This window comes from Bos grunniens, chromosome 2, assembly GCF_055505025.1.
Source record: "Bos grunniens cultivar Pamir isolate PY7600 chromosome 2, Bosgru_T2T1.0, whole genome shotgun sequence".
In the NCBI taxonomy this organism is placed as follows: Eukaryota; Metazoa; Chordata; class Mammalia; order Artiodactyla; family Bovidae; genus Bos; species Bos grunniens.
The window spans coordinates 29236312-29513261 of NC_141166.1; the positions used below are offsets into that span (position 1 = coordinate 29236312).

General features: G+C 53.8%; 12 protein-coding genes and 2 long non-coding RNA genes across 61 annotated transcripts; 4 read left to right on the plus strand and 10 right to left on the minus strand.

The window, feature by feature from the left end:
* Positions 1–18227: 18227 nt before the first annotated feature.
* Positions 18228–32107, minus strand: SLC4A3 (solute carrier family 4 member 3). Of its 5 annotated transcripts, none has more exons than XM_086338178.1 (22): positions 31968–32107; positions 31554–31628; positions 30605–30879; positions 30366–30481; positions 29768–29967; positions 28016–28164; positions 27678–27858; positions 27134–27269; positions 26668–26851; positions 26183–26282; positions 25535–25719; positions 24719–24944; positions 24316–24534; positions 23648–23796; positions 23284–23478; positions 22599–22817; positions 21935–22024; positions 21258–21424; positions 20547–20800; positions 20035–20204; positions 19707–19880; positions 18228–18563 (listed from the first exon to the last, which is right to left on the minus strand). In XM_086338178.1, exons 5-22 carry the CDS (start codon positions 29799–29801, stop codon positions 18486–18488), a joined length of 2910 nt encoding a protein of 969 aa, XP_086194304.1. In that variant the 5' UTR covers positions 29802–29967; positions 30366–30481; positions 30605–30879; positions 31554–31628; positions 31968–32107; the 3' UTR covers positions 18228–18485. The 5 variants fall into 5 exon arrangements, with proteins under 5 accessions (XP_086194304.1, XP_086194307.1, XP_086194301.1 ...); XM_086338181.1 differs by having other exon boundaries at positions 26183–26307; XM_086338175.1 differs by having other exon boundaries at positions 31466–31628.
* LOC147377793 (uncharacterized) lies at positions 31977–37775 on the plus strand. The gene is made up of 2 exons (XR_015141409.1): positions 31977–32071; positions 34218–37775. It is a non-coding gene; the product is annotated as an uncharacterized LOC147377793 (long non-coding RNA).
* Positions 37776–42598: 4823 nt separating this feature from the next.
* Positions 42599–59199, minus strand: STK11IP (serine/threonine kinase 11 interacting protein). 6 transcript variants are annotated; one of them, XM_086338205.1, is made up of 25 exons: positions 59115–59199; positions 58862–58934; positions 55957–56162; positions 55670–55744; positions 55298–55393; positions 54811–54918; positions 54614–54685; positions 53448–53574; positions 53083–53186; positions 52872–52967; positions 52581–52622; positions 52250–52396; positions 51995–52079; positions 51139–51447; positions 50791–50996; positions 50371–50487; positions 50098–50272; positions 48275–48505; positions 48083–48186; positions 47072–47169; positions 46795–46973; positions 46506–46587; positions 46225–46295; positions 45479–45726; positions 42599–44764 (listed from the first exon to the last, which is right to left on the minus strand). In XM_086338205.1, the coding sequence occupies exons 2-25, from the start codon at positions 58920–58922 to the stop codon at positions 44615–44617; spliced, it is 3189 nt and encodes a 1062-aa protein (XP_086194331.1). In that variant the 5' UTR covers positions 58923–58934; positions 59115–59199; the 3' UTR covers positions 42599–44614. The 6 variants fall into 6 exon arrangements, 5 of the variants coding, with proteins under 5 accessions (XP_086194331.1, XP_086194335.1, XP_086194323.1 ...); XM_086338209.1 differs by lacking the exon at positions 59115–59199 and having other exon boundaries at positions 58777–58870; XM_086338197.1 differs by lacking the exons at positions 58862–58934; positions 59115–59199 and adding an exon at positions 56521–56660.
* Positions 59200–75343: 16144 nt separating this feature from the next.
* INHA (inhibin subunit alpha) lies at positions 75344–78385 on the minus strand. Its single transcript, XM_086338363.1, has 2 exons — positions 78041–78385; positions 75344–76204 (listed from the first exon to the last, which is right to left on the minus strand). Exons 1-2 carry the CDS (start codon positions 78300–78302, stop codon positions 75384–75386), a joined length of 1083 nt encoding a protein of 360 aa, XP_086194489.1. The 5' UTR covers positions 78303–78385; the 3' UTR covers positions 75344–75383.
* A 665-nt stretch (positions 78386–79050) lies between these two features.
* OBSL1 (obscurin like cytoskeletal adaptor 1) lies at positions 79051–101404 on the plus strand. 12 transcript variants are annotated; one of them, XR_015141416.1, is made up of 21 exons: positions 79051–80346; positions 81923–82192; positions 82285–82536; positions 82702–83004; positions 83184–83480; positions 85394–85666; positions 86742–87014; positions 87627–87899; positions 93026–93298; positions 94075–94350; positions 94431–94718; positions 94911–95186; positions 95790–96059; positions 96203–96475; positions 97480–97875; positions 98421–98533; positions 99067–99223; positions 99395–99556; positions 99841–99945; positions 100249–100563; positions 101044–101404. XR_015141416.1 is itself a non-coding variant. In XM_086338219.1 (21 exons), exons 1-21 carry the CDS (start codon positions 79335–79337, stop codon positions 101064–101066), a joined length of 5751 nt encoding a protein of 1916 aa, XP_086194345.1. In that variant the 5' UTR covers positions 79051–79334; the 3' UTR covers positions 101067–101404. The 12 variants fall into 12 exon arrangements, 10 of the variants coding, with proteins under 10 accessions (XP_086194345.1, XP_086194408.1, XP_086194349.1 ...); XM_086338219.1 differs by having other exon boundaries at positions 97480–97746; XM_086338282.1 differs by having other exon boundaries at positions 97480–97746; positions 101258–101404.
* LOC147377797 (uncharacterized) lies at positions 95525–99856 on the minus strand. Of its 2 annotated transcripts, none has more exons than XR_015141532.1 (3): positions 99636–99856; positions 95833–96067; positions 95525–95686 (listed from the first exon to the last, which is right to left on the minus strand). It is a non-coding gene; the product is annotated as an uncharacterized LOC147377797 (long non-coding RNA). The 2 variants fall into 2 exon arrangements; XR_015141535.1 differs by lacking the exon at positions 99636–99856 and adding an exon at positions 99084–99313.
* Positions 101405–101553: 149 nt separating the features above from the next.
* Positions 101554–107739, minus strand: TMEM198 (transmembrane protein 198). Of its 3 annotated transcripts, none has more exons than XM_086338374.1 (6): positions 107602–107739; positions 107252–107483; positions 106734–106903; positions 104002–104577; positions 102805–103007; positions 101554–102430 (listed from the first exon to the last, which is right to left on the minus strand). In XM_086338374.1, the coding sequence occupies exons 3-6, from the start codon at positions 106897–106899 to the stop codon at positions 102293–102295; spliced, it is 1083 nt and encodes a 360-aa protein (XP_086194500.1). In that variant the 5' UTR covers positions 106900–106903; positions 107252–107483; positions 107602–107739; the 3' UTR covers positions 101554–102292. The 3 variants fall into 3 exon arrangements, with proteins under 3 accessions (XP_086194500.1, XP_086194492.1, XP_086194494.1); XM_086338366.1 differs by having other exon boundaries at positions 106734–106938; XM_086338368.1 differs by lacking the exon at positions 107602–107739 and having other exon boundaries at positions 107252–107600.
* Positions 107740–107824: 85 nt separating this feature from the next.
* CHPF (chondroitin polymerizing factor) lies at positions 107825–113233 on the plus strand. Its single transcript, XM_086338291.1, has 4 exons — positions 107825–108415; positions 109874–110447; positions 110945–111124; positions 111536–113233. Exons 1-4 carry the CDS (start codon positions 108102–108104, stop codon positions 112793–112795), a joined length of 2328 nt encoding a protein of 775 aa, XP_086194417.1. The 5' UTR covers positions 107825–108101; the 3' UTR covers positions 112796–113233.
* Positions 113234–113400: 167 nt separating this feature from the next.
* Positions 113401–137428, minus strand: ASIC4 (acid sensing ion channel subunit family member 4). Of its 3 annotated transcripts, XR_015141457.1 has the most exons (11): positions 135190–137428; positions 119464–119608; positions 119248–119375; positions 118896–119058; positions 118348–118404; positions 117908–117935; positions 116518–116671; positions 115015–115106; positions 114860–114939; positions 114446–114550; positions 113401–114263 (listed from the first exon to the last, which is right to left on the minus strand). XR_015141457.1 is itself a non-coding variant. In XM_086338295.1 (10 exons), the coding sequence occupies exons 1-10, from the start codon at positions 135769–135771 to the stop codon at positions 114150–114152; spliced, it is 1620 nt and encodes a 539-aa protein (XP_086194421.1). In that variant the 5' UTR covers positions 135772–135831; the 3' UTR covers positions 113401–114149. The 3 variants fall into 3 exon arrangements, 2 of the variants coding, with proteins under 2 accessions (XP_086194421.1, XP_086194426.1); XM_086338295.1 differs by lacking the exon at positions 117908–117935 and having other exon boundaries at positions 135190–135831; XM_086338300.1 differs by lacking the exons at positions 113401–114263; positions 114446–114550; positions 114860–114939; ... (1 more) ...; positions 116518–116671; positions 117908–117935 and having other exon boundaries at positions 118277–118404; positions 118805–119058; positions 135190–136510.
* A 6193-nt stretch (positions 137429–143621) lies between these two features.
* Positions 143622–150617, minus strand: GMPPA (GDP-mannose pyrophosphorylase A). 6 transcript variants are annotated; one of them, XM_086338335.1, is made up of 13 exons: positions 150566–150617; positions 149629–149689; positions 149426–149523; positions 148406–148509; positions 147957–148143; positions 147535–147594; positions 146343–146473; positions 145175–145309; positions 144971–145068; positions 144758–144804; positions 144457–144549; positions 144178–144346; positions 143622–143906 (listed from the first exon to the last, which is right to left on the minus strand). In XM_086338335.1, exons 2-13 carry the CDS (start codon positions 149666–149668, stop codon positions 143806–143808), a joined length of 1263 nt encoding a protein of 420 aa, XP_086194461.1. In that variant the 5' UTR covers positions 149669–149689; positions 150566–150617; the 3' UTR covers positions 143622–143805. The 6 variants fall into 6 exon arrangements, with proteins under 6 accessions (XP_086194461.1, XP_086194450.1, XP_086194488.1 ...); XM_086338324.1 differs by having other exon boundaries at positions 150331–150617; XM_086338362.1 differs by lacking the exon at positions 144178–144346.
* Positions 150618–151197: 580 nt separating this feature from the next.
* SPEGNB (SPEG neighbor) lies at positions 151198–153579 on the minus strand. The gene is given in 6 exon segments (XM_086323600.1): positions 151198–151432; positions 151616–151724; positions 151726–151754; positions 152354–152661; positions 153284–153413; positions 153558–153579. Coding segments are annotated over 6 exon segments (636 nt in total). The 3' UTR covers positions 151198–151394.
* Positions 153580–155826: 2247 nt separating this feature from the next.
* Positions 155827–214606, minus strand: SPEG (striated muscle enriched protein kinase). Of its 16 annotated transcripts, none has more exons than XM_086338431.1 (43): positions 213953–214606; positions 206192–206234; positions 205230–205384; positions 204574–204663; positions 204155–204491; positions 200016–201316; positions 197819–197962; positions 197256–197438; positions 187088–187263; positions 186771–186859; positions 185543–185718; positions 182820–183080; positions 181528–181686; positions 181238–181427; positions 180897–181120; positions 178072–178191; positions 177729–177833; positions 176923–177129; positions 176410–176533; positions 176122–176297; positions 173464–173576; positions 173007–173175; positions 172683–172779; positions 172382–172582; positions 171020–171077; positions 170392–170469; positions 170107–170285; positions 169553–169579; positions 168778–168930; positions 168573–168615; positions 167230–167298; positions 164991–166992; positions 164367–164498; positions 161175–161291; positions 160856–161023; positions 160635–160757; positions 160318–160485; positions 159577–160192; positions 158863–159102; positions 158559–158782; positions 157649–157724; positions 157275–157424; positions 155827–156900 (listed from the first exon to the last, which is right to left on the minus strand). In XM_086338431.1, the coding sequence occupies exons 1-43, from the start codon at positions 214338–214340 to the stop codon at positions 156708–156710; spliced, it is 10044 nt and encodes a 3347-aa protein (XP_086194557.1). In that variant the 5' UTR covers positions 214341–214606; the 3' UTR covers positions 155827–156707. The 16 variants fall into 16 exon arrangements, with proteins under 16 accessions (XP_086194557.1, XP_086194544.1, XP_086194564.1 ...); XM_086338418.1 differs by having other exon boundaries at positions 205230–205264; positions 213953–214482; XM_086338438.1 differs by having other exon boundaries at positions 205230–205259; positions 213953–214241.
* Positions 214607–221140: 6534 nt separating this feature from the next.
* On the minus strand, positions 221141–228233 carry DES (desmin). Its single transcript, XM_086338512.1, has 9 exons — positions 227573–228233; positions 226528–226588; positions 226311–226406; positions 226030–226191; positions 225734–225859; positions 225102–225322; positions 223773–223816; positions 222153–222235; positions 221141–221941 (listed from the first exon to the last, which is right to left on the minus strand). The coding sequence occupies exons 1-9, from the start codon at positions 228148–228150 to the stop codon at positions 221900–221902; spliced, it is 1413 nt and encodes a 470-aa protein (XP_086194638.1). The 5' UTR covers positions 228151–228233; the 3' UTR covers positions 221141–221899.
* Positions 228234–248361: 20128 nt separating this feature from the next.
* DNPEP (aspartyl aminopeptidase) lies at positions 248362–272561 on the plus strand. Of its 3 annotated transcripts, XM_086338540.1 has the most exons (16): positions 248362–248510; positions 259085–259132; positions 259986–260079; positions 260166–260254; positions 260350–260463; positions 260637–260762; positions 260983–261113; positions 261420–261495; positions 261604–261711; positions 262757–262834; positions 263761–263844; positions 264556–264716; positions 265141–265180; positions 265304–265405; positions 271892–272059; positions 272424–272561. In XM_086338540.1, the coding sequence occupies exons 1-16, from the start codon at positions 248451–248453 to the stop codon at positions 272472–272474; spliced, it is 1530 nt and encodes a 509-aa protein (XP_086194666.1). In that variant the 5' UTR covers positions 248362–248450; the 3' UTR covers positions 272475–272561. The 3 variants fall into 3 exon arrangements, 2 of the variants coding, with proteins under 2 accessions (XP_086194666.1, XP_086194654.1); XR_015141578.1 differs by lacking the exons at positions 248362–248510; positions 259085–259132 and adding an exon at positions 259351–259384 and having other exon boundaries at positions 271573–272059; XM_086338528.1 differs by lacking the exons at positions 248362–248510; positions 259085–259132 and adding an exon at positions 259351–259384.
* The last annotated feature ends 4389 nt before the right edge of the window (positions 272562–276950 follow it).

Sequence of the window (276950 nt, forward strand, 5' to 3'; positions counted from 1 at the left end):
ATATACCCTTGTCAAGGGTGACCTTGACCCTTCTGTGCCACAACCCCCTTATTGGTCAAATAAAAGAGTAGCTACCTCGCTGGACTACAAGGATTGAATGTGCATATGCATGTAAAATGCTTAAAACAGTGTGTGGTGTATAAAAAATGCTAGATGGTGACAGTACCTTCCTATTCTTCTAAATGCTAAATACACAGCCAAGGTATTCTGTAGGTAATGCCAAAACCACTGTGTGTTTTGGCACTCCAGTCATCTCACAAATAGCGAGACCACCTTCCTAAAACATCCACAGGCCAACTCCCCTCACCTCCTGTGTACTCGCTACACGAGCAGCAAAGACCTGTCCATCTTCCAGGGTCCTCCCCACTTCCTCTCACACAAACTGCCCTTTCTGGTGGTGGCCTCCTTTCTGCCATGATCAAGCCATGCTCCCCTCAGCCTCAAACCTCTGCTTGACCCCTTCAGGAACACCCTTCACCCTCCCCTCTAAATCCAAATCTCTGAATTACTCTGATACTCAGGTATTTCCTGCTTTTTCATTCTTGCTGTAATGATGGACCTCTGGCTCAATAAACAGAGAATCTCTTTGTATTTCATGTTAATTTATCATCTGAACCTCAGCCAAAGAAAGAGAACATAAAAAGGAACGGGCACTGTGGTGATAGTTACACATATCCCCTCATCAATGATTCAGTCATCCATCCATCTAGCCCCATAATGGTCATAGGCACCCGCCATGTGCTTACATTCGATAAAGGGGTACAGCATTAAAAAACAGTGAGCATCAGCACCACCTGAGGGGCTTGTTAAAATACAGATTCCCAAGTGCAGGGTTGGCCTTGTGAATCTGCATTTCTAACAAGATCCCAGATGATTTGAACAACGCTCGTTTGAGATCACGCTCTGAGTAGTGTTATCAAAGAAGGCAGCCTCCACCCAGTGCCTGATCGACGCTGATTCCTAACTCATGACCACCTCACACACACCCTTCACTTACCTCTGCATGACTGTCTGCCTGTATCAGGGCCTCTGCGCATGCTCTTTCCTCTGTAATATCCTTCGATCCCTCCCTGCAATGCTCCCCCTTCACCCTTCATTACTTAGCCGGCCTATCCTCATCAAAAAGTCTTTCCCACCCCAATACACACACCCAGACACACACACACACACATGATAGTCACTGTTTCTGCTCTCTATTTATCTCTTCTATAAAACTTCCCAAAATATCTCTCCCACTAGACTAGAAGCTTCATGACAGTAGGAACAATGTCTATTTCACTGTTCTATGTACCCCCAGTGCCCAGCACAGAGCCTGAGATACAGTAGATGACACAAAAATATGTTGACCTATTGACTAGTTTCTTCAACAAATACTTTATGAATGTTCACTCTGCGCTGGCACTGTTCTAGATCCCGGGGATACAGCAGGGGTCAAAAATGAAAAACCCTCTATTCTTGAAGCATACATTTTCATGGGGGGACTAACAATAATCCATGACAATAATAAATAACTAAATTGCATAATGTACTATTGGGGCTCCCCAAGTGGCACTAGTGGTAAAGAACCCACCTGCCAATGCAGGAGACATAAGAGATACAGGTTCAATCCCTGAGTCAGAAAGAGCCCCTGGAGGAAGGCATGGCAACCCACTCCAATATTCTTACCTGCAGAATCTTATGGACAGAGGAGCTTGGAGGGCTACAGTCCATGGGCCACCAAGAGTCAGACATAACTGAAGCGACTTAGCACTCACACAGTGTGCTATCAGATGTTAAGTACTACAGAAAAAATAGAGCAGATTGAGAAGAGCAGGAATGATTGATAAGAAACTAGGTTGTGGGGTGAGATCTTTAATTGGATGGTTTCAGAGGGGCATTTAGGAAAGGTGACATTTGAGCAAAGAGTCAGCATTTCAGTGACTCCGCCATGTGGATGCTTTTGGAAAGAGCTTTCCAGCCAGGGTGAAGTCCCAGGACAGCCCTGTCCAGTAGAATTGTCTGTGATGGTGGGAACCCCATCTGCGCACTGTCCACTTACTAGTCACTAGCCACCTGGGCGATTCGGTCCTTCAGTGCAGTCATGCCAGGGATGCTGAGGGCAGGCACAGTGAATGCCTCAGTGATGCTGAGGCAGTGGGGAAAAGCCAGAGTAGAGGAGCTCAGAGAGGTAAGGCAAGTCACGGAGAAGGACCCTGCCAGTCATCACAAGGACTCTGCTCTTATTCTGAGTGAGAAGGGAGCCATCAGAGGGTTCTGAGAAGGACAGTGATATGATTTATGTTTTAAAAGATTCCTCTGGCTGCTGTGTTAAGGATACAGTGACAAGGTGAGAGGCTGATGGGGGTGGGCAGGTCAAAGAGTATAGTAGATCAGAGCAGGATAGTGGCAGTTCTAGGAGGTGCTAAGTGTCAGGTTCTAAATATACTTTGAAGACTAAGCCCAAAGGACTTTCTGACAGATGCTGATTAAAGCATCTATTAAGCTCCCAATATATGCCAGACGCTAGCTATGAACTTTTTCTAAGCCAGATTTGCCCAAGAAATGTCACCCAGCTTTTGACTGGTATGAGCTTTTCCCAAGACAGATTGTACTATGGGACGTTTCTCACTTGCAGTCTCCTACAATTTGGTCTTCAAACATTGCATCTTCAGCTCAGAGCCAATATAGGCTGTTGGCACAGGGAAATTTGTTGTTATTCTTATTCAGCCAGCATCACTCCGTGGTATGCACATTAAGAAAATAGATGACCCAAATCCTGCATAAATCCTTCATTCTCCTGTTTTATTCTCCTGTCCATCACCTCCTCATTCATTCTTGAGATTCAGGTTTTGCATTCAAGGCTAGGTCAGCTCTCTGGAGGACTTACATCTTCCTCCTCTCACATCTGCCCAGTCCTTCTCCCGAGACTCGCACAGACTGAGGATGGGAAATTGAGTCATCCGTCTTCTGTAACCATACGGATAAGATGTAGTCGTTCCTGTTGTCAGCATTGTTGTGCTTGGGAAACTAATTAAAACAATTAGTATTACATACCGAAAACAATTAAGCTAATTGAAATAAAGCGTATGCAGTTTACCCCCTTGCGTAGACGAAAAAATAATAATAATAACATGTGGCTAGAAGTTGGGACTGCTGGCATTCTGGTGCCAAAATAAATCAGGGAATATGGGAGCCGAAGATGGAGGTGTATTAGCACCCAATCAGTTTACCGCGGCAAAGTGTTTCTCAGAACTATTTGGCTGGCTTATGGGAGATTTCTTCTATATTGGAAAAAAAAAGTGTATTTCTGCCCAAATGTTTCTTTCAGGCTATAAACCAGCAGGCTATAAACGTGCTGTTCCCCCTGCCTCTGACTCAACTCTGTCTGCAGCATCCAAAGACACTCAGAGGAGGGAGCAGCCTCCACAGGGCCCTCTGAAGATCTCTGTAAGTTCAACAGATCTTTAGGTGGAAAGGGGATTTGGGGTTGTGGCTGGCAATTTTAGATCACATAGATAAATTCCAAATAGAGGGGAGAAGAATCGGGGGCAGGAAAAGGGAAGACAAGCCAGGGAGACCAGCAGAGAGTCTACAAGGAATGCTGGAATTTGGTGGGTGCATGTGCCAAACAATCTCAACTAGAATTTGCTTCAGCAAAAAGTGAAATTACCTGGGAAGAATGAGCCGCAGGGAACAGAACCTCAGGGGTTCCCAAAGACTAAGCCCAAATAGTACTCCATCTGTCTGTCTGTCCATTTCTCAACTGGCACTAGCTCTGTGCTGGCCACATCCTGGCTGCAGAGAGGCCCTCTCTGTGTGGCAGGGAGCATGGAGGCTGCTGGTGCCAATCTAGCAATCCCAGTGAATGAAGAGAACTCATAACAAATGTCCCTGTATCCCTTGTCCGTGCATGCCCACCCTTTGGACCAGTCAACATGGCCAAATAAGGGATAGAATGGTTGATCAGATCCCTATCCACAGGCCTACTCCCTCCCACTTCCATCCCACCTCCAGCCAAACGGAGAAGCACAGGAAGAAAAAGTTTGCTGGAAGAGCAAAACAAATAACTACATGGGCCCTAGGCTAGGGTGCTAAAGAATCAGAATTTGATGGAGAGAGATTAGAGAGGGTATCACCTAGGGAAACAAAGATATCTGAGCCTTCATACGGGTCCAGTTTTTTGTAGTTCTACCATCTCACCATTTCTTTATTGAACTTTCAAAGAACGAGACCATCAACAGTAACAGTTTCACTCCCCCAGAGCCCACCTCACCTGCAGTCCACAGTTGCCTTGTATAAAATGAGGGTAGCAACGAACTAAAGAGAAAATAGCCTTAAGAAGCCCAGGTTTTTCTCCCTCTCATAACTGACCTGAATCATTATTCATTTTTCTGATAGACATTTGCTACTGGGGAGGATGAGGTGGTCACCCAATATCTAAATCCACTTTGATGTTTGGGAAATGTCTTACCTTATAAGCAGTGGTGTCCTGGTGAAAGTTTAACAACCTGCTGGAAATGGGGGGGAGACCTAACTTGCAGGGTTTGCCAATTTCTGTGGTGTAGATTCTCCTACTATGGCTGATTTCAGGGGAGCAAAGTGATGTCACCAAATGCAGAATTGGAAAGAGAGACGCCATGGCACACCATTCTAGAGTATTTCCACCATCCAGATACAAAAGGCATCAATAACTTCAGAAGCATCGAAAATAATAAAAGTAATAAAATAATTAGGAAGTGACAAATTTTGAGTATTTAATACCTTTGTTTCTAATATAATGTATTCCATTGAGTTTATATAATTTACTTTTTAGCTGTTTTTTATGCTGAGATCAATATCGAAACTAGGATATTGACCTTGACACAGCCAAGATACAGACCGGGATGACCCTTCATGCTGTCCTTTAATAGCCACCCACTTCCTTCCTATCCACGTCCTTTCTTTAACCCTTGCAAGTCACTAACTTGTTCCTTCTTTCTGCAATTTGCTCACCTCAAGACTTTTATATAAATGTCATCCTACAGCATGTAACCCTTGAGGACTGGCTGTTTTCACTCAACATTATGCCCTGGAGATACCCACAGGCTGTATGTGTATCCAGATTTCATTCCTTTTCATCGTTGACTATTAGTCCAGTTTGTTTAACATTTGGCCATTAAAGGATGTATGGGTTGTTCCCAGTTTGGGGTTACTATGAGTAAAACTGCTGTAAACATTTGTGTGCAAGTTTTATATGAACATATGTCTTCATTTCTCTGGGATAAATGCCCAAGAGGGCAATTTCTAAGTCATATGATACTCGGATGTCTAAGTTTTTAAGAAACTGCCAAACTGTTTTTCAGAGTGGCTGCTCCATTTTGCCTTTCCACCAGTAACGTATGACTGACCCAGTTTCTTTGTATCTTCATCAGCTTTTTGTGTTGTCATTATTTTTTTATTTTAGTCATTCTGATAGATGTGCAGTGGTATCTTACAATTTTAATTTGCATTTCCTTAAAAGTCAATAACATGGAACACCTTTGCATGTGCTTATTTGTCATCTGTATATTTAATTCAGCAAAATGTTTCTTTGTGTGTTTTGCCTGTTTTTTCAAATTGGATTGTTTGGGGTTTGCTGTTGAGTTTTGAGAATTCTTTATATATTCTAGATACTACTCCTTTGTCAGATATGTAGTTTATACATATTTTCTTCTACTCTGTAACTTATCTTTTCATCCTCTTGAGGTTTATTAGAGAGAATAATTTTAAAATTTTGATGAAGTCCAATTTATCAATTTTTTTCCCTTATTCCATTGAGGAAATCCCCCTCTATTTTTGAGAGTTTTGATCATGAACAGATATTGAATTTTGCCAAATGATTTTTTCTGTATCAATTGATACAATCATGTGTTAACATAGGAGGTTATGTTGGTTAATTTCTGAATATTGAACCAGCTTTGCATCTCTGGAATAAACTTCAGTTGCTCATAATGTATAAATCCTGTTTTGGTTTTTTTTTTTTTTTTTGACTGTCCTGGGCCTTTGTTGCTGCCGGACTTTTCTCTAGTTGAGGTAAGTGAGGGCTACTCTCTAGGTGCAGTGCAGGCTGCACAGGCTGCACAGGCTTCTAATTGGGGTGGCTTCTCTTGCTGCAGTGCACAGACTCCAGAGTATAGGTTCAATAGTTGTGGTACACGGGCTTAGTTGCTTCATGGCATGTGGGATCCCCCGAGACCAGGGATTAAACCCATGTTGCCTGCATTGGCAAGCAAATTCTTTGCCACTGAACCACCAGAATAATCCTTTAATTCTTTTTTATACTTCTGATTTATATTTGAAAATTCTAAAAAATATTTCTTGCATCATATTCATAAAGGATACTGGTCTTCAGTTTCATTTTATTTTATTTTTGGTCTTGGTATCAAGGTAGTAATTCATAAAATGAATTAGGAAGTGTTCCTTCCTCTTCTACTTTCTGGAAAAGATTATGTCAAATTGATGTTAATTTTTCTTTGACTACTTAGGAGAATTCTCCAGTGAAATGATCTGGGCCTAGAGATTTTTTATTCTGGAGTTGTTAAAGTAAGAATCCAGCTTCCTTCATTATTATAAGACAATTCAAATGATCTCTTTTATCCTGAGTTATGATAGTTCATGTTTTTCAAGAAATGGTACATTTCACCTAACATAACTTTACACCTAACATCAGAATACACATAGATGTCAAGCTTACTGGGCTTCCCTTGTGGCTCAGCTGGTAAAGAATCCACCTGTGATGTGGGAGACCTGGGGTCGATCCCTGTGTTGGGAAGATCCCCTGGAGAAGGGAAAGGCTACCCACTCCTGGATTCTGGCCTGGAGAATTCTATGGACTGTATAGTCTTTGGGAACACAAAGAGTCGGACATGACTGAGCAACTTTCACTCTGGGGCTTCCCTGATAGCTCAGTTGGTAAGGAATCCATCTGCAGTGCAGGAGACCCTGGTTCAATTCCTGGGTCGGAAAAATCCACTGGAGAAGGGATAGGCTACCCCCTCCAGTATTCCTGGCCTTCCCTTGTGGCTCAAATGGTAAAGAATCTACCTGGAATGCGGTATATACAAACTTCTTCATAATGTTCCCTTATTAGTCTTTTAAAGTCTAGAGTGTCAGTAGTGATATCACCTGTCATTCCACATAAGCCATAATTTGTGCCTTCTCTCTCTCTTTTTTTAATCAATCTTGCTAGTGATTCATTTTTTTTCAAAGAACAAGTTATTCCTGTCATTGGTTTTCTCTATTGGTTTTTTGTTTGTTTGTTTTCATTTCTATTGATTTCTGCTCTTCATTATTTCCTTCCTTCCGTTTGCTTTGGGTTTAGTTTGTCCATCTTAATTCTAGATTCTTGAAGTGGGAATTTCGGTTATTGATTTGAGGCTTTCCCTCTTTTCTAATGTATACATTTAGTGCTATAAATTTCTGAGCACTGCTTTAGCTGTGTCCCATGAATTTTGATATGTTATATTTTCATTTCATTCGATTTAGCTTTTTTTTTTTTTACTTCACTGAGAATTTTTTGGTTCATGGATTATTTTAAAGAGTGTTACTTCATTTTTAAGTTTTAATTTTTCCTTTTATTTTCCTGTTGTTCATTTTCTAGTTTAATTCCACTGTGGTCAGAAAATAAATTCTGTGTAATTTTGATTCTATTAAGTGCATTGCAATTTGCTTTATGGCCCAGGATATGGTCTATCTTGGGATAGTCTCCATGATCACTGGAAAAGAATGTATGTTCTGATGTTGTTGGGTTATTGTTCTGTAATGTTCACTTGATCCTACTGGTTCATGGTGTTGCTGAGTTCTTCTACATCCTTGCTGATTTTCTATCCGTTGTTCTATCAGTTGCTGAGAGAAAAGCGTTGAAGTCTCCAACAAGAATTATGGTTTGTCTGTTTCTCCTTTCAGTTCAGTTTTTGCCTCAAATATTCCATTGTTCTGTTGTTTGATGAATACCCATTTGGGGTTGTTAATCTTCTTGGTAGATTGACTCATCATTCTATCATCTTCCTCTCTGTCTCCTACTGATGGGCAACTAGAAAAGTTCTGACTCTCCACTAGGACCCCTCTGAAACCACCCTGATGGGAGGAAAAAAGGGTTTCATTACTGCTATGTGGGGAGGAAATCCAGGCCCCCAACCTGGCCTCTATGACACCACCCCAGCAGGGGTGCTGAAGTGACTTGTTGGCTCCTTCTGGTGGCCATCCCAGGGGCAACCATGGCAACAATACCAGGGAGGGCGTCCATCACCAGGGGCTCAGTCCAGGGCATGCCCAATGGGGACAGCAGCATACTTACCAAACCTTTTCTGTGACGTGTCTTTGTGGTTCTGGTCAATATTGCTTCCGAGCTGCATTCTCCTACTTCCCTGGTGATTCTGTGGGTGGCTTTCCACAGCTCTGTTTCTGCTTAAATTGGCTAAACCTAACTTCCATCGGATGCAAATAAGCGTTCTGACTGATTGCACATTCTACTGGCTCTCAGCTGCAAACCCCTCTGGGAAACAAAAACCTCAGCCTCTACCACAAACATCCTTATTCTTGCTTAGGGGAAATAATTTGGAGAGTAACTTATAGTTAACAAAGCAGTGGAACTTAACCTGGAAGGGGCTGCTGAGAGGGGCAGCTAGGATCTCAAAGATACAACGATGGAACCCACTGTCTTAGCTGCCAAATGCTCCCATGGGTTATTCTGATACCCCACACAGTGAGCCCGGACTTAATCACAGTCTCTCCCTTTGAGATGAGCAAGTGAGCATTGGGTGGAATACACTAACTAGCCTGACCTTGTGAATAAGACAATCCCGGTGATGTTAAAATCGTATGCTCTGTTCACTCCTCCCCCACACACCACTGAAGACTTACTCACTGGTTAGAAGGAAGACTTTTTACATCCTTGAAGATGGCTTTCGTGTATGAAAAAGATCATTCATAGTTTTACTTGGGTCCTGAAAATTAGAATTTGATTTACTAAATATGTAGATTCAGAAATAAATGGTTCTTCCTTAAGCAGCTTTAAAAAAAAATCAGCTTAGGAATCTTATTATCCTATTTATAAGTCTAGCAAATATTAACAATTACTTTGAGAGGGCTTTTGATTAATGTTTAGTCCCATTTATACACTTAGTTAATTAAACCTCTTTAACATTTTAAGCAGCATTTATAAATTTAATATATTCAATTCCTTTTTAAGTACTTCATCTGACAAATCTTCCTGAGTAATAAAGTGACTCATAGATTTAATAAATTAAGCATACAAAAAATGGTCAGGTTTAAATTCTCTTAAATTTCCAATCTATATGTAAACTTAGAAAGATTTCATCTTAATATCACAAAGCTCAATCAATCATCCCAGTGAAATACAAAAGAGGAACCAAAATCTCTTTAAAACTGCATGAATATAAAGTATGATTAAGTATCATTGCTATAGACTCAATGTCTGTGCCCCCTTCAAATTCACAGGTTGGAGCTCTAGTGCCCAAAGTGATGATATTAATAGGGGCCTTTGGGAGATGATTAGGTCATGAGGGTGGAGCCCCCATGAATGAAGTTAGTTCCCTTATGAAAGAGACCTCAAAGATCTTCCTTGTCCCTTCTGCCATATGGGAACACAACAAGGAGATGACCAATTTGCAATAACATGGGTGGACCTGGAGGGCATTAAGCTTAGTGAAATAGATCAGACAGAGAAAGACAAATATTGCATGCTCTCACTGGTAAGTGGAATCTAAAAAATAAAACAAATGAATGACCGTAACAAAACAGAAACAGACAAACAGATGCAGAGGGCAAACTAGTGATTACCAGGGGGAGATGGGTAGGGGAGAGACAAGATGTGGGAAGGAGATTAAGAGGTACAAACTACTAGATATAAAATAAATATGATACAAGTATATAATATGCAGCACAAGGAATACAGCCACGTTTATAATAATTTTAAGTGGGGTATAATCTATAAAACTTACTGAATCATTATGTTGAATACCTGAAACTAATATAATATTGTAAATCAACTACAAATCAATTTTTAAAAAAAGACAACTACTGTCTATGAACCAGGAAGTGGGCCCTCACCAGACACCAAATCTGTAGCACCTTGATCAGGGACTTCCCAGCCTCCAGAAGGGTGAAAAGTAACTTTCTGTTGTTTATGAGCTATGTAGTCTGTAATATTTTATTATAGCACCCTGAATGGGCTAAGATAATAATATATGAACAAATTCTTTGAACTTGAAAATATTAACACTACTAGTTTTGATTCCCTTAAACAATTGTGTGCTGAATTTTTAATTTTCCCTGGGCTACTAAAATGTCTATGCCTAAGGGAGGTAATTTCCTTTCTTCTGAGGTTGTTTGTTGATGAGACTGCATCTTCACTAGACAGGTGACTCTATCTGTCAAGCCCTATATGTAGACTCTAATTTTCTGATTTAAAGATGGAGGTAGCCAGGACTTCCCTGGTGATCCAGTGGTTAAGAATTTGCCTGCCAACACAGGGGACGCAGGTTCCATCCCTGGTCCAGGAAGATTCCACGTGCCCAGGGACAACTAAAGCCTGTGCACCGTAACTACTGAAGCCTGTGTGCCCTAGAGCCTGTGCTCCGCAGAACAGAAACCACCACGATGAGATGCCTGCGCACCACAGCTACAGAGTCGCCCCACTCACCATAGCTCGGGAAGACCAGCGCACGGTCACACAGACCCAGTGCAGCCAAAATGACTGAATAAAGAAACATTTTTTTTAAATAAAACATTTTTGCAACCCCGTGGACTGTAGCCTATCAGGCTCCTCCGTCCATGGGATTTTCCACTCAAGGGTACTAGAGTGGGTTGCCATTTCCTTCTCCCGGGCATCTTGTGCCAACCCAGGGATTGAACCCAGGTCTCCCACATTGCAGGCTGATCCTTTACCATCTGAGCCACCAGGGAAGCCTTTTTTTAAAAGATAGAGGTAGCCAAAGAGATCACCCCATCAGATACAAGTGATTGATCACTGGTTTTCAAACCAGAATCCAATACATAACCCCCATCCAAGATCCACATCTGATTTTATATTTGTTTGTTTGTTTGTTAGATTTTAAAGTCTCTATTGAATTTGTTACAATATGGTTTTGGTTTTCTGGTGGCCAGGCATGTGGGATCTTAGCTCCCCAACCAGGGATCGAACCTGTATATCCTGCACTGGAAGGTGAAGTCTTACCACTGGACTACTACGGAAGTCCTCTGATTCTGTATCTGCTTAACTCAAAGGGCTTCCCTGGTGGCTCAGCTGGTAAAGCATCCACCTGCAATGCAAGAGACCTGGGTTGAGAAGATCCCCTGGAAAAGGGAATGGCTACCCACTCCAATATTCTGGCCTGGAGAATTCCAGGGACTGTATAGTCCATGGGGTCACAAAGAGTCAGACAGGACTGAGCTACTTTCACTTTCACTTTCATTATGTGTGACTGTGTATTTTTTCATATAACTCTGAAGAACCCTACATTCTTCCCATATGCTTCTTATCCTCTAGGACTGCATAATTCTTATGGATATTAAACTTTTATGTAATTTAATTCTGGTTATCTCTCAGAGCTTTGTCTGATTATTGTTATAACTCGAAAGGTCATTCTCCAAGGTCATCGCTCAGCCCCATCCTCTCACCCTACCTTACCCACTTCAGTCCCTGAGTTCCTAATTCTCCAGGGAGTGGAAAAGCAGGCTCCTCTCAAGATCTATGCTCCTTTCTACCTGGAAAGGCAAAGGCAAACATTCTTAAGCCTAGTACCTTCTCTCAGAGATTGCCTGGAGTTACAATGGCACTACAGCCTCCTGCTTCCCACCTCCTTGGAACAGGCACTGCAATGGCCAAGGTCTCCTGGAAGAACAAGGTCCACATCCAGAGACGCTGGAGCAAACGCCTAACCTCCCAGAAAGGTGAGGGAACATTACCAAGTCACCAACCAGTGCCTGAACTAAGGCTACAACCCAGGACTCCCAACTCCCAGCTCTGTGCTCTGACCACTCAGCCACAATGCCCTCAAGAAAAGCAAAGTCAGCCAAGACAGGAAGGAGCTCAGAGATCAGAGCCCCAACCAGCCCAAACATTAGAGCGTGCTGGGTACAGCCCTTACAGTTGCTTGATAAACAGCATCAAAATAGGCATGGTTCCTGCCGTTTCTAAAATAAAAAAGTCACTTGGTGACTGAAAATAAATGTACCTACCAGGTATTTGCATTTTCATACTAGGGAAAAGCAATAATAAGAAATGATTGTCAGCTATGGTGAGAATAGGGGGGCAGGGCTGGGCCCCAAGGAGCAGGGGCTGAAGGAAAGAAAACAGGGCACGAGGGTGGCCTCCAGGAGTCCCAGCCTTGGGGAAAGCAAGCCCTTACAAAAGAGCCTTGTACAAAAGCCAGAGTTTCTTTCTTGGCTGCACTGGGTCTTCATTGTGGTACGTGGGCTTTCTCTAGTTGTGACAAGCGTGGGCTTCTTTGCACTTCTGTAGTTGTGGCACGAGGGCTTAGCTGTAGCATGTGGGATCTTGGTTCCCAAATCAGAGACTGAACCCACATCGCCACACTGGAAGGTGGATTCTTTACCACTGGAGCACCAGAGACGTCCCCTCCAAAAGCCAGAGTGAAGATGCTCTGGTCCCTCCATTATTAGCATTTTGAAGAACCACTGGTGGAGCAGGAACAGGACAGCTCAGATGGAACTTGAACCTTCCTGCTAGTTCAAACCCCAGCTTGTCTCCTACGACTCCTGGGGTTTCTGGTAGCACTTTCCCTTTCCCATCAGCCTGGTATGCAGACTCACCAACATCTCCCCCACCAGCTGGCTAGGACAGAAAACCTCGATGCCTCTTTGGGTTTGGAGGGTATTATTACCAACAGACACAGAGAAAGTGATGCTGTAATTGAAACTAACAAACATAAAAAAAACAAAGCATTCTCAGAATTCTTTAAAAGTTCTACTGCTGTCACCCTTGGCTATTCCTGGATCCTCGGTGGGGCGGTGTCCTTGACCTCTTGGCCCTTCCTTCTTCGCCACCTGCTCAGTCATATGCCCTGAGCACCCTGTGACCAGGCATTGTTTTGTTGTTAAGGGTACAAAAAAAGCTAAGGATGGGTCTCTGCCCATCTTATGGCGGAAAAGGGAGACAGACAAGTACAAGTCATGGGGCTAGGGCGGGAGAGGTGCCACAGTAGGCATGGCAAAGAAAGAAAGTGAAAGCGTGACTCTTTGTGTCTGACTCTTTGTGACGCCATGGACTGTAGCCCACCGGGTTCCTCTGTCCATGGAATTCTGCAGGCAAGAATACTGGAGTGGGTTGCCATTTTCTTCTCCAGGGGCTCTTCCCAGCCCAGGGATTGAACTCGGGTCTCCCACATTGCAGGCAGACTCTTTACTGACTGAACCACCAGAGAAGACCGAGGCATTTCAAGAGAGTCTCTAAAGAAAGTCTTGTCAAATACCATGTGATACCGCTTATATGTGGAATCTAAGAAAAGGCTACACATGAACTTATTTACAAAACAGAAATAGAGTTATAGATATATATATAGAAAACAAACTTGTTACTGGGAGGTAGGGGGAGAGGAGGCGTAAATTGAAAGATTGGGATTGACACATATGAAATAGATAACTAATAAGGACCTAGTATATAGCACAGGGAACTTTGCTTAATACTGTGCAATGACTTCCAGGGGAAAAGACTACACTTCAAAACATTTTTTTTAAAAAGTCATTTCACCAACTTATGGTTGCCCAGTGCAGGGGCGGGGAAGAGACAGTTAGGGACTTTGGGAAGGCCATGTACACACTGTTATATTTTAAATGGATAACCAACAAGGTCCTACTGTGCGGTACATGGAACTCTGCTCAGGGTTACATGGCAACCTGGATGGGAGGGGAGTTTGGGGGAGAAAGGATACATGTATATGTATGGCTCAGTCCCTTAGCTGTTCACCTGAAACTTTCACAACATTGTTTGTTAATCAGCTATACCCCAATACAAAATTAGAAGTTTAAAAACAAAAGTCATTTCGAATGCTCCTCAATGCTCCCCTCCCTCTGTCATTCCAGAAGCATCCAGCACCCCCACTCCATCTCCAGCTGTGTCCCACCTCCTCTCTGTCCCTCCCCTTCCATGATCCAGGCAACTTCCTCCCTGGAGCTCCCTGCTCCTTCTCCCAGCCCCACAGATCCAAGTGGTATTCACCCACCACCCACCGAACATCCCAACGGCTGTCTGCTTAGTCAGCACCTGATAAAATTTGTTCAATAAAAAGAAACATTTCCAACCAAATTAAAAATAATCCCAGCAGAGGTTTTGAATATTAAACCTTCCTTATAGAACATAAACCCTACAAATATTGGAGTTTGTTCTTGGCACAAGTGGTGAGTCACACAACCGATCAAGTTCTCTCTCAGGTAATTATAACATTTATTTATCTAGAACCCAGACTCCTCACTCTGAGTTTCCTATTTGCCAGATAGGATTCAATCCCCCGTTCGATGCTTGCCCAGAAGCTGTCTGATTGTTATTTTCAGCAACGGGCTTAAGTGCCAGCTGTTCAGGCAGTGTTTGGTGCAAGCACCCTTGGGTTCGTTTCATCTTTCCACTGCTGCTCAGAATTCCCTTTGAGAACTCTAAGTGTCAACAGGCACGATCATTATCTGAGTCACCTGATACGATACAAGAAGAGATGTCACACGAGCTGCCAAACAGGACACTTTATTGCCAGGCTGTGTGCCCTGAGGGAGGCGACCAGGGCAATCCAAGCAGATGGTCTATGAGCTCTGACAGCCAAAAGCTTTCACAGGGGCATCAAAGTCACGAGTGAGCTGAATCTTCAGCACCGATCAAGGAAACACCAGCCGCCCTCTTTGCTGAGAGGAGAAGAATGAATTAGCCCTTCTCTGGGCCTGAAGTGGACTTGAACTTGTCCAAGGATACTGAAAGCTTGGGGCAGCTGCCCAGAATGCGGCCATATCCCTGCTCAGAGAGCTGCAAGGGGAAGGGCTAAGATGGCAATGAGCCCACTCTCCTCCTTATTGGAAGGGTCCTGGGCCATCCCAGATGTGCCCACTTGCCAAGCTGTTTCCATTGTAAAGCAGGAGGTGGTGGAGCCCGTCACTCAGAAGTATGGCCTCTACCTGCCCTTATCCCAAAGAGCTGCACCACCAGGACCTCATGGGCTCCTCTCCCTTGGCTCCCCTCCACCCTTGGAAGAAGGCAGCCTCAGTCAAGCTGCAGACCTCAGGGGGATAAAGTTGAAGGGTCAGTAAAGAGAAAGTCAGAGAAAACACAGATGCCGCCAAGGCCTCAGGACACACTCCAAATGTCTCCAAACGCAAAGATCTCTGAATGATCTCTGAAAGGCCAGGCCACGAGTCTTTCTGTGTGTTTGTCACTGTCCCATCCCCCTTGTCTTACCCTGGCACCCACTCTCCCTCTGTCCTCGGCCGTCCCTCAAGGGACCCATCCCTGGCAAACCTGTGAGCTGCTCAGCCCCCTAAGTGGTCTCAGCACCTCCAAAGACCCCCATCCTGGGTGAGAAAGAATTCCCCCCAACGCAGGCCCAGTTCAGCGCTTATGTTGGCCAATTCTGGCCTTGCACTTCCTTCCCTACAGTCGTCTTCCCTCTGGGGTAGGGGTAGGGGAAGGGGAGGGTAAAGGTGATGATCTCTAAGGCTCCAAGCTCTTAGGCATTATTCGTGTCCTTTCCCATGGAGGGGATTGGGAAGGGATGTCCATATTCAGAGGTTATAATTCGCTCAATCTTTCACTGAAATTTGTTCACCTAATTTCCTTGGTGGCTCAGTTGGTAAAGATTCAGCCTAGGATTCAGGAGACACCGGGTTTGATCCCTGGGTTGGGAAGATCCCCTGGAAAAAGAAATGGTAACCCATGCCCGCGTTCTTGCCTGGGAAATCTCATGGACAGAGGACCCTAGCGAGCTACAGACCGTGGAGTCGCAAGAGGCGGACACGAATTAGCAGCTAAATCATCATCCACATTGTTCTGACTGAGGCCTCGAGGGCCTAGTTATACTGGAGGCCACCTGACCCTTGGTGATGGACAGGGAGGCCTGGCATGCTGCGATTCATGGGGTCGCAAAGAGTCGGACACGACTGAGCAACTGAACTGAACTGAAGACTCATTCAGTTTCCAAAGGCCCCGCCCCCTAGTTTCTCAGTTTTCCAGTTGAGCAACGCCCACAGTTCTCAGTTACTCGCCAGGCAGAGATGACTGACACAAACTCTGTCCAATGAAGAGCCGAGATTTCAGGTCCCAGGTCACTACTTCCTCTCAGGTGTTCTGATAGAAGTAGGTTCCTTCCCGTGGGCGTCTTAGCATCCCCAAGACCCAACAGGGAAGCTGCCCCAAGGCCCAGAAGATGGGACCAGGCGACCTGATTTAGAGCTCAGGAAAGGAACAGGGTCCTGCGTGCAAAGCATCTCTGCCAAGGCTATCTCTACGTGTGGCCTCTGCCATCTCCGCATTTTGTATCGGCTTTGCATGCCTCTGTCCCAGTTTATATTTGACCTTCACTTTGCTCCTTGGCGAAGTTCCTCAGCAATTCCACCTGCCCTTGGCCCATCTAAGGGAAAAGGAATTTTCTCTTCACGGAGGGCAGATGCAATTGGAGGCCTTCATGGCGCCAGAGACTCAAGCAGCCGACTGGACTGAAACATTAATACTTAAGTCTGAATGACAACCGAGGACAGCTGGAGGGACACCTGGCGTCTCTCTTCCTTATGAACAGAACAGTCTCACAGCTCTCTATGCCCTCTCCAAATTTCAGGGCTCTAAGCTGTCGGCCTGAACATCTGGGAGGAAAATGGGGAAAGAAGAAGGAAGAAGTTGGGCCAGCCCCAGAGGAAGTCGTTAACGTAGGGTCGAGGCATCCCAGTTCGGGTGTTCACGGGAGTCCATGACACCTCTTTGCCCCACCCTCTTGTCTCCCTATGTTATGCTTAGTTGCTTAGTCGTGTCCAACTCTGCGACCCCATGGACAACAGCTCGCCAGGCTCCTCTGTCCATGGGGATTCTCCAAGCAAGAATACTGGAGTGGGTTGCTCTGCCCTCCTCCATGGGATGTTCCCCACCCAGGAATCAAAGCCAGGTCTCCTGCATTGCAATTGGGTTCTTTACCAACTGAGCCACCAGGGAAGGCCTAGGAGTTGCTTCCCTGCTGCTGCTGCTGCTGCTAAGTTGCTTCACTCGTGTCCGACTCTGTGCGACCCCATAGATGGCAGCCCACCGGCTCCCCCGTCCCTGGGATTCTGCAGACAAGAACACTGGAGTGGGTTGCCATTTCCTTCTCCAGTGCATGAAAGTGAAAAGTGAAAGTGAAGTCGCTCAGTCGTGTCTGACTCCTAGCGACCCCATGGACTGCAGCGCACCAGGCTCCTCCGTCCATGGGATTTTCCAGGCAAGAGTACTGGAGTGGGGTGCCATTGCCTTCTCCGGTTGTTTCCCTAGGAGGAACTAAATGTACTTGAATGGGATCTTTGACCAAAGCGGGTCCACCAGGTGGCAGTGCTTCCCGGGCGCAGACCGGACAGGGCCTGCAGTGTAAGAGAGCGGCCACCAGAGAGCAACACAGGGACTAACGGCTGCTGGTTGCCTAGTAACTGTGACGCAACGGGCTCCCAGTTTGCACCCTCCTCAAGGCCTCCCAGGTTATTTCTAGCCTAACAAAGACTGTTGCACAAGGAGTGGCCTCAGGAGTCCCAGAATTGCCTCTCCTTTAAGCCTGGAGAATCTAAAATGGTCCAGGGACCCCAAATCCAGCTCCACCCTGGCGTCTAGGGGACTGGGCAGCTACTGTCCCTGCTCTTCGGAATGTCAAGGATGACGAAAAGAAAAACATTTTCCATTCCCCTCAGTAGCTCCACAGTCATTGGGACGCTCTGGTTTCCCTAGAGGCTAAAGCAGAGCAACCTGCTCTCTCTCCCCTCTCCCTCCCTCCCCTTCTAAACTGGGGCTGCATTAATGGCAAATGACCTTAAGCCAGACCTTGAGCCTCCAGCAGCTGAACTGTACTTCAGAGTAGGGGGTGGGGTTGGGGGTGGGTGATAAGGCCCATCTCTGACCTTCTGTGGTCTCCATTCTCTCCCTTTCCCCTGAGAATTCTGTCCTTGCCTCAAAACTCTCCCTGATTTTGATGACCCTGAAAACAGAATTCTTCCAATTCCAGGTGGTAAGCATGACCCGAGAAACCAGAGAGGGAACAAGAAAGTGAAGCAGACACAAGACAAGGAGTGTGGTTATAATGAGCTCAAAGCCTGTGCCGGTCTGGTCTGTGAAAGGACCTGGGTGAGACGAGGTCAGCGCCAGGGGTAGAGTCAGGGGGTCCTTCTGGTCGAGGCAACGGTAGTGGTTCCAGGCACGTCTCTGGGTCATGAGGAGCCACCTGGCCCTGGGGTTGGGCTCTGACTGGGGCCCAGGTGTTGATCACTAAGGTGTCAGGGTCTCCCAGTGGCGCCGTGGTGGAGGATCACACGGGCATATGAAGTTCGTTGTACTCGTCCTGGCCATCTTCATCAAAGTTTGGTTCAGCATCTTCAGAGTCCAGCTGTAGAAGGGAGTAGAAAGTTGGGAAGGGCAGGGGAAGTGGGCTTGCCGCCTCCCATTCATCAGCTCCTCCTCTGGATGGCAGCCCTCACTGCCCCAGACCTTTAGGGACCATGGCCCCAGGCTGAAGCACCTCCCTCTGGCCAAAAGCTTCAGGTCACCCTCTAGTGACGCCTCCTAATGATGATGATAGGAGCCACCACACAGAAAAACTTTCTTGGTGCTCCGAGCTCCTGGGGTGCCTTTGTACACCATGTGTGAATGGACAGTTTTCAAAAAGATGTCCCTTCCTCTAGCTCAGAGGATCCCAGCCTGGGCCAGTTTCACAGAAGACAGGTTTTCCACAGAAAGGATGGGGGTGGTGGGTAGAGATGGTTTTGGGGTGATTCAAGCACATTGCATGTATTGTGCACAGTATTTCTATTATTATTATTACATCAGCTCCACGTCAGATCATCAGGCATTAGATCCTGGGGAGTGAGGCCTCCTGCTCCAGCTGACCGAAGCAGGGCTCAGGATGGATTTCAACGCCACCCACCCCACCCGTCCCTTAGCTGTGTGTTTTGTTCAGGACACAACCTGCACAACTGTCTGCAACAGCCTCTGCTTCCTTCACACCAAACCACCCTTCTCATTGCTTTACCTGGACTCGTGTTTAATCATCACAATTTCATACGGGAGAATCAATTAGTAGCCCCATTGTGCTGTGCTTAGTCACTCAGTCGTGTCCAACTTTTTCCAACTCCATGGACTATAGCCTGCCAGGCTTCTCTGTCCATGGGGATTCTCAGGCAAGAATACGGGAATGGGTTGCCATGCCCTCCTCCAGGGGATCTTCCCAGCCCAGGGATCGAACCCAGGTCTCCCGCATTGCAGGTGGATTTTTAACCAACTGAGCCACCTGGGAAGCCCAAGAATACTGGAGTGGGTAGCCTATCCCTTCTCCAGGGGACCTTCCCAACCCAGGAATCCAACAGGGGTCTCCTGCATTGCAGGCAGATTCTTTACCAGCTGAGCTACCAGAAACCCAGGAGCCCCACTGAGATTTCAGAAGATCAGTCACACAACAGAAGAGACTGGGAGCCAGGCCTCCCTGAATCCAGGACCCAGGCCCCCTAAGACAGACCCAAGCACCATCCCTTACCGCCTGCAGCTCCCTGTCCTGGAAGAGCCGGGGCAGAAGGCAACGCCTCAGAGGCACTGTGAGCAGCAGCACGAAGGGAAAGGCGAGTGAGGCCGCCGTGGACTTGACCACCCAGAGCAGTGCGATGCAGCCCAGCTGAATGCACGTAAAGAGGTGCATCCGCCAGGTCTTCACCTGGGGAACAGGTGTCGGGTCTCACCACATCCTTAGGGACTCAGCTCCGCAGGTCCCAACTTATCCTCCAGTCATCAAGTCCATCTCCAGCGCTGGGGTCCCTCGGAGTCCCCCCATCACCCCGTCTCCCCATCTCCATGCTTCCCAGCCCTACCTTGGTCACATAGGGCTGTTCAGGATGGTGTTTTGCCGGCATGAGGATGAGCAATAGACGCTGGGACAGCTGGATACCAGACAGCGATGTGACCCCCATGTACAGGAAAATCCCAAAGAGCACGGCTAGTGGGATCCGACGTAGCACAGCCCCCATGACGATGGACAGGCCTGGAGGAGGAGATAGACACCTCCATGATGATGGACAAGCCTGGAGGAGGAGACAGACACCCAAAGGACCCCTCCAACAGCGCCTTCAGGGACAGATGAGCCTGTGCAGTCACTGCGATCTAGAGAAGATGGAGCCGGACAGAGAACCAAGGACAGAGAACCAAGGCAAAAAGCACGTGGAGTGTCAAGGAACAGGTATGGGGTCAGAGCCAGGGCTATTTATGAGGCGTTTGGAAACTCAGAAGAGATCTGGGTCAAGTCGGGGATGGAGAAAGGATTTCAGGTTCCAGAAGGCAAGTCTGTGGGGTGGGGGCCGGAGCTTTACAAGGCGGGAGCTCTCACCTACAAGGCTGGCGATGAGCACTCCAGTGACCCGCTGCTCCCGCACTTCCTGGATCTGGGGCTTGTCGCCGGGCGCAATGGCAGTGCGCATAACAGTCAGCGCATTCACGTGGGTCACCGAGCGGACGGTGGCGGCCGTGAGCCAGGGCAACCCAAACAAGCCACAGAGCCCACCCAGGGAGCCGATCAGAAGCAGGTCCAGGTGGAAGCCAGAGCCTTTGAGCAGCCTCCGTGCCTTCTGGCTAACGATGAGCCTGGGGGAGAGCAGGGGTGAGGGGTGGGTGGGCACACCCAGCAGGGACCAGAAGTGGGCGGAGGACATGCAGAGCAGAGGCTGTCCGCCAGGACCTGCCAGCTTTCTCTTCCAAGCTCTTAAACTGAAGTTCTCACATTTAAGCAAGTTTGAGGCAAATTCCCAATACTGTGGATACTCAAATACCACAAAAGCCAGATGCCAACTCTCACCACGTCATTGTGGTTTAACCAAAATGAGACACATGTGAGGATCACAGACTGAGAGAGCATGCTGCTGCCAGGGTGTTCTGAGGACTGTCAAGTGCCACCCTGCAAGCGGTGGTGGCGACAGATACCCTCTCAGAGCACCACGGGGACACCGTGCCCAGGTCCAGGGACCGTCCCCCGGGGGCTGCCAGTCCCCCAACCCCACTCCTCTCCCACCTCCTCCGCCCGGGGCCCGCCCAGTCCCCTCACGCGGTGATCTGTGTCTCCATGAAGATCAGGATGAGGACCAGGAGCGCGGGCACGGCGGCCGCCACCATCATCCAGGGCGGGAAAGGGCGCGCGCTGCCCAGGGGCGGGATGAACCACGTGCGCTTGCTGGGGGAGGTCACCGAGAGCCCTGTGGGCACCGTCAGCTTCTGCACGGCCAGAAGGAAGACCGGGTTCAGGGACGCCAGTGACTCCACATAGCAGCTGTTCCTGCCCGGCTCTGTGTCCCCAGCACCAGGGCTCCAGGGAATTGGGGTGTGAACAGCTTTGGGGAAAATTAGTTCTGTAATCCTCCAAAGTCATTGTCCCTCCAAGGGTCTGGCAGTGAATGAGGAAATGATCCACCTTCTCCCTGAGCCCCAGAGGAGCTGTCAGGAGACCTGCTCTGGGGGCATCTGTCTTTCTGCCCCCAGTCCCACACCGGTTCTCCCAAGAGTCTTGACTAGGGTCACACACAGCCCCAGACCCCCTGCTGGCCTCTGCAGCTGCTTCTGAAACCCCCCACCCACCCCTGTGTGGCACCAGCATGTAGCAGCTCCACTAGGGAAGCTGGGTTCCAGCCCTGACTGGCTGCTGGGGCAGTGGGGACCTGTTATAGCCACCCTCTCAAGGCCTTGGGGATGAGAACCAGCTGCCAGACGGTGTCGGGGCTCACTCACCTGTGTGTAGGTGTCTGTGATGGAGTAATCCACCAGGACCATCACCAGAATGGAGATGGGGATGCCGAAGTCCCCGATGATGCGGCGAGCCTTGAGAAGGACCAGTCAGGGGAAGGGAGTCCGAGGGGGATGAGGGGAGAGTCAGGAGACTGACATGGGGGTTTATTACCCAGACCCTTCTTGAGCCTGCAGTAGTAGCAGCATTATTCACTCCATCGTGTCTGACTCTTTGCGACCCCGTGGATTATAGCCCAGCAGGCTCCTCTGTCCATGGGATTCTCCAGGCAAGAATACTGGAGTGGGTTGCCATTCCCTTCTCCAGGGGATCCTCCCAACCCAGGGATAGAACTCGGATCTCCTGAACTGCAGGAGGATTCTTTACCAGCTGAGCTACCAGGGAAACCTGAGCAGGAGCCAGAAGTCTCCTGATCTGTCCCTTTAAACCCCACAGGTGCCCACCCAACCCAGGAGGGCATTAGTCTCCTGGTCACACTTCTCTGAGGACTTCAGACAGGGGCAGGGGGCTACACGGACTTGGCTGCGTTCTCCCATGACCAGGAGAAGGGAGGAGCCTCTCCTCTCCAGAGCGGAGCCCGATGGTGCCAGCAGGAATGGAGGGACGCCCACGGGGACTCTACAGGCCCTACTCCTGCCAACCACGCACCTTGCCGCCCAGGAAGCGGCTGTTTCTGAACTTTCGCAGGAAGAAGGCAATGAGGAAGGTCCCCAGCATGAGGATGAGGGACAGCAGAGCCGTGTTAGGCTGGTTCCTGGGGCCCGGCGGCCCCTCGGTGGGGGGCAGGGCACTCGCATTCAGGTCCAGCTCCGCCTCCAGGGCTCCCTCAGGGGGGTAGAATGGCAGCAGTGGGTGCTCCGTGAACACCTGGGTGGATTACAAGGTTGCCCCAGTGCTCACCTGGGCAGGTGAGCCTGACTTCACAGCATCAGTACACACCTGTGAGGGCGAGGGCGAGGGCGAGGGCGGGCCCCTCCCCGGGCCCCTCCCTCCCACCCCTGACCAGGCAATGTAACACAGGACATCCAGCTCCATCTCACACACATCCATGCCGCTCCCCTACACACAGTGACCCAAGGACCCCCAGCCCAGAAGCACTGACAGGGTGCTTTCTTCCCCTTTCTTCCCATACCGGTGCAGGCGAATCCCAGACTTTAAACCTCTGGCTTTGACTCCTGCATTTCAGCTCAGATCTGGCTGAGAGCATCCTCACCGCCCCCGGCCCACAGCCCCCTTCCTCCTTGTCCCCTCCCCCTCCAGTGCTCCACACCCCACCCAGGGTGCTGCCCAGCCCCCACGTAAACCCACCCCCAAGACCTCTGGGGGCTGCCACCTTGTAGAGCTTGTGGAAGGTCTCATAGATGAAAATGAGCGAGATGAGGAAGGCGAAGATCTCCTGGGTGAAAGGTGAGATGTAGCGGACCAGGAAGCTGCCTTCCGCGGCCACTAGGGCAAGGACGAAGACCACCAGCCAGAGGCCAACCCACACACGGCCCGTGAGATACTCTAAGTCCTGGGCCCGGCAGAACTAGAGATCAGCAGAGAGAGGCACTTACCCGGGCTGTCAGGGCCCCACGGGACAGGCGGGACAGGTGAACCCCGAGGGAGTGGAGGGAGCCACCCCGGAGGCCCATCACCTGGGCCAGGGGCGCAAGGTAGAGCAGGTGGCCCCTGGGGAGGGACTGGGTGACAGTCACCTTGAAGAAGGCTTCTTCGAAGACGAGCAGTGGCCCAGAGAAGCCGACCACGAGCAGCGGCTGGGCCCCCAGCAGAGAAAAGAGGACGCCAAGCACAGCCGTGGACACGATCAGCTCAGACACACCCATCAGCCCCTCCGTCTTCTCCCCTGGAGCGAGTGGAGGTCAGTGGGATGGCTGTTGCCCAGCTCCTTCCACCTGGCCCCCCTTTCTCAACTAGCTTCCCCTAACCTGTGCTGTGTTGTGCTGAGTCGCTCAGTCATGCCCGACTCTTTGCGACCCCATGGACTGTAGCCCGCAAGGCTCCTCTGTCCATAGGGATTTTTCCAGGCAAGAATACTGGAGTGGGCTGCCATGCCCTCCTCCAGGGGAGTCTTCCCAACCCAGGGATCAAACCCAGGTCTCCCCCATTGCAGGCAGATTCTCTACCATCTGAGCCACCAGGGAAGCCCTCCCCTAACCTGGGGACCCAGGAAATACAGAGCAGTGCCCCCTAGAGTGGTAGACAGGGCTACCAGCAGCACCGTCAGCACCAGCCCCCCAGGGTGGTGACTGGATGCCCCACTCCCTCTCACATTACAGGCATCCTAGAAGTGACCATGGGACCCCCTGGCCCAGGAATGCTGCAGGTGACACTGAGTCCCCTCACCTCTCCTCCTGCCCCTCACCTAGCAGCCCCCCGAAGGTGATGGCGGGGCTGAGGGCAGCGAAGTAGATGAAAAGCACGGCGGCCACGCACTGGGAGTGCAGGGCGTCCCGCAGGTCGCTGGGGTAGTGCGGGTACCGGCGCTTCACGTCCCGGACAAGCCCCCCAAACACCGAGCCAGTCCGCAGCAGGGGATCATCATCAGGGGTGGCCTCAGAGCCCCCCAGTTCCATCGACAGTTCTGGGGGAACACAGGGGCTGCTGGAACCTTGTGCTGGGAGCAGGCCCTGGGCCGCATCCTTCCCAGCCCAGGTCCCAGGGCAGAGACATGGGTCAGGGATTAGAAGCCAGAGTGCGGGACTCAGGAGTCAGATGGGGCCAGGGAGACATGGGTGCAGGGGGCCCCGGGCCCCATAGGGTCAGACCTTTCCCGGGGGCCACGTAGCCGCCCTGGGTGGTCAGCTCGGGTTTCGTCTGCTCACGCTCCCGGCGCTTTCTGAGAAGCTCGCGCTGGAAGGCAGCCACGGAGCGCAGCAGGTCTCGGCCCTCCACCTCGGACGGGGGGATCACGATGCTGCCATCCAGGAACTCACTGATGGCGCTCAGGAGGTCCTGCCGGTCGTCTGCCTGGTAGGCAGCCTCGTGGAACAGCTGGAGGCAGGAGAGGCAGGGGCTCAGCCCACGGCCCAGGGAGGGGGGCCTTCAGGGAGGAGGTGTTGGGCCATCACAGAGCCAGAGGCAAGAGGGGGATGTTCAGCCACACACACAGGTCCAGGATGCTGGTCAGAGCTCTGACTCAGGTCCTTTCTGGCAGGGAGCCACGGCCCTGAATACCACTCCTCACCCCGAGGAGCATTCTCTATCCTCCTGGGAGAGTCTCCAGACTTTTCCACAATGCAACAGTGATGCCCGGCATGGCCTTACCAATCCAACCTCCATTCTGATTGGAGAGTGCCCACAGCCTGCTGGTCAGTATTTCGAACACCATCCCTGGCTAGAGGGCCCTCCTGTCCAAGCCCTGGAGGATCCTGCCTCCCTTTCAAGTCTCCTGTCACATCCAAAGCTTCAGAGTCTGGGCTTCTCTCCTGCATCCACCTCCCTGTGCCTCAGCCCAAGGCTCCCTTTCTTCCACCACTCCAGAGTACTGCCTCCACCCAGCGGGGGCGTAGCATCCCTGCATCCGTGGGTACCACTGGGGGGCAGTGAAAGGGACAAACAGGGCTCCTGGGAACAAGACCCACCTTGTCAGACATGAGGGTGGCAATGGAGCGCCCAAGCTCATGATAGTCGGTGCTGGTGTGGCTCGGCCCCAGCATCACGAAGAGGAAGCGAACTGGCACAGGGACCTCAAGCACAGACTCCAAGAGTACAGCCTCATTCAGGCGCACAAAGGCGGCCGCTGGCTGCTCCAAGAAGGGCACACAGCCTGGAAGGAGAGCAAGGCGCAGGGTGCTGGGCAAGGGGGAACGGTCAAGGCAGGCCCTGCAGGGGATATTTGGGGCCATCATGTACTTGTTGAGCAGGTTGCACACTGCATAAAGGAACTCCAATCTAAAGAAGCCCTATCTGTTTATATGCTTGTATATTTATTATAATTTACCAACAGGTGGAAATCAAGGGTATTAAGGAAGAGGTACCTTTGTCTAATTCTCACAAAGGTGCTATATGGACTGGCAGCAGGCCAAGATAGCAGAAAACTGAACAGGAAGCAGACAGAGGATTAGGGAAGAAAAGGCTGGGGCAAGATGGGCTGAGAGGAAGAGAAGGGGCAGGCTGAGGGCCTGGCTAGAATGGAAGAGACAGCCTGCAGGCCAAAGTCAAGACAAGCAGACTGTGGTGGAGGCATCCACGCCCTATAACCCCTATCCCCAGCGCCCAGCCCTCCTTACCCACGAGCACAACAGTAGCCTCAGCATCTTCAGGGATCTTCTCCAGCAGCTTCAGGCTTTTCCCCCGGTGACCATCTCCCCCGGGCATGTGCAGGGGCTTCTGAGGACGCAGAACTGGAATAGGGCTGGGACCCAGACCGGAGGCCGTGGCAGGCCCTCCCATCCCTCGCTCCAGGCCTGGGCTCTGCCTCCAACCCCTGGATCTGGGTCTTGCTTTCTCCCTGCACCACCCCCAACCCAGCCAAGGTGGGGGCTCCTGGTGATGTGCCCCACATCAGGAGGAGACCAGCCCAGGATCTGGACCCCTCCTCCAAGTCCCACCACCACCGCAGCTTTATTTAAGTGGCTCCCCTGGCCCTGCCCCATGATCCCACTTAAACCTCCTGTTTCTCCATGCCTAGCTTGGCACCAAGCATCCAACCATCTTGATCCACTCAATGAAACCCTTGCTGTTTCCCAGCCCAGGTCAGAGCAAAGCAACTGACCTCCTTGGCCTCAGGGTCGTGAGGCCAGAGTGGGGCTGGCTCCCCCAGGTCATCGGCCATGGTGGGCACTGCACCGTCAGGGCCGTGGCTGGGGGTTGGGTGGTGATTTCCTAGGACCGAGTTCACACTGGAGCTGGACGCATTTCGGGGAAAGAAGCCACTGTCCTTGTCATCATTGGGATGGCTGGAGAGAGGGCAGAGGGGGCAGGCAGGTGAGCAGGAGAGGCCCTTGGTGGCCTGAGGTCATGGGGAAATTAGATATGGAGGGTTGGGGCCTCCATTCTCTCTGCCTCAGTGTAAGAAGAAACTTTCTAATGGTTGATACTTTCTAATGGGTTAAGGAATGAGCTCTCTGTCACTTGAGGTATTCAAGCAGACTGGAAAGAGCCATTCGAGAGAGTCTGCACTCCTGGAAGGCAACTGAACCTGAAGGCCATCCCCTCTCCCTGGCGCTCCAGCCTGGCACCTGTGTTTCAGCAGCAGAGTGCGAAGGACACTGGCTCTGTCCTCCGGCCGGATCTGGTCAGACACAATCATAGTCTCTACCACGAGGTGTGCGATGCCTGGCAGAGTGGTCTGCTCCAGGTCGAGAAGGGCAGCCCCTGGGAGAACAGACAGGGAAGGGATCTCATTCCCATTAGATATAGACACACACACACCGCCCCCTCGCAGTGGCCTTGCTCCCCCAAGGGCAGGCAAGTATGCTGGGTGAGCATAGCATCCCATGTGCCCAGGGAGATACACAGTTCCACATGGGATGGGAAAAGAGAGCACGGGGTGAGGGCACGGCCCCTCCTTGCCCAGAAAGGGGTCATCTGTTGGCTTTCTGCCTGGACAGACACCTACTGTGCTCCAGGTATAGAACCAGGTCCCCAGGCACAGCCCCGGCCCTCAGAATACGGCTGTGCGGACCCCACATTCCCGAGGGGCAGCCAGGCCTCGCCTGGCCCCAGGGCATCGTCCCAGGAGCTGGGCAGCCTGGTGCCGGCCGAGCTCTGCAGCGCCCCTACCATGGGCTATGGTCCTCCTGAGTTCCAGCAGGCTTCGGAAGGAGAGCGAGGCCACGTGGGGCTTCCCCCAGCGCTCCGTCTCTTCCTCCACATCCTCCTCAAACTTGATCCAGCGGGCCGTCTCCCGCCAGTGGGGCTCCTGGCTGCGATCCAGCATCAGCTCGTTCAGCTCCACAAACACCTGGGGTGGGGTGCCCAGGGTGAGGGCCTGGGGGGCCGCCAGGTGTGCCTGGCCGTCCTGGGGATGTGGGTGATGGGCCAGGCAGGCAGGGAGGGAGGGAGAAGGTGGGAAGAGAGGCGAGAGGAACCGAAAGGCCCATCCCTGCAGGGTCAGGTACCTCATGGGGCCGCCGGTCCAGCTGCTGCTGCTTCTTCTTTCTGCGCAAGACGGGGGCCAGGCCGCTGGCACTGCCCCTCCCACTCTGCGTCCGAGACGGCTTCTTGACCAGGTGCCGCCGCATGCCGGGGTTGTCCTCCAGCCGGTGACCTGCGGAGAAGGTGGGCTCTGCCATCCCAGGGCACCAGCTCAGGGCCCCCCGGGGTCATGGCCAGCTCCCCCTGCTCCGCCCAGCCAGTCTACTTGGGGGAGGGGGGGTGGGGGGGCGCCACAGTCACCCAGGGGCTATGCCAACAAAACCACATTTTCCGGGGTGGGGGGCCGCATTTCATACATGAGGAGACTGAGGCTCAGAAAGGGGACAGGACTAGTCCAAAGTCACAGAGGGGATGCTGGCTAAGCCACAGGAAAAAGGCAGACCCCCACCCACCCTGGTCCACAGCCCCTGCCATGACCACTGCCTCTCAATCTGTAGAGCCAGGACCCACCGTAAGTCCCCAGGCTCTGCACCCTCAGCACTTTGCCTGTGCCCCCTGGCACCCACGTCCCCCACGTGGGTACAGTCAGGCAGAGCTTCCGTCCCTCTCTCCCCACGCACCCCTTCCAGGCCCGGAGCCGGGACAAGGCCAGCAGCCCAGTTACTCACAAGCCAGTTCCCCCGCCATGGGGCTCAGCTGGCCCCTGATGGATTCCCACAGGTCATAGTCCTCAAAGTCCAGCACAAACATCTCTAAGTCCTCTGAGGTCAGCGAGTCTTGAGGGCTGGGGGCTGGAGCCCTCCCAGGGACCTGGCCCTCAGTGTCCCCGGCCCCAGGGCTCGATGCCCCCTTGGGCTCTGTGACCTCCTCCAGTGGGCTCGTCATCCCCTAGATGGCTGAGTCTGCAGCCCCTGCTCCTTCCCAGAGCCCTGGCTCTCTGGAGAGATAGGAGCTTGGACAGCGGTGGTCTTGGTCCGACCAGAGCTGCAAGTGGCCAGGCCTCCCAACCCTGACTCCCCAGCTCCCCAAGCCTGCTCCCCGATGCTCCCAGCCCCCACGCTGGGTCTGTAAACACGCCCTCCCCCTGGCCCCCCCATCCCGCTGCCACCGCTGCTCCTGCTGCTGCTTCTGCTGCCATCGGATTGTTCCTGTCCCTGTCCTCAGGCCCTGGCAACTTTCCATGACGTATTGAGCTCAAAGCCCTCCCTCCAACTCCTCCCCCTACCCCGACACACTGTGGTTCCAAGGGGGAGGAGGGAGGGGTCGGTGATGCCCCTGGCCTGGGCACAGTGCCCCATGGGTGATGACAGGTGGCACAGAAACCAGGGCACTGATAAGATGGAAGGAATGTGCCGAGATCACAGCCAGGCCCAGTTGAGGGTGGTGTGGTGGGAGCAAGGGGGCCCCGACACAAGATGAGTGGCCCAGACTCAGGGGTCTGGTTCGGGGTGAGGGGGTTAACAAGAGTTTGCCCCAAGGAGAGGAGCCTCGGGAGAGGGGGTACAAGGATGTCTCTAAACATCATGTGGGGGCTGCCTCATTCCAGGGGTGACTCAGAGGACACAACCAGGACGGAAGGCTAGGGGTGTCATCAGGGGAAATCTCAGCTCTGGCACCCGAGGCATAGTCTGGTGAGGTAGTGAGCTCCCTGTCACTGGCCACATTCCAGCAGGCAGGGATACTGCAGAGGGGGCTCAGCCCTGGGTAGGGGAGCGCACCAAGCTTCTCCAAGGTCTCTCACAGGCTGGGCACCCCTGGGAGTGTGTGTCACTCACTCTTCATATCGTCCAGGTCCGCAGAGCCCAGCATCTGGGCCTCTGCCTCGTCAGTGGGCACCTGCTGCTCCGGGCTGCCCGGGCCGCCCAGGGCACTGCCTGGGCACAGCCGCTCCCTCAGGTCATAGCTGGCCGACGGGCTCCACGGTCGGCCCTTCTCTCCGGTGATTCGGGAGACGCGGGCCCGGGGACTAGGAGAGCTGAGGAGGCAACACGGCAGCCTTGAACTTGGCAGGGAAGCTCGATGGAGATGGGCCAGGTGAGGGGGTTCCCCTGCCCTCCCCCAGCTTGGGACAGGGCTGGACTGGCCCCCCTGGGGACTAAACACAGGCTTCTCCTGGGCAGAGAAAAAGCTTATCTCCACCTTCCTAAGCCTATCACACAGGTCCCCAGGTCCTCTTTGTCCCATTCTCCTCTCCACCCAGACACCCTCTCTCTCCTGGAAGACTGTCCCTGCCAACCCTCCTGGTCCTTCGTGCAGAGAAGGGGTACGCCCTGCCTGCCTCCTCTGCCCGCTTCTCTTGTCTCCTCCCAGCTTCTTCTCTGGGGTTCAGGAAGGAGCCTGGGACCTGCGCTGGGCTGGGCCAGGGGCCGGTACCTGACAGAGTGCTGGGGGCTCTTGTCCGAGCTCGGGCCCACCGAGGGCAGGGGCTTAGTGAAGGCAGCCCTCCCGGAGAGGCTGGGACTGTCATCCTCGTCACTTCCGATGGAGAACTGTGGATAAACCGTGTGTGCCTTGGGTCCGTGCCCCGACTCAGCCCCAACCCCCCACTGCCAAGCCTCCCCTCCTCTCCGCGCCCCTCCCTGAGCAGCCAGCCCCACTTCAGGGGTCCCTACCTTTGCTTTTGTTGGGGACCCTGGGGGTGGGGGCTCTGCAGGTTCAGCCTCAGATTCCCCCTCTTCTTCCTCTTCCTCCTCCTCCTCGTCCACTCCGGCTCCCCCCTCCTCCTGGATGGGAGGAGTCCCCTCGGAGGGGGGAGCAGAGGTTTTCTCCTTCTTCCTCTTCCTCCTGGTCTGCCGAGCAGAGGTGGGGGGCAGTCGCCGCAGCTTGTGGGGTGGAGGCAGGCGCGCCGAGAGCGGGTGGTGGGTGTGGTGGGATGTGTGTCGGTGAACTGGGGGTGCAGGAGAGCCGGTTGGGGCCCCCACAGCAGAAGGGGGCCCCTCACCACCCTAGGAGCACACACCTTATTATTCTAGCTCAAGGCCACAAAGAAGGGCACCCTGGTCCTTCCTCCAGAGTCAGGCTCCCCCCAACACCTGTATCCACAGCCTGTCATGGGTAAGGCCTGGTAGAGGGGGGGATGGAGTGATGGAGAGGGGAAGATGGGGGTATGAGAGGCCAGGATACAGCAAGGAAGGTAAAGGTGGAGTCAGCCGAAACAAAGAGGGGAGGAGAGGTGGCCAAGAGGAAAGGGCAGGGCCAGAGGAAGGACAGAGCCTTGAGGAAGATGAAGGTCACCAAGAGTGGCCTCCGGCCCATCTCCCTACATCTCCCCTGTGTCTGGGCCCCAGCTCCCCTGGCAGGCAGACAGGTGATGGGTGAGTGAGGCAGGATGACTTAACACGGCGTGGTGGCCCAGCGCAGCGTCCAGCATAAGATGGCCCTGGGTGACCCAGCCAGTGGTGAGCACGGTGATGGTGGCAAATGAAGGTGATGGTGGTGAGGGCGGCCACACTAGGGGTCCCCGGGCTACCCACACTCAAAGTCCCGCTCGCTGTAGCTGCGGCTGGGCTTCTCGGGGTCCCAGGCCGGGGGCTTGCTGATGAGGTCCCCAAACCTGCTCACAGCCAAGGTCTTGCCCAAGTCATCATCCTCCTCCATGTCTGGACTCAGAGGTGGCTCCTCCAAGGGCACCCGGACCTGCAGACCCAGCAGCCTCTCCTAAGGACCCTCGATCCATGAACTTGACACACCTACCCCAACTCCAAGCCCCAGGTGGAGGTGGGGGAGACCAGCAGACCCCATCTTCTACTCCCTGAGGCCCAGACTGGGGTCAACTTCCCAGGCTCTCAGGGCTTGGGACCAGAGGAGTCAACAGATCAGAAAAATACCAAAAGACCCCCCTCCTTCTCCATATCCCTGCCCAGCTCCATCCCTGGATCGGGAGCGGGGTGGTCACAGAATCGACCAGAGGACACCCCCGCCTCTTCCTGCGGTCCCTCCCCCTCCTCTTCTCCCACCCCCGCGAGCATCAGTCACCTGGGGTAGGGGGGAGGCGCCCCCGGGTGGCGGGATCACTCCGTTGGCCATGTCCGGAGAAGCAGCTTGGGAGGCTCGGACTCACTGAGGGACCCGTGACCCGGGTGAGAAGAAGGGGGCGCTGCGCGAACCTAATGGGGAGCCCTGGGGAAGGAGGGCGGGGTCAGGAGTCTCGCGCCGCCGCCCCCTCACTCTCTCCAGAGCCGGATCCCCCCGGCCTCCCCAGCGCCCATCCAGGCCCCGCCGCACCCCGGACGCCCCCGGGCCGGGCGCGCCGCGCCCCGCCCCGCCCTGCGGTACCTCGGGGCTCCGGAGAGTGCGAGGCCTGGGCCGGCCGCCGCGCCCCATCTCCCTCCCGCGCGGGCTCCGGGGCCTGTCGCCACGCAGGGTCGGACGGCCGGGGGGCGCCCGCGGCCGCGGGGAGTCGGGCGGACGCAGGCGCCGGAGCCCGCAGCCCGCGGCTCCACCTCCTCGCGCTCGGCTCCGCAGCTCCGCCGCCGCTGCTGGGCCGCACAATGGGAGCGGGCGGGCGGTGACTCACCCCGCCCCGGCCAGCTCGGCTCCCACGCACCGGCCCCCGCAGGACCCCACCTTTCCACCAGCCCCTTCTCCCGTGCCCCACTCGTTGCCCCGGGCGGGTGCGCCGCCCTCCACTCCCACAATCCCCAGATTCACGCATCAACCTTGCTTTTAGCCTGCCCTCCCCGCAAGAGTTCTGGAGGCGACCCCTCCGCAGACGCCAGCCCCTCCGACCGTGAGAACTGAGCTCGCAGACCTGGGGGAGCTCGCACCACCTGTCCCTCCGGTCCGACATAGCCCCAGATGCCTGGCTCCTGCTGCCGGGCACCGCCCAACATTTGACCTTGGCAGTTACCTCCCCTCCCTGGGCCTTGGTTTCTCCATCGTAGCCAGAAGGGCCTGTAATCAGGACGTTCCAAAGTTCTCTCCAGCTCTAAGATTCTCTGGCTCAGTTTCCTCAACCTCCGCCCCCCCACCCCCACACTCCCTGAAGTAGTCACTTCTCCTTTCCCAAGGGCAAAGTCTCTGGAAGGCGACACTGGATCCCAATTTGACCCTTGGGGTCTGGATGAAATGGCACTTAGCACATTGCCATGTCCCTAACTTCCCCTCGCTGTACAGCTGATGAAGACACGTCCCTGAATCCTTAGGAGAACTTAGGAGAATGTGGCAGGGAGAACCCAGGATGGAGCTGATGGGCAGGGGAGAGTGGCACTGGCCAGACCCAGGAGAGGGAAACCAACATCGCGGGCGGAGTACAGGGTGCTGGGCGTGATGGGCTCCGGGTGGGAGAAGAGGTTTAACCCTGTGACCTTGGACTTGTAATTTACCCTCTCCCAGCCCTGCCTTCTGGCTCAGATGGTAAAGAATCTACCTGCAATGCAGGTGACCTGGGTTCAATCCCTGGTGGGGAAGATCCCCTGGAGAAGGGAATGACTATCCACTCCAGTATTCTTGCCTGGAGAATCCCATGGACAGAGGAGCCTGGTGGGCTACAGTCCATGGGGTCGCAAAAGAGTGGGACACAACCGAGCAACTGACACACCCACACAGCCCTGCCCTCAGCTGGGTCTCCACTCAACCTGAAGGAAGATTTTCTACATTCAGAGTCGACAGCAGGGAGAGGGGAAGGCAGCTAGAATCAGCTGAGCACTTTGTCCAGTCTGGGCCCTCTCCATCCTCCTCTTGACCTCATCACAGCTGAGAGTCAGGGAGGCTGTGACCCTGCCATGGTCACAGCTGGGAAGCAGGTTGCTGACAGGGCATCTTCAATGTATGTCCCGGCTGCCGCCCGTTACTACTCCCAACCTCTTTCAGCAAAGGAGAGGTGGTCAGCCTTCCAGGCTCATAGGGTGTGGAAAGAGTGAACCAAGATGCCCATGTGAGAGTCAGCTGGGTTTAAGTAGAGTGTGTGAACTATGCCCCAAAACTCAGGGTGTGAGACCCATCTGTTACAGGTTGAATTGTGCACCCTCCCCCGCCCACCACACACACACCACCAATTCATAGATTGAAATCTTAATCCGCAGTACCTCCAGTTCAGTTCAGTTCAGTTCAGTCACTCAGTCATGTCTGACTCTTTTCGACCCCATGGACTGCAGCATGCCAGGCCTCCCCGTCCATCACCAACTCCTGGAGTTCACTCAAACTTATGTTCATCGAGTCGGTGATGCCATTCAACGATCTCATCCTCTGTTATCCCCTTCTCCTCCTGTCCCCAATCCCTCCCAGCATCAGAGTCTTTTCCAATGAGTCAACTCTTCGCATGAGGTGGCCAAAGTATTGGAGTTTCAGCCTCAGCATCAGTCCTTCCAATGAACACCCAGGACTGATCTCCTTTAGGATGGACTAGTTGGATCTCCTTGCAGTCCAAGGGACTCTCAAGAGTCTTCTCCAACACCACAGTTCAAAAGCATCAATTCTTCAGCGCTCAGCTTTCTTCACAGTCCAACTCTCACATCCATACATGACTACTGGAAAAACCATAGCCTTGACTAGACGAACCTTTGTTGGCAAAGTAATGTCTCTGCTTTTGAATATGCTATCTAGATTGGTCATAACTTTCCTTCCAAGGAGTAAAAGATGACCTTATTTGGAAATGAAGTTATGCTGGGAGAGGGTGGGCTCCTTTTCTAATATGAAAGTTGTTCCGTTGCTGAGTTGTGTCTGACTCTGTGACCATGTGGCTGCAGCACGTCAGGCTTCCCTGTACTTCACTGTCTCCCAAAGCTTGCTCAAACTCATGTCCATCGAGTCAGTGATGCTATCCAACCGCCTCATCCTACACCACGCTCTTCTCCTCCTGCCTTCAATCTTTCTTTCCCAGCACCAGGTTTTTTTCCAATGGCTCTTGGGATCAGGTGACCAGAGTATTGAATGGTGTCCTTATAAAAAGGGGAAATGTGGACACAAACACACTCAGGAGAATGCCATGTGAAGTTTGGAGTTATGCTCCCACCAGCCCAGGAATGACCAGAAGCCGGGAATAGATCCTTCCCCTGGGCCTTCAGAGGGAACACAGCCCTGCTGGTGTCTTGATCTCAGACTTTCAGCCTCCAGAGCTGTGAGACAACAGATTTCTGTTGTTTAAGCCATTTTGTTCATGGAACTTTGTTAGGGCAGCCCCAGTATGCTAATACGTGGCCCAGTCCCTTATCCCTCTGAGCCAGGTAACTCAGTTCCAAGTCTCTACCTTCTGTGCTTTGGTGGAGCCTACCCTTGCTCAGAGGTACATAGGAACCTGGGAGTCCCCCACCTTGGGAACATTTCCCAGGACCCTCTGACACCTGGTTCTCTCGGGGTCTCAGGCTCCATTTTCTAGCCTGTAAAGTCAGATGGCAGTACTTTAATACTGAGACAGCTTAGGGAGGGTTTTGACAACCTGGTCCCTGGATATTGATGCCTTAAGGCATCCCTCTGAGGCTCCATCATCCCAAGGGATTAGCCTGAGCACAGGTCTCATCTTCCTAGGGCCCTCAGACTCCCATCCTCTTCCCAGTTGGGGAGTTCCCCACTCTGCCCCCAGTCAGAAGCTTTGGTCTCCAGCTCTGCAAGCCCCTTCCTCTATCCCCTAGCCCCTAGGGAGTGAGATGGAGTGAAATCTCCCCTTAGAGGGTCTTTGGACACCCATACTCATCGCTCCTTCTGGGGTGGAGAACAAAATGCCAATGGCCCCAGCTGTTTCAGACCAATTTTTTTTTTAATAAAAAACAATTTTTTTAAGATAATGGGAATTCCTGGTTAGCATAGTGATTAAGATTCTGGGCTTTCATTGCTGTGGCCCAGGTTCAATCCCTACTCAGGGAAATGAGATCCTATGGGCCCCACGGCGCAGCCAACAATAACAACAACAACAAAAAACGTAAAGTTAGCAACCATGATCATTTCATCACCCTAAATTTAGGTACAAACCACTTTAATATTCATATTCTCATGCACTCACAACAACCCTCTAAGGTAGAGCATCTTAATCCATTTGACAGGCAAGAAAAGTGAGGCTCAGGAAGCGCGAGTGACTTGCCTAAGGTCAAAGGCTCCTAGCCAGCATGGCCAGGAATTGAACCCGAGGGCTTGTGGCTCCATGTCTAATGTTCATCCGCATACACTACAGTGCCCCCTGCCCCCCCACCACCACACCTTGGTGCCTTCCCATAGCTGTTAAAGACCCAGTGGAGACAAATACATTTTTTATATTTATAAATAAATTTATATACAAATAAATATACAGATTTTGCATACAAATTTGTATACAATAATTTTGTATACAAAATATATTTTGTAGAAATATACAAATACACAAATTTATATAGCAAAAATATACAAATAAATAAATAAACCTTCCATGCCTGGAGAACAAACTGAAATATACCACTCACTTCCCAGACAAGTTTTTTAAGGAGACCACATCTTTGCTACCAGAAGCCATACAGGGGAGGGATCAAGCAGCGCCAGTTCGTAGACCAGTCACTGGTAATTGCATGACCTGGAGCAAGTTATTTACCCTCTATGGGCCTCAGATTTCTCATCTGCAAAATGGCAATTAGAACAGGATTGATGGGCTTCCCTGGTGGCTCAGTGGTAAAGAATCTGCCTGTCAGTGCAGGAGAGACAGGTTTGATGCCTGGTACAGGAAGATCCCACAGGCCACAGAGCAACTAAACCCATGCACCACAACTCCTGAGCCTGTGCTCTAGAGCCCAAGAGCCACAACTACGGAGCCCACGTGCTGCAACTACTGAAGCCCGAGCACCACAGAGCCCATGCTCTGCAACAAAGAAGCCACCGCTATGAGAAGCCTGCGCACCGCAGCTAGAGAATAGCCCCATTCACTGCAACTAGAGAAAAGCCTGCACAGCAACGAAGACTCAGCACAGCCAAAAACATTTTTTAAGTTACAAACAAACAAAAAAAAAAAACCAGGGTTGTTAAGAGGATGACATGAACTCCTCTGTGTGAAGCTCTTAGACCAGTACCTGACACATAGGGCTTGATAAACGTTAAACTAGCCTCAATACTACTACAAAGCAGAGACACAAAAGCCCTCAGGTAACTTGCAGTTTGAAAAATGATGAAATGTAACACACAGGAAATGAGTGAAAATGGGCTGACATCTCAACGGGCAATGTGTCTTGCAGCCAAACTGAAGCTACCAACCACATCAGCTCAGAGAAGACAAAGATGTGTTGCAAAATCTACCTCCACCAGGTAGGTCCTGACAGTCCTTGGCCAGTGGACCAATCTTCGCATTTATAACCCTAACTTGGCAGGATGAAGAGTTTCTGGAAGACAGTAAAGTGTGGGTTCAGGTAGCTCCACGCTGTCACTGAGACTGGCCTGGAATTCCCTCTTGCCAATAGCATCTCCTCCTTGCTTGCCAGAACAGACCACCCAGTGCTGAATGCTGTTGACTGGCCTCATTATGTATGTGTATGTGAGTCACTCAGTCATGTCTGACTCTTTGGAACCCCATGGACTATAGCCCGCCAGGCTCCTCTGTCCATGGAATTCTCCAGGCAAGAATATTGAAGTGGGTAACCACTCCCTTCAGGGGATCTTCCCAACCCAGTGATCGAAACCAGGTCTCCTGCATTGGAGGCAGATTCTTTACCGTCTCAGCCACCAGGGAAACCCCAAGCCTCATGGTGAACAAGACCTTTTTTTTTTCACTAGAGAAGCAACATGGCTTTGATAAAAAGCCCAGACTCTGGAGTTAAGAGATGCTATATATAAATGCCAGTTCAATGCTTGGCACAGAATAGGTGCTCAATAAATGTCATTCTTCTTATTTACTATTGTTGTTACTCTGCAGTGGTTTATCTTGTAGTAGTCCATATGTCCCTCAGAAAACCTGATCCAGCTTTGGGCTCTCACCCTACAGAGTCCACCTTTCAGCTCCAGAGGTGCGGAGTCATTTGCACTGGGGTGCCATTTTGACATGAGTCTAGGTCCTTTCGCTCTCCTTCCCCAGACAACTAGCCTGCTTTAGATTTCATTATTTGGGGGAAATGGGTGAGACAGAAAGCCAGTGAGCCTTTCTGCCTTTTGTTCATTCAGAGCCAAAGTCTTGGGAAACCTAGGAAAGTTTGAAGAGGAAGAAAAAGAAAAGGTTGGCAAGACCCGAAGTGTCTTGGCCAGGAGCTGGGGGCGAGGAGGGAGGTAGAGGAGCTACTCTTTGCCTTCCCCCATCAGCAAAGAAGGAGGTTCCCCCACACCCCAAGGTGGGGGGCCAGGAGGAGGCGGTCAGTGAGTCCTGCCAACCCCACGGGATGGGGACTTGAAATAAAAGTTTGTGTTGAAAATGTTGTAATGTTTCCTGCACCCCAAGTGTGTAAACTGAGACCCACACACTCACGCTATGCTCTACACCAGGTGTTGGGTACACATCAGTGAAGAAAACCTGACGTGGCCGCTGCCCTTAGGCACCTTACAAACAATAAGCAAGCAAATGCATAAATTTATTAATTATCAAATGGGGCAAGCGCCATGGGGGGAAAGGCGCATTTAGGGAACATTCAGGTAGCGAAGTTAAAAACGTGTTCTGTGAAGAGGAGACAGTTATGCAAAGACCTGAACGGTGAGAATCAGTCATGCAATGAGGGGTGGGGTGGGGAAGCAGGGGAAGCACTCACAGCAGAAGGAAGAGCTCTGGAAAAGCCCCATGGTGGGAAAGAACAGCATCAGTGTGGGGATTTGGGTGCTGAGGATCTGAATGGTGGTGGGATGTGGCAGCCCAGGAACCTGGTGCCACAAGGAGACAGGTTTAAAAGGACTGGAGGGTGGGTATCCTGGAAGGTATATGAGGGCATACGGCTTCATGGAAGGAGAAAGATCATGAGTTTGGGATCCAGCATCCCCTTGGTGAGAATCACCTTTCTTAACCTGAGTCTCAGCTTCCTCCCTTGGAAACTAGAGATCACACTTTTCCTTCAGGCAAGTGCAACGATGTCAATGAAATGATTTGAACAAAGTGCTGGTCTAGAGCTTAGTTACTTCAGTCTTGTCCAACTCTTTACGCCGCCATGGACTCCCCTGTCCATTTGACTTCCCAGGCAAGAATACTGGAGTAGGTTGCCATTTCCTTCTCCAAGTAGAACAAAGTAGATGGCCATTACAATGACATTCTCCTTTTATAATCTTTCCCATCCTCATGACCCAGCTCCAAGGCGCCCTTCCCCAGTCCCTTCCTGGGAGGTAAACCCCTTGAGAGCCAGAGCCTCATATCCCACCCTCTTCTCACAGAGAGCCTAGCACACTTCTAAGAGTTCAATAATGTCATGGCATTGAAGGCTAGTGCCCAAGTAACTATAGTAACTAATAAACTGAAGAATGTTTCTGTGGAGGGCATAGAAGTCACTAGTTTCAAGATGATCAAATGACCAAGTATGGGCCAAGAGAAACATGTCATGGCCTACTCATGTCTCGGGCAGTGTCTGAGGCTCCCTTTGAAGCACCCTGGAGAATAGCCACTCATAAACACCCAGGCAGAAGATGCAGTCTTTCCTCTCTGCTTACAAAGGGCTTTTCTAGGCAACAAAGCATGTTGTATTAACAGGCAGGCTTTTTTAAAACCAGCATCTATTTACTGCCTCATGGTCCACTTAGCGCTTCCATGTCTATCACCACACTCGACAATGTTGTGACCTGGGTAAGTTATTGATTAGTCTTATCCCCTCACTGTAGATGAAGGAGCCACAGAGCAGTAAGGGCAAGTTGCCTTACTATGGTTAAATAGTGTGATAAGACATAATCCTGGATCTTTCGGATCTAAATCTCCTGTGCCTTTTCATGTATGACCATCACACATGCTGACTCTTGAGTAGGTGAGTGCAAAATACTGCACGCACCCAGAGATGGGCAAAGTAACCACACAGAACAGCAGCTGAGGTTCCAGCCACAGCTAACCAATCTGGACAGGGTCTTCTTAGAAGCCACTGCAGCATCTTGGCAAAGGAGGACACCACCCTTCACTCCACGTGATGTGACCCGTCAGCAAAGACAATACCTCTCCCATTAAGAGGGAGAGGTTTTCAAGTTGACCTGCTCCCCTTCTTCCTAAGTCTTCACAATCAAAGTTTACATCACTCAGTTTGGCCACTGATCCCCATCCCAGAACCTCATAAAAATGTTTAATATAATTTTTGAATCATAATACATTGAGTTTTAAAATATTTTTCAATAAAAAAGTTTAAAAAAACACCCAATACCACCCCTCTCCTCCATCTACCTTGTCCCATCTTCACCCACCTTTTATTTAATAAAATATTTAATGTGTGTGTGTGCTAAGTCGCTTCAGTTGTACCCAACTGTGTGACTCCATGGACTGAAGCCTGCCAGGCTCCTCTGTCCATGGGATTCTCCAGGCAAGAATGCTGGAGTGAACTACTGTGCCCTCCTCCAGGGGATCTTCCTGACCCAGGGACCGAACCTGCGACTCTTACGTCTAACCTGCCTTGGCAGGCGGGTTCTTGACCACTACCACCACCTGGGAAGCCCCCAAATGCTTTTATTCCCTCCATAATCTAATACAAATAGAAGCAAATGTGAATGTCTATTTCACCCTCTCTCACCTTGTTTCTACAGAAAATGTGACATAGTGTTGTTATGTACAATTTCAGGGAGCAAATCCTTTCTCTCCACCACCTCAGGCCTGCTCTGCCGGCAAGCCCAAGGCCAAACAGGCAATCGATAAGCACTCATTGGAAGGGAAAGGCCAGGCTGAGTGGCCAAACCTATCCCTGGGGTCAGTTCAGGGTATAGAAGGCAAGTCCTGCTGACTAACACCTATGCATGTGTGCCAGGTGGCAAAGCTGTGGTCCGTCAGAGGAGGAGTAATGTCCCGGCGCCTCCTCCAGGGGGTGCAGGGCTAAAGGTCAGATACTCCCAGGAAAGCGATGGCCTCGGGGGACAACACCAGCACCTCTGTCCTCTGGCTCACCAAACAGCATCCCCAGGACAAAGAGTGCAGAGGACTTGTTAAATTGTTACAGAAAACAAAAACAAGCCCAGAGATTTTAAGCAGGAGGAAATGGATGAAGCTTTTCTTTCAGGTCCCCCAGCCTCACACCGCTTTCCAGGTCACTCTGAGATGACTGGAGATTATTCTACCCCATCCGGACCATGACCCAATGGGGCTTCTGGGAATGTGCTTGTCCACGGACCCGGCCTCCCTGAAAGGCAACTCTGGGCCGGCAGCTGGGGAAGGCCTTCGGCAGGACCAGCACGGACTCTTGTTTGCAGATGGTGCCAAATCACTAATGGGGAAGGGGGTGTGCTCACTGCCAAGAAAGTGGACTAGTATTTTTGGGAAGTTTTAATTTGCATCAATTAAAAATTCAGGCCAGCTCTGAGCAAAACAGAAGTAGGTGAACTTATTTCCTGAACCTCTGCACTGTCTTCCCTGGGCCCCCTCCAGCCTCTGCAGGCCTGTCAGTGAGGGATCCTCCACTGGCCAGCATTTCCCAACAGGCCAGTTCTCAGATTCACACGATTTTACCCCCACTCTCCTGCCAGTACACACTAGGGCCCTGCAGGGAAGGGAAGACAGAAACCATCTGGCTCCAAGAAACAGGAAAAACCCGTCTCTGGAGCCTCAGCACCAGCCTTCAGGTCTGGGTCACGTCTATACACTGAAGGCTCTTTCTTGAGCTTATCAGCTCTGTATCTTTTGACCAAAGGAATATGAGAAACGCCTGGGAAGATTACATGCTTTAAGCAATGCACGGAACGTAGTAAGCGCTCACTAAGCTATGGCATCTTGTTACAGGTGAGGATTGTTTAGGGGTATTCCTCTGTAAATTTCCAAACCTTAAGTCCTGGCCCCACCACGCCCACCCTGCCGTCCTGGCCCAGAGCGCAGCTGTTTCATGGGAGTCATTCATGAGTACTGGAGAACCTCTCTTGAGGTATGCTCTAATGGGCTCTGCGGTAGAACCTGTGTTCTTTTAACCCCTGCTGAGTGAAGGGACGAATGAACGCATCCCATCAGTGGATTTATGAATGAGTATGTAATGCACTTGCTTCAGGAGACAGACGATGCTGACCCACACAGAGGTCAGGAAAGGCAGAGCTGCCAAGAGTGACCCTAACTACCCTAAATGCCTTCTCCCCGCTGGGGCCCAGCAGTTCTTCTCCCTCCTCAAAATCCAAGGATCTGGAGACAGGACTTTCAGCCATTCATGAGGAGGGCCTGAGGCTGAGTGACCGTAGTTCCATTCTCCCAGGACCCAGAGTTTGCAGAGGGCTGGCTGGGTCAAGGATGGGTCCAGACCCCAGATGAATTTGTCTGCTCCCTGCCCCCCAAGCCTTAGGAGCACCTGGGGGTGCTTTTTCCTCTATAACTCAACTTATCTTTGTAATGAGTCCCCACTTCTAACCAATAGAAAAGTTAGCCTAACATTCCAGTGAACTCAGTCCAGTGATTTAAACACAATCGGTTCGACTTAAACTTGCTGGCTTCCCCACATGGGGGCCAGGCCTATCCCGTTCTGCAGTGGTCCCTGCACACTCTCCAGCACCCTCTCAGCTGGCCTCTGGGCCCCACTACGGGCCCACAGAATCTTCTGGGCCAGCTTCCTCCTCCAGTCAAGGAACACCTGAGCAAGTGTCATCAGCCCTATTCTTTTTTCACTTTTATTGGTGTGTAGTTGATTTACAGCATTGCGTTAGCTTCAGGTGTAAAGTGCATCAGTTATATACATATGCATCTCCATTATTTTTCAGATTCTTTTCCCACATAGGCCATTACAGTTTGAGTTCCCTCCGCTACACAGCAGATCCTTATTATCTTTTTTGTATATAGGAGTGTGTGTATCAGTCTCAATCTTCCAATTTATCCCTCCCACTGCTTTCCCCCGGTCACTGAACATTTTTTTTCTACATCTGTGACTCTATTTCTGTTTTGGAAGTAAGCTCATTTGTACCATTTTTTTAGATTCCACATAAAAGTAATATCATACAGTATTTGTCTCATACTTCACTTTGACAATCTCTAGGTCCATCCATGTCGCTGCAAATACTGTTATTTCATCCTTTATATGGCTGAGTAATATCGCATTGTATATATGTACCATGTCTTCTTTATCCATTCCTCTGTTAAAGGACATTTACACTGCTTTGCTGACACCCCAGGTTTGAAGTCATTTGAGCCTGGACGTCATCAGGTGTCCTCTACTTACTGACGGGATCATGGCCAGTCATTCACCTCCTCACAGCCTCAGTTTCCTCACCTGTAACAAGATGCCACTGTCTCCCAGGACCTCTGCATGGAGCAGACTATCAGCACGGAACTCAGTGCCTGGCACGTACATGCTCCCAAAATGAAACCCATCTGTTAGTTCTCAAAACCACACACACACTCAGCCCGAGCCGGGCTCAGGAGTTCAAAGGGAGTCCCCAACACTCCCTTCTCAAGTCCTCTCACAGGACCCCTGTACACAAATATATGGGTACCACCACTCCCCTTGGGTTATTCTTGCATGCAGGAAACAGATCCCTACTCAGACTGCCTCAAGTCAGAGCAGGGGTGTATGCAGAGAAGACCCTTTCAGTGCCTCATATCTGGCTCAAATTAGCTAAAGCCAAAAAGAAACGAACAGGTCTCCTTTGGCTCACATAACCTAAAATTCCAGGGTTATGTGCCTCTGGGCACAATCTGACCCCAGGACTCCACGGACACCACCCACACCTGGCCTCACTCACCCCACCTACCTCAGCTCTGACTCCCTCTCTCGGCCTGGTTACTCCCCTTTCACAATCAGCAGCTGCAGGTCTATTCTCTCAGCAGCCCTCCTGGGGGAAACCTGCCTCTTTCTTGGATGATCTGGCAAAAAGCCAGGCCTGAGGCCTGGTAGGCCAAACCATGGGCATTCCTGAACCACTCACCATGGCTGTGGAGACACAGGTAAAGCAGTGGGGTCAACCCACCCAGGCCCTGAGCTGAACAAAGCAGTGCAGGAGAGAAGAAGGCAGGGATGGAAACCCCCAGATACCTGCCCGCCTGCCCTCCCTCCACAGCCCGGCTCTACACACCCGCTCCCCAGTCACACTCCTTTCCAGCTTGCACCACCAGTGGCCTGAGATGCTCGTTAGTCCCCAGCTGAAACTCGAGAGAGTGGGAACCTAACTGGCCCAGCTGTTGGCTGGGCAGGGATTTCCTCGCCAGGTCACATGACAGGCGCTGCTGGCTGAGGACGAGTACCCGTGGGTAGGAGTCCAACTTGATCCCATCGGTGGAGCCAAAGCAGGGTTGGAAGATGGTTGGTGTCACAGTTCAAATGAGGTTGCCTGGCTGGTCCATTATGGAAGAGCCACGGGCAGGGCAGTTTCTCTAAGAAGTGGGAGGACACCAGGCCTCACAAGTGACACATCCAGGTGCCCCTAGGGCATCTGGAATGGAAACAGCTTTATTGATACCTGAGGAAAGCACAGGAGAAACACTCCTGACCACTTGGCCCATCCCCTGGGGCCAGGTCAACTAGTCCCTGCCAGACTAGTCCTCTCACCCTGCCCGTGCGCTGGGGGTCAGCTGGGGCCTTGCTGGCCCGTGCCCAGACGAGTCAGCGGCCAGAGTCTGGAGAGAGGACATCTGTAGCGGTGGCTTCTACGGCAGGGGCGGGGCGAGCCCAGCAGCCTCACTGGTCAAGGTCCAGAGCCTCCTGGGTCACAGTTCGGAGTCCGATAGAAAACAGCTCTTCCCAGGGCTTCCGGATCCAGGCCAGCAGGGCCGTCAGCTGATCCGGACACACAACGCGGAGTGCCCAGAAGCTCTCCAGCCGGGACACCTGGCATACAAGCAGCAGTGAGGTGAGACACACGAGGGCCGTGCCCAAGCAGCGGGGCAGGCGGGTCTCAGGAGGACCCACTGCCCCTCCCGGTTCAAGGCCTCTTCTCGTCCCCAGGCCTGTCTCTCTCCGGAAAAGATCCTGACTCTGAGCTTTTAAAACAGAACCCAATTGGCACTGATGGACGACCCCACAAAAGAGCTTTCTCGTTTACCACTTTGTGTCTTTAATCCTTCCTGCTTTCAGACTCTCAGTTCTAGAGTCAACTCCAAGGGGTCGCTGGGACTTAGTTCCTGGCTCTGTCATTTATGACCTGGGCCCGCTGGTTAACATCCCCCCAGCCCGAGTCCTCAACTGTAATTGAGCTAAAAACCATACTGCCTCCTCACGTAGAGGCTGTAAAAATCACACGGCTGGCGCACAGGCCCAAAGAGACACAAACTCCAAGTGGCGGCTGCTTCCTCAGGGCCTCCGAGCTCACACAAGGCTGGGCTTCAAGGGCACAGTGTTCCCACCGCCCGTAACTGCTTCCTCACTACTGTTCACACCCCACAATAGGCTCCCAGGTCCCAGCACCCTGTTCTCTGCGTTCCCTGCCATCACGACTGCCTGTGGTTAGGTTCTCTAGAGCCCAGATCCTAGACTTCCTAGACCCACCTGCCGCACCGCCCCTCCCCACCCCCTCCCCACCCCTCTCTCTCGTTCACTCCACACCTCGTCGTAGAAGACCAGCCGCAAAGCCTCTGGGGCCACGCGATACAGCAGCACAGAGCTCAGGCTGCTGAGGGGCTGCTGCTCCCTGACGCTCACTGAGGGGCCTGGCCCGGGGGGTGGGGCCTTCTCAGATGCTTCGCCAGACGCTGCTGGAGGAGGGGGCTCTGCCTGGGACCCTGCAGGGTCCTCATCTAACAGGTACAGGGTGGACAGAGTCAGCAACAGGGACACAGGGCAGGCAGCTGGTCCTAGGGTACAAGAGACAGGGTGAAGCCCAGAGAAGGCCATGGAAGAGCCAGATCCCCGGGCTGGTGTCCCAATGCTGCTCGGAGAGGAGGAGTGACCACAGTGAGGTGGCCACAGCAAGGCCTGTGCCTCTGGGGACCACAGTTCTCACTTTCCCAAACTCCAGGGATCTCTAGCCTCCAAAACCTCTGAGGCCCAAGTCAGAGAGAACCTGCCCCACTCCCACCCCTACATCAGAAAGATGCACCCACTCTCCCCTTCACCAAAAGGGTAGGATAGGGCACACTGAGATGATCTGCTCTACTTCCCACAAAGCCTGGGCCCCAAAGCAAAGATTCCTGAGCAACAAGACACCCCATGGCATGCCCTGGACCCTCCAGAGAGGCCGGGACACTGAGACTGCTACTGGGTGGAAGTCTACATCCTGGCACTGAATTACTACAAAGGCATGAAGAGGCGCCAGGGGGCTGGAAGGCCGGAAGGCCCGGGCCAAATCTCACCTTCAACCAGGAACACTCGAAGATAGAAGAACCGGGGAGGCTCCGAGGAAGAGTCTGTCTTCAACAGTGGCCTAGGGAGAAGGCAGCAGGCCCAGGAAGGAGCGGTCAGCCACGGGGTGGGAAGAGCCACAGTGGGGTGGAGTGAGGAGGCCAGGCCCAGGTCAGGAGGCGCGGGCGCTCAAGATTCCACCCGGGGCTTGTGAGTGGAGGGGCTGTGCTCCACGAGGCTCAGGCCTCGTGCTCCAGGCCTCAGCCTGGCCTCAGCCCCCTCCTCAACTCACCAGAGCCTGTGCTTCGGGGTCACCTCCTCCTCCGTGGCGCTGAAACTGCTCCTCCGTGTGGGGGGCAGGGACTGCAAGACATCTGGACAGAGCCAGCCGGGGACAGGGAGCCCTCAACGACTCCGGCTCTTCCATCCCAACCTCTCCACACCTTCCCATCCTCCATGCTGCAGAACTTCCAAGAGGGATGGGTCCTGTTACCCGTCTGTCTTCACTGCGGGCGCCACACGTGGCACTGCGGTCCACAGCCCCCGGCCCCAGCCTCCCTCCTCCCCCTGGCCCTTCTCACCGGTGAGCTCCTCCAGGAAGGCCCGGCAGCGCTTGGCCTCTCGGGGCAGCAGGACACAGGCCCCTGACCCAGCTGCCCACTCCAGCCGCAGGCTCTGTCCTGCCAGGCCCAGCTCTATGTGCCGCAGATCCTGCAGGGGAACGGCCAGGGCCGGCTGCAGCCAGCTAGCTGGGGGCCCGCTGTGGAGACGGGGAGGGCAGAGTGGCAGGAAAGAGTGAGAGCAGAGTCAGAGCATGGGGGCCCGGGCCCTTCCCTGGCAGCGGCCCCGCCCACTCACCAGATCTCCCCTGTCACCTTCAACACGTAGAACCTTTGGTCAGACACAACCACGAGACACAGAAACTCCCCAGGGTGGCCTGCCAACGCCAGCGGCACCTAAGGGGAAGAGGAGGTTGGCAAGAAACAGAGAGGACTAGGGAGGCGGCCGACAGATTGAGGGGACACCAAGGTGTCCTGGGGATACTGCTCAGCCATCCGGCACCTCCGTCAGCCTCGCTCTCTAGCCCACAGCCCCGCCTACACTCGGACCCACGTCAGGCTCTGAGCAGGTCTCCCTGACCGCCATCTCACCCCCTCCAGCCCACCCTCTGAGAGGACAACTGCCCCCAAATACAAAACCCACCACCACTCCCCAGATCCCCAGACTTCAGAGGCGCCAGAGGCCGTGGGATCAAGTCCGAGCTATGCGGCAGACACCAGATGATGCTTCCAGGCTCCTCTCAGGACACCTGCCCCGCCCACACCCTGGCTGCGCTGCTCACTTCTCCCCACGAGCTCCTCTCAGGCTTTAGAGCAGTTGCTGCCTCCTTTCCCTAGAACACTCTTTTTCTCCCTCCCGTCACTCATCCCGCAGGAAGGAGAGGCTTCCCAGGCCCCCACAGGCTGGATCACATGCCTATCAAGGACCTGAGCCTGATTCCGGCACAGGCACACCTCATCGTGGCTGCCTGTTCCTCACACCAGGAGGGACAATGGAGAGCAAGACTGCGGTACTCTAGGCCCTTGGTGTCCCACAAGCGCACACAGATCCAGAGGCTGCGCCAGACAGCCCGCAGACACTGGCTCCCATGTGTGCCCCACACCCTGTGAGGTGAGCAGGGTCCTCCCCATGGGAAAGGGGAGACTTTGGAGGTGCAAACACCAAGGAGCAGGTCCACAGCCACACTGAGAGTCACTGCCGGCATTCAAACTGGAAGCCGAGCCTGGTGGCTCCAGAGTGACTGCCCAGACAGTTTGCTGTGCTGGAAACAGGCAGGGGGGCACAGGGCAGGGCCGGGCTGGCACAGACCTTGAGGCAGCACTGGAACTCCTCCTGGGCATCGGTGAACACCTCGACGTCCAGGAAGAGCCGGAGTCGGTGGTCCACGGAGCGGAGGCCACAGCGCTCAGGGGCTGGGGGTGAGTGGTGGGCCGTCAGCCCGCCCGGGCCACCCCAGCACCCCTCCCCCACCACCACCTGTCTCTGTTCGCCTAGACTCACGCGGGCTGAGGCTCCAACTGTGGTGGTCATGGGAGGCCGGGGCTTGGGATGGGGCACTGCCAGCCCCGTTGCTGGGGTCACTGTGGCCAGGAGGATCGTGGACAGTGCTCGGGGACTGCGAAGGGGCCAGCGATTGCTCTTCCTGTCTCCGCTCCCCACTGGGGGTTCCCGGGGACACGGCCAGAAGAACCACGTGATCACTGCCACAGTATGGACACACAGCAGATGATTCTGGAGGGGGGATAGACACAGCTCATCAACCACACACATACACACACATAACATCCTTCCCCCCGACCCCGCCCCACTGTGCTCACAATACTCCCTCCCGGCTCTGGGACTCACCTGGGCCCCATCTCTAGCTTCACATGCTCCCCGTGCTCCCACCCGACCTGATGCCCTCAGCAGACCAAACTGCTGACCAATCACTCCCCATCCCAGTGACAGATGAGCAGGCCCACAAGCTCAATACACCCGCCTTCTCATTTCAGGAGGCCCTTTCAGAGAGGGCCACACCCACTCAGGCCCTGCTGAAGGCCCCTTCCACAGCCCTGGGCTGGGCATGTACTTGAAGTCTGAGAGCCCGAAAACAACAGATAAGGGTCCAATTCCAGGTTCTCTGTGCTTGGTTCCCCATCTGTGAGACGGGAATGATGACAATCCTAGAAGGTTGTCAGGACGAGTGAATTGAATTGGGTAAAGAAACCTGACACAGATCAGCGACGAGACAAGAGACACTCTTTGAGTAGCTATGACATGCTGGAACGTGCTAGACCCTTTGACAGCTGTATCGAAACTCTCCTGACCCTATTGTGCAAGTGAGGAAAGCAAAGATGGAGTCACTGATGCACCCTGTCAAGGCCATATAGCTGGGGTCAAGGTGGCAGCTACTGTGTGTGGAAGACCTCGGCTCTGAGCCAGGCATGGTGCCTGGTGCTGTTCCATCACACTGAAACCTCCTCATGTCACGGGCCAAGTCCATCCTCTCCTTTGCTCAGAGGAGGAGACTGAGGCTCGGATCAAAAGACAGCGGAGCACAAAGGAATGTACAAGACTAACGCACCACGGAAGGGACACCAGGGCCACACGACCCTTGGAGTACAGACGGGTCTGGGACAGGGCAGGGCTGTTTCTGTTATACACACTGTACTGCTGGGATTGCAGCTGCCCAGGCAAGTTCAGGTTGGAGAATGAATGAAGAGGGCTCAGTTTCTGAATAAAATTTAAATCCCTATTTCAGCTACTTCCAGGAAAAAAAAAACACAATTAATAAAAATCAAACATTTCAGTGCAGGTGTTACCAAGAATATTTTTTTCCTCTTCAATGTCTTCAAAGACACGGTTTTTTGACTGGTCTGCAGTGGAAAAATCTGTCATCTTAACAAACAGGGTGTGAAGAAATGCCATGAAGTGTTACTCAAGAGACTCACAGGGTCAGTCAGGGAAGGACAACCTAAGCCCCCTCACACAGCATCCCACTGCGGCTGCCAAACAGCCCAGCACTGCAGGGAGTGCTCGTATGTTTTACATGGCTTCTGAAATAGTAGCCAAAAAAAAGGAGAGAAATGCTCCAAGTTATGGAAAAATAATGGGTATATTTAAGCAGTTACAGAGATTGTACTTCCTGACTTAAGAGAAAAAGAGGATGTAGTTTTTTTTTGTAAATGTGGCAGGCAGACTATTTTAATTCTTCCTCCAGGCTGAAAAGCTGGCCCCCGCTCCTTTCTTCCCTAGGGCTCCCCCTCCACACTCCCAGCTCAAAGCCATTTTCCCTGAAGCAGCAGGAGGCGCATGGACACTGAGGTCAGGGGCAGGGCTGGTACCTGTCTTCCGGAACAGTGGTCTCCAGCCTTCCTCACCGTCCAGCCCCAACCTGGGCTCCTCTGGCTTGAACTCACGGCCACAGCGCAGACACTGGAGTCTGTCCCCTGGCGGGGCCCCCGCTTCCTCAAGCTGATGCTGAGAGGTGGCTGCTGGGGTCAGCACAGCTAGCAGCTCCTGAGACAGGGTGGGCCGGACACAGCCGTGAGCAGGACCCGAGTCCTCAGGCTTCCAGCCTCCCCCAGCTGCCTGGGCCCCGCGCTAGGTTCCATCACCTGGACAGCCGCCTGGGCATCTGGCTCCAGCACCACGTAGCGACGCAGCTGCCGGTCGGGGCAAATGTAGGAGAAGCGGAGAACAAGGATGGGGCCCTGGGGTTGTGGATCTGAACTCTGCACAGGAAGAGGTGGTCAGTGGGATTAGGGTTATGCTGAGAGTGTGATGCAAACGATCGCTCTAGATTCCACAAAAATGCTTTTGCTGACAGCCATGCTGCAGCCCAGAAGCTCTGCCCCTCGGCCAAGCCTCCAAGCCGCCTGGGGCCTGCCTCTGCCCCCTTAGTGCCCCTCCCCGGCTCCAAGCGCAGTGACAGAGTATGGGAAACCCCGGCCCGGTGCCTGACCAGGTTGTTAAGAGTCAGTTCCAGAAAAAAAAGCCTAGCACCCCTCCCAGAAGCCCTGGTCCTTACCACTCACCTCAGGCACCTGCTCGCTCTGGGTCTGGGTCTCTGCCTCTACCTCAGCTGCCTCCAGACTCCGGAGCTCAAGCCGTTGCAGAGTTCGAGCTGCTTGGAGTTCCACCTCAAACAGGTGGCCCGTAGTGACCCAGAGAAAGCACTCCCTGCCCCGCACGCCCTCGGGCCCCTCTAGGGGACACACCAATATGGGCCGGCAGAGCTCCACTGAGGAGAGACGGAGAGTGGGACACCGTGATGCAGCCCCTGTTATGGGGCGGCCGTCCGTCCCCACCCTTGGGCTCTCCCGACTCCCGGACACACGACCACCACCTGGCTCCGGGCCCCCTCACGGCCAGCGAACGCTCACCCTCCACTTCACTCTGCTCCTCTCCTCCCTCCTCTTCTCCCTGCTTCTCCAGCTCCTCTTCTCCCTGCTTCTCCAGCTCCTCTTCCTCCCGAGGCTCCGGCTCCGGCCAGACCTCCTCTGCCACTTCCTGTGGAGACTCCTTCTCAGGGGGTGGAGGGCTGGGTGCAGGCCCTGGGCTCGGGGCGTCCGGGGACAGCGTGCTGAGGGCAGAGGCCTCCAGGTGATTCCGATACTGCAGCCAGTCGCAGCCAAACCGCTCCCGAAAGCTGCTCATGAGTTCCAGCTCCCGATGCTGCTGCACAAACCACCCTGGGCAGGTGGGGGAGCACACGGCTTAGCAAGCCCGGCCCCACCATGACCCCCAGCCGCCCCATCTTATGGGCGTGCTCCTCAGGGTGAGGTAAAAAAGGGGGTGTGGCGGCAGGGGACGGCCAGTTCAGAGGGAAGCCGAAGTCTGCCCTTTCGGCAGCAGGTGCTGAAGCGAGTTCTATGCAACACTGAGGTCACGTGCAACTCAGAAGCACAAAGCGCCTGCCGCTTAGAGAGATTCAAGAGACAGGGCAGCGCATTTAAGGTCTGGAGACGTCCTCTAGTTTAACCCAGCTTTTCCCAAACTGACGGGGCCACAGGATCCTCTCATTATGCGACCCGCTGACATCGAACAAAGATAACGTTCCCTGAAAAACCCTTTGGGAAGTGCTGCCCAGGAGCAGTCTCTTCTCCTTTCCCCAGACTGAAACAGGAAGGATGACGAGATCCCCGCAATGTTCCACTCCACCAAAAAGAGAAGTCCTCCCAACTAGAAGACTGGAGCGCGTGGGACTGAGGCCGGGGGGCTGGGCATGGGCTGACTCACCAGCTGGGGAGGGGTCCAGTGTCCGGGGCTCTGGGTCGGTGTCACTGGGTTCCGAGATACTTGCCCGCCTCACGCGGACTCGGCTCTGAGGTTGGGAGACAGACCCCACATTCTATGAAAGCCAGTGGCCTCCCACCCAACCCACCCAGAACACCCACCCGCAGGCAAGGACATGCCCTGACCACTCCCAGGACCTCTGTAGCCCCCGTAAACACACCCAGGCCCAGGCATGAGGCAGCCTAGGACCCCACTTACCTTCACCTTGCGGAGCGGGGGCTGGGCCACAACGCCCCCTGACGAGGGGCTATCACTCAAGTCAGGGCCACCGGAGGTTTCGATTGTACTCCCCACCGGCCAGGGCGGAGGTGGTACCGAGGTGCTGAGCCCCGAGGACGTGGAGGTCTGGCATGGGACAACAGGAAGGAAACAGAGGTCGGAGCCAGGGCGCACCCCTCTTCCACCCATGCTCACCGAGAGACCGGGCCTACCTTCCAGCTGATTGGACAGACCCTTCCTGGACACCCCCCTGTTTCCCTTGGCTAGCGCCCTTCCTTCACCTCCGCCCCGTCACTCCCGCCACACGAACCTGTAAATCAGTCAGTGACAAGGCCTTTCCATCGAGAAGGAACTGAGCAGAGATAAAAGGGGAGGGCGGAGTCGGTGGGAGCACACACTCTGGGGAGCCCCTAGCCAGGGTTGGGAGCCCTCCTAGTCCTGTAAGGACCAGCAGCTTCAGTGAGGGGGAAAGGCATAATAAGCCAGCAGCCTGAGGCCTCGGTCCCTCACCAACGGATGTGGGGAAAGGCAAAAGCATGCAGGGGTGAAGGAGGCCTAGGCAGGAAAGGGAACGCAGAGCGGGCATGGGCAGACCACTCACCCCAGCAGCAGTGTCCCTGGCACGGGATGACAAGTACCGGGCGGTGGCCACTCGGTGCTCAGGGTGGAACCACAAAGGGTTCCCCTCCAGGTAGAGCTGGGCACAGGAAGAGGTGACTGAGGTGGGCCTGGGGCCTCCTTATATGAGTAAGGGGGCTGACCAACTCAGCACGGGGGGAAGGAGGGCACGAAGCCCGCTGCCTGGTCCTCACCTTGCGCAGCTCTGTCAGCAGCCACAGCGGCGCCAGCTCCCTGTGTCTCTCCAGCAGGTTGTAGGCCACATCCAGGTGCCGCAGGTTCCGCAGCTGTTCCAGGCCTGGGGCAGAGATGAGAGGAGAGGTGTGAGCAAGGCTGTGGGTGAGCAAGGGTGGAGGGGCTGGGGTGGGGTGGAGTGGAGTAGAGGGGGCGTGCCGGGGGAAGACATGGCAGAAAGGCCAGCCTGGGCATCCCACACCTGTCTGAAGGCTGCAGGAGGCTCTGGTAGGCACACGGATCCCAGGCCACCCTGAGTCTCATACTGCCCCCATTCCTTTCCATGCTGGACTGCTCCCCTGCCCCAGCATACTCCCCCACTCACCATGCAGGCTCTGGAGCTCATTGCCCCGCAGAATCAGGGTTCCCAGAGCAGCCCCTGAGGGTCCCATTTTTGGCACCAAACGCAGGTGGTTATAAGAGATGTCCAGGTGACAGAGCTCAGACAAATCCTGGGAGGGGATGGAGGGGGGCAGTAACAGTCTCTCCTTGATCACACTCTGGCCAGGCTTCTCTGAATCCTCTTCTTGACTAGGCCTCAAACTTGGCCTACAAAGACTACAGAGTCTCAGCACAAATGATTTCACCTGCTCCTCTATCAACCCCCACATTAAGACGAACAAATGTACCCGTTTCTCACAGCTCTGGAATGATCACCCCAGTCCCCTGACATCACTGCCCAGGAAAACTCAAGGTGGCAGAAGGATTTAGTTTGCTTCAGACAACACCTGAAAGATAGGGCCCGGCTCTCTGCCTCCGTGGGGCTTTGACAAGAGCCAGTTAGCAAACCAGACAGGTTCACATGGACGAACGCCCCTTCCTGTTTTTCATACACGTCCACTTTGCCAACTTCAGGGGAACCCGACTAGGGTTTGGTCAAAGAGAGAATCTGCCAAAGCCCCCACTGTCCCACTTCCCACTGCCTCATGCTCCCTTGAAAATGCTCACCTCTGCACAAATCAAACTGGAGTTCAGTTCACACCGAAAAGCTTATGACTGATTAAAATAGTTTTACTACTAATTAAATATCACCAATAGTTTTTTGCCATTTTAACCAGAATCCAGCTTTATCTCTGACAGAGAGACATGGGAAAAGGATTCTTCAAGTTCATCATGAAAGCTACCCTTTACTGAGCTAGACCCTGAGCTAAGTAATATCAGATACTCTTCACAATCATTTTCATACTATAAAAGTAGGTACTCCTATGATGTGTACTTTACAGATAAAAAAACTGAGAGGTTAACTAATTTGTCCCACGGAGATTAAGAGTTGAGGTTTGAACACTGGTTTGTCTTATGCCAGAGTCTGTGCCTCCAAAGAGTACTGCCTCCCAGGATGCGACTCCATGGGGAGTAGGGGTGGGGAAGCAGGGGGGTGGCAGGTGGGAGGCCAAGAGCAAGGTGGGAGCAAAAGGAGTCTAGAAGAGAAGGTCTGAGCAGAACAAGTGGAGGCCCAGGTGGCACCCGCCCAGCCAGGCTGTTCATACTCACCATCAGGAAGCCCTTGCAGTCCTGGACTTGATTGTGGCTCAGGTTCAAGAAGCGAAGAGCTGATAAGAGACGCTGAGGGGGGATAGGGATGGGAAGCAGAAAATCAGACGTCCCCAGGCAGCCAACTGGCCCTCCACCCTAAGGGCCCATGCCTGTCGTTCCCCAGTTTCCCAAAGCCCCTCCTGAGGCTCGCTCACCAGGGAGCTGTCTAAGGCGGTCAGGGCATTATAGCTGAAGTCGGCAGACAGCAGAGCCAGCCAGGGCAGGGCAGAGCAGAGGTCACCACCGCAGGCTGACAGCAGCTCCTGCGCAGACAGGCGGGTGCTATTACCTCCACTCTCCGCCCCCCACCACACCAAGGCCACGCTCTGTCACCTGGCCATGCATTCACTCTATATACTGAGCTCTGTCTGGAGATGCAGACTTAAAAAAAGCCCAATGCCCCCTTCCCAAAAATGTGAGCAGACAGAGCAGCGGGGGAGGTAGACGTGAGAATGTCGAATACAATATGCTCGGTGTGATTTTAAACTAGACAGGCACAGAGGGCTGTGGGAACACAGCAGAGGGAGGGAAGACACTGTCTAGCAGGAGGCAGGGCAGGCTGCAGAGAAGCGGGAACATCAGAGCTTGGTCCTCCACGTCCCTTAGGACAAGGCTGCCGGGCTTGCCCCTGACCTTCCTTACCTCTAATGCCTGGAGGCTCCTGCTGCAGATCAGGGTCTCCAGCTGGGAATAGATGCCACGGAGGCCACGGAGGCAGTGGACGGGGACACCTCGGAGCTGGAGCAAGCGAAGGGAAGGAGGGAGGGAGGGAGACTGAACTTCAGAGGACAGATGTCTCATCCCCACCTCCCAGTGGGGAGGAGGGGAATGATGACAAAGCCACCTATGGTTCAGGGCAGCCTTAAATGGAAGAGTAGGTGGTGCATCACTGAAGAGCAACAAGCACACTTCGGTCTGCCCCCCACACCCCACCAAGAGGCCACTTCCCTGTTCCTGCCCCAAATGTCTGCTCAAGCTGGGTTTTGTGCACCAACATCCCCCAGTGCCCCATACCTCCAGCTGCCGAAGGGACTTGAAGGGAAAAATTTTGATGGGCCCTGAGAGGCCAATACCTGGGACATGGACCAGCTACAAAAAAAAAAACAAAAAACTACTTAGGTCACTGAGGCCTGGCACATGTCCCTTTCCTTGGCCTCTCTTCCCTAGCACTGCCAAGCACATCTCTCTCCTCACCTGGGTCTGGGCCCTGTAGATTTTGTGCATGCATGCCACACCCCCAACCCCACCTCCACTCTTCTCTTGTGCTCTCAGTACCCCCGACCCCATCCCCACCCCAGAACCTTGAGTGAAAGTGTTTTCTGCAGCACGTCAAAGAGGAACTGAAGCTGGAGGATGATGGGCGAGTCAGCGGGGTGGGACGGCAGAGCCACAAAGCCTGTCTGGCCAGGGCCCCATGGCCCCAGATGCAGCTCAAATACGTGGTTCAGGTGCTGCAATGTGGCAGTCAGCAGGGTCAGAGTGCTATGGCCAGACAGCACCACATCCCCTACAGAGAGAGGGGCAGACAAGAGGAGGACATAAGAAAAGGCTCTTTCCATTTATTCTAAGACTTATGACCCCAGGATACACCCACTCCTATTCATAGACCCGTTCCCATTCTCCACAAGGATCAAACTTCACCACTCTTCCTCGCTCAAGTCTTCATGGCTCTCCTCTATCTTTCAAAACGTCCTAACTTTTCCGCCTGATAGATTGCTTCACTACAAGACTCCAGCTTTTCTAAATTTCCCTTCATCTTCTGCTCAAAAGAGTCTGGCATACTCATAGTGCTGGCAACAGCACTGGTTTGCAGCTTCCTCATTTTCTGACACACCCCCTTCCACTCTGCCCAGCCCAAGACCCACCTTCTCCAGGAAGCTTTCTCAGCATGCACCGCTGCTGAACTCTTCACCGTAATTACTCACTTTATATGAGAGTGAACGAGAAGTTTTATCTGTATTTCTTTGTCTCATTGTACAAGGAACATGTGCACTTACAGAAACTTTCAAACAACACTAAAATGCATGTCAAAAAAGTAACCACTCATTTAAGCACTAAGATATTGCTACTGCTCTCCACATTAAAACTGCCTTCTCTTGTCCTTGAGGGCATCTTCTGGTATTCATTACTGCATCTAAAAAAATACAGCTACAAGGTCCTACTGTACAGAGCAGGGAGCTATATTCAATACCTTGTGATAAACCACAGTAGAAAAGAATAGAATGTGTATGTGTGTATAACTGAGTCACTTTGCTATACAGCAGAGCTTGGCATAACACTATAAATAAATTATACTTCAATAAAAATAAGTACAAGTGCAACTACAAGGTAGGTACAGAGATTTTTAAGTTTCTTGGAAAAAATAAGGATTGACTAGAACGATTTTGCAGAAATAATACAGAGAGATCCCCATACCCTTATTTGTAACCACCAATGGTTTTATTTTATGTGGAGTACAATATCAAAATCAGGAAATTAGCATTGTGGAAAAGGTGTATAGTTCTATGCCATTTTGTTACATGTAGATTCCTGTAACTACTACAATCAAGATATAAAACTATTCCATCACTGCAACACTCTCCCTCCTGCTACACCTTTAGTCACTTGCATGCCTGTGTGCATGGACTCACACACACACACACACACACACACACCCCCCCATCAGCCCTAACCTCTGGAACAAAGTCAGATTCTTGCTAAATAAGTTATCAAATCCTACACCCTTGTATGAAGGATTTTCTATGTACTAGACAGTAAGGATAGATACAGATAAGGTTCAAGGACTCTCCCTACCCCGAAAGAGCCTCCCAGTCTAGAAGAGGAGGTAAGACATGTGCACAGTTAATACTACAAGCCAGAAAGTAAAAATGCTATACAGATACCATCAACAGGAGTGCAGAGAGATGAAAAGGTAGCTAACATTGAATAATATGTGCCAGACACACGTTATTTCATTTAAACTTCACGAAAATCTCCTAAAAAGCACTGTCAATACCATCTTACAAATATGGGAACTGGAGCGCAGAAAAGTTAAGAATCTCAATTGAGATCATAAATCTGATAGGAAGTTGTTACTTCCATCTGTTCTCAAAGTCAGCCAGAATTTCTACAACTAAGGCCAACCATTATTGAACAACTACAATGGCTTCACTGTGCCTAGGCTCAGAAGAAAGAAACTATAATAATTACTACCAATTTTGAGTGCTTACTATATATGCAATCACTGTTCTAAATGCTTTATATGAATTAAAATGAATCCCCATAGCAATCTTTCAGTTAAGTACAATCCTTATCCCATTTTGCTGGTGAGGAAGATCTAAGGCTCAGAAAACTTGAACAATTTGGTCATGTTTGAAAGAGCTGGGATTCCAACCCAGGGGCTTTTAATTATCCTATACTTCATGCTTTGCCACTGTCAACTACAAAGTGGCACTCGCCATTGGCACTTGTCATCCACCTCTACAAGGATTAAATCATGTGCTACTGCAGCTGCTGATTCTGGACACCCCCTGAAAAGTTTAGGGTGGAGAGCAGAAATGAGGAGCTCGGTGCTCTGGAACAACAACAAAAAAAACCTAGCAGATAGTTACATATTTTCAGGAGCCAATTTTATTATGAGCCCAATTCTTCTGTATCTCTTTACATCTAGCACTCCTCATAAAAACACTAACATCCTTCGTGGTGACAACTGCTGCTCATCACTAGCAGAAACGGTCTGCAAAAAATATGTGCTTGATAGCATTTACTCTCTCTCCACCAAACTCACATATATACTGACCTTACTCCCTACCTCTTTGGAGCAGTTTCTCAGAGCCATCTGAGATGCTAGCTCATGGGCTATAGTCCTCATTTTGCCCAAATAACGCTTTTTTTAAGTCAGCACCACAGATCAACAATTATGACTAGTCCTTGGTCTAAAAGGGTTTACGGCCAAGTAACGATCACTCCCCTCTCTGAGTATCAGAGAACGCATGAAGCAAGTGGCACCCAAGTTTGGCCTAGAAGGATGGCTAAGGTTTAGACAGTCAAAGACAAAGAGCGACAGAGCGAACAAACTCTGGGAGGAGTAGAGAAATTAATTCTTTGACACCCAAACCCTCGTGACCCTAAACAGCTGTAACCTCATGACTCCTAACGAGGAATGTCTCTGGAACGTAGGAAGTTCCCCCTCTCGCCCAGCCTCAGCCCAACCGGAAGTTCACTCACCGGACTCGCGCAGAAGCCCCGCGAGCTTCCACACCAGAGAGTCCCGCGGGGCGGTCGTCATGGCCACAGGACGCTGGGGGCGGAGCCAGAGAAAGGAGGAAGCGGAAGAGCTTCAGGTGGTAGCAATGCCAAAACGCCAGGACGTCCGCGCAAACCGAAGCCTCGCGGAGAAAAAAAAGCAAACAAGAGGGCGAGAAAGAGCTCCTCTTTGGTTCCCTTTCAAAGAGCATAAGGCCTGACCAGCTAGACTGACCTTCCTGTGTGATCCTCCCACCAGCTCTACAGCCGGGCGCCTATCAATAATAGACAGGAAGTCCCGCCCCGGAAGAAAGGTGCTCGGAAGGGACGGCCGAAAAGTAAGCCAGCGCGGCCGAAAAGTAAGCCAGCGCTGCCGGAAACCACGCGGTAAGTCGTGTGAACGTGTCGAATGGGGGCGGTGCCCGCTGGTTCGGGCGAAGGCGGTCCTTTCGCGTCTCAGCTGCCGGAGCCCAGACCCCAATCCCAAGCTGGGCCTCCGCCGTCCCTGCCCCTCTGTGGTCCCCGCAAGGCCTGACACAGCCACTGAGCTCGGCTGGGGCCGCTCCGGGTCAGTGAGGAAAATCTGACTCCTTGTTTGCAGACTGGGCGGGGAAGCACAGTTGAGAGAAAAGGAGTTTTCTGTTACTGAGGAAAAGACTCATCCAAACACTCCTTTTTCAGTTAAAGGAGAGCGTGTCCGCCATGGGAGGCAGTTTTTTCACATCTGTGTGAAAGAGCTGGGGCTGGCAGAGGTGCCATTTCTGGGGTCCCTTGGACCCTTTTTCCTTCATCTTCCTCCAGACTCGCTTTTCTTTTTCCTTCGTGAATATCAGCCTCTCACATTAGCTTCGTAACGCTCCACGTGCACCACGTCCTTTATTTTTCCTTTGTTTCGACTCCTAACACTTGAATTTAAAAGTTGTTTCGAGTGTGAAAATGTGAAAATAGATTCACAAAAGCCTATGTTACTTGGGAAGGTCATTCAATTAGTAACCGATAGCCCCAAGACTGCCGACTTCCCATTGTAGCTTTCACCTAGTCCCGGTGAAATACAGACGTCGACTACAGAATTAACGAGTAATGCAATGCCTCTTTAACAAAATTTCTTGTTTTCAGGGAGGCTTTTTTTGTTTGTTTGTTTGTTTTAATGTAATGCCCAATCTTCTGATTTATTTTTAAAATTAGTGGTAGGCCAGTTGAGAGTAGGAATGAGGTCATAGTCATTTTTATTCCGAGTTACAAAATTTGAAGGATCTTCTTTTCTGAAGACAAAATATTCGAAATGGCAACTTATGCCTCTAAAGCACACAACTTAGCGACTATGGCATACTATATGTGACTTGAACCCAGAGCTTAAAAGAAGTGAAACAGAGGAAGCACATCATGAACAGCAAAGCAGTATACAAATATAAAGTAACAGTGGGACCTCAATATATTTTTGTTGATTATTAATCCCATAAAGGTGATGATTGTCAGTCCCCGTTTATCAAAGGCCTGGAACTAGAGAATGGCTGGAACTAGGGAGTGGGTTCTCCCATAGGGCTACTGCTAATTCTAACCTTTTTAGACAAGAAGAGACAGATTGTTTTGATGTTTCTGACATTGCAGTGCTTTGAAATCAATTTCAGGTGTGCCTCTCCAGCCCACAGAGTTCTTCACCTTTCATATGGGTAGCCTCCCACCCCCCCCAACCCCCACCAGATTTGTTTTGCATCCTCTTGAATGTAAAAGTGGGAGCAAAGAGTAGCAAAGAAAGCTTAACTGGAAGAAGAAAATAGCTCCTAAGAGAAGCAGCAACAAGAGACTAAGCAGCTTTTTTTTCCCCAGCCCTCTGTGAGGCCCATTCCCCTTTCTGCCCTTGCCTGGAGGGGAGGCCTTGGCCACCTTCCAATGAATTCTCCCCACCCCACCTGACTCCCTTTTTTCCAAGTTAGAGTGTATTTCTGTAAAGTGCTGCCACAAGGACCTGGACTAAGACAGAACCTTTGCAAAAACTTAAAAGTCTTAAAGGGAAAAAAATTACCCTTTTACCATAACAGAAAAAAAAAAAAAAAAAGACAGCATACACCTATATTTTGAGAAATGTGCAATATCTATATGAAGAAAACCAGAGAATTTTAAGGACATTAGGAATGACCTAAGTAATTGAAAAGATAACATGTTGTAATGAAAAGATTCAATATTATACTGATGTCAATTTAATGTAATTTCCATCAAAATTTCAATGGTAAGATTTTGGAACTTGACAAGTTGATTCTAAAATTCCTCTGAAAGACTAAACATACGAGCACTGCCAAGAAGCTTTGAGGAGAAAATAGAACAAGAGGCACTTGGAGGGCCATGCCCTACCAGATAGCAGAGTGACCTATGAAGCCACAGTAACCAAAGCAGCATGATACTGACAAAGAGATAGACAAATATCAACAGAAACAACTAAGATTACATGGCAACTTTTTTTTTACTCTCTCTTTCTCTTTTTAGTTGCTAAGTCATTACCAACTTGCCACCCCATGGACTGTAGCCTGCCAGACTCCTCTGTCCATGGGATTCTCCAGGCATGAATCCTGGAGTGGGTTGCCATTTCCTCTCCAATTGACTTTAATGGTATAAAAATGTGAGTTGTTCCATAGTTTTGGAACAACTAGCTCTCCATCTGAAAAAAACTTAAGTTCCTAACCTTACATCACACAAATTAAATTCCAGGAGGATCAAAGAGCTAAACATTGTTTTAAAAATTAACTCTAAGGACTCTTTAAAGTTTGAATTCAAATTCACCTCTTAAAGAATTATTATCTTAATTTAAAAAACATGCAATGTCATTTCAAAAAAATTATTCTTAGAAAATAATATACAGGCCTTGCTACTGCATAATTGCATATTGTTCAGTCGATAAGTCATGTTTGACTCTGCACCCCCAAAAGCTGCAGCATGCCAGGCTTCCCTGTACTTCACTACCTGTCCATTGAGTCAGTGATGCCTTCTAACTGTCTCATCCTCTGTGGCCCCATTTTTCTCTTGCTCTCAATCTTTCCTGGCATCAGGGACTTTTCCATATTATCATGAATGAAATTATGTTTCTCAAAGAAATGCTATGACATTATGCTCTTAATTTACAAACACCCTTCTGAGTTTTATGCCACAGGAATCACACTCCACCTAAAATCAGAAATGTGCATCAAGTTTCATCTCCATATTATTGTGTGAGGAGGAAAGTGAGCTATAAGCAGCTTTCACTGCTAGCTTCCCTGACACCTCAAGTTCCCTGGGGTAGCATCCGCAAAATGCTTGTTACTAAAGGGGTAAAGGAAGTTATGCTGGTGACTAGCTTAGGCAGCAAGGAAGGAGAGAAGGAAGGAAAGGTATCTTCATACAAGAATGACAAAATCAGCCACCAGAGAATGTAAACCTCAGCATCCTGGTCCAGTGCGTGTTTGTTTCTGCAGCCTTGGAGCATGCAATCCCCTGGACTGTTGCCCATGGGGAACAGAAGTAATAGTTCATCTTTAGGACGTGAGCCTCGTCTCTGACCTGGACCTCACCACTCTGGTGCAACAGCCTCCTACAACAGATCAGATGACCGAAACCTAAGGATTCCTTTGTAATGAAAATTTCACACTTGAAATTGCATTGTGGGTAGGAAGGGTAAAATTAGATGCTTTGTTTCATCAGCTAGGTATCTTCATGGAGTGGAAAGGCAAGGGTTGGGGGGAACATGGAAGGGACTGAAGAGGTGCAAATATTAACCTCCAAAAGTAGATTTTGGTAAAAGAGTTTGTACTAGTTAGTCTGTGTGCCTGGCACCCACAGCCCCAGAATTCAGTGGTCAGAGGCAGTCTATGTTAGAACCACATATCATGTCTCTTGGCTCCGCTCCCAGACTGAGCCACAAAAGACTGGTCCAGGAACTGACCGAGTCACCACAATCAAACATATGGGACAAATCAGCAGTTTTGGAGGAGATCTGGCTTGAGAACTCTGCGTTGGACCACAACTAAGCAAGCCCATCCTGCCTGGTTATAGGAGAGACTGAACGTTAGGTGCACAGAGGGAAAGCTGGAGAAGCAGAAGGCAAGTTTAATGTGAAATCAGCAAAAGCCTGAGAATAAACAGCTGACTGAGAAGCTGCAAAATAATGTTTCAGTGATCCAGCAGCAGCCATGGTCACCCAGCCCAGGAGGAATTGCAGTTCTGCACAAAGTGCACTGAGGGATTCCCTGAGTGGCTTTATGGTAAACCTGAGGTCACCTGAGAGTGCCTTTAATTCTTTTCATTATCTGTCCTGGCAGCCCATGGAATCATCTGAGAAGAGGGCTAAGAAGGGCTATAAAAAGATTGACCTTGGGTTTAATTCAGAACACAAAAAGGAGAAGATGGTATGAGAACTACATTCGCTGTTCAAGCTCATGGGAAAACAGCAAAAGCCTGATAGGAGGTGAGAGTGGAGGCAGCTATGGAGAAGAGAAGAAACAGACATCACTGTTTCAGGCATAACCCATACAAGACCTGTTGACAAAGTCAGGTACATATGTGACAAGTGTCTGCCATCTCAGTTCTGCCTACATGCAAGGCTGGAGAGAGGAAAGAAATGGTGCGCAGCAAGGGAAGAAGCTGCAAATAGAATAGCAATAAAAACCTCCAAAGTGAAACAAAGACAAGTGAGATCAGAGAGCTTAGGGTCTCCAGGACAGAGGTAAGGGGAAAGGCAGAGCCTGCTTTGGAATCTCAGAGCTTCTGTAGAACCTCAAACTTAGAGCACTCTTTAACTCTTTCACTCATTCGACCAGTATTTACTGAGCCCTGACTATGTGCCAGATTCTGTGCTGCATTGGGGGTAGATATAGACAACAACAGTGCAGCTCTTGTTCTCAAGAGCCACCAGTGTGGTGGAAGAGACTCCAGCAATCACATCTCAACATTGTATGTGCTTCCTATCATTGCTGTAACAAATGACACCAAACAGTTGCTTGAAGCAACACATGTTTATTAGCTTATAATTGTGAAGGAGTCCAAAATGGATCTCACTGGGCTAAAAATTAAAGTGTCCTCGGGGCTTTGTTACTTTCTGGAGGTTCCAGGGGAGAATCTGTTTTCTCGTCTTTTCCAGCTGCCTGCATCCCTGGCGGGCAGCCCCCTTCCATCTTCGCAGCCAGCAATGAGTCTTTTTCACATCATATCACTCTTGACACTGACCCTTCTGATTTCCTCTTCTCTATTTAAAAAGGATCATTGTGATTACATTGGACTCACCTGGGTGCTCCAAAATATTCTTATTCTGTGGTCAGTTGATTTACAACTTCAGTGCCATCTACAATCTTAATTCTCCCTTGCCATATAACATAACATTTTTAATTGAATAAATTTGACATATAACATTGTATAAATTTATTAGAGTGTACATGTAACATTTGCCCAGATTCTGGGAATTAGGACATAGACCTCTTTGGGGGGAGGGGCCATTATGTTGCCTATCACAAGCGTGATGCATGTTATAGTAGAGATAGTGATATGGGAAATGGGTCTCATCCCAGACTGGAAACTGAATTCCTGCTGCAGCCTCTCCCTCTCATCCCAGATAGTTAGAAATAACAGAAAACATATAAAAGTAGGTAAATAAATTCATAATTACCCTGGATAACAAGGAGGGCCCTTAGTGGGCCAGAAACCATGAGGAGTCCCTGAAAGAAGGATGGCAAATGGAAACTGGACAGACAAGAAGATCACAGCCCCAAATGTGCATAACAGTAGACTGCTGAATGAGTTGAAAACAGCAGCAAGAGCATGCCGTGCCTAGAGAAGGTGGATCCTGGGAGCTCCCGGCCTCAGGAGTCATCAACAGCGCACTGATTATTCAGCATGCTGCAGCCTGTCAGCCACTCCACACATTCTCTCCCTTCTTGTCTCCTGGGGCCACAAAATTCCAGCAGGAGTATATGCCTTCAGGTGGGAGCAGTGGATATAAGATTGTCAGATGGAGAAAAAGGACAGTGTTCTTGGTGACTGGTGACATAAAGGAGAAAAAGGGAGCACCTGATTGTGGAAGATGAGCTGCTGAAACATCCTATCTCTGAGTATATCCCCCTGCCCGAGTAACTGACAAGATGATGCTGTATATATCGTGACATTATCTCATACCCCTTTTGCTAAAGAGTGTATAGTCATACAGGAATCTGAGGTAAAGGAGGAGCCTCCAACTAATAATTACCAAACATTGGGAGAAAGCATCGTAAAAGAGACAGCAGTGCGTAGAGGAACTTTCATGCAGTGAAATAAATCATAGAGCGAAAACAAGACTTTAGAAGAATTATAACATTCTTAGGTGGAAAAAGATATCACACTGACTTTTTCTTATCAACTGAAAAATTGAACATGATTATGAAGCAACAAAAGTGCTCAAAAGAGTGATTTGAGTAAGCCCAGGTAAAGGATACATGTGTGACCAGAAGGATTGAGCAAATATGTGTGTTTTCAGCACGTAGCTCAACACCAAATATACAAAGTATTTTATTTTTTTTAACTAAGATACCCAGAGGATTGATCTAACACTTTCAACATCAGCTAATAATAAGGCTCTGAAGGAGAAAATACAAAGAATATGAAAGGAAATTATACACAAAGGAACAAAATATCATAGAAATGAAGGAAAAAAAACAAACATGAATCTTCAGTTTGAAAGGTCCCATCAAAGGCCAATTAGGATCTCTTTTACAAATTAACATGAGATTTAGTGTGACATAATTTCAGATGTGTGGTAAGGAGGAAATCTTGAAAATTTCCAATGGGGAAAAAAAAATAGATGAAGTACAAAAGTATGAGAATCGTATGAGCATTAAGTCTCATTGAAAACCAGGATACAAGAAGCAGAGAAAATTTTTCAAAATTCAGAGGAAAAAATCTTTGACTCTAGAGTTATACCCACAGCCCAACCATCATCATTCAATTGCAAAAATAAAAAGACTTTTTATGTTGCAAAGGACTCAGAAAGTTTATCACCTACAGACTTATTCTGAAATAAATAATAAAAGAAAGTAGGTCAATACTAAGAAAAATGAGCCCAAGAAAAAGGTAAAAAGCAATGGTCAGCAAAGACTTCAGTAAATTTATTCAAACTAAAGAACTTCCCAACCCAGGAATCAAACCAGGGTCTCCTGCATTGCAGGTGGATTCTTTACCAACTGAGCTGTCAGGGAAGCCCTCTCAAACTAAAGAGTAAGACAAAATGGGGCGTGGGGGGAAGGGTGTGGGGAGAAACATTAAAAAGGCAAGAAGCCAGAAGCTGGTGGCAGATGGTGAAGGCAGCACCTTGCCAAAGAGTAGGAAAAGAAATCTTCAGAGCTGTGGCCCGCACAAGCACAGGATTTGCAGAATTTAATAAAAGTATGAAGATCTTGCCAGGAAACTTGAAAACAACCAAAGCGATGATGTATCAAGAAATAAATTAGCAGAACTGTATAAAGACAAAGTGAAATGCAAATCTTCCAAATCTGATAGACCTAAAGTTAGTCTTTAAGAGCCCACAGACTTTTTCCCACTACTGGGGAAAACATTCACTTAAGGAGCTGACGACCACGTCATTCCATCACCACATCATTTCATCGTTAAGGTTCTATTCAAGTGAACATGGATACAGGGGATTACATATAATTCAACTTTCTACTGGGAAAATGGTGAATAAGCTAAAGAGGCAAGGGAACATGGGACTGCCCCGCTGAATGAAGCCTCAGGAACTTTGGGTCATGAGAAATCTAAGTCTTCTACAGGTGGAGGATAGAGATTGGGTCATTCCTTTTGTAAGTGATCTGAATACATCAATGGAGAAAATCAGCAGCCAGATGTTAGATTCTGCTTAAACTGTGAAGCAGCAGCTTCAATTTATTTGATGGAGAATTGAGTCCTTACAATGACCCAACAAATGTTCAATTTCTGAAGTCTGTTACGAGAAAGGTAACTGTCTTTGCATGTATGCCTGAAATTCTGCAACTAATATTATAAATCCTTTAAACTGGCATTATTTTATTCATTTATTTTTAATTGATAATTGCTTTACAATATTGTGTTGGTTTCCATCTTACATCAGCATATATCCCCTCTGTCTTAAACCTCCTTCCCACCTCCAACCCCATCCCACCCCTCTAGATTGTCTCAGAGCACCAGATTTGAGCTCCTTGTGTCATACAGCAAATTTCCACTGGGTATATAATTTTTCATATGGTAATGTACATGTTTCGATGCTACTCTCTCAATTCGTCCCACCCTCTCCTTCCCCCAGTGTCCCCTCAAGCCTGTTTTCTACGTCTGCATCTCCATTGCTGCCCTGCAAATAGGTTCATCAGTACCATCTTTCTAGATTCCATGTATATGCTTTAATATATGATATTTGCATTTTTCTTTCTGACTTGCTTCACTCTGTATAACAGGCTCTAGGTTCATCACCTCATTAGAACTGACTCAACTGTGTTCCTTTTTATGACTGAGTAATATTCCATTGTATATATGTACCACAACTTCTTATCCATTCATCTGTCGATGGGCATCTAGGCAGCTTACCTGTCCTCAGTTCAGTTAAGTCTCTCAGTCGTGTCCAACTCTTTGTGACCCCATGAATTGCAGCATGCCAGGCCTCCTGGTCCATCGCCAACTCCTGGAGTTCACTCAAACTCACATCCATTGAGTCAGTGATGCCATCCAGCCATCTCATCCTCTGTCGTCCCCTTCTCCTCCTGCCCCCAATCCCTCCCAGCATCAGAGTCTTTTCCAAGGAGTCAACTCTTCACATGAGGTGGCCAAAGTACTGGAGTTTCAGCTTTAGCATCATTCCTTCCAAAGAACACCCAGGACTGATCTCCTTTAGAATGGACTGGTTGGATCTCCTTGCAGTCCAAGGGACTCTCAAGAGTCTTCTCCAACACCACAGTTCAAAATCATCAATTCTTCGGCGCTAAGCTTTCTTCACAGTCCAACTCTCGCATCCATACGTGACCATTAGAAAAACCATAGCCTTGACTAGACGGACCTTTGTTGGCAAAGTAATGTCTCTGCTTTTCAATATGCTATCTAGGTTGGTCACAACTTTTCTTCCAAGGAGTAAGCGTCTTTTAATTTCATGGCTGCAATCACCATCTGTAGTGATTTTGGAGTCCCAAAAAATAAAGTCTGACACTGTTTCCACTGTTTCCCCATCTATTTCCCATGAAGTGATAGGACCAGATGCCATGATCTTAGTTTTCTGAATGTTGAGTTTTAAGCCAACTTTTTCACTCTCCTCTTTCACTTTCATCAAGAGGCTTTTTAGTTCCTCTTCACTTTCTGCCATAAGGGTGGTGTCATCTGCATATTTGAGGTTATTGATATTTCTCCAGACATCTTGATTCCAGCTTGTGCTTCTTCCAGCCCAGTGTTTCTCATGATGTACTCTGCATATACGTTAAATAAGCAGGGTGACAATATACAGCCTTGACATACTCCTTTTCCTATTTGGAACCAGTCTGTTGTTCCATGTCCAGTTCTAACTGTTGCTTCCTGACCTGCATATAGGTTTCTCAAGAGGCAGGTCAGGTGCTCTGGTATTCCCATCTCTTGAAGAATTTTCCACAGTTTCTTGTGATCCACACAGTCAAAGGCTTTGGCATAGTCAATAAAGCAGAAATAGACGTTTCTCTGGAACTCTCTTGCTTTTTCGATGATCCAGCGGATGTTGGCAATTTGATCTCTGGTTCCTCTGCTTTTTCTGAAACCAGCTTGAACATCTGGAAGTTCACGGTTCACACATTGCTGAAGCCTGGCTTGGAGAATTTTGAGCATTACTTTACTAGCATGTGAGATGAGTGCAACTGTGCGGTACCTGTCCTAGATGTTGTAAATAGTGCTGCAATGAACATTGGGATACCTGTGTCTTTCGGTTATGGTTTTCTCAGGGTATATGCCAAATAATGGGATTGCAGGGTCATCTGGTAGTTTTATTCCTAGTTTTTTTAGAAATCTCCATATTATTCTCTATAGGGCTGTATCAATTTACATTCCCACCAACAGTACAGGAGGATTCCCTTATCTCCATACCCTCTCCAGCATTTATTGTTTGTAGATTTTTTGATGATGGCATTCTGACCCATGTAAGGGAGGGTGATATCTCATTGTGGTTTTGATTTGCATTTTCTCTGCGACTGAACTGAACTGACTGAACTGAATAATGAGTGATGTTTAGCATCTTTTTGTGTGTTCATTAGCCATCTGTATAAACTGGCATTGCTGGCAGAAGATTTCAAAAGAAATTCCTCTGGAGCTTCTGCAACTGGTTCAGAGTGGCCACATGAACTTGGGTACAGAGGAGTATCACGATCAGTAATACATATAACCTAGAATAAGATTCAAGGCTTTTAGGAGATAAAGCAAAAACTTGGAAGCCTTACACCTGAAATCATTAATACACCTTCCCCCCAGAAAAGAAGTCAGTACTTAATGCAGTTGTTCCTGTTAACAATTCAGTGCCAATGACAAAAATTCCAATCAAGTTAGCCAATGAGAGTCATTTGATACAAAGATTCAACATTACACCCAGGATCCTGGATGTTCCAGACTTCATTGTACACTCTGTCCTGAATTTGCAACTTTTTACTTATTCTTGGCCTTCATTTCCAGAGAGTCAACAAGAAACAGGTAATTCTTCATGCCTTGGTACTCCAGCAACTAAAATAATATTATTGCTATCCAAGCAGTAGCAGATCAGAAAGATGGTGTGCTGTATTAATAAGAAAAATACTTCCAGCATAAAAGCAATCAAATTATTTTTATTACTTTCCAGATGCATTTTGGTTTTATTGTTATTCTATCTTCCAGCCTTAATATAGATACATTTGGACCAGGAGGAGGTCTTGAGATAAATATGTTCCATTTTGCAGGGCTGGTTTATGTTGAAACTTTTAAACATCCAGGCAAACCAGTTTGTTACAAGCTCAGTGTTAATGTAACAATATTTGTTTGCAGGGGCAAAAAATGAACAAAACCCCTTTTGATAAATCATTTGGTAGAATTTACATTGAAGTTTCTCTATAATGTTTTGACCAACAGCCATTAAGAAATCTTTTAGTCAAAATAAATTTTTTGTGATATATACTGAAAAGTATTTGTATTCTGATTTTGAACTAGTTTGATCATTCAATAATTATTTCTCTTATTAAGAAATTATGCATCTTTTAACTTATTGATTTAGCTATATATTCAGTTCAGTTCAGTCGCTCAGAGACTGAGACAGAACTGTGTTTGACCATCTCCTGTGGACGTACGGGTTGGCAATGTTCTGCTGCAGGGACAGGGGCTCTGGGTGTGGGTATGGCATAAGTCCTCTTGGAGGAGGTCACCTTTAACCCCACCATAGAGCTGCCAGAACTTACATAGGACTGGGGAAAAGACTCTTGGAGGGCACAAACAGAGCCTTGTGCACCAAGACCCAGGAGAAAGGAACAGTGACCCCACAGGAGTCTTGCCTGTGCATGTCTGTGAGTCTGGCGAAGGTGTGGTTTGGTGGTGGCCTGCTGCAGGGACTGTAGCAGTAGATGCAGGGATCTTTTTTGGGAGTTCACCATTATCTTCATTACCTCCACTATAGTTCAGTTCAGTTCAGTCACTCAGTCGTGTCCAACTCTTTGCGACCCCATGAATTGCAGCATGCCAGGCCTCCCTGTCCATCACCAACTCCCGGAGTTCACTCAAACTCAAGTTCATCGAGTCGGTGATGCCATCCAGCCATCTCATCCTCTGTCGTCCCCTTCTCCTCTTGCCCCCAATCCCTCCCAGCATCAGAGTCTTTTCCAATGAGTCAACTCTTCACATGAGGTGGCCAAAGTACTGGAGTTTCAGCTTTAGCATCATTCCTTCCAAAGAACACCCAGGACTGATCTCCTTTAGAATGGACTGGTTGGATCTCCTTGCAGTCCAAGGGACTCTCAAGAGTCTTCTCCAACACCACAGTTCAAAACCATCAGTTCTTTGGCGCTCAGCGTTCTTCACAGTCCAATTCTCACATCCATACATGACCACTGGAAAAACCATAGCCTTGACTAGATGGACCTTTGTTGGCAAAATAATATCTCTGCTTTTCAATATGCTATCTGGGTTGGTCATAACTTTTCTTCCAAGGAGTAAGCGTCTTTTAATTTCATGGCTGCAATCACCATCTGCAGTGATTTTGGAGCCCAAGAAAATAAAATCTCTCACTGTTTCCACTGTTTCCCCATCTATTTCCATGAAGTGATGGGACCAGATGCCATGATCTTCGTTTTCTGAATGTTGAGCTTTAAGCCAACTTTTTCACTCTCCTCTTTCAATATATATTACCCAGATCAAAAAATACAGCTTGGCATTGTTACATGTAAAGCTACTACCATCATAAACTAGAAACACAAAGACATTAAGGTCAGTAATCCTTGGAAAGACGTGTTAAACAACATTCTATTTATTTATTTATGGCTGTGCAAGGTTTTGTTGTGGCTCATGGGCTCTTCCTGGTGTGCAGGCTCTCTAGTTACAGCACACAGGCTTTGTTGCCCCACACAATGTGGGATTTTAGCTCCCCAACTAAGGATTGAACCCACATCCCATGCATTAGAAGGCAATTCTTTACCACTGGACCACCAAGAAAGTCCCTAAACAGCACTTGAAAATAGAGTAATTACAGTCCCTTTCAGAGCCTGTCTTGATCACACTCATTTATTCACTGAACACATTTTTCTAGGGAACACACATATATATTGGGCTTCCCTGGTGGCTTAGCAGGTAAAGAATCCACCTGCAGTGTGAGAGACCTGGGTTCCATCCCTGGGTTGGGAAGATCCCCTGGAGAAGGGAAAGGCTACCCACTCCAGTATTCTGACCTGGAGAACTCCATGGATTGTATAGTCCATGGGGTCGCAAAGAGTAGGACATGACTGAGAAACTTTCACTTCCTCACTTTCATTCTAACTGTTCAACCCAGAATATATTCTACTCCAAGACAAAACTAGTGTAGAAATTCAGGTATGTATTATTAATCAAACATATTGAATCTAAAGAATGATCCACATAATATTCGAAATTCTGCTGGAGCCAAGTATTTCCTGGATGAGACAGACTACATCAGGAAGCAGAGAAAAGCTTTTTCTTCTTCCCAGATGCCACTTCATCTTTGGTCACTATTTCTGGTTAGTCTTCTGTTAACTGCCATAACAGAGCATCACAAGTTTGGTAGCTTAAAAGAACACAGATTAATCATCCTACAGTTCTTTAGGTTAGAAGTCTGATTTGGGTCTCCCTGAGCTAAAATCAAGGTGACAGCAGGGCTGCTTTCCTTTCAGGAGACTTGAAGGAAAAAATCAGTTCCTGGCCTTTCCAGCTTCTTAGAAGCTGTCTCTGCTCCTTGACGTTTGGCCCCCTTCTTCTGCCTTAAAAGCTAGCAACGTTGAATCTCTCTGACTCTATCCTGTCATCACATCTCTCTGACAACAGCCATAAAAGAGTCTCTGTTTTTAAGGACTCCTGTGATTATATTGGGCTCACAGGATAATCCACAGTTATCTCCCCTATCTTAGGGTCTGTAGTAGCCTTAATCACATCTGCAAAGGCCACTTTGCCAGGTAAAGTAACACATCACAGGCTCTGTCGGAGGCTTCGGGAGAGAATCTGTTCTCAGCTTCTCCTAACCTGTGGCACCTGCTGGCATCCCTTAGCTCATGGCTGTATCACTCCAAGGCTGCAGTGACAGGTATAAGATCTATTGGAAAGGGCTGTTACACCACACAAAGCAGGTTTAACTTTGTATAGACAAGTTTTTAAGTCACCTAAGGGATAAAATCATCAAAGAAGTTACCCTTGGGCACCAGGTGGGACATGGACTGGAGAGGTAGAAAGTGACTGCTTAGAGTAAGGAGGCTGCTGAGCTGCCCAATCAAGAATGGCCCTTTAGAATGTAAACTGGTGCAGCCACTGTGGAAAACGCTATGGGCTGTCCTTTTAAAACTAAAAATAGAGTTATCATATGGTCCAGCTGTCGCACTCCTGTGCCTATGTACGGAAAAAGACAAAAACTCTAATTCTAAAAGATACATCTACCCAGTGTTCATAGCAGCACTATTTACAATAGCCAAGACATGGAAACAACCCAAGTGCCCATCAACAGGTGATTGGTTTAAGATGTATTGTGTGCTAAGTTGCTTCATTCACGTCTGACTCTTTGTGATCCATGGACTGTAGCCTGCCAGGCTCCTCTGTCCATGGGATTCTCCAGCAAGAATACTGGAGCAGGTTGCCATGCCCTCTTCCAGGGAATCTTCCTGACCCAAGGATTGAACCCGAGTCTCTTTCATCTCCTGCGTTGGCTGGCAGGTTCTTCTACCACTGAACCACCTGGGAAGCCCTTAAGATGTAGTGTGTATATATAAATATATAAAATGGAATATTAGTGATAAAGAAGAATGAAATATGTCATTTGCTGCAACATGGTTGGACTTAGAGAATATCATACTAAATGAAGTAAGTCAGAGAAAAATGAATATTATATCACATATATGTGAAATCTAAAAAAAATAGTGCAAATTAATCTACATACAAAGCAGACACAGACTCATAGACATAGAAAACAAACTTATGGTTACCAGAGGGGAAAGCAGGAAATAAAATAGGAGTATGGGATTAACAGATATAAACTGCTATATACGTAAATTAGATAAGCAGTAAGGATTTACTGCATAACACACGGAGCTATATTCAATACCTTGAAATAACCTATAATGAAAAATTATCTGAAAAAAGTATAATACGTATATAACTGAATCACTTTGCTGTATACCTGAAACTAACTCAATACTGTATATCACTTATACTTCAATTAAAAGAAAAAGAACTGCAGCTTAAATGGCAAAATGGTGTTCATGTAGAGAGAGGGAAAGGGCTAGATTTGAGAATTGGCAAAGAAAACCAACAGTGCTTTCTCTCAGCATCTACCCCCCACCCCTTGTGTGGTAACTGCACTCTGCTGAGGGGAAGCAGGGAATAACTTCACCTCATGCTTCAGGCTCTGGACAGCAGGGGTGGGCCTCATGCTCTGAATCATTAACTTGTTCTGTTCCCGCTTTTCCTGGAGGAGCACATGACCCAAATCAAGACAGTCAGGCCACCAAGACCCAACCTGCGACTTCTGTAAGCAGACTCCCTCCTACGAGACCAAGTGGTGTCACTTGGGCATGTGGGTCTGCCCCAGACTGCCGTAGACGAGATGGAGCCCACCCAGGGGATTTGGAGCCTATAGCTGAATCCTGGGAGCATCTTTGAGCCCCGAATCGAGCTGTAATTTAGTCAGCTGTGCTTGTGGACTTGTCATAGGCTACTAGGGTTTTTTTATTTCTTTGGTTTAAGCCAGTTTGAGTTGAATTTTCTGTTCAAATGGACTCTGAATGAAGATTATTCAGTGTCTCTAATGATTACCACTGGGAACAGGGAAAATCTCTGAAGTCTCCTGCTCTTGGTCTCATGGCCAGGAGTGGACACAGATTTTCTTAGTCACTGTTGGCCCCTCTTAGGTAGGGGTGGACATTTCTTCCTCACTTGCTAAGCTAGTGGAATCAAAGGCCTTGGAGACTCTGGGAGAGGAGGCCCAGACCAGTGACTCCCAGACTTTAGGATTTCAGATTTTGAGATTTCACAGATTTCAGCAGCAAAATTACAAAGAAAAATCTTAGGATTCAAATTCGAATTGCCAAGTTTTAATTTTGTTAAGTAAAAATCTGAAAACAAACACATTAAAAAAAAAAACACTGCTATCTACCGTCACCATAATATCATAAAAGAAATGACACTTTGACACACACACATGAAGGATAACTTTAGAATACAGGGCAGTCATTTAAAAAGAATACCCTTAGCTTTGTGAAAGTTACTCTGTGGCACTCACTTCTCTCTGTCTCAGATATGTGATACTTCCCTAGCAACACTGCTAACTGGCCTAGTAGAGAACCCTGTACCCCTCAGTAAAGTGTCCCCAGCCCTCAAATGTCACCCACATCCCAGGCACAGGAAACGCCTGGACAGCTCTGACCATCTGTCTCAGTGGGGCCCCCAAAGCCATAATCTCTGGCCATTCTATAAATCACCTGACCTTGAGCTACGTATCCATCAGCTAAGGCAGAGTGGCGGTGGTTATGACACTTGGGCATAGGCACTATGAGGTGTGCATGGCAGACCACCCAGTTGACACATCAGGGCCAACTTGTACGAGGGCCAGTTCTGGCTCCAGAGTCGCTTTCCTGAGCTGACAGCACCTATTTGTCCTCCCCAAGCATGGTATCTTCCCACCAGATACACATCCAATTACTGCTGGCAAACCCCCATCTCCTGGATCAAGTGAGGCTGAGTGACCTGAGACCCCACAATCCCACGCTCCCAGGGCCTAGACTTCACCCCGACAAAAACACTTATCAGAGAAGCCTGAGAAGACACACCAAGTCATATGCGCTATGTCATTTATTGTCACAGCGGGATTCCCTTAGATGCAAGCACAGTGCTGGGTGAGAAGGTTGGGCACCATCTCATACTTAAAAGAGTAACCTCCATCCGAGGTGGTGCGGACGTGTAGGGGCCTCATGGTTCCCGGGAGGGCAGCGCAACAGGGCTGGGCCCCTGGGACCAGAGAGAGGGGCTGGACAGGGGTAGGAGGCACCCCGGGGACCGGCAGGGGCAGGTCCTGTGGGGGGGACAGCCCACACCCCCCATGACAGTAGTAGAAGATGAAACTGGGAGGGTGCACTATCCACCGGTCCCAGCCCAGCTCCTGGAAGGAGATATTGAGGGCGGCTCTGTGGCAGTCGGCATGGGCGGCGGACTCCTCTGGAGGCCTCTGCAGCAGGCGCAGCGCAGCGGGAGACCAAGGCCAGGGCAGTGGGGGCGTGGAGCGCCGAGCCCTCTCCCCTCCACTGGGCGGCTTGGCCCGTGTGTGGGCCACCAGGAAGGGGGTGGCTTCGGGCCGAGTGGAGCAGGAACAGAGAGGACAACGCAGCAGGAGCGCCAGGACAGGATGGGTCAGCAGAGGGAAGGCGGAGGTGGCCAGGTGCAGGACAGCCCAGCGAGGGGGGGCCTGGCCCAGCGACATAGGCACAGGCATGGGACCCCCGGATGTCAGTACCAGCAGGCTGAGCAGGGGCTCAGAGCTGTTGGCGGCAGCGGTCTCCTGTCTGTCCAGTCCTGTGTGGAACCACAGCTGGGCCGAAGTCACCTGGCGGCTGCGTGTGTGCTGGGATGGCTGGAACACATAGGTGAAGAGGCCCTCCTCAGCCTCTCCAGCATCTGGCTCATCCCCGCAGCTGGCACCTGCAGGGGGCAGAGGGAAGGGAAAGGGCAGCCCCCATCGGCAAAACCTGGGACCCCTCCCCCTCAGCAGGAGGGATCTGGCTGCCACTCACAAGCCTGCCAGGCGCCACGTGAAGTACTCTGCCAGAGGCCAGGACCCTCCCCAATCTTCAGGGAACTAACAGAGGCCCCCCCCACCACGTGTTCAGTTCCCTTCAGTTCAGTCGCTCAGTCGTGTCCGACTCTGCGGCCCCGTGGACTGCAGCACACTAGGCCTCCCTGTCCATCACCAATTTCTGGAGTTTACTCAAATTCATGTCCATTGGATCGGTGATACCATCCAACCATCTCATCCTCTGTCGTCCCCTTCTCCTCCCGCCTTCAATCTTTCCCAGCATCAGGGTCTTTTCAAATGAATCAGTTCTTCGCATCAGGTAGCCAAAGTATTGGAATTTCAGCTTCAGCATCAGTCCTTCCAATGAATATTCAGGACTGATTTCCTTTAGGAAAATCCCCATGTGTTACTTCAGCATTAAAAGACTTCAAAAATGCCAGCCACTGCCAACTTCTCCCTGAAGTAGTTTTACCAATTAATATTCCCATCAGTGATGTGTAAGATGCCCTGCACTCTCTCCCTTCACCATTGCTTAGACTTGTTAGTTTCTATTTAAATTTTTACCTGATACTATGAAATGGTACCTTGAATGCTATGTACACAGGCATTTGTTATATTACTCATGTCAGAAATACTGCATGAGAAACCCTTTAAAATAATTCCACTCTATAAAGGTTAACACCAAGAAGGAGGAGGAAGGGGATGGGGCAGAGGAGAAAGGATTCAGCTCAGAATCAAGGACAGTGCTTTCTAAGAAAATGCAGTTGGCATCCTTACCCTGACAAGTATATAGACTGCATCAAACAGTCACGAACCAGCAGGAGTTAAAGAACTAGCAATTGGGGCTGTACTGTTATGTGGAACATCTCACTATAAACCTCACAACAACTGACCCATTTTGCAGATGAGAAGTGTTAGTCGCTCAGTCATGTCTGACTCTTTGTGACCCCATCTACCAGCCTCTTCTGTCCATGGGATTCTCCAGGCAAGAATACTGGAGTGGGTTGCCATTCCCTTCTGCAGGGGACCTTCCCAACCCAGGGATCGAACCTGGGTCTCCCACATTGCAGACAAACGTTTAACCATCTGAGCCAGATGAAAAGCCCTTAAACTAAGTGCCCAGGCTGGGATTCTGCCTGATCCTAAAGCCACACTCATTGTGCTGCCTGGGGCCCGAAGCACAGGGAGGCAGAGCATCCTCTCTGAGAGAAAAGTGAGCCAGGTTACAAAAAGGTCCAGCCAGTGGAGGGCTTTACTCACTGAGTCAGTGCAACTGACTGGGGAGATGAGAAGAGAATTCAAGGGAAGGTAGGTTAATTTCCCAACTAACTGTTCTCCCGCATCCCTGATATCTTCTCAAGTCTCAGCTGTCTGAGGCTAAAGAAACAATGTTTGGAGCAGGGAGCAAAAGCAAAGGTAGGAGGAAAGATGGCAGGAAGGGGCACACGCCCAGATCTCTCTGTCCCTAGACACCCTCGGCCTCCCAGACGACTATCTCGCAAATGGCTCCTATGAACCGGGCACTCTGGATATACCATCTCACTCGATCCTGAAATGTAGGCGTTATGGCACTTTTCACAGATGAGGAGACAAGAGGCTCAGGAAGGTTTATTAACTGGTCCATTATTGCAAAGTCAGCTGAGTGTCAGGTCTGGGATTCAACCCAACCTGCCTAGCTCCCGAACCCAGGCTACACCACACTCTTTGTCAGAGTCAAGGTGCCAGTACCCCACCCTCATTACCTGCAGCCGGAAAAAGGATGGCCTGGGAGACATCTTGGTCCTCGGGCTCAGAGCCCCTGCGCATGAAGCCCCCCACGGCATGCCTTCGGTGCAGACGCCTGACTCCAGGATCTCCACCTTCCCCAGTCACCGGCGGGGGCCCCAAGGCATCCAGAAACAGGGCCCTCACCTTGGCCAGGACAAGTTCCCGGTCCAGCTCCGGCCCATGACAGCCATGCCCGCCCTGAGGGGCCAGCAGCAAGAGGAGCAGCTGAAGCCACATAGCTCCCCTGGCCCTGCCCACTGGGAACCCACACCCTGCCCTGTGCCCCTTCTGCCAGGGTCTGCCCAGGGCCTCCCCACTCCACCCTCCCCATCCCACCACCGCCCTCTTCTACCCTTCTCACCCCAGTCTTCCCCAGCCCTTCCCACGCCCCGCAGTCGAGTTGCCCCTGCCCATGGCATTGAGACCTCCTATCTCTGACGCAGATGTCTGTGGCCCTGAGCCTTATCTCCCACTCCCGCCAGGAATGTGGGGGAGGGGCTGGAGAGGGCTTTCACCCCAAGTGACCTAAACCACACATACAAACCCTCGCTCTCCATACACACAGAGTCACACAGTGTCACAACCCAGCACAGAGGTGACACCAGATGGGACAGGAGCCTGTTAACTGGGGGTCTGCCAGGTCTAAAAAGCGTTATTTGTCAGGGAGACAGAGCAAGCCAGCCCCTCGCACCTCCTGGGGCCCTTTTTAACCCAGCAGCTGCTGGGCCAGTCCTAGGGGGAAGGGCCGGGGCGGGGGCTAGAACTGGGGTTGGGGCGGGGGGCAGGGGTCCCGCCTGCTCTAAACTTAGCCTGGAGGAGCTGGTCTGGGCTCTTGTTCTCCAGCTGTGTCATCAGAGAATATTTTTGGGATTGGCAGCTGCAGGCTTCTCTGTCACTCAGGCCCGATTCTGGCGGACTGCTGGGGACCTGGCGGCTGGAGGTGGGAGGGAGGAGGGGAAAGAGGCCCTGGCTGTGGGAGGGGGCTGGGAAGGCCGGCTCTCCGGAGCAGGAAGCCAGGCCGCAGGCAGGGGAGGCTGCGGGGCCCCTTGCTGGAGAGGCAAACAGGAAGGACTCCCCCCTGAGCCCTGGGCCCCCGGCCCGGGAATCGCCGCCGCAGCCGCAGAGCAGCAGCTCCGGGCGGAGGGTAAGGAGGCGAGCCGGGAGCGGGCGGACAGCAGAAAGCCCCGCGGGTCCCGGAGCCCAGTCCCCGGACGCGCCCCGCCTCCCGGGCTCCCGCCGCCGCTCCCGGCCTGCCCTTGCGCCGCCACGATGAAGGCGGGCTCGGGGGATCAGGGGAGCCCCCCGTGCTTCCTGCGCTTCCCGCGGCCCGTGCGGGTGGTAAGTGGCGCGGAGGCCGAGCTCAAGTGCGTGGTGCTGGGGGAGCCGCCGCCCACTGTCGTGTGGGAGAAGGGCGGGCAGCAGCTGGCGGCCTCCGATCGCCTGAGCTTCCCGGTGGACGGCGCCGAGCACTGCCTGCTGCTGAGCGGCGCACTGCCCACCGACGCTGGGGTCTACGTGTGCCGCGCCCGCAACTCGGCCGGAGAGGCCTACGCGGCGGCTGCCGTCACCGTGCTGGAGCCGCCGGCCCACGAGCCCGAGCCCCAGCTCGCCGAGCGCCCGCTGCCGCCGCCCGGAGCCGGAGAGGGCGCCCCGGTGTTCCTGACGGGGCCCCGGTCCCAGTGGGTGCTGCGGGGGGCGGAGGTGGTGCTGGAGTGCCAGGTGGGGGGCCTCCCCGCGCCCACGCTCTACTGGGAGAAGGATGGGATGGCGCTGGACGAAGTGTGGGACAGCAGCCACTTCTCCCTCGAGCCGGGCCGCGCGGGCGCGGGCGCGGGCGCGAGCCTGGCGCTTCGCATCCTGGCGGCTCGGCTGCCCGACTCGGGCGTCTACGTGTGCCACGCCCGCAACGCGCACGGCCACGCGCGGGCCGGGGCGTTGCTGCAGGTGCAGCAGACCCCCGAGAGCCCGCCCGAGGACCCCGACGAGGCCCCCACGCCCGTGGTGGAGCCGCTTAAGTGCGCGCCCAAGACCTTCTGGGTGAACGAGGGCAAGCACGCAAAGTTCCGCTGCTACGTGATGGGCAAGCCGGAGCCAGAAATTGAATGGCACTGGGAGGGCCGCCCGCTGCTCCCCGATCGCCGCCGCCTTATGTACCGCGACCGAGACGGCGGCTTTGTGCTCAAGGTGCTGTACTGCCAGGCCAAGGACCGTGGGCTCTACGTGTGCGCCGCGCGCAATTCGGCGGGCCAGACGCTCAGTGCGGTGCAGCTGCACGTGAAAGGTACCACGGCGCCCCCGGGCGGCCGGGGCCAGGGGCGGCCGGGGCGAGGGGCCTCCAGCGCCCTCCCTGACCCCACTAACTCCAGCCCCACTCAGTGCCTAGAAGACAGCGAGGAGTAAGGGAGGCTGAATATTAAAATGCCATTTCCCTCCTCCCTCCCTCCCATCCCCCAGGGATTCGCGTTTAGTACGTCTCCAAGGTATGCTCCAGGAACTTCCTAGCAAGCTCTCCAAATGATTCTGAGGCAGATGGTGGAAAACCACTCTTCCATAAAGGCCTTTAAGGAATGACTGAATCACCCAGAGGGACCTACAACTCTTGTAGTTCAGTGTTTTTCAGCCTCTTTGTTATCTCACCACCCATTCCCCAATGGGGTTTTGTTATCTCACCACCCATTCCCCAATGGAAACACCATTGGGGCCCCAGTGTATTATATAAAAGAATCATTTTATGGGTGTAAATTTCTAAATCCAAATTTGTAACATATATTTATGAAGTCAGTCAATGAGAACAAGAGATCTGTCTTATTAAGCACACACATTTTAACCATTCATAACTGGGTCTAGCTTTTGAGCCCCATGGGGAAAGCGTAGCTTCAGGTGTCACACTGACAAACTCCCGATTCACACCAAAGGGAGAAAACTTGAGGGCAAAAAAAATGCCCCCCAATTTTTGACTATTCTGTCATTAGACTGCTCTCCGGGTTTGCAAGAAGAAGAAAGTGAAGGAGAGGAAATTTATATTTCAAAGTTGAGCCCCCAATGGTATTTAATAAACAGTACATTGCTCATAACTAGAAAAGTCAGGGGTGAAAAACACGCCAAATTCACATTGGAAGTTAAAGCTGCCCATAATAGGAGTTCATCGCAACTCACGGCATAATACCTTCACCAGTTATTACCCAACTCTTTCCCTCAGAGAAAAATAGTTGGCAAATCTCCCGAGTCCGTCCTGGCACGCAGTCAAGCATGTGGCACCTGTACCACAGCTGGTGGCCTCTTGGGTACAGTTTGATGTGCACAAACCAGCCAGGCGGAGCTGAACTCTCACCCCCTGAGGACAGAAAAGTCCAGGACGAAGGCCGAGATTCCCAGAGCCAAGTGACAAGGCGGCCGTTCCCCTAGCGGCCCAAGTGACCCCACTGGCCGTTTCTGTCATCATGCTTTCTTTTTGTAAAATTCAGTTTTAAAAGTGGTTGAAGTACTTTCAAAATGAAGTTCAACTCAAACCCTTACAGAATTGTGTGTGGTGCCCATGAGGGGCCCCACAGAACATTTTGAAAATCCCTGATAACGGCCCCAAGCCCTTCTATCCCTTTCTCTGCTTTACAAATAAAGAAACTGCGGCCCAGCATCGTGAAAATGGCCTTGGTCAGGGTGATGTGTTAGGGTCAACGAGAATTCGGGTCATCTGACTTCCCTTCTGAGGATTTCTCTGAGTATACAACGCTACTAGCTCTGGGAGAAGAGCAAACGGCCTGAGCTACCATGGGTTTAGGCAGTGGGTGACAGAGGAGGGTCCTTCTCCCGGTCGGGGCCCTCTCCAGAGCCTTCTCTGGTCTCTCTCTTCTCCACAGAGCCCCGCCTCCGCTTCTCTAGGCCGCTGCAGGACGTGGAGGGCCGAGAGCATGGAATTGCGGTGCTGGAGTGTAAAGTCCCCAACTCTCGCATTCCCACTGCCTGGTTCCGCGAGGACCAGCGACTACTGCCCTGCCGCAAGTATGAGCAAATCGAGGAGGGCACGGTCCGCCGCCTCATCATCCACAGGCTGAAGGCGGACGACGACGGCGTCTACCTGTGCGAGATGCGCGGCCGTGTGCGCACCGTGGCCAACGTGACAGTCAAAGGTCGGCTGGCCGGTGGCGGGGCTGGGGGAGGCCGAGACAGAGGCAGGCCGGTGCCCAGTCCACGGGCTGATAATCTCCCATCCCTGTCTCAGGGCCCATCCTGAAGCGGCTGCCCCGGAAGCTCGACGTTTTTGAGGGCGAAAACGCGGTGCTGCTGGTGGAGACACGCGAGGCTGGGGTGGAGGGACGCTGGAGTCGCGACGGAGAGGACCTGCCGGCCACCTGCCAGAGCAGCTCGGGCCACATGCACGCCCTGGTCCTTCCAGGGGTCACCCGAGAAGATGCTGGGGAGGTCACCTTCAGTCTGGGCAACTCCCGGACCACCACTCTGCTTAGAGTCAAATGTGAGCGCCCCAAAGCCCCTAGGCAACCTCCTTAAGGGCTGGACAGGACGGTCAGGGCAGGAGGGTGACCAGATGACAGAGTCTGGGTTGGCAAAGTTGACTTTAGGTCCCAGGGATGTGGGAGGCTGGAACAGGGCTCGGATGCAAACCCTGCCTCTGTCTCAGGCATCAAGCACAATCCCCCAGGACCCCCGGTGTTGGCTGAGATGTTCAAGGGCCACAGGAACACGGTCCTGCTCACCTGGAAGCCTCCAGACCCCACCCCCGAGACCCCCTTCATCTACCGGCTGGAGCGGCAGGAGGTGGGCTCGGAAGACTGGGTACAGTGCTTCAGCATTGAGAAAGCTGGGGCCGTGGAGGTGCCCGGGGACTGCGTGCCGACCGAGGGTGACTACCGCTTCCGAGTCTGCACCGTCAGTGAACACGGCCGCAGCCCGCACGTGGTGTTCCATGGGTCTGCTCACCTGGGTGAGTTGGTCCTGTCAGCCCAGGCTGCCAGTGGCTGTACCTAAAGTTGTGCCCTCCCCATCACTCTTCCTCCCTTCCCCTGCGCTCCCCCCTCTCTCTAGCTATATGCCATCTACCTGCCAGTCTGTGCCCTCTGCCAGCCCCCTGGTTCTGATGGCCGTGCTCTGTCCCTGTCTCAGTGCCCACAGCTCGCCTGGTGGCTGGTCTGGAGGAGGTGCAGGTGTATGATGGGGAAGACGCCGTCTTCTCCCTGGATCTCTCCACCGTCATCCAGGGCACCTGGTTCCTTAACGGGGAGGAGCTCAAGAGTAACGAGCCAGAGGGCCAGGTGGGGCCGGGGCCCCTGCGGTACCGGGTGGAACAGCATGGCCTGCAGCACAGGCTCATCCTGCAGGCCGTCCGGCATCAGGACAGTGGGGCCCTGATCGGCTTCAGCTGCCCAGGTGTGCAGGACTCAGCTGCCCTCACCATCCAAGGTTGGTACTGGTGGGGACCATGGTGAGCAGATAGGGTCAAGACATAGAAGTCCCGTTAGCAAAGTGAGGCACACGCTATTCGTGCTTCTCACATCTGAGCCAGGAGTCAGGAGCATCCTAGGTGAGCTCAGATAGAGCACTCAGGGATCCAGAAGTCCAATTTCAACCCGTGCTTAGTCGCTCAGTCGTGTCCGACTCTGTGACCCTGACAGGTTCCTCTGTCCATGGGGATTCCATGGTGTGGGCTGCCATGCTTTCCTCCAGGGGATCTTCCCTACCCAGGGATCAAACCCAGGTCTCCTGCATTGCAGGCGGATTCTTTACCGTCTGAGCCACCAGAGAAGCCCGTATAGGAGATTCCTTGTTATTTTCACCAGCATCATATCCAAATTCTCTAGGGGTACTTTGTGGTTTGCAGAATTCGGTCATGTTTGTCGCCTTAAAGACACAGACCTTGGCCCCTAGTCCCTGACCACTTCCTGCCCTACCATGTGATGGCTAACACTATCTGAGTCACTTCCTGTGTGCCAGGCACAATCCTAATTGCTTTACATATATTAATTAGCACAGACTGCTCAACAGCCCTAAATCTTCCCTGGTGGCTCAGATGGTAAAGCGTCTGCCTACAATGCGGGAGACCTGGGTTCAATCCCTGGGTCGGGAAGATCTCCTGGAGACGGAAATGGCAACCCACTCCAGTATTCTTGCCTGGAAAATCCATGGACAGAGGAGCCTGGTGGACTACAGCCCACGGGGTCGCAAAGAGTCGGACACGACCGAGCGACTTCACTTTCACTTCTTTCACTTTCTCAACAGCCCTGCGGGATGTGTTCTTTTGTCATCCCCATTACAGATGGGGAAACAGACACAGGTCCAGTGACTTGCCCGAAGTCAGAAAACTGAGAAGTGCTAGTGCTGGATTATGAACGCAGGCGGTCTGGCTGCAGTATTGCACTCTGCCACCCTGAGGAAAGAGGAGAGGAGAGGGAATGAGGCCTCCTTGAGGATGACAGTTCTTGGCAGGAGTCTGAAAGTTCAGGGAATGCACTGGCATTTGCACCATTGCTGGAATTTGTAAGGCCAGTCACAGAATTCCTCAGTGTCCACGCACAGGGCCTGGAGGCAGTTAGCTCGCAGCAGCCCAGGAGGAGATCCAAGTAAGAAATACCCACAAAGAGAGCAGCATTACTAAAATACAACCCAGGTTCACATGGTAAAGAATCTATCTGCAATGCAGGAGACCTGGGTTCAATCCCTAGGTTGGGAAGAACCCCTGGAGAAAGAAATGGCATCCCACTCCTTCTTGCCTGGAGAATTCCATGGACAGATTAGCCTGGCAAGCTACAGCCCATGGGGTCTCAAAGAGTCAGACACACAACTGAGCAACTAATCTTTCACTAACATTGGGCTTTCCTGGTGATTCAGGCGGTAAAGAATCTGCCCGCAATGATGGAGACCTGGATTCGATCAGCTCAGGAAGGGTCAGGAATCTCCCTTGGAGAAGGGAATGGCAACCCACTCCAGCATTCTTTCCTGGAGAAGTCCATGGGGTTGCAAAGAATCAGACAAGGCTGAGTGACTAACACTTTCACCAATGTCAGAGTCATGCTGAGGGCTGGTTTATAATGCAGATTCTTTGACCCTTGCATGCTGGGGCAGGGGGAGGGGCAAAGCCTAGGAATCTGCATTTTCAGTAGGCTTTCTGGGAATTCTTATGCACACTAAAACCACTGCTCTTGAGAGTTGGTGTGTAAGCACAAAAAGAATTTTTAAAACCAACAGATGCATCACAACAGTCATCTAGCCTGATGTGCCCAGCCCCCTCCCCCAGCACATGCCCTGCAGTGGGGCGCTCACTGGGTAAGCAGAGCACAACCAGGGCGCTACCCATAACCACACCTCTCCCCACGCAGAGAGTCCCGTGCACATCCTGAGCCCCCAGGACAAGGTGTCGCTGACCTTTACAACCTCCGATCGGGTGGTACTGACCTGTGAGCTCTCCCGGGTGGACTTCCCAGCGAGCTGGTACAAGGATGGGCAGCAGGTGGAGGAGAGCGAGTCACTGGTGGTGAAGATGGACGGGCGCAAACACCGCCTGATCCTGCCCGAGGCCCAGGTCCAGGACAGCGGCGAGTTCGAGTGCAGGACAGAAGGCATCTCAGCCTTCTTCAGCGTCACCATCCAAGGTCAGGGACTGAGGCAGCCTAGGCTCCCCCAGTCAAGGCTGACCCAGGGGGCTGTGCCAATCCTACCCCATCCCCTGCTCTGCCCGCTTGAGGGTCCCTTCCAGGGAGGGCCTAGGGGGCCAGGGGACATGTTTGCAGATCACGCTGCCCCCACACCACCCTCCAGCACACTTGGCCCTCATATACCCTCTGCTGGGAGGGATGTGAGGGGACCTCAAATCAATGAAGGGCAGGGGAGGTGGGAGCTAGCATTTGTTAGGCACTTGCTAGCCAAGCCCTGTGCTGGATACTTGAAATGTACACTTTCATTCAACATTCAAGGCTACATGAGAGCCAGTATATCTCCACTCATGGATGAAGTAGCGGAGACTCAGAGAGGTTATGCAAGTTGCTCACAATCACACAGCCAGCAACTATGCTACCTGGGTTCACACCCAGGACTGCTTATCCCACGCCGCAGGAGGTCAGGGTCAAAGGAAAGCTTTAGGTGCAGTGGTCCAGAGGTTCTTGGAAGCCAGTCCATGTTCTGGCTGCTTCAGAGACTAATATCAGGAAACCTATTATTAGTGCATAGCCTCTCCCCACCCCCACCCCAACCCCAGGCCTCCAGAGCCCGAATATCCAGGACAAAGCTTTGAGATCCACTCTAGGAGGACAACTCTGGAACCACTGAACCAGCTCAGTCTTCTCACTTTGAGTGGAAATCCTGTTACGGCCCCATTGCCAAAAGGTCCTTTGGCCCTGCGTGAATGTGCCCTGTGATGGGGAACTCACTACCTGTAGGGGGTGTTGCCCCAAGGTGACAGCACTGAGTCATTCCCACCTCCCACCTCCTCCCTGTCCTGGAGCCAGCCCACCAGGGGCTTCCTGGTAAAAGCCAAAGCAAGCAATGACCTCCTCTCAGCCTAGACAAAGGCCCTCTGTGTTCCCCCCACCCAGCACCCTCGGATCCTCTGGGGACTCCCAGGCCTGTCCACAGGATCGGCAATACTGACCTGTGACACCTCACCTACCACCATGGACTCAGGTGTTCCATGTGTGGGTGTCGGTGTGACCCCATCTCTGCTCCCTCCAGACCCCCCAGTGCACATCGTGGCCCCCCGGGAGCATGTGTTTGTGCACGCCATAACCTCTGAGTGTGTCATGCTGACCTGTGAGGTGGACCGGGAGGACGCTCCCGTGCACTGGTTCAAGGACGGACAGGAGGTGGAGGAGAGTGACTTCGTGCTGCTGGAGAGTGAAGGGCCCCACCGCCGCCTCGTGCTGCCCTCCGCCCAGCCTTCCGTCGGGGGCGAGTTCCAGTGCGTCGCTGGCGACGAGCGCGCCTACTTCACCGTGACCATCACAGGTGGGGCTCCAGGCAGGCCACGGGATGGGGCAGCTGTGCCCTGCTCCCACCTGGACAGCCGGCACACTCCTGGGCCACCAGTCCCAACCCCCCCAGCCGATCACACCCCACCCTTTCCCCCCAACCCATGGTCTGCACGCTGAGGTTCAGCCACTGCAGAAAATGCGTTGTCATAAGCGCACTAGTCATAGCTACATGGCAGAGGGAAGCCCACCTTCTCTATTCTCCTGAAGGCCCTCCGAGGGGAGCCTTAGGGTAGTGTGGGGTGAGGAGACCCGAGCACTAGAGGGGTTAAAAGTCTCCTGTGGGAGACCTCAGCTCCGTCTGGGCACCCAACTCTCCTCTCCCCAACCTCACACTTCGTATAGCCCTGTCCCCACCCAGAGAATGGGGAGAGTTTCCACAGGCGAGGCTGACACCACGGTCCCCACCGTGCCGCTACACCCCTGCTGTGCTTTGTGGTCATGTCACGGTTAGCTTTGAGTAACCATCTGAGCCGCTGTGAGCCCTGGTCCTTTCCAGGAGTAGGGAACAGGCGTGAACCGGGCAAGGTGGCCGGGCACCTCGGCCCCGGCCCCAGATGCCCAGCCACGGCTGTGTCGTGTCCTGCAGACGTCTCCTCGTGGATCGTGTACCCCAGCGGCAAGGTGTACGTGGCGGCCGTGCGCCTGGAGCGCGTGGTGCTGACCTGCGAGCTGTGCCGGCCCTGGGCCGAGGTGCGCTGGACCAAGGATGGCGAGGAGGTGGTGGAGAGTCCCGCGCTGCTCCTACAGAAGGAGGACACAGTGCGCCGCCTGGTGCTGCCCGCCGTTCAGCTGGAGGACTCGGGCGAGTACTTGTGTGAAATTGATGACGAATCCGCCTCATTCACGGTCACCGTCACAGGTGTGGGTCCACCCCCCGCCCCCGGGGTCATCAGAGGACTGCCCTGAGCCCTTGGGGAGCTGGCCACATAGCCCCTAGCTAGCACACTGGGGGCAGGGAGGAGGGGCTGCAGGTGCAGGAGGTGGTGGTGGGGGGTGGTCCCTACCCAGAAGATCCGGGGATCACTGTTGGAGGAAGCAGGCTCCTCCCCAGCGCCCAAGCCAGGAATAGCTGTGCTCCAGCAGCTCACTTACTGAGCAGTCTATATGTGTCAGGCGCTGGGCCAGGTGCTGTGGGTCACTGATGCTTATTGCATATAAGGTCCCTGCTCTCAGACAGGTGCCGGTCTAGCTGGGGGTGGGGTGGGTGCAGCTGTTAACCAGGGGTCGCAAACCGGCAGTCCCTCGGGCCTCATACAGCCCACAGGTGTGTTGTGTTTGGCCTGCAGAGTCATACCAAAGTCAGGACAGTTCCAATAACAACCCGGAGTTATGCATCCTCTTGAAAAAGCCGAAGACCCGGCGCCTCTGGTCCCGCTTCCCCCCTTGGCGACGAACAGCTGGCGCTGAGTAGCAGCTGCCCCCATAATTGGGGGCCCACATTCCTCTGTTTCACACCCACCCCCATCCCCCACTGTTCTTTTTTGCTCCCCTTCCTAGACTGCTTCAGCCTGGCCCCTGTGGGCATTTGAGTTTGCGACCCCTGTGTTTAACCAATAAACACGCAAATAAATGTACGGTGACACTTCGTGACAAGTGCCGTGGAGAAAAGAGGGCTCAAGAGAGCCGGACAGGAGGTCAGGGAGGGCTTCGGGGAGAGTCACTGTGCCATCCGCAGGAGCCAGTCCTGGGCCAGGCTCTGGACACTCGGTAGCTCGCAGACACACGTGCATCCCTGCAGGAGTGGATAGCCTGGCAGGAAAGCCAGACACCTTAAGTCTTAGAGGGAGTGTCGCAGTAAGGTGCAGTGAGAGCTCAGGGCTGGGGGCTGCTAACCTGGTTGGCTAGCAGGCAGGAAGTAGCTTCAGAACAGATATTTGGAGCAGGGGCTGAGTTAGCTAAGTGGGGGTCTGGATTTGGACTGAAGGTCAGAGGTCAAGGTTCAAAGCAGGAAGGCACAGGATGATTACGGAAATGATGGTTCATTGCCGGAAACTTTGGGGCTGCAGCTCATGGCGCCGATCACAGTGTGTACCTGAGCGGGGCGGGGAGTGTAAAACCCAGGTGGCTCTGGATGGCACTGAAGAACCCAGCGGCTGCACTGGAGCGACCATCCCGATGCCGGCACCTTCTGGTTGCCCTCCCCACTGACCTGCTCTAGAAACAAGGCTTCAGCCTAGATTTGAGCTACTTAGGGCCTCCCAACTCCCTGCATCCCAGATAGGACAGCCTGAAACACACAAGCCACAAAGCCAAAAAGGCCTTTCTGCACATATTCTGTTCTGTAGTGGCTGCCTTCAACCGCTCCCTCCCCAAGCCCTGGCCAGACATCATGGCTGCAGACACACACATTCCAGCCCATAATTGGCCTCCCCACAAAACACAAGATTCTTCCTGGTAAGTTCGCACAACACACCACCTTGGCTGTGGACCAGGAGAATCAGGTCCGATGCCAAGCTGAGGTCCCATAGCCTTGCAGACTCCCCAGTCCCATGGCTGCATGCCATCTACACTCCACTGCCTCCATCACTTCCCCCACCATTCAGGCAGCCACACTCCAACATCTCATGGCGCTGGTAGACCCAGAGAACCAACCTGCATCATACAGACTATTAGAACAAGCCCAGTTAGGGAGGCAGAGGCAAGAGCTGGATGTACCCTGGTGGGCATGTCTGCCCATACTCCCCACTGCAAAGACCTAGACCGGGAAGCTAGCAGTTCCCCAGCCAGCCACTAGGGGGCCGAATGCTGAAGGAGCACTTCCGTCTTGGAGAGGATTAGGGGAGACCTCGAAGGTGCGTAGATGCCTGGGCAGCCCGGCGCTCAGAGCCCTTGTCACCTCCCACATTGACATCGCTCCTTTCTGTGAAAGGCTGACCACTCCAGAGCAGTTAGAGATGAACTCAAATCGGCATTTAACATCCCCAGGGAATTCAGGCACAGATGCAAATTCATTACTGAGTTTCCTACAAGCCTTAGCTTGGAATCCCTACCACTGCTGGCAGAGTCTGTCAGTTCAGTTCAGTCGCTCAGCTGTGTCCGACTCTGTGACCCCATGGACTGCAGCACTCCAGGCTTCCTGGTCCATCAACTGCGGGAGCTTGCTCAAACTCATGTCCACTGAGTCGGTGATGCCATCCAACCATCTCATCCTCTGGCATCCCCTTCTCCTCCTGCCTTCAATCTTGCCCAGCATCAGGGTCTTTTCAAATGAGTCAGTTCTTCTCATCAGGTGGCCAAAGTATTGGAGTTTCAGCTTCAACATCAGTCCTTCCAATGAATATTCAGGACTGATTTCCTTTAGGATTGACTGGTTGGATCTCCTTGCTGTCCAAGGGATTCTCAAGAGTCTTCTCCAACACTACAGTTCAAAAGCATCAATTCTTTGGCACTCAGCTTTCTTTATAATCCAACTCTCACATCCATACATGACTACTGGAAAAACCATAGCCTTGACTAGACAGACCTTTGTTGACAAAGTAATGTCTCTGCTTTTTAATATGTTGTCTAGGTTGGTCATAACTTTTCTTCCAAGGAGCAAGCGTCTTTTAATTTCATAACTGCAGTCACCATCTGCAGTGATTTTGGAGCCCAAGAAAATAAAATCTCTCACTGTTTCCACTGTTTCCCCATCTATTTGCCATGAAGTGATGGGTCCAGATGCCATGATCTTCATTTTCTGAATGTTGAGTTTTAAGCCAACTTTTTCACTGTCTTCTTTCACATTCATCAAGAGGCTCTTTAGTTCTTCTTCACTTCCTGCCATAGGGGTGATGTCATCTGCATATATGAGGTTATTGATATTTCTCCCGGCAATCTTGATTCCAGCTTGTGCTTTATCTAGCCTGGAATTTCGCATGATGTACTCTGTATATAAGTTAAATAAGCAGGGTGACAATATACAACCTTAACATACTCCTTTCCCAATGTGGAACCAGTCTGTTGTTTCATGTCCATTTCTAACTATTGCTTCTTAAGCAGGTAAGGTGGTCTGATATTCTCATCTCTTTAAGAATTTTCCACAGTTTGTTGTGATCCACACAGTCAAAGGCTTTGGTATAGTCAATAAAGCAGAAGTATATGTTTTCTGGAACTCTCTTGCTTTTTCGATGATCCAACAGATTTTGGCAATTTGATCTCTAGTTCCTCTGCCTTTGCAAAATCCAGCTTGAACATCTGGAAGTTCACAGTTCATGTACTGGTTTGGAGAATTTTGAGCATTACTTTGCTAGCATGTGGGGCTTCCCTGGTGGCTCAGAGGTTAAAGCGTCTGCCTACAAGGCAGGAGACCCAGGTTCAATCCCTGGGTCGGGAAGATCCCTTAGAGAAGGAAATGGCAACCCACTCCAGTATTCTTGCCTGGAGAATCCCATGGATGGAGGAACCTGGTAGGTTACAGTCCACGGGGTCGCAAAGAGTCAGACATAACTGAGCGATTTCACTTGCTAGCATGTGAGATGAGTGCAATTGTGGGGTAGTTTGAACATTCTTTGACTTTGCCTTTCTTTGGGATTGGAATGAAAACTGACCTTTTCCAGTCCTGTGGCCACTGCTGAGTTTTCCAAATTTACTGGCATATGGAGTGCAGCACTTTCATAGCATCATATTTTAGGATTTGAAGTAGCTCAACTGGAATTCCATTACCTCCACTAGCTTTGTTCATAGTGATGCTTCCTAAGGCCCACTTGACTTCGCATTCCAGGATGTCTAGCTCTAGGTGAGTGATCACACCATCATGGTTATCTGGGTCATGAATATTTTTCTTCTGTGTATTCTTACCACCTCTTCTTATTATCTTCTGCTTCTGTTAGATCCATACCATTTCTGTCCTTTATTGTGCCCATCTTTGCATGAAAAGTTCCCTTGGCATCTCTAATTTTCTTGAAGAGATCTCTAGTCTTTCCCATTCTATTGTTTTCCTCTGTTTGCACTGATCACTGAGGAAGGTTTTCTTCTCTCTCCTTGCTATTCTTTGGAAATCTGCATTCAAATGGGTATATCTTTCCTTTTTTCCTTTGCCTTTCGCTTTTCTTCTTTTCTCAGCTATTTGTAAGGCCTCCTCAGACAACCATTTTGCCTTTTTGCATTTCTTTTTCTTGGGGATGGTCTTGATCTGCCTCCTGTACAATGTTGCAAACCTCCCTCCATAGTTCTTCAGGCACTCTGTCTATCAGATCTAATCCCTTGAATCTGTTTCTCACTTCCACTGTATAATCATAAGGGATTTGATTTAGGTCATATCTGAATTGGTCTAGTGGTTTTCCCAACTTTCTTCAATTTAAGTCTGAATTTTGCAATAAGGAGCTTCCCTTTATCGAATGGTGGTTTTTCCTCCTGCCCTAGGTAGGTGTAGCCAGCTGTGACCATAAGGAAGTTGTTTAACCACTCTGTGCCTCAGTTTATTCATCTGCAAAATGAGTTTAAAACAGTACGTACTCCCTAGGATTGCTATCAGGGTGTAAAGTGCTTACAACTGTCCTGGAACTTTAGCAAACAATGTATAAGTACTTACCAATACTATTACAGATCTGCCATCCCTTATCCACAATCCTGAAACCAAAATAAGAAAGAAAACACTTAAAATCAAAAGGCTTTTTGTACGTTTGGTATTAAAAGTTATTTCTGTAAAACCTGAGCTTAACTCTGTGAAGCTATTTGCACTTTTAAATTATCCTGCTTAGGGTGTATCTCCATATGTTACACTGCAGAGATGTTAATATGATTGATTCTGGGGGGTCCACAGTAGGGGCTGAGGGGGAGTATGTGCTATATGATAAATGCACCATTTCTAGAATTGGAAGCATTCTGGATGGTTCCAGCACATTCCAGCACACTTGTGGCCCCAGGGATTTCAGAGAACTGATTTTGGACCTATTACTATCCTTATCACTCTTAACGATTTGGGCAACCGGGATTTCATGCTGCCGGACAGCTCCAGGGAGGCTGACCGTGAGTCTGTGACAGCCTGTGGTTGTCCCTACTCTGCAGAACCCCCAGTGCGCATCCTATACCCCCGGGACGAGGTGACCTTGGTGGCCGTGAGCTTGGAGTGTGTGGTGCTGATGTGTGAGCTGTCTCGGGAGGATGCCCCAGTGCGCTGGTACAAGGACGGGCTGGAGGTGGAGGAAAGCGAGGCCCTGGTGCTGGAGAGCGACGGGCCCCACCGTCGCCTGGTGCTGCCCGCCGCCCAGCCCCAGGACGGGGGCGAGTTCGTATGCGACGCCGGAGACGACTCAGCCTTCTACACTGTCACCGTCACAGGTGGGCAGTCTCCGAGACCCCCTTGGAGAGGAAGAGAGGCAGGAGGCTGAGGGACAGATACCCACCCCTCCCAGTTCCTGCACCTTCAGGACCCCTGTGTACCACACACAACTTTCCCCCTGTCCAGGCTTCCCTCCCTCCCAGCCTCCTCATTCTCAGCCATCAGAGAGCCCTGAGTTGCCCAAACCAGGTCAGGACAGTGGCCAGAGGCCTGGTGGAGAGAGCCCAACAATTGGGAGAGCTCATTCATTCGTGTATTCAACAAACACTGATCTGCTCAGCACCGTTCTGATGCTGAGGGATTCGGTAATGAACGAAGGAGAGAAAACCTGTCTTTATGGAGCTTGCCTTCTTGTGAGAGCAGACAGACAGCAAATAAGGGAAACAGGTGGTTTTTCAGGTGGTGATCAGTTCTTCAGAGGCAAAACAGGAAAAAGGGACAGGAAATGGAGGGGTAGGGAGGGCTGTGCATTAGGGTTAGATCTGTGAGGGTGGGTCTACCTCTTCCTGTCCATGCAACCCTGGGTAAGTCAGTTCCCTATAAAGAGGCTTCAGGTCCTCATCTATAAAGTGAAGGCAGAAATAGGGAGTGTCAGGAGTAGCTGAGAAAAGAACTGTAGTGTCCTTAGCATGACACCTGGCACACAGTAAGTGCCTACGGATTGTAGGTGGTACCATTTCCCAAGAGCTGCTCTGCAAAAGGAGAGGATTGAGAAACCAGTGGTCAGACAGGTAGAGGCCGAACCCACCCGATTCTGTCTCTGTTCACCCACCAGCCCCTCCAGAGAGGATTGTGCACCCAGCAGCCCGCTCGCTGGACCTGCAGTTCAGGGCTCCGGGGCGCGTGGAGCTGCACTGCGAGGTGGCCCCAGCTGGGTCCCAGGTGCGCTGGTACAAGGATGGGCTGGAGGTGGAAGCATCGGATGCCCTGCAACTGGGTGCCGAGGGACCCACCCGCACCCTGACCCTGCCCCACGCCCAGCCCGAGGACGCCGGGGAGTATGTGTGTGAGACTCGCGATGAAGCCGTCACCTTCAACATCAGCCTGGCTGGTGGGTGCTCCTGGCCAGCCCGGGTCTGGGAGGCGGGAGCGGGGGGCATCACTGAGCTGACACACCCACCCTCTGTCCAGAGCCCCCTGTCCAGTTCCTTGCCCCAGAGGCAGCCCCTGGCCCACTCTGCGTGGCCCCCGGGGAGCCAGTGGTGCTGAGCTGTGAACTGTCCAGGGCTGGTGCCCTGGTCTTCTGGAGCCATAACGGGAAGCCGGTGCAAACAGGCGAGGGCCTGGAGCTCCGAGCCGAAGGACCCCGCCGCGTCCTCTGCATCCGGGCTGCAGACCTGGCCCACGCAGGCCTCTACACCTGCCAGTGTGGGGCAGCACCGGGGGCCCCCAGCCTCAGCTTCACCGTCCAAGTGGCTGGTGAGTATAGCCCTGGGCAGGAAACCTGAGAGTCTCGCCCCTAAACCCTTGAGTCTTCCCCCTCTCTAGTGCACCCAGCCCCCGGCCCCTGCCCCACGGCTCTCAGTCCCTCTCCCAATCTGGCCTCCCACCACCCTCCTCCCCAGCCCTTGAGCCATTCCCTCCCAATGACACCCGGCCCTGACCCCACAGAGCCCCCCGTGCGGGTGGTGGCCCCCGAGGCAGCCCAGACGAGGGTTCGCAGCACCCCAGGTGGGGACCTAGAGCTGGCGGTGCGCCTCTCCGGGCCAGGGGGCCCTGTACGCTGGTACAAGGACGGGGAGCGCCTGGCCAGCCAGGGGCGGGTGCAGCTGGAGCAGGACGGGGCAAGGCAGGTGCTGCGGGTGCGGGGGGCACGGAGCAGGGACGCTGGGGAGTACCTGTGCGACACGCCCCAGGACAGCCGCATCTTCCTCGTCAGCGTGGAAGGTAACAGTGCCGTCCTCACTCCCCTGGGGCCCCAGCCCCCCCACTAAGGGCCTCACGCCACCCCCCCACCATTCGCCCCCACCCACCTCGCTGCCCACCAATGCATGCACAGCTATCGCATGGATGAGGGCTCAGGGCTCCCCTTTCCAGGAATCCTCAAAAAGGAGGGGCAGAGGGCTCTGGAGTCTACCCCCCAGGTTCCAGTCTCAAGTCTCCTTCCCAGTAGTTGTGTGACACACTGGCAAGTTGCTTAGACTGTCTGAGCCCCGGGTCCCCAGGGGGAGGATAGCGTTTGGCCTGTAGGGCTATTGTGACAGTTAAATGAGATTGACAGGGTCTGTCCTAAACGATCTGTCTTTATTAGGGAGTCAGAAAGGTGGGTGCCCGGCCAGCATGGAGACGAGGTGGTGAGGAGTGGCAGGCAGGGAGTTGACATCTTGTCCTTCAAAACAGCTCATGACTGACACACAGCTGGTCCTCAGGAAGATTCTGTTTAATAACTGGGGGGTGAAAGCCTGTTACTGGGGATGAGGAGGGGCTGAAGAGGGTGGCGGTAGAAAGACCCAGCCCCCCTCACTGTCTGATCCTGCCCTCTGCCCCCAGAACCCCCGCTGGTGAAGCTAGTCTCGGAGCTGACACCACTTACTGTCCACGAGGGGGATGACGCCACGTTTCGGTGTGAAGTCTCCCCACCAGATGCCGACATCACTTGGCTGCGCAATGGGGTCGTTGTCACTCCAGGGCCCCAGCTAGAGATGACCCAGAATGGGTCAAGCCGCACACTGACCGTGCGAAGCTGCCGGCTCGAGGATGCAGGGACTGTGACTGCCCGAGCTGGGGGCACATCCACAAGTGCCCGGCTGCACGTTCGAGGTTCGGTCCTGATGGAGACGAAACAAGTCCTGTTCCTAAACCTGTTTTCCCAGCCCTGGCCCTGCTAGGAGACCAGTCCCTGAGAAGAGGGAGCCGGGGTTCAGCCCACCAGGCTCCATGGTCCGCTCTCTCTTCCTGCCCAGAAACGGAGCTGCTGTTCCTGCGGCGGCTGCAGGACGTGCGGGCAGAGGAAGGCCAGGACGTGTGCCTCGAAGTGGAGACCGGCCGCGTGGGGGCGGCAGGGGCCGTCCGCTGGATGCGAGGTGGGGCGCCCCTGCCCCCTGACTCCCGCCTGTCCACAGCCCAGGACGGCCACATCTACCGCCTCTTCATCCACTGCGTTGTGCTGGCCGACCAGGGCACCTACGGCTGCGAGAGCCACCACGACCGCACCCTGGCCCGGCTCAGCGTGAGGCGTGAGTGCCCCATCCTCTCCTAACGCCTCCCTTTCCCCATGGTGCAGCCTCTCCTGGCTGGCCAGGGCCCCTCAGACCGCTCCCCCACCCCCAACACCAAAGTGCCCCTCGCCAGCAAGGCAGGTCAGCCCTGGCTGACCCCCAGGAGCGTGACCCAAAGCAGCCTGCCCAAAACAAAACTCTTCTTTTTCTACTGTTTTCTATTTACCGTAGAAGTCCCTGTGGATTTTGGTTTCCATTTCATACATCCAAGTTGGCTTTGCTATAAACATAAATATTATACTTCAGAAAGACTTGCCATATTTATCCTTCAGTCACCTGCCCCAGGATATACGAGCCCATCTGAGAAGCAGGGATGGTTAGCAATAGCACCCCCACCCCGAAGATGGAGCCCTCTATCAACTGTATGACCTCAGGCAAATTACTTAACCTCTCTGAGCCAAGTTTTCTTTTAAAAAGGGTCTTTGAGAAACTTAATCGGGATAATATGAGAAATACCCACACAGAACTTGGTAAACGGTTGTTGGTGGGGATGTGTATTCTCTTCTGATTTATTTCATTCATTCAATCACAACAAACCCATGTCTCAAGGCTATTATCCTCATACAGTTGGGGAAACTGACGCCCAGGGAGTTCAAGCAGTTTGCCAAAGGTTCCATAGCAAACTGTGTGGCAGAGTTGGGGTCTAGTCCTGCTGTGTCTGATTTTAAATTCTGGGCTCCTTCCAGTGTCACAGCACCCTTCACCCCAACTCCTCACCCCACAACCACACATCACCCCCTTCATGTGTCCCCTCTCCTAACCCCAGTAAGCCCCTCTCTCCACCCACATCTGGCTGGTTTCACTCCCTTCTTCCTGCTTCCTGGTTCTGAACTTTGTTCATAGGGTCTTACTAGATTAGGGGTTAGAGGCAGACAGAGCCAAGGGGTGTGTGGAGCTCCCAAAAGCCCTGCCCAGATGTGGAGGGCCTCATTTCCCCCTCTTTCCCCATCTCCCCCCACTAGCAAAGCAGCTAAGGGTGCTTCAACCTCTGGAGGATGTGACCATCATCGAGGGGGGCAGTGCCACCTTCCAACTGGAGCTGTCCCAGGAGGGGGTGACTGGGGAATGGGCCCGGGGTGGAGTGCGGCTGCAGCCGGGGCCCAAGTGCCAAATTCAGGCCGAGGGCCACTCTCACCACCTAGTCCTCAGCGGCCTGGGCCTGGCCGATTCGGGCTGCATCTCCTTCACTGCGGATACACTGCGCTGTGCAGCCAGACTCACCGTGAGAGGTGTGGCCTCTAGGACTGCTGCCTGCCTGCTGACTGCTCCGGTGTGATTCTACTGACCCCACTACCCGTGTGGCCCGCACTGACCTCCCTACCAGAGTGTGATGCCCTGACTCGCCACATGTGGCCCTGGTGACTGCCCTACCTGTGTGAGCCCACTGGCCACCACTGCCTGCTGCAGCTCTCTCTGCCTGCCTGAGTGTGGTCCTCTAATCACTAAGCCCCAACAGTGCCAAAGAGTGACTCCGTGGGCAACTCCGCTTCAGTGACCCCTTCTCTTGCTTGCAGCCCTGGTGTGTTCCCCACTGACCACATCTACTCTGGGGTCCCCGCATTGCTCCTCTGAACCCGTGGTGTCCCTCACTGTCCAGTGTCTCCTGTCCATTCCAGCCAGTGTGACCATGCCTGCTTATGGGTGACATCTCTGCTCCAATTTCTCCCACTCTGGCCCCACCATGTCCCCCACTGACCACCTTAAATGTGACCCATCCCCAGCTGGCCATTCCTGCCTTGTTGACCCCTCTGATCTCACTGTGTCCCCCACTGATCAGCATCCCCTTTGGACCCCTTGTTCCAGCATGCCCCCCACTCACCGGTGGCCTCTGTTGATCAGCTTGTCTAAATGTGCCCATCAGTGACCCCTGTGTCCAAGTGTGTCCTCCTTCTCCCACTCCCAGAGGCCCCAGTGACCATTGTGCGGGGGCTCCAGGACCTTGAAGTGACCGAGGGCGACACAGCTACGTTCGAGTGTGCACTTTCCCAGACCTTGGCTGATGTCACCTGGGAGAAGGTCAGAGCCCAGCCCCAGCCCAGCCCACCTCAGCATCATGAGAGCAGTAACAATGCCCCAACAGAAAGAACTACTACTCAGTAAGCCATGTGCCTGGCATGTGCTAAGGTTTACTTTACATTTAAGCCTCTAACCTTATAGCAGCCCGATGAGGCAGGTCTTATGATCTTGTTATCTCTAAGGAGACTGATGTTCAGTGGAGTGAAGTATTGCCCCAGGGCAGACATAGAGTTCATATTTGAATCCAGGTTTCCTGATTCCAGAATCCACACACATTGCTGACATGATTGGTACATGACTCTCGGCTTCCCGCGTCCATGGCGCCCCTCCTCAGACCAAATGTCCCCAAAGGGTGACACCGTCACAATGAGACTCCTGGCGCGGCCCAGAAGGCGCGGGAGGGCCCTACCCCGTAGCATAAGCGTGCCTCGAAAGTGTTAGGTATCAACAGAGGGCGCCGCCGCCTACTAGGGCCGGGGCCGCTTGTGCCCGGCCGAGTTTTCACCCCGACCCTTTGCAACCCCCGCCCCTAGGATGGGCAGCCGCTCACCCCCAGCGCTCGGCTCAGGCTCCAGGCCCTCGGCACGCGCCGCCTTCTCCAGCTGCGGCGCTGCAGCCCCTTGGACGCAGGGACCTACAGCTGCGTGGTGGGGATGGCCCGAACTGGGCCCGTTCACCTAGTGGTGAGCGGTGGGTACCAGGTGCTGCCCGGGCCGGGCTCTACTGTGGGTGGCGGGGCTGCGGACCGGACTTGCCCAGGGGACTCGCTACGCTGCCTCTAAGGAGGGGGCGTGGCGTGGGCGGGATCTGGTACCGCCCCCCTCAGGCCCGCCCTCCTCACGCCCCCTGGCTCCGCCCCAGAGCGCAAGGTGTCTGTCCTCTCTGAGTTGCGGTCCGTGAGCGCCCGGGAAGGCGACGGAGCCACGTTCGAGTGCACCGTGTCGGAGGTCGAGACAGCTGGGAGCTGGGAGCTCGGAGGCCGCCCGCTGAGACCCGGAGGCCGCGTCCGCATCCGGCAGGAAGGTCTGCCGACTCTCTACCCACTCTGGCCCCCTCGCTGCCCCATCCCTCCGGCTCAGACAGACCCCACCCAAAGGCCCACCTCCAGCTCCGATGAGTTCCGCCCTGCGGCCCCAGAAGCTGTCTCTCCGCCTCTCCCTGACCTCCAGCTCTTCAGTCCGTCCAGGACCACCCCTCTTTCCCCTCGGCATCCCAGTTCTTCCCCGGGACCTACTCTGGCCCCACCCTCATCCCCCCACCCTCCCCAGAGGCGGCTCCGGCCTCGCTAGCGCCTCCTATACCCCCAGGGAAGAAACACATTTTGGTGCTGAGCGAACTACGCGCCGAGGACGCTGGTGAGGTCCGCTTCCAGGCGGGACCCGCCCAGTCCGTGGCTCAACTGGAGGTGGAGGGTAAGACCTGGGGCAGGGACGACCAGGAGTGAACACGGTTTCCCCCGGAACTGCCAGGCTGGCGATCGGTCCGAGGAAACCTGCCTCCCCACCCCTTCCTCGAGAGACTCTCCGGAGGCGGGTCACAGAGGGCAGTGCGTTTCCTGGGGAAGAGGAGACTTTGGGTTGAAGATAGAGAGAAATGGGCTGGTGGCATAGAGATCTAAGATCAGGAATGGAGGCCAGAACGGGAGGGAAGATGCGTCTCTCCTGGGGTCGTGCGTGTCCCTATTAACTTAATAAGCCCTCGTTCTCCACCCCCAGCACTGCCTCTGCAGATGCTCCGCCGGCCCCCTCGCGAGAAGACGGTTCTGGTCGGTCGCCGGGCGGTGCTGGAGGTGACAGTGTCCCGTCCGGGAGGTCAAGTGTGCTGGTTGCGGGAAGGGGCTGAGCTGTGCCCGGGAGACAAGTATCAGCTGCGCAGCCACGGCCCTGAGCTGTGCCTGGGAGACAAGTATCAGCTGCGCAGCCACGGCCCCACCCACAGCCTGGTCATCCATGACGTTCGACCTGAGGATCAGGGCACCTACTGCTGCCAGGCCGGCCAAGACAGCGCCTACACACGGCTGCTGGTAGAGGGTGAGTAAAGCTGACTGGGCACAGGTCAATGAGGCGAGCCGGCTGGCCAGGGGTCTCCTAGGAGCTGGTGGGCTGAGGCACACCTCCCACAGGTTTTCCAGGACTTGGGATGGCAAGCTGGTTCTGAGATGTGTTGGAGGTGGGCAGTGGGGAGGCAGCAGATCACACAGCCAGGGCTGAGAAGAGGAAGTAGCCCTGTGGTGTCAACAGGAACCACTTGGTTCCGGGCAGCTGTTCCTACCTTGCTACATCCCTGCCTGTCTGAGCTTCTCCTCCCTCCCTCCCACCGCTGGACCACATTCATCTCTCCTGAACACCCCCATTTGTACCCAAATTCCTCTCCCTCCAACCTGCTGGCCCTGGGTCTGTGCCCCCCACCTGTCCCTCATCTTCTCCTGCTCTCCCCCATCTCAGCGAGCTCCACCTTGGCCTGTGCAGAGGGCTTCTGAGCTAGTCCCATCTCTTTCCTCTTCCACATAGGAGATGCCACACTCTCCACCTGAATTCCTGCGTTCCCTTCAGATGCCTGCCTTGCCCCACCTCTGACTGACCACCCCCACTCTCCTGCTCCAGCCCTGACAGGCCTAGAAGGGGTGGGTCAGAGGGTGAGGGCTCAGTTCTTCCTGTGTGGGTACCAAGGCTCTTCCAGGGGAGAGGAATGTGGTACCCACTGTCTCCCCAGCCCCACTCACAGTCATTCCTCTGCAGGTAGCTAGGAGGCCAGAACCAGGCCAGGCAGGTGCCCTCAGACAGCCTGGAGGGCACATGCTCTTACCCTGGGAGCGGGTAGGGAGGGAGGGGACCCGAGGTGTTGGAAGACAATAAAAAAAGTTACAGCTCCTTTCCTGGCTCTCTGTGTGACATGTGAGGGCAGAACTCACCTGGAGCCCCCACAGAGTGAGTGACGCAGGGAACCAAAGCCTGCAGTGCTTCCTCCATCTTGGCCCCTGGAAGCGCCAGCCATTAAGACCACCACTACTGGCAGAAGCCTCACAGTTTGGCACATTTATAAAAGATGTAAAACAGGGTGGGGTGGGAGGAGATAGAAGCATGAGGTGTCCAGAGTGGCATGACAGACACCAGACATGCACCGTGCACTTAAGCCCCCTCCTCCTAGCCCCCTTGCCAGACCCAGGCCAGAGCAGCACCCTCCACCCCATCCCCTGCCACTACCCTTGGGCTGGTGACTTGCAGAGGACAGGGGACCAGAGTGAGGACCACTGCAGTCTGCCCCATGGACAAGGACAAGAAGCCTTAGATGAGTCTGGCTGAGAAGTGGAGGTGATGGGGGAGGAAGGCAGACCTCCTCCACTTAGACATGCAGGAGACTGGCCCATGGGACCCCAGCAGTGGGTGAGGAGGTGGGGCCACCCTTGGAGAAGCCCTACCAATCAGAAATCTAAGGCAAGGGTCCCAAGGTCCCCTCCAAGCCCACCCCTCCACACGCACACACACAGGCGACACACTCACAACCCTGAGCACAGCCCAGTGGGGCTCACACTCGCGTCCCTCAGGAACTCCTGGGGAGCTTGGGAGGGGCTCTCTCCTCAGGCCAGGCCAAGCCTGAGCAGGTCCTCCCATCTGGTGGCCAAGCCATCCCTCTCCAGGGTAGGGAAAGGAACAGCCAAAGGGCACAAGGCCAGGTGGGCTGAGCCTCGGCCCAGCAGGCCTCCCCAAGCCGGCAGAGCTGGTGACCGATGAGTGTAGGCGAGCAGGAGCAGCTGGACTGCTATACCCGCACTGGAGGCCCAGAGCAGGCTGTCAGCGGGCCCCGGGACCCGTACTCATAGTCCGCATCTGTGGGTGAGGCCATGAAGGAGCTCAGAGAGCTCCCAGTCTGTCGATCCCGGAAGCTCTGGATGTAACTCTGTGGGAGAGGAAACACAGGTGTGAGAGTGCCACTGCGGACCCCTGCCCTGAAAGCCACCCAGGCAGATGGCCTCAGCCCGCACCATCACAAGCCTGAGACCCATCCTGGTCCTCTGCCGGTCTGGGACCTCACCACCCCCAGAGTCCACAGCCCTGAGACCCTTCCCTGTACCATGCCTCATTAAAATCCACACCCAGGTCACCTCTTCCCGTTACCCATCAGGCCCCTAACTACGGGGGTTATGGTGGTGGACAAGTCCTAGGCCTTCTAGACAGTGACCAGCCCTGGGGAAGGCCCAGTCCAGCTTGGACAGAGAGTCCAACACCCCCTTCTCCCCACTTGGGCTGGAGGGAAGGGCTCGGGGTGCTCACCGGGGAGAGGATGTCTCCATTGAAGCGCTTGATGGGCACTGGCCTACGCCGATAAGCAGGGTCAGGGGGCCCAGGCCTCGGAGGAGCCCGAGAGCCTCTGGGGAGAGCCCTTGGGGGTCTCTTTTTGCGCCGCTTCTCCTTGCGTTCTTCTTGCTGCCGAATCCGCATCAGTTGCACACGTCGGCGCTGCCGGCTGATGACCACTGCGAAGGGTGGGGAAGAGCAGGTTCTCAGAGGCCCACATAGGCTCCCAGATGCCCCTGGTCTGAAACCTCTCCTCCTTTACTTTCCCGGTCTCCCACTTGCCAGATAGGGCTTCCCATAGGTCTTTTCTTCCAAAGGTCTTTAGGGAAGATTCCTAGGCTCTAGGTAGCTCTTCCAGGCTGCTACCCTACCCCTCTCCCAGTCTGGAGCCATAGGTGACTCACCTAGATTGGCCAACATCATCCCTAAACTGGACAACTAAGCTGCCTCCCCACTGGCTCCCCTTCTACACCTGCCTTCCCTGATGCTTTCTACACTCAGAAGCCAGAAGATACTTAATTAGTTTATATCCCTCCTGCTAAACTTCCAATGGCATCTCACCAGCCCTCTAATAAAATCCGGAGTCCTCATTATGGCCCACTGTGGCCACACAGTCGCCCCCCCTCAACCCCCACTCCCGCCCCACCTCCTCACCAGGCCAAGCTCATTCCCTCTCAGGCTCTCGCCCTTGCTCTTCCCTCTTCTCTAGCTCTTTGTATGGCTGGTGCCTTATCCTTCAGGTCTCTGCTTAAATGTCACCTCTTCCATGTGACACCCCTCCTTGGCCACCCTGTCCATACGTCACATTATCCTGCACACCTCTTTCATATCAGTCCACACAATGGGAATTATCTTGTTAGTCTGCCTATTGTCTGTCTCCCTCACCCTGAATGTAACCCTGGAAGGATGGGGGCCTTTTCCATTTTTGTCTCTGTTGCATCCCCAGATGCCTGGAAGGGGCTTGGCACAGAGCCGCTGTTCCATCTGTTGTTGTGGCATGGACGGTGGCACTGAGGTCCTGCTTTCCCAGACCCTGAGCCAGTCAGCTCTCTGTAACTCAACTGAGGCCTTCTGCTGCTGGTGCCTACAGCTCCCTCCCCATCCTCAACAGCTCAGATCCCCCCACTCAACCACCCATGTCTGTCATGCCCACCCTGGCATGTACCCTCTCACCTTCCGTGTGGGAATCCCGCTCGGTCGTCACCCGCCACTGCACCAGAACGCCCATGAGGCTAAGCAGGGGCCACAGTGCCAGCAGGGCCCAGCTCCGCCAGCAGAGGGGGGGTACAGGGGCAGCCCGCAGACGCTCCACCGCGTAGCGCGCCAGCAGCAGCAGTTCGGCAAAGTAGTCCGCAGCCGTGGCGATGAGCGCGGCACCGGTCACTGCGGTGGCCAGGGTGGTGAGCGGGCGGGGCCAGCGTAGAGTGAGCAGGGCGCAGAGCAGGCCGCCCCCCAGCAGCAGCCCCAGGGGGCCCCAGACAGAGCCCGGCTGGTAGTAGGGTGCGGAGCCCAGCAGGGCGGCAGCGGCAAGCAGAAGCCCAAGCAGCAGGCCCACCAGGAAGAGGCCCACACTGCGCACCAGCATGGCCACCAGCCCGCAGAGCAGCCCGATGCCCAGCGCGATGCCTGCGCTTGCCCCAGCACTCAGCTGCGTCTCCAGCACCCGCTCTCGGTAGCACAGCAGGAAGATGACCACCGAGCCAAACAGCAACCCGGTGAGAAAGAGTACTGCCTTGAAGCAACGGTAACCTGGAGGGAAACAGGGGCTAGTGAGAGGCCAAAACAAGGTCACGGGGCTGGAGGTAGGAGGTCAGAGGGGTCAAGAACAAGGAATTACAGGGGAACCAGAGGCAGGACACTAAGCTCAGAGAATTGGGGGTCACTGGGGTCCTGAGGGCAACAGTGAAGGGACCACTGGGATCAAGGAAGGTCAGAGAGATAGGTCATTGGGAGTCTCTGGGAAACAGACAGTCATTGAAAGGAATGTTGGGTTTTTGAGATAGAGATAGTTCATTGTATCAGTTACAGGGTCACTAGGGTCTTTGGAATCATAGAGGTCAGAGAGAGAGGTCACTGGGGTCACAGATAGAAGACCAATAAAATCCCTGGAGTCCTTAGGGTGGGATTGTTCAGAGGGATGAGGTATTTGGAAGTCAGAAAGAACTTGAGAGATGAGGTCACACAGGTTCAGAAAGATGAAATCTTTTCAGGTCAGGGGAATTGACAGATGTGGGATCATTGAGCGTATTAAAGGGTTTTTGAGAGAGGGTAATAATATTGAAGCCAGAAAAAATGGAATCATTGAGATCATGGTGGGGGCAAACAGACAACAGGGTCATAGGGATTCCCCTGTGTTAGGAGTAATAGAATCAGAGGGATGGAAGGTAATGAGATAGCTTGGTGGGGGTGTCAATAGGGTTCACAAGGAGCCATAGGGAGTCAAAGTGGATTATAGGGCAAATAGTGGTGTGGAGTTTCAGAAAAATGGAGGTTATAGGGCCATTAGGTCCAGTAAGGGTACCTGGAAGTGTGAGGGACCCGGAAAAGCTGAGAAGATGGAAGTCAGAGATGGGAGTCAAATGATCAGGGAGAGCCAAAGAGAAAGGTTATAAAAAGGAGAATCAGTGCTAGGAATGAGAGGAAGCACTGGAGTCTAGGAGGTTCTAGGATCAGGAAAAGGAGTAGGGCATGCACAATGTCTCAGAGGGTCCAAGAGCCTGAGAGTGAGAGCCTCCAAGAGCCACAGGGCAGGGAAGCCCAGGAGAAGGATTGGCAGGCTGCACTGGGCAACTGTAGAGGGATTGGGTATAAATAGTGGAGGGGGTGAGGTGACACAGACTCCTTGGAGACCCAGAATGTGTCCTGAACCTATAGAAGGGCTCTTCCTCCTGCCCACTCTGCAATTGTTCAGCCCAGAGTTTGGAGGTGGAAAGAGAGGGACCATCTGGCTTCCATGCCTGCCTACTACCCAGCCATTCTAGGGGGAGGTGTAAAGGCTGCAGAGCATAAGTCCTGCCCTGTTTCTGCCCAACCTGGAACTCAGACCTCCAAGCTTCCTTTGCACTTCATCCAGCCACCTGTAATGCTCTGCTTGGAGGCTTTCCCTGGATGCTCAGCCAATAAACCTCACTTCCTTATCTGAAGTTCTGTACTTCTTGCTGTAGAGTCACTGGGCACCTACTCCACTAGACCATCTGGCACTTTGGTGCAAATTAGAAAAAGTTGTGCCTTCCTCTAGGCAAAGCAGCCTTGCACCAAGCTCTAGAGTTTGGCAAGTGGAGCATGGACTGGATTTCAGCCCCCACTTGCCTATCCAACCAAACTCCCTCGTGTCCTGGACAACCATCCACAGCAGCACTGATTACTGGAGCCTGCCTGTATATATATCTCCATGTATGTGATCACCATTTAGCTCCCTCTAATATATATCACAGGTATGAATATGCCAGAAGTCTCTCCCTCATTAGACATTATGCCCCATGGTAAGGGACCATGTTAACTCACCCTTCTAAATGTTTTTGGTGCCTACCTAGAATAGTGACCCAAACACGTCTTCACCACAATAGCTATTATTTATTGAGTGTTTATTATTTTCACAACAACCTCGTGTGAGACAAATATCATTGTTTCCACTGTTCATATGAGAAAACTGAGGCTTAGAACGGTTAATGTGCCCAAGGCATTGTAATTAGTAAAGTGCAGAACCAGGTTCAAATCCAAGCACACCTAAATCAAAACCTGTGTTCTCTAGGATCTAGAGTCTAAATGATCTACAAACATGTACGGGATGAAAAAAGAGAAAAGACAGATAGTTCATGGTAAAGTTCCAAAGAAGGTTTGAGGTGCCTCAGAAAAATAACTTGGGGAAACAGGGGGGGCCCAAGTAAGGAATGATGGGGTCTTACCGAAGAAGCAGTAGACGACTCCAAACAGACAGCACATGATGCAGACGAGCGCCGGAAGTGCCTCGTACCTGCGCTCCAGGGGCTGTTCACAGGGTGCTCCCCAGAAGGCATCATCTGGCTCCGGGGGCAGCAACTGGAACCGAAGTGTTGCCACAGTGCCCGGCATAGTGCTGGGAACAGAAGGGAGTCACCCTCCCACGTCAGCCTGACAGAGAGGAAGTTGGGGGTCAAGGAGGAGTCCTGGGTCTCCACCAGGATGAGGGTGAGATGGGAGTGGAGAACTAGGCAAAGATACAGTGGACAAAGGAGTGGTGCCCACATTACACAGCTCTGGAAGCATCCCTGAAGTAAGGGACAAAAGACAAAAGAGGGGAAAAGTGCCTGGCTAGAGGGAGCTGGGATGAAGAAGTTAAAAGGGGGACTAAGTTGGGGGGAGATGAGGGCAGCGTGCTGCCGGTGAGGAGGCAGCCAGGAGACTGGTCTGTGGGCGGTTAAATCTGGGATTATCCAAGATCTACCTGGGCTGGAGGCGACCTGAGCTTCTGAGCGAAAGAGGCTGTGCAGGGGCCGGAGGGGCCGCGGTCGCCGGGCGCCAGAGCCTCCAGCTGACTGGGGTCCGGTAAAAGTCCGCGGTGAGGGGAAGGGGGCTGCTGGGCCGGAGGGACCGGTCCCTGCGCGGCGGCGACGCCGCTCCGCCTCCAACACCGGCTGGCACTCCAGTCCCGCGACGTCCGGGGACTTAGGCTGGGCCTGGGGAAGGGAAAGAAGCAGGAGCAGGGGCTCGGGCTGCCCCAGAGCCGCGGCCCCATGCCCTGAGCCCGCCCGCGGCCTTTGGTGCTGATGGACAGCTCCGGCCTCTGCTCCTTACGTCACTCAGGGCGCACCATCCAGGCAGGGGCGGGCTGCTTCTGACGTCACACGGGACGCACCAACCACGCCGCGGGGGGAGGTAGGGGACTCCGCCCCCGACGTCTGCCTCTCCCTCACTGAGGAGGGGGCACTTCCGGGGGTCCTTCCCCTTTAACCTCCCCCTGCTCCTCCCTCTCCGGTAGCTGGAGCCCGAGACCCCACCCCGGAGGCGGGGCCCTTCCAGTGACACGTCGGACAGCGGCGGCCTCGGCGGAGGCTCCCGCGCCCAGCGCCGGGACCCTACGCGGTACCGAGCGGCAGCTGGAGGGGCACAGGAACGCGGCGCAGGGGATTCCGCTCCGGCGGCTGGCCCTGCTCGGAGGGGAGGGAGGGGGCCCGCCCGCCCGCCCGCTTGGCTCGGGACCTCCGGATCCGCCCCCTCCCCGGTCCCGCCCCCTCGAAGCCTCCTCTTGCGGCTCTGGGGCTGCTCCAGGGCCGGGGGCCCGCTGTCCGGGCGCCATGCGGGCATCGCTGCTGTTGTCGGTACTGAGGCCCGCGGGGCCCGTGGCCGTGGGTATCTCTCTGGGCTTCACTCTGAGCCTGCTTAGCGTCACCTGGGTGGAGGAGCCTTGCGGCCCAGGGCCGCCCCAGCCCGGAGATTCTGAGCTGCCTCCGCGCGGCAACACCAATGCGGCGCGCCGGCCCAACTCGGTGCAGCCCGGAGCGGAGCGCGAAAGGCCCGGGGCCGGTGCAGGCGCCGGGGAGAACTGGGAGCCGCGTGTCTTGCCCTACCACCCTGCACAGCCTGGCCAGGCCGCCAAAAAGGCCGTCAGGTAAGGATTGGATCCGCCTGCCCCACCCCCTGGGAACCGGCTGGGATGGGTGCGCAGAGGAGGCCGCCTGGGGCTGGATCAGGCCCCGGAAGAAAGGGTCTGACAAGCCAGGAAGTCTTTGGGCTCCGATCATTTCCGATGGCCCTGCTCCCTGGGAAGGTTTGGAGGCTCCATCCAGACTGGGCAGAACTCACTCGCCTCTGACCTAGACCTGCTTGACCCCCTGGACCCTCAAAGGTCTTCAGGGCTCACTGGGTGTTAGGTTTAGAGAAATGACTAGTATATAGAATGGGTGCATTGAGAGAGGGAAAGAGAAAAGAGAGAACTAGGATTTATCTGTGGGGGCTTCCCTGGTGGCTCAGCAGTAATAGAATTCACCTACCAGTGCAGGAGACCTGGATTTGATCCCTGGATCAGGAAGATCCCCTAGAGAAGGCAGTGGCAACCCACTCCAGTATTCTTGCCTGGGAAATCCCATGGACAGAAGAGCCTGGCGGGCTACAGTCCATGGGGCCATAAAGAGTCAGATATGACTTACTGACTAAACACCAACAAGGATTTACCTGTATCTCCTGTTCCTGGGTGGGCATCTGGGAAAGAGGGAGGTTTGTGGGGAAAGGATGATGTACCCATCCCATTAATGCCTCTGCCTATGAGTTGAAATAATTTCTCCTAAGTAACACTGAGTTCAAATTCCAATTCTTCAACTTACCTTCCGTATTATGGAAGATAAGTTTCTGAATCCCTGAGCCCCCCCAAACACATTCACTATGCCTCAATGGCATCTATCCGTTTACATCATTTCTGTGATGTATTTGTGGTATAATGGCATATTTTTAGAAATAAGTATGTACATGATGTGTGCAGTACCTGTGTGCCAAGAATTTGGCAAAGTGCTTTAAAGGGATACAGTCATCTCATTTTACAGATGAGGCTACCCAAGGTTTGAAAGTGAAAGTGAAAGAAAAGTCGCTTCCAACTCTTTGGGACCCCATGCACTGTAGCCTACGATACTTCTCTGTTCATTGGATTTTCCAGGCAAGAGTACTGGAGTGGGTTGCCATTTCCTTCCCCAGAGGATCTTCCCAACCCAGGGACTGAACCTGGGTCTCCCACATTATAGGCAGATGCTTTACCATGTGAGCCACCAGGGAAGTCAAGGTTTAGATGGGTTAAATAACTCACTCAAAGATTCAACTACTAAATAACAAACTAGAGAATCAGACCCATAATATATCTCTCGTATCTGCATGGATAATACTATCTCCGTTTTAAAAGCACTTGGGTAGGTAAGGACAACAATTCCCTTAAATCCTCGTGACCCCTAGAAGAGTTATTCTATCATAAATGAGGAAACAGGCCCATGGAGGACATGACCTGCTGAAGCCTATGTATGCTACCCTCTGCCTGCCCTACTTGTCTTTTTGATAACCTTGGGCCATCTTTCCCCCACCCCAGGACCCGCTACATCAGCACGGAGCTGGGCATCAGGCAGAAGTTGCTCGTGGCGGTGCTGACCTCACAGGCCACGTTGCCTACGCTGGGCGTGGCCGTGAACCGCACGCTGGGGCACAGGCTAGAGCGTGTGGTGTTCCTGACAGGCTCGAGGGGCCGCCGGGCACCACCAGGTATGGCGGTGGTGACACTAGGCGAGGAGCGGCCCATTGGGCACCTGCACCTGGCACTGCGCCACCTGCTGGAACAGCACGGCGACGATTTCGACTGGTTCTTCCTAGTACCCGATGCCACCTACACTGAGGCGCACGGACTGGCGCGCCTAGTCGGCCGCCTCAGCCTGGCAGCCGCTGCCCACCTCTATCTGGGCCGGCCCCAGGACTTCATCGGTGGAGAGCCTGCCCCAGGCCGCTACTGCCACGGGGGCTTTGGGGTGCTGCTGTCGCGCACATTGCTGCAGCAGCTGCGCCCCCACCTGGAAGCCTGCCGCAATGACATTGTCAGTGCGCGCCCGGATGAGTGGCTGGGCCGCTGCATCCTTGATGCCACCGGGGTGAGCTGCACTGGCGACCACGAGGTAGGAAGAGAAGCCACCCCACTGGTGCCTCCCATCTGGGTGTCTGCACTTCCCCCTGAGAGGCAGAGGGGGTGGTTGGAGATATAGGCCTGGGTTTCTATGCTGTTTTGTCATTTTCTATCCCTGTGACCTTGGGTAAGTTACTGAATGTCCTGAGCGTCCTCATCCATACAAATGGAAATAATTATTTCTCAGGCTTGTTATAAGGATTAGAAAAAATAAGGGAGGCTTGCACATAGTAGGTGTTTGGTATTGGCCATTATTATTTTATTTGAGCCCCTGGACAGCTCTGAGATAGGACACATGCCTGTTTCACAGATGAACTGGCAGAGGCTTACCCAAGGTCACACAAGCTCACAACTGGTCAAGGTAGGCCGACACCCACAGGATTCTGACCCCAAGTCCACAACAGGTCATAGGATGGAGAGATGAGACACACAATATTGGGGGGGAGGGCACTGTCCCTTCATATTTCCCACTTCCCTTCCTCTCCCCAGGGGGTGCACTATAGCTACCTGGAGTTGAGCCCTGGGGAGCCCGTGCAGGAGGGGGACCCTCGTTTCCGTAGTGCCCTGACTGCTCACCCTGTCCATGACCCTGTGCACATGTACCAGCTGCACAAGGCTTTTGCTCGAGCTGAACTGGAACGCACATACCAGGAGATCCAGGAGTTACAGGTATGGTCTGGGCTGGGGGTGAGGGGTAGGGAGTTTGGGGGGTGAGGAGTTAGGAGTAGGGGGGTGTGGAGGGTAGGAGGTGGAGGATAGGGGGTAGGGGGTGAAGAGTGGAGAGTGAGGTTTCCTAAGAGGTCTCAGAGATCCCAGGAAAATAAAAAAAATTAGCACAAGAATCAGAGCATCCCTGCTTTCTGGTCCCTGTCTGCTTCTACCTTTTCTGAGGAGCCTCTCCAATTTAATTCTTAGGCTGCCTCCCATCTGGGTAAAGGACAGGTGGGAGCATTGAGTGGGCCGAGGTTGGCAAGGGACTGGGGACCTGTGCTGAGTGCCACGTGCTGCCTGCCCAGCCTCCCGGCTGCGTGCTGGCCCCCGTGGTCCGCGCCTGGCTCATGGCCTCTTTCTCCAACCCAGTGGGAGATCCAGAACACCAGCCGCCTGGCAGCGGATGGGGAGCGGGCAGCTGCCTGGCCAGTGGGCATTCCAGCACCGTCTCGCCCCGCCTCCCGCTTTGAGGTGCTGCGCTGGGACTATTTCACAGAGCAACATGCTTTCTCCTGCGCTGATGGCTCCCCACGCTGCCCGCTGCGTGGGGCTGACCGGGCTGATGTGGCGGACGTTCTGGGGGCAGCCCTAGAGGAGCTCAACCGCCGATACCACCCAGCCCTGCGGCTCCAGAAACAGCAACTGGTTAATGGCTACCGACGCTTCGATCCTGCCCGGGGGATGGAGTACACGCTGGACTTGCAGCTGGAGGCACTGACCCCCCAGGGGGGCCGCCGGCCCCTCACCCGCCGGGTGCAGCTGCTACGGCCACTGAGTCGCGTGGAGATCTTGCCAGTGCCCTACGTCACCGAGGCCTCGCGTCTCACTGTGTTACTCCCACTAGCCGCAGCCGAGCGTGACCTGGCCCCTGCCTTCCTGGAGGCCTTCGCCACGGCGGCGCTGGAGCCTGGCGATGCTGCCGCAGCCCTGACCCTACTGCTACTGTATGAGCCCCGACAGGCCCAGCGGGCGGCACACGCCGATGTCTTTGCCCCCGTCAAGGCCCATGTGGCAGAGCTGGAGCGGCGTTTCCCCGGTGCCCGGGTGCCCTGGCTCAGCGTGCAGACAGCCGCACCCTCACCACTGCGCCTCATGGATCTCCTCTCCAAGAAGCACCCGCTGGACACGCTGTTCCTGCTGGCCGGGCCAGACACGGTGCTCACGCCTGACTTCCTGAACCGCTGCCGCATGCATGCCATCTCTGGCTGGCAGGCCTTCTTTCCCATGCACTTCCAGGCCTTCCACCCGGCCGTGGCCCCACCCCAGGGCCCGGGACCCCCCGAACTGGGCCGCGACACAGGCCGTTTCGATCGCCAGGCGGCCACCGAGACCTGCTTCTACAACTCTGACTACGTGGCGGCCCGAGCACGGCTGGCAGCGTCCTCGGACCAGGAGGAGGAGCTGATGGAGAGCCTGGATGTGTACGAGCTGTTCCTGCGTTTCTCCAGCCTGCATGTGCTGCGGGCGGTGGAGCCGGCGTTGCTGCAGCGCTATCGGGCACAGACGTGCAGTGCGCGGCTCAGCGAAGACCTATACCACCGCTGCCGCCAGAGCGCGCTCGAGAGCCTCGGCTCCCGCACGCAGCTGGCCATGCTGCTCTTTGAGCAGGAGCAGGGCAACAGCACCTGACACCGCCCTGCGCCCCCGGAACTGGGCAAGGCGGCGCCCCGCCCCGCTCCTCCCCCAGCCACCCGGAGCTACCTGCCAGACTCGCAGGATAGGGCTGGCCGCAGCCCCAGACCCCAGGGGCCCCTCTCTCTGGCTTGGGGTCGCCCTCGAGCTCAGAGCAAGCCTGGGAAGAGGTACCCTTGGAGCCACCTCTTTCTGCCCCAAATCTCGTCTCCCTGGCCCCTTGACGCTGCTGATTCAGGCTGTGGCCTCCGAGTATTTATGCAGTGCAGTCTGCCTGACGCCAGCCCCACCTCCTAGGGTCAGCCCAGGGGACCTGGGCTGCAGATGAGTTGTTGGAGAAGGGTAGCTGAGAGAGGAGGGTGGGTCATCTCCCATCTTCTCCCCTCTGCATTCCTGATGAAGCTCCCTGACTTTAATAAACTGGCTGAGTGTGGACTAGTGGTGCTTGAGTCTTTGAAAGATGGGTGTGGGGGCAGGGAGGACTGAGGATGGAGGCTCCCTGGTGCTGGCTGGGGTCAGGATTTCCTCTTCCAAGGGACCGAGTCATGCGTGTGCCCTGCCACGCCCCAGCTCCCAGCTTAGTCACATATACACACACAGAATTCTTAATACCTCTTTATTCCCAATTTTGTCAGCACTTTATAAAACCAGATCGGAAGCAGAGAGGCCTGAGGAAGCCCCCTTTCCCACCCCCAAGCTCAGCCAAGGTCTGGAAGAGCTGCTGCTCCCTGTGGCGCAGGCTTTGGGGAGTGGAGTTGGGGCAGGGGAAACTGGGAGCTGGGCCAGGCCGGCTGGATCACCCACTCTCCTGCGGAAAGAGGAGCTGGGTCTGGAGCGGGGCAGGAAGCAGGACCAGCCCAGCTGTCCTGAGTCCTGAGGGGCTTGCCCTCTCCTGCTGACACTGCAGGGCTAGGACCCTGGCTGTCCCTAAACTACCCACCCCTATCACCATCACCCCACCCGCTTTCTACATCGGTACCCTAGCCCCACCCTGTCCTCCCTGAATATATACAAATGTACAGAGGGTTCCACTCCTGCTAGGGTGGGCCCCTTTCTCCTCCTCCCTCTTTCCTCCCTCAGCCTTTCTCTCCTCCACAGGGGCCCACGTCCTAGTCTCCAGTTCTCCCTGGTCACCAGCCTGGGGGAGGAGGGTGTGCACAAGAGGAAGCCTTGTGCAAAGCATCTGGCGCCAGGGTGAGTGAGAGTCCCCACCCTTCCAGTGGGCACCGCCCTCACTCCCTCAGCCTTGGGTACCCCTCTCCCCTGGCCTCCTGTCCCGGGAGCCAGAGTCTACAGTGGGGATCCAGGGAGGAGTCCCAGACTCCTGGGTCCTTTAGGACACAGCACCATCCTAGCAAGCGAAGTCTTCAAAGAGGCTTCCTGGGGGGCCGTGGGGGTGGTGGTGGTTGGGGAGCAGGCTGCTGGCACCCCCGCCTTCAGCACGGCCTCGGCTTGGGCAGGGACTCTGCAAGGTGAAGAGGGAGGGGGACAGGGAGAGATTGAGTGAAGCCTGCAGGCCTCTCACAGCCAGCCTTCCCTTGTCCGTGGGGGGCAGAGGCTCCAGGAACCCCACCCTGGAGGGCTAGTTCAGAGGTTATCGGGGGATTCAGTCCTGGGAGACAGCACTGGCTGCATACTCATCCTCACCTGCTCCTTCAGCTCCTGAAGCCCCAAAGTGGAGATGCCCCCAGTAGAGGTTCGGAGGGGGGTCTTGGGGCGACGCCACGCCCGCTTCAGTCGGTCCCAGGACACCTTGGGGTTCAGGGTAGGGGGACAGCAGTGGACTCAGGAAACTTGCTAGAGGAGAAGGACAGGCCTCACCAGCCCCACCACATAGGACTTGCTGCCCCAGCAAACCCTCACCGGGACACCCCAGCCCTCCTCCCCCATCCCCCTTCTCTTTGCCCCTCCTTGCCCTCAGACCTTCTGGCCAGTCAAGGGAGGAGGGAGGCCTAGTAAAGAGCTTGACTTCCTGCCAGTCCAGGTCTACCAGAAAGCCTGCCGGGCCTCTCTGCTTCTTCCCCAGCCCCTCCTCCTACCCACCAGGCCCCTATCCCTTGCCTCATAGATGTAGTCGAGGATCTCCAGCAATGTGAGGATGCTGGCCCCGATGAACAGTCCCATCTGTCCCCCGAGGTCTCCTGGGGAGCGCGAGAGCAGGGTCAGAGGGAGGAGGCTGGGCTGCTCCATCCCCGTGCAATCGGAGCCAGGCTCACCCAGCAGGGCTGACAGGCCGTAGGCTGCTCGCTGCTCCATGGCCTCAGAGGTCAGGGCTTCAAAAAAGACATCAAGAACCAGGAAGTTCTCTCTGCAGAGACAGGAAGCAGGGTATCCCTGAGGGGCCATCGTCTCAAGGAGACAGCTGGTGGGACATCCCAGACCCAGCAGACCCAGATCTGAGGCCCCTGCACGGAGAAGCTGGTGATCACCCCCAGGCTCCCAAAGGCTGTGAGGAGAAGCAGGCCCAGATTCCTGTTAGCTTCATGTTCTGAAGGCTGGCAAAAGGCCTGGGAGAACAAAACAAAACTCCCAGGCCTGCCTTCCCTCCTGCCTTCTCTAAAGCAGCAAATAGCATTCACTTTGCCTCATCCCCGTACCTCTGTAGAACCTTCGTGTGTGTGTGGGCGTGCGTGCATGCTGAGTGACTTCAGTCATGTCTGACTCTTTGCAACTCTATGGACTATAGCCTGCCAGGCTCCTCTGTCCAAGGGATTCTCCAGGCAAGAATACTAGAATGGGTTGCCGTGGCCTCCTCCAGGGGAATCTTCCTGACCCAGGGATCAAACCTGAGTCTCTTGTGTCTCCTGCATTGGCAGGCAGGTTCTTTACCCCTAACGCCACCTTAGAAGCCCCATAGAACCTTCAGTGGCTCCCTATTACCCTGCAGTCCACTCCATAATTCCTCTTCCAGACTTTCAAGACTGCCCATGATCCGCCGCACTGTACGTTCTTGTCCAAACTGCGCTCTTATCTGCTTCTCTCCACACAGCCTTCTTGATTCTCAGGCGGGTCTCTGCAGCATCCCACACATCTCTAACTGGGATTCCCCCCTCCCTCCTCTTCTCATGGACCCAAACCCGGGGTCCACAGAAGCCCAGCTCATGCCTCCCCTGCTCCCCTTACCCCACCCGCACTCGTCTCTCCTGGGGGCCTAAGAACACTTTCAAACAAGGCCTCATCCACAAACTGTGGCATGAGTTATAATCATCTCTATCCCCACAGGGCCCAGCGCTGGGCCTGGCGCTCAGAGGATGCTCAGCATTTGTAGATTGGCTGCAGGGTACCAGATCCAGGGCTCAGTGGGGCCACCTGTGGGCCACCCGGCTCCTCCCCCATCCCTTCCAGTTCCTCTCCCTCTGCACAGAACTGGACATGCACTGAACAGTTCCCAGGTTGCTGGGGCAGAAAGACACGCAAAAAGAGGGTTCTAAAACAGCAGGTTAATGCAACGATAGAGATATGGGAGCATGCTGTGGGAACTCAGATGAAAGGCATTTGGGCTCTGAAGGGCATCCCTGGAGGCAGAGACAATGGATATGACTTGGGGTGGGCAGGGGTTAGTTAGAAAAAAAACAGATCAAGATCCTGAAAGGTATTCCTGGCAGAACGCTCATTATTAACAAAGCTGCAATCCATTCCTAGCCTCCATCATACACTTAGACCTATTGAGGGTGGTCTCCATTACATACATACACACACACACACACACACACACATACCGTATGTAGGTCTCGTTGCGATTGTATTTTCTTGCCAGGTACCGGGCCGAGCCCCTGTTGGGGATCCTGACCATGGAGATCTCTTTCCCGTAGCGGGTCAGGTTGCAGGGAGTAGGACAGAAACACGGGCCTCCGGAGCCCCCACCCAGGGAGTCTGCAACACAGAGGCACCAAGTGCAGTGGGGGAGGGCAGGATCCCCAGAGGCCCACCAGCTGTTGGAAGGAAGCCTCGGGGGCGGTCCTGAGGCAGGCACGCCCACACTGAGGGCGGGTTCTGACCAGCTCTGGCACCACCTGGAGGAGACCGGCTTCCAGGTTCAGTTTCAGACCATCCAAGAAAGTGGGCAGACGCAGAACCCCCAGCACATTCCTTCTCCCTCTGCTGCCCAGCCTCCTGGGGCAGAGAGGTCCTCGTGGCTTAGAGGGAGGGCTCAGCCCACCAACCAGAGCTAATCAATCATGTGAGGCCACAGACACACGAGGGGCTTGGAGAGGATGGGTGAGTGGACGGATGAATGAGTCGATGACTGAACGGACAGACAGTGGGCAAGATCCTGTGCTCAGTGTGCTGGGTTTTCTCTGTTCGCCCCTTCAGATCCACTCTCCCCACCTTGCTCTGTCCCAGGAAGCTGACCTCTGCAAAATGCGTCACCTAGACTCCCCGCCCTCTTTGCATCTCTCCTCTCATGGCCCCAGCTCCCAGCTCCTGTCCATCTCGGACAGTCACAGGTCCCTCTCTGGGTGCCCCTAGTTCTGTGGAGTCTCACCCCTCCTGTGGTCCCCTTATCCCCATTCACATCTGTTTCTTCATGAAACACTCTTCAGTCACCCCTCTGAAGATGAAGTAGTAGGACAGAGAAGGTGTGACTCTGCCCCCAGATCTTAAGCCCGCCCCTGTGGCCAGCATCTAGATTCCTCAGTGAGCTCCTGACCAGTCACTCTGAGTCTAGTCTACCTCCTCTCTTCCTCCTCACCTTTCCATCCTTGCATCTCATCAGAGTCCCCTTTGTAAAAGCAGAAGGCATTCTTGCCTGGCCTTAAGCCGCTGTTGGCTTCCCAGAGCCTCCTCTGCGCACGCTGACCTTTCAAGGCCCCAGACTCATGTGTGCCCTCTCTGGCCACAAATCTTAGCAAGAGCTGCTCCCACTGCCTAGAAGGGTCCCCCTCTTCACCAGCCTGATTCCTCTACATCCTTCAAGCCTCAGCTCATATGTCACTTCCTCTGGAAATCCTCCCTTCCTGCCCAGGTGGGGCTGCCTGCCTTTGCTGGGGCCCCACAGAATCGCTGAGGTTCCCCTACCCAAGGACTAACACACTGCATTGTGATGCCCGTCCACACCCCTGCTGGGTAGTAAGCACCACAGAGCAGGGCTCTTATTCCCATTCTTACCTCTGGCACCAGCGCAGACTGTAAACATCTGTAGAATGAATAAATGAATGAATGAATGAAGTGTGGATCAGGCGAGATCTATGGACAGAAGGGGTTGCCTTACCCACACTGATAGCCAGCAATGCACCTTTCCTCACACCAAGGGAGAAGTCATTTCCCCTTCCCAGAGAGGCAAGTTCATTTGCTGGACCAAGATGAGAAGCCCCGCCCCTCACTCTCAGTTCCGGTTCTCGGCAACCTCCCACCCCGCTGCTTTCACTTACCCAAGTACCACGCCTGCAAAGGTCCTCAGACCCCTGGAGGTATGGGATAAGGCTCAGCCCCCAGGAAAACCCCCAGGAAGAGACTGGGAGGGGAGGAGCCAAGGCAGTGAGGAGAAAGGTGGACAGAGAGATGAAGAGGAGTGGGGCGGAGAGGCAGGGCGAGAAGGCAGCACGGACCCAGTGTGTGGTCGGCACACTCGATGTAGATATTTGGCGGGCAGATGGTCTCATTGCCTGAAAGGAGAGAAGATTATTCCTGGAGTCTATGGTTCCATCCACTCTCCACAGCGCATATTCCCAAATATGGGCACACATGTTCATGTGCACACATGTGGGTGTTTGTGCATATATGTGCATGCACGAATGTGTACGTGTTTGTACATAGAAGCATGGAGATGTATGCGTGCATATATGCATGCAAGCCACGCACGCTTCCATGGACACAACTAAGCACATGCATTTACATGCACGTGATGAAGCACGTGCACACAACCCACATACACAAGTACAGATTACACAAGTACATGTGTGCAGAGATACATATGCATATGTGAAAACATGCACAAAATCCCAAACACATACCAGGCACCCTCACGTGGGTAGACACATGCACACGTGTGTCACACACATGTACCTGCCCCCATGCACATGAGCAGTGTTCTGCCCTCAGAGGTTCTGGAGCCTGGCAGGGTGGCACGCAGGGCTGGTGGGGGTGGGGTGCCCACCTGGCATGTGCACCATCCGGCAGTGGCAGCGCTGAAGCACGGCCTCCTTTTCACAGCGCAGCCGGCAGGCAGACACGCTGTAGGCTGAGTAGCCCTGAAGCTCAGGCTCCCTGAGCCCACTCTCCGCTCGGCAGTTGCCCCAGGGCTGGGGCAGGTAAGTCAGCTGAAGAGGCAGGGCACGATGGAGTCACGCATAGAAGTCTTACCCTGCCCCCAGCACCCACAGCCCCAGCAAAGGCTGTGGAAGGGCTGGTGGGATGTGAGCTTCTGGAGGGCAGATCCGGTCAGCCTCCTCTCTGGGCCCAAAGGCCCCACCCCATGGCCAACCCAGGACCCAGTGGGGCATGCTCACCCGCTGTTCCTGGCAGGACACGAAGGTCTGGAAGCCTGGAGACACGCCAAAGCCCAGCTGGTGGATGTAGGGTGGCTCCTCCTGGCTGTGGATCTGCACTCGGATGCCCGCTTCAAACGATGTCTCATCTGCACAGTGGAGATGGGGTCCTTAGGAAACCTTCATTGCAGGCAGAGGACCCCGGCTGGAGCCCCTGTCCCTTTCCCGCCTGTGTACTTGTCTCTCTCCAGATGGGCAGGTACTCCTCCTGCTGAATGTCCAACATGATCTCCAGGCCGCTGCCCATGCCCCCTGCCCGGCTGGGCAGTGAGCTCTGCGGATCCGCGTTGAAGGTATAACACTTTCCATAGCGAGTATAGACCTGGGGTGAGAGAGAGGAGGGGCAGGGTGCAGGATGAAAGACAATCCCTTAAGCTTTGGTGGTCTATAAGGGCCACCAGACCTGCCTGGTCACCCCTGTCCTATATCCCAGCAACCAGCCTACAGCCCAGCTGCTCCCTCAAGTTCCATCTTTTCTACTGGCATCCTCTCTTCAATGATTAGAATGCACCTTCAGCTTAATGGGGCTTCCCTGGTGGCTCAGCCAGTAAAGAATCTGCCCTGGGTCAGGAAGATCCCCTGGAGAAGGAAATTGCAACCCACTCCAGTATATTTGTCTGGTAAATCCTATGCACAGAGGAGCCTGGTGGGCTACAGTCCATGGGGTTGCACAACTGAGTGACCAACACTTTCACTTTTCTTTTCCAGCTTCACGTATCAATAGCAGAACTCTTGATGTTTTCCCAAATCCTGTCCCTGACTCCTTCTCCTCTTCTGAGTAAAGGGCTCCGCTCTCAACCTAGTTTCTAGAGTCAGAATCCCTGAAATCTCCCTTTTCCGGTAAGTTGGTTGCTCAGATACGGAACAGGGGTGACCAGGCATCTAATCCAGCAGCCATCTTGGCAATTCTACTTCCGAAATCTATTTAGAATCCATCCAGTTTCCTTCCATCTCACGTCCCACTTTCACTGTCATCTGCCTCTGGCCATGGCGGCAGGCTCCGAACTAGTGTCCCTGTATCTGCCTTTGCCTCTACCTTCCAAGTCAGACATGATTGAGTGTTGGCGTGTTTAAGGTTTTTTTACCAAGCCATTCACAACATGGTAGCCAGAGTGCTCATTCTAAACTGCAGAGATCCAATCAAGTCACTTGCCATCTTAAAACCCAACAACCACTTCCCATTCCCCAGAGAATAAAGCCAAGTTCCCTCCTTGCCTGAAAGTCTCCATGAGAGGTGACCTTTGCCTCTCTCCTGCAAAGAGATCTCCATGACAAATTCAAACTTATGGAGCACCATCTCTCCCAGGGCCTTTGTTCCTGCAGTTCCCTTTCCTGGAATGCTCCCTTCCACCCAGCTGGCACGGCCCAGCTGCTCATCTTTTAAACCTGAGCTTAAGTGTCTCTTCTTCAGATGCACACTCATAGGCCACACCCATGTTCACAGCGTCACCCTTCCCTGATCAGTGTGTTTGTGGGTTTGCTCAAACTACTCATCAAGACTTCAGATAACCTTGCTTATCTGTTTGTCTCCCTGAGCAGCGGTCATCATCCCTCACTCGACTTCATGCTACACAGAGGCAGTGAGTGGAGCATCCCCAGTGCAGGGCACAAGAGATGCTTCCAGAAAAGACGACCCGCGCTGAACGAAGCCCATCCCTGGTTTCCTCTGCGGAGAGTTCTCCCATATGGACACCAGATGGCGCTGGCGCCCCGGAGATGGAAGCCGAGGCTCCGGCGGGGACAGAGCTGCGGTTGGGAGTTAGTTGCAAGCGGCTGGGGTTGGGGAGGGGGCTGAGGAAGGGAGGCAGATGGAAGTTCCCCCCTGCCGGGCTCACCCCACAGAGACCAGCCCCCGGGTCAAACCCATCACAGGCAGCACCTTCTCTGGGGGTAAGGAGGTCAGCGCACTCAATCTCTCTCTCTCCCCTTCTCCGCGGGAACATTTTCACTCTGGTGAAAGCTGGGAGGAGAGGCATGAGGAGGCCGTCTGAGGGAAAAGATTCCTAAATGCCTCGCTCCAGGGAAAGGGGAGGGCTGGGTTGAAGACAGTGGGAGTGAAGAGTTCTAGGAACTGGGGGCCTGGGGTGCCCCCGTCTGTGGGGCAGGGTTGTCTCACCCTCCTATCTCTACTAGGTTAATGATCCTGATAATTCTTCCCTCTCAGACAGTTCTTCTATCACCCAAGCACCCCGCCTCAGATTCTCAAAACAAAAGGACGCAGTAACAAGCACTGTGCAGTTTACAAAACACGGCAACGTCTGCTGCCCCATTGCATCTCCTCGGCCACCCTGGTATCAGGCAGGTTTAATTAGCCTGATGATTACAGATGAGGGAGCCGCAGCTCAGAGAGGTGATGTGAGTTGCCCAAGGTCACACAACTAGTCAGTGGGAGAGGTGGAGCTGACTGAGATAGATGTAGGACTCGGGTTCCTACCATCCAGTGCTGGCAACTCCCCTCCCAGCCTACCCCGCCCCAAGTCCCAGCCCCTGTCCCGGCCCCATCCAGCTGAAATGAGACCGGAGTCTCAACACTCAACCCCTTTTCTTCCCTTCCGCCGTCCCATTCACTCCACTCCTCTACACCTTCCCTACTCTCTTTGCCATGTCTGCTGCCTCTCGGTTCAGTCCCTCACCTGTCTCTCCCCTCCGCCTTCTGCACCCATGCCAGCTGCTGGGTTCCAGTCGTCATTGACCCTTTCCGTCACACCCCTGCCCCAGCTCCCTGCTGTGTCCATCAGTGGGGCAAGAGTGGGCATGGCAGACAGTCCCAGAGCATTCGCTCTGCCCCAGGCACTGCGCTCAGTGCTTCTCACACTCTTTCCAATTCCAGTCGAATCTCACAGCCACCCGACATCCTACAGATGAGGAAACTGAGGTCCCAAGGTTGGCTGATTTGCCAAGGTCTCCAAGAGCAGTGCTTCTTAAACTCTAATCTGCACACCGAGCACCTAGAGGTCTTGTCAAAAGACAGGTTCTGAGTTAGCAAACGTGTATTGGGGAGCAGGACTTGAGATTCTGCATTTCTAACAACCCACTGGTCTGCAGACCACACGGTGGGTCAAAAGTCCCTAGACAAAAGGGCCAGAGTCCAGCAAGACAGCCCAACTCTAGATCTGTGTTTTCACAACATGTCCCCAGAGGGAAGAGAGCTTTGAACAGGGCTGGGGGCAAGATTGCTGGATCCTCAGCAGTGTGGGAAAGGCAGAAGGGGGAGAATATGTGAGCATTTGCCCCAATTCTCAAAGCACTCACCTCCTTCCTATTTTGAGCCAAGCAGATGCTGGAATCAGCTTTTGCTGCTGCAGCCATTTTTCAGTGTGGGTTCCAGTGGGGCAGCTAAACAAGGTACCGGGCTGCATGGGGACCCTGGTAGGGAGCTGCTCACACGTGCCCCGCAGCGTGCAGCGACTGACCCTGACCCCTGGGCACTGTCATGATCTCTTCTTTGGGACCGTGGACTCCTTGAGGCTGGGAGCCCCAGGCCCCAGGCTGGGATACCATCTTGGTATCCCCATTGCCTGCTAAGTCGCTTCAGTTGTATGTGACTCTTTGTGACCCCATGGACTGTAGCCTGCCAGCCTCCTCCTCCATCCATGGGATCCTTCAGGCAAGAACACTGGAGTGGGTTGCCATGCCCTCCTCCAGGGGATCTTCCTGACCCAGAGATCGAACCTGTGTCTCTCAAGTCTGAACCTGGGTGGGGCCAGAGCCGCCTCCCTACCTGATCCTTCCACCACACACACACACACACACACACACAGACTGCATGACACTGAGACTACCCTTGTGCAGGGCAGAGCCAACTGGGAAGGCTTTGGCTCCAATGGCTTCAGATGGGGGTGGCTACCTGGTATCTCTGCCCTCGAGGCGATTGTGCAGAGAGAAGGTGACAAAGGAAGATGGGTGGAAGGACTCTGGGTCTGATGGACAATGCTCTGCAGGGAGTGGACAGGCCAGACTGGCAGGGCCAGGCCACCTGCACCGCCTGGGTCAGGCCCCACTGCTGGGCAGAGCAGAGCGTTGCCCTGGAGACGGTCCCTGGACCAGGCAGGCAGCAGCGGGTAGAGCTGCCGGCTCCTAAGTGGCAGAACCCTGGTGGCCACACAGTCCACAGACTCTTCCATGGAGACGGCACGGCCGCTCAGCCACAAGCTCCCACTGGCTGTCCACTGTGCTCTCCCCAAGGACTGGCCCCAGAGGAGGGTCAGTGCGCAGGAGTTGAGGCTCCAGAGTCCGGCCACGGAAAGAGGCATGTCCTGGGCCAGGATGTACCCTGATGGACTGACGGGCTATTTCCAGATCTGCCACCACTAGCCTCAGCCTCTCAGGCTGTTCCCATCCCAGCAACACCTCCTTCTCCCGCCTGGTGCTCCCTCTTCTCAGCCCTCCCTTGCTGTCTGCCCTCATTCCTAGGTCTGCCCCCCCACCGCCCCCCCCAACCCCGGACGTGGGCGGAGCCCCTCTGGGCCGGGCTGGACAGCTTCTTGACAGCACTGTGTCTGCGGCACTGCAGGCAGACCCCTGGACCCCTCCCCCAACTCACTTCCTGCCAGCCCTCTGCCTATCCCTCTCGGACCACCTCCCCTTCAGCATTGGCCTGGGTCTGTCTGCCTCTCTAGCCTCCCCATCCCCTGATCTCAATTTGTCTCTCAAGCCTCTCTGCATCCTCTTGAGTCTTTCTCTGTCCTCAGCATCTAATCAGTTATTCATCTGGCCTGTGTCTCTGCTCCATGCGCTCTGCCCGCCTGTCCATCCCCCGGCCTGGCCTTTTTCCCATTGGCCTGGCTACACCCCCCTCCCCCCGTCCCCTGCCCCCCCGCCGCCTCTGTTCTTTTGCCCACTGCATCTCTACCTGTTTGCTTTTCTCCCTGTCTATCCCCTAGACAAGGTATCCAGTGTCTGACTATTGTCTTCCTCCTCTTGATTTTTCTCTGGGCCAAACCACCTCCCTGACCAAGAGTCCCTGCCCAGGCGCACCTCCCTCCTTCTCCCTGCCTGCTTCTCTGGGTCTGCCCCAGATGATGACCAACGACCAGAGACTGGGAGAGACCTGTCCAGAGCGTGCTCCTCTGAGCAACGGCTTCTTTCTCAGCTCCTTGAGTTCCATCTGTCCACAGCTCCGGTTGCCTTGAAAAACTCTCCCTGGCTGGCTGGCTGGTATCTGCCCTCACCCTTTCCCACTCCCTCATCCTCCCTACAATCATGGAGCCCACGGGGTTAACAGGCAATTAGCAAGGCCAGGGCTTAGAGTGGTGGGGGAAAGGGCTCTGGGCCTCCAGGAGATAAGAAGCAGCCAGGAGCAGCTGAGGCTGGGCTAATCCCAGCACTAATCTGCGGCCTGGGCTTTATCTCCAGTGCCTTCTGGGCACCCTGCCTCTGCCAAGGCCTTGGCACCTCCACCCACCCCTCTTTTCCACGGCAGCTTTATCCCTTCAAATTCCATCAGCCCTCCCTTGATCCGGTCCAGCCCCATGCCTCTCACTTCAGCCCCTGGAACGAACTCCCCTTAATCCTATAGTGCCCAGGGGTCCAGGGTAGCCAGTGGAAGGGGTTGTGTTTTCATCTGCCATGGACCGTAACTAGCATCCCAGGTCAGATGGCTCTTCAGCCCCAGCTTCACTCAGGGGTAGCCCAAGCATCCAGGTTCAAAGCCTCTTCCTTCTCTGTCCTCACCAGGGAAGACCGTGCCAACTCAAAATGCCTGGGGTGTCTTCACTGGTCAGAACTGGGAAGTCACTCAGTCCAAAGCCTCATTGTACAAAGGCCAAATCTGAAGCCTAGAGATGGCAAGGGACATACCCAAGGGCGTACAGAAAAAAGAGGGCACATTCAGAACTAGTACCCAGCCCCCAACCCCCACTGGGCCCCAGCATTGTCCACTAACCTCCATTATGCATCCTGGAGGTCAGTAGACCCTGGTTCCAGCCCTTGCTCCACCAGTGACAGCTGTGTAACTTGGTTAGTAAAGTGATTTACTGACTTCTTTTGTCCTCAGTTTCCTTATCAGTCGAGTGGGGACAGAAATTCCTGCTCGCCTTATCTCATAGGTTGGTAATAAGTCTCAAAAGAGATGAAGTAGGTGACAGGCATTTGCAAGGTAAAATCACATACATGAGGCCTCAGTATTAGTTATGAGGGTGTTGTGGAGGCCAATAAGATTCAAACTGGGGCAGAGATCGGCCAGCGGATGCGGTGCTGGGAGAGGATCCACATAAGATTCTTAAGGTGGAAAAATGGGTGCACATTTTGAAGTCTAACAGAAGAGGGTTCAAATTCTGGCTCTGCCACAACCTTGGGTGGTGAGTTAACCTCTCTGAGCTTCAGATTACTCTTCTGTAAAAGGGGTAATGGTAATTCCTCCTCCTGAGGTTCACAGTGAGGATCAGAGGTAAGTCCAGAGAGATGCATGCAAGGTGCTCAAGAAAGTGGGGGAGCCCAACTGGGGCAGCCATTTGACCTTGGATCCCTCCGGGGCCCATTCTCACTGGGCACAATGCCCCTTAGTAAAGGCTCTCTCAGCAGTTGTGGGCGAGGATGAAACGTTGTCAAAGCAAAACCCCCAGGCTCTGAGATCTGGCTGTCCTACCAGAGGAGGGTGCGGGCCAGCAGCCCTGAACTGTCTGTGAGATTCGGGTTCAGTCATTTAACCTCTCTGACCCTCCATTTTTCTTCTGTAAAATGGGAAGAATAATAGGCATCGTCGGAGGTGTAATGGAAAAGAGAAAATGTATTGAATACATAAATAATAGCGACAGTTAACATTTATTCAGTGCTTACTCTGTGGCAAGCACAGTCCTAAGCCTTTTATATAAATTAACTCCTTGTGTGCATGCATGCTAAGGCATTTCAGTCGTGTCTGACTCTGTGCAACCCTGTCCGTGGGGTCGCAAAGGGTCAGACACAACTGAGCGACTGAACTGAGGGACTGTAGGACTGCTGGGCTCCTCTGTCCATGGGATTCTCCAGGCAAGAATACTGGAGTCGGTTGCCATGCCCTCCTCCAGGGGATCTTTCCAACCCAGGGACCTTAATTCTCACAAAAACCCTCTACTGGAGATGTCTTAACATCTCCATTTTACAGGCAAGACAATGGAAAACCAGAGAGGGTAGAGCAAGCCAGAGTCACGTGAGGTAGCAGAGAAGGGGACTGGGTCAGGGGCATGGGACTCTGTGCTCAAGGCCACTGTGTACTGATACACACCTGGCACAGCCCCAAAGACTAGGAGGAGCTCCTGAAGTGGCGGGCGTTCACATCAGGCGTCCTTGTCCTACACTGTTCCTTGAGCCTGTACAGTATGCCTGGCACTGTGCTTGCTGTTGGGGATAATTCAGAGAACAAAATCCCTGGCTTCTGCCCTGGAGGAGTTGGCCGTTTGGCCCCAGAGGCATTTATTCATTCCAAAAGTGTTTGTTGAGCACCAGTGCTGGGAGCCAGGTGTATAACAGTGGAGAACAAAGCACACAAAACCAACAATACCCGGGACAAGCAAATGTTAGTAGCTGGGATGTGGGCTGTGATAGGGGGACGAATCCAAGTCCTATGACTGTGGAACAGGAATTTTACTTGGGTTGGAGAGTCAAGCTTCCCAGAGCAAGAGCACTAACCCACCCAGGAAAGGCATCTGATCACAGAACAGTCAGACCCAGGGAGCATACCCCACCCCCACCCCTCCCCCTTAAGGGATTCCTAAGGGGCACTAGTAGTAAAGAACCCACCTGCCAATGGAGGAGACATAAGAGATCTCTGGGTCGGGAAGATCCCCTGGAGGAGGACATGGCAACCCACTCCAGTATTCTTGCTTGGAGAATCCCAAGAACAGAGGAGCCTGGCGGGCTACGGTCCACAGGGTCTCAAAGTGTCCGACACGACTGAAGCGACTTAGCACGCACGACCCCCACCCCATAAACCTGGCCCCCTTCCCTACCCCAGGGACCATGACGCAGCACACCCCAGCCCCCAGCCGCCAGGTACTTTTCAAGGCGACTTCTTCTCCAAGGTATAGGTGATTGTGAGTCTAGCAGGAAATGGGCACAATGTTTGTTCAAATGTAAATGCATGAGCAGTGGTGGAGAAGTACGAGACAGTCAAGGCCTTGTGTAGCTGCTGAGCTGGAGCCGGTAGCAGGAGCACGTGAGTCTGTGGGAGAACACGGCGATTTCAGGGAGCGCCGTGTCTCCACGGCGGAGGAGAGAAGGCGGCCCCCGGGGCCCAGGTAAACAGCCGGACCTGTTAGCGACCGCATAGGCCTTAAACCCTAGAAAGCAGTCTTGCATAAGTAAAAGTCGCTCAGTCCCATTAACTGTGTCCCGCCAGGCTCCTCTGTCCCTGGAATTCTCCAGTCAAGAATACTGGAGTGGGTAGCCGTTCGCTTCTCCAGGGGATCGAATCCAGGTCTCCCGGATTGCAGGAGGATTTTTTTTTTTTTAGAGTCTGAGCTACCAGGGAAGCCCCAGTCTTGCAGGCAGGAATATTTTTAATTTGTAACGAAGTCCTTCCCTGATGTTCCAGCCTTCGATGCAAAGTTAGTAGTTAAAAAGAGTTTGCTTGCACAGTGAATCGCACCCGTAGCCCGGCGGGAGTTCAGGAGCCGGGAACCAGAAGGTGGCAGCGGCAGTGAGACGGTGGATGTGCCATCGCCCCCACCTCGCGGGTGCACCGGAGCATCCAGGCCGGGCCCACGCGCACCCAGAGGGCCGCACCCACCGCCTGGCGCTCCTCGCCGCCTCCCTCGTCCCTCCCGCGGGGTAGGCATCCATCAAGGAGCCGGGGCTCCCTCCCTCTCGTCTCCTTCGGGCTCCTCCGCTCTCCTCCCTGGGTTTGCCTCATTTGCATTCCCCCGGCTCCCGGCTCCTCGGCAAAGTGACCTCCGCACACAGCCGCGCCAAAGGCTTCCACCGCGGAGGGAGACCCCGCCTCCCGCCGCCCTCCTCGGCCGGGGACGGGCGGGGGCCCCAGGCGAGGGCTGCACAGGGGAAGGCGGGGTGCCCAGGGCCGTGGAGGGACTCCGACGGGATTTGAACCCGCGGCCTCAGATCCTCAGCGGGGCGAGAGTGGGACATGGAGGTAGCACAGGCCGGCGAAGCTGTGCCCCCGAAATGGAACCCCTGCTGGGAACCCGGGCTCCCCGACACCCCCGTTTGCTTGCGCTGCATCCCCACTGGAGAGGAGCCAGCCCTCTACGGGGCCATTGCCCGAGTGTCCCCTGCCCTTCCGGGGGCCTCCCCAGCCCCCCAGCCCCGCTCCCCTGGCCGCCGAGCCGCCGCCCCTCCCCCCGTTTGGTATTTACACCTTTCACACATTTGTAAGCTATTATCCTGTCCACGCTTAGTCACCGCTGAGCCAAGCGCCACGGATTTAGCTCCTTTAATCTTTCCTCCTAAATCAATCCTCCATTTCCCCTTAATCATCCCGTGGCTCCTCTCTGAACTCTCTCGCTGCTGCCTCGGCGGCTGCAGCCTCTGCCTGTCTTTCTGGAACTGTTCCCCCTCTGACTCAAAATGGGTGTCCCAAGGGCATAGTGAACATTTGGGGGGTGGGTTGGATTTTCAGTGCTGCCATCCCCGGCCTGGGGGCTGGGAGCCGGGGAAGAACTGCAGGCACCCCTCGCTTTTCTGGAAAACTGCACTCTGAAGCCTCTGATCTCCACCCCTTGGGGGTCTCTGTTCTCCCACCCCCACTCATGTGGGATGGCTCCAAGACCCTAAGCCTCCTGCGGGATTTACACCCCCCCCCCAAAAAAAAAAAAAAAAAACTTCTCATGCCTCCTGTCCACGGTTCTGACTGTCCCACCCTCTCCCCGCACTGCTCCAAGGAGGTGGCATTACTGGGAGAGCCTGGAAGGGCAGGGAAACACTGATAACTCAGCCTGAAGCTGCCCTCTCACCCCCCTCCTCCAGGGAGGCTATCCATCTCTCGAGACCACCCTGAGTCTTCACCCCGCCTTCACTCCCCCTCCTCCTCCCGTGGGACTCACTGACTCGGGGCCCCAAACTGAGTAGCCCTGAAGCTCTGCACTCCGAGTGCTCCTTGAGGTCTTCCTGCCTCCCTGCCGCTCCCCCTCCCAAATCCCTGATCTCTTTTGCCCCTAGCCTGGGCTTGGCGGCAGAGTCTGCCCTTCCACCAGCCAGGAGAGGGAACATAAGGGCAGGGGTGGGGGTCCCGGAAGAAGCACAGGTAGGGGAGACAGAGGGAAGACAAGAATGCGGGGGCCATTTCTTCAAATGCTAATCAGCATCTTCCGGCAGTGCCACAAGAAGCTGAGCTGATAATGAGCCCAGCTCGGGGCTGATTCCTAATTAATAAAGAGGCCACTGGGCTGCTGAGTGGGGCCGGGTGGGGCACGGCCCTCCCCTTTGCCCTTGCAGACCAGCCCTGGGTAACAGTAACAGTGCCTGCCCGCGGTGTCTGGGCCACGCCACTTAAATCCCCCCCAGCAACGCCACTAGCCAGTAGGAGGTACCCAGGCTGAGAGCGCCCCCTTCAGGTGGGCCGGAGGGGCAGCAGCCAGTGATGGGGCCCGCAGTGGGGAGGGCAGGCTCACTGAGTTCTGCAGTCCAAGTTGTAGGTAGCTCTTGGGATTATTTTTTTAATCAAGAAATTTTAAATTAAAGTAATCAACACTCTAGGCTTCTCTGGACAAACTGGAAGACACCCCCCCACCCCCAACACTGGGCATCCTGACCCGAGGGCAATAGTCAGGTGAGGCTGAGAAGCTGCTGCTCCCTTCAAGGGTAAGTGACCTTCCCTTCTCACCCCCCACCCTTCCCTACTGGGTGAAAGGCAGGACCAACCCTGAACTAGATGTTGAGTTAAATGTTCTCCCGGTTCTTGCCTCGGGAGAAGGTGGGGCTGGTGGGCACAGAGGGTGACTGGCAGTGAGGGTCAGAGGCAGCTCATATGGTAGATAGTGGCCTGGACCAGGCTCAGCCGGAACCCTCTCCCCTCCTGAGTCAAGGGGGCGAGGAGAGGTGGCTTCAGGCAAAGTTATGGAGCTGGGATATCTGCGGAGGAGCCCCTGCCACAATCAAGGAGCAGGTGCGGAGACTGTCAGTACTGGCCTGACCATACCAGGGAAGGGGGTACTGGGTTCAGGTGGAAGCTTGGATTGAAGGCAGGAGATGGTGGAGGAGCCTCCAACTGGGGGCTGGGGCAGCCAAAGAGTGATGGAGGGCGACTTGCTGCTCCCTCTGCCTCAGAGCCATCCTGATGGCAGCTGGGGTGGGGCTGGGAGAGGAGGGAAGAGGGCAGGGAGGGGGACTGCCCAGCTGGAAGAGGCCTTGTCTAATTGTGCCTGATTAGTAGAGAGGAAGAGAACAGGGCGAGTGATTAATAGTCACGGCAGTCACCAGCGCGTGGGGGAGGGGTGTTGGGATGGGGAGGGAAGTCTGAGAGTGGATAGAGACAGGGAAGCGCACACAGGTCCCTGGTCACCTGCCCCGCCGGGGGGGCTGCCCAGACCCCAAAGGACAAACTGAGACGAGCTGGCCTCCCTCTACCTCCTCAGGGATTCTCCACCTTCCCCGTGCCTCAGTTTTCCAGACAACAGAATGGAAAAGACCAAGGTCACATCCTACACCCGGGAAGTAAGGTGTACCTGCTCACATGGTGAGCAGACACCTCGATGTCCCGAGGCACAGGCCCCATCCTTGGCTCAACCTGGGACCTTAGTAGACGGCCAGACTTCTGATCACAGCCCACCGCCACCACTTCATATCCTGTGACGCCAGTTGGAAAGCCTATCCTCCCCAACCTGGCAGCTTGAACCCCATCCCCACGACCACCTGGAGCCCCACGGTCTGATACCGCAGTCACTGGCCACGCTCGGCTGTTTGAATGGAATGTTGGTCCTCCGTCATGCTAATCACACCGCAGATGCTCCCTGGCCAGTGTGGCTAGCGACGACCACCGTGGACAGCACAGATTTAGGACGTTTCCATCATCACAGAGTGTTCTGTGTGTCAGCATGGATCGTGAGTGTGTGCACTCCTTTGCATGCACACACGTGCCTGAATCTTGGGGAGGGGTGGGGAACATGGGGATGCTATGACAGAGTGGGGGTGCAGGCTCGAGGGTCAGGAGAGGAGCAAGGCTAGGTGATGGAGAGCAGCGAAGATGCCAGCACACGGGTTGGAAAACAGCAGGTGGTGCTGGGAACAGTCAGGTTAAGGAGGGCCAGGAGCTGGGGTGGTGGTGTTTCTAACAGCTGACACTCTGAGTGCACACTACGTGTGTGTGTGCCAAGCAGTGGGCTAAGCCCTTTACAGCCATCTCTTTTGATTATCACAAGCACCCAATTTTTTTTTAGGTTCTACTATTGTATTTAACGAATACAGAAGTGGATGCTCACAGCAGCTTTCTGACTTCTCCAAGGCCACACAGCCAAGGTTCGAATCCAGGTGGTCTGGCTCCAGAACCCACACACTTGATTGCTTCACCATACAATCCCCAGATGAGAGAAGATGCTGAGTTTTAGAGCTGCATTTTACAGCTGAAGAAACGAAGCCTAGGGAGAAAGAGTGATTTCTGCCTTCTAGTAAGTGGGCAGGCTCAGAGCAAGCCGCAGCCAGGGAAAGTATGGATGGGGCTTGGCACACTGGGGTTGGGGAGCTGATGGTGGTAGGAATCAAGGAGGAAGAGAGAGTATATGGGTGGTGATGGAAGGAGGAGGTGGAGGTGGGTGGTATGAGACTGGGTGAGGCGGGGGGCAGGAAAGAGAAGAGATGGGGTGAGCTAGGTGGAGGGGCGTATGGGTGGAGAGGTGGGAGCATCCCCCACCACCCAGGAGCCCTCTCCTCTCTCACCCCTCTCCCCTCCTCCCCAGACCTAGCCCAGCCTGCCTCATCCCTTTTAAGCCTTCCCAGCCCTCTTCAGCAGAGTGCCTCTCCGAACCTTGGCTCTCACTATCCATGTACCTCGTTTGGCAATTAATCCTGGCGCCTCCTGACACTGCTTGCATGGCTGGTTAACTCTTGCATGGTTGGTTAAGCTCTGAAGTCTCCCCGTCCCCGCCCCACCACGAGACTGGAGGCTGCTTGAGGACAGGGACTGGTGACCAGGGCTCCCCCGTTCTTTGTTCTTTGCCCCCACAGCACCTGGCAGGGAGCCTGGCACATAGTAGGTGCTCAGAACTCTGTGTTGATTGAATGACTGATTGGGAGTTGGTGAGGGGACATTAGGGAGCAGGGGGTGAGAGCGATGGCAGTGGTAACAGAAGCAAGAGCTGCAGCTGAGGGGACTGGGGGAGGGTGCATTACCCAGAGTAAAAATAGGCTGGAAAATGTGACATTTATTAACTTGGATTCGGAGGAAAGGTCACAGCAGAGTGGGGAGTGGGAATGAGAAAACGGGGAAGGCAGCAGAAAACACACACCAGCCCCTTACCCACACCCCATCTATCGCTGTCACTGACTGTCTCAGCACTCATGCGCTGGAGGTTCCCATCACTGATCCCTGTACCTGTCTCCCCTCCATGGATCCCAAATCCCCATCGTGGGCTCCACATTCTCACCAGAGTCTACTGTGACCTCAAGTCCCCATCAGAGAGCCTGATGTCTTTGTCTCTCCGTACCCCTTCTCCAGTCTTGCCCACACAGCACACCCCCAGTTTCCCCATTGCCATGGATCCTGCCGTCCCAACCATAATGCCAGACCATGCTAAGCTGGCAATAAGGACTCAGCCCTAGAATGCCAGGTCCAGGGAAGAGTTCCACTTGGCACACGGGGGTTGGGGTTTGGGAGACAGGTACAGGACCTAGGCTGGGTCGGGGGCAGATGGGTCCAAGGGACATTCCTCTCCCCGAGTGCTGGCTCTGCTCCTCTGCCCCTCACTGTCCTGCTGCATCCAGAGCAGAAAACCACAATCTTTAGTCCTTTTCTCTCCATCGCAAAGGGCCTATGGGAGATCCACCCTCACCCATGCCTGGCCATGCCCACATTCAAAGGGATTCACCAGCTTTGATCCCGGGACTCCCTGTTCCCATATCCTCCTTCCCTGGAGGCCAGGCAGGAACCTCTGGCCTCCCTCACCTTGCTTCCTCGACCCCTATCTCTCCCTCCCCACTGAGGTTTCATCGCTCTTCCCCTTTTCCTTCCACCCCCACACTGGGGCCTGGGACACAAACTCCCACTCAGTGACACAAAGCCCCCATTGATTTCTCCCCCAACAACACCTGCTGACACTGGGCTCTGTCCCCCAACCAACCCGGCGGGTGGGGATGTCTCAGGAGGAGCCCCTCGGACCCAAGAGGCCACATTCACACACTCCTTAGGGACAATCGCTTTGAGAGCAGTGATTTTTCCTGGAAGAAGGGGTGTGTGGTTGGACCACAGGGCTAGTGCTCACCCCCACCCCATTCCTCTCTCAGCACAATCCTCCTTCTCGTCCCTTCCTCCATTTCTACCCACTGCCCCCACCCCACGGCAGGAGGACCCCGAGGCTGCAGGCTTGGTGGGGGCAGGAACATGGCTGGAGCATATTTCCTGGTGCTACTGAGGCAGTGAGTGAAGGAGACCCTGGGTGGGGGGCCCAGGTCACGACAAGGAAGAGTGCCTCGTTTGGGGCTGGCTTTAAAGCCTGGGCTGGATGGGCACCATGTTGATGCCATGTATTTGCATATGTGCTGGGCACGGTCACAAGAATGAAAACACACGCCCCACGCTCCACACATGCATAATGCCAGGAGTAAACTGGACCAGGGACAGCATCCCAAGCCCTGGGAATACCAGACAGCCTGTGACTGTGGGTGAACGGAGCACCAACAGACAGACAGCATACAAGACACACCTCCCCACACACACACGCCTCACACACCTGGATTATGGGAGGTGTGCATGGGAGGGCAGCTCCACGCCTCCACGTGAGAGTGTGTGTGTGTGTCTGCGTGCATTCACACATATGTGAGACGGAGCAGGGAGGGGCTGAGGTAGCTGGGGTCACAAGATGGGTCGGCATCCAGGGGGTGACCCTGTCCTGGGAAGCTGAGTAAGGGCTGGGCTGTGGGCACGTGGATGAGTAGCTCTGGATGCGTGTGTGGGTGTGCAGGTGTGCACGGGAGCATAGCGACAGGGACGCTGAGTGTGAGTGAGAGAGTGTGCAGGAACTATGTCCCCATGTGGTAGGGGTGTGTGTGTGTGTGTGTGTGTGTTGCATGCACGTGTGTGCCGGGGGCAGCAGTGAGGGTGAGCCAAGCTCCTGAGAGTGAATGAGTGATTCTCAGTGTAAGAGCTAGAGACATGCAAGGGAGCAGCAAGAACCAGGAAATGGAGGGAGGGCCTGGGCCGCGGGAGAAGCTGGAGGGGAGCATGAAAGAGGGATGTGTGAGGGAGTTCGTGAAAGGGGGTGTGTGTGAGAGACAGGGACAGCAGGAGACACTGGCACCCAGTGTCCGCGAAGATCGGCTCTATCCAGTCTGCCGGCCGGGTCGGCTCCCCAAGACGCAGCCCCGAGTCCCTCCCTTGCTGGAGCCCCCAGACACGCTCTCCCCATCACCCTTGTTTGGTGGGGTGGGGGGAGGAATCCAGCGACCACAGAAGAAAAGGGGAGTAAGAGAAAAGCAGGGGTCAGTTGGTCTGGCTATGGCCTGGTGCATCCCTTCCGAGCAAGCTGACTGGCTTCCAGGCCCCTGTGAGCCCATCCCAGGACCCCCGGCCCCCCAGACCCTGGCGCTGCGGCAGCCGGAGAGCCCGTGGAGGAGCAGCAGCAGCCGCCGGGTAAGCCCCCAGGAGCGTCCACTGCTCCCTGCTGGGGAGCCCCAAGGGAAACACCGGGCTGGGGGGTGACATGAGGCCAGCCTGTGGCGGCAGAAGGAGGGGAAGCCCTGTCGAGGATGCCCTGCACGCCACCCTCACCCCCACCGCCAGCCTCTGGCCACCCTAGGTTGGCCAGGCTGCCTGACAGGACTCACCACAGAGAAGTTGCTAGCAGAGCAGTGGTGCCCGCTGAAGTTGCAGCTCTTGAGCATGTCGGCGAGCTGGTGGCCGGTGCGGTTGAGGATGTCTACCATGTCGGGCTCCGGGTAGCGCAGGCCGGCAGCACGGTGCCCGTCCCGGTCTTTGGGGGGCAGCCCGGTCAGGTTGGCCAGGTGGAAGATGTCGGCGTCGCTGAGGGCCGAATGCCGGAAGCGGTTGATGTTGCAGAGGGTGACGGCGGGGAAGCCGGCCGCCGGGGCTGGGGCAGCGGGGTCCATCACCACCAGGTGAGGCCGGGTCAGGTAGCCCCGGGCCAGGCCGGCCGCCTGGTACAGGAAGGCAGCCAGAGAGGTGAGGAGGGCCAGTGCCCAGAGGGTTCTCCGCAGTCCATGGGGGCCTGGGCCACAGGCCCGGCCCAGCCCATGCAGAGTGCTGGTGCTGGCGAAGGTGGCTAGGTCCCGGGGGGCTGCTGCCCCTTGAGCGGCCCCCAGGAGGCTCTGCTCATCCCCTGCCTCCTTCTCCTTGGGTTTCGCATCCTCCTCTGCAAATTTGATTTTGCACACAATCTCGATCGGCATCTGTCCCCAGATGCTGGGACCAGCCGGAGCCTTCCTGCCCCTGTCCCTCCCTGGCCAGCAGCCCCCGGTGCCCTCTGGAGTGGCGGTGGTGGCAGCAGCGGCTCTTCTAAACTCAGGGCAAGCGGGGAAGAGGATGGGGACAGGGTGGGGGCCCAAGGTGGGGGAGTCACTCCCACTCCCAGCAGCTCCGCAGCCCTGATGATGCCTCTGCCTCTGCTGCCTCTGCTGCCGCTTGTCTCTCTCCTCGATCGTCTCCTTGTGGCTTCCCTTATCAGCACCAGCACAGCTGTCAGCCCCTGCGTGTGTCCCTGCGAGCGAGCGAGTGAGCGAGGGAGCGAGCGCTGCTCTGCCACGCCGTGCAGCCCCAGCCGCTCCGCTCAGCATGTGCTCCGGAGCCCACCCCGTGCTTAATAATTCAGGACATGTCAACAGCGTTTCACCGGCGGCACGGGCGGCAGGAGCCAGGCCAGGGGAGGGGGGCAGCCCCCAGCCCAGGACAGGGATCTCCGGTCCTTGCCTGGGACCTCGTCGGGAGGCCCCCAAACTCTTGCTACACCCTCGTCACGCATGGGGTCTCCACCTGGCCCCACTCCCAGGCCACCAGGGAAGAGGCTTGCACCCAGAGTCCTTAGCTTATTCTGCCACTTTTCTGGACCACACCCTGAGAAGGGTCAGCCAACTCCATCCCCCCACCTCCTGGCCTCCCTGACTCCTAACACCAGCACCTCCTGACCTCGCTACCCCACTCACAGCACCTTCCAAAGAACTCCTTGGGAAAGCCACTTGTTTGAATGAGGGAGGGGAGGGGAGGGCAGAGAATGGCAGGCAAGACAGACAAGGGGTCAGTGATGGCTCCATTAAGATACTTGACTTCCTTAGAGCTTTGCTCCAGACTTAACATCCACCATGCCCCTGCCCGCTCTCCAGTTTTGGCTGCCCTCTCCCCCACTTCATCTCCATCCCCAAACTCAGTCTCTCCTGTGTCTGGGATAGAGGGCACCCTGGCCAGCATAAGCATCTGTGGCCACTTTGCCTCCCCAAATATTCCCCAAATCCCTTGCCACAGCCAGGCCTGTGGTGGGGGCAGGGAACGTGTTGGGTGGCCAGGCCAGGGAGCAGAGGATGTATAATGTGGGGAGAGGGTATGGCATGGAGGTCAGGAAAAGCCCAAATGGGGGGTTTGGAGGGAACCCAGATGTGCTGGGTTTGAATCAGAGGGAATGCAATCCTAAAGAAGCAGGCGCAGGGGGTGCCAGGCAGAGGGGCAGAGGAGCAGAGCGCTGGGGTGGCCATGCCTAGCTGAGGAGAGGCAGGATGGGGCCTATGGTGGCTGGCCCAGAAGGGACGATGCCGGGGTACCCCCAGGGTGGGGTGGTCACAGTGAGCTGCCTGTGCCCTGGGAGCGGGGGGCCTTGTGTGAAAGTGAGAGCCCTCATGGGAGAAGAAGCACTTGTCCCCTAGAGGAAAGGGGGCGCTGATTAATCGGGGCGCTAATGAGCAGCAGGGAGAGGAAGCTCAGAGGGGCGGGGAAGGCGGCTCCATCGATCCGAGCCGTGGAACCAGCAGCTGAAAAAAAAAAGTGAGAAGGGAATCGATCTGAGGGAAACGGCAGCAGCCGGGGATTAGAGCCTGAGGTCCACCCGCTGCCCAGCAGCCACCCCTCCCCTGCGGCAGGCCTGCCCTGCCCCGGAAAGGGGCCCGGGGTGGCTCCCCAGGGGGGCAGGGAAGGGCTCTGCACACTCTTGGCTGGAAGCCCAGGTCAGGCCGTGTCCATTGCAGGTCACCCAAGCGTGGAGCGCACACACACACACACAACCCCAGCCCTGTGTGGCACCCTGTGGGGGTTGGCCCCAGCCTCTCATCAAAGTAGCTTCCTCAGGGGCCCTTGGCTGGGCCAGCTCCTTCACTCTGAGGATCCCAGACTCCTGGGGGCCAGGGGCTTTGTCTGGCCAAGTCCCAGAGGGGACAGGGGTTGGTACTGAGAGCAGCTGCTGAGTTAGCACTCAGAGTCGCCAAGTGACCACCAACAGCCCTCATCGCTGCCTCTGCCGTGCTCACCCCTCCCTGTAGACCACTAGACCCTTCCAGCCTTCCTCCCCCACCTCCTTGTCCTCCCCAGCCTCTCTTTCCCCTTTTCTCCTGGTATTGATTTTTCTTTACTGGGTTTTTTTTTTTTTAAAGGTGATTTAATTGCTTTTTTAAGGTTACTTCAGTCTGGGGCTCTGCCAAGAAAACGGGGAGCTACCCCCAAGCTCTCCCCCAGCACTGGTTGCCGCCCAGGACTCCGTGTGTGTTACTAAATTGTCCTGTGAACACAGGTTGTGCTCCCCAACATAACTGGTCTCCATTGCAAGCCCAAAGCACACCCTTTTCCTCCTGAGGGTGCGTCAGGAAGCCTTCAGCCTCTAGCAGGAGTGAAGTCGGGTGGTAACCTGGTGTGGGGGGGATAAAGGGGGCAGAGGGCAGAGGGTGGTGAGGGGAGCTCCAGGCCACTGTGAAGTGGAGCAGCAGTGAGCCGCAAGCGCCCCCACCCCTGCTCCCCGACTGCCCCACAGCCAGCTGTCTCCAATTGTTCCCAAGTCCCCACCATCCAGTCTCCCAGATCCCGGGAATATGGCTGTGCTCAGTGGGAGCCCCTCCATGTCCTTCCAGCCCATCCCTTGGTCTTCCCCCCCATCTCTCCAGCCTCCCCTGTCACTCCACCCCATCCCCTTTACACCCCCTTCCCCTCTGGCCCCCCGTCCCTTCTCCCCTCCCTCTCCCCGCTTCCCTGCCTGCCTCCCTCTCTGCCCGGCTGCAGTTGGGTGATAATCTCCCTCATTTAGCCTCCCGGCTGCTTCCCCGGCTCATTGCCCAGCTGGTCCCTGGGGCCCGGCCCAGCTTCTTCCCCACCCCCACCCCCAGCCCTGCGCCCAAGCTCCCCCTTCCCTTTCCCCTGTGCTTCTCCCACCCACTCCCAGGGGACCGGCTGCCCCCTGCAGTGAGCATCAGGGCCAAGTGTGGCTAGCTGGACAGGGGCCGGGTGTAAGCAAGGGGGGAGGGGCTGCCCAGGACTCTGGGGGTGGGAATGTGGGTGCAGGTTGGGGGGGAGGAGTTGGGGGGAGGGGGGAGGGCAGGGTCCGGACGTGAAGCCTTAGCCAGTCGTCCTCTGCCCGCCCTCCGCCCTCCCATTGGTCCCACTGCCCAGTCCAGTTCTCCACCCATCCCCACCCAGCTGAAGCAGGCTTCCCAACAGAGAGAGCTCGGTGGATGGACTGAGGCAGCGATTAGATTGGCATCTGTACAGCCTGACCAGCCAGGGCTTGGGAATGGGGGGCGGATAGGTGAGGGAGGGCCGGAGGGTTCTGACTCAGAGCCCCTGGTAGGGGGCATGGAGGTTTTATTTGGGCAAAGTGCTCCGGAAGGTAGACCTGGAGGCCTCTCAGGATCCAGTTTGGGGGTTCCTAGCTATCTTGCCCCTGGCCCCCAGGCCTTGGGTTGCCTCTTCTCCCAGCCGGGACCCCCAAGCTAAGCTGCATTTGCCCCTTACCCCCCCTCTTCGTGGGTCTCACACTCCCAGCCTGGGTGACATGACCCCCAAACTCCTAGACAGAATGGTCCTAGAGCGAGCCCCGAGCTACCCTCAGCTTCCAGAATACACCCCCTGCCACCCTGCCCAGCCCAGCTGATACCTGTCCCAGGCCTGGCTCTGCTGGGCACCCAGGGCACCAGCCAGTGTGGGACAGACGTGGGTGGGAAAGGGACACGGATCGGGGGGCGGAGGCCGGGACTGGGCCAGTCCTGGCTGGTGAGCGAGCAGCGGTGACAAACGGGCTGTGCGGGGGCCGAGGGGCGGGGGGCGGACGGCGGCTGATTTATCTGGGTTATTTATGCCGCGGACGAGGCAGGAGAAGCGGTTAATGAGAGTCCCAGCGAAGGGGGTGGGGAGGCCCGGACGTGATCTGAGGCAACTGAAGAGGGTTAGCGTCCCGCCACCGGGCCCTGCCCCCACTGGCCACCAGCACTACGCACCCCCCTACTCTGTCCGAGGGCCGGGTCAGCCCGGCCTTGACTCCTCTCCTGTGGCTGGCACCGACAGCCCCGCATCCGGTTTGGGGGCCCGCCCAGGTAGAGGCAGTGGGGGCAGTCGGTGACGAGAGGTTGAAGGGACCACGTCTGAGATCGAGGGGGCGGCTGGAGGAACAAGGGGCGGGGGACAGAGAAGGCAGGGCAGAGAGGGAAGAAAGGGGCAAAATCTCGGCTGGTCAGAAGCTGACCAAGTCTGAGTCTGTTGCGGGAGGGTTGGGGTGGGGAGAAGCCAATGTGGGGCCGGGTAGGCAGCTGGCAACCTCGGAGCTGAGGCTGGAGAGAGGGCCAAGGGCACTGGCGTTCTATCTGGTGGCAGCCAGGAGTCATCGTAGGGGCCTGAGAGGCAGAGGCAGGCCGGGGTGGGGGGGTGGTCAGAGAGAAGAGAGGACGTGGAAGGAGGAGGAAGAAGATCCAGGGAAGGAGGGGGGAGAGGGCTTTGCAGCAGTGAAAGCTGCTGGGAGCAGATAAGGCGGTACGGCAGCGGGAGGGATTAAAGCTCCGAGGGGCCAGGGCGGGGGCGGGGGCGGGGTGGGGGGAGGCGAGGAGAGGGCTGAGGGCCGGACCCCGGGGCCCAGAAGATGAGTGCGGGAAACTAGGGCTGCGAGGGGGCAGGATTTAACCAGAGACCAGACGTGGTCGTCGCCTGGTTGAGGAGTGGGGAGAGGACGGAGTCTTCCTGCTCATCTCTGCTGAGGTGGGGGACTTTTCCGCCACTGATGGAGCCCCCATACGCTGCTCTCGGGGTGGCAGAGCTGAGTGGAGAGGGGCATTCCTTGGGAGTGGGAGGCTACTGAAGACTGCTGGGGAGGCGGGTGGCAGGGGCCGGCCCTGGGAGCCTCCGAGCTCTGATTAGAACTTGGACTGGACACGAAGCGCCTCCTTGAGGCGGCCAGTGGAAACCGTGTCACAAGGGACCTTGACCACAATCAAGGGTGCCCCGCCAGCCCACCGGGGGATGGAGACTCCCACTTACGTCCAGGGTGGCAAGGACCAGTGTTTCGGAGGGGGGATTTCTCTGTGGGTAAGGGCGTGGGCACGGAGAGGGACAGTGGCTTCTCCCAGCTCAAGCCTCAGACACGATGCCCCTTACCACCCGCCACCCACCTGTTCTGCAAACCTTCCTGAAGGGTGTCTGGGGAGGGAGAAATCCCTGATCCCTACGGACGAGGGCCGAGGGCGGTTCAGAGGTGGCCCGGGCGGCGGAGGGGAGCCCCGAGGGAAGGAAGGGGAGGAGGCGGCGGAAGGCGCGAGGGCGGCGGGCGGGGCAGAGTAATTGCACGTTTGTCAGTTCTCCCGTCTCCGCGCACGAGGGAGCCTGTGTGGCGGTGGGTGTAGCTTCGCCTCCAGGAGTCTGTGTCTGTTGGCAGAGGTGTCAGTGTGTCTGTCTCAGGGGGTCTGGGCTCTCCCTGGACCCCCGCCCCCACGTCGTGTTTTGGGGAGCGCGGCTCTGGGCACACCCAGCTGTGCTCCGTGCTGATGCGGCAGATGTGGCGGGGCCCCAGCTGTGCCGGCTTCCCGGAGAGGGGGAGGGGCTGCAATCTGCTCCCCCGATAATGGCTGCTAAGTGCCAGGGGGAGGGGATGGAGACGGGGGTGGGAAGGAGGCCCGGTCCCCGCCGCACCCCACCCTGGCCGGCCTCCCCCCAGTCTGTGTTCTTGGCTCGGCCTCTTCCCCCTGGCTGGCTCCTGAAGCCCGTCCAAATTTCTCTCCACGCTCAGTCCCCTCAGTCCCCGTCCCCAGCTCTCCTGTCACCCCATCCAGCTTGGTGCCAGGGACCCGCCGCCCCCCCACCCGGCCCCCAGCTCGCTCCCCCTCGCTGATTTTACAGAATAATCTTTTTATGGAAACTGGAAAAAAAAAAAGCGCTAATGGCAGGAGCACACCCCTCCCCCGCATCCCTCCCCCCACCATCCCATACTTCCCACCCCAGTTCCCTCCGTTCTCCCCAGGGGCCAGCACCCTCCTACCCCTACAGGGCCAATGAGGTCCTGGAGGTAGTGAAGGGGGACCCCAGCGCTCTCCCCTCAGGAGGCCGGACATTCCCACCGGACACTCCCACGTGCTGGGTCCTGGGATGTTCCCTTAGGGGTGCAGGGGGACTAGGCCCCTCCCAGACAGACTAGGCTTGAAGAGAGTGGAGAGCAATGGAACTTCTCTCCTTAGAAGCCCCCTCTGCACCTCAGCACAGAGACAACAGTGACCTGCTCTGCCTGGGGCAGGGGGCACACCACAGAGACCTCAGCTTCACTAGCCCCCTCCACTTTTAACACTGCCCCTGCCCCTGCCCCCACCCCCACTGGGCCCAGGAGGGGGTTCCTGGGGGCCAGGGCCTGACACAGACTTATTGGATTTCACGGTGTTTTGCTGAGAAAATAATTAAATTATCATATTTATGATGAAGCTGCCATGGCCTCTGCCAACCACTCGGAACAGAAGGGTCAGGACTGGGGGTGGAGAGGAAGGGACCGGGCCCCTGGCCCCCTGGCCCACCCCTCTCCCAGCCCTTCCCTCAGGGGCTGACCCCAGCCTAGAGGAGCCATCTGCAGCCCCCTGCGGACCCTACGCAGAGGCGACAGAAGGTCCGGCCTGGAGAAGAGACTGGAGGGACCAGGAGTGGGAACGAGGCAAGAAGCTGAGTCAAGGCAGACTGTATTGTAGATCAGGAGTGCTGAAACCCCAAGGTTGTTTCACAGGTGCTCTGACTCTGCCTGCAGGGGCCTCCAAGGGCTAGGAGGTCACACCTAGCCCAATCCCCAGGTCAGCCTCAGCCCAGCTCCGCCCCCCCCCCCCAAAGAAAGCACATCTTTCTAAGTGCCCAGCTCCAAAGCTCTGAAATCCTGGGCTTTGATAAAGGCCCTGGCACCCTGCTGCCTGCCACCCCTGCTGGCTGCCAGGACCCCCTCCTCCCTCCCACCCACGCCCTGCACCCCCCCCCAGTCTCTTCGGGTAATTAGATTCCTCTCAATTAGCAGATTACGATCATTACCAGCTCATCTGGCAACTAAGCTCTGCACCCACAGCTGGGGAAAGGGGGGGGCACCAGGAGGGGCACACGGGGGTCACGGGTGAACACCAGAGAGAGCTGGGTTTCTCTGGGGCTTCAGGAATGTGGAAGGAAGACTGAGAACCCTCCACCTACCCACCCACCTGCCGGAAGAGGGCAGAGCCAGAGTGTGGGAGGTGGCCAGGGCTCCTCCCCTCCCAGAATGGAGTAGCTCCCACTGTGCTTCTGGAGAGAAAGGCAGCAGCTCAGGCCCATCCTGCCTGCCAGGGACTAGAGGACAAGAGATCCGGCCTCGGGCGGGGGAGAATACCCCCATCCCGCCAAAAGCCAAGCTGGGAGCAGATGGAGCTGGCAAAGTGGAAAGCGGGCCGGGACTGGGCAGGAACCAAAGAGACCGGACACCAGGTGATCCAACCTTGGGCCCTGGGCTCCCAGGCCCAATTCCCATGCCTGCCGCCTGCACCCCACTGGCCAACTGAAATCCCTCCCCCTTCCCCTTGGAACCCTTACACTCCGGAGCCTGAGCCAGGCCCAGTGAAGGGGAACAGGGAGCCAGCATCTGGGTGAAGGCAGGGCCTGCAGGCTAGGAGCCTAGAGGGCCTTCCTCCAGAGCGGCAGAGAGGCTGAGGCTGTAGGAGGGGAAATTTACCAGGGCTCCAGATTCATTATTCATGAGCCCGCAGCAACAACTCCAATTTAAATGCTAATGTGGGGGGGCCTGACTCAGCTGCCCCCCTTCCACCATCACCCCCGGCCCAGGCACAAGCGGAGTCCGTGCTGGCTCCAGGGTTCACCCGGGTTTATTAGGGAGTGGAGAGGGAGGCCAGAGTCCTCCAACCACCCACGTTGCTCCCTGCAAGTGCGCGTGTGGAGAGCCTGCCTGGACAGAGGCTGGCCACGCAGGCAGGCAGGAGCCTCAGGGGAGCAGATGGGAGTTCAGGGGGGCCTTCTGGCAGGCCCCCTCAAAGGATGATCTGGTTGGTGAAGCTGCGGCTCAGCTCCTTGTGTGGCAGAACAATCGAGTTCAGGATGAGCACCTCGGCAGGGATCCGGACGCGGCAGCCTGCAGTGTGGACCAGGGCACCAGGGAGAAGCCGTGGGGAGGGGAGGTGAGGGGCAATGAGCTGGGGGCCACCGCCATCTGGGGGTGGGGGGGACCCCTCACTGCCCATCTGTGCCCCCTGCGACTCACACAGGACCTGACACACAGCAGATACTGGGTAAATGTTTGCTCAAGGAATACACACACAGACACACAGGCACACAAATGCTCCCACAGGGCATGGCCATCACCTGTGGAAGTTTCTCGCAGCCCAGCACCCCGGGAAGCATACCTAGTATAGTGATGGCAGGCAGCAGCTTCCCGTCCTTGAACAGGCTCTCACTGTCCATGTGGGCTCGGGGGTCGTTGGGATTGGGGTCATTGGGGGTACCCTCCACACGGGCCCAGCGCCCCACGGTGCTCCCCCAGCCCACGATGCTGTGCAGAACACACGTGTGCTCCTGACAAACAGCACGAAGGGAGTGAGGGGCCAGATGCACAGCCCATGGGGTGCACTCCTCCACTTGGCCTCTGGGGGTGCCACGTGGGCAGCGTGGGCCTGGATGCCTACCTGCAGTGTGGCTCCGTGGAGGACGATGCTCTCTCGGAGCCGCACACCCTCACCTATGGTCACCCCCTCCCCGATGGAGACGTTGGGGCCCAACTGTGGAGAAAGCACAACCATAGGCCTTGGAGGGCTCCAAATCCAGTCCCCTCACAGAAAAGATAAAGGGGAAGGGACCTGCTTGAGGCCACCCTACAAGCTGTGCACGAAGGAGAGACCCCACCCTGAGCTCGGGAGAATCTGTACCGCCCTACCATCTGATGGCCACCTCCCTTCCTCCCTTCCTCTGGGCTGGGCCACTGCTTACCACCGCTGATGGGGCCACCTTAGCAGTCGGGTGGATGTAAACATTTCCTAGAAGCAGAAGAAAGGACTGGGGACAAATGCCCCTAAACCACACTTGGTTCAGGGAGTGTGGGACTGAGACTTCACCTCTGGATCTGTGACCAGGAGTCACAGCTCAGAGGGGAGGGGGGCTGAGCTGGGGGGCAAAGGTTATGGATTGGGGCAGGATGGGTACCTCGAATCCGTGGACCCCCTGGCGTGTGCTTGGCCAGGCGTTCTGGGTGAGTGAGCTGGTACTGGCTCAGATAGAGGCGGGAGGCATAGAGGGCTGAGCTGGGGGCCAGAAAGTGGAATGGGGGCTCAGGGGCCAGCAGGGCCTGCGCCCACTGCCCCAAAGTCTCAGATGACCCAACCACCCCATCAGAGGCCACTCCCATACCCTGCGGACTTGATCTGGCTCCAGATCCCGTCAGTGAGGTGCACATAGATCTGGCCCTGCCCGGCCAGGGCGGAGAATACGTCCTGCTCCAGGCGGATGGTACCTGCCCCGGGCCATAGGCCTGAAGAGTCCTCCCTGGCACAGAGGGAGAGATGCTGACATCAGTTCCCCAGCTGAGCCCGACTGGGGGCCAACACAATCTCCTGGGGACAGGGATCAGAGAGAATCCCACCACCTCTCCAGGTCTGGTCAGATCTGCTCCAGAAGGATGCTCACATCTCAGAAAGCTCTCCTATCACCCTCACACACATCACCCGCCTCTCTCCACCCCCACCCCCCGAATTGCTATGTCCCCAGGCACAGACCTGCTGCCCATCCTGCCCTACATCCAGAGGGAGTTCGACCAGACCTAGGTTCTCCCCACTTTTCCCATTCTCCCCGCCATCCGCCCTCCCTCTCAACTGGATGGAATGAAACACAGACAGACTCACCCCAGAGGAAGGCAGCTGGTGAGGGCAGAGACAGTCACAGAAAGAGAGGGAGAGAGAGAGAGATGGTGGAGATGCCAGCTCAGCAGAAACAGAGAGGCCAGGAGAGATGGAGAGAAAAGCAGAGATGGGTGGGAGTGAGAAGATGGTGATGCGTGAATGAGGCATGAGATGGGAGATGGGCAGGGGAGGAGAGAGTGAAGGCACGGATCCACAGAAGGAGCAGGTCCCAGCCTAGGACGACGACCCTGGGCTGTGGCTGATGATGAACAGGGCTCCGGGGCACTGTGCTCCAGGGGGAGCCTGGGCCTGAGAGTATGGGTGTACGCGCGCGTGCACATGTGTGCACACACACACGCCTGTGTGCACCCATGTGTGTGTGTTGCCGTCTGTTCGGAAAGGCATCTCTGGGACACTCAGGGCTTGAGAGAAATGGACCAGGAGGGGAGTGGGCAGGCAGTGACAGAAGAGGAACTGAGATGGATAAGGAAGAGGGACAGAATGAGGTTAGGAAGGGAGGAACAGGGAGGCTCGGCTGGAGATGACAAGTGGAGACAAGAAGGACAAGGAAGGTGAGCGGGTGGATGTGGAGCCTGCAGAGACTGGGGGCAGGTGGCGGGGGGGGGGGTGGTCTGTGACCAGGGGCACTTGGGGTCACAGGGTCATGGGGCCTGCCTCACAGTTGCCCATCCTGCTGATTTCGCTGGAAGACATCCCGGAGGGGTTTCAGGGCTTCTGGGGAAAAGAGGTAGATGCCGCAGTTGATGATGTCACTGACGAATGTGCTGGGCTTCTCCACATAGTGCAGGACCTGAGGACAGAGTAGGCTGGGGCTAGGGGAGGAGAGGCCACTGCCACCACCTCTAAGACCCCCTGAGCTCCAGGTCCTCCCTGCTGCCAGAGTGGTCTTCCTGCAACGCAGACTGCCCCCGGCTGCTGGCCTTCACCTTCAAGGTAAGTCTGAACTACATGCCTTTCTCCTCCCCACTTCCCAGTGTTCCCGGAACACAACTCCATGCTATCGCATACCTGCTCTGGGAATGCCCCTTCCCATCTCTTCATCTGAAAAACTAGGCTTTCAAAACCCAGTGTGAGTCCACTCTGCCCCAGAGCTGGCTTCTCAGATCCGGGCACCCCTGACCTCTGGCCACACCTCACATAGCACTAGTATCATTTGTGATGGCTGGGTTTCCCACTAGTCTGAGATCCTTAGAAACAGGGATTGTCCTTCAGCTCTACTTTTCTTACACCTAGCTAGTGCCTAGCTCAAAACTTCAAAATAAAATTTATGCATGCACATGTGTGTATACATGTATTTTTAATACTAAAGCTGGAACAAATAAAAGGGGTATGTGAAAGTCAGGCTCAGGGAGCTTCACAAACAATGACAGAGACTCTCCGCCTTGCTGATTGTGCTCTGACTTCCGTAATTCTGGAGACGCTACGTGGCTTCCTGCCTCCGGGCCCTTGCACATGCCGGTCCCTCTACATGCAATGCATTCCCGTCTCCTTCATCTAAACAGATCTTTTCCATGTAGCCCTCCCCTCCCCCAGCCAGGCAAGGCTGGGTTGGGCCTCTTTTTGTGCTCTCACAGCACCCCAATCATTTATCTGTGACGCCTTCACTCTCGCAATCTCTCTAGAAGGGGTACAAGATGAACGACCGAGGACATACCCCACCTGTTTGACAAGAGTGGGGCCCACCCCAGAGTGGTGCAGCATTTCCAGAGGGGGAGTGGTTGGAGAATGATGACACACACAGGCCCTTCACCCCCTCCTCCCACGCCTGTCTCCTATCTCATGCCTCATTCACTCATCACCATGTTCTCATTCCCAGAGCAAGCACCCAGCCAGCCCCCTCTCTGCTCTCACCTCATGCGTCTGTGGATTCTCCACAATGCAGCCATAGTTGAGGGACTGTGTCCTGTTAGCCTGAAAGACACACACAGACAGTGACCTGCTAGCTCCAGAGCAGCAGGGTCTATTTCCTCTGTCTTTCTTTCCCTCTCCTATAGCACCTGGCACGCATCTCCATGGCAGACAGGGCTTCTGTCTGCAGCAAGGGTGAGAACTGATAGCTGCCGCCACCCCCTCACCCGCTCCCTGCGGCTGAGCAGCCAAAGGGCTTGGGATCTCCACCGCCATCTCCACTGCTCCTGGGGTTTCTAGCACAACTCCATCCTGACGCCCGTTCCCAGTCCAACCCCCTGGGCTGCCTCCCCGACCCCTGCATTCCAGAAACATTTCTGGATCACACCCCCTTGGCACCTTCCAGCCCCCTGGGGCCCTCTCACCGTGGTGCCAAGGAGCAAGAAAGGGTGTGGCTGGTGTCTGTGGACATCCAACATGGCGCTCAAGGGGAAGTCGGAGCAGACGTCAGCGTTGAGCACGAAGAAGGCTTCAGGGCTTCCAGCCAGGATCTGGTCCCGGAAATGGTAGAGACCACCCCCTGTGCCCAGGGGGGCAAATTCCTGCAGGTACCTGTCCCCAGGGACCCCAGGGCCAGCTCAGTGAGATCAGAAGAGACAGATATGAGGAGCCTGGGTAACTGACTCCTCCTGCTCCCAGAGGTACACCTGCCTGCGGTCCACAGAGAAACTCAATAAACTCAGGGATTCACAGATTCCCCAATAAGAATCCTCCTAGTGTGTGAGGTAAAGTCCAGTGGATGGACCCCACTCCCAAGAACCAGAAGTTTAGGGCACTGCCCCCCAACCCCCACACCACCCATGGGCACAAACACCTGATGGGAAGGTTGAACTCCTGCTGGGCAGCTTCCAGGAACCGGGTAAGGGGCTCATCAGGCTGGTAGAAGCCAATAAGCAGAATCTCCTGCATCCCAGGGACCTAGGCATAAAAGAAGAGGTTGGAAGAAAAAAATATCTGATAGGAAAGAATGAAAACGGGGAGAAATCCCGGGTGCTGGCTGCGAAGTCTGGAGACCACAGTTTCCTTCTCAGCTGTGAGCCCCTGGGCACTCACTTTACCACTCTGGCCTGTTTCCTCCTCTGGACAATGAGGAAGTTTGGAGAAAGTCTCAGTCCCTGATGTTTTCATCTTTTATTATTCTATTATCCCCTGACCTCTCACATCTGAACTGGGGCTCACCCTAGGGAAGATTTTGCCTACCAAGCTGTGTTAAAGAATAACCCATTCACTCCCCGCACCCCATATTTATTATCTGTCAATCTGAGCTTGAGATGAGGATATAATTTATCAAGCACCTATACTATACTAGGCACTTTACAAACACGATTGCAAGCTTTGCCATCTCACAAAGCAGGTCTAATCATCTCTGTTTTTACAAATAAGGAAACTAAGGCTCAGAAAGACTAGGAAATTTGCTCATGTTCTTACAGCAAGTAGAAACTAGATTCAAATAAAACCCTGCCGGCTTCAATACCAAAAGCAATAAAGAAATTAGCTCCTCAGTGAGCAAAGGTATGAGTTCTGTGCTTTGCTATCATTAAGGTTCCCCCAGCTACAGCGTTAAATTGTCTCTAAGATTTTTGCCTGATCTCACATTTCATGCTTTAAAAATAGGAGCAGAATCTGAGCACGAGGCCAGATGAGAGACTAGGTTAGGGGAAGACAGGAGGGCATCCGTACAGAACAACTCCAGGGGGCAACATTCACATTTTCATTTGTAAATGGTGGTCCCTGAAGTTATGCCTTGTGGGAAAGTCATGGTTGGAAAAGGGGGAAATATGGATGAAGGAGATGAGCAGGAAGTGAAGTGGGAGAGGAGAGCCTATGGGGTTACCTGGGCACAAGCCTCAATATGGTGCTGGATCATAGGCACCCCCGCCACAGGAAACAGGGGTTTGGGCACCTCAAATGACAAAGGCCTGAAGCGAGTCCCTGGGAGAGGAGAAAGAAGCACATTTCAGCTTCCTGCTTCCTTCTGCACCCACCCAGTCAACCACTTCAGCCCAACCTCCTCCCCTCATTCCCCTGGCTCCTCACCCTTTTGAGGGCCTCCAATCAGGATCACAGCTTTGAGCATGATGGCGATTGCTACCTAAACCTCAAATCCCAACAGAGAAGTTAGGCTCAGATCTCACACCTCAACCCAGGAACCTGATTCATATCCTAACTAGGCCCCAAACCCCAAATAGTAACACTTAGCCCTCTCCAAGGATGTAAATCCAAAGTTCAATATGCACCTGCCTGGGACACAACACCTCATATATTTCACACAACTCAAATCCCAGCCCAGACTCCAGCTGGCCTTCAAACCCCACAATGAATCCACCCAAATTCTGAAATTCACACCCCACAATTTGACCCCTAACAGTCTTCTCTCTGGCCTCAGATTCAGCAAACTCAGAAACTCAGCAAGATACACCCTTCTCAGATCTCAAACCTCAAGAAACCTAAACTCCAAACCCATCAATTCCCATTGTTGCATCCTGACTAGATCTTAAGCCCTGTACCCCAACAGTGAACCCTGAATATTGAACCTCATACCCTGAGTCCCAAATATCTAACTACAATCCTAAGAATGCCTCCCAAGTACTGAACTAACACTGATGCGTATATAATGCATCCCAAATTCAATTTAAAATAAACCTATATAGGCTGAACCTGAATCCTAAAACAAACCTCTAGGTGATGAACCCCGAATCAAAAGACAGATTCCTTTAGCGTCCCAAACACCGAACCTACCAAGCCCTGAGCACCGATACTGACGACAAGTACTGAATCTCTGGATTCGGAGAACTGATTGTTGACCCTCTGAACCCCACAACTGACTAATAAATCCTAGCCTCGCGCAGCCAGAGATTGTGGTACCAACACAAGAGCGTTAGGGCGGAGAGTCAGTCGAGACCTCCGAGCCGCTCTCGGTCTACCGTCCTCTGCCCGCTAATCCTTTCGGCAACCCTCCATCAGCTCCCTTTACCACTAGTCCCCTTTCGCTAGATCTGTCGCCCGCTACTGCTCACTCCTTCCGCGCACGTGTCTTCTCGCAACTCGCGAGAACTCCTTCGCAGAGTCTGCCGGGAATTGTAGTTCTTAACTATCCTCTTGCTTTCTACCAAGAGCCAGGAGGTGAGATTTATGGGAGAGCACGGGGGCCTGGCCAAGGAATCTAGTGGGCCGGATCCAAATTAGAAGAATGGAGCCTGAGAAACTGAGATTGGAATTTAAGATTAGGCCCTGAGCTGTCTGGGAAAAGGCCCAGGGGTATCAGCCAAAGCAGAGAGCCAGGTCCCAGGGAAGAGCGAGGCTAGAGACCTGAGGGAGTGTGGCCAGTCTTGAGATGGACGGGGCCAGAGTGCAAATCCCCCAGGAGAAGGTGGGGCTTGAGCTATGCAAACGAAGAGAAGGCAAGTGATAGACTTCGTAGTGCAGGAACTTTTTGACCGTGAGAGAAGTCATATCTCAGATTCCCTGTCTGCAAAATGAACCACTGGACTAGGCACCTTCCAAACATTCTGATCCGAACTTTCTGTGACCTTGGTGTGTTGATCTGGAATAAGCGTGGGTGCAAGTGCAGGGGAAATGGCGTCTCAAAAGAACAGAATAGACGCCGAGGGTCAGAGAGCAGCTTTATTAAGCAAGATGAAGGAGGGTGGTCTGACCCACCCACCCGGGGCTCCGGCCAGGGCGACGGGTCTGAGGGTTCCTTTCAGGCCACATCCACGCGAGCGATGGATGGTCCATGCCCAGGCTGTTCTCCACTTACACCTCGTACTTGCCGCTGTCCTCCGGCGTGGCCTGGCGGATAGTCAGCGTCGCGGTGGTACTGCCGATCTCAAAGAACACTCTAGATGGGAAGAAGGGGAGGGCAGGGCCTGGGGTCAGTTTACGCGGGTTCCGCCCGGGGTACTGAACTCCATTCTTCGCCTCCCAGTTCCCCGCCCCCGTCCCACTCCCGCCAATTTCTGGACCCCCGCCCCGCCCAAGCTCCCGCTCCAGGTGCTGTCCTTGCGCAAGTCCTCGCCCTCACCTGTAGTCTTCTTCTCTTCCCCGTTCTTGGCCCAGGCCACGTCGGGCGCAGGCTTACCCAGGATCTCGGCAATCAGCGTTACCTTGGCGCCTTTGCGCGCCTTAGTGTTTATCCGATCCCTTCTGAATCTTCGCTGGAACTAGAGGAAGGGAGAGGGACTGCCACCCAGTAAAAGGACCTAGAGATGAGGCAGGCAGGGCATCACCTCCCCAGCTAATACCCATCTCTAAATACTAGATGGATTTAAGCTCGCTGTGTGATGGTGGGCAGGTCTTTAACCTCGCTGGGGCATCATCTCCTCAACTGTCAAGCGGGACTAATCCCGCCCTTCGCAGAGGTTAATGAAGAAGGATCAATAGAGATTCTAGGGCTGAAAATCTGGAAATGTTCGCACATCTAGCGATGCCTCGGAAATTGCCCTGGGCTGAGAGCCAGAAGACCAGGGCTCTAACCCTGCCTCTGCTTCTGGCTCGCAGTGACCTTGGGGCCCTGGAATAGCGTGACTGAAGCGCTTAGCGGACTTCATAGGCTGGATGGGATGGAATTCTGTGGGTAGGAAAGGAGTACGCGCACGGCCGGCGCTGCGCCCTGGTCTGCGGCTCAGGCTGTGCGGGGGCTGGGCCACATCCCCAGGCGGACTCGGGGAGGCCCAGCGGTAAGCGCAGCAAGACCAGGCTGTGGGCGCCCGCCAACTGGTGCTACTCCGCGCGGTGACGCTGCCCCCAGGGCGCGTAGTACCTTCCACAAGGATACGCGCCGAGGAGCACTGGCCGAAGGGGTTGGTTACGTTGACGCTGTACTGGCTCAGATCTGCCATCTCGCCATCGTGCACCACCAGTGCCACTACGTCAGGGTCCTTGAAGACATAACGACACTTGGGCCCGTCGCGCAGCTCCTTGCGGTCCTTGCCGCAGCGGATGAATAGGTCCAGGAAAGCCGAAACGCGGCAAGTCAGCTTCGCCGCGCCGCCCTCCATCAGCAGCACCACGTCCTTCAGCGGCTCCAACAATCTCGGTGGCCCCTTCTCGCGCAGCTCCTTCCAGGACCTACCCGCACGGTCCAAGTCAGGCCCCAAGCTCTCATGACACGGCCCGGGCCCACCTGCAGCCCTGTCCATCCGTACAGCATCCCTTGCTCCCCATCCACCACCCAGCCCACTAGACCCTTAAACGTGTGGGGGTGGGTAGGGAAGGCAGCCGCTCCTGAATTGTTAGTAAAATTGTCTTCTCTGGCAGCCACCCCTCCACCCCTCAGAAACCGCTCTACTCTAAGTCCAGTGACCCTACAGGTACATGACACTGTGCTCAGTCAGTATCAGTTCAGTCACTCAGTCGTGTCCGACTCTTTGCGGCCCCATGGAGTGCAGCACCGCCAGGCTTCCCTGTCCATCACCAACTCCTGGAGCTTACTCAAACTCGTGTCCATCGAGTTGGTGATGCCATCCAACCATCCATCCATTCTCCTCCCGCCTTCAATCTTTCCCAGCATCAGGGTCTTTTCCAATGAGTCAGGTCTTCGCATCAGGTGGCCAAAGTATTGGGGTTTCAGCTTCAGCATCAGTCTCCCCAACCCCCCAAATACAGTCTACCCCCATCCCCCAAATGCAGTCGTGAGCGTTCTGCAGCTCCAGCTCCCTTCCTCCAGCAATTCTCCAGAGCTCCCCCTTACCTGTGGTCCTGGTAAGAGGCCTGGATGCGAATGGCTGCTTTCTGAACCTGGGGGTCATTGATATCCAGCATACATCCAGGGGGAGGGGCCGCAGCGGAGCAGAACACAGCCGCTGGTTTTCTGGCAGGAGCTGGGGAGCAGGAAACAAAGAGGTCTAGGCTGACACAGAGATTCCGAATTTCAGCCTTTTCCCTGTAGGTTCAGAACATCCCCCTATGTGAGAGTGTCTAGGCTGACCTGAAGATCTAGACTCGCTGTGAGGGCTCAGCTTCACCCTGCTGGGTGGCAGGCGGCATGGCCTTCCAAACGGCAGGGCCAGGGCACGGGTAGTTGTTCAGCCCCAGGCCCAGGTTTTATACATGGCTCCCCTCCTTGCCTTCTTTGGCGTGGCTGCCCCAAGCCCCCGGGGACCCAGCCTCCATTCCCTGACCCACACAGTCTCCTTATTTAGCCTGAGGATGCCTGGGATGCTAGCTCAGCCACTGGGGCAGCCCTCAGGGGAAACCTGGGCGGCTCTGGGGTGCATCATACGTCAGCACCCAGAGAGCTGGGCAGCTGGGCATGGCCCCATCCCCTTCCCAGAGCAGGGGCTATCCATCTCACTTCCAGGAGAACTAGGCACAGCTTCAGGTCGACAGGAGACTCAGCTCCCTGCTGGGGAAGTTTACACTCAGGTCAGTCTCTGGAGAGAGAGACAACATGTGGGTCCTGGACACAGTCAGTTAAGGGGTGTGAGTGTTTGTTGGAGGTGCCCTTGAATAAAGCCAGAGTGGCGATGGGCTTCACTGTCCAGCTAGCCAATTATGAGAGGCCCACGTGGCAGTCAGGACCAATCTGGAAACACCTTACTCCCCCCAACCCCAGGAGTCTAGGGTTGTCATTTCCACGCTGTGCCTCCTGGTGGTAAACAGATAAACCTAGAAGGGACCTTAAGGATTTTTGAGAACAGCCACCCCTCCTGCTGCCCCATTCCCACACTCCCCTCCACGGGACATCGTAGGGTCTGGCTGCGCTACACTGTCCCTGGAGATTGGCACTGACTCTGACCCTCTAGGTCTGCCCAAGCTCCCTCCCTGGGCATAAGCTGGTGTATAGGGGCATCAGACCACCGGGGGTGAGGGGGCTAACTCCTCTAAGATTTGCCTGGAGTCCAGTCCACCCAGGCCAGGGCACTAGATAAGCCTTGCTTCCCTTCACTGTAACTGCCTGCCCAGGTGTGGAGCGCTGTCAGCTTTTGATCAGAGCAGTTTTGACACGGCTCTGTTGACATAAATTACCTTTGCTCCTCCGGGTTTGGAACAAGCAGTTCACATGCCATTTCCAATGGAGATGAGAGGGAAGCTCAAGATCAGAGGGGGGACGGGAGAAGAATTTTACCATTTATCAAGATATGAGTTCAGGCACCTCATTTTTATATGAAAACACTTGCAGTGTGTAGGGGATTAGAGACTCTCACAGGCAAACTGTATATCTTCATCGCTAAAATGGCGGGTGGTAAAGGTGGCTCTCTGGCCCCTTCCAGCTGGCCCTAATATTCTGTTATTTTATGATGATGGGGTTTGGCTCTTCCCTTGTGTCCTGAGAAGCCAGAGAGGCTGGGCTGGGCAAAAGGTGGTTTGGACTACAGCCAAGGGAGCCTCAAACTTGATCAGCAACACACCAGCACCAGCTCAATGTGCTCACGGTGAAAGGCTTTATTCCTTTTACATGGCCAAGAACAGAGTTTTCAGTCTGGGGAGGGACAGTGGGGCACAGTCCCTCTGGACACAAGAACTGGCTCCCCCTCCATCCACCTCAGGGCAGGGCAGCCCAGTTACAGGACCCAGTGATCCTTCTGTGGCACTGCAGGAGGGCCGCTAGAGTCAAGGTACCTTAGCACCCAGTGGATCCCTGGCTTGCCGTGGGAATAAGAAGGGCCAGACTTAGTGTCCCTGGGCCCCAAGAAAATCCTTATCTATGGCCCCATCGCAGCAGGCGCACTGACGGCACTCACAGCTGATTGGTGTGAGTGTGCTGATTGGTGCTCTGACACAGAGCGTGGGCGCATGAGCCTGCCCTGCTTTCCTCTACAGCTCTTTCACCATCTGCTCTCACCAATCATCATGATGAAACCCCCTCTGCTCCAGGGGTCAGGACAGAGCTGCCCTGTCCCCTGAACAGAGTGAAGAAGGCTGAGCCAGGATGGGGGTGTGGGCTGGTCCCTTCCAGAGCCCAGCATCCTCCCATTGCGATGATGGAACATGTGAGAAGAAGTCGGGGCCACCCATATAGTTAGAGGCTGGGGGTGGGGATTCAGTGGTCCTGCCAGGATTTCAGAAACTTTAGAGGGAGAAACACACCCACATCTTTCCTTTCTCAAGGAATAAGGGACAGGTGAGGGGCCAGGAGGGTCAGAGGGCAGGGGAGGAAGGTCCTAAGGTGCTAGGTGGTATACCTCGGTTCTCACTGGTCCAGAAAAGGCTGGAATGCCCCGTCCCAGTACCCTGGCATTGTGTACGCGCTGTACCCCCCAGTCATCCCTCCCCATAGACCACACACATAGGTCCTGCTGCTTGCTGTTTTTATTTTCCTTGTGACAGATAGACAGACAGCTGCACAGACAGCTGGATGGCTGGGGGTGGGGTGGGGATGGTCAGGACAACATAGGCAAGAGGGATTGGATGGCAGGGAGACTTCATAAAAGTCAATAAATAAATAAATATGAATGAGAAGGAGGGTGAAGGCCACAGAGAGGCGGTGGGGACATCCTCGGGCCAGCGCAGAGGGCCCAGCGCTGCGTTCACCGGGATAGGAGGAAAGCGCTGCTGGCTTGAGACCCCGCCTCCAGCCTTCAGCCCTCCACGCTTCTCCTTCTGGGGAGGCTGGCAGCTGGCCGCGCGCCCCCACCTGAGTCCTCTCTCCTCTCCCTCTCCCACCTCGCTGCCCTCTCTCACCTACTGCCTCTGGCTCTCTGGCACTGTCTCCACGTCCTGTCCCTGCTTCAGTGACACTCCCAGCCCCTGGCCTGTAGACACCCCGGGCTTCCCCCATTTCCTCCTCTCCATTCATTCACACCCTCTTGGGTTGGTTCTCCCCCAGATGCTCAGTCTCCCTCCCCCGGAACCTCCATAGAGTCTCCCCCTCCCTATGCCTCAGCTTCTTTTCCTCACTTGCCCATTCCCTCCTTGTCCCTCTTGACCTGATCCTGACTCCACCCAGCCTGGCCCATGGGTCTCCGGCTCTGACTCCAGCTGGGTGGCATTGGCCGAAGCCCAGGGTCTCTGTCCCCACAGGTCCATGAGGTAATAGCCCGGCCGGATGTTGGTGCTGGTGGTGTCCGAAGCCCCCCTGGGCCCACCCGGCTCCACGGGGGCCCTGGAATGTCCCGGGGCGTCAGCGGGAACCCCAAGTCGAAGCCCGCAAGGCCGGGCTGTGGTCCGAGGCGCTAGGGGCTGCCTGGGTAAGAGCGGAGCAGCACCTTGTGGCGGGTGGCGGCCTCGGCCCTGCGGCGCCGCTGCTCGCCCAGGAACTCCTTGAGCCGGTTGGTGGTGAAGGTGAGTGTCTGGCGGCGCAGTTTCATCAGGTAGGCATCCTGCAGCCACGGGTGAGCCAGGCAGTCCTGCACGGAGGGCCGGCTCCTGCCAGGCCAAGCCAGGGACAGTGAGGCTGGAGGCATGGCTCCCAGAGGAGGACAGACTCCACCCTCCCAGAGACAGGACTCCCAATCCTGGATTCATCCCTAGGGAATGAGCCTGGACATCTCTGGGACTCAGTTTCCCAGTCTCTGAAATGGGGACAATGATTCTGCCTGTGTCATAGGGCTGTTACGGGCTTTAAATGGTGGCAGAACAGCCACTTAGGAGAAGTAGGAGTAGTAACCGTAGTAATAGCAGCAGCAGTGTATTATTGGTGTGGGGTAGGAGTTGGGGGGCTTAGGTGTGGGCTGGGCCAGGGCAGTGTGAGGCTGGGAGAAGGTCATGCTGGGAGGCTGGCAGGTGTGAGACCCACTCACCAGGGATGTACTGAGAGGACCTTTCGCAAGAAGAGGGTGGCACTCTGGGATGTGTTGGGATACAGCTGGAAGGCATCAAAGCGGCCCCCCACAATGCGAGCCTCTGTTTCCTGGGGGTCTGGCTCATAGAATGGGGAGCGTCCACTGAGCCTGCAGAGGAGACAGTTCAGTTAAGAGATGCAGATTGAGGGTCAACTCACAGGTCCAGGGGGACAGTAGTGTGGGGATTTCTAGGGGCACAGCACTCGGGGACAAGGATACCTGGATATTTGTGTGTGTACATGCATGTGTGTATGTGTGCATGACTAGTGCACATGCATGTGTGGGTGGGGACGTGGGGGTGCAAGCAGAGGGTGGGGCCTGGGGGCACTCACATGATGTAAGTGAGCACACCCGCTCCCCAGATGTCCGTGGCAGAGCCGATGGGGTCTCCCTTTACCATCTCAGGAGCTGACAGGAGACAAGAGCCCATGGTGAGCCAGCTTCCGGGTGGCAAGGGAGCAGAGAGAGGCAGAATACGCCACTGGGGGCTTGGGAAGCAGGACGGTGCCCAGGTCACCAGACAATGGGTACAAGCAGAGCAGCAGGCCCCGGATACTGGTGGGCTGCATGGCCCCCAGGCGAGACTTGGGGCACCTGAGGAATCATCCCAGGCACTGAATGTGTATGTGTGGGGGTCCCCAGAACTACAGAGGAGCTAAGAAGCAGATGATCACAAGCTGTCTCAGATCAGCTCCAAAGGTAGGCGCTCATTCACGAAGAGTATGGCCAACACCGAGATTAAGAGCCTCTGAAATCAGCTGGGCTGGCTCTAATCCCAGCCTGCCCCTTCTAGTGACAGGACCCTGAGCACTGTACTAAACCCATCTGGCTTTCCATTTCCTCCTCTGTAAAGTGTGGCTTGCACAGTTATTCTAGGGAATGGAGATGATGAACAGAGTATTTAGCAGGTAGCTAAATGGTAGCTAGTTTCCCTTATTTATATAAATTAATAATCAATTCTCCTGTGTTTATCACATCCTGGGTCTACCATGTACACTGATACTGAACAAACACCTCCCTGCACCTCTGTTTCCTCATCTGTAAAATAGAGGTAATATTATGTCAATCTCCAGGGCTACTGTGAAGAAAAATTGAAAAAAATCCACGGAAAGGACTTAATTCGCGGCTCACATACAGTAAGCACTCAATAAATGCCACGTGTGTGGGTGAAGTGGGGTAAGCCCTGGCTGCTGCCCCTTTGCGAGTACCCCATTCCCCCCTTAGATAGCATGGTGCCCTCACCCATGAACTCCAGTGTGCCCGTGCGGTGACCCAGGGGCCGCAGAGCCTGGGGGTTGTAGGGCTGGGCACTGCCAAAGTCCACGATCTTGAGGGCGTTGTCAGGGGCCAGCAGCAGGTTGTCTGGCTTGATGTCCAGGTGCAGCACGTGGCGGCCATGGAGGTAATCCAGGCCTTGTAGCAGCTGCACCACATAGGTGGCCACATCATCCTCTGAATACCGGAATCTGGAGGGATGGGGGTATCAGGGGACAGCCGAGCCCAGCTCCCCCACCCCAGCTCCCTGCCCGCCCAGATGCCCAGCCACCTGTCGCTGAGCCCACAGAGAAGCTCCCGGTTGCCGCAGCTCTCGGCGATGAGCACGAGGTAGCGCGGGGTGATGTAGGCTTCGTGCAGGGCCATGAGCCGCTCGTGGTGCAGGGTCCTCAGCACCTCGTACTCCTGCAGGACCTGCCGCTTGCCCTCGGCCGCGTATGGCACAATCTTGGCCACGAATGTTCGCCCAGTGGCATTCTCCCGGCAGGCGCGCACCACACCAAAGCGACCCCTATGCATTGGGGGGCATATCATAGGCTCAGAGGAGGGAGGGAGCACTTGTACTGTGCCAACTAAGCAGAGGGTAAGCAGGGATCCCTGGGAGCAAGGATGCTGTGGTTCCCAGGGTGGGCCCTGGAGTTCACTCCTGGGATCCTGGGTTTGAGTCCCAGCTCTGCTCTTCACTGACTCGGCACTTCAGGCATATCCTGTAACCTCCCCAACCCATCCATGGAATGGAATAATGCAACGTCCCTCTTTAATTTTCAGTTGTGAAAATTAAGATCATGAGGCCAAAGCGCTGGGCATGACGCCTGGCACAGAGAAAATCTGAACTTACTCAGGCTAAGGACCCAGATCTCATCTTCCCAGGCACCCCCAACTCCCCAGCCAGGCTGGTCTTCTCTCTGAACCCCTGTTGCTGCCAAAGCTCCATGTACTCCCCACCTCTGTCCTCCTTCCCTCCCCCAGCCCTGGTCCCGCTTGCCTGGCCTTCTCCTCCAGGAAGGTGTATGGTTTCTGAGGAAGGCCCTGTCGAAGAGTGGTGCCCTCTGGCTTAGGAGCCCTGGGGGGACCACCCCCAGGGGAGCCAACCACCTCCTTGGCTGGGCTGAGGCTCCGCACAGTCACTTTGGTGGGCTCAGGAGGGGGCTCGGGGGCTGGGGGCTCAGGGGCTGGTGGTGCAGACACAAAGGAGGTCACCATATACAGGGGCATTGAGGAAGAGGCTGTTTTCACCACTTGAGGGGCAGAGGCTGGGATGGGGGTCCCAGTGTCAGGGACGGAAGACCTGGGCTCACTTGGGGAGTCCTGGGCACTGGGTGGGGTAGGTTCTACTTGCTGGGCAGCCTGCAGGCCCCGGTGCTTTCGTGGGGGGGTTTGGGGTGGTGGACCCACAGCCTTGAGGGAGGACAAGGCCTGGCTGGGGGGTGCTGGGGAAGATGAAGGGCCGAGAGGGGCTGCCTGGGGGCCTGGGGGAGCAGGAGCTGGGGAGGGGCTCAGGGGAGGGGCCAGTGAGGTAGGAGCGTCAGGAGGCGGGGCCCTGGCTGGCCCTGAGGTAACAGGGGCATCTCTGTGAGCAGCAGATGGCAGAGCTGAGGAATCTAAGTAGAGACAGAGAAAACCATCACCATGGTGCCTCAGGGGCAAAACCAGGTGCTCCAAGAAGGGGCTGGACCTGGAGCTCAGTAACCCTGCCCTCCCTGGCCACCCCCGCCATCCCACTGACCTTGCACGCCCCTGACGAGGACCTTCTCAGAAGGGTTGCTGAAAGGCCCTTGCCCAGCACGGTTGGCACAGGCCACACGGAACCTCACAGTCACGCCCACTGGTAGGTGGGTCACGTTGTAGTAGCAGTCGGGGATGCCCGAGCTCACGGGGTGCCAGGAAGACTCCCCTACAGGCAGCATGGGGCAGGGGCTGAGGCCACAGAAGAGGTGGCCCAAGCTCCCAGTGCCATCTGTGAGGAGCTCAGGGAAGGTACTTGTCTCCCCAACTTCACTCTCCACCTGCCCCCCACCCCTGACCAGCCTGCCAGTCCCTCACCATCCACCCGCCGCTCCAGCGTGTATGTGCAAGGCGCCTTGCTGTCTCCCGGCTTCCAGAGCACCAGTGCTGTGTCCTGGTAGGTCTGGGGCACCTCGGGAGGAGCTAGCTTTCCTGGGGTACCTGGTGAGAGAAGTGGAGCCCCAGTGAGCCCCTGCACCCCATCGAGTCCTGTCCCACCACCCACATCACTGCCTCCTGGGTCCCTGCCCTGGACTCACGAGCCACAGCCACGGTACAGGAGCTGGTGATGCTGCCAAGGACGTTGGTGGCGGAGCACTCATAGAGCCCCGCATGCCGCTTGCCCGCCCGGGGGATGCTCAGTAGCTGACGACCATCTTTGCAGGACACGATGATCACCGAGGGCTCTGACCGCAGGGACTGCTTGTCTGCGGGCAAAAGAGGAGAAGGACGGGCTGCAGAGTGAAGTAGCACATGCGTCCTCTGGGCCCCCTCAGCTGCCACTTCCCGCTGAACATCCCCTGGCCGTGGGGCCACCTGCCTACTCCTCTCTCTCTGGAGGAGATGTGATCGCCTCACCTTTCATCCAGGAGATGTGGGGTGCAGGGCAGGCTGCCGGCAAGCAGAGCAGGGTGGCTGCCTCTCCCTCCAGCAGCACCTGGTCCTTGAGTTTGATGTGGAAGACTGGGGGAAAGTCTGAAGCGACAGCAAAGATGGTCATGGGTCTGCGGGAACCCCGGCTCCCTCACCGCTGATGGAGGGGAGGAGGCATGTGAGAGCTAGCACTGCCTGCAGAGGGCAGAGTGAAAGGCCATCTCTTCCCAGGCAGATGGGGGAAGGAGGTCTTGCCTTTGAGAATTTCCTTTGGGGTGAGCATGACTTTCCCAGGCACTTGCTGTGTGTACAACTATCTTTTCCCTTCACTGATTATTGAAGACATGTCGTAGTTGCTACCTTGTATGTTTGTAAGTCACTTTAAGCACAGCTTGGCACTAAGTAAGTGCTCTACAAACACCTGGTTTTGTTTTATTTTTATTTGACTATGCTGCACGGCATGCAAGATCTTAGTTCCCTGACCAGGGATTGAACTCGAGCCCCCTTGCAGTGGTAGCAGAGTCTTAACCACTGGAATGCCAGGGAAGTCCCTATAAGCACTTGCTAAATAAGATGAAAACAAATATTGAAAAACTACAATGGTTAAGCTCCTGCAATACCCATTCATTCTGGGGTACTATAGGACAAGTGACAGGAGCTGGTGACCTGAACTGAGACTCCCAAGACTGAACATACATTCAGTCAAAATGTGCAATTTCAAAAGACCTAAAGTCAAGGCAAACCTGGGGCAGACCCTGAAAGTGTGTCAGTCTCCCCCATCCCTTGTCCCCGCTAGGGTCTGGGGCACCTGTCCCAGACCTTCTACACCCTCCTACAGATCAGCTAAGTGGCAAGAGCTTTTGAAACAGAAAGACACCGTGTCTACATGACCTTAGACCATGTCTGTAAATTGAGGAAAATAACACCAAGCTCACAGAGTTGTCATGAGCATTCAAAGAGGCAAGTAAAGCGCTTAGCAGATGTCTAACATATAATAAACGCTCATAGATGCTAGCTTCTATTGTTGTGATTATTATCTCGTTAACATGCCCAGTGGAGAAGCCAGCACAGACCCCCAAAGAGGCTGTTTCAGCAAAGCTGGCTTCACAGCAGGCTGGTGAATGGGCCCACGGCAGGGCTGCAGATGGCCACTGCCTTTGCTCCAGGTCTTTGCTGGCCTTGTGGCTCATTAGTGCCCTGAGGATTTGCACTTCTGCTCCCTGGGAATGTCTTTTTAGAAAAATCCCATCCTGGTCTGGTGATGGTAGTGGTGTGTGTGGGAGGTGGATTTCTTTCATGTGGACTGAGAGGTAGATACACCTGGGAGCCCTGGCTCCTGCCTGTCTGCGGAACCAGCAGGGGGCGGGGTGTGGATGAGCTGGGAGAAGAGGATCTGCAGAAGAGGCTGACAGGACGTCAGCCTGCCCCTTTTCCCACTGTACCCCAGCGCTCCCCTAGGAGGGCTCCCACACCCAGGTGCCATCAACATAAAGGGAATATGGTTTTGTCAATGACCACTTTCAGATCAAGGAGGATACTGGGTAGCAGGGAGAGAGACGGAGCCAAGGAGAAGGAGAGATGAAAAGTGACCCTGGTCCAGCTCTGCCAGTCCCACTCATGATCCTCCCAGGGGCCAGCCCGACTTGGGAAGGTGGATGTGGGACAGCCTTCTTCCCGAGGGGAGAGGGGCAGAGGATGAAGTAAGGAGACATGGCCTTGGCAAGAAACCAGCTGCACAAGCAACATGGAGTCGGGAGGGGGGGCCCCAGGTGGAAAGGGATAAACTGTCCCCAGGCCTTGGGCTGGCTTCTCTCTCTATGCAACCCCCCACCCCCCACCCCTCCTTCCCTGCCCCTGCCCCCACCGGCCGGCCTCCCTCCCTCCTCTTCCCTCACTACAGCCCCCTCCACCCACTGCCTAGAGTGAGATGCCCAGACTCCCCCACCACCAGCCAAGGAGGGACGAGGTCACATGTTCAGTCATGAGCCCTGCTGAGATGCATCTGGAACAGTTCTGAGGAGTTTTATCGGAAACTGGAGAAGAGATCTATGACTGATAAAGGCCCTGCATGTAGCCTGGTGTGGTGGGCCTGCTCCTCTCTGCAGGTTGGTCTGGAAACCCTGGCCTCCTGAACTTCTGCCATCCGTGAGTAATGCTCCCCACTTTCAAGGGGAGGACTGAGGTGACCCAGGGGGGAAATACCTCCCCCGCCGTAGCCCCGGGACGTGGGCAGAGAGATAGACCAGGGCATATCCCAGGTGTTGCTCCCCCCAGGAAAGAGCCCCGGAGGTGGCTTGTCTGTGTGCAGAGCCTTTGGTGGGGGCAGAGGGGATAGGGAGGGGCGATCGGGTGTTCAGGGCTATAGAGAAATGGAAGGTTGAAGGCACAGTCCAGACTGTGGGCCTCTGGGCTGGGAGAGAAAGAGTGTCTTTGGGAGCACGTTCACAGGCTTCCCAGATGGCTCAGGGGGTAAAGCATCTGCCTGCTAATGCTGGAGACTCAAGAAACGAGGGTTTGATCCCTGGGTCAGGAAGATCCCCTGGAGCGGGAAATGGCAACCCACCCCAGTATTCATGCCTGGAAAATTCCGTGGCAGAGGAGCCTGGCGGGCTATAATCCGTGGGGTCGCAAAGAGTTGGACGCAAATGAGAACACACACAACAATCCTGTGTACACACAGCACAGGGGGCGCTGAGGGACAGGGAGTCCGATCCTGAGCTCCATCAGAATCACACCCAGGGACAGAGACCTCTGTGTGGTGGGGGTGGGCAGCTGACCAAAGAAAGGCATTAGTACGATATCACAAAGCCACTTCTGGGCTCTGGGTGCAGAGGGTCATACAGTCCAACTTACTATCAGCTCTGTGACTTGGACAAGCTACTTAGCATGGCTAAGCCTCTGTTCCCTCACCTGTAAAATAGGCAGATGACAAAACTAGCTCCTAAGCAATGTTCGAGGGGCGAGTGAGGCAATGCTTGTTAAGTGCTTAAAGGACACTTGGTGTTGCTAATTAATGGCAGCTGAAGCAATTATGATGATTGTTGTTCTTTCCTGACTCCAGGCCCCCTCCACCACTGCCAGGGCTCCTCCAAGCTACAACTTGTAGCCAAGTTATACCCGGCTATAACTTTTCCCTGGGGCTCGCAGGGGGCTACTCACCCAGCAGGCCTGGATTACCTGACTCACTGCGCACATACTGGTGACCCAAATCCTCCTGGACACTGCCAGAGAGGTTAGGCTGTGACAACCTCTTGTCCTTCCGCAGCCGAGAGAGGCCCCAGCGCAGGCGGCTTCGACTTTCTGCAGGAGCTGTGAAGAACCAAGCCTGTGAGCACTTGCCCAGCCACTACCAGGGAATAGAGAACTTCTAGCCCTGACCCTTCCCTGGTGGTTCAGTCGGTAAAGAATCTGCCTGAAATGCAGGAAACCCAGGGTTCAATCCCTGGGTGTTGGGAAGATCCCCTGGAGAAGGGCATGGCAACCCACTCCAGTATTCTTGCTTGGAGAATTCCATGAACAAATGAGCCTGGCAGGCCACAGTCCATAGGGCCACAAAGAGTCACAAAGACTCGAAGCGACTAAGCCTCGACACCGGCCGGCTCCTGCAAGAGCCTCTATCCTTCAGCCTTCTGCCGCCCTAGTCCTGCCAGTTCTGTCCTGGGGGCCTCCAGAAATGTCTCCGCTTCTTTGCGCTGGGAGTCCCTGGCCCTCTCATTCTCCCCGCACCTGACATACCAGCCTCGCCCCCGCCAGATCCCACCACACCTGTTTACGCTTTCGCCTCCTGGGGCCCCTTCTCACCAGAGGAGCCCGACGTAGCGCTGGCCTCGGAGCCCAGGGACTCCGCGGAAGGCGTGGCGGCGCCGGCTTGGGCCGCCAGCTGATTTTGCGCGAGGTCCAGGCGCCGCAGACTCTCGCCCTCGGACGTGGCCCTGCGCAGCCGGCCGAACAGCGGCGTGCTGCGGCCCGACGCGCCCCCCGAGTCCTCGCTGCTGCCGCTGCGCTGCAACCGGCTCGACAGCCGCTCCAGCGTGGAGCTGAGCCTCCGGCGCACCGTCAGCACCGGGGAGCCCCGCGCCGAGCTGCCGCCCTCCGAGCTCTCGCCGTCCCCGCCGCGGGGCTCCCAGGCCGGGTGGCGCTGCGCGGGCGGGGTCCGCCGCAGACGCTGGGACAGCGACAGCGAGAGGCGGCGCACGAGGCCCGGCTCCCCGACCGCCCTGAGGTCCTGCACGGAGCGCGAGCGCTCGGGCCGTCGCACCAGCTCCAGCGGCGTGCCCGCCGGGCTGGGCCGGTAAATGCCGTCCTCCTCCTCAGCCCCGCGGAAGGGGCCGCGCTCCTCCGACCGCGAGCGGCTCAGCAGCCGCAGCCCCCGCGACAGGGGCGACTCCCGGCTGCGCTTGAACTTGGCCTCGAACACGGCCTCCGACTCCAGGTTCTCGATGCTGCTGCTGAGACTGCTTCCTGGCCTGCGGGGGACCGCCGGGACCCGGGCTTTTTCGGCTGGCCCTGGGGTTGCTCCGGCTCCCGGCAGCAGGCGCTTCTCGGAGGCTCCCGGAGGTGGGGAGGCCACCCTGGAGAACACAGCCGGGTGGGGCTTGGGTTCCAACCGAGATGCTGGAGACCGAGATGTAGGAGATACGACTGCGCCCTGTGGGGGGCCTTGCGCCTGGCCTGGCAGCTGGAGCGACTGCATGATCTGCGCATACGGAGTGAGCGGAGGCGCTAGGGTTTGCAGAGCTGTCGGGGGCTGTGTGGGCTTGGGGCCCCGAGCTGGTTCTGGCGTAGATTCTGGGGCCTTCTCTCGGGCAGGCTGGGGTGCTGGAGGCTGTGCAGCCTCACTGGGGGTGCCCACAGGAGGTTCTGAAGACTTAGGGATGCTGGGCTTGGCTGCACTGGGCCGCACGGGGCTAGGTGGTTGGGCCTCGCTGAGGGCGGACAAGGAGGGAGACTCCTGCAGCTTGCGGGCCCCCAGCCGGGCCACGGGGATCTCAAGGGGTGCCCCTGCTCGGCGGTGCCGGCCCCGGGGCTCTGCCTCACCCTGCGAGAAGCTACTGCTCTTCTGCAGGCCCCGAGCCTCAGGTGGGTGCTGGTGGTGGGGTGCTGCCTCGCTGGAGGCTGCCCGCGCCAGCCGGGGGTCACGAGCCCGGCCCCCCAGGCTCTCCAGCAGGGGGCCCCTGAGGCCGCTGACCTTGCCATCATCGGGGCCACCCCTCAGCAGCCGCTGGCGCAGGGCCTGCAGCCTCTGGGCATACTCGCCCTCACCCAGGCCTCCTCGGGTCAGGCGGGTGGCCCCCGGGCTGGGGCTTCGGCGCTGCGGCAGCTCGACGGACGCTGCCTTGTGCAGGCCCCGGCCCGGTTCCCTCGGCCCGGCCCGGGGCAGGGCGCTCTCAGCCGAGCTGCCCCTGCGGAGCTCTGCCCGCCGGGGGCTGGGCCCGGACGGGGACTCCTGGCCTGGGGAGGGGAGTGCCTGAGGGCTGGGGGCCTCCTGGTCCTGAGAGGGGGCCTTTCCTTGTTCCTGCCAGTCCATGGGGGTGGCCGCCCCAGCCTCCAGGGCCCCGAGGGCCTCATCCTCAGTGGGAATGTCAGTGAGGGACACCCGGGAGCCCGAAAACTCAGGCTGCAGAGGTCGGGGCACAGAGGGCAGCTCCTCCAGCTCTTCCTCTTCAGAGTCGGATGATGAGGACAGCCCTCCACTAGGGGGTGGTCTTCGGGGCACGGCCACCCACACCCGCTCCGGGGGTGCTCGCAGCAGCTCCGGGATGGGGCGCAGCACCAGGTGGCACTTGTAGCTGATCTGGGAGCGCTGGAGACAGGGTACCAGAGTCAGACCTGAGGGCCCTTCGGGGCCAAACTGACCCACTCAGGCCCACCTCATCCTCAGGGGAGAAGGCCTAACGCAGGCAGACGTGGCAGCCGAGAGAATTAAAAAGTGTATGAAGATAGATGCACAGAAGTGAGAGCATCTGACAGAAAAGGCAGCATTAGAGCAAGCTGTAGCATGTTGAAGAAGAAGGCAGAGGTGGGGCTCAGCCAAGTTTACCTGCCACCTCCGCCGGGAGAGGAATAGCTTTAGGTGATCCGTGCTCACCACTGCACCCTTTGCCTGTGCCTGTAAACCAAGAAAGAGGGCCTGAGGGAAAGTCCTCCATCAACCCTAACGCTCGGGCTTCAGCAGTGCAGAGATAACGTCCACAGGAGGGGACAGCAGATACAGCAGCATCGAGTCTGAGCTCCTCAGGCTCCCTTCCCAGGGGGGTCTGTCACAACAACTCCCACCGTCAAGGTGCCCACATGTGGACAAATTCCCTGAAGCTAAATGGAGAGGCACCTCAGGCTTCTCACATGGTGCTAGTGGTAAAGAACCCGCCTGCCAATGCAGAAGACGTTAGAGATGTGGGTTCCATCCCTGGGTCAGGAAGATCCCGTGGAGGAAGACACAGCAACCCACTCCAGTATTCTTGTTTGGAGAATCCCATGGACAGAGGAGCCTGGTGGGCTACAGGCCATAGCACTGCAAAGAGTCCGACACGACTGAAGCGACTGAGCACAAGTGCAAGTACAGAGAGAGGAAATCAGTGGCTCCCAGACTCCAGACCTTACACCAGGGCTTGCCCTATCATGGTACACTGGCTGTCCTGGGAGGCCTGTGCTCAGGCCCCTCACTTGAAACCTGCTCCCCAGTTTACCAACTGGCTTCCTGAAGAGCCAGAGCCCCAGACATCTGCAGCCTTGGTGGGCTAGACCTCAGATGCTCTCCTCAGCCACCCACCCAGGCTGTCCTTTTCAGAGCTCGTTTCTTATCTGAGAGACCAGGCTTGTATTCCAAGCACAGATACCAGAATGACCTCAGCCTTCTGTTGACCCAGCACAGTTCTCCATGAACAGTTTGCTTTTACTGGGTCATTTGCTGAACCCCTCCCTCTGCCTGGTGCTATGCCCTGCGGTGCTGGGGTTTGAAGATGAGTGAGAACTCTGCCCATAGGGAGCTCAAAACCAAGAGGACAAACCAGCCAGGCCACCCACCAACCACAGTATGCAGGACCAAGGCAGGAGAGAGGTGAGCCCCAGGAGTGAGGAGGCCCAGGGCTGGGCTCAAGAGCCAAGAAGAACTCTCGTGAGGATCCCTAGGATGTCAGGGAAGGGGGCAGGTCAGACCTGTGCCTTGCAGTCCATGATACCCCAATTTGAGCCTCAGTTTCCTTATCAGCCAAAGGGGAGTGATAATACCTTCCTTTGTAGAGCTATTGTGAGGCTAACAGATTATACGTAAATAAAATGCATATCATGGTTACTGCACACAGGAGGGACTCAATAAATGGAGCTGCTAATAACGTTCTCTTTCCTTCCATCTCTTCTACCACCGTTTCGCAAGACAAGACTCACTTTAAACCAAGGATGTTCCAGGGTCTCCTCTGCAGTAGGCCTCCTGTAAAGGAAGGAGTATTAAAAAGGCATTTATCATTCATTCATTAAACGTTTGGGAAAACGGGGCCACTAAGGAGTTGGGGGACTGACTGTCTACAGGCAAAGGCTTGGGGCGGCGTGGGGGAACTCTGCAGCGGGGAGGCTCCTTGGGTCTCGTACTCACAGCCGGTCCCGCACCAGCACTTTGATGAGGAAGCCCCGGGCCTCCCTGCTCAGGCTCAGGAACGTGGTCTCCTCGAAGGCCACGTTGTAGTTTCGGATGTTCATCAATGTCGTCCGATCATTTTCCCCAACGAACGGGGAGATTCCGGTCAGGCTGCATGGGTGGAGAGGGCTGCAGTGAGGGTGGGGCGCCTGGGGCTGAGAGGAGAGAGTAGGAAGCCAGCAGGAGCACAGGGCTGGGGACGGGAGGGGGCGCTGGGTGAATCTGTGCAGAATCTTGCAGATACTTGCCCGTCCTGCCCCTATTCGGCCCCCTGATGGCAGCACTGCCTTGAGCCCTGGGCAGCCAGACCCCTGCCCTCGGCCCGTGCTCTAGCAGACCTGTGCCAGCCCTCCCCCAGCTGCGGCCCGTCCCTGCAGTGAGGAGTCTGTGGCCAGGGGATATGTCCCCGGAGCCCCGGCCCTTCCCTTTCTAGTCTTCTGGACTAGTCCCCTGTCTTAATGGCAATGAGTCAGCACTGGCCTTCCCAAGCATACTACCAGCGTGTCCGCCCCTTATGGAGGCACATGGCGGTGGACAAAGCTTGGACACGCAGGCAGCGTGTCCACGTTTATGCTCGTGAGGCCCCTTCCAGTGTAGGAAGCAGCCAGGGCATGGAAGAGAAGGGGCAGGCTGCAGCCCTCAAATGTTCTGTTGCCCCAGGCTCTGCCAACGTTTGGGCCTTCTACGAGAAACTGTTAGGAGACGGGGTTCCTGAGAGCAGAGGGGCTCTTACCAGAGGAAGGCGACGACACCCACGGGCCTGTGGGGAAAGGAGAGTGAGCGGTAAGAGGGAAGCCCCGCTCCACCAGAAGTGAGCAATCCTCTGGCCACTGCTGATCTACTGAGGAAGGGTCCTCCCTGTGAACACTGCCATGGACAAACAGGTACAGGGAGTCTCCTTTGGGGAAGACCCTGAATCCAGAGGTCACAACGTGCCTGGAGGACTCAAGGATCATGGCAAGGCTGGCCTAGGAAGTCTGGAGGAATCTGCGGACCAAGAGACTATGCCTGCTTCACTTGGGGGTGAGGCAAGGTGGCTGTAGGTGGGGAGGTGTGGCACCCAGGACTATAGGGCTGAGGCCTTGAGTGGCTGGGTTGGCCTTGAGGGAGGAAAGGGAGGTAGTAACAAGGGCAGGAGACCCCTGTGAGCAAGGTCAGCAGCTGACTGTCAGAGAAGGCAGGCATCCAGGCTTAGTAAAGCTCCTCTCTGCCCCTGAGTGAGTCCTCAGCATGGCATGGGGGGAAGCTGCCCCGGCCCACCCCAGAAGCCCAGCATGCCAATGTTACCAGATGTCAGTGACTCCAGACACAGGGGTCTGGTTGACAATCTCGGGCGCCACGAACTCAGGTGTGCCGTATTGGCAATACTGGGGCTCTCCCGGTGTCAGCTCTTGAGCGTTCCCAAAGTCACAGATCCTCACCTGCTCCTCGCCCTCAACACCATCCCACACCAGCAGGTTCTCGGGCTGTGGGACACAAGGCGAGACGTGAGAGCTGAGGGCTGAGGGGAGGACAACCCAGGGGCCTGGCTCCCACAGGTGCTGCCTGCTCCCACCCCCACCTGCATCGCACCTTGACATCCAGGTGCAGCACGTGGTTCTCGTGCAAGTAGCATATTCCTTCTAGTACCTGCCGCATGTAGGCCCGGATCTGTGGAGACAGGAGGCCCAGAGTCCAGGGAGTATTATGTTTGATCACCACAAGGGTTGTGGCAAGAAGCCAGGCTATGCCTGGGAAGTGGCCTTCAGGAGGGGGCCGATACATAGGTTTGGGGTTACTGAGGTTCAGGGTTTCCATGTACAGCTGCACAGGCTGAGCACAGCACAATTAGAGGAGGACACCATTTACATGATAATAAGTAGAATTGTGCAGTGCACAATTTGTACAGCCCTATACGGCAGGATAGCACTGAAACTGAACAGAGTCTGGATGGGGCTCCTTCTGGGGTAACGTCTGCGTGATCTTTATGTGAGGAAGACTGAGAAGCAACAGAGCTGGAGGCCAGGGTAGGTGCTGAGATTTATAGAAGACAGTGCAAGTCCCAGTGTGGGGGTCTGCTGCCTGCCTAACAGTGCTATCCACACCACCTTGGCCTGTTTGTGGCCACAGATGGCACACCTGGGATGCACCCCTCGGGTCTCAGAGATCAGGTGGGTGAACGCTGGTGCCCAGCCTGGCCCCTCCCACCCACTGCCCTCACCTCAGACTCACACACGGTGGGTTTCCTGGCCATTCGCTCCAGAAGCTCTTCTGTGCAGCTATGTCCTGGATCAAGGAAACAGTGACCAGTGCCAACAGCTGGGCCCACTCCCAGAGCTCCGGTTGGGTCCCAGCTCAGCACAGGGTTCTCTTTCCCCAAAAAGCACATCTGCTACCAGTTATCAACTGCATCTTCCCCTTCCCGTCATCCGGGTGCGTAGATGGGACAACCCTGCTTGAACTCTCACTTGCTGTGGGATCTCAGGCAAGTCACCTAACCTCTCTGAGCCTAGGTTCCTGCCGGTGTCAAATAGGGATAATGTTCTTCTCACCTACCCTGTGAAGTGTCTGTAAGGTTCAAGTTAGAGCAGCATTTTGTTGACTGTGGATGGAACCTCTTGACTGTATTTGAGAATGACCCAGAAGGCCCATGACACATAAAAATTTGTCATTTTGCTGAGGTCTGGGTTCTAACAGTGCAGACTGGGAGGCTAGCATGTAAGACATGGTCACCCTACTCGTGGCAGTGACAAGCCAGCTGCCCAGCATCCTTACCTCAGTGTGACTTTACAGCTCTTATGAAAGAATAAAATCCATTTTGTATGAGAAGAGCCTCCCAAATAAAGCCTAGTATTAACGTGCATCTGAAATGGGGGTCGCTGCAAATGTTTGGATATACTGTACTGCATTCCATGGTAAAAATCATGTGCCTCTTGCCGACTGTGTGATCTTGGGTGAATTACTTTATCTCGTTACACCTTAGTTTCATCATCTATAAAATGGGGATAATAAAATTCCGAGAGATAAGTATACATGATAATGAAACAGATGTTGGTAAAGCTCCTAGAACACTGCCAGCCATACATCAGGTACTTTGTAAATTTAAGCTAAAAAATGTTGGTCTTCACACACATCTCCAGACTCCATTCTGTGAAGTGTTTATAAGATGTCTTGGACTTCCCTGGTGGTCCAGTGGTTAAGAATCCACCTGCCAGTGCAGGGGACACAGGTTTGATCCCTATTCCAAGAAGATCTCACATGCCTCAGAGCAACTAGGTCTGTGTGCCACAACTCCTGGAGCCCATGCTCTCTAGAGCCTGTGCTCCGCAACCAGAGAAGCCACTGCAATGAGAAGCCTGTGCATTGAAGTAGCCCCTGCTCGCTGCAACTGGAGAAAGCCTGCACGCAGCAACAAAATAACCCACTGCAGCCAAAAATGAATAAAAATTTAAAAAAAGGTGCCTCGAGAAATCCCAGTTGTCGACGGGACCACTTTGTAAAGTGTAAAACATGTTGCTAATTGGCTATTCCAAGGACCATTCAGGCCACGTGTCCCCCACCCGCCCAGCCTGTCCCAGGATACAGCTCGGTGACGATGACCAGTCCCCGGCGCCTCTCGAAGGCCTCATGGAAGTAGAGGATGCAGTCATGCTGGAGCCGGGCCAGCAGCCGTGCCTCCCGCCACGCCGATGCCTTTGGCTTTGCCTGGCTGGGGATGAACTTGGCTGCAAACTCCAGTCCGGAGCTCCTCTCCACTACACGGCGCAGGTAGGAGAAGGCACCCCTGGGTGAGGATGCAAGGAGAGGACAAGGCTCAGCTGTTGCTGAGCCTCAGGCCCAGCCTCTATCGGCCCCAGACACCGCACCCACTCTGAGCCCCACACCTGCCGATCTCCTGCTGAATATCATAGAAGTCGCTGAGCCTCCTTCCTCGCTGCTCCTCGTCTTCCCTGATCCCTTCCACCTCCATAGCTGTCTGAGCTGAGGAAGAGATGCCTGGCGTTAGGTGGGGAGGACAAGATGAGGGACAGGGCAGACTCGGCCGGAAGACACAGAAGAGAAGCACGAATGTTGGAGCTGGGGCTGGAGGAGGGCGTGGTCTGGAGTGAAGGGCGGGAGAGTGATTCCCGTTCAGGGGGAGGCGCGGGCCCACATCATTGGATCCCTGGGTGAGCACTCTGCCTTGCTCCCCTTGAGTTCCAACGCACCTGAGTGCACAGCCAGCTCTGCTTTGCAGGAGACTTCGCCAGCCAGGTTACGGGCCGTGCAGGTGTAGACCCCTCCATCCTGGGCCCCCGCGCTGAGCACCACCAGGGAGCACTCGTTCTCCTCGTACACAAAGCTCACATGGTTGCTCTCGGTCAGCAGCGCCTCATCCTGTAGAGGTGGCCGTCACCCCAGCCCGGGCCCAGCTTCCTGTCTGCCTGGGACCCAGTTCTACCTCCACACCAGAGACCCAGTCTCACCCTGCCCTCAGGGTCTAGCGCTAGCTCCCCTAGGGGCCTGGCGCCACCCTTGTTTCCCAGCGTCACCAACAGCTCTGGGTCCCACTTCCTCCTCCTCTCTCTCCAGGCTTCCCTGACCCCTTCCAAGCCCCCAGGAATTCACCCCTCCATTCGCCCCCCACCACCCACACTTGGAAGGAGGCTGCAGCCAGCCTCTGACCTTGTACCACATGATGTCCGGCAAGGGCTTCCCGTCCACCACCACGGCGAAGCGAGCAGTCTCTCCAGCCCCTACCTCCACATCCTCCATGATGGACTCAAACCGAGGGGCCTCTGAAACAAGGGTGGTGGTGGGGAAACAGAACGCTGGGGTCACAAGGGCCTCCCTCCTCAGCCCCTCGCTGAGCCCTCCCTCAGCAACCAGCTCAGGCAGAACATCAGACCCTGCCCCGCCTCCCGCACCCCTCAGAGTCCCAACACCCCACCCTGGGGCTCTCAAACTTGGCCAAAGAACATGAATTCCTGGCCTGAACCAAGCACTCTCCCTGTAAATCTAAACGTGATGTTCTGCAAATCTCGGAAAACCTCAGCCAGGGGGTGCAGGCTTGCTTTGTTGGGCTCTCAGGATTCATTGGCCAGCTTTGAAATTAGGAGATTTTCACACACAAAAGAAATCTGGATTTCCTGCCTCTATTGGAAAAACAGGACTGGCTGTCCTGAGCTGCTTCCCTCACTGCATTAATGGGCTGTCGCGGAGCGGCCCGACACTGCCCCCTGTGGGTGGTGGCCCCCAGCACAGTCCTACTGCGGGCTTCTGACTGTACCCATCCAGGGCCCGGTGGGCGGCTCAGTTTGTGACCCCGCGTGGAGTTCACGGATGGCACTGCCTCCATCTTGAGGTTTTCTCTCTGAATCTTATTTAAATATTTAAGGGGCCTTCTACCATCTGGAAGATGGCAAGATGAATAGTCACCGATTCTCAGTTTAGTTCTCCCCCATGTGACTGATTTTATTCTCCACACATATCATGTTATTTCCTGGTAAAGCAGTTCTTAATTCTCATGACGGAATTCAATACATATTCCAATGTGCTTGTGTTTTTTGGAGAAACTTCTGGTGCCCTCCCCCTCCTTTCTGAGTGTTTGAGGATCTGGGCTTTAAGGGGAGTAGGGGGGAAAGCAGGAGTGCTGGGCAGGGAGCACCACCCAGCCGCAGGCACATAGCTCGACTTCTGCACAGAACAAAAGGGACAGCATCCTGGGGAAAATGCATCCATGGCCCGGGTGTGGAGGGAAGGGACCATTCCACCTGCCTGGGGGACGGGGGTGGGCACAACAGGAAGGGGTGTGGATCCAAGCCCAGGCCCGCTCTAGCCCTGGCCAGATGGGACTCCGTCTCCCTCAGTCACTGTCCCATCCAGGCTGGCTGCCGCTCTCTCAGTATCCAGGGCCTCCCCAAACCCCAGGGCTCTTCCTACACCTGGGAAGAAAGATGAATCCTACAGATGCTACTAATAAGGAGCCAGTGGTTGGGACTTCCCTGGTGGTCTAGGGGTTAGGACTCTGCTTCCAGGGGCCCAGGTTTGATCCCTGGTTGGGAAACTGAGATCCCACAAGCCAAGCAGTATGACCAAAAAATCCCCCCAAAAACCGAAAAAATCACAACCAAGAAGCAAAGGGGTGGCTGAGTGGGAAGTGCAGGCGGGGGGTGGGGTGGGGTAGGGTGGGAGGATGCGAGGCAGAGGGGAAGACACAGAAAAGGGAAACCAGCGACCCAGACCATCAGTGGCTCCATCCCAGCCACCATCCACAGCAGGGCCAGTAGGGCCCCCATATCTCCTCCTCACATACCCTACGGCCACCTCTCTCCCACTTTAAAGCTGCCCGTCCTACCCTCTAGGAATCTGGTCCCTAGTCTGCTGGGTATGGGGTGGAGGTGGTGGCAGGGGTCAGTCTACTAAGGTCAAAAGGATCAGAAAGTTTCAAGTTGACTTCAACAATTTTTTAAAGCACCAGAAGATGTACATTTATCCTGTGATAGGGTGGCCTGTGCTAACTAAAATGTAACTTTCTTTGCATTTGCTTGGAATCTTATCTACTCAGCAGGTAACTGCTTAGCTCACGCTGATCCGAAGTTCTGAGTGGCAGGTACATGTGTCTAGAGTTAATTAACAAACTGGAAAACAAGACAATTACTACTTAATGCAGGCTATGGTCTGAGAGACTGCATCTTGAAAGGAGAAACCTCACTGCAAAGGTTGGGAGGCTCTGTCACACAGAGCCTGTCACACAGGCTTGTGCAAAAGGGCAGCAGCCAGGATCCCAGAGCTGGGAGTCTGGTGATAAGATGCTCTCACTTGGGCCTTTTTCTCCACCTTCATCCCCCTGCACTGCTCCACCCCTGCCCCCAGCCCCACCCCAGTTTGTTATTCTGGAAGTACTATTTCCTGCTATATTTAACACAGGAGCTAGGAACACTGTCTGGCTTTGGAGTAGGGCATCCAGCCTTGAATCTCAGCTCCTGATTTATTACATTGTGTGACTCTAGGCCTGTTACTTAGCACATTCTCTGGGCCTCAGTTTCCCCATCTGTAAAATGCAGGTAATAGCTGATTCCATCTAACAGGGTTGATCTAAATATGAAACCAATAATAAATGTAAGGTACTCAGCACCAAGCCTAGTACATACAGGTTCTCAATAAATATCTTATTAGTACTAGTACTGTTATTGTTACTACTGCTGCAGTTATTATAGCCATTAGATGGACAAGCCTAAGCAGAGGCACCTGGGATTGTCAGGTGGGTGTGTACATCTGGGGGGTGAGGAGAGGGCTGTGGGCCTCAGAGCAGGGAGAGGTAAAGAGGCCGCGGTCACCCACCTGCCAGCTCCAGGGTGACTGAGCAGGCCTGTGTGCCGTGGCGGTTGCGGGCAGTGCAAGTGAGGGCTCCCAGGTCCCGGCGGCTCACCCGGCAGATCCTAAGAGAGTACTGGTCGTCATCCGGCTGGCTCAGCTCAAACACACCTGGCCGGGCCTCTAGGAGGGCTCCTCGGCAGCTGAGGGACACAGAACAGGGCAGTCACCCAGGATTCAGCCTCAGGGAGGTCAGCCTGGCCAGCTGAAGCCAGGCACCTCATGTGAGGAGTAGGGTCGGCAAGGCGGGCTCACCTCCTCCAGACAACCTGGGCCTCCACGTGGTTGAAGGTGACGGTGACACTGGCGGGCTGGCCCTCCACCACATACACGACGTCTGGCTTGTCCAGCACAGCGGGCGCCTCCTCCAGGGGCGGACCTGCGAACGGGAGGGCTGGCTCAGTGCTGGGCCTCAGCACCCACTGCTCTCGGAATCCACCCCCCATCACCGCGTGAGCTCCATTTTTTTTAATAGACGAGGAAGCCAAGGCTCAGAGAGGTTTAGCAACTCGTCTAGGGAACTCAGCCAGGAGTGGCAGAGCTGAGATTGGACCCCCACCTCCTCTGACCCAGAGCCTCAGCCTCAACTTTGGTGCGTGCAGCTTTCAGGAGTGAGAAGGAAGCACTCTTGACAGGTAGGGGTCGTGTATAGCCATGCCAATCCTGCCAGTTATTGCGTCCACACCAGCCCTGGAGCCTCCTCCACGGACACCCTGTCCCCTGGCCTGATGGCTCTTGCCCGCCCCCCTCCAGGAACACCAGGCTCACCACGCTCCAGCAGCTGCGTGGGCTCGGACGGGGGCGAGGGCTTGCTGCTGCTCTTGATGGTGGTGCTGAGAACCCGGAAGACGTGCTGGACCCCCTTTCGCAATCCGGTGGCTGCCCACCCGGGCTGCCGCAGGCCCGTGACCAGCGCCGTCCACTGGTCTGAGCCCAGCACCTGGTGCTGCACGGTGTAGGTCAGGGCGTCTGGGTCTAGCGGGGAGGCAGCTGCTAGAGGCGGGCCTGGTTGGGGTGCTCCCCGCCCCCGTTCTGCTGGCTCGGGACCCAGGGTCTCATCATCAATCTGGTCTGAGGACCTGCCTCAGTTTCTCCTGTCACTTCTGCCCATTTCCCCACCTGCTCCTGCCCAGCCACAGGCGGGGGAAGGCTTAGAGCCCATGAGGTGTCAGGCATGCGGTCCAGTTACAGGCGGGGAGGGAGCTTAACTTAGCTCTAATTCCTTGCTACCACCTGAGGTAGACAGACTGAGGCACAGAGCAGGAGAATGCTGTGCACGGGGAAGAACCACCACCCAGGCACCCGGTCCCTCTGAGAAGGGAAGGCAACACGGCAGCCCCTGCTTTGCCTCCTCCCCTGACCCAGCACCAGGGCTCTGTCAACCGTGGGGAGGGGGCCCACAAAGCCACTTCTGTCCTATTTTCAACGCTCCATCCACTCCCACTCTGACCTGTATATCGCCATTGGCCTTGCCTTCCTCTCCTGGCCGCCCCCCCCGCCCCGGTGCCCTGCCTGAGCTTGTCTTGTCCATGCCCTCCCCTCCCCACCCATGCCCCCATGTGGCCGGGACCCACCGATAGCCATGTCCAGACTCCTCGGGGGGTTCCATGCAAGCGTGATCATCCTCCCGGTCACAGCCACTACCTGAGGGGCGCCGTCTGGGGGGCCTGGAACCACATCTGAAAGCCAGAGGTCCACCGTCCATGGGGGTCCTTTAGGGCCCCATCACCCCACGGGATCGCCAAGCCTTGGGGCACAGGCTGGAGGTAAAGCCCCATGGGCACAGGCAAGGCCAGGTGGCTCCCCAGAGAATGGAGGGGAAAGAGAGCTGGTGCAGAGGCCCTGCCCTCACCCAGGTCCCCAGGTGGGCCAGAGGCTAGGCTATGTACCCAGCTGACCGGAGGGTACCTGCCTCACCTGTGACGTAGAGATGAGCATAGCAGGCAGCTTTGCCCAGCTTGTTAGCAATGACGCTCTTGTAGACACCAGCATGCTGAGGTCCCACGGCAGGGAACACCAAGCGATGGACATCCCTGTCTGGGGGCGGGGAGGGACATGACACTGGGCCTGAGCTGGAAAGATACTCCGGAGGGTGGGCCCATGCCATCCAGGCCTGGCCCTTCACCCCCCACCCCCCCACAATCCGCTATAGGTGGGAGAGAAGGGCAGGGCAGACACAGAAGGGAGCCACACTCTAGGTCCAGGCTGCCCGTCCACACCTGCAGCCCCGCCCCTCCTGCCTGGTCCTCCAGCACTCAGGCCCAGACCTTCTCATCGTCCTCCACTACACTTCACCCTCTGCAGGTTCCTACCCCAGACAGTTCCCTCTTTTCCATCCTCAGAGCCACTGCCCATCCCATCTCCAGCTCAGAGCCCATCAAAGCCTCCACTTGCATGAGCCACACCCCACCAGCCTCATGTGATCACATGTGATCTCTCCACGTGAGGACCTTCATGGCACCTACTGCCAAACAGGTGGCCTCCAAAAGCCCTCAGTCCAAACTCATCCACCCCTGTCTCCTGCTATTCTTCCATGTCCTGACTCTGACCCACCATCAGGTCCCTAAACAAGCCACATGAGTCCCATCTCCAGGTCTCTGCTCACAAAATTCCTCTCTTCTGGACTGTTCTCTTACCTGAAGCCTCCTTCCCCTTCAAGATATAGTTTAGTGAGTGCCAGCCCTGGGCACTCCTCTCCATGCCCCTGGTCCCCTCTGCCCCTCCATCTCTGACTACCTCCCCAGGACCCCCAGCACCCGGCCCACACTGCTTCGGGTGGTCCTTCCTCTTCTTGCATGCACCCCGCCTCCCGTAAGCTCCTTGAAGACAGAGCTGATTTGTCCCACCAGGCTCAGTACTGAATGCCTTGTATGCAGTAAGTGCCAAGTACATTAGATTATAAATTACAATAACATTTGTTTGCACTGTGCCCAGTCCATGCCAGATATTTGACGTGCATGTCTTTCTCCATATCCTTTCAACAACCCTGCAAGAGTGTCCTCATGTTACCAATGAGGTCAGAGACACTAACAGACTTGTCCCAAGGTCACACCACTAATAGACAATGAAGCCATGGCTCGAACTTGGTTCCCTTGGATTCCCAAGCTCTCTCCCTACACTGTGCCTCCTGAATGATGGTGAGGAGGCCATCCCCCAGAGGGACATGAAGGGGAAGAGATGTGCACTGTCCTTCCTCCTCGACGTCAGGGCCGTCCCCAAACACCCCTCCCCGCTCTTAGAGGTTATCTCTGCCCAGAACAGCCACCCATTCATTTATCTCTGCTGACACTATTTATAAAGGAAGAGAAGCCCAACACCACTGCTGACCCCAGATACAGACAGAAACAGAGGCGCCGGCTCAGATCCTGAGACAGACGCTCAGCCTGGGCCTCAGAGCAGATTGGGAGATGGGAAGCCTGTGGGCTGAGCAAAGACAGTGGTGGATGGGGATTGAGGGGAGAGTCAGAGCCAAGGTGGTAACACTGGGGATGGGAGGGGTGAGTGGAGCACGGGTGACAGGAGATGTCCTGGTTAGGCAGTCGGATGGTATTTGTCTACCTTTAGATAAATCTCTGTTCCTCTGCAAGCCTCAGTTTTCCCATCTGTAAACAGGGACCATAATACTTGCCTTACAGTTCTGTGGTGAGGAACGTGGGATTCTCATGTCAGGCCTTTAGCATCAGGGCCTGGCACTCAAGAAGTGCCTACCAAAGGTGAGTTTTGTCACATTGCAGCAGCAGTTAGAGGAACCCATCACGGGTTGCGGGGTGGCACTGTCTGATAGGGCGTAGCTAGACCTTCTCACACGAGGCTCAGATTCCTTCAAGGATGGAACTGAGATACTCCTTGAGAAAATACCCCAGGCTAGGAGGACACCTGGAGAAGGCGATGGCACCCCACTCCAGTACTCTTGCCTGGAGAATCCCATGGTGGAGGACCCTGGTAGGCTGCGGTCCATGGGGTCACTAAGAGTTGGACACGACTAAGCGACTTCACTTTCACTTTTCGCTTTCATGCATTGGAGAAGGAAATGGCAACCCACTCCAGTGTTCTTGCCTGGAGAATCCCAGGTACGGGGGAGCCTAGTGGGCTGCTGTCTATGGGGTCGCACAGAGTCGGACACGACTGAAGCAACTTAGTAGGAGGAGGAGGAGGACACCAACCCAAACGTGTCCCTCTGTAATTTTCCTGCTGTTCTTTCTTCTTTATTTGTTATTGAACAACCCTGGACCAAGCATCCTTTTGATGCAGATGCTATCCACGTCAGAATTTTCACTGGAATTTCTCCAGGAGGGTGAGAGAAGCATCACTTTATCGACAAGGATGATGGTAATGGTAACAACAGCAGCCGTAACAGTGACATTTAACACTCAGTGGCCCCTTGCTATTCGCCCTACGTGCTCTCTGTGTATTAACTGATTCAATTCCCACAACAAGCCTACCACAGATGAGGAAACTGAGGCTTGGAGAGTTCTGTAACTTGCCACAGTCAGTAGCAGGCTGGACTGCTGGGCCAGTAAGTGCTAACAGGCCTCTGAGGCCGAGAGTGGTGACCCAGCAGATGGGGGCCGGGTGGGCTCAAGGCAGGAGGCTGTGACCCCATAGCCTCTGTGGGTTCCCAAGCACCCCATCCCTGATCAGGTGAGAGAAGGCAGGCCCAAGGGTGGGCAGAGGGGATGGGCTCTTGCAAGCAAAGAGGGTGCTGGAGGGGACAGCCCCAGCGTCCCTTCCCGGACACGTACACTGCGTCATGCGTCGGTCGTCGCTGCTCTGGATGCGGTGGCCGTTGTGGAACCAGCTGATGGTGGGGTAGGGCAGGCCGGTCACCTGGCACTCCAGCATGGCCTCCTTGGCCAGTCCCACGTCCAGATCCTGCAGCGGCCGCAGGAAGTCGGGCATGGACAGCCGCTCCAGCTCACCCTGCTCGGGCTCCTCGGGGATGGAGGGCATCTTCTCCAGCTTGGAGCTGTAAGAACCACACATTGGCCCAGGGGCCTGGAGTCGCACCTCCTACCACAGGGCTGGGGCCCCCGGAGGCAGCCCTGGCTGCGCGGGGGCATGGGGGGGGGGCCCGGGGTGGTACCTAGGGCCGGTGGCGGCCGTCCGAGGCTCCTCCACGTACAGCTGGGCTGAGCAGTGGGCCTGGCCGTGGGTGTTGGCAGCACTGACCGCGTAGAGCCCCTCATCCTCACTGCCCACGTGTGCGATGTGCAGTGAATGCAGGCCCCCGTCCTGCCGCAGCCGCACGTTCTCGCTCTCCTCCACGGGGTGGCCTGCGAGGGATGGGGGTCAGGCGGCAGCCTCAGACAGTGGCCCTGCCCTCTGACCCCTCAGTGGTCCCCCTCCCGACATCTGCGGGGTGGAGGGCCATACCAAAGTGAGTCCAGGTAACGGAGGGGGGCGGGCTCCCGCTGATCTTGCAGTCAAAGCGGGCAGCGCGGCCCTCCAGCACTTCCACGTCCTCCAACAGCCGCGTGAACAGGGGTGCCAGCGAGGGCCGCACGGTCAGCCGGGCACTGCAGGTCAGTTCATCTGGCAGGGAGGGGTCAGCACTGAGGCAGGGAAGGCTGTGGAGCCCTGGGCGCCCCAACCCACCAGTCTCGCCCTCGTGCTAGGCAGGTAAAAGGAGCTTGGGCAAAAATTGGAGCCTGTGAAGAGCCCAGCCAGGTCCCGGGGCACCAGTCTGAGACCACGGGCAAGATCGAGAGGCCGAACCTTCTCCAGAGGCTGGTAGGCAGCGAGAGTAGGGAGCAGACTGCTGGGGCAGTCAGTGGGGGTACGTGGGAGACCAGGGCATGGCCTGGCTCTCCCCTCCTCACCTCGTCCTGCCCACCCAGGGTGAACCTCAGCACAGCTCTAAGAGAAGGGCCTAAAGCCAAGCCCACTCCGTCCTCCACACCCCTTCCCCCTACCCTTGGAACTCTCCTCTATGGCCAGGTCGTGCCCACACTCCCTCGCCCCCGTCCCAGACCCAGAGCACATGCCCCTGTGCCCCATACTACCACTGCACGCAGAATCTTCTGGGGAAACAGCAGCCCCTGACGCTGACCTGATCCCTTCCTGCTTACAAAGGCCTCAGTGTCCCCTTTAGGTGCACATCAGCACAACCAGATGAGGCATTATCTCAGCTCCTCACACAAGGACGGGGACCAGGCCAGAGATGTCATTAATAACAGCAGACATTCATTAGGCGCCATCTTCGCCAGGTGCTTAGCTTTGTCCATCCATACATTATCTCATTAGCCCTATCGCTCCTGCTACGAGGCAGGCATTACCACAATCCCTGTTTACAGGCGAACGGCCTAAAACTCTGAGAAATGAAGTGACTTGTCCAGTTACGCAGCTGCCATATGGCCAGGCAAGAACTGGAACCCCAGTCCAGGTGTGGTTGCTACACGCTGGCAGTGGGCTCCCCAACAGGAATGACAGTGAACACTGACACCGTGTCAAACACCTGCTTTGTGCCAGGTGTGACTGCCGGTGCTGCCTTGAAGGAGGCAGGTGTACTGCACTCTCTCACCCCACTGCTCTTCTCCCCAGAGATGGAGGCCCGTTTTCTGGTCGTCTTATTCAGCACCAGCACCATCGGGGCTCCTACACTTCCACTCCCCTCCCTCCAGCTCTTGGGAGCCGGCAGCAGCCCTCGGGCCCAAGTGGGCAGTTACCTTTGGCCGTACTGAGCTTGCAGGTGTAGACGCCGCTGTCGTCCTCATGCACAGAGGTGAGCAGCAGCTTGCATTTGCGGCCATCGAAATGCATCTTGCATTTGAGTAGTGCAGGCTGCAGCAGGCGGCCTCGGCACAGCCAGTCTACCTCCACGTCGGTGGGACCCGCCACCAGGCACTCAAACAGCGCCATCTCCCCGGCCCCCACGTCCACGTCCTGCAGAGGGGCCAGCACGGCCAGGGACCGGCTTTCAGGGTGTGCTGGGTGGGGGAAGCAGCCACAGGGGGCACACACAGAGCAGAGAAACACGGGCCGAGGGAGACACACACGCACACACACAGAGAGACAGACAGACAGACACAGAGAGAGAGATGCATTTTGTTCCTTTGGAGACAGGGAAAGCCCGCCCGCCCAGCAGGCCAAGATAGCAAGGGGCTCCCAGGCCTGGCTTCCGCATGGCCATCCCACCTGGGCCAGAGAGGGGGAACTCGGGGGAAGCGGGAGGGAATCAAGGGCATGAAAACCCAGAGGGCCACATGGGGACAGAGACGGCGGCGGAAAAAGAAGACACAGCACACCAGCTGGGTACAAACTGGACTTTATTTGAACTAAGAAACAGGTATTTCTGAATATGTCCACACCCACTACAGCAGGCCCCTACTCCTGCGCCAAGCCTGGCTAACTCTCATTCTCAAATAGAGCATCCCTGGCCCTGATAGTGAACAAGGGAGCCCCGAAGGGCCCTAAGCCTGCCGCCCAGGGCCAGGCCTCAGCCAGGCCTCCTCATCAGCACAGGGCCAAGGGCCTCTGGCTTTTGGTCTCTTGTGAAATAGAAAGGATTGTGCCATTTGAAACCCATTTCTGGAATGGTCAGTGCCCCCTGAGCCCCTTGCCCACAGCCCCCTGCCCCTCTGGTTCCCTCTATCCTACGGACGCCAGGCCATGTCCTCTCCCCCTTTGCCTGACCCCACGCCAGCTGGAGGGCATCCTTCCCTGACTGTCACAGACACACAGACAGACAAACAGAAAGACAGACAGGGCCTATAGCAGAGGCAGCACATGCACTCGCTGGGTGCTCCCCTTCGGGGAGAGACTGGGGGGTGGTCTTGATACCCCTCACAGCCGCCCTCCCCTCCTGGCACCCAGTCCGTGGGGGAGCTCCCAGCCTGCCCGACCATGTGTCCGCTTGGGGAGGGGGGTCCGTAAGGGCTCATGGGCTGTCCCAGGACGCTGTGTGGGTGGGGAGGGGAGGGGAGGCTGGGACAGGGTCCGGGCCGGCAGGGTCTGTGGGCAGGAGGCAGTGAAACACAGCGAGGTCCGAGAGGTGCCTGAGACAGGGGCGCGGCTCGGAGGGTAGCGGGGGGGAGCGCAGGCGGCCCCCTGAGCTCACTCGCCTGTGTACAGACAAAAACCTCAGTCAGCAAGCGGCAGGTTAGTGCAGCACACGCACACGCACGCACAGGCACGCACACCCACGCAGACCTGGCTAGGGCCCCTCTTAAGACTGCCAGGGCGGCATTGCTACTTTCGGCTCCCCGCCCAGGTCGGCCCTGGGGGGAGGGGGCGGCAGTCAGCCAGAGGCCAGGTCTCCAGGGTTCCTGGGCAGGCAGAGGCCCTGGGCAACCAAGAAGAAGGCATTCCTAGGCGTCAGGAGAACCCCAACCGCCTGGGGGACACTGGGAGGAATCCCAAAGAGAGAAGCACCAAGACGTGGGTTAACACAGAGAAGCAAGGCAGAGCCAGACCCTGGGGGGCGGGGGCGGGGTGGGGGAAGGAGCAGGACAGGGAAGGGGGCTGGGCTGGGGAGGTGGGCAGGAGGAGAGCTAAAGAATTCAGAGATGGAAGAGGTGGCAGCCCCAGGCACCAGGAGGCATGGGCATGGTCACTAAGCGCATGGGGACTGAGGAGGTGACCATGACTCTCAGGGTCCATGCTCCAATAGGGAGCTGGGGGGCTCCTCAGAGCTGGCCTCTGCCAGGAGGAGGGGTGGTGGCTGAGTGTGGAGCTGGGGAGAGGGGTTCCTGGCCCTGAACTGCCCACAGGGAAGGTGGGGAGTAGAAGGTGAGGCAGAGGGCCTGCCCTGGGGAGGAAAAGCATCAGCCCCAAGGGGCCGCCTGCTGTCCTGAGGCCTAGAGGCCACCTGTCCTTACGCCCCAACTCCGGGGGCCCAGTCCTCTCCGTGTCTTCCCAGCTCTGCTCACCCTGGCGACCCCGGGGTCCCTGCAACGCTCCATGCCCAAGTCACTCCAAGGGCCCCTCCGGACGGGTCCGACTATCAAACACTCCCCACTGCCACCCCCAACCACGGTATCGTCCACACAGCAATGGGATGGGTGGAAGAAGCAAGAGAGGAGCAGGAAGTGGGTGTGAGGAAGGGGCCTGGCAAGGTGACCAAGGCTTAGAAGAGTGTGAGATGAGGACCGCCGGCGACAGGAAGCAGGGTCTCTCGAGCTGGCACCGGAGCAGGCGTGATGGAGGGTAGGGAAAGCAGTACTGTGTAGTAAGCTGAGCGCTCAACAATTTGCTGTGTGGCCTAGGGCAAATTGCCTCCCCTCTCTGGGTCTCAGTTTACTCACTACAGCATGAGCAGCTGAACCTGGGGACCTCGAAGGCCCTTTCAGTTGTGGAAAGCCATTAACTAAGCTTGTGTGAAAATTGGCAACCGGGCAGGGATGAGGCCAGGGCCAGGGTGAGGGGTTTGTAGAGAGTGTGAGGTACTCACCTCTGACCTCCAGGCGCGCCTCACACTGTCGAGCGCCATACTCGTTAACCGCCTTGCAGGTGTAGAAGCCAGCGTCGCCCCGCTCGGCAGCCAGGATCCGAAGCCGGCAGAGCCCATCCTCTGCCTCCTCAGCAAAGCGCCGCTGGTCTGGGCGCACAGGCTGACGGTTTCTCAGCCTGTCAGAAGGGTGAGAACTCAGTCCCCGGGCCCTGCGAGCATGGGGCTGCAAAGCCAAGCAGGCCTCCCACCCCAACATCATTCGTCCGCTCCCCAGATATGTCTCACTGGGCATGGGTACCCCTGGGTTACAGGGCTTGCTTTTCACCTTGACTCGCAATCCCACCACTGCCCCCTGCCCCCCAGGAACTTCCAGACACCCTCTGCCCACCTGGGTCACTCCCTTCTTGGAACCTAACTGCATATGTGTGTGTGTGTGTGTGTGTGTGTGTGTGCGCACGCGTTTAGGGGCATCCAACTCTTTGTGGCCCTGTGGACTGTAGCCCGCCAGGCTCCTCTGTCCATGGGATTTTCCGGGCAATTGCAGTTAAGAGTAACACCAAGCTATTCAGCTCTTGATAATCCTTAGATTTTTGTCTTGTTTTAACTTATGTTAATGGACAGATAGCTTTCTCACTTCCCAAAAGGAATAGGAAATAACTTAGTGTTAAAAAACTACACTGGGGACTAGATAATCATTTAAAAGTGAAAAAGAGAACCCAAACCAATAGAAACCTAAGCCAAACGAGTCATCAAATGGCACCTGAGACGAAGCCCTGCAGCTAAGGCCCAAGTTTAACTCTGGACACTGGCAGCTCAGAAACAAATTAAGTGTGGGCCCAGTGCAGGGCTGGGCACAGCACAGGCCTCAAAAAAGTCACCCTGTTGTCAAATAACAGGGCTGAGGTTGGGATGAGGGTTGGGAAGCTTCTTCAGGAGCGAGAGAACACCGGGTCATTCACGTCAAGTGGACAGACAGGAGACCATCTGTTACCCAAACCCTTCGCAGAGGGGAAGCCCTGAATGAGTGTGAACACCAGGGCAGGGGTGGGGCCACGGTGCGGGTAGCCTGGGATGGTAGCCTGGGGTCCCACTGTGCCTGGGATGATGCCCCTTCGGACAGACTGAATTCCACAAAGGGTTCACTGACCCCCCACCCAAAGCCAGGCTTCACAGGGCCCAGCCCAGAGCCGGCAAAGCTGGAAGATGGTAGTCAGGGGCTGCTACTCACCAGGAGACCACCGGCTTGGGTTCGCCCTGCACACGGATGCTCATGGTGACGTCTTGGCCTTCCCTTACTGACTGGTCCATAAGTGAGACCTGCAGGGGACCCCGAGGTGTCAGGTGAGACAGGGCCCAGCTTTGGCTCCTAGGGGAGGGGGACCCTGGGTCAGAGGTCTCTTCCACACCAGTCTGATGGAGACCGACTCTGGGTAAGAAGGGTTGATGGGACAAAGCCCCAGGCCTTGCTGGAGCCTGGTGTGGTCCCAAGAACAAAGGGCCACACAAAGGAATAGGAAGCTGGGGGCTGGCCTTAGGGGGTCTGACCTTGAAAGTAGGGGGCGCCTTGGAGCCAGTGTCCGAGGAACGGCGATTCTGGCCAGGACTGAGCTTCATGGTGGGGGCTCGGGGCCAGGTCTCCCCGGGTTCCGGGAACTCCTCTGGGGGGCTCAGATACTCCTCGTCAGAGGTGATAGGACTGCTGAAAGGAGATGTTGACCCACCTGGAGGAGAGACAGAGGAGAAACAGTGCCATAGGGATGTCTGGAAGAAAGTGGGGTGGGCAGGGAGACTGAGACAGCTAGTGGAATAGTCTGGGGTCAAGGACCTGATAAGGTCTGCAAAGTCGCAGAGCCCAGGAGTTGACATGGCTCCGTAAAGGCCCAGGAGCCAAGGAAGCTCAGAAGGCCAGCCCTGCCCTGACTTCACATCCTGGGGCTCCTACTCACTCGCTGTGACCTTGCCCAGGTGTTTCCTGTCACAGAGCCCTGGACTCGTGATCTGCCAGAAGCTCCCAACCCTGACCCTGCTGATCCTCTTGAGTGGGGCAACCATAGGGAATGGCCTGGGGCAAAGAATTCAGGCCCCAGAGGGGCCGTTCCTGGACCTTGTGGGAGATTTGGGATTCCACTGGAGCAGGGAACCCACATTCCCAGCATTGAACTGCAGGCCCCCAGTTCAGGTAGGTCATGGCTCTGGACCCCAGAGTGGCACAACCAGGAAACCCGTTTCTCGGGTGAGCTGGGCCTGGTGCAGAGGAACACACACCTCGGACAAGCCCCATCCTGACCTCAGTGCCAAGGCCCATGAGGCGGCACTGTCCAGCCAGCCCTTCCCCCACTCCCTTCTCAGCTTCCTGCCCCAGATACCCCAGGGGCACCTGTTGGCCCCAGCCCTGGAGTACAAACCCCCAAACTCTCAGGGGCCAGGAAGGCAGAGTTTTGAGTCATCCACAGAGAAGGGCGGCTCAGGGGAAGAGGAGGGGGCACCAGCACTGCTTCGGGAGAGGGGTGTCCCCAGGGCCCTGACGCCCTCCCCTGCAACTGGCCAAGGGCCCAGCCTCACTGAGCTGGCTCCAATCCGACTGCCAAATACAGACATGAATCTGCCACAGCCCCCTGGCCCCTCCTCCTGGTCCCCCACCCCAAGCCCCTTTGGCTTCGCCCAGGGGCAGGGCTTGCACCCCAACTTACCCCACGAGACTCTGCACACGGACCCCAGCCGGCGCTTGTCCTGAAGGCTCTGTCCTGGCACCAGGCCTCCTGTGGCCTGCCCACTGCCCACCCCTCTGGCTCCCCAGGGAGCGGGAGCCCAGCCTGCCCAGCCCCACTCACTCTGCTGAGGCTCTGCACGAGGTCCAGGGGGAGGGGAAGGAGCCTGGGGAGGGGGAAGGAGGAGGTAGGGGCTGGCCTGGCCGGGACAGGCTGGGTGGCAGGCAGGCAGCTGGCCGGGGGAGGTGGTGCCTGGGCCCTGGAGCGGAGGGGGAGGAGAGGGGAGGGGCAGAGCGGCCTCCCTATTTAGCCACCCTGATCATTCCCAAGCGGTGGGATCTGCCTTTTCTCTCCTTATGGCTTCTGGACCCTGACAAATGAGAAACCCCCTTAATGGTGCCTCGGCTCAAAGGGTGGGGGGGGGGCGCGCTCAGTCCCCAGGGGAAGACGAGAGTGACACTTGGCTATCTGACCCATTTGTCTTGCCGTGTCCACCACAGGAGGTACTGACGGCAAACGGCCCCTATGATGCCCTTTTCCCTGACCATTAAATGGCTAAGCTCCCTGATGCTGGAATCCACACCACCAAGCCTCAACCACTAGAGCTGGGCCGTGCCCAGTCTTCCCTGGTGCTGAGGATCAGAGAGCTGTCGGGACCTTTGACTTCTACTTGAGGGGCTCAGAGTCCCCACTCTGCCTCTCCAGTCCTGCCATGGCAGGTGTGGCCCCGCAGCGACCGTGGGTTCCTGAGCCTTGCACCCAGCCACCTCCTCTACCGGCTCTACCAGGGACCTGTTGGCGACATCCCTCACCCTCTCTGCCCACCAGAGCCGACAGGTCAGGAGGACAGAGGCCGCTGCCCACAGTGACCCCTCACCACTAGCACCCATCTGCACTTGGATGGGCATGGGGCTCGGAGACAGAGCAGCAGAGCAGGGGAGCTGTTGAGGAGAGGTCACATGGCCTTCTCCCGCCAGCAATCACCCCCGCCCTGCGGCCACATTCCCAAGCTATGACCTGTGTTTCCCAGCGCTGCCAGTGAAGAAGGGGGGAGGGCCCACCATTCAGGTTGGCTGTCCTGACGTGGAGATGGAGAGGGAAGTCAGGATGGCACTTGATGAGCATCTGCTCAGGGTTTGAGCACTAGTTGATGCCGAGATCACAGGCATAGCCCCTGGAGGCAGGCATCCCCCTCCTCTCCGTGGAGTCTGGTGACCTCTGGGGTCACCTGCAGGTTGAACAGCACTGAGGCAGCTCAAGTGCCCAAAGAGAGACTGCAGAAATTAGAGCTTGACCAGCAGGGTTTGCAGGGAGCCCGAGACCCCTGGTGGTGGCTGGGGGAATAGCACCTGGGGCATGGGGTGATCAAGGGATTCAGGAATCCACCTGCAAAGCATGAGACCCCGGTTGATTCCTGGGTCGGGAAAATCCACTGGAGAAGGAGTAGGCTACCCACTCCAGTATTCTTGGGCTTCCCTTGTGGCTCAGCTGGTAAAGAATCTGCCTGCAATGCAGTAGACCTGGGTTCGATCCCTGGGTTGGGAAGATCCCCTGGAGAAGGGAAAGGCTACCCACTTCAGTATTCTGGCCTAGAGAATTCCATGGACTCTATAGTCCATGGGGTCGCAAAGAGTAGGACATGACTGAGTGACTTTCACTTTCACTTTCAAGTCCCTTAGTGGCTTCCTGGGTAGCTTAGCTAATAAAGAATTTGCCTGCAACTCAGGAGACCCCGGTTCGATTCCTGGGTTGGGAATTAGGAAGCCCACAAGTCGGGGAGCTCTCCCTCTTAAGACCAGTGCATCTCAACATCCCCAGAGGTGTTGCTGGTATAGACACAGTCACAGCCACCTACATGAAAAGCCTCTACATCAGAGCTTCTCAAAGTGGTCCTGAACCACCCATATCAGGACCACCTGGCAGCCTATTTAAATTATAGATTTCTGACCCGAAAAATTAGATTTCCTGAAACAGGAGAAATTTTTTTAAATGGCATATCCCCAGGGAGATTCTTATGCATAGAAACATTTAGGGACCCCAGGACCCTCAGTGGATGAGGACAACCCGAAGAAGTGGTATCACTAAGTCCCACCTCAGCCGGCCAACAAACTTCAAGGCTAAGCTCCAAACCTTGGAGGACTGGCTTCACTGGCCTCTCACCTGGCACAAGGCCCCTGACTCACGGTGGTGCTTCTCAGAGTTCACCTGGCACCAGAATCATGTGGAGAGCTTCTTAAACCCCAGCTCACTGGGTCACAGCCCCAGAGTTTCTAATGCCGTATGTCTGGCTGGCGCTCTTACCCTCCATCTCTAACACGTCCCCAAGGTGATGATGATGCTCCTGGTCTGGGGTCCACACCTGGGGGCCACTACTCTATGGTCTCTACTGCCATCCCAACCTCCACTCTCAGGCAGATCCTCACTACCCTTGGCAGATTCGCATCCCGCCCAGCCTCTGCACGTGACCTAGGCTTTTCCAGGGGTTTGTGAAAGCTTCTACCCTGACTGCCATCTCGGTGGTCCACTCCAGTCCTGGCTGTCCAGGAGGGCCTCCAGGTATGACTGGAAGGGCTGGCAGGGGTGAAGAAAAGAGTGGTGTCCTCAAGAAACTTCCAGCTGCTTGAGATGACAAACAAGATACCCACACGACATAATATCAAGCATGAATACGGTGGCAAGAGTGGGGCTTACTGATAAGGGCCAGATGAATACAGAGAACAGGATGTTACTTTCGGCTCAGGGAAGAAGGGAGAACTGATGGAAGGGTGGTATTAGAATTCAGAGTTTGGTTTAAGTAGGAAAAAGCATTCCTGGCAGAGGAAACCAGCTGAGCAAATGCTCAAAGGCAGAAAGCGTGTGCAGTGAACTATAGCTCATCCTTCTGGCTCAAAACTAGGAAAAGAAGAAAGAAGTGGGACGTGACAGTGTCAGTGTCTCTGGCCATTGCGGGGTCATGCTCAGGCCCAGGGGGTCAAGGTCTGCTTCAGGGGTGCAGCCTTCACTCTGAGGGCAAAGGGGAGCTCTGGGAGGTACCTGAGGAAGGGGTAACGTGCCGGACGCTCACAGCACTGACATGTGTGGTCAGGTTGTTCACAGCCCACTCTTCACACGCACTGTCTCGGGAGGTCCTCTAGAGGTGATTCCTCTAAATGTCTGCTGGGTAACCCCGCCGAGGAAGTGAGGGAAGGGAGGACACAGGCTGGCCTGCAGCTGGGAGCGTCCACAGGCGCTGCCAGGAAGTGTCCCCGCTTAGAGAAGGAGAAGGGCTGTGCTGAGAGTGTTTCTGTTTTGGCTTAAAATGGATCTGGAAGCGGAGAGAATTTCACGTGGTCGGCCTGACCTAGCTATGGAAGCGGTTAATTCCGTACTTGGGGCTGCCGCAAGTTTAGATAAATTGGCACTAACGGTGGATGAGGTCCCCGTTCTTTTTTTTTTTTTTTTGGCCACACCGCATGGCTTGTGGGATCTTAGTTCTCCGACCAGGGATCGAACCCAGGGCCTTCAGTGGTGAAAGCACAGAGTCCTAACCACTGGACACCCCCTCATTCTTCTGCCAGCTGTGCGTGATGAGTCCCACTCTGGGATAGCAGCTTTTGTGGGGCAACTTGCTTCCGGTACAGAGCAGTGTGGCAGTGGGCTGAGTCAGGTCAAGGGACCACACTGCTTTCTTAGATGCTGTCCAAATCGCTGGCAAAGATGGACAGAAGGGCCGTGTGGCATTTCAAGGTCCCCTCCATGGGCAGCTGCTGCCTTCCCAAGGAAAAACCTGTGATTCTGGAGCAACAGACCAAGACCAGGGGCCAGAAGAAGCAGGGGGGTGGTGGGGGAGCAGATGTTGGCACCATGATTTCTTCTTCCTCTCTTTTTACACTGATGACCTCCAATAAACCACTTCTTCCCTATTATGATAGTGTTGGTCCTATTGGTAGGACCAGAATGAGCTTTATTAAGCCTTATCTTCTGACCCAAATGTCCTTAGCCTAATCATTAGCCCCACAGACCCTCACAAATCTTACCAATGAAAGTAGCCCAGGAGTTACAAAGTGATCCTTGCGTTGTAGACGAGAACACACCACCAGCTGGGGCCAAGGCTCAGCTGGAAAATGCTAGAACCGTAGACTCAAATATAGAAGACCTGTGTGTGAGGGGAGGGCTGAAGGCAGCTGGATGGAGGCCTGGGTGCGTGAATCCCCCATGTCTCCCCTCCTCCTGACCAGAGCTTGCAGTGGGGGTGAGCTGACCACAGCCACCAGGCACGCAGGGAAACAAAGCAGCACTATAGCCGAAGGGAAGGTGGGGAGCCAGAGAAGAAGCACAGAAACGCTCCCCCAGGCTGACCCACCCACAGGGGGCATGGACAGCCTCTGCCCCCCGCCCTGGGAACTCCAGAGCACAACTTTACCCTTGTGCCTCGAACCCTGACCCCTTTCGGGTAGCGGAAGAGGGGATGGTACAGTGCAGTGATTAGGAGGACAAGCTTGGGAGACCCAGGAACAGGGCTTCAAACCATGATCTGGCCTCCAGCGGCCTCTGCTCCTAGAGCTGAGCACCCAACAGGGTAGCCACCAGCTGCCTGAGACAATTTCAGTGCACTTTAACTAAAATGAAATAAAACAAAAAGTCAGCTCTTCAGTCACACTGGCCACCTTTCATGTCCTCAACAGCCACCTGTAGTTAGTGGCTACCCTATTAGGGCAAGTAAGAACGTTTCTATCATCACAGGAAGTTCTATGATCAGTGATGCTCTGGAGCAATTTGCTAAAGCTTCCCAAGTCTCCACTTCCTCATCTGTAACATGGTCATGACAAACTTAGACAGTGTGCTGAAAAGCAGAGTCATTACTCTGCTGACAAAGGTCCATATATAGTCAAGGCTATGGTCTTCCCAACTCATATTGAGAGTTGGACTGTAAAGAAGGCAGAGAGCTGAAGAATGGATGCCTTCGAACTATGGTCCTAGAGAAGACTCCTGAGAGTCCCTTGGACAGCAAGGAGATCTAATCAGTCAATCTTAAGGGAAATCAAGCCTGCACTCATTGAAAGGACTGATGCTGAAGTTGAAACGCCAGTATTTTGGTCATTTAATGTGAACAGCTGACTCACTGGAAAAGTCCATGATGCTGGGAAAGACTCCGGGCAGAAGAAGAGGGCATCAGAGGATGAGATGGCTGGATGGTATCACTGATGCAACGGACATGAACTTGGGCAAACTTTGGGAGATGGCGAAAGACAGAGAGGCCTGGCGTGCTGCAGTCCATGGTGTTGCAAAGAGTCAGACATGACTGGGCGACTGAACAACAACAACAACAGGAGCATAATAATAAAGCCTACCTCCCAGGGTTGTATTACATATGAGAACCCAGTCAACACAAGACCTGATCACATAAAAAGCAGAGACATCACTTTGCTGACAAAGGTCTGTATAGTCAAAGCTATGGTTTTTCCAGTAGTCATGTGTGGATGTGAGAGCTGGACCATAAACAAGGCTGAGCACTGAAGAACTGATGCTTTCAAACTGTGGTGCTGGATAAGACTCTTGAAGAGTCCCTTGCACAGCAAGGAGATCCAACCAGTCAATCCTAAAGGAAAACAACCCTGAATATTCATTGGAAGGACTGATGCTGAAGCTCCAATCCTTTGGCCACCTGATTCGAGGAGCCAATTCATTGGAAAAGACCCTGATGCTGGGAAAGATTGAGGGCAGGAGGAGAAGGGGGTGACAGAGGATGAAATGGTTGCACGGCATCACCAACTCAATGGACATGAGTTTGAGCAAACTCTGGGAGACGTGAAGGACGGGGAAGCCTGGCATGCTGCAGTCTATGGGGTTGCAGACAGTCGGCTACAGCTCACTGACGGAACAACAGCATGTTACCTTATTCTGCCTTCCATGCTAAATTTATGTTTCATGGGTGAGTGTTTCCATCGCTTTAAGTCACCTGTTGCTTCTAACATTCTGAAGCAGATTACAGATGCTCAATAAAGGCTGCTGCCCTTGTGCCAACTCTGTCACTTTACCCTTTCATCATCCCGTCTGTAAAGCCGCCATGTTACTCCGGAAATGTTCCTCTCCAAGGGGTGTATGTGGTGGGATGCAGCTCAAGTGAAGGGAGAAATGTCAAAGGGTTTGTAAAAAAGTATCTGGCACTCTCCAAACACAAGAAACTGTTCAGAGACATGAAGCACTTGGCACCTAGTTGGTGCTCAGTAAATGCACGTGTGATGGATGTGGGCAGCATTGAGAATGCTTAGCTTCACCTCCCACACACCCCCACCACTCACCCCAACACACACACACCCTTTGGGAGCATGACTGGGTCTCCACAGAGTTATCCAGCAGGGTGGGGCGGGCGGGGAGGGAACCAGGGCTGGGGTGGGGCTGCAGAGGCAGCGAGGGCAGGCTCTGCCCTGCAAATCCAGCACCCATGCAACTCTGTTCTGCAGTTACCCCTGTTCCTGAAGTTCCCAACCAGAAACTGAGATCTGTCGGATCTCAAAAGCTTGTCCTGTTGAGGGGAGGAAGCCCAAGAGGGCACTGGGCAGCCACCCCTGGTTACCAAGGGGGGCCAGAAGGAGCAAGAAAGGAAGTTGGCTCCAAGAGACCTCTTCCTACAAGACACCATACCCTCCCTCCCTCAACACACTCCCAACCCCACCCACAGCACACTGCCTGACACCCTTCCCTTGCCCCACCCCCTCAATCCCCACAGACTCCAGGCCTGGGACCCCCCTCCCTTGCCAAATGTCTGTGCCACCCACAGGTTCCGCCCATTCCTGCTGCTCTCTAGGTCCACTGGCCCCCGTCCAGCTGCTCTGGACCAAACAGCGCCTTGTAGGGTAAGAAAATCTGCTTTCTCCACGACAGCCGCGTCTAGACTCACGTGCTTGTCCCTCAAGCCCTGAGGCCGTCCAGCCAGCCTGGCTTATGGGAACTGCTCCGTGGCCACAGTGCCTGGTGCGGCTGACTCATGTGATGAAGCTTTCTGGCTCCCCAGGCTGGAGGAGGCACAGAGATGCTGTGGCGGGCTAAAGACCCAGGGACTGGGAAATACGGAGGGGCTGTGGGCCGCAGGCCTGGGGAGGGCAGGGAAGGAGTCCCCAAGGCACAGACAGGCTGAAGGAAGGGCAGAAAAGGAAGAGGCAGTTTTCTGGGAGCCTCCTGGAAACCCATGCTCCTGTGCTCAACATCACCCCTTAATAATGCTAACAACTAACATTTGTCTACAGCTTTACAGTTCATAAAGCTCGTTCACACATTTGCTTTCATTCGTGAGGATGGTATAATTATCTCTGGTTTACAAACGAGGAAACTAAAGTGCAGGGAGGTTCCATGTGGCGGAACATAGAACTCCCAGTCAAGTGCTGACAGTTGCCTTGCCCCAAGCCTCCTTCCCAACCTTAAAAGGCTTTCAAATGGCCCTGAGCCAGTATTGGGGCAAACTGCCCCCCCTACTACCACCACCACGCACATACAACCCTCGGCCAAATCTCAGCCCAAGCCAGGTATTGACCGGAGTCCTGGAGCCAGGCCAGGGCCCCCAAAGAGGAGCGGGGAGCTGAGTCAGAAGCCAGATCCCGGAGGTGATGGAAGGACGGAAGCATGCAGTGGAGGGATGGGTATGATTCAGCGTGGTGGGAGGGGCGAGCAGAAGGAGAATACCTAACTCATGGGCTCCTGGAAGGGGGACGTAAGCTAAGGAAGAGGCAGACCTGCAGGCCTGCAAAGCCAGACAGGTGCAACCCAAAGGACCTAATGCTGGACTGGGACTCAGGCCAGACACTGCCAAGAACTCCCTAATCTCTGATCGTGAAGGTGCTAAGGACCCAGGACCACAGCAAACAGGCTCTGTAATCTTGTCCCCGGCAGCATGGAGTGAAAGTAAAGGACAGAACAAGGCGTACTACTCCCTGTCCAGGCACGCCTAGCCCTTCCCCCTGCCCGCCTAATTCCCAGGCTCCTGCAGGGCTCTGATGTCTCTCAGTCCAGGATCTCACAACACCAAGAGACCGCTTGGCCAGTCTAGGGACCAGGTTCATCTACCCTGCACTGTCCTCTATCCCAGGTCCGCTGACCTAGGTTGATTGCCCAGTGGTAATCTCCTTAATGAACTTCCCTAGTGGCTTAGATGGTAAAGCATCTGCCTACAATGCAGGAGACCCGGGTTCAATCCCTGAGTCAGGAAGATCCCCTGGAGAAGGAAATGGCAACCCTCTCCAGTATCCTTGCCTGGAAAATCCCACAGACGGAGGAGCCTGGTAGGCTACAGCCCATGCGCAACGTTTCCTTTTGAAATACCCCCTACCCTCTCTCACCTCCCCACCCCACCCCACTGCCCAGGGCCAGCACTTTGTCAGCCCAGCAACCTGAATGACTTGAACTGGCAATGCACACCAACACCAGCCCTCAACCTGAAAGAAACCGGGCTCAAATCCAAAGGAAGTAGTCCGACACCAAGAAAGGACTTTCATAAAAATAGAAAACGAGGCAGCCTCAGCTATATCCCAAGAGGTACTCTCAGATGCATCTTCTTTCGGGCTCTGGGTTCAACTGAAGGAGCAAGGGAGCAGGGGAAGGTTGTGGCACTTAAAAGTATCTGTTTTTACAAGAGGTAGGAATAGAGGTGACCATTCTAGAGAGGAAATGACCTCAGAAGACTCCTGATGGCTTTTAAACCCTTTGAGCAAGGAGATTCTTTATCTCTGAGGCTCAAGGATAATTTGCTTTCCCCACAAAACCTGGTTCAGGGAACTGTCATGGAAGGAGGGCGTTTAGAGGATGTCGGAAGACACACTTCAGTGACTTCATGAATTGGCCTCTCTGGCATGTGCCTTGGGAATTTGGCCACTGCCTTGGGGGCAGGGCCATTTAAAATGCTTGCACTAGAGCAGCCAACACAGGAGAATGGACTAGAATGCACACTGGTTGAGAGCCCAAGCACCAGGCTAGGAGTGGGAAGGGTCACTAGTGGCTCACCCCCGCCAGCCCCAGGGCCCACGGTTCCCTACCAGGTCTCACGGCCAGTGTGGCAGCGCAGCGGGCCTGGCCCAGCTCGTTGGTGGCAGTGGCTGCATAGCTCCCGGCATCGGCGGCCCGGGCCTCCCGGAGCAGCAGGGTGTGCCGCTCGCCTTCTGCCCGGATGAGAAGGCGGCCATCACTGCGCAGCGGGGACCCATCCTTCTGCCAGGACACTGTGGGGAAGCAGCGGGGTGACCAGGTTGTCCCTGCCCACAGGGGCCCACTGGGGCCAATCTCCCCCCACCCCACCCCACACAGGGCCCACAGCACTCCTCTCCCCAACCCAGGGAATCCCGAGGACTGGCCCCTCAGTCACAAAAGTCCAGGCCCACCTTCCCCTCTCTCAAGGGACTGTGACCCCACTAACACACACAGACACACACATATACACACGACACAGCAGTCTGGCCAGCCCCATGGAATGGATGATCTCCCCGCCCACTCACCGTACCCCCTCCCTCCCATTCCCCCCAAGGACTGGGGTGGGAGGCAGGGAAGGGAGACTCTCCCCTCCTTCTCTCAATCTTAACCTGACCCCAGGCCTAGAGCTCACCTTGGGGCGGGGGGTTGGCGGTAACAATACACTTGAGCAGCACGTCCACCCCTGGGGCCACCACTGCATTTTGCAGGGGGATCTCAAACACAGGGGCCTCCAGGGGCTCTTCTCCAGCAGACACATAGGAGTCATCCGAAGACTCTGCAGGACACATGGGCGAGAGGGTAAGGGGACATGTCCCTGTGGGAATGACTTGGGGGAGAGGGGGCAAACCCAGAGAGAGGGCCTTCTGGAAGGCAAGGGTTGGAGAGCAAAGGGTCTCTCTCCTGAAGCTCCTGAGACAGGGAAGAAAGGAAAACAGAAGGGAGTTCTCAAACAGAACAGGGCGGCGGGACTCTATGGTGGTTTGGCTGCTTAATTTCAGCCACAGTTAGGAGGCTGGTTTCTGGAGGACGACAGGGACTGCACTGTGCTTGTCGTTACACAAATCAGTCATCAGTGATCATAGATCAGGCCCTGTGCAAGGTGGTCTGAGGAGGACACAACTTCATAAGCTTCCAAACAGAGAACAAGCCAATAGCAACCCAAGACCTAAGCAATGCTAGTGTGACAGGGCAATGTGTGGTAAACTGTCAAACTAGTGATGCCACTGGATTAAAAAGGGAGCAGCAGGTGCTTCCAGTAGCCATGAGAGGCCTCATGAAGATCAGCTTTGACTGTGTCCATTCACCAAACAGTAACACTGCACTTACTACTTACTCCGTATGGGTACCAGGGACACATTAAGAAATAAGAGGCAGTCCCTGCTTACAGAAGAGACCATACACACACAGGAAGAGAGCTCCTACGCTCAAAGAGACCTTAAAACTCCACCGTCGTGACTCTCTCTGGGTATTTTCTAATTCTGACCTTCTATAAGCTAGATAACAGGCTTCCCAGGTGGCGATACTGGTAAAGAATCCGCCTGCCAATGCAGGAGAACTAAAAGACGCTGGTTCAATCCCTGGGTTGGGAAGATTCCCTGGAGAAGAAAATGGCAACCCACTTCAGTATTCTTGCCTGGAAGATCCCATGGGCAGAGAAGCCTGGGCAGGCTACAGTCCATGGGGTTGCAAAGAGTTGGACATGACTAAAGTGACTTAACACAACCCATGAGCTAGATAACGCACAGTGTCTGTAGCCAAAAGAGCCATGAAGATGTTATGCTGTTCTCTAGGTACAAAACCTTGGACAAGTTAGATAATCTCTGTGCCTCAGTTTTATCTGTAAAATGGAGCTGATAAATAACACCCAACATCCTATAAAACTGGCATATAGATTAAAATAAAGTAACACACCCAGTTAACACAACACCTGGAACATGGCTGTGGACACTCAATAACATGGCTAGTAGAACGATGAATAGGCACCTAGTCATCTCTAAAGATTTTGAGACAGTACTACTAAAATGAAGAATAATGTGATGAAAAAAGCGGGGGAGGAGTGCTAAGTGCACTGAGAGAGACACCAACAGTGTCCTAAGAGCAGGGGGTTGACATATCTGGCGTGGAAAAACAGCAGAGGCAGGAGTGAGCTGAGGATGGCTCCTCAGTCTCGCACCAGAAGTGGCCCCAGTTGATGTTCAGTTGAGCAGAGTTAGGGGCAGAGGCATTTGGGGTACTAGCCACCATCCACAGGAGTGGGCGACAACACACTGGTTGGCATGTGATCACAGTCAGCTCAGCCACGCAGGGACTCAAAAGATAGGAGGGATGAGGCTAGAAGGGAGGCTGGGTGAGATCTTAGTAGCCCTGATGGGTCAGGTGATGTATGGGGATGAGAAGATCAGTACTGAGAACTGGCTGGCCCTAAGCTTAACAGTAAGAGGGACATGATCAATTACTTATTGAGATGGCCTTTGGTCTCTTCCCCCACAGACCAGTGGGGCTGTGGAGGGTTTCCCCCCACCATTAGATCCTTGACCCAACAGCCCAGCAGGCCACTGGACCCAAGAGACGTTATAGAAGGCATTGGACATGGGATCTTTGCTTACAGCTCCGCTCCGCCCAGCCTCCATCAAAACATTCTCACACTCTCACCATCGGACAGGTCATATACAAGGGGCCTTCAACAATCCTTCACTCAAACTGGAACCTGGGACCATGCCTTTCCTCTGAAACCGCACCCTCGCAACTGCCTAGCAGTCTCGCTCCTTCCAGACATGCTCCCACCCAGGTCTCACTCAGCACCTTCTCTACCCTCCCCGAGGCCTTACCGAGCTCAGGCGAGGTGGGCCGCGCCCGGCGACCTCTGCCCTGGCTGCGGGCCCCTCGGCGGTCCCAGGCCCCCCAAGGACCGTCCTCCTCTGGCCCTCTGCGCAGCCTCTTCTCGGCCTCGGGTCCCGCCCTGTTCTTCTCCAAGGTCTGGGGCACAGCAGCGCCCTCCTGGCCCGGCGTGGCCCAGGGCAGGAAGCGCACGGCCTGCGGCGGGGGCTCCCGCTTCCGACCCGGGGGAGCTTTCGTCCTGGTCTCGGGGGGCTCGGAGGTGAGGGGCGGCACCGGGCTCCGGCACTCCTGGATGGCTCTGCTCCGGGTCAGCGGGAACTGGTCCCGGCGCCTAACCTCCTGCTGCGGGCCTTCCCCCGGCTCCGTCCTGCCCGCTGGCCCACGGCCCCGGGGCCTCCCTGGCTCATCCCCGGGCTTTTCCGCGACGCTCGCAGGGGGCGGCTGGGCGGCGGCGGGGCTCAAGGCCCGCGGGGTCTTGGGGGTGGAGGGCTGGGAGAAGAGCGGCGGCTCGCCGGGCTCTCGGGGGGACGGGGCGCGCTGCAGCGTGGCGCGCAGGGACTCGTGAGAGCGCACCAGCTCCTCCCGCGACGTGGAGCGGCGGATGCGGCCCAGCTCCTGGGCGAAGCGCAGCTCGAGGTCGGACGCAGGGCTGCGCTGACGCGTGCGCTCGTCCAGCGAGGCCGCCTTCTGTTGGAATAGGCGGCGCCGCTCGGCCACGCTGCCCGCCGGGGACCGCAGCTCCTCCTGCGAGGCCCTGGGCGTGCCCCACGGCCCGCCGCCCTCGGACTTGGGCTGCTCCAGCGAACGGGCCTTGCGCAGGGGCACCCAGGGCCGCAGGGGCGCCGGCGGCGAGTCGCTGCGCTCCAGGCTGCGCCGGCGCTCCTCGAAGAACTGCAGCTTGTCCAGGATGCGGGAGCCAGCGCGCACCAGCCTCGGGGAGCGGCCCAGCGCCGACTGGCGGCCCGAGGCCTCACTCAGGGGCGTCTGGGGCCGGGACTCCGCCGTGCCCGCTAGCGAGGGCCCGGACGACTTGGACTTTTTCCCTCGCTTCTCTTCGGCGGTGGCGTCCTCGGGCGGCACCGGCTCCCGAGAGCGCCGGTGCGGCGGCGTGGGGGTGGCCAGGGGCTGGCCGCCGGCTCCCGGCGGGGGCCGCTTACCCACCCGAGGGGACGGTGGGGGCAGCAGCGCGGATTTGGAGGGGGGCGGCAGGGCTGGGCGACGGGGGGCTTCGCTGGCGGGCTGAGGCTGAAGGTCAGGCTCCTCCTTGTGCAGTCCGCTCTGAGGGACACTGCTGCGGGACCAAGACGAAGAGGGGCAGGAGATTCAGGGGGCCTCCCCTCCCAGACCTTCGGGTCGTGACAGGAATCGGGCGGTGGGCATGCTGGGAAGGCTTGGGGGTGACATCGGCCAGCCCCTCCTCCGCCCCCCCACCCGCCAAGAGGAAGGCACAGCCAGAGCAGGTGCTGGGGAGAGGCTGGCGGCTCTGGCCCCGGAAGATTGGGCTGGTGGCTGGGTCCAGGAACAGACTCAGTCCCAGGGGCTCTGGCCAGCCCCCTCTCCCCAGCCCCAGAAGCTGGGAAACAGCACAAACAGAAACTGAGTGGTGGGGGGAAAAAAAAAGGATGAGGCTGAAGACCCAAAAGATGAAGTGGGCAGGGAAGGCGGGAGGGTGGGATGGGGCGGGGCCCTCTCAGGAATTCAGCCTCCCACTCATTCCTGCCCCCAGCTGGCCCCCACAGCCCTGCCCTTCCTCAGCAGGGCATACCCCTTCACTGTGCCCCAGGAAGAACAGGCACACGCCTTCCAGGAGCAATACCCTCATCCCTGGGATTGCCTAACAGCTCCTCAGACCTGAGCCCCCACCAGTGCTGACAGCAGGTGACAGCTGAGGTCCCTGGAGTGGGAGACGAGGGTACCCAGGTTCCCGTGCCTTTGATTAATCTGCCCCCGGTACAAGGCCTCTGACTTTGTCCTGCCCCTGGGTAAGTTACCTTGAGTCCTTGGAAACCACCCCCTGAGAAACACAGAAGCTCCCCAAAGGGGTATGCTCAGGAATAACTCAGCTCCAAAATAACTACTGTGTGGGCCTGAACAGTGGGTGTGGGAGAAGAGGAGGAAGAAAGGAGCTGGGCAGCCCCAGACTGCCCCTCTCACCTCCAGAACTTTGATGCCCAAGAGCTGGGCCTCAGTTTCCCCCATCTGGACTCTTGGGGGCACACCAAACAGAGAGATTAGCAAGAAAAGGAATTGGAGATATTAGCATCCTACCTAACACATTAGAGAGAGCTTAATAAAAACTTATGAAATGGCTCATTGAGTACTTATTGTGTGTCAAGCATGTACTGAATGCTTAAAATGCATTGAGTCATTTAATCCTCACAACAATCCTTTGCGACAGGACTGTTATTATCTCCATTTACAGATGAAGAAAGTGAGGTTTAGAGAGGTGAGGTGCCTTACCAAGGTAACATAGCTAGGAAATAGTTGGTGCTAGATTGAAAGCCCAGTAGTCTGGTTTCTAAGCCCTTATTCTCTCCAATATGTCTGGAATTCTGGGGGCACAGAGACGGGAGAAATAGTATGGTATTGAAAAAAAAAAAAAGTATGGTATTGGCCATAAGCATAAATTCTCCAGCGCCTTAGTGTCAGGCTACCTGGGTCAGCCGCCTACACAGCAAACCTCACCTCCAACAGGGTATGGGGTGGGGGTGGGGGGCATGCAATCTAGAGTGCCCTAGGGAGAAAAACCTCAACCAGCCACCTGCAGGGAGGCAGAGTCTACTCTGGGGGAGGGACAGCAGAGTCCCTGAGGAACGGCCTCTGGGAACTGGGTGAGGCAGGGAGAGAAATTGGGGACAGCAGAGGAGATCTCTTGCTGGCAGTTTCAAGCTCCAGGCCAGCCTGTGTACCACAGACATCACTAAGGAAATGGGTTCCTCGGAAGTTGCCATAGCAACTCCAGGCTCCGGCTGAGGCCTGGCAAAGAAAGGCAGGGAAGGAAAAGGCAAGTCCAGGGCATGGGAGCACCTGGTTAATGCCAGCCAGATAAAGCAAGGGCGCCTCCTCTGCACCTGCCCCCAGACCTCTTCCCTGCCTACCACCAGCCACCTCAGCCACCCGCAAAAAAGGCCTCCCCCCACCAGGCCCTTTCTTTCTCCTCCATGGTGGTACCTCCCACACACACACCCATACCCATCACAAATCAGGCCCCCCTCAGCTCCCCAAATGCCCCCTGATAACCTCTCTCATCAGCCACTCCCCTCTTCTACCAAAGCACTCTCTTCTGTATCTGCCAGTCCCACATCTCCAAAACCCAAAACCGGCTCCAACATCTCACTCCAACACCTCCGCTCCTCACCGTAGCCTCTCAGGACCACCTTCAACCCCACCCTGAGGCGTCTCCCACATGGGGTCCTCACATGCCCCCACCTCTATCACTCCGAGCCCTCTGCCTCCAGCCTAGCCCCCCCAACCCCCAATCTCCACCCCACCCTGCCCCAGCCCCCTGCGGCCCACACACTTCACATCCCCCTGCTCTCCCAGGCCCCTGGCCCCAACAACCCCCTGACCACCTCGCTCTCTTCTGTCTCCTGGTTGTGCTCTCGCTCGCTCCCTCCTGCTCTCCCGGGAGCTGCCGTGCAGAAAGGTTCCGTTCCTCCCAGAAAAAGGCCCACATGGGAACAGGAATGTGCAGAGATGAAAAGGCAGCAGCTGCTGAGACAGCAGGCACGGAGGGGGCCCCTGATGGGGGGGGGAGTGGGGATCCTGGGGACAACTGGAGCCTGAATGGGCGAGGCAGGAGAGGGCCCCCGGGAGAGTGGAGATCTTGCGGGAGACAAGGAAGGGAGATAGGGGTCCACGAGACCATGGAGATGGCACAGTGAGCCAGGACAGGTGGGAGCAGGAGCATGTGGGTGGTGATGGAACAGGAGGAGGATGGAGCTGTGTAGGAGGACAGAGTGGGCAGCTGGGGCTAGGAGAGGAAGCAATGGTGGGGGGGTGGAGAAGTGCACAGAGGGATGGATGGTGCAGGGGACATGGGGTGTGGAGGCTAATGGACGGTGAGGGGCAGTGCGGGACGGCATGGTGAGGTGGGACAGTGAAGGGCCCAGGTAAGGCCGTTACTTACACGTGGATCGAGAGCGCCCGTCCTCTGTACAGGCTGAATGCGCTGCCGTACAGGTCACTGGCCACCGAAAGGCTATCCTCTGACCCCCAGCTTGCGCCCACCAGATTAGCTCGAGATGCCCGTACGAGCGGCTCCACCCCCAGGTGCCGTGGCCCGGCCCCGGTTGCCTGTGCTTGCCTTGGGCTGCCCGGGAGGCGGCGGGTGCCAGCCCTGCTGCCCGCTTCCTGCTCCAGGACCGTCTGCCCGCTGCCCCACCAGCTCACTTGCTCCTCTGAGGTGCCTGTCACGGAGGTCGGGGGCGTGTCCAGGGAGGTGCCCACCAGGGTATCAGAGCCCCCTAGAGAGAGGAACACAGTGAAGCCAGGCACCTTTGGAGGGAAGGCCACCTGCTGGCTCTGTGTGCACCCCAGAGAGCTCACCCGTGGGGGTGCTGAAGGCCCCATCATCCCGAAGCTCCAGGCGCTGGGTCCCCTGCCCGTCGCTGATGTCATCCTCGCCTGTCTCCGAGTCTGGAGGAGAAAGGGTCTGTGTGGGCAGGGCTCTCCCTCCCCCTGACTCCGACTCTTCCCTCCTGCCTCCCCCGCAGCAGGCTCCACATCGCCATCAGGACTCCCATCATCTATCCTTTCTCGCCTTAGCTCCCCACATCCCGCTGCCCATCCTGGGAGCCTCGGGGTCACCCCTCCCATGCCGGTCCTCTGGCTCCTCACCCCTGCCTCCGTGGTAGTGCCCTCAAAGCTACCTGCAGTCCCCCCACCCGGCCACTTGATGGACTGCAGGGCTGTAGCCCCTCCCCCTCCTCTCCGCCAGTGATAACTTAAGTTCCCACACAGCCCCCCAAATAACAAGATCCTACGTTTCAAGGCTCTAAAGTCTGGGTTCCGGTACCCAGGAACAAAGGGGAGTCACCTCAGAGTCGTACTGTCAGGGCACTCGACCAACCGCAGGGCCAGCCTGTCCTCCACCCCAAACCAGCCGGAACACATCAGGGTGCAGCTGAGGCAGGGTGAGGAGAGGCCGGGGTTGGGCAGGGAAGCAGGGGAGTGGAGGGCCAGGGCAGGAGCCAGTTTCCTACCGTAACTTTGCTTTCTGCAGGAGCGGAAAACTTCGCTTCCATAGGAGCAGCAGGAGAGAGACATGGACAGACTGTTATCAGAGCGTTTGTGGGGTAGGGCATGATGGACAGGCAGGACAGAGGGGCCATCAGGGTACCCGGTGCCCAAAGATGCCCTGTGGGGATGGGAGTTGGGGGAGGGAGACACCTGGGATGAGCAAAGCACCTCTCATTCGCTGACTGCCTGCCGGCCCCAGTGGGCCCAGCACTGGGGAGCCAGTGTGCTTTGGGAGATTCTTCCAATGACCCCAGTGATTCTGCACCTTTGCACTTTCACTGGTGCTCCCACTGGCCACACACACACACACATACGTACACACACATACACCCACTTGTACTCAGCCCAGCCACAGACCCAGGCCCCCCATTAGGGGTCAGGCCCACCTTCTGGTACAATATCTGCATTGTGCTTTGACCTCTCAAAAGAACCTCTCCATCTGTTTGGCATCATGACGTGACCTGCACCCTCTTCCCAAACCCTCTCTGCTACTGCTGAATGGTCCTCAAAAATGTGGTCAGGCTAGGAGCAAAGTTTCTTGGGCACGTTTCTTTTAACTTTCTCAGATTCTATTAGGTTCTGTGCCTCAGTTTCTCCCTGAGTGCCATGACAAGCAGGAGCCACGTGCTGGTTGTAGAAGCATGGCACTTAACTCATCCCCACCTGGCCCACAGATGAAGAATAATAAGTCCGGGACCCATGAGGGGGTGTGCCAGCTAACCCCCACCCCTATTGCTAGGTCCTTTCTCAGCTGCAAGGGGCTTTCTTGGGTGGGTGGGTAGGTGGTTAAGCAGTTAGGTGGGTGGGGGAATATGGGGGTTCTGTATCTCATGGGCCGTCTTCAGGCCTGGGTGCCTCATGAAGGGACATGGACCAAGAGGAGGAGTGTGCACGGGCTAGAGCAGGCAGCTCACGGTCCACGCACCATGGGTGAGTCGGCCAAAGGCCCGGCGGGAGTGGCCGGTTTTCTGAAAGAGAAAAGCCAGAATGAGGAGTTGAGGGGAAGGCTCGCTCCTGATGCTCCGACCTCCCTATACCTCTCGTCCAAAGCTCTGTATCAATCAGAAACTCGGCCCAGGGGCCACTGGGGGCAGAGCAAGCGGAAGGGACCCCGGCAGCTAGCTTCCCCTAAAGGGAATAAATATCTCCAGTTTTCCTTGCTTGTCAGCCCTCCCCCTGGAGCTCCCGCGAGGCTCTGGGGAGGAGCTGGGGAGGAAGAAGGGTGGACTAAGGGTCAAACGCTGGTCAGAGGACTGGGGACCTGAGCGACACTCTCAGAGATAGGCTGACTGATGTGAAGGAAGAAATTTGGTGGGGGGGGGGGGGGGCATGCTTGGATGACTGGGAGATGGAAGGACAAGGACACAGATTCCTTATGGGGGCGGGGGGGGGTGGAGGGGGAGGACAGACACCCCTGAGATAGGTGTCAAGAGGGCAGGAGGGTGATGCGGGGGCAGAGGGCAAGGTCCTCCAAAGGACGGGAGCCTCAGGAAAGCAAGAAGGAGGCCCGGGTCCACGGAGGACAGGGCAGGGCTAGTGGAATGCACTGAGCTCAGCGCGGATCCCTGCGCCGTTGCTTCCAGGAGCCCCGGAAGATGGAAGGCACCGGAGTAGGGGGCTGGGGAGAGCCAGCCAGGGGCACGGAGGGGTTGGACAGAGGCAAGAGGTGGTACAGAAGCCCGTGGGCGCTCCACGCCGAGGGTGGCTGCGGGGGCCTCCCCGGGGGTCGCGGCGATCGCGGGTGCTGGGGGTTGGGGCGGCGGGGGCTCTGCCCTTGGGCGCGGGGAGGGGCCTGACGTAGGCCAGGGAGCCCCCTGGAGCGCGCCCTGCCCGCCGCCTCGGCCGCCGGGGTGGGGCAGGCTCGGCTCCGGCGCCCCCTCCCCCGGGCCCCGCCGCGGCGACCCGCCCTCCCTCCGGGGCGCCCAGCCCTTCCTGCCCCCTCCCGGCGCCGCCCGCCCCCGGAGCCCTCACCTGGAAACGCTTCTTCACCCACAGCTTCTTCATGGCGGGGGAGGGGGCCGGGCCGGCGGCCGGGCGAGGAGGGGACGGGCGGGGGCGGGGCGGAGTCGGAGGCGGGGCCGGGGGCGAGGCGGGGAGCTGGCGGGGGCCGGCGCCGGTGGCGGAAGGAGCCTCGGGGCCGCCGGAGCCCGGGCGGGGGGAAGACGGCGGCGGCGGCGGCGGCGGCCGGAGCCCGCCCTTCCCCCGCCAGCCCGCACCCCCCTAGGAGCCCCTTCCCTCGCCGGCTGCCCTGCGTCCCCGGGGGCGGCGATCACCTGCCTCGCGGCTCCCCGACCCCGCATCGGCCTCCTGGGTCCTGGGCACATGGGGAAACTGAGGCACAGAAAAGGGTGCAGTGGCCCCTAGGAGAGTTCGGGCCACTAGCTCATTGGCTGCCCAGCGCGGCGTCCACACCGCCCCCCCCCGCCTCCCGCAGGGCCGCTCCAGAAGGTCAGCCGCATCTCCACTGGCTCACTCCACAAACATGCGCGCGCGTCCGCCTTGCCAGGCAGTACCCGACACATCGCAGGGCCGCGGCGCCGAGCGGGGGCGCCCGGAGCATACACAGGGCACGGGTCCTCCTAGTGACCTGGACCCAGAACGCGAACCCCTTCAGGCTGCTAAGGAAGGTCAGAGAAGGCCCTCAAGTTCCCTGATTGTAGGTCCTCTGTCCCTGCACCCTGGCATACACACACACACACACACACACACACACACACACACACACACACACACGAGCTAAGATGCCCAGAGATTTTCCTGTTATTCACAAATATAACCCAATTTCTCATTCATGGGTGAGCACACATCAAATTTTCTTTATCCTCCTGGCATTTGGCACCATGAATGTTTTGCTTGCACAAAATGCTACCCCTCCCCCCCACACACAATCATTATAACTAAGTTTCCTAAACATTTATTAAGTGCCAGGCACTTTATCAGGGCTTCCCTGGTGGCTCAAATGGTAAAGAATCTGCCTGCGATGCAGGAGATTTGGGTTCGATCCCTGGGTCAGAAGATACCCTGGAGAAGGGATTAGCAACCCACTTCAGTATTCTTGCCTGGTAAACCCCGTGGACAGAGGAGCCTGGAGGGCTACAGTCCGTGGGGTTGCAAAGAGTCAGACATGACTGAGCAACTTCAGGCACTTTATAATCGTTACCTCACTGACAACAACCCTGTGAGTTTGAAACTCTTAAGAACATGTAACTGACTCCATTTAATCAACAAGTGACTAAGGCTCAGACAAGTCCTATCACTTAGCAAAGCCACACAGGTTCTGTGCCTCCACGATTGCCCAGATCCGAATTCCCACCCCAGTCCACACAAGTAGTGCCAATCCTGGTTGCTGAGATGTGACTACAAAGTCATTATCATTAACACTGGCAGCATGCCTAGCACATACGGAGCAACGGCCTAGGCACTTGATACGAATAAACTCAATCTGTACACAGAGGCACAGAGAGGTTACTTGCCCAAGGTCACAGAGCCTGTAGTTGGGATCCCGGGATTCTCACCCAGGCACCATGACTGAGTTACTGAGCATCATGCCATAAAACCTCATATACTGATTGGTTAGGAGGACCCCTAACTTTTTTTCTTTAAAGCATGGGTCCAAAATAAATACTGAGCCAACTGATGAGTTTTGTTCAGCCTGTACAATATTTTAAGTGGGGCAAGCCTGCTCAAATTCAACTGCTGACAAGACCACCTCTCTCCTTTTCAGTTTCTACTTGGCTCCTGAAGTTGTTTGAGTTGTATGGCTCTTTATTTGAAAGTTTTAGGTCATGTCTTATACGTTCTGAGTGCCTGCAGGTGGTCCTGTTACCCAGACCCCCAGAAGCAGAGGTTGCACCTACAGACACACACACAGGACATGCAGTGAGAAGGGGACACGTGTATGTCTTTATCAATTCCAGCCGGAGGACTCGGGACACACATAGGCGATTTCCCTGCCCACCCCCAAACACACCCACTCACAGATGTGGGAGCTGAGTGAGGAGAGGGGGTAACTTGAGCCCCTGTTCCCCAGGAGAATCCGAGGGGCTGGCACATTCCGTAGCAAAAATAACCAATGGGCAGCAGGCGTGAGTGACGGGACAGCTGGGCCGAAGAGGGGCCCATGAGACTCTGTTCCTGCTCTGGGCTTGCACCGCTCACCCACACAGGCCAGCCTGGAGCATACTTTCAGGGCGGGCCTCCCCGAGCTGGCCCCTAAACGCCCCATTTTCTTCCAAGGCTGGGCAGCTGGGCCACCCTGCCATTGCTCCAAACCAGACTTCCAACTTCTGCCCCGCTTGCAGGTCCCCTTAACCAGAGAAAAGCCACGCCTCATCTCTCACAAAGAGCCTCCATTGAGCCAGATACCCACACCCCACTCTTCCCTGCCTTGTTCTAGTCTTCTCCCTTCCTTCCTCCTGCTCACCCTGCTCTGATTTTCTGACATACTATATAATTTTCATATAGTTATGATTTTTGCATGCATAATGTGTTCCCTCCCTGGAATGTCATCTCTAAGAGGACAGGGATTTTGGTCTTTCCCCCTCCCCTGACTTATAAATCTCAAGCACCTAGCACAGTGACGGGCACTCGGTGGGCACTCCATACACGTGGCACATGGGTGGGGGCACAGAGCTGCTGGTAGTGAGGATGGGGGTGGGGGGATGGGGACTATGAGTCTTGCTGGAGCAGGTCATTCTCCAGCCTTCCTCCCATCTCTGTTCTGACCCAGACCCTTTTCTAGAAACTGGAGACGTGACCATCTTGTTTCCACCCAGGATCTTCCTGGGAGGGCTACCCTCACTTTAGGAAAGTTCTCTTGTGTGGGCTTTGGCTGACTTTACAGCCTCTCTATTCTCTTTTTTCCCTTCCAGGGCTCCTCACTGCTCCTGATCTGGCCCCTCCTCCTCTCCCTAATTAGGACTTAGCATGAATGGAGGGGGCCACTCTCCATATCCATTCCCAACTCCATGCTGGTTTCCTCCTAGCTTTTCTTCCACACTGTCCACATTCTAGGTGAAAAAGATGATACTGCACCATCTAGCTGCAGGCAGCTCCTGCTGGAGTCCCCAACCTTTCTCTTGCTAAATGCCTCCTTCTCTCTAATCTCTCCTCTCCATGCCTTCAAGTCCCCTGCGTGGTTTACTACCATCTGTTGACTTTGGCCCTTCTGATTGGCACCAGGGTCCCCCAGGCCCTGGCTATGAGACTTCTGACTGCCAAACACGGTGAGCATTGTCAGCTTGCGCCTTCCCTTGGCTGTGCTCTCTCCTCCTTAACCCCCACCCTTCAGTATAGGCCTCCCTCTCCAGTCACACATGCCCCAAGCTTTGAGGGTGGCACTTGCCCTGATTACTTGACTGGCACATAGCTTCTCAGCCCATCCAAATGGGAGCCTGATGTTTTGACAGAGAAGAATGCCTGCCTATTTTGGAGACAGCAGAGGCTAGGGAGAGAGTGGAGATGCTGGCAGAAGGATACTTGGGGATACTGACAAGAGGGATAGTTACAATGCTAGATCCTGGCCTCAGTCTCCCCACGCTTCTCTTTCTGAGGACAGGCACTGTGGACCTAGACTCAGATCTGGGTCTGCCACCTCACTCACCAGGTGACATTGGGTAAATTCCCTCTTTGAACCTCAGTTTTCTTCTATGTATAATGGTCATAACAGTAACCTGGAACTTAGAAGACTAAATACTGAAATGAGATAGGGTGCTTTACACATGTTAAATACTCTACAAGTATCCTGCATCTCTGCCATCGTCACTATTCCTAGTCTTTCCTCATTTCTATACCCCCAAATCCCACCTCCTATTTCGCATCCTTCAAATTCTCCAGCCTGCAGCCCTCTTGTCTTCTCAAGGCCCCAGCTTCCCCAACCATGCCAATATCCCTCTATCCCTGAGCTAACATCTTGGGCTTCAGAAGTGCCAGGAACCTTAGCATCACCCCGTCTTGCCGAGCCAGACGGCAATCCCAGCCAGGAAACTGCCTGCTTCTCTCTGCAGCCAGATCCTGGCTGGACTTCCTCGAGAACCCTGAAGTCCTCCTGCTATTGATCCCAACCAAGAAAGTTTTCCATGAGGAAGTCTGAGCGATGCTGAGCTGCTTGCCCAACTGACCTTGATGGAGACCTCTCACTGGGCAGGGATTGGTGGAGGGTGGGCAGTAGGAAGAGGAGGAAGCCAGACTCAGCCAACATCACCAAAGCAAAGCCCCTCCCTCACCAATCAGGTGGGAGGGGCATAGTAGTCAAGCATGTGGTTTTTGGCAGTGGGATAGACCCAGGCTTCCATTCCTGCCTTGCCACCTCCTATCAGTACAACCAAGGTGCTTCATTTAATCCCTCTGGGCCTCAGGTTCCCTAGGGTTGCTGTGGGACTTAAATGATATATCAAAGGGTACGATAGCATATTGCCTGCCACACAGCAGCATAGTGGCTATTCATACTATTAAAAATTGCTACTAAGACTTATTACCAATGAATCATAATTGCAAAGCTGCTATTGGGGCAAAGCTTCTACCAGTATGAAAAAGTTCTCAGATGTGACTTGCTGCAGCCCCTCTTCTTGTTTTGACATGAGTGGCAAAAGGTCTCCAATCTAGTCCCCGAGCACCCAGGATCCTTTCCTCACCCCAGCCTTTCAAACATGCTGTTCCATTAGAGAGCCTGCAGACGGGCCTCTGGCCTCCGGGCCTCTGGCTAGGTTTGCCCAGCCAGGGCTTAGCTCTGCTGACCCTGCCACCTGGATTCCAGAGGGGCTGGGAGGCTCTAGCATCCTGTCACCCTTCCCACTCTGGGGGACCAGGGCAGGCAAGGAGGTTCTCATCTTCAGAAAGGTCCTCCATACAACAGACAGCTCCTTCTCCCTTTTCTCTCTCCTCCCTCCAGAACTTAAGAGGTAAAAAGGCCCCAAGAGCCCAAACTCAGAGGACTGGGTTCTGAGATCTGGGATGGGCATAACTAGCTGTTTGTCTTTAAGCAGACAGCTAGTCGTGGCCTCCCCCTCTGCTCTGGACCACAGCATCCTCACCCTTAAAGCTGCAGCCTGTGGACCTGCAGTTCTCTGTGGTCCTTTCTGACTCTAAACAAACATAATGACACCAGGATCCTTCTCAGCACTTCTTCTCTGTCCCGTATCTGTCTCCTCCAAGTTGTGTTCTCATCAACCTATCGATTGTGCCTTTATTTATGTTCTGTTTTCAGTCCCCTTTGCCCCTGAACAAAGGCCCCCAAGGAGTCCCATCGTCTCCCAGCTTAGAGTTCTGCCAGGACGAGCCCCAGCCCCTGACCCCAGAGCAGGTACGAGGAAAGCCTGTACCTGGCCAGGTGTGAAGCCAACCAAGACAAGCCAGCCTCGGCCCTCTCGGTCATTGAAGAGGAAGGTGGGCAGGGCAGAGCTAGGGAGAGAGTGGAGATGCTGGCAGAGGGAGGCCGAGCCTCTTTTCCAGCTCCCGACAGCTGCACCCTGCAGCCTTCTTTACCCTCCAGCTGCTGAGTTCCTTCAGGATGCTGGAGCTGTGCAGCTCGCTATACCCAGGGAGCACGGTATGCCTCCTCCTCAGCCCCTCAGCATGTCCCCCTATGTGACACTACCCAGCCGGAGTGAGAATTCCCTCTTGAACCAGGACAAACTCATGATCTTCAAGCTCTTTGCCATCTCCCCCAATTGCAGCTTTCTTCCTCAGAATTCTATTGCTTAAGACTCAGTCTGCTGAGATTCTGTCTTCAGCCTAGAGAAGAACTGGTTTAAGGGCTGAGAAGTCAAAAAGGAAGCCGAAAACACTGACCCAAGGAGATTCGGCCCTGGCCTGCACCCACACCAGCCCCAGCAGGACCCTGAGCACAGGGCTCAGTCTTATGCCCCTTCCCTTCCACCTAGGACAATCACCCACCCCTTCACACACACAGGCAGGGCCATGCCCCCTTCCATGCCCTCTGAACCTGGGGGAGACATGGCCCATGCACTTCCCATACCAATTCCACAAGCCCCTCATCTGCTGGCACCACCAGACGCCTGCACTGCCCGCCCACGCACATGCCCACAGTGGGCTTGCGTGTGGATTCTCAGGCACTCCCCTCCATATGTGCTGGGAACCCCCAACCCAGGCTCTGCCTCCTGCTGCTCTGCACCCTGTCCTGCTGCTCTGCACCCTATCCGTACTTGTCCACCCACTGGCCCCTTCCAACCTGCCTAGTGCTGACCACACAAACCTGGCCTGGCAATGGACTATGAGGAGTTCTGACCCATCCCCTCAACACCACAGCCAGATCAGGGGAGCCCGCCTCCTCCTTCAGACATGCAGGCATGTCTGAAGAGGTGGATTCCGAATCTAAATTATCAGAGCGGGTGAAAACAGTTTCCCCAGGAGGCCCCTCTCTACAGGGAAACTAGGAGGGTTCCCACTATGCAATGCTCAGAGAGGCCTGAGTGGGGCTCAGGCTTGGCTTACCAAACGCTGACCCTTAACCTCTGACCTTCCTGTGGGGAGCCTCTCTATCTTCACACCCGCTTTCCCTGCACTTTCCTCTTGACGGGCACTCCTGGGTCAGCACATCTGAGAAGCCAGAGCACTCGGAAAAACGCTGGATGAACAGATGCCTCCCCCGAGCCAGCGGCGGCCCGGGTAACCTTCTCTACCTGTGAGCACCCCCCTCCCCCCGGCTTGGCCCCCACCTCCCCATTACCTCCAACCTCCAGCACGGTGAGAACCGCCTCGCAGGAGGCCTGGCCCAGCTCGTTCTGGGCCCTGCAGCTGTACACGCCGGCATCCCGCGGCCCGCAGCTTCGCAGCCACAGGCAGCTGGGCTCAGGGGCCGGCGGGGGCAAGCGCTGCCCATCCCGGAACCAGCTGAGGCCGGGCTGGGGCGTCCCGCTCACCACCACCCGCAGCCGCACGTCGCTGCCCGCAGACACCGCCGCGTCCTTCAGGGGCCGTAGGAAGACCGGCGCCCCGGCCACCGCGGCCGCCGCCCCTCCGCCGGCCCCCACTTTGGCCCTCTTCGGGGGCACCCCGGGGCTGGGGGGTGCCCTCGTGCCCGCGTCCTCGCCTCGCGTGCCCCGGGCTTTCTGCATGGCCTCTGCGAGTTGAGCTGGGGAGACGCCGGAACTGGACGGCCACGGGGGCACCCGGGGGATGTTGCCCTGGGAGATGAGTCCTGGGGGGCCGGCGCCCTGCCTTCCTGCCGCCCGCCCGCCTTCGGCCTGTGCTACCCAGAAGGTCACCGGGGCGGCCGCGGTTGCGCCTCGGGGGCTATTTTTAGGCCCCCCGGCTCGGGTTGCGAGGGAGCAGTGCAGGGAGGGGGCAGCAGAGGAGGGGACTTGGACTCTACTCTGCTTCTTCTCCCCCCTTTAGGAGTCCCCGTCGCCCCCCTCCCTTGGCTTATATGGGTCCCTGAGGCCTTTTCCAAGCCCCCTACCCTGCGGTGTGCCCCGCCCCCCAGCCACCCACTCATGGAGTCGGATTACCCTTGGGCTAAATCCCATTTCCCTTCCTCCCTCCTCCTGGGTCTCTGATTCCCAGCCTCAAGCGGCTGGGGGAGAGAGAGAGAGACGGTCCCGGGTGAGACCTCTGAGAGGCAGATGGGCAAGCAGGCCCAAGTGGAGGTGAGCAGAGGCTGGGGAGGAGGGACCAGTGGCTTCCCCCAGCCTCCGTGACAGCCGTGGTGAACAGTAAGACCTGGAGCAGGGAGTCAGGTGGACCGCCCAGCTAGTCCCTGCCCTTACTTGCTGGATGACATCAAACATCTCTCAACCTCCACATCCTCATTTGTAAGAACTGAGTCGTTGTACAGAGTTGCAACAAGCAGAGAAGAGTGGGAAGGAGGTTCCAGGCAGAGGGAACAGCCTGACCAAAATCAGAGCATGATGAAAGGAGATGATGTGTGCTAAGAATGAGAGGAGTCTGGGGAATTCCCTGGCTGTCCAGTGGTTAGAACTCCACACTTTGATTGCCAAGCGCACAGGGTTTGAGCTCTGGTAGGGGAAGGAAGATCTCACAAGCCACCCAGCAAGCCAAAAGGAGAATCAGAGGAGTCTGCAAGGATTGAACCCCAGTGGGCGAGGTGAGAGGTGGGTCCTGACAGGAGACCCTTTGCTCCCTAAGGTCTCTATCCTGATGGCCCTGGGGTGGGGGTGGGGGATGCAGGTAGGGCACTGCAGGGCATTAAGCAGTAGGATAATATGGTCAGAGCTGATTTTTAGAAGGATCCCTCTGGCAGCCACAGTGGGGAGGGTGGATTTGAGATGGGAGGCTTGGAAGCCAGTTAGAACCTGTGGTTCTTAAAGTATTGTGTACTGTGCTAGGTCGCTTCCATCGTGTCTGACTCTTTGCGACCCCATGGCCCGCCAGGCTCCCCTGTCCATGGGCCTCTGTTAAAAGCACAGCTTTCCGAGCTCCACTCCCAGAGGTGCATGTAAAGTATGGGGCCCTGGGAGGGCCCCGGAATTGGCCCAGTGACTCTGATGCACCTGAGAACTGTACTTTGAGAAATGTCAAGCGAGGACATTATTGCTTTTAAAAGTCTAAGTGAGAGTTTTATGATGAGACGATCTGTGTCTTGACTCTGGTGGTAGTCGTGTGAATCTACACATGTAATAAAATTTCATAGAACCAAATATCTGCACACACACACACACACACACACACACACTAATGAGAGCACAAACTGATAAAATCTGAAGAAGATGGTGGACTGTATCAATGTCAGTTTCCTGGCTGTGATACTGTACTAGAGTTATCTAAGATGTTACCATTCGAGGAAACCAGGTGACTGATACACAGGATCTCTCTGTACTGTTTCTTATAACTGCAAGTGAACCTACAATGATCTCAAAATAAAAAGCTTAAAAAAAGTTTAGGTGAGAGAGCCAGACCTGACTTTGAGCCCTGAGGGATGGACTTGGGAAAAGCAGGGAGGAGCTGGGAGTCATTAGAGGGAGAAAGTTACCCTTTCCCCTCCCTGCCAACCCTCCCCACCCCCACTGTCATTCTGGCAGGCTAAGTGTGCTTGTGTCTGTGTGTACACGGAGAGGGCAGAGAAGAAACCGTGTAAACACTGGATCATATCTACAGGGACGAGAGCCTTGAGGAATGAAATCTTTGGCTTTAGTTTACGTACATTAACGCTTACTTTTCGTGATGTGCAGTTCTGCTGGTTTTGACAAATGCGGACGACTGTGCACCTGGTTCCCCAGGACCGTACAGAACAGTCTCATCACCCTAAAGATGGGCCTGAGCATCTCCTTCATAGTCAACCATGCCCTCTCCACCAACTCAGGCTACCACAGATGTTGAATTCTCAAACGTAAATTGAATTCTATAAAGTAAAAATGGGGAGCGGGGGAAGACATTGTAAGCACATGGAACACCAAGACTAAAAGAAAGATTTGAGACTATTTTTAAAAAACCAATAACCCCAAACTTCCTAGCATTATACCTCAACAGTTTGCATGGACTGTGGTAGGTGGTCGGCTGGTTGGTTGAATAAATTAACTCTGTGATCTTGATCAAGTTATTTAACATCCCTAAGCCTCAGTTTCCTCAACTATAAATTGGGAATAGCCCAACTCAGGGTTTATTCGTTCATTCAACAAACATTTTTTAGTTCCTCCTGTGTGCCCGGCACTGTGCTGGCCTCTAGAGAAATAGCAGCAAACAAAACAGACAAAGGAGACTTCCCTGGTGGTCCAGTCACTGGGAATCCGCCTGCCAATGCAGGGTACATGGGTTTGATCCCTAGTCCAGGAAGATTTCCATTTGCCAAAGGGCAGCTAATCCCATGCCACAACTACCAGAGCCTGTGCTCTCGAGCCCGTGTTCCGCAACAAGGGAAGCCGCCACAAGGAAAAGCCCATGTACCGCAGCTAGAGAGTAACCCCAAAGACTGCACACAGCAACAAAGACCCAGCACAGCCAAAAATAAATAAACAAATTTTAAAAAAGAAACAGACAAGGGTTTCTACCCCCGTGTTGCTTATATTCAAGGAAGGAGACAACTATAGGGAAACAAATTATAAAGATCAGTAGAAGATAAGTATTCTGGGGCAATGAAGCAGGGTAAGAGAGATGGGAGGGGGTACTTCCCAGGTGGCGCTAGTGTGGTAGAGGATCCACCTGCCAATGCAGGAGGCACGGGAAACTCGGGTTCGATCCCTGGATCAGAAAGAACCCCTGGAGGAGGAAATGGCAACCTATTCCAGTATTCTTGCCTGGAGAATCCTATGGACAGAGGAACCTGGTGGGCTACAGTCCACAACATCACGAAGGGCTGGACACAACTGAAGTGACTTCACACACACACATGGAAGATGGGAGTGTGATGGGGGGCTTGCAGTTTGAAACAGAGTGGTAGGAATTGGCCTCACAAGAAATTGTTGAGCCAATCTTGAAGGGGTGAGAACCAAATGGAGCAGAAGTCTGGGCAGGACTGCTCCAGGAAGCATATGCCCTGTAGGCTCCAGAAGAGCAGGGCTGGGGGGAGCGTGGGGGAGCTAGAGGGACATGAGTTCAGACACGCAGTGGGGGCCAGATAGCCTAGCATCTTGTAGGCCATGACCCTTTTATTTCTAGTGAAACGAGAAGCCATCTCAGAGGATTCTGAGCCGAGGAATTACATGATCTGACTTAGGTTGTTGTGATGGCTTTAAATTATTATATTAAATATTAAAACAAATATTAACTATTTAAAAGGGCCTGGCACAGAGCCTGGAACGTGGCTCGTTCTCTCCTGGTTGAATGAGCATAATGGGGGCTTTCGCTGAGGTGTGGGCAATGAGTGTGCGGGCCTGGGTCAGGAGGGCACAGGCCCTGGCAAGTCGCGGGCGCCCTCTCCTGGCAGAGCCCGCACTGGCTGTGACGCCGGAAGCCCTCCAGCCCTCGCCAGGGCCCTCACCTAGACCAGCTGGCTACAAGGCGCTCATCTGTCCCTCAGAGCGGCCCCACAGTGCCCCGCGGCCTGGCGCCCAGCTGGTGTGTGCTGCCAGTCTGCCCTGCTTTGCAATCACAAGCCTGTGGTGTCATGGAAAGAAATCTGCTCTCTGGAGGCCAAGGAGCAGGGGCCCCCGTCCTCCTCTGCCAATGATACACTGTGTGACCTTGGCAGTTCACCCATCTCTCTGGGCCGCGGGAGATTCCTCCAAGTCATAATGAGGCACCATGTGCCTGGCACATGGCAAAAGCTCACTGTTTGATGAATCAGTGAATGAAGTGGGGACCGTCAACCTTTCTGGTAAATATTTAATTTAGAGAAAAGTAAATAAAAGTGCCCAGCGGGTATTCATTCAACAAGTATTTAAATATTTGATGGGCACCTTCTATGGACAAAGCCCTCTTCCAGGCACCAAGAGTAGTGAATAAAATGAATGAAAACCTTGCCCTTGGTTAGCTGACATTTTAGGTGTTGAATCAAAGGTCAATGATTTGCATATGAGTCCTGGGCAGGCTGGTGGTCAGAGGAGGAGCGAGAGAAGTGGTGAGTGAGTGGAATGCTTTGTCTCCAGGCGCAGGGGTGGCGGGATAGCCAGAGTGGACAGACAGGATAGGAAAGGGCCTGCTGAGACGTCAGTTCTTGGCTTATAGACATATTTGCCTCCACAATCCTTCCCACTCCACCTGCTCAGGTAGGGTCTGAGTTGGTCTGGAGCTGCTCCCATGGTGGGAAGCTGGTCAGCCCTCTGAACCATCTTATTTCTCAGTGTTCAGATGCCAGTTCCCAAAGAGTAGGGAGAGGTTTAGCCATGGAGGGGACAGGGATACATACAGTGTGTGTGGGTGCAGACTGAAGATCTGGGTGTATATGTATGACCACCAGAGACCCAGATCTTTTTCAGTTTATTTTTGTCCATTCTCTGGGATCAGGCCACATGCATCTCCTCTGCCCCAGATTTCTAGGTCACGGTCCAACCCCCAAGGAGACAAAGCACAGGGCTTAGAACCAGAAGCTCCAGTCCAGGAAGGCTTGACTCAGACCATGCTTTCCCCTGGGCCTCCTCCCTTCTCTGAGGACAGATGGGTAGCCATCACAGGGACAAATGTGTGTGAGAAGGAAGGACTTTCTGACCTTCAGAGCTGTCCCAGCAAGAAGGGGCCCCCTAAGAGGCAGTGTGTTCTTAGACCCCAGAGACACTCAAGCGTAGCCTTAGGACAGCTGGTCAAGATGTGGGACTTTCTGGGGGGCAAGTCATGGCCTGGGGGCCTTTGAGATCTGGGTCTGCCAGTCTTAAAGAGTCCTCCACTTTCTCCTTCTAGTGACCAGTCTGCACCTAAGCCTTTTTTGGGAAGGTAAGGAAGCCCCTAAGCCTTTCTCTGACCTCATGTCCCTTTACCCTTTGTGGGGTAGATGAGTGCTCAGAACTCATTCAGGGGGAAGAGCAAGCTGAGAGCCTCCGGAGGTTACTCACAGATACACGAACACCACCATGCCCACGTGGGCCCACCTCACCCAGGAGTCTCTCTCACACAGAGAGGAGCTCAGATTCCAGGGCCCCTCATAGGCTCAGGATAAGAAGGCGCTGCCCCCCTCTATCCCAGTGTGCACAGGAAATGCTCCTGCTCATTTCTGTTGGGGGTCCACCACGGGTTGATTGTGGGGGGGTGTTCTGGGGCCTGCAGGGTTCACTCTGTTGGAGGATTGCAGGGAAAGGAAGGGAGGGTGGGGGACATGGGGTTTAGCCCCAGATGCTCCCAGGGCAAGATGAAGGATAGCATACCTTGAAGAAGGGGGTCCTTCCTGGAGCCCTGGAGGGAGGGACTACACAAGTTACAGGGTGGGGGTGGGGGGGCTGGCAACTCATGAGCCAGGGCTGCATCCAAGAAGGGGGAGAAAGAGACACCAGAAAGGCTTTTGGAAGCTTCTGGAAAAAGCCAGTTAGGAACAGCATACTAAGGACTTTAGGACTAAAGCTCTGTTGGATTTATTTCCCTTACAAACTGTCCGAATTTATCATGTTTGTGATCTCTACCCTCTTCCCGCTTCTAAAGGGTAACCTCTTAAATCTGAGGGGTGGTTGGAAGACAGAGACCTACATGGATCCATCAAGCTTCCTAAATCTCTGATCCACCTGGAATTTATTTTTTGAAAGGAGTGAAAAGACAGATTTCACTGCTGCCCCTGTCCATGGCTACCATGCCCAGTACTGAATAATTAAGGTTTCCCCACGGAAACCTTTAAGATATCTGTGTTAATGTTTTATGATTTTTTTTTCCATATGTCCTACATTCCCTCCTATCTTTCCAAATACTCCCAAAATTTCCCTTTGTCATTTTAATTAAGATTGTATTACACTGAAATTATAAGCTAACATAGGATGACTTGACATCTTTTTTAGAGCAGTGAGTCTTCTTCTCCAAGGATGAGATAGAGCTTTCTATTTTTCTTAACAAGGTTATTTTTCCTGACTTGGCCTTGGAGCTTCGAAGATCCAGGTTTAGTGGGAAGAGGGTGTAAGCTACCTTAGGCAAGGACCACAGGAGCCCTACTTCAGAGCAGTGTGTGGGGGCAGTCCTGGTAATGGGGCGTAACAAGAGGTATGTGTGAGTCCCCAGCAAAAGCCCCCTCCCCCATATGCTACACACATACAGCCAGGCTGCAAAGCTCTGGGAATAGACGGGGTGGCAGGCCCTGGGGGACAGTCTGGCTGGTCAGGAGGGCAGCACACAGTTCACCTCAAGAGGTGATACAAGGAATTTCCTGGTGGTCCAGTGGTTAGGACTCCATGCTTCCCTTGCAAGGGCACAGGTTTGATCCCTGGTCGGGGAACTAAGATCTCACATGCTGTGTTATGTGGCCAAAAAATATTAAAAAAAAAAAAAAAAGACATAGTGTGACAGGGCTCTCTCAGAGAAGACCTGGCAGTCAAAACAGCAGGGGCCGTGCTAGGCTTGTGCTTATCTTTTTATTGTTTCTGTTCAGAGCCCCTGCAGCGGGGAAGGGGCAGGCACGGGGAGGTGGGCCCCCCTACCACCTGCCTGAGACCGCTCTCTCCTCTCTCCTCTTCGCTCCAGCATCTCGCCCACCCTCTCTCTTTCTGCATCTCCTGCTCCCACATCTGGCACCTTCGGGGGTTCTCTCTTGCAGCCCCTGCTTTGTAAGCCCACCTTGGGAAAGTAAGGGACCATGGGGTCAGTCTCAAGCCCCCCAGTAACCACGGGGGGGCTATGTCCCCAGTTACCTGCCTGGCTTGCTGAGGATGCTGCCTTTCTGACTCAGGCCGGGGAGGGGGCAGTGGGGAGGTCCACAGGGCTTGACCTGACCCTGAGGGGTTCCTACATCCTACTCTGGAGTCCCCTCCAAAGCCATATGCTAGAGCCTGAGGTCACGGAGGTGGGAAGGGTAGGGTCACTGCCATGTCTTGGCTCCAGCCTGGCCCTGTCTAGCACACTCCAAGGGCGGCCCAGGGCCAGGCCCCCTCACTTCAAAATCCAGACCTCACACGGCAGGGGTTCCCTGTGCCTGGGAGGGTTGGGCCATGTCCCCTGTGGGGACCAGGAAGGGTGGTCGCAGTGAGCAGGGGTCTGAGGCTGTGAGGGGAGCACTGTGGCTGGGGGTGGTGCCCTGGGATGGAGGGAGGCTGGCTTTAGGAGGCAGTGAGGACAGAGGTGAGCACGGTCTCTGGCAGCAGAGAAGCCTCTGGCTTTAGAGCACCTCATGCTGCTGTTGTGTGGCCTCACTGACGACCTGGAGAGGAAGAGAAACCCAGTCTAACCCAGGGCTGGCCAGAGAATGGAGTCATGACCCCGGGACACCTCCTCCCCAGAGTGGCAGACCCCTCTGCCCCCAGGCAGAACCAGCAGCACGGCTGGTAGAAGACACCTGGCTGACAGCCCCCCCAGACACACCCCACAGGCCCCCCCACCTCAGGGGTAAGGGGACCAGGCAGACCACTCACCTCCCCGTCCCGGGTCTCAATGGTCTTGATCATCACCGTCTTCTTGGTATGGACCTCAGAACCCCTCTGCTCGGGGCTTGTTTCTGTAACAGATTCATCCACACACTCAGCCTGACCAAGGCCAGGCCTGGGCTGTTCCTGTGGCTGGGAGTCCTTCCCTGGTCTCACTGGGCAAAGCCCGGAAGATGCCCACCCCCTCAATATGGGCCTGTTACTTTTTCAGCAAAACATCTTCACCTGTCCTTGTGCCCAGCACCCAGTAGGTGGCTCTGCAGACCCAAGGGGCTGTCCCAGGGCTGAGATAAGACAAGGAGCCAAGGGGTGTGCTCCAGGTGTTGGCAGGTTCAAGAGGGTGAGGGATCACCTAGGCCCCAGGCCACCCAGCAGTCCCCCCTCCACCGACACCCCTCCTCACTCCCCCTCCACCCTTGGTCCCCAAGAGATCCCTGCAGGAATCCCTGCAGGGTACCCTGACAGTTAGGACCCTAGAGCCCAGAACCAAGGCACTCTTTTGAAGGATCTCATGGTACCCAGCCCCCTTTATCTCCGGATGAACAACTTGATGTCTTAATGAAAGAGAGATGGACAGGAATCAGTCACTGATTTATTGCGCGGATGGCCAGTCACTTGTTCCTCCATGCCTCAGTTTCCCCACTGTGAAATGAACGTTAACAGCAGTACTTGCCCTGTCATGGCCCAGAACTATTGACTTGAAAAAGCATTAAGTGATTTTAAATGCAAGGCTCACACTTGATATCTGCATAAACTGCTAACCGAAAAGAGCCATTCTGAGTTTTATTGGAAGGGTCAAATTTAGGTCCTTGGTGTTATGAGTTTGGTGTTCATAAATCTCCTTAGCAGTCAGCCAGCCTGTGATGAACATTGCAACTCGGTGGAGCACAGCATGTATTTTTTTCTGATGGAAATGAACATTGAATATATAAAAGATTTGATCTAGGAAAGGCGAAGCTGCCAAGGACTCCAACTTACTTTCCTAATGTATCATTAGAGCGTGTTTTTCTGCTCTCTGGGGTTGGAAAGCCACTCGATCTGCATATTACTAATGTCAGAATGGCAGAATGCCCTAGGAGTTCGTTCTTTTAATTGTTTGGCTTTGCTAAGGTTTGGCTTCATTTTTTAAAGCAAGCACCCAACATCTTGCTCCAGAAAGCTGGAAATGCTCAATAAGCAGCTGGAGGGCAGTGGGGGGTGCTTGGCAACTTGTCAAACAGACAATAAGTGGTGGGTGCCTTGTAGCTCAGGCATAGGGTTCTAGATGCTTCTGCCGCCAGGTCCCCAAGGATACCCTGGTACTTCCTCAGAGTTTGGGTATATTAGGAAAAAGAAACTGTTGGCCACTTAATATTCCCAGAAGATGCAGGGGACATGGTCATACAATACAACACCGTGAAATTTAAAAAAATAAAATAAAAAGCTCCCTTTGTCAGAAGATGCCTCTACCTAAATGTCCCCATTCTCCCGTTGCAGCCCCCTTTCTGTTCCCCAGACCCCATCCCTGTCCCTATGGTGTATCCTCCCTTCCTGGCTGGCCTTGGGCAGTGCCCATGCTGGCCTCCTACCCTCTGCCACTCCAGCCTCCACTTGCCAACACGCACTCACCTCGGAAGTTGAGGGCAGAGAAGGTCTGGATAGGGAGGTTGATCCTAAAAGGAGAGAGACCAGGCCCCCAAAGGGTTAGGACCCTCCATCTCTCTCGTCACCACCCCTCAAAACTTGCCCTGATCCTCTGTAAACACCATCCTCAGCTGTCCCAGTCCCACTGACTTCAACACTGCTTGGGGCATGGGGCCAAAGGCCCACTCGAGCTGTCCCAGGAACTGTCCCTTCTGGAAGGATCACCCCAGTCCTTCTCTGACCTGCTGGTATGACACCAGGACCCCCACTGCACCCTCCACCGTACCCAGATTTCTTTCTTGCCCTTGGCATTGCAGGGTGTATCAACAGGAGCTGTGGATGACATCCACTGCATGTGCCCACCCTCCAGTCAGTCTGGGAATCTCTGGCCCACTCACAGGAAGGCAAGTTCCAGGAACTGCCACCCGCCCTTTATGCCTAGAGCTGGGAAAATGCAGTGTGACCTTAGCTACCTGAAGGGGTCATTATATGAGGATATTATTCTACAGTATCTGAAATCTTCCTCTCTATAAATCTGTATCTAAATATGTCAGCTGATTTTTGTAAACTTCAGATTTTATCATTTTTGTGAGCATCAGTGGGCATCATTTTGTTGAGTACATGATCTGTTTTGAATTGATGTTAAGTTTATATAGTGAAATGCACAGATCTTTAGAGTGCAATCCAGTGAGTTTTGATCAGTGTCTACATCCATGTAACCACCAGTCCAAATCAAGATATAGAACATTTCCATCAACGAAGAAGGTTCCCTTGTGTCCCTTTCTGGTTGCATGGTGTTTTTGTGTCTAAAGGTGATTTGTTCTGAGCACGTCATTGCATCTTTTCCTGTGAGCACGTGTGTGTGTACACATGCATGTGTGTGCAGCCTCTGAGCATGAATCTCTGCACCTTCTCTCTTAGCCTATCATGTCCCAGCTCCATCTGTCTCTATTCATCTCTATCTGCCCCCTCCCTTTCCTTCCTCATCACTCCCAGCTCTGCTTCCATCTCTCCCTTGACTGGCAGTAATGTTTTATTACTAGTTGCTGAATATGGTTTTATGCTGCTGGTTCTTAATTCTGAAGGTGGATATGGGAATACTTATATTTCTCTTTTTATAAAAGCTATTAATTAAATCACTTTTTACCCAGGTGGCTTTGGTTAATTCTCTGTAATCAGCGCAGTGGTGGCCTCTTGTATAATATTGCTTCTAGATCTTGTGATGGTGATCCTGAGCCCCGCTTCAGGGCAGGAAGGGGCCCTCAATGCACCCCCCTCCAGGAGCCCACGGCCAGCCTCTGCCTGGCCCCTCACCGGCTCTCCTCGCCCTCCAGCAGCTTCCGGTAGGTGGCAATCTCCACGTCCAAGGCCATCTTGACATTGAGCAGGTCCTGGTACTCGCGCAGGTGGCGGGCCATCTCATCCTTGAGGTGTCGGATCTCCTCTTCCAGGCGGGCAATGTTGTCCTGGTAGCCGCTGGCCTCACTAGCAAAGCGGTCCTCTAGCTCCCTCATCTGCCTCATCAGTGAGTCGTTCTGCAGGAGGGGGTGCCCAGGTCAAGGACGGGCTGTGCTGGTGGTCGAGGGGACACGGGGGGCCCAGGATGGACAGAGGCACAGTCTCCGGGCTGGGAGGTACCCCAGATAGCCAAGCCGAGGACTTGTCAAAGTCCTCTGAGCCAGGGAACTCGGAACTCAAACGAAGCCTTATGTGGAATATCAGAGAATACAGCTGATACAAGGGAACATGGCTGTCCACCCTTCCTGCCTCCACGCAGGAGTCCCACGATTCCTGAGAGCCCCCCTGGGAGTCCACCTGTCTGTTTCTACCCCTGTGGTAGATATGAGGAGACAGAGGCCCAGAGAGGGTGTGTGATGCGCCTGAGGTCACAGAGCGTAAGCTGCAGATGGGAAGGGCTGGGCCAGGCAAGGTGGGCAGGGACTCACGGTGCCCTTGAGGGCGTCGATCTCACAGGTGTAGGACTGGATCTGGTGGCGGTACTCCATCATCTCCTGCTTGGCCTGGCGCAGAGCGTCATTGTTCTTGTTGGCTGCCTGGGTCAGGTCAGACACCTATGGGCAAAGAGAGAGGGTCCCTGAGATGATAGGGAGGATGCAGGATACAGGAAGGGGTGGGCAAAGAAGCATGGAGACCCTGGGCTCACCCTCCTCCCCAGAGATGGAGCCATAGGAAATACCTCCAAACTGGGATTGAGGGGACAGAGGGGCTGCCAGAGTCTCACCTTTGACTTGTACCATTCCTCGGCTTCCGAGATATTCTTGGCCGCGATGGTCTCATACTGAGCACGGATGTCCCTGAGGGCAGCTGTGAGGTCTGGTTTCGACATGTCCATCTCCACCTGGACCTGCTGTTCCTGAAGCTGGGCCTGTAGCTCGCGGATCTCCTGCAGGGTATGGCTAGGCTTCAGTCCCCAACCAGCCCCAACACGTACCCTCACAACCCCACTCCCCGAGTCCAGCACCACCACCATCCGCTCCAGCCGCTTTCACCAAGGCATAGTACCTCTTCGTGAACTTTCTTAAGGAACGCGATTTCCTCGTTGAGAGATTCAATCCTGCGCTCCAGGTCAATTCGAGCTAGAGTGGCTGCATCCACGTCCTGGGAAAGGTCAAGTGAGAGGGAGAGGGACACTGATCACCCGGGCATTGCAGAGGGAGACCAGGCGTGACACAGAGGGGACAGAAGGGGTAAGGCAGCTGGGAGACCCAAGAGGACTCACGGCTCGGAAGGCAGCCAAATTGTTCTCCGCTTCTTCTTTCAGTTGAATTTCCTCTTGCAGCCTGGCAGACACAGGCAGAAGGACAGACAGATGGTGAGGATGAAACAGGCTGGGGAGAAGACTGACTGGGGGCTGCCCAGGGAGTGGGCTCAGAATAGAGTGAGGAGGGCCCGCCCACACAGGGAGGGGACAGGAAGTGGCCCAATCTCTGCCCTGGAGCCACACCCTGAAAGTCCATGTCCTTGCTAGTTTGTGACCTCCCTGGGATTAAGAACTGCGTCTTATTTTGTCCACCTCCCGGTTCTTATTTTATCCACCTCTGGGTTCCCAGGCCCCAGCCCCAGCCTGGCCCATGTAGGTGCTCATTTAACGTTTGTGACCTGGGTGGTAGAACAGTGATCACTTGGACAGAAAAGCAGGACCCACCAGTATTTGCTCTATTCTTGCTGCCTGAAGCACAGGGAGCCTGGTGGAGCCACAATCAGTGTTCCAATCTGTCTGAGGGCTGCGTCTCCCCCTCTCCCCCCGCCCCCCCAACTCACTCTCTCCTTTCCTCCAGCTTATCCATCCTCCCTATAAAGCTTAAGTCTGGCCCAGGGGTCAAGATCCCCTCTCTACCCCCAACCACAGGGCTTCATCACAGAAGAACTGAGAGCTACTGCTGGCCCCAGATTTCCTTGTCTCCTACCAACCTGTCCTCTCCCTCCCACTGCCTATGGGCCTCCTTTCTCCTTCCATGTGCCCACCTGAACCCAGAAACAAACCCCTAGCATCTTAAGATGCTTTGTAAGAAGCACCTGGTCTCCCAAGGTCGCCCATTTCCACTCCACGATGTCCCCAAGAAAATTGGGACCGTAGCCTCGTCTGCAGCCTGAGAGCACAGGGAGAGGCATGGCGTCTCTTCCCCCTCCCCCGGAGACACAGCTAGACCATCCTCACCCTGGGTACGATGGGGTACTGACCACTGGACCCAGCCCCAGGCCTAGCCTCCCGTGCCCGGCCCCTGGAGAGGGAGAGGGTTCTGAGGGCGCTTGCGGGTGCTCACTTGGCCTTGAGCCGCTGCAGGTCGTCCAGCAGGTTGTCCCGCTCGACGTCGACGCGGGCGCGCTGGTTGGTGAGCACCTCCACCTGGCGCCGCAGCTCGCGCAGCTCCTCCTCGTAGATCTCGGCCACGCGTGTCGGCTCCCGGCCCTTGAGCCGGTTCACCTCCGCAGCAAGCGCCGCGTTCTGCTGCTCCAGGAAGCGCACCTTCTCGATGTAGTTGGCGAAGCGATCATTGAGCTCCTGCAGCTCCACCTTCTCGTTGGTGCGCGTGGTCAGGAACTCCTGGTTCACGGCATCGGCCAGCGAGAAGTCCAGCAGCTCGCCCGCGCCATAGGAGGAGGGCACGCGGGTCGAACCCAGCCGGCTGGCCCGCAGCGCCCCCAGGCCCCCGGCCCCGCCCGACGTGCGCGACACCTGGTACACGCGGGACGTCACCGAGCTCGAGGAGCCCTTGGTGCCGAAGCCCGCGCGCGGGAACACCGGCGAGCTCAGCGGGGAGCCGAGCGGGAAGCTGGGGGCCCCGCCGAAGGTGCGGCGGTAGGACGACACCCGCTGGCTGGACGAGTAGGCCTGGCTCATAGTGGCGGCGCGGGCGAGGCTGGGCGGCGCGGAGAAGGAGGCGGCGGGCGGCCGGCCGGAGAGTGGATGTGGAGAGGGGAGACAGGGCCCCCGGCCGTCCGCACTATTTGTATCCCTCCTGACATCAGCCCCCGCCGCCCCTCCCCTGACAGCTGCAGGATCCCGCTGTCCTGCCAGGAAAGGGCGGCCCCTGGCGTGGGGGCGGGGAGGCCAGCTCCCCCGCAGGAGGACTGAGCCCCTCAGCGGGCGGGTGGGTGGGGGCCCCTGCGGGGTGTGGGAGAGGCTGGCGGACCTAGGAGGGCAGAAGGTGGGCAGGCCTGCCAGCCGCTTCACCCGGGCGCAAACATGTCTGGAGCCCCCGGCCAGCCCCCTTTCAGTCCTTGCCTCCCTGGTCCTGGGGTGATCAGCGGAGAGAGCTGGGGAGAGGCTTCTATTTAGTTTGAGGGGCTTCTTTTGGCTCCAAAGAGATACTTTGGGTCATTTCCTGAAGAGACAAGGCCTATTTCCAAGACAGTCTGCAAATCACCCTTTTTTTTTCCCCTAAAGATTCTCCGAAAGTGGCAAACATTTAGGAGGGCTCAGACAAAGACCAGGAATGCCCCAGCCAGGCCTAGTGGAGGAGCGTCTCTGACAGGCAGGGAGGATGGGAAGGCCTCCCTGGGATAGGCAGCCATCCCCACCAGAGCCCACCTCCTCAGGTATGTCCACTAGCATCTGAGTTCCAGCTCCCAGCCTCAGTTTCCCTCTGGATTCATGAAGGTCCTTTTCCACCCCACCCCTACCAGTGAGGGTGCAGCCTCAAGTTTACAAACAACAGGGTGATTTCCAGAAAGGGCCTGGTAGGCTCTCAGTTTCCAATTATAACAATTATAACTGTGTCCTCTCACCCCCACACTGCCAACTTCTCTGGGCTTCTGTCCCTGTGAGCCCACCCCCACCCCCTCTCTGATTCATCCCCCTTCCTCACACCACCCCCACCCCCAGGGGTTTGTGTTTTGTCAGGAGCCTCATGTCAACCCAGCCATCTCCCTGGCAGCAACAGCTGCCAACCCCAAATACCAGAGCTGGTATTTATAGAGGAGAATGCATCAGTCCGGGAAACAAGCACACAGGAGAGGAGCTCTGGGGGGGTGGGGGTCGGGTACCTGAGGAGACATGGGTATCAGATGGTGGAGGAAGGCTTGAGGCGATGAGCCCCAATCACTTCCCACCCCCTTCATGCTCCAAGCCCCCAGCAGAGAAGCCCTGAATAGGGCTTGTCCATCCCTTGTACTAAGGTCTCCTCCTTAGTACAAGGCACTGGCTGACCCCTAAGGACATTTCCGCTTCTCCATGAATATTGGCTGTTTCTCCAAAGCTCCACCTGGCACTATTCAGGTCTCTCTTAGGCCTGACCCTTTAGGAATGCAAAGTTTGGAAATAGAGGTCTGGTCTTATCTTAGCTCTGCCATCACCTGAAGATGTAATTACAAGCAGGCAAGTCCTTCCCTTCTCTGTGTCGTCACTATAATGTATGAATGGTCACCCTGGCGGTGTCTACCGACTATGGGTTTGAAGAGGCTCAAGTAACAATTACTACCTTGTGTATTCTGAGCACCCACCGTGTGTCACTCTGCTAAGCACTTCCCACCCGTGATCCCCAATTCTCTTGACACCCCTGTGAGGTAAGAGCTAGTACCCTTCCCATGTTGCAGCTCAGGAAGCTGAGGCAGTCTGACTCCAGAGCCCATGCTTTGTCCCCAGGGTATGTGTGAATGTGCCAGGTTAACTGCAAAGAGCTTTGTTGCTGCTGTCTTTGCAAAGCCCTTTCACATTCAGTTTCTAATTTTTATCCAAGAGACAAGCTTATGAGGTGGGTGGGGAGTTCCAGATATTCTTATCCAGCCTTCGAGTCAGTGCAAGCTGTTGTGTTCTGGTTATTTTTGTGTCTCGTCTCCCAAACTAGATTGTAGGCTCCTGGAGAATTTTGGGGAGACCATGTGACTCCTTTGCATGTCCCTTTGGACAGGCAGCACTGTCCTTGTTCAAAGTAGCCTGAAAGATTTCTTTCCCATCCCCTTATTTTGTTAACATACGCTGCGTGCACACAAACACACATGTCCATGAGACACACCTGTCCATGAGTGGACAGGTGAGTCAGCTCCCAGCCACTCTTATAACTGAATCCCTCTGACTGCAGCAGTTGGCTCAAGGGGCAGGCCTGGACCTGACCAGGGCCAATCAGAGACCCACCTTGGAATTTATACATGGAACTGGGATTACTAAACTGGAGCCTGGCAACCATGTTTCCTACCCACTGGGGAGGTCTTTCTGGCATAGGGAAAAAAAGGTCAGCATGCCGGGAGCAGCAGAGACACCCAGAGAAAAGGAGAATGTGAGGCTGGAAGTCCTAAATTCCATCTCCCGGGACCCTGGTTCTTCAGTTCTCCATTTTGTGAGCTCCCCCAGTATCCTTCCTGGGTTTGGGGCCAATAAACTTTTCTTTTTTTTTTTAAACTGAAGAGACTTGGTATTGGCTACTGCCATTTGTAATCAAAACAACCCTGGCTAATATGCTGTAAGGAGACTATGCGCCCATTTCCACAACACTAAAGAGGCCAGAACACTTTTGGGACTCCTGTCTGTGAACAGTCTCCAGACCACATAAGGAAATTGCCCTTTGGACCAGCCTGAGGCCTCAGTTCCTTAGTGAAATGAGACAGAAAGCAAATAAATAAATTATACCATGTATTCTCTAGTCAAAATCAACATCTACCAGACTTGGCTCTGAACCACTTGGAGCTGTTTCCAAAATTTGGTTCCACCCCTAAGGATTTGCTACCATGGAGGGCAGCAAAACAACACTTGGAGGCTTGGAAGGCAGGTGAAAGAGGAGCATTCCAAAGCATGTTCCTAACCAGGCAGCACCACTGAAGGAAGAGTTTAGACTCCCCTTGGGACTTCTTAGAACTAGACATGCTAAAAATAATGACAATTTATCTGGATGGGTAATGCACTTAGCATAAAATGCAGAAGGTATCATTCTGTGGGTTGCTTTTTCACTCTCTTGATAGTATCCTTTGATGCACAAAAGTTTTTAATTTTGATAAAGTCCAGTTTATCTATGGATTCTTTTATTGCCTATGCTTTGGGTGTCATATCCAAGAAATCATTGCCAAATCAATGTGAAGAATGTTATCCCCTGTGTTTTCTTCTGAGAGCTTTACAGTTTTAAGTCTTTGATCCATTATGAATTAATTTTCATACACAGTATAAGGGTCCAACTTCATTCTTTTTCATATTAATATATGAGTATTATATGATAGATAATTTCCCCAGCACCATTTGTTGACAAGACTGTCCTTTTCCTCTTATTGAAAACAATTTAGCCATATATTTGAAGTTTTTTTTTTCCTCTGGGCTCTCTGTTATGGTCCATTGACCTAGGTATCTGTACTCACACCAGTACCATACTGCCTTGATTACTATAGCTTTGTAATAAGTTTTGAAATCAGGAAGTGTGACTCCTCCAACTTTGTTGTTTTTTTCAAGATGTTTTGGCTATGAGGGGTCCATTGAGATTCCATTTTGAATTTTAAATGGAATGAATTTTTCTATTTCTTAAAAAAATTTTTGGTGGGATTTTTATAGGGGTTGCACTGAATCTGCAGATCACTTTGGGTAGTATTGAAAGCTTAACAATATTAAGTCTTCCAATCAATAAATACTGGATATCTTTCAATTTTTGTGTCTTCATTTCAGAAATGTTTTGTAGCTTTCAATGTACAAGCCTTACTCTTAAGTCACTTCAGTCATGTCCGACTCTTCTCGACCCCATGGACTGCAGCCCACCAGGCTCCTCCATCCATGAGATTTTCCAGGCAACAGTACTCTTCCCTAGTTATGTTTATTTCTAGGTATTTTATTCTTTTTGATGCTATTATAGATGAAGTTGATAATGAGGGCTTTTCCCTTTATTCTGTTAATGTGATATATTATACTGATTGGTTTTCATGTATTTAACCATCCCTGCATTCCAGAAAAAAGTCCCATGTTAACATGTGTATAATGCTTTTAATATGCTGTTGAATTTTGGTTTGCTAGCATTTTGTTGAGAAGTTTAACATTAATATTTATAAGGAATATACATCTGTAGCTTTGTTTTCTTGTATGTCTTTGTCTGGCTGTGGTATCAGACTAATGCTGGCCTCATAGGATGTGTTAAGAAATACTTCCTTTTCAAATTTTTAGAAGATTTTGAGAAGGGTTGGTGTTAATTCTGAAATGTTTGGTAGAATTCAATAAGGAAGCCATCTTGTCTTACTCTTTTCTTTATTGGGAGATTTTGAGTCATTCTTCTTAATCATTCTTCTTAATATCCTCATTTGTATTTCACATTTGTATTCGTATTTACCATATTTGGCCAATTTTTTATTGATAAACATTTCCAATCTTTTGCTATTATAAACAATGCTGCTATGAACATCCTTGGAACAAAACTTTTAAAAAATATTTACTTATTTGGCTGTGTCAAGTCTTAGTTGCAGTACATCGGATATTCATTACATCATGAGAGATCTTTCTCTAGCTGTGGTGCATGGGCTCTTCTGTCGTGGTACACAGGCTTAGTTGCTCCTTGGCATGTGGGATCTTAGTTCCCTGACCAGGAGTCAAACCCATGTCCCCTTTATTACAAGGTGGATTCTTAACTACTGGACCACCAGGGAAGTCCCAGGACAAACTTCTGAATATATAAAGTTTGGTAAGGCATTTTATTCTTTTGGTAAGGTATCACATTATTTTATGGTCATATCTCTCACTGGAGCTAAGTGATATTGGAAATGGGAAGGTCCACCAAGACAGACCTTTTCATTCATCATTTGCCAGAAAAGGGGGACAATTTATAAATGTGTGTTCATGGTACAGTCCCCTTGTATTTAATACAATGCACATTACCAATATATTTTGTTGAATCAGTTAAAGAAGGAAGTCAGTCCTGATGTTTGCTTGAAATCTTCCCACATTACTCTAACCTTGGAGAGTCTTGGAAACTTAAGGTTGGAAGTAACTTCATAGGTCATGAGGTCAACCAGTCCCACACACCCACTTCTCAGTTAAGGTTTAAATTGTTTCTACTGTGACTCAAGCAAGCACTGCTCCACTTTGAATCCCTCTACTGCCTGGGGACACAGTGTCTCCAGGGTGCCCACTCCACTCCACAAAGAGTATTGGGTAAATAACATGCCTTGGTCATGGGACAACAGACAGCCCTGCTGTTTGAAACATTTCCTTATATTTGAACCCAGGAGATGTCTCTGCTATACCTATTACTCTGCCCTGGGAACCAAACAGAGTGAAAAGAAATCCCTTTCAGAGATCCAACTTCAAATATTTCGGGGTAGTGCTCACATCTTTTGGAGACTTTGCCTATTTCACCATTCCCAATTCTCTCCCTTCCCTAAACTAATGGACCAGCAAAACCCAAATTCATCCTAGCCTCCAAAGCCCCACCAGACTGGCCCATCTTGCTAACCTTAGCTCACTCACCTCTCCTTTGGGCTCACCTCACACAGCCTCTTTTTTGTTGGGTGACACTGCCAAGCTTTTCCCTGCCTTCCTCTAAACTCAGTGACTGGAGGGCTTGTGGATGCCTGGGTAGATCTCTGAACCTCATGGAGGGTGCCCTAGAAGACAAGGGCCCTGGTACCATAGGACCTCCCAGGCCCCATGGATGGCATGGATAGGGGGCAGGCAGCTGATATGGATGAATCACCAGGATGGGGATACCGACTTGGCCACCACAGGGCATCTGAATTGAGGGAAAAAATGAAAGAGGTCAAAAAGGAGACAACCAGAAGTGACTTTTCCACCTTGCCCTGTCTGGGAGCATCCCCCAGCCCCGGTCTACTCCAGGATCCCAGACGCAAGACAGTGCTGGTGCCTCCCCACCGTGCACCCCCTCTCCACCAGCTGACCCCCACCTCCAGGGTTGCCTGTGTCCCTTTGTCCAGGGCCCACCCTCCTCTTTCTATTTCCCAGCATCTTGGTGCTTCTATTCCAAGCTGGGTTGGGTCAGGAGACAGCCACCGTGTCAGAGCTTGGGGACAGTATGGCAGGTGTGGATTCTGGGACCCTGGCTCTTGCCTGAGCTTCAGCACTTGGTGGGGAGGTGGGAGACCCAAGCAAGGGGGTCTGGAGGTGGGGCAGTCAGCCAGAGGCTAAGATATGGATGCTTATCATGGAGGTTCACCAACTAACCATCTGTGCCCCCTGGGCAAGTCCCATTTCCTGCCTAGTCTCACATGTCCAGGTGTGAAAGGGGATTGGGCCGGGTCATCTCCAGAGCCCCCTCAGCTTCGGACATCCTGAGTCTCTGGGCCCAGGGGGTGGGACACTGAGTGGTCCCTGGCAGAGTCATCCCCGCCTCAGTGCTCCCAGAGACCCGGCCCTCAACAGTCCCTTCCACGCTGCCCCCCCATCTTCCTCTCAGCTGTAGGGCTGCTTAACCTCCACAGGCGGCTGAGGAGCTAGAGTGACTGTAAAAGGGAAGGAATGTCCAGAGGCAATTGTTTCTTCCTGATATCACCGCGGGGGAGGTTGGGTTGGGGGGCCCAGCTGGAACGGTGGCGTCAGGATTATCCCTGAGACTCATCCCCCGCCACCCCGGCCTCCCCCCTGCACTGGCCCCCTGGCCCCACAGCCAGCAATCACCCCTCTCATCCACCACCCTCTGCATCTCACTGGTTTAAGACCTCCAGGCCTCCCTCTCCCACCTCTCTCCACCTTCTGACCCTAGACCCTCTCTTGGGACCCCTCCTTCATGGCACCCCCACCCCAGCTCTTATAAATTCCTCCCACATCTCCTCCTCGTCAACCCCACACCCCTGACCTAGCTCCTTCTCTGGGGAGGCTTCACAGGCTGGCTCCAACCCCCTCCTGACCCACGCTCCTTTTACAGACATGGAGTGCTGCGGGTTTTCTGCCAAAGTAGGAGAAGTCTGAGGCTGATCTCACCTCCTCCTTATAGGCTGCCTTGCAGGCTGGGGAGGAGGCAGTGGGGACAGGGAGGCTGAACCTCAAAGGGAGGAGCTAGTAAATGGAGGTGAAAGTGCTTTGTGGACTCTGAGCATCTGGTAGCTTTCAGGTGTTATTTGAATCAGTAAGAGGTTTGAGGTGAGGAGGATGGAGACGGAAGTCAGTTTGAAGCAAGAGGAGGGAGCTTTGCTAGCATGAAGGGAAGGTCCCCAAGAAGGCACCCTGGTGCCCTGGGAGCAGCATATGGCTGGGAGTTTAGGAGGCCAGAGTCTTGGCCAGCCCCAGATAAGCTGTGTGACCTTGGACTGGTTGCATCTCCTCTCTGGGTTGCAGTGTCTCCTTGCTTAAAAATGAAATATCCTGGACGTCCCTCCCTATTCTGACCCCCAAAAGAGGAGGGAGAGAGGCCCTTTCTTATGAAAAGGTGCCTCCCTGGGCTGCCTCATCTGAAGCCTTTTTGCTCAGACAGACTCCTATCAAGCCAAATCCAAACACTGGCGCATACCTAGAACACACCCAACCCCACCGTGTGTTGATGAGAGGCAGCTACACCTGCCAGCAGAAATGGACTCAGCCTCCTCCGTAGAGACACATTCTCCCTCCCCGCAGGTTCCTCCTGCCTCCCCTGTCTCTGTTGGCTCCGTCCTCACTGTGTGAGCACCTGTTCCTGCCCCACAGAACAGACACAGCCCCCACCTCCTCATGGGTTCCTGGCGTCTCAGCTGTCCTGGTACACTGCTGCCCCCACCACATCCAGCCACCTCCCCACAGTTCCCAGCCATCTGGGGGAATACCCCTGAATTCTCCAAGTCCCCTCAGTCCTGAGCCATTTCCTGAAGAGGCAGGGGAGCCCTCTCTTTCCAACACAAATATGCACCGTCCCCTCAGCTGAAACCCAAGGAGAATAAGAGAAAACTGTCCTTGATCAGACCAGGGTTTATCAGGGTGGAGGAGGGGCAGGGGTGTGAGAACTGGGGTGGGAAGGTGTCAGGGTGAGTTGGGAGCAGCTGAGCTTGGTGTAGGGTGGCACCCAGCCCTGCTCCAACCTCTGTGAAAGGAGATTTCATGGGTTTCTCTGCCTACCTATGGACTCACACTCTAGAGAGTCACTCAGGGCCTAACTCTAACCTGTCTGCTGAAATGTAAGTTCCTTCTTTCTTAGACCTTAACCCAGATAGAGAAATAGAGCTTCCCTTCTTCCCCAGGATTCTCCTGCCATTCTTAGTGCCATCACTCACCCCTCTCTTCTGCCTGATTTATCCCCATTCCTTTTATCTTTCTTCATAGGCTGTTTTTGGTTTCAACCCCTCCAGTTTGGTCATATCCCTGCCGTCCTGGGCGCTTTCCAGGTTTCCTACATCCCTCTGAGGCTGTGGAGTGCTTTAAACAGAGCCTGAGCAGGCTGGCAATGACCTCACGGGGCCACTATGCACAGTTGCTATCTATAGCCTTATAGGATCATCCTCCTCTTCCTCCAGCCAGCTGAGTCACAGTCAGCTTGGGGTCCACTCAGACCCCACGGTCTTCTCTGCCACTCCAGACCACAGCCCATTACAGCATCCTGAGCTGTTTTTACTGCTGGGTCAGATGCTTATTCTTCAAATTTTCCAAATACACAATGAAAGTGAGTCTTGGGTTCCAGAAAATGGCCATTAAAAAAAATTAACTAATTAATTGGGGGAGGGGTGCACTGCACGAGGCACGCAGGATTAGTTCCCTGCCCAGGCATCAAACCTGAGCCTCTTGAGTGGAAATGCAGAGCCTTAACCACTGGACCACCAGAGAAGTCCCAGAAGATACCCATTCTTGAACCTTCAGTGTTTTTATAGCCCCAGACAGAACTCTTCTCACACCTGTCCAGACAGCCAGCCAATGGCCCAAGTTCCATTCGACTTTGCAGGGGTATGGGACAAAGGGAGGAATTTGGGGAGCAGCTCCTGGGCCACTGCCTGGGTTCAGATTGGATCTACCACTCTTGGGTGAGTTGCTTCACCCCTCTGAGCCTCAGTTTCCTCATCTGTAAAATGATTATAATAGCATAGGGTTTGGGGAAGACTGAATGAGAAATGGACTGTAAAGCACTTAGCACTCAGCCTAGCACACAGTGAGTGTGAAGTAAGTGCCAGCCATTACTAATATTTTATCCTGTTTGGACCGACAGGAAATTGATTCCTGGAGGTCCAGTCTGGCTTGAGTTCTTGCTTTAGGACAGCAGGTAGAGGCCAAGATTCATAGCCAAGACTGCCTAACTCCAAAGCTCTCTATCACAGGCTATGCTGCCTCTGATAATAGCAGAGGTACCACTTACTGAGGGCTTTCCATGTGGTTCAGTGGTAAAGAATCCACCTATCAATGCAGAAGACTCGGGTTCGATCCCTGGGTCAGGAAGATTTCCTAGAGGAGAAAAGGGCAACCTGCTCCAATATTCTTCCCTGGAAAACTCCATGGACAGAGGAGCCTGGTGGGCTACAGTCCATAGGGTTCCAAAGAGTCAAACAAGACTGAACAACTGAGCACACACCACTTATTGAGCACCTACTGTATACGTCAGAAGAATATAATGGAGTAGAAGGACGTGCGCACATCTTCTCCTGAGAGAACTCCAAAATCACAACTCGCTGCTGAACAACTGTTGACAGGAGAATGTTGGATACCACCAAACAAAGATACCCCATGTCCAAAGGCAAAGGAGAAGCCCCAGGAAGATGGTAGGAGGGGCGAAATTGCTTTTAGAATCAAAACCCATACCCGCATGTGGAGGGCTCAAACAAACCTTGTGCACACCAGAACCCAGAGACCCCACAGAGACTGAGCCAGACCTGTGTTTGAGTGTCTCCTGCAGAGATTTGGGTCAGCAGTGGCCTGCCGCAGAGAGAGGGTCTCTGGGTGCAACAGACCTGGGTATGGCATAAGCTCTCTTGGAAGAGGTCTCCATTAACGCCACCATAGAGCCACCAGAACTTACACAGGACTGAGGAAACAGACTCTTTGAGGGCACAAACAAAACAGACTCTTTGTGTGCACCAGGACCCAGGAGAAAGGAGCAGTGACCCCAAAAGAGACTGATCCAGACTTGCCTGCGAGTGCCCAGGAGTCTCTGGCAGAGGCGTGGGTGGGCAGTGGCCTGCTACAGGGTCGGGGGCACTCAGTGCAGCAGCCCATGCATGGGACCTTTTGAAGGAGGTTGCCATTATCTTCATTACCTCCACCATAGTTTGGCCTCAGGTCAAAAACCAGGGAGGGAACACAGCCCCGCCCATCAACAGAAAATGGATTAAAGATTTACTCAACTGTGGTGTTGGAGAAGACTCTTGAGAGTCCCTTGGACTACAAGGAGATCCAACCAATCAATCCTAAAGGAAATCAGTCCTGAATATTCATTGGAAGGACTGATGCTGAAGCTGAAGTTCCAATATTTTGGCCACTTGATGCGAAGAACTGACTCATTGGAAAAGACCTTGATGCTGGGAAAGATCGAAGGCAGGAGGAGAAGAGGATGACAGAGGGTGAGATGGTTGGATGGCATCACTGACTCGATGGATGTGAGTTTGAGTAAGCTCCAGGAGTTGGTGATGGACAGGGAAGCCTGGCGTGCTGCAGTCATGGGATCACAAAGAGTCAGACACAACTGAGTGACTGAACTGAACTGAACATTGCCCCACTCATCATAACAAGGCCCAGTTTCCCCCTCAGTCAGTCTCTCCCATCAGGAAGTTTCCATAAGCTTATCCTTACCCATCAGAGGGCCAAGAGAATGAAAACAATCACAGAAAACTAATCAAACTGATTACATGGACCACAGCCTTGTCTAACTCAATGAAACTATGAGCCATGCCATATAGGCCCACCCAAGATGGACGGGTCAGGTGGAGAGTTCTGACAAAATGTGGTCCACTGGAGGAGGGAATGGCAAACCACTTCAGTATTCTTGCCTTGAGAACCCCATGAGCAGTATGAAAAGGCAAAAAGATAGGACACTGAAAGATGAAGTCCCCAGGTCAGTAGGTGCCCAATATGCTACTGGAGATCAGTGGAGAACTAACTCCAGAAGGAATGAAGAGACAGAATCAAAGCAAAAACAACACCCAGTTGTGGATGTGACTGGTAATGGAAGTAAAATCAACGCTGTAAAGAACAATATTGCACAGGAACCTGGAATGTTAGGTCCATGAATCAGGGCAAATTAGAAGTGGTCAAACAGGAGATGGCAAGAGTGAACATCGACATTTTAGAAATCAGTGAACTAAAATGGACTGGAATGGGTGAATTTAACTCAGATGACCATTATATCTACTACTATGGGCAAGAATCCCTTAGAAAAAATGGAGTAGCCATCATAGTCAACAAAAGAGTCTGAAATGCAGTACTTGGATGCGATGTCAAAAACGAAAGAATGATCTCTGTTTGTTTCCAAGGCAAACCATTCAATATCACAGTAATCCAAGTCTATGCCCTGACCTGTAATGCTGAAGAAGCTGAAGCTGAACGGTTCTATGAAGACCTACAAGATCTTCTAGAACTAACAGCCAAAAAAGATATCTTTTTATCATAGGGGACTGGAACACAAAAGTAGGAAGTCAAGAGATACCTGGAGTAACAGGCAAATTTGGCCTTGGAGTACAAAACGAAGCATGTCAAAGGCTAACAGAGTTTTGCCAAGAGAACACACTGATCATAGCAAACACCCTCTTCCAACAACACAAGAGAAGACTCTACACATGGACATCACCAGATGGTTAATACCGAAATTAGATTGATTATATTCTTTGCAGCCAAAGATGGAGAAGCTCTATCTATACAGTCAGTAAAAACAAGACTGGGAGCTGACTGTGGCTCAGATCATGAACTCCTTATTGCCAAATTCAGACTTAAGTTGAAGAAAGTAGGGAAAACCACTAGACCATTCAGGTATGACCTAACTCAAGTCCCTTACAATTATACAATGGAAGTGACAAATAGATTCAAGGGATTAGATCTGATAGACAGAGTGCCTGAAGAACTATGGATGGAGGTTCGTGACATTGTACAGGAGGCAGTGATCAAGACCATTTTCAAGAAAAAGAAATGCAAAAAGGCAAAATGGTTGTCTGAGGAGACCTTACAAATAGACGTGAAAAGAAGAGAAGCTAAAGGCAAAGGAGAAAAGGAAAGATATATCCATTTGAATGCAGAGTTCCAAAGAATAGCATGGAGAGATAAGAAAGCCTTCCTCAGTGGTCAATGCAAAGAAATAGAGGAAAACAATAGAATGCGAAAGACTAGAGATCTCTTCAAGAAAATTAGAGATACCAAGGGAACATTTTATGCAAAGATGGGCACAATAAAGGACAGAAATGGTAGGGACCTAACAGAAGCAGAAGATATTAAGAAGAGGTAGCAAGAATACACAGAAGAACTATACAAAAAAGATCGTCATGACCCAGATAACGACGATGGTGTAATCACTCACCTAGAGCCAGACATCCTGGAATATGAAGTCCAGTGGGCCTTAGGAAGCATCACTGTGAACAAAGTTACTGGAGGTGATGGAATTCCAGTTGAACTATTTCAAATCCTGAAAGATGATGCTGTGAAAATGCTGCACTCGGTATTCCAGCAAATTTGGAAAACTCAGCAGCAGCCAGAGGACTGGAAAAGGTCAGTTTTCATCCCAATCCCAAAGAAAGGGAATGCCAAAGATTGCTCAAACTACCACACAATTGCACTCATCTCACACACTAGCCAAGTAATGCTCAAAATTCTCCAAGCCAGGCTTCAAGAGTATGTGAACCGTGAACTTCCAGATTTCAAGCTGAATTTAGAAAAGGCAGAGGAACCAGAGATCAAATTGTTGACATCCACTGGATCATTGAAAAAGCACGAGAGTTCCAGAAAAACATCTACTTCTGCTTTATTGACTATGCAAAAGTCTTTGACTGTATGGATCATAACAAACTACAGAAAATTCTTAAAGAGATGGGAATATCAGACCACCCGACCTGCCCCTTGAGATATCTGTATGCAGGTCAAGAAGCAACAGTTTGAACTGGACATGGACTAACAGACTGGTTCCAATCGGGAAAGGAGTACGTCAAGGCTGTATATTGTCACCCTGCTTATTTAACTTATTACAGAGGACATCATGAATTATTCCAGCTGAATGAAGCACAAGCTGAAATCAAGATTGCTGGGAGAAATATCAATAACCTCAGATATGCAGATGACACCACCCTTATGGCAGAAAGTGAAGAAGAACTAAAGAGCCTCTTGATGAAAGTGAAAGAGGAGAATGAAAAAGTTGGCTAAAGCTCAACATTCAGAAAACTAAGATCATGGCATCCGGTACCATCACTTCATGGCAAATCGATGGGGAAATAATGGAAACAGTGAGAGACTTTATTTGGGGGCACTCCAAAATCACTATAGATGGTGACTGCAGCCATGAAATTAAGACACTTGCTCTTCGGAAGAAAAGCTATGACCAACCTAGACAGCATATTAAAAAGCAGAGACATTACTTTACCAACAAAAGTCTGTTTAGTCAAAGGTATGGTTTTTCCAGTAGTCATGTATGGATATGAGAGTTGGACTATAAAGAAAGCTGAGCGCGGAAGAATTGATGCTTTTGTACTGTGGTGTTGAAAGACTCTTGAGAGTCCCTTGGACTGCAAGGAGATCCAACCAGTCAATCTTAAAGGAAATCAGTCCTGAATATTCATTGGAAGGACTGATGCTGAAGCTGAAACTCCTATACTTTGGCCACCTGAGGCGAAGACCTGACTCACTGGAAAAGACCCTGATCCTGGGAAAGATTGAAGGTGGGAGGAGAAAGGGATGACAGAGGATGAGATGGTTAAATGGCATCACCGACTCGGTGGACATGAGTTTGAGTAAGCTCCGGAAGTTGGTGATGGACAGGGAAGCCTGGCGTGCTGCAGTCCATGGGGTCACAAAGAGTCGGACACGACTGAGTGACTGAACTGAACTGAACTGTATATTTGGCATGGTATTCTGTATACCTGCTATGTAAAAATTACTATCTCCAATCTTCATGACACTGGGAAGTAACTATTAACCTCATTTTTCAGTTATAGACATTATGCTCAAAGAGGTTAGATTAGTTCCCTAAGGTTATACAGGAAGTAAAAACAAAGTCTGGATTTGAACTAAGGTTCAAATCTTAGCCCATGGTTCCTAGAAACCCAGTTCATTTCTCTGTGTGGTCAGTAAGGCCTTGCCATAAACCGCGTTGGCAGGCTCAGCTCTAGGTCCTTCCCCTTTTAACTTGGCCCTAGCTGGGGATCTCCACTGAAAAGTCCCTTGTCCAGTGGACAAGTCTCTCTCGACATTCGGCCCTGCTTCTCTCCCCAACCCCACCGCCCTCAGATATGGGGCTGGGCTTGGAAAGAGCAGCAGACTCTGGGTTTCATCTCACAGGAACTGGGGTGGAGCACTAAAGATTTTCTATCTGGGAAATATAGGGACCACTCTGCCCTGTGCCACCCTGAGGCCGATCAGGCACTGGGGCTCCCCCCAAGGCTGGAGAGGCTCCCCTGAGTGCACCCTGGCCCCAGACTGCCCCCCGCTGGCCTGGGAGGAGGTTTGGGACAACAGCACCCACAGTTCTCTCTGAGAGGCTGCCTGGAAGACTGGGACTGGGGGCTGGGCTTGGTCCTGTGTCCTCCAAGTTCTAAAGAAACTCTGGGGTCCACTGTCAGCTGCTGGGGATTCCATTGTCCCGGCTCTCAGGCCGGGCATACATTCTGCTTCCCAATTTTAAAGGTCCTGAGAGATACAATTTGTTGAAAACAGCACTATAATTTTTTTTCTCCCCAGCCGGCAGTGGTCAGAAATCTACCTCCCCTACTGTCCCAAAGAGCCCTCCCCATTGCCCCCTCCCCATCCAGCCTCGAAAAGAAGAAGGGCCAGCACACCCTCCCCCACCCCCACCTCACCCCCTCCGCCTTTCTTCTGGCTCCCCAGCCACCCTGGGTACCAGAATAGACCACTGACCACCTGCCCTGGGGGCTAGGAGGGGCCGCAGCCGGTGCTGCCACTCAGGCTGGGGTAGGGGATGGAAAAGGTGGGAGCGAGGACGGCAGGAGGGCGCTCCGGGGGCCCAGTTCCAGCTGCTTCTCTGTGGAGTGCAACGGGTTCCCTACCGACTCTGGACAGGCAACCTGTGCCCCCTACTTGCCAGCCGGACAAGCTGGAATCGCTAGAAGCCCTCTCAGTTCAGGCGGTCTCCGCCCCCGCCCCCCCCCCGCCCCCTCTACCTCGCCCCCCCCGCCCCCTCTACCTCCCCCCGCCCCCCAGTTGTCTCCCCCACCCCCGCCCTCTGATCCTCCCTCGCCCCCCACCCCGCCCCCGATCTCTGGCCCCATCTTTGGTCTCAGCTCGCCTCCCCTCCCCTCCAGGTCACTCCTCTTTCTCTCCCCGCCTCCTCGACCTCTAGGTCTGCGTCCACATCCTCCAGGGACTCAGCCCGCCAACTCCCTCCCGGGTTCTCCGGGTCTCTGCCCCTCCCCTCCCCCAGCTCCATCAAAATGGGAAGGCCCTGGCTTGGTGATCCCACATTCCAGCCTTACTGGGGTCAAGAGGGCTTCCGGCCCGATGTGGGATCCCTGCCCCCACCCCGATCGTCCAGCCGCTGGCCCTTTGCAGCTCCCTTCTCTGACATCTCCCCCAGCCCCAAGCCCGATTTAGCTCCTTTAATCTTCCCTGTAATCCAATCCGACCGTTTCCTGAGCACACGCCGCACTTCCCAAACTGTTAGTCCCTGGAGAGGGGTGGGGTGGGGGAAGGGCGGCTCGGCTCGTCCCTGCATCGGAGCACCCCCGTTCTGGCCCCATCCCAGGCACTCCTGCTGCACCCCTCTTCTTTTCCCCAGCCTTAGGAGGCCCCAGGGAGCTCTGGCTGTGCAAGCCTAGCCATCTGGCCTCCTAAGCCCAGGCCTGAGACGATCCTGACTGCTGACCGCCTGTTTCCCCAGCTAGTCGGAGCTTTCGCTTGGTGCTAATTCCCTCCTCCTGAAACACCCTCCCCTCCACAGCGCACTTCCTAGGAAACTCTTACCCTCTCTTCTCTCAAGGGCCAGCTCCAGCCTGGTTTCCCAAATTCATTCCGGAGACTGCCTGGGCCGCTGGTCCCAGGTCTGGGTGAAACCAGCCATGTGGCCCTGGGCAGGTTGCTTCCCTCTCTAGGTCTCCATTTCCTCATCTGTAAATGGGGATCATAATAGTGCATTCCTCACAGAGTGGCTATGAGTTACCTGACACAAGGTGGTTAGAACAATTCCCAGTGAATGGTAAGTGCTGTTTAAGTGTTTGATGAAACTATCTTTAACTGCCTTGTATTACAATGACTTCATTTCCTCCAAGTTGCTGCTGCTGCTAAGTCGCTTCAGTCGTGTCTGACTGTGTGCGACCCCATAGACGGCAGCCCACCAGGCTCTGCTGTCCCTGGGATTCTCCAGGCAAGAACACTGGAGTGGGTTGCCATTTCCTTCTCCAATGCATGAATGTGAAAAGTGAAAGTGAAGTCGCTCAGTCCTGACCCCATGGACTACAGCCCACCAGGCTCCTCTGTCCATGGGATTTTCCAGGCAAGAGTACTGGAGTGGGGTGCCATTGCCTTCTCCAAGTTAAGACATCATAAATTGTGAAATACTTCATTTATTCAATAACATCATTTCCAGTGGAAAAAAAGGAACAATACCACGTAAAATGTACAAAGTATCTGTAAGCCATCTTCCAACTTCATGTATGTGTAAATTGTTCAGTGACAATATTTGTGTGGCAGACTCTCTGCTTCTGTCCAGTCTCCTTTTCAGCTTCATGTATATTCATTGTTTATGATGGGTGTCCAAGGGCTTGGGTTCAAGTTCTTATTCCCAAATTGCATTTAGCTAGGGGCAAATCCCATGGACGGAGGAGCCTGGTCTGCTGCAGTCCATGGGGTCGCTAGGAGTCGGACACGACTGAGCGACTTCACTTTCACTTTTCACTTTCATGCACTGGAGAAGGAAATGGCAACCCACTCCAGTGTTCTTGCCTGGAGAATCCCAGGGATGGGGGAGTCTGGTGGGCTGCCGTCTGTGGGGTCGCACAGAGTCCGACACGACTGAAGCGATTTAGCAGCAGCAGCAGCAGGGGGGGTTAGGTAAATTCTTTGGCTCCTTTAAGCCTCGATTTTTACTAAATAGCTAATTGAACATAATCGTAGTGAATATTAAACGAGATGCTGTATGTTTAAGGCGTTGAGGCCCTCATTGGATATTCAACCAGGAGAGCTATCATTATTGTGATAATTTTAAAACGTTTGTTGAATCTGGGCTCTCCAAAGACTCGAGGCGGACAACTGCTATTTCAAGGTTGAAGTGCCCTCCAGTGGCCGTGTGGAAAAACTGCAGGCTTCCGGTGTGCTTGGGGAGTCCTTCCTTTGCTGGTCCAGGAACTAACTCAAGCCAGCCCTACCTCCAGATCAGGCTTATAGCCCTCCCCGATTTCTTCACGTTATCTTTCCTTTTACAGAGGCCTTAAGAGACTAGGAGCAGAGCTTTATCCCAGGAAGGTTACAGCCTGGACAGACACTGTCTTCAAGCTTGGGGGCCCAAGGCCATGTGACAAGGAGGTAGGGTGATGGAGAGCATCCATTCTGCTCTGACCTGGACACGTGGGATCTGGCCTGAGACCCCTCATGCTGCCCACATCCAAGACTAACGGAGAACAGTGTACCCCTTCCAACTGGCTACTTCTGCGCTGTGACAGATGAGTGTTTTATCTTTCCTTCCACCCTCACCCTCTCCCCACTCCCCATCTTGTTTTCTTCCTTCCTTCCTCCATACATCGATATTTATTGAACACTGGCTGTGTAGCAAGCCCCACATCCTAGGTGCTGGGGGTTAAAAAGATCAATCTTAACAGAGACACAAACACAGCCACCAAGAGTTGTGCACAGTGTCCCAGACACCACACGCAGAGTTAATCCTTGCATTTGAGTGTTTATGGCTTCTCTGTGTGGCTGAGTGGGAGGGAAGACACAGGAACATCAGATCCAGGCTGCCTGATTTCCTCTAATGAAATGTGTCCACAGGGGAAGCTTTGTCTGGCCAGATTTGAGGGCTGACTGCCTCCTCCCAGGCCACACTGCTTCCCATAGCAAACACTGACCACACTCCCAGCTCCACCAGCGTGGGGATACCCGAGCTCCCTTACCTTCCCCCACCACTGCCCTTTTCCCCAGGGCTGGGAGTCAGCCAATACTTAGCATGTAAGCCCAGCTCACAGGCCAGCTCCCCATTGTCCAGGATGGAGAGGAAGGAGCCTTCTGGAGTCACTGAGTCGGAGGGTGGCTGGAGGTACCACGATGTTTTTGGAAGATGTCAGGAACGGAAGGAAGGGAGGGCACAGTGATGCGTGCATGGTTCATGGGCCTCTGTTGCCTCCTCGAGCTGCCCTCCTCCCTCCTTCATGATCAAACTGCTCAAATGTCTTCCCACACCTGTCCTCAGTGTCCTGTTGCTTGCTCCTCATTGTTGCATTTCCTCAGAATTCTTCTCAAATCTAGTAGCACAGGGTCCCTCGCTGGGTCCCCTCAACTCCTAGACCAGTGCTGTCTACAGAAATGTAACGGGAGCCATATGCATCATTTCAAATGTTCTAGCAGCTACATCTTAAAATAGTAAAAGAAACCAGTGAGGTTAATTTGATCATATATTTAACACAATGTATCCAAAACATTGGGCTTCCCAGATGGTATAGTGGTAAAGAATCTACCTGCCAATGCAGGAGATGCCGGTTGGATCCCTGGGCCAGGAAGATCCCCTGGAGTAGAAAAGGGAATGGCAATCTATCCCAATATTCTTGCCTGGAAAATTCCATAGACGGAGGAGTCTGGCAGGCTGCAGTCCATGGGGTCACAAAGAGTCAGACGCAACTAAGCACGCACATACACCCAAAACATTATTTCAAGCATGTAAGCAGTGGTCAAAAATTGAGATATATATTTTGTCATAATCCAATGTATACAGTATTTTACACGTATGAAAGTGAAAGTGAAAAGTGAAAGTGAAGTCGCTCAGTCGTGTCTGACACTTTGCAACCCCAGGAACTGTAGCCCACCAGGCTCCTCCATCCACGGAATTTTCTAGGCAAGGGTACTGGAGTGGGTTGCCATTATAGCACCTCTCAATTGGGACTGGCCACATTTCAAGATGCTCAGGTGGCTGGTAGCTAGCGTGTTGCAGTTCTAGAACCTTCATCCACTTCTTGGCATACACTCTCTCACTCGGTATGGCTCATCATCTCATTTCCATGTGTCATGTCTCCCCAGTGAGATTCAAAGCCTCCTGGGTCAGAATCCTCACTTTTTCATCCCTGTATCTCCTGTGGTTCCTTAAAGCTGTGTGCCACACTCACGAGGCCCTGCAAGCATGTTTGTTGATGGGAGTGAGCGCTGGGAATTGATTTTTGTGGTTTAGTTATGGCTGTAAATGGTGTATTATAGATTGCCTCTATAGATGCACCCTGCTGCAATATTAGCAGAAACAAGCAGCCTGGTTGTCAGCACAGACTGGGGCCTGGGGCAGATGGGGCTCGCCGACTCAGGCAGGGGAAATCCTGCCAGACCACATACCATTTTTCTGTCTTCAGGGCCTGTCATTGCTACCGTGTGTGCTCCTCCCTACAACCCCATCTCCCTTAGATCTCAGAGCCCTTGTCAGGGAACATTACACAAAGGATGTGTCTCCAGCATCCTCCCAGCAGGCTGGGAGCTCCTCTGGGCAGGAAACGAGTTTTATTCAGATGGACAAGAGCCTGACCTGCAACAGATGCCACAGAACATGCTTGTGGAGTGAATAAATGAATGGATGGCTGGAGCCAGCCAAACCTCTCATTCACATACTCTTGTACCCAGAAAAATCTTTGAGTGCTTACTATGTGTCAGTAGATACTAAGGATTCAGCCTGAACAAAGTGGATGTGGGCTGTGCCCTCCTGGAGCTCGCATTCTGCAGGTAGGGGGGTTGGATATGGACCCATGGAGCCCCCGGAATACAGGACAGCCTCCCCCAGGCCAAGGGTTATCCTTTAGACCCTGGGCCACAGTAGGCTACCCCCTGAAGCCCGGGTGCTGTGAGGCCCTTACTATTTCAGATTGCATTGATGATGTCATAATGGGCCCTGTGGGATGGACCGAGGACCCTGCAGGTCGCAGCAGAGGAGCCAAAGCAGGAGAAGGAGCTGGTGGTGCCCATTCGACCTCCAACAGACCTAGCTTCAGCTCCAGAGGAGGCAGCAGGTGACCATGGCACTCAGCCTCTCTGCCACGTCCATTCCCAACAACTGGCTCCCAGGCTACCCTGAGGTAACCAGGCCTGTGTTCTAAGGCTGTCTTGGTGGGAGCACCCCAGCCAGTCCAGAGCGCCAAGCTGTGAGCCATGCACTGCCCGGGGGATAAAAAGATGACCAGGACTTCAGGCAGGGACCCTCAAGTTGCTGACACACTAGACCTTGAGCAAGTGGCTTCCCAGAACATAATCACTGTCCTCTTGGCTAACTTGGGCATAGCGGTGAGCTAAGTGGTGATGAAAATAACTCCAGTCCAGTGGTTAGGACTCGGCGCTTTCACTGCTGAGGGTGTGGGTTCAATCCCTGGTTGGGAAACTAAGGTCCCAAAAGCCTCATAGCATGGCCAAAAAAAAAAAAAGGAAATAACTCCATACAGCCCCATCTCGTTCCCTGGCTTCTCCCGTGTCATCCCTGAGCATTGCACTGTGCTCAAGGGCTGCCCTTGACACTCTTGGTTTGGAGAATCTAGTGTTTCTCAGAATGTCTAAAGGTAGAATTATTTGCAGCATGGTTAAAAACGCACATCACTGGGCCTTCGTGTAAATCTTTCAAAGCAGAATTTTCAAGGGTAGGGCTCATGAATCTGCATTTTAAAAAACACTCAGTAATTCTTACCTTAAGCACTGTCCTAGGGTGGAAATGCCTACCAGAGTCCCCGAGTCCCATGTCTGACTGACCAGGGTTGGCTAGTTTCTCTGTCCAGAGATGGGTATCGGCTTTTGATATTGTATTACTGATGAAAAGCCATGATTTAGAGGCTACTGGCGGCCAGCCGTCACTTGGAAGGAATCAGTGGCCACCGAGAACAGAATTCTCTATCTTTTCGACTCATCTATAAAATGCTTACCTGAGCAGACACTGTTTAAAGGCCATTAAAATACCAGACACAGAATAAGCCAGTCTCTGGGACTTTATAGACATATTTACTCAAACCCAAGTGCTTGCAAAGAGTAAATAATAGGGAAGCAAAATGAGCAGCACCCCTAGAAATACGAACTGAAAGTAAACAGCCCTGTTCACTAAAATAAACAGGACAAATCCTGCAAGGATTAAATGACCTCCAGTAAGAGAGGCTCAGAGCCAGCAATGCTCACTCCATCTTGGCTCCCGGAAGAAGGGGAGCTAAGAGCCTGTCCCCGCCACCTGGGGGCATCAGCTGGGGCAGCGGGGGGCAGGGAGGGACATTAGGAGGTCAGGGTCAGGTCTCCAAGGGCAGACAGTAGTTTTGGGGGTATGAGTGCTTCCCAGAACTCCCTGGCAGCCTGCCACAGGGCCTGAAACCTCCAAGATTAAAGGCCTCTGGTAAAATGCACATTTTCTGGAGGTATAGCACCTCAAGTCACTACTATTTGTGATTTATTCATTAATTTCCCAAATGTTTGTTTAGCACTTACTGTGTTTCAGGCCCTGTGCCAGTCACTAAAGATATCAAGGTGAGTAAGGCATAAACCTGCTCTCAAGTTGCTCACAGTTTAGTATGAGAGATAAGACTGAGGAAATAATAATAGCTAACTTTTTCTTGGGCTGCCTAGTTGGTGCTAGTGTTAAAGAACCTGCCTGACAATGCAGGAGACGTAAGAGACGTGGGTTCGATCCCCAGGTTGGGAAGATTCCCAGCAGAGGGCATGGCAACCCACTCCAGTGTTCTTGCCTGGAGAATCCCATGGACAGAGGAGCCTGGTGGGCTACAGTCCATAGGGTCACAAAGAGTCGGACACAACTGAAGTGACTTAGCATGCATGCAACATGCTTAAAAAGCAACATGCTTTTCTTAATCTTTTTTTAATTGAAGTATAAATTTACAATTCTGTGTTAATTTCAGGTGTATAGCAAAATGATTCAGTTATATATATATATATATTCCTTTTCAGATTCTTCTCCATGATAGGTTATTACAAGATATTGAATATAGTTCCCTGTGCTATACACTAGGTCCTTATTGTTCACCTACTTTCCATATAGTAGGGTGTAAGCATAGCTAACATTTATTGATCATTTATTATTTGACCAGGCTTAATGATAAGCACCTCACACACATTATGTCATTTAATCCTCCTAACGTTATCTTATTACTCTTACTTTTCCTCATTTTGCTTCCCTTGTGGTCCAGCTGGTAAAGAATCTGGCTGCAATGGAGGACACCTGGGTTCGATCCCTGGGTGAGAAGATGCCCTGGAGAAGAGAAGGGCTACCCACTCCAGTATTCTGGCCTGGAGAATTCCAGGGACTGTACAGTCCATGGGGTCACAAAGAGTCAGACACGACCGAGCAACTTTCACTTTCCCCCATTTTACAGATGAGGGAATTGAGGTTCAGCATCTGTTGATGTTGGTATGATGGTAAATGTTTAACAGCTTGCTTTCTGGAGGAAAACAAAGCCCTGGTTTGTAGGATGTGCCATTCACCGTAGTGTGGATTCTCCCAGGCCAGTCTCAAGCCACCAGCCTGCTGTCACTGAATGTGGAGTTGGAAGGGGTGGGAGCGTGAGCTGCCTCCAGCATAGCACTGCAATGGCCAATCGACAGAGGAGCCAGAACTTGAACCTAGGGGTGTTTGATCCTGAGCCCTCGCACATAACCAGTCTGTTACACTGTCAGTAACTAAACAAGGTCACTGACATTTGAGAGGGAAACACCTCAAGACTGGTGTGAAGTTCTGGTTTTACAGTGCCCCGTAAAACTCCCAAGGTTAATAAGCAGCACTTCCCTGTATCTCTTTGTTTTAATCACCAACAGAAACAGTTGTTTTTCTTTGGAGGGTCATGAAAAAAAAAAAAAAACTTTTTATCTTGAAACAATTACACATCTGCAGAAATAGAGAGGCCCCATGTACTCTTCATCAGATATCCCCCAGTGGTTCCCTGTTACACGACTACAATACAATACCACAACCGGGCCAATGATGTTGGGGAAGTGTGTGTGTATAGTTCTATGTCATGTTATCCAAGATTACCAGATATTACAAATACAGGACACTCAGTTAAAAATTTGTTTTTGGTGTAAGTGTGAAAGTGCAGGTGTTACTTGCTTGATTGTGTCCAACTCTTTGTGACCCTATGGACTGTAGCCCACCAGGCTCCTCTGTCCATGGAATTTTCCGGGCAAGAATACTGGAGTGGGTTGCCATGCCCCCCTCCAGGGATCTTCCCAACCCAGGGATGAACCCAGCTCTCCTGAATTGCAGGCAGATTCTTTACCGTCTGAGCCACCAGGGAATCCCATGCACTCTTTGGGACACACTTAGATTAAGAAGTTATCCTTTGTTTATCTGGAATTCAAACTTCACTGGGTGTCCTGTATTTCAACAGGTATCTCTCAAACTTTATCACATGTGTAATCATGCAACCACTATCATAATCAAGGTGTGGAACCATTCCACCACCATCAAGTTATTCCCTGTGGTGCTCTTTGAGAGTCATGCCCATCCCTTTCTCCGCCTTCCTTGGCCCTTGGCAACCACTCCTCTGTTCTCCAAGTCTATAATTTTGTCATTTTCTTAGCTTAGCGTAATGCCTGTGAGATCCATCCAAGTTGCTGTGGTTAGCGGTAGTTTGTTCCTTTTTATTGCTGGGGATTATTCTATGAGGACCATTTCTTGTTATTACTTTTTGGCTGCACTGGGTCTTAGTTGTGGGCTGTGGGTGCTTCACTGGGGTGCGCAGGCTTACTCTAGCTGTGGCCCAAGGACTTCTCCTTGTGGTGGGATGAGAGGCACTTCTCACAAATAACAGAAATTTTATTCCTCAACAGTCCTGTGGTTAAGGGGCTTTCCAGGTGGCGCAGTTAGTAAAGAATCCACTAGCCATTGCAGGAGACGCAAAAGACAAGGGTTTGATCCCTGGGTCAGGAAGATTCCCTGGAGAAGGGAATGGCTACCCACTCCAGTATCTTTGCCTGGGAAATCCCATGGACAGAGGAGCCTGGCGGGCTATAGTTCATGCGGTCGCAAAAGTGTTGGACACAACTGAGCGACTAAATAACAACAATAATTAGAAGACTGTGGAATATTTTCTCACATGGCTATATAATACTTTTGCCAGTCATTTGTAGTTGGACACTTAAGTTGTTTCAGTTCACTATTCTGAATGACACTACACTGAAAAAGCAGTTTACATCTGAATCTGTGTACCTGCATTTCAATCCTGAAGATAAATGTTAAGGTTTGAGTTGCTGTATCAAAGGATAGAGTCCCTGATGGCTTAGACAGTAAAGAATCTGCCCAAAATGCAGGAGGCCTGGATTAGATCCCTGGGTCAGGATGATCCCCTGGAGAAGGGCATGGCAACCCACACTAGGATTCTTGCCTAGAGAATTCCATGGACAGAGGAGCCTGGCAGGCTACAGCCCATGGGGTTGAAGAGAATCAGACACGACTGAGCATGCACACAGTTGTCAATATCCAGTGGTTAAGACTCCACACTTTCACTCCTGGCGCCCGGGTTCAATCCTTGGTCAGGGAACTAAGATCCCACAAGCCACATAGTGCAGAGAAAAAAAAAAATAAAATTAATTCACCTAATAAATATTCATTATTCATCTACTATGTGCCAGGTACAGACATGAGGCATGGGGAGCTGGCTGAGTCAGTCAGGGTTTTCGCCAGGCAAGTAAGCAAACCTAGAGTGAGCCAAGGACTGGAGGCGTGTGCAAGGGAGTGATTACAATGATGGAGCAGATGAGTTGTACCGAGTTGGAGGTGAGTGAAGAGGAGGGGAGTGAGGAATAGGGAAGAGGTAGGATCAATAGTTTTTAGCTCATGTGCGGGTAAGGAATTAACAGAGTTGAGTGCATTTTTCTGAAGCTTTTCCTGTCTCATTCCCAATTTATTTTTTGTTTAAAATATCAATATCAAAAGACAATTTCCATATCAGAGGGTAATACAGCTTTGGGGGGGCATTTTTTAATTTTTAAAAATATGTATTTATGTATTACCCTGTGCCAGGTGTTAGCTGCAGCGTGTGGAATCTTCAGTCTTTGTTGTGGCATGCAGGATCTTTAGTTGGGACCTGGGAACTCTTAATTGTGACATGTGAGATCTAGTTCCTTGATCAGGGGTCGAATCCAAGCCCTCTGCATTGAGTGCAGCGTCTTGGCCACTGGATCACCAGGGAAGCCCCACGTGGGGCTTTTTTTTTTAACTGAAAGCTGTAGGGTTAAACCCTAACCAACAAATGCTACCAACTCAATCACGGTGCAGAAACGACAAACATTTAGTCACAGAAAGCACTCAAAGATTATTTTGCCACCTGTTACTTCTTAGTTTCAGTTTTAGTTTTTTTTAAAAAAACTTTTTCGTATTTACTTTTTAAAAGCTTTACTATGTACACACATAGAAAAAAATTCAAAAACTGCAGAAGGATTTATAGGAATCCTTTTCATAGGATAAAGGAAGTTTCCCTCTACCCTCAACTCTCACCTATCACTTTTCTCCTTCCTAGAGTCAGTTACCATTTTTTGTGTGCTTCCTGACATGTCTTAAACATGTAGGAATATGTAGTCGGATATTTATACACATGAATGACAGCACACCATAACTGCCATTCTGCACCACTTGTTTTTTCACTTAATAATATATCTTGGAAGTTGTACCTGTACAGGCACTCATTCTTTTTAACTAAATAAAATGCTTTTTCAAACCTCCCTCCTGCAGCCTTGGTTGAAAATTATAATCTTGCCTGAGCAACTCTCCTCCAGGCACTCTGGGATTTGTAGATCTTACACAGCTGAGTCTTGCTCGGAAAACAGGACTTGAGCAGAAAACACGTGTTGGAAACTTAAGTGGCCATCCAACAACGACATAAGAGAACAAATTGTGCCGTGTTATGCAAGACCCAGAAGTGAATTATTTACTTAGTTAAACAACCGAGATATCTACCAGCTATGAGGTACCCAGGACTGTCTTAGCATCAGGAAATCAAGGTCTTCTGATTTAGCTTCTCACTGTACGCATTTTAGCAGACAGGGCAGGACACACACACACACACACACACACACACACACACACACTCACACTCACTCTAAATGCCTTCTCCCTACAGCATTGCTTTGGTCTTCTCTATCCCAAATGTATTATGTGACAAATTACTACGTAGGAACCATCTCTCATAAACTGATCAGAAAGGACACACATATCAAATCAACTCACACTGAAATGTGTAACAGATTGCTGTGTTAACACAGGCATTTGCACTTAAATGGTTGTTCAACCAAAAAGATAAATAATAAATGGTAGCATTGTAAACACCAGATAAGGACTGGTGGGGAAGATTTTCTTGAGGAGGCTGAAGGCAAGACTGATTCTCAGAGACATTTTTTGGATAGATGAGGTCCCTTCTTGACTCTTCACTTCACACCCAATGCCATTTCCTTATCCAGAGATGGCCACTCTCCTTCCAAACACATTGCCATGAATTTACATACATATTTATATAAAATCTAGAAATTTAGCTCATTGTGTGAGTTTTACCAAAATACTCTTGTTCTATAAACATTATTCTGGAAATAGCTCTTTTCCTCCCTCAACAGTATATTTGGTACTTTTTCCTATCATAATACATCAAGATTGACCTCACATCATTTCTTAGTGCCACAAGGTACTCTGAAACATTTTGTCTCAAACTTTAATGTGAATACAAATCATCTAGGGATCTCCTTAACATGCAGCTCTGATTTGGTAGATCTGAGGTAAGCCCTGAGATTCTGAATTTCTGAAAAATTCCCAGGTCAACCAATCACACCTTGCAGAACAGAGGTGTAGAGTATGGGCGAAGTGGTGTGTTAGAGTCAGCTTGGACCAGCTCATAAGAACTGACCGTCAAATTTCTAGGAATTTTGTGATCCTATTGTTAAACACAGCAATCCTTAAAAATGAAATTATATAAACTTACAACCAAAGAAATTATATTGAAATAGAGGTTATAAATACTCAAAAATCATCACTTTCTTAATTATTTTACTACAAATCTATGTTCCTGAGGTTATTTGTGTCTATTTGCATCCGTTTGGTAGAAATCTACACAATGGTTTGCTTTTCCAAATTCCTTCTCAATTCCACTTTCAGTTCATGTTGGCAGTCTAGAATTAGCCATAGGGAGTGTTTATACCACAGAATTGGGTAGAAAGACATACATGACCCCAGGCTTTCTCCTACATTTGATATTACCAATCTTTTTCATTTTTGCTAATCTGACAAATCAAAAATGCTATCTCACTTTTAACATGCATTTCCCTGGCTATTTGAGATTGGGTCACACAGATGCTCATTCCTAGTAATTTAACAGTTTCTCTTGTTCTGGTAAATAGGACCTTTTTATGATTATATTTTCTGTTTGATTATTGTACAGGAAAGCCGATGATTTTTCAAATCAGGCCACCCCTTCTTCCAGTTCTAACAGCTCGTCAGTTTATTGTCTTGGTAATTACGAAAGTGAAAGTGGAAGTTGCTCAGTCCTGTCCAACTTTTGCAACCCCATACAGTCCATGGAATTCTCCAGGCCAGAACACTGGAGTGGGTAGCCATTCCCTTCTCCAGGGGATCTTCCCAACCCAGGGATCAAAGCAAGATCCTCCTGTATTGCAGACGGATTCTTTACAAGCTGAGTCACAAGGGAAGCCCTTGGTAAAAAAAATATAACCCACAAATAGGGACAGATTATGCTTTTACATATAAAATCGTTTTCTGGCACTGGCTCTGACTTCGGATCCACATTGATTACCAGTGATAACAGCTCATCAGCTTCTGATTTGAACAGGGATACTTCTGTATTTCCCCACAATGTCTGCTCTAGATTTCTGGAAAACAGCCTTTATCCTTTCTCTTCTCGTTTCTTGAGAGGATTTTGGTTTTGTTTTTTGTTTGGTTTTTTGGTGGTTCTTTTTTTTTTTTTCGGCTGTGCTTGAACCTGCACTCTTGGCAGTGAAAGTGTGGAGTCCTAACCACTGGACCGCTAGGGAATTCCCTGGTTTTGTTTTTATTAAGACTGGATGTTCAATTTTTCAAACATTTACTTTCACTTTCACTTTTTAAGTTTTGCATTTTATTGATATTTGAATTGCTCACATTAATGTGTATTTTTTAAAAAACATGATACATTTTACTTTTTATTTGAATTGTTTTTATTTATTTTTTATTCAAGTACAATTGATTTGCAATTGCTGTGAACAAGTACTCTTCTTTGTGATCAGAACATTAAAGAGTTCTGAGCTAAGTCTCCCTCCCTTACCCTGTTTGCATCCCTGTTTTTGCTCTTGTCACTGTCCTTGAATGTGTTCCTCCACCAGTAGCCAGCCTCTGGCTCCTCAGAGAGCAAGAATGTTCTCTTCATGTCCCACTCAGCAGTGAATTTTTATACATAATGGCATTCCAGGGAACAATGAGGGAACGCCATGAATTTAACCCATCACCTAGTGTGTATATTCCTGAATGTGCTTAGTCGCTCTGTTGGGTCCTACTCTTTGCAACCCCATGGACTGTAGCCCGCCAGGCTCCTCTGCCCATGGGGATTCTCCAGGCAAGAATACTGGAGTGGGTTGCCATGCCCTGCTCCAGGGGAATCTTCCCAACCCAGGAATTGAACCACAGTCTCCTGCATTGCAGGTGGATTCTTTAACAGCTGAGCTACCAGGGAAGCTCATATTCCTGAATACGACATTGCAATATCTATTCCTTTGAATTGAGGGCCGCAGGATCTTTCCAACTACTCCTCACTCCCTTGACGTTCCTGCTACTGCTACTGCTAAGTCACATCAGTTGTGTCTGACTCTGTGCGACCCCATAGATGGCAGCCCACCAGGCTCCCGTCCCTGGGATTCTCCAGGCAAGAATACTGGAGTGGGTTGCCATTGATATTCCTACTCCAGTACATAAACAGCAGATTGCTCCATCAACCTGTAATCCCTGGAATGTTTTTAACACCCCTGGTAATTGGCCCCTGTGTTGAACCTAGGGACCATCAAGAGTCCTGATCAGAGTCAATGGCTAGGCAAGGACCTGGGTTTGTTTTTTTTTTTTTTTTTTTTAATGTTAACTATACTCCAGTAAAAATTGGAGTATAGTTTACAATGTTGTGTTACTTTCTGCTGTACAGCAAAGTGAATGTTATACATATACATATATACACTCCTTTTTAAGATTCTTTTCCCATATAGATCATTACAGAGTACTGAGTAGAGTTCCCTGTGCTATACAGTAGGTGCTTATTATCTATTTTATATACAGTAGTGTTTATATTGGAGAAGGCAATGGCACCCCACTCCAGTACTCTTGCCTGGAAAATCCCATGGACGGAGGAGCCTGGTAGGCTACAGTCCATGGGGTTGCTAAGAGTTGGACACGACTGAGCGACTTCACTTTCACTTTTCACTTTCATGCGTTGGAGGAGGAAATGGCAACCCACTCCAGTGTTCTTGCCTGGAGAATCCCAGGGACAGAGGAGCCTGGTGGGCTTCCATCTATGGGGTCGAACAGAGTCGGACACGACTGATTCGACTTAGCAGTAACAGCAGCAGCAGTGTTTATACGTCAATCCCAATCTCTGATCTTATCCCTCCCCTCCTTCCTCCTTGGGAACCATAAGTTTGTTTTCTACATTTGTGACCATAGTTCTGTTTTGTAAATAAGTTGATTTGTAGCATATTTTTAGATTCCACATATAAGTGATGTCATATATTTGCCTTTCTTTGCCTTACCTCACTAAGTATGACAATCTCTGGGTCCATCCTTCTCATTGCAAATGGCATTGTATTATTGGGTTTTTTTATGACTGGGTAATATTCCATTGTATATATGTACCACATCTTCTTTATCCATTGATGCACATTTAGGTAGCGTCCATGTCCCAGCTATTGGAAATAGGGCTGCAGTGAACATTGGGATGCATGCATCTTTTCTCTCTCTCTCTTTTTTTAAAATACTGATTTGGCTGTGCCGGGTCTTAGTTGTGGCATGTGGAATCTTTTTGTTGCTGAGTAGTGGCGCAGGCTTAGTTGTCTGCAACATGTGGAATCTTAGTTTCCGACCACGGATCAAAACCACATCCGCTGCACTGGAAGGCAGAGTCTGGTTAACCACGGAAGCACCAGGGAAGTCCCATGTATCTTTTGAAATATGACTTTCTCCAGATATATGGCCAGGAGTGGGATTGCTGGGCATACACCGTATGTTAGCTCTACTTTTAGTTTTCTAAGGAACCTCCATACTGTTCTCCCTAGTGGATAGACCAATTTACATTCCCACCAACAGTGTAAGGGGATTCCCTTTTCTCCACACCCTCTGCAGCATTGACTGTAGATTTTAAAGTGATGGCCATTATGACCAAATGTGTTCCTGGGTTTTAAAAATTGCTACTTAACACTCTTGACATAGGAATATTGGAATTGCCTACAAGAATATATGGAGTTTGTCTTTTTCTGTCCTTTTTTTTTCCCTTCACAGCTGCTTTCGAGATCTAGTTCACTGACCAGGGACGGTAAAGATATAAAGTTGAAAGGGCAATGAAGATTAAACTACCTAGCGCATTAAGCTTTATTATAAAGCTAAAACTTATCGTCAGCCCTCCATAAACATTAACCATGTTGCTTTTATTACCACCAGAGTGCCTGTGGGGAGAGAGAGCACTTTGTACAACACCCAGGTGACCAGGTGAGCTGGCGGAGGCGTTTTCTCCTGGACTCCCTAACTTGGGGGTTGGGGGTTAAAGAATCGGGCCGGCCGTTCCAGGCTGTCCTAGCACCTCCGGGTCGGCAGAGGGCGTCCGCCACCCCCCGTAGAAGGGGCGGAGGGCGGGGCGGGGCGAGCCTCAGGGCCGGGGCGGGGCTATAGCGGCGGGAGTAGGGGCGGGCTGTGCGCAGGGGCCGGGCACTCGGACGCAGGCTAACACGTAAGGCCATGCAGGTAGGTGGTCTCTGTTCGTCCCCGACGAACTTCGATCCTAGACCCGCCCAGGTGCCCGCCCGGGTCCAAGCTCAGCAGCGTGCTTGCTGATGTGGGGGGCTCCCCTCGACCCTAAACGAAACCGAAAGTCTGATACCAAGTGACTTTACCTTCCCGGGTTGTTCAGGGGTGAGACCCAGGTGGGGTGTTCCCTAGGGGACAGGGCTTTGGTTCTGGGGTGGGGTCACGCATGTGGTGTACGGGCCGGCTCAGAGTTAGGGGCCTCTGATTGCGAGCTCAGAGTTTGGGAACTGACCGGGATTTCCAGCTAGTCGGTCACGTGGGGATGGACTTGGTGGGGCCGGACTGAAACTCGGATTAGGGGGCGGGCCGTCTGGGACCGGCTGGGCCCAGAGCGCAGCGGGAGGGTTGTGATACTTTCCGGTGGGTTGGAGCCCGGCCTTCTGCGTCTCTTGGTGTGGGGACAGGGGCGGAAGCCGAGGTCTGAGCCTGCGAGCCCTCACTCGGTGGGGATTGGCTGGAGAGGTTCCCGAAGCCGAGATGGGTCAGGGGTCCTAGACCTCGTAAGCGTATGAGCGCCCCCCCGACCCCCGTCCCCTAGGTGGCCATGAGCGGCAGGGCCCGCAAAGAGGCGGTGCAGGCCGCGGCCCGGGAACTGCTCAAGTTCGTCAACCGGAGCCCCTCTCCTTTCCACGGTGAGTGACCAGGGCAGGGGGCGGGTAGGGAGCCGGTGTGCCTCCTCCCGGCTTCGATCAACCGTGAGAGGGTTCTTTCCCTACAGCGGTGGCCGAGTGCCGCAGTCGCCTCCTCCAGGCCGGCTTCCATGAACTCAAGGAGACCGAGAGCTGGGATATCAAGCCGGAGAGCAAGGTACTGGGGATGGGGTGGGGGCGGAGAGGTAGGAACCTGGGCTGGGGCTCTAAGTCCTGTGCTCTGGCTAATCCAGCTCGAAACCCCCACCCCAGTACTTCCTGACCAGGAACTCCTCCACCATCATCGCATTTGCTGTGGGGGGCCAGTACGTTCCCGGCAATGGTTTCAGCCTCATTGGGGCCCACACGGACAGTCCCTGCCTCCGGGTAAGGAAGAGGGGCTGCCCGGGAGAAGGGAGGCATCAGGGGGTGTGCAGAGAAGACTTGTCAGCTCCTTCCTCCACTCTTGGGGCCCTTCTGTGTCACACTACCCGTCCTCTCGGCGCCAAATCATGCCGCCTGGCCTTTTCTGAATTCTTGTTCCCGGCTGTCCCACTCAGGTGAAACGGCGCTCTCGCCGCAGCCAGGTGGGCTTCCAGCAGGTTGGTGTGGAGACCTATGGTGGTGGGATCTGGAGCACCTGGTTTGACCGTGACCTGACCTTGGCTGGACGTGTCATTGTCAAGGTGGGGACTGGGGTTGGATCTGGGAGGCCCTGAGCTTCAGCTGCCTGAAGAATGACTGTCACCTCCCTTCAGGGAACCTGCAGAGAGCCCCCCAGGGAAAGGGGGAAGGGGCAGCCTGGGTCAGAGGACCACCTTGGTTAGTCTGGGCGAAGTAGGGGATTTAACCAGCTGCAGACGCAGGGCCCCCCAGCCTGGGCTGACCCTGCCTGTTTGGCCACAGTGCCCTACCTCAGGCCGGCTGGAGCAGCGGCTGGTGCACGTGGACAGGCCCATTCTTCGCATCCCGCACCTGGCCATCCACCTGCAGAGAAATGTCAATGAGAATTTTGGGCCCAACGTGGAGATGCACTTGTGAGACAGGGTGAAGGTGGTGGTGGCCTGGAGCTGGGGAGGGTGTGGCGTGGGTGATGGTGGGGGGTGCCTGCTGGGATCTCGGAGACCACTCCCTAATGGTGGCCATGGTCAAGTTCTACCCCAGGGACCCAGCAGATGTCCAGGGCCCTGAGAGCTCTGCTTTGCTGAGAGGGAGCTGGGAATTGAGGGACTGGGGCAGTTCCCCATCAGGGGATGCCTGAGCGCAGGGTCCTGATGCAGGGTGTCCCACCTGCTGTGCCCTCCAGCACTCCCCCCACGTCCCCCTCACATGTCTTCCCGCAGGGTCCCCATTCTTGCCACATCCATCCAGGAGGAGCTGGAGAAGGGGACTCCTGAGCCAGGCCCCCTCAATGCTACAGTAAGAGCCACCTGCTCGTGGGGAGGGGCGCAGGGGGGAAGAGACTGGTTCCGGAGAAGGGGAGAGAGTGCGGAGTGAGCCCTCCTCTCAGCACCCCCTGCCCTGCAGGATGAGCGGCACCACTCGGTCCTCACGTCCCTTCTCTGCGCCCATCTGGGGCTGAGCCCCGAGGACATCTTGGAGATGGAACTGTGTCTCGCCGACACTCAGCCAGCGGTGAGGAACTCATGGGTGGGGACCCTGGGATTCCAGCCGGCGCGAGCATGTCTCCTCCTGAAGCGCTCATCACCTCTGCCAGTCCTTCGATTATACTCATCCCTGTTCTCCCTCATAGCTCAGTTGATAAAGAATCTGCCTGCAATGCAGGAGACCCCAGTTCGATTCCTGGGTCCATGCGCTGGAGAAGGGATCAGCTACCCACTCCAGTATTCTTGGGCTTCCCTGTGGCTCAGCTGGTAAAGAATCTGCCTGTAATGCAGGAGACCTGGGTTTGATCCCTAGGTTGGGAAGATTACCAGGAGAAGGGAATGGCTACCCACTTCAGTATTCTGGCTTGGAGAATTCCATGGACTGTATAGTCCATGGGGTTGCAAAGAGTCAACACGACTGAGTGGCTTTCACTTTCACTTCACTGTTTTCCCAGTAGAGACCACCCCGCTCTGCTTTCATGCAGTGGTTCTCGAAAACAGCAGGTTTCCCACGCCAGGTCTGCCTACTCGGGCTGTTTGGGGTGGGGGCATAAGCTTTCCACAACTTCCAGAGGAGTTTCTGCTACTGGGGTCCCTGTCCACTTTGACCTGTGCTGGCTCCAAACCTCTGAGGACGGGAGGCCTGGACGGGCACCGCCCCCGCTTCCTGGAGCCTGTCCTTGTATCTCTCCCAGTTGCTGACCGTAGGAGATGGCCATGTCTTTGGATGCTCGCCCATGTTTGACATGTGCTCAGCTTCTATTTCTTGCCTAGTCTCCTCTGTTTAGTTCCTTGGCGTTCTCCTTTTCTTGTTTGGTCTCTCCCTTGTCCTGTCCCGTAGGAACTGGTCAGGAACCGCAGGCCTGCACCCTCCTGTCCCTCAGCTCCAGCCTGGCCCTTCTCCATCCTCCTCTCAGCTCAGCAAAGAGGGCTGAGTGCTCTAGGCCAGAGGCTGGGAGAGGTTGGGCAAGGAACCAAGGAGATGTATTCAAACGCAGCTCTTAGGGAGCAGGGAGAAGAGGCTGAGTCCTGGGGAGGGGATGAAGATCAGGATGACCATCCTGTCTTTCTAGGTCCTGGGTGGTGCCTATGAGGAGTTCATCTTTGCCCCTCGGCTGGACAACCTGCACAGCTGCTTCTGTGCCCTGCAGGTGAGGAGCGGGGCACTCCCAGGAGCACTGCGCGGGAGGACCGCCTTGAGTCCTATGGGTCATAAGACCCCTGATGCGGGTGGACCATGGGGAGAGGCCTAAATGCCGCAGCCTCAGTGTCGCTCCTCTGGGCCCCATCTTTGCACTGGCTGGGCTGGAGGGATGAGGTCCACAGGAGGGTTGTTCAGGGCCTCACAGATACTTGTCCTGCTTCCAAGTTAAGCTCTGCTTTAAAGGAAAGACCCTAGCATCCTGTATAGCAGTATCTTCCCCTCCCTTTAACCTTCCCCCCCAAGCCCTGGCTTAAGCCCACCCAGCCGCCTTTGAGCCTTGGCATCTCATTGGGTGGCTGCATTGATATTCCCCACCTTCTTTCTACCCTGGTCACTTCCTCCTCCTCCTCACCTATCACCCGTGCTCTTCCCTCTGTCCTTTCCATTCTCCCCTTTGCACCCCGTCCTGTTCTCAGAGACAGGCTTTTGGCTGTAACTGAGACCAGAGCCAGACCTGGGATTCATAGCCACTTGCACCGCCAGCCAGCCAGTCACATCACCTCAACGGAGTCACAGTCACCTCTTTGGCCCTTAGTGTCCTTGCCGAGACCAACTAGTTTACATGACCTGTCTGGTCCTTTTGACTTGCTAGGGTTCTCAGCCCTTCCTCTCCATCTTACACACCCTCCTGCCTTTTGTGTGGGAAGGCATGTGAGGGAGGAGAGGGAGCTTTTCCCCCATCTCGTCGAAAAGGCCCCCCGCATGTCTTCCCACCCGGCAGCGCCCTGAGAGATGCAGCCCGGTGACCGCTGGAGCCCGCTTCACTCGGGCCTTGATGGTGGGAGGCGAGCAAGTGAGCCTCCCAGGTGTTGGTGGGCTGAGTTATGGAAGGAGGAGTGGGGAGGACAATGCTTTTGCCTGCTCTCCCAACAGGCCTTGATCGATTCCTGCTCAGCCCCTGCCTCCCTGGCCGCGGATCCCCACGTGCGCATGATCGCCCTCTACGACAATGAAGAGGTGCTTGGGGAGCTCTGGGGAGGGTCTCCTCCGGGGAGTCTTGTGCAGCCAGTGGTGTCCAGCAGCTGCCACGGGCCAGGGCTCTTCTGGAGGCTCCAGGGATGAGCCAGACACTGCCTGTGCTTGCTCAGCTCTCGGTGTGCCCTCTGGCTCAGCTTGTACCTGCTCCTAGTGTGACGACAACTCCCATGTCTCTGGGTGCCACGTGGTGAGTTCCTGGAGGACAGGGACTCTGCCCTTTCGCACTAGCAGCCCCAGGGCCTGGCGCAGGCTGGGTCCTCACCCTGCCTGGGTTGGGGTGCTTGGGTTAGGGTGCCAGCTGAGACGCCTACACAGCTACACAGCTTCCTGTAACCGCACACGTCAGGGTTAGCAGCTCCTGTCACATGCACGAAAGAAGATTGACCAGGGAGTTGGGGCACCTGGGCTTGAACCCCAGATGGTCAGGGGATAAGGAAGGCAGCCAGGAATGGAAGTGGACTGGACAATTCTCTTTCTCCCCTGGACATGGCCAAGCATTAGACGGTGGCCCCAGCTCACCATCAGCTTTTCGGTGGTATAGGGTTGGGGAAGTGGCTGATAACAGTCCGCATTCCCACCCACTGATTAAGTGGGGGTTCTGAGCCAGTTTGGGCAGTGGGCCCCTCTTCCTGGCCTCCATCTCCAGACTCCCAGACCAGACCCCCAGAGCCGGGCCTCTGTTGTCACCAGGTGGGGTCAGAGAGCGCACAGGGCGCACAGTCACTGCTGACGGAGCTGGTGCTGCGGCGGATCTCGGCTTCGCCCCAGCACCTGACGGCCTTCGAGGAAGCCATCCCCAAGTCCTACATGATCAGCGCAGACATGGCCCATGCCGTGCACCCCAACTACCTGTGAGTCTCCTGCACTGGGCATACAGGCCTCACATAGCTGGAGACTGGAGCGCGGCCTGCCTTCAGGCTCAGCCCTGGGCTTGGGGCTCCGCCTCTCCCCTTCCCCTTCCTCCTCATTCTGCCAGGAGGTTCCGTGGGGATTTCCTTTTGACTGCTCTGTAGCCTGACTTGGTCAAAGTCACGTCATGCCTAACCCATCCAAAGAGGCTCTGTCTACAGACTTACTTCTGCACACGCCCCCCCGCCCGCCCCCCACCCCCGCCCCCCGTTGCAAGAGGCTGCCTGGAGCCCTGTGTTTAGCTTGACTCTGAGGTCCTGCAGGCTGGGTGGGAAAGAATGCCGTATTAGCAATGTCTGCCGTGAGCGAGTGGTGCGTGTTGACAGCTGTTGTTGGCCATCCCTGGCCCTTCTCGGTCTCTTACAGGGACAAGCATGAGGAGAACCACAGGCCCTTATTCCACAAGGTGAGGCGCTCCTGCTTCTCCTCTGGTGTCTGGAGGCCTGACTGTTTCCAGGCCCCGTCCTGTTCCTCTGGACCTATCAGGCATCTCTGCCTCCCTCTCAACTCCTGGTTTCCCTCTCCCCAGGGCCCTGTGATCAAGGTGAACAGCAAGCAACGCTATGCCTCAAATGCGGTTTCAGAGGCCCTGATCCGAGAGGTGGCCAGCAGTGTCGGGGTGCCCCTGCAGGTGAGGATGGACCCTGCCTGGGAAGGTGGGGTGGGGGGCACAGGCAGATGGTCCCCCAGTAAGGAGGGCCTGGTAGACAGTCTTTAGTGGAGGAGGGTCCTAGTTGAGTGAGGAGCAGTGGGGTTGGATATACCCCCACCAGAGCCAGGAACTGTTCCCAGAGCCAGGAACAGTTCTGGTTCTGACGGGATGCTAGTCCTGTGACCCTGGACTCGTCTCCTGATTTCCCTTGATTTTGTTTCCACTCCTGGAAAATGGGGTTAAAGGTGCAGTGTCCTCGTGGCACATGGAGAGTTAGTCCTACCGCTTTCCCACCCAGCACCTCCAGCTCCCCTGTGTCTCTCTTACACGCCCTGGGGGCTTCCATAAGAGAAGTTCAGGGCCAGGAAACCTGGAACTCATTGTCACTCTTGCTTTGGCAACGGCCCATCTAGTCAGAGAGAGAGGGAGGGAGGGAAAAATATGCAATGATTAAGATCTATGTTAGGATAATAAATGTTTCAAGGGCTGGAGCCCAGGTGGTCCGGTGATAGACATAGCAGGGAGGTCCTGATAAGTTAGGACTAGACATGCTGAACTCCAGCCTAGGGCTCGCTCTGCCCATATAGCTTCCCCCACCTCACACTGTAGAACTGAGTTGTTCCATTCTCAGTAAGGCCTCTCTGAGGAGGTGACATTTGAGCTGAGACCTAAGCATTGAGAATGAGGCTGCTATGAGTAAATAGCATCCCTGCCTGAGGATGAGAATTAGTCACTTAGTCGTGTCTGAGTCTTTGTGACCCCATGGACTACAGCCCGCCAGGCTCCGCTGTCCATGGAATTCTCTAGGCAAGAATACTGGAGTGGCTTGCCATTTCCTTCTCCAGGGGATCTTTCTGACCCAGGGATTGAACCCGAGTCTCCTGCATTGCAGGCAAATTCTTTACTGTCTGAGCCACCAGGGAAGCCCCAAGGCAAAAGCCCCCAGTGGGCAGGAGTGATCTTGGTCCATTAGGAGCAGCCAGAGCTGAGAGCATGAGGGGGAGGAGCCAGTCTTGCTGGGCCTCCTAGGCAGGAAGGGTGTTTGGATCTTTTGCTAAGGCAGTAGGAGGACATTGGGGGATTTCTCTTCAACAGCTTACAGCAGAAGCAGGGCATATGTACTTTAGAAAATATAAATGGAAATGAGAAAATAAAACTTAATCCCAAGAGATTTGTACGTACTCTTCCAGATTTTTTTCTATGTATATACTTAACACACGTTTTGTTAAAAAAAAAATGAAATCATCTTGGATATATCTTCTGTTTCCTCTTTGTACTCAGTGTTCTCCATCTTTCTACTTCAGAAAATTTTAGTTTCCATAAATTTGTCTTATTTCATACACAGATCATTTTCAGTTATCCCCAAAGCATTCTTTACAGTCTGTCCCACTTTGGTTTCCAGTCCAGGATCGTGTGTTATATCTGGCTGTTTATCTAGCATAGCTACCCCACCTACTTTTGTTGTTCTTCTTCTTTTTTTAAATAACATTGACTTATTGAAGAAACCAGGCTCATCATCCCATGTGATGTCTCCTTCCTTTTTGTATTTTCCTGGTTGCTTCCTCATGGTGTCATTGAGTTTAAGCCTCTAGCCCGTGTATTTCCTGCAATCTAGAATTCATATCTAAAGGCTTGATGGATTCAGGTTAAACCTTTTTGGCCAGAAGACATCGTGAGAGGTGTGTCCTCCACGTTGTCTCACCCACACACTATCTGGGTGACTCACCCGTAGTGATAATAAGGTTGATCACCACACTGGGAGGGTTGCCCTCAGTCCCTCCGCTGCGTGGAGGTATTTCTCCTTTGACCGGACAGTAACCTGTACAAGTGATGAGCTTCCCATCAATCAGACAAGTGCTGAGTTTTAACACTAATTGATAATCCTTGCCTAAGTCCATAATTTCATCAGTGTTTACTGAAGAAATGCCCCCGTCCATTTTTTTTATTCCTTTTGCATTTATTAGCTATCATTCTTCTGTGAAGTAGAACTTTCTCCCATCCAGTAGGGCCATTTGATTATTGTGAAGGATGGTTGCTCCTGGAAAGTTAGGACAAATACTTACTGTTCCCTTTAATAACCAGTTTTCAAGGTGAAGTGTTTTAATGGCTGCCTCCCTTTTTGATGGTCTTGTAAATTGAGAATCATAGATTTCCGCTGGTTCAGGTGGATCTGGTCCACATAGTCATGTCATTTCACGCTCAAATTGTCCTGACTTTGACCAGCGGGAGTCCTTTCCACATAACTCCTGTGTTCTCTGTCATGACTCTGGGGAGTTGTCTTGCTTTTTGGCCCAAGAGGAAATTTCAGGCTCATCTTGCTCATTTCTCTCCCCAGACTTGGTGGCCTTTGATGGATATTGATGTCAGAGGCTTGTCTGGCATCATGAGTGTTCTTTGTTATTGTGGGGGCGGGGGGAGGAATGCTTTGGGGTCATTTCTAAGGACATAGGAAAAATGTACATATTTTAAAAATCGTGAGTTAATACTGCGATTCTCATTTTTAAAAAAAGAACAGTTACTACTTGGTTTTGTAATTTTCTTTTATGTGGAAAATCTTGATGTCTACCATCGTTATTATGATGGTATGTTTACCATCACATATTTACTTTTGTTTACCAGAATACAAATCAAGTAGTTTAAAACTTCCCATAGCTATATTTTTAAAACCACTAAGATTCAGATCAGATCAGATCAGATCAGTCGCTCAGTCCTGTCCGACTCTTTGCAACCCCATGAATCGCAGCACGCCAGGCCTCCCAGTCCATCACCAACTCCCGGAGTTCACTCAGACTCACGTCCATCGAGTCAGTGATGCCATCCAGCCATCTCATCCTCTGTCCTCCCCTTCTCCTCCTGCCCCCAATCCCTCCCAGCATCACAGTCTTTTCCAATGAGTCAACTCTTTGCATGAGGTGGCCAAAGTACTGGAGTTTCAGCTTTAGCATCATTCCTTCCAAAGAAATCCCAGGGCTGATCTCCTTCAGAATGAACTGGTTGGATCTCCTTGCAGGCCAAGGGACTCTCAAGAGTCTTCTCCAACACCGCAGTTCAAAAGCATCAATTCTTCAGCGCTCAGCCTTCTTCACAGTCCAAGTCTCACATCCACACATGAACACAGGAAAAACCATAGCCTTGACTAGATGGACCTTTGTTGGCAAAGTAATGTCTCTGCTTTTGAATATGCTATCTAGGTTGGTTATAACTTTCCTTCCAAGGAGTAAGTATCTTTTAATTTCATGGCTGCAGTCACCATCTGCAGTGATTTTGGAGACAAAATAAAGTCTGACACTGTTTCCACTGTTTCCCCATCTATTTCCCATGAAGTGATGGGACCGGATGCCATGATCTTCGTTTTCTAAATGTTGAGCTTTAAGCCAACTTTTTCACTCTCCACTTTCACTTTCATCAAGAGGCTTTTTAGTTCCTCTTCACTTTCTGCCATAAGGGTGGTGTCATCTGCATATCTGAGGTTATTGATATTTCTCCCTGCAATCTTGATTCCAGCTTGTGTTTCTTCCAGTCCAGCGTTTCTCATGATGTACTCTGCATATAAGTTAAATAAACAGGGTGACAATATACAGCCTTAACGAACTCCTTTTCCTATTTGGAACCAGTCTGTTGTTCCATGTCCAGTTCTAACTGTTGCTTCCTGACCTGCATACAAATTTCTCAGGAGGCAGATCAGGTGGTCTGGTATTCCCATCTCTTTCAGAATTTTCCGCAGTTTATTGTGATCCACACAGTCAAAGGCTTTGGCATAGTCAATAAAGCAGAAATAGATGCTTTTCTGGAACTCTCTTGCTTTTTCCATGATCCAGCGGATGTTGGCAATTTGATCTGTGGTTCCTCTGCCTTTTCTAAAACCAGCTTGAACATCAGGAAGTTCACGGTTCACATATTGCTGAAGCCTGGCTTGGAGAATTTTGAGCATTACTTTACTAGTGTGTGAGATGAGTGCAATTGTGCGGTCGTTTGAGCATTCTTTGGCATTGCCTTTCTTTGGGATTGGAATGAAAACTGACCTTTTTCAGTCCTGTGGCCACTGCTGAGTTTTCCAAATGTGCTGGCATATTGAGTGCAGCACTTTCACAGCATCATCTTTCAGGATTTGGAATAGCTCAACTGGAATTCTATCACCTCCACTAGATTTGTTCGTAGTGGGCTTTCTAAGGCCCACTTGACTTCACGTTCCAGGATGTCTGGCTCTAGGTCAGTGATCACACCATCATGATTATCTGGGTCGTGAAGATCTTTTTTGTACAGTTCTTCTCTGTATTCTTGCCACCTCTTCTTAATATCTTCTGCTTCTGTTAGGCCCATACTATTTCTGTCCTTTATCAAGCTCATCTTTGCATGAAATGTTCCTTTGGTATCTCTGATTTTCTTGAAGAGATCCCTAGTCTTTCCCATTCTGTTGTTTTCCTCTATTTCTTTGCATTGATCGCTGAAGAAGGCTTTCTTATCTCTTCTTGCTATTCTTTGGAACTCTGCATTCAGATGTTTATATCTTTCCTTTTCTCCTTTGCTTTTCGCTTCTCTTCTTTTCACAGCTATTTGTAAGGCCTCCCCAGACAGCCATTTTGCTTTTTTGCATTTCTTTTCCAAGGGGGTGGTCTTGATCCCTGTCTCCTGTACAGTGTCACGAACCTCATTCCATAGTTCATCAGGCACTCTATCTATCAAATCTAGGCCCTTAAATCTATTTCTCGCTTCCACTGCATAATCATAAGGGATTTGATTTAGGTCATACCTGAATGGTCTAGTGGTTTTCCCTACTTTCTTCAATTTCAGTCTGAATTTGGCAATAAGGAGTTCATGGTCTGAGCCACAGTCAGCTCCTGGTCTTGTTTTTGCTGACTGTATAGAGCTTCTCCATCTTTGGCTGCAAAGCATATAATCAATCTGATTTCGGTGTTGACCATCTGGTGATGTCCATGTATAGAGTCTTCTCTTGTGTTGTTGGAAGAGGGTGTTTGTTATGACCAGTGCATTTTCTTGGCAAAACTCTATCAGTCTTTGCCCTGCTTCATTCCGTATTCCAAGGCCAAATTTGCCTGTTACTCCAGGTGTTTCTTGCATTCCAGTCCCCTATAATGAAAAGGACATCTTTTTTGGGTGTTAGTTCTAAAAGGTCTTCTAGGTCTTCATAGAACCATTCAACTTCAGCTTCTTCAGCGTTACTGGTTGGGGCATAGACTTGGATTACTGTGATATTGAATGGTTTGCCTTGGAAACGAACAGAGATCATTTTGTCGTTTTTGAGATTGCATCCAAGTACTGCATTTCGGATTCTTTTGTTGACCGTGATGGCCACTCCATTTCTTCTGAGGGATTCCTGCCTGCAGTAGTAGATATAATGGTCATCTGAGTTAAATTCACCCATTCCAGTCCATTTCAGTTCACTGATTCCTAGAATGTCGACATTCACTCTTGCCATCTCCTGTTTGACCACTTCCAATTTGCCTTACATTCCAGGTTCCTATGCAATATTGCTCTTTATAGCATCGGACCTTGCTTCTATCACCAGTCACATCCACAGCTGGGTATTCTTTTTGCTTTGGCTCCATCCCTTCATTGTTTCTGGAGTTATTTCTCCACTGATCTCCAGTAGCATATTGGGCACCTACTGACCTGGGGAGTTTCTCTTTCAGTATCCTATCATTTTGCCTTTTCATACTGTTCATGGCGTTCTCAAGGCAAGAATATGAAGTGATTTGCCATTCCCTTCTCCAGTGGACCACATTCTGTCAGATCTCTCCGTAAGATTACTGAGTGACTTTTCTTTATGTGTGGGTGGGGTGGGGTGCATGTTACGAAGCAAGGGGACATAAAGGGTACATATATATTTCCAGTCCCCCTGCCCGCTGCTTGGGGAATGGATTGTGTGAAAGGCAGTACGAGGTAGTTAGAACTGTGCTGGTGGTAGTGCAGATGGAGAGAATGGGACCGATTCAGAATATCCTGTCCTTCGGGCCTGCCTTAGTGTCAGCCTTGTGACTTTACACCGGTCACATCCACTCTTTGGGGAGGTCGGAGTGGACATTGTACCAGACTCCTTTCAGCCCCTCAGTTCTAAGGTGACTTCCTCCTGGGTCTTAAGAAACAGGTGTTACATGTTGCTCATGAACGGCTCTCCCTCTCCGCAGGATCTCATGGTCCTTAAGAAACAGGTGTTACATGTTGCTCGTGAACGGCTCTCCCTCTCCGCAGGATCTCATGGTCCTTAAGAAAAGGTGTTACATGTTGCTCGTGAACGGCTCTCCCTCTCCGCAGGATCTCATGGTCCTTAAGAAACAGGTGTTACATGTTGCTCGTGAACGGCTCTCCCTCTCCGCAGGATCTCATGGTCCTTAAGAAACAGGTGTTACATGTTGCTCGTGAACGGCTCTCCCTCTCCGCAGGATCTCATGGTCCTTAAGAAACAGGTGTTACATGTTGCTCGTGAACGGCCCTTCCTCTCCGCAGGATCTCATGGTCCGGAATGACTCGCCCTGCGGCACCACCATCGGACCTATCTTGGCCTCTCGGTTAGGTCTGCGGGTGCTGGATTTAGGCAGCCCCCAGCTGGCCATGCATTCCATCCGGGAGACAGCCTGCACCACAGGAGTACTCCAGACCATCACTCTCTTTAAGGTGACTCTGAACCCTCTCCCCCGTCACTGTGGGAGCCAGGCTCCCTCCCCATCTGGTACCTGGATCAGTCCTGGGGCACCATCACCAAGTGAGCGGCCCGTGCACGGGGCTGGTTGTCTTAGTGCTACCGTGTAGGGAAAGTAGGGTCCCCCTTCTTCTCAAAGCTCAGGGGCCCTCATCAGCCCCCAGAGGATAATGAAAAGTTGGAGAGGAGATTGGGGATGAGAAGACTGACAGCAGTCAACTGTGGGCGAAGCAACTACGCCTTCCTCTCTTGCTGGGCTGTGTTGGTAGACAGTGAGCAGTGGGGCACCCCCCATCTGGTCTCCACTAACCGCAAATCCCATGTTGCCTTCTCTTTTAGGGCTTCTTTGAGCTGTTCCCTTCTCTGAGCCGTAGCCTCCTGGTAGACTGAGACCTCTGGAGAAACTTCTCTCACACGTGAGAGGGGAAGTTCTCAGCTGAGCTGAAGCTGGATTATTAAAGTGGATTTTTCACTCAAGCTCATTCCGTTGCACTTATTTGGAGGTTGGCGGGGTGGGGGGTTCGGGCCTGGCTTAAACCTCTGAGTGCAGAACAGGCGGGGAAGTTAGGGTACAGGTAGAGGAGGCCGCAGATCCTGGGAGAGCTCATGGAGACTGGATTTCAAGTCTGTTTTTCTTTTTTCTTAAGCTCATGCCTAAGTGAAGAGGTGGGTGAGTTCACAATGGGAAGGTCACGTCTTCTCCCATCCCCAGTCCTTCCATTCCCAGAATAGTTTGGGAGCCCAGCCTGGCCCTCAGGTCTGAGTGCTCAGCGTTAGATGCCCCCAGAGCCTCCCTGGGCGGCTCAGGCTGTTCCCCTTTGCACCCATCCCTTTCCCACCCCTCCCAGGCACTGCCAGGAGAGGGACAGAGTCTGGGCTTCAGCTTTGCTCTTCATCATCCTTCACTTAGCAGCTGCTGCTATTACTTGATTGTTAACATATGACCAAGAAACGATTATCACTGAAAAAAATCAAAATAGGAAAAGTCCACAAGTCTACTTGTAAACTCTTCTATCAAAATAATTGTGCTAAGTGGTGTCTTTCCAACTTTTTGGTTACCAATGCAAAAATTAATTTGTATATAAATACAACCATTTAGGTTTTAAAAAACAGTAAGATGCATAAAATAATAATGATGCCTGTAGGATTTAAAATACATATGATTAAACTGTATAACCACAATAGCATAAAACTATGGAGAGAGAAACGTGTTAAAGTGTGCTTAAGTGTGTTTAAACTTAAGTATCTTGCTATGTTCAGGAGGAGAGGGAAGGAATCAGTTCAATACTATCCTTTGAAGTCAAGGATTTATATTGTAGTTTTTAGGAAAGACACTAAAATAGAGCTTGAGTCAATAGCTTCTATTAGGGGTTGGATTGTCCCCTGAAAGATGCTGAAATCCTAAGCCCCCAGGATCTATCAATGCAATGTTATTTGGGAAAAGGGTCCTGCTGATGATCAAGTTAAGATGAGGTCATTATAGGGGTCCCTCATCCAACAGGACTGTGTCCTTATAAAAAGGGGAAATTTGGACACACAGAGATGCATAGAGTGAAAGAGATGAGGAGACCGCAAGAGTGCCATGTGAAAGTGGAGGAGCAGAGTGTTGCAGGTACAAGCCAAGGCATGTCAGAGATGACCAGCAAACCACAGGAAACTAGGAAGAGGCAAGGAAGGATTCCCCTACAGGTTTCAGAGGGAGCATGGCCCTGCCAACACCTGGATTTCAGACTCCCAAGCCTCCAGACTGTAAGAGACCAAATTTCCATTGTGTTAAGCCAGCCAGTTCAAGGTACTTTATTACAGCAGCCTGAGGAAACAAATGTGACTTCAAACTAATTGAGTGAGGAAAATGGGATAATAAAAAATAATCGGTCTATTCTGCAACTTCGCTTCAGATGGTTCAGCAAAACCATATTATGTATATGTGTGTGTGCTATCAAATAGTAAAATAGGTTGGCTCTAAGTTAAAAAGCATTGACTCTAAGTGGAGAGATTGAGGGTGTTCATTGTACTATTTTTTTTTTCAAATTTTGTATGTTTGAACATTTTTATACTAAAAATGTGGGGAAATTTTTTTAAAATTCAGAAGGAGAAATGAAAAAAGAAGCAGTAGAAAGCATTTAAGATGGTCGACTGAAACCCAGTATCTCTACTTAAAACATTAATAAATTGACTAATTGTATCATATCTCAAAGTTCTTATTTAAAAAAACAAGTAGACTATTTTAGTCAAAATACAAAGATTGTCAGACTCAGAAAATTATAGCTGTTTACAAGAGACACAGCTAAAACAAAAGGATACAGAAGGTTGACAAAACCCTATGTATTTGTCAGTTTTTGAATTCCACAAATTTCATATACGAAACCATACTCTCTTTGTCCAAATTGTCAGATTTCTTTTTTAACTTGTCTGGCTTTTGATTAACAATTTTGGCTTTTGATTAACAAGATTTGATTAGCATAATATTTTTGAGATTTATCTATGTGGTTGCATGTGGAAGTAGTCCTTTTTTTTGCTGAATATTTTATATATACCATATTTTGCTGAATAATAAAATAATACCATATTCAGCAAAATATACCATATACCATGGTTTCTTTCTTCATTTTCCTATTGATGGTATTTGAATTGCTTTCAGCGTTTGGCTATGATGAAGAAAGCTCTTGTGAACATTCTTATGCAAGTATGCTGCTGCTAAGTCGCTTCAGTCGTGTCCGACTCTGGGCGACCCCATAGACAGCAGCCCACCAGGCCTCCCCGTCCCTGGGATTCTCCAGGCAAGAACACTGGAGTGGGTTGCCATTTCCTTCTCCAATGCATGAAAGTGAAAAGTGAAAGTGAAGTCGCTCAGTCGTGTCCGACTCTTCACGACCCCATGGACTGCAGCCTACCAGGCTCCTCCGTCCATGGGATTTTCCAGGCAAGTATATTTGTGGACAAATACTCATTACTCTTGGATATATACCTAGGAATAGAATTACAGGTTATAGGATAGGTGTATGCTTGTTTTATAAGAAACTTCTAAACTATTTTACAAAGTGGCTTTTTACACACCCACCAGGAAAATTCTAGTTGCTCTACACCCTCACCAACACTTGATATTGTCAGTCTCTTTAATTTTAGCCATTTTGTTAAGTGTGTAGTAGTAACTGATTGGATTTTAGTTTGCATTTTCCTGGTAAGTAATATTGAGCACGTTTTCACTGGCTGTTCGGATAACCTCATGTGAAGTTGCTGTTATATTTTGGCCATTTACATTGACTTGTTTGTCCTATTCTTATTGATGGATATATAGAATACACAGATGTATACTCAGAACGTAAATTCTGAATGTTTGTATGTTCCTATATAGAATCCAAGTCCTTTGTTGGGTTTGTGCATCAAAGATACTGTCACCCAGTGTGTAGCTAGTAGAAGCTATTGATTTTTAAAATATTTTTCAACTTGATTGTGGTATAATTTACACACAAGAAACTATACCCATTTAAAGTATACAATTTTTTTGAAAAGTATACAATTCAATGAATTTTCACAGATATATACATCTAGGAAGACATCTCCACAGTCAAGATACAGAACATTTCCATCACTCCCCCAAAAAGTTGCCTTCTACGCACTGTGCAATCATTTACTCTCCATCGCTGGGCCCCAAGTGACCAGTGGTCTGCTTTCTGTCACTATAGGTTGGTTTGCATTTTTTGGAATTTTTCATAAAAGGAATCAGGCAGTACGTGCTTTTTATGTCTGGTGCATAATCATCTGATAGTTTCTCCTTAGAACAAGTAATGTAGGGAATTACGCTGATAGATTTTCCTAATATCAAGCCATATATTCCCAGAACAAGTCCCCCTTGGTCATGTCATGTTCTTTTTTAAGGGATCATTAATTGTATTTGACAACACTTTATTTCACTTTATTTGGGATTTCAGCATGTATATTCATAAATAAGATTGATTTGCAGGGTTTGTTGGCATGTTAGGTTTAGCTATTAATGTTACTCTTGCTTCATAAAAAATTTTTTGATGTTTTCCTGGTCTAATTTATTTATGCACTAATTTTTGTAAATTTTGGTTTTAGAAATTAGTCATGTTATCTAAGTGTTCGCATTTATTTGCCCAGTTTAAAGCAGTCTCATTACTATTTCCCCTGACCCTTTGGTTAATCATTTCCCCTTTAATTTCTCTCTTCTCTCTCCCCCCTCTCCTTTTTTTCTCCCTTTCTTGTGTTTGTTCTCCTTTTTTTTCTCTTAAGTTAGCCAGTAGTTTCCCAATGGAGTGGATTTTTTTCTAAGTACCAGCAGTTGTTTACCTTTGTTAGTGCTAAGTGTTGGTAAGCCCCGCCTGCTGTTGTATCACAGTTACCAAGCCTCCCCCTGGCTGAGGCAGGCAGTGTTGATGAGAGGGATCACTCCCTAGTGTTGACGTGATAATGGGATTTCAGAACAGCAGAGACCAGGTGGCAGCACTTTACCACTCAAGCTTGTAGTATTTTCTGTCTCCTAATTAGGCTATCGGAGAAGGCAATGGCACCCCATTCCAGTACTCTTGCCTGGAAAATCCCATGGACGGAGGAACTTGGTAGGCTGCAGTCCATGGGGTCGCTAAGAGTCGGACACAACTGAGCGACTTCACTTTCACTTTTCACTTTCATGCACTGGAGAAGGAAATGGCAACCCACTCCAGTATTCTTGCCTGGAGAATCCCAGGGACAGGGGAGCCTGGCAGGCTGCGGTCTATGGGGTCGCACAGAGTCGGACACGACTGAAGTGACTCAGCAGTAGCAACAGCAGCAATTAGGCTATAAGCCAGAGTAATGACTGTTTTTTTTTCCCCCCACTTTGGCTGCTTGGCCTGTGGACTCTTC

What these genes read in the sequence shown, in the direction of transcription:
- SLC4A3 (XM_086338175.1), bottom strand. Translation starts at nt 32,018, where the DNA reads ATGGCCAACGGAGTGATCCCGCCACCCGGGGGCGCCTCCCCCCTACCC. An exon ending in TGGACCGGCGGCCCCATGAG is followed by an intron (nt 27,859 to 28,015) that starts GTACCTGACCCT and finishes ACCCCACCCCAG; the next exon opens with GTGTTTGTGGAGCTGAACGA. An exon ending in GGCTACTGTTGTGCTCGTGG is followed by an intron (nt 25,720 to 26,182) that starts GTAAGGAGGGCT and finishes CTCTCCTTCCAG; the next exon opens with GCTGTGTGCCCTTCTTGGAG.
- SPEG (XM_086338431.1), bottom strand. Translation starts at nt 214,340, where the DNA reads ATGCAGAAAGCCCGGGGCACGCGAGGCGAGGACGCGGGCACGAGGGCA. An exon ending in TGCTCATCTCTACGTCACAG is followed by an intron (nt 177,834 to 178,071) that starts GTGAGGCAGGTA and finishes TCTGGCTTTCAG; the next exon opens with ATGTGGTTCCAGGCCCCCCA. An exon ending in GAGTCTGGACATGGCTATCG is followed by an intron (nt 177,130 to 177,728) that starts GTGGGTCCCGGC and finishes CCTCCCCGCTAG; the next exon opens with ACCCAGACGCCCTGACCTAC.
- STK11IP (XM_086338205.1), bottom strand. Translation starts at nt 58,922, where the DNA reads ATGACGACCGCCCCGCGGGACTCTCTGGTGTGGAAGCTCGCGGGGCTT. An exon ending in ACTGCAAGGGCTTCCTGATG is followed by an intron (nt 53,575 to 54,613) that starts GTGAGTATGAAC and finishes ATCCCCTCCCAG; the next exon opens with GATTTGTCTGAGCTCTGTCA. An exon ending in AAGGTGACAGGGGAGATCTG is followed by an intron (nt 46,974 to 47,071) that starts GTGAGTGGGCGG and finishes CCGTCTCCACAG; the next exon opens with CGGGCCCCCAGCTAGCTGGC.
- TMEM198 (XM_086338374.1), bottom strand. Translation starts at nt 106,899, where the DNA reads ATGCCGGGCACTGTGGCAACACTTCGGTTCCAGTTGCTGCCCCCGGAG. An exon ending in AGTCGTCTACTGCTTCTTCG is followed by an intron (nt 104,578 to 106,733) that starts GTAAGACCCCAT and finishes GTTTCCCTCCAG; the next exon opens with GTTACCGTTGCTTCAAGGCA. An exon ending in GCGGGATTCCCACACGGAAG is followed by an intron (nt 103,008 to 104,001) that starts GTGAGAGGGTAC and finishes CACCCTTCGCAG; the next exon opens with TGGTCATCAGCCGGCAGCGC.
- GMPPA (XM_086338335.1), bottom strand. Translation starts at nt 149,668, where the DNA reads ATGCTCAAAGCTGTGATCCTGATTGGAGGCCCTCAAAAGG. An exon ending in AGGGGGTCCACGGATTCGAG is followed by an intron (nt 144,805 to 144,970) that starts GTACCCATCCTG and finishes TTCTGCTTCTAG; the next exon opens with GAAATGTTTACATCCACCCG. An exon ending in AGGTGGCCCCATCAGCGGTG is followed by an intron (nt 144,550 to 144,757) that starts GTAAGCAGTGGC and finishes CTTTCTCCACAG; the next exon opens with TTGGGCCCCAACGTCTCCAT.
- OBSL1 (XM_086338282.1), top strand. Translation starts at nt 79,335, where the DNA reads ATGAAGGCGGGCTCGGGGGATCAGGGGAGCCCCCCGTGCTTCCTGCGC. An exon ending in CCATGGGTCTGCTCACCTGG is followed by an intron (nt 83,005 to 83,183) that starts GTGAGTTGGTCC and finishes TCCCTGTCTCAG; the next exon opens with TGCCCACAGCTCGCCTGGTG. An exon ending in GGCCCGGCTCAGCGTGAGGC is followed by an intron (nt 96,476 to 97,479) that starts GTGAGTGCCCCA and finishes TCCCCCCACTAG; the next exon opens with CAAAGCAGCTAAGGGTGCTT.
- DNPEP (XM_086338540.1), top strand. Translation starts at nt 248,451, where the DNA reads ATGGCACTCAGCCTCTCTGCCACGTCCATTCCCAACAACTGGCTCCCA. An exon ending in ATATCAAGCCGGAGAGCAAG is followed by an intron (nt 260,255 to 260,349) that starts GTACTGGGGATG and finishes CCCCCACCCCAG; the next exon opens with TACTTCCTGACCAGGAACTC. An exon ending in AGACCATCACTCTCTTTAAG is followed by an intron (nt 272,060 to 272,423) that starts GTGACTCTGAAC and finishes CTTCTCTTTTAG; the next exon opens with GGCTTCTTTGAGCTGTTCCC.
- ASIC4 (XM_086338295.1), bottom strand. Translation starts at nt 135,771, where the DNA reads ATGCCGATCGAGATTGTGTGCAAAATCAAATTTGCAGAGGAGGATGCG. An exon ending in GTGTGCCGACCACACACTGG is followed by an intron (nt 116,672 to 118,347) that starts GTCCGTGCTGCC and finishes TCTGTGTTGCAG; the next exon opens with ACTCCCTGGGTGGGGGCTCC. An exon ending in TTCAGGAGCTGAAGGAGCAG is followed by an intron (nt 114,264 to 114,445) that starts GTGAGGATGAGT and finishes TTCACCTTGCAG; the next exon opens with AGTCCCTGCCCAAGCCGAGG.
- DES (XM_086338512.1), bottom strand. Translation starts at nt 228,150, where the DNA reads ATGAGCCAGGCCTACTCGTCCAGCCAGCGGGTGTCGTCCTACCGCCGC. An exon ending in TTAAGAAAGTTCACGAAGAG is followed by an intron (nt 226,192 to 226,310) that starts GTACTATGCCTT and finishes CATACCCTGCAG; the next exon opens with GAGATCCGCGAGCTACAGGC. An exon ending in CTGGAGGGCGAGGAGAGCCG is followed by an intron (nt 223,817 to 225,101) that starts GTGAGGGGCCAG and finishes CTCTCCTTTTAG; the next exon opens with GATCAACCTCCCTATCCAGA.
- INHA (XM_086338363.1), bottom strand. Translation starts at nt 78,302, where the DNA reads ATGTGGCTTCAGCTGCTCCTCTTGCTGCTGGCCCCTCAGGGCGGGCAT. An exon ending in CATCCTTTTTCCGGCTGCAG is followed by an intron (nt 76,205 to 78,040) that starts GTAATGAGGGTG and finishes TGCCCCCTGCAG; the next exon opens with GTGCCAGCTGCGGGGATGAG.
- CHPF (XM_086338291.1), top strand. Translation starts at nt 108,102, where the DNA reads ATGCGGGCATCGCTGCTGTTGTCGGTACTGAGGCCCGCGGGGCCCGTG. An exon ending in GCCGCCAAAAAGGCCGTCAG is followed by an intron (nt 108,416 to 109,873) that starts GTAAGGATTGGA and finishes CCCCCACCCCAG; the next exon opens with GACCCGCTACATCAGCACGG. An exon ending in AGGAGATCCAGGAGTTACAG is followed by an intron (nt 111,125 to 111,535) that starts GTATGGTCTGGG and finishes TCTCCAACCCAG; the next exon opens with TGGGAGATCCAGAACACCAG.